This window comes from Cnephaeus nilssonii (genome assembly GCF_951640355.1).
Source record: "Cnephaeus nilssonii genome assembly, chromosome: 6".
Classification (NCBI taxonomy): Eukaryota; Metazoa; Chordata; class Mammalia; order Chiroptera; family Vespertilionidae; genus Cnephaeus; species Cnephaeus nilssonii.
Genome location: NC_137077.1, coordinates 39,414,857 through 39,703,214, shown reverse-complemented (window position 1 = coordinate 39,703,214; position 288,358 = coordinate 39,414,857). Strand labels below are relative to the sequence as shown.

At 39.0% G+C, this 288,358-nt stretch overlaps 1 protein-coding gene across 8 annotated transcripts; it reads left to right on the top strand.

The window, feature by feature from the left end:
* Positions 1 to 45,970: 45,970 nt before the first annotated feature.
* On the top strand, positions 45,971 to 186,831 carry KIF21A (kinesin family member 21A). 8 transcript variants are annotated; one of them, XM_079774805.1, is made up of 37 exons: positions 45,971 to 46,303; positions 117,722 to 117,944; positions 118,075 to 118,257; positions 120,214 to 120,363; positions 121,063 to 121,197; positions 121,718 to 121,885; positions 123,126 to 123,241; positions 126,560 to 126,755; positions 127,361 to 127,550; positions 127,926 to 127,989; positions 132,815 to 133,018; positions 143,830 to 143,920; positions 144,327 to 144,444; positions 144,832 to 145,020; positions 145,442 to 145,641; positions 146,729 to 146,836; positions 150,431 to 150,499; positions 150,595 to 150,809; positions 150,960 to 151,113; positions 151,613 to 151,807; positions 152,190 to 152,291; positions 153,301 to 153,466; positions 153,959 to 153,979; positions 160,212 to 160,272; positions 160,654 to 160,708; positions 163,230 to 163,444; positions 166,143 to 166,250; positions 167,972 to 168,100; positions 170,202 to 170,240; positions 170,919 to 170,933; positions 174,653 to 174,789; positions 177,048 to 177,228; positions 179,101 to 179,265; positions 181,236 to 181,353; positions 182,936 to 183,106; positions 184,770 to 184,969; positions 185,553 to 186,831. In XM_079774805.1, exons 1-37 carry the CDS (start codon positions 46,260 to 46,262, stop codon positions 185,644 to 185,646), a joined length of 4,989 nt encoding a protein of 1,662 aa, XP_079630931.1. In that variant the 5' UTR covers positions 45,971 to 46,259; the 3' UTR covers positions 185,647 to 186,831. The 8 variants fall into 8 exon arrangements, with proteins under 8 accessions (XP_079630931.1, XP_079630930.1, XP_079630932.1 ...); XM_079774804.1 differs by having other exon boundaries at positions 170,916 to 170,933; XM_079774806.1 differs by lacking the exon at positions 170,919 to 170,933.
* Positions 186,832 to 288,358: the final 101,527 nt, after the last annotated feature.

Here is a 288,358-nt window from a genome sequence, read left to right as displayed (position 1 = left end):
GTTGTTTTTAAATCCTCACCAGAGGATATGTTTTTATTGATTTTAGAGAGAGCGGAAAGGAGAGAGAGAGAAACATCGATCAGTTGCCTCCTGTATGAACCCACAGCCTGGCCCACAGCCTGGGTAAGTTCACTGACCGGTGATTGAACCTGTGACCTTTCAGTGTATGGAACGATGCTCCAACCAACTGAGCCACACCGGCCAGGGAGAGAATAAAGGTCTTAATTAACACCGAGAGCAAATGGTGGAGCTAGGATTCCAACCTGATCTGTCCAACCACAGAGCTCTTGATCTTTGATGTTGCTTCATACTTGACTGTGCAGAAGTCTTTTATTTCAGCAGCATTGCTACCACCCGTCTCTCCCTTCCAGCTCCTTGCTTAGGAAACACTAGCGTAGCTTTTGCAAGCAGTTTTGCAAACACTTCAAAGACATTTTGTTAAAAGCAATTTTTTAAATGCCCTCTACCTCAGAACACTGGTCAGTTTTTTGAATTGACAAGATGCATTTTAACTTATTTTCTTATTTTCACTGCCAGCCTACTCCAAAGCTCAGAGTTTTCTATGGGTACTCTCTCCCTCCCCCGCGCCCCCTCTCCCCAATTTCCACATGGAATTGGACATGTATCTTAAAAGTGTGGTGATGCATATAATACTGTCATTCTGTGTGTTGCAATGTTAAGGCCAAAAGTTTTTGTTCATAAGTGGCACCAAAACTCATTCTTTGCTGGTAAAAGTTATTGTAGAAGTTGTTAATGAAAACTTACTTAAAACGGTCCTAATCATGATGATTAAAGTCCAAACTTTAGTTACTGGTATTTCCTAATCTGCTCTCTTGGGCCTTGGAAGGCTTAAGCTGGGTTTCAAACACTCCCCCATTTAGCAAATTATATTATAAGCAAAAGGTAATATGACTCCTCCTAAACTTTTGCTTCATTTTTCAAAATTAAGAACAAAAATACTGGTTCCAGCTTTTTCAAAAAGGAAACATACACGTATACACGTATTCACATAGAATAAGAAATTTAAAATTACCTTTACGGTGTACATATTAATGATCGGAATGTTTGTTTCTCATTGCAATCCTTCCAATATGTGAGTTCAACAGAATTCTGGAAGCAGTGACGACATAGCAAACAGCTGCTGTGATAGAAAGGCCCACTGATTCAACGAAAACTTCTTTTAGACGGGAAGACATCTTTCCCATTCTGGCTTACATGATCCTGTGACAATTTTTAATCTGAAATGGAACCAGAGCCCGGCCAGTGTGACTCACTGGTTGAGCACCGACACATGACCCAGGAGATCACCGTTTGATTCCCGTCAGGGCACATACCCGGGTTGCAGGCTCGATCCCCAGTCGGGGGTGTGCCGAGGCAGCTGATCAATGATTCTCACTCATCATTGATGTTTCTATCCCTCTCTCCCTCTCCCTTGGTCTCTCTGAAATCAATTTAAAAAATATTGAAATGGAATCATAGGATATGAAATGGAGAATCTCACATTGTGCCTTCAGAAGAACAGAATTTAAGAACTCAGAGTCTGAAAATGCGTGGTTTACAGAAGACCGAGACTAACTAACCTCCTTACCACTGAACATCCACGAAGAATCCTCCCCCATCCCCAAGCCAATGAACCTACTTCTTGGACTCTGGCTGGACTTTCCCCTCTTTGCACTCAGTGCCCATAAATAAATACAGTCTGCCCTGAACCCTTGATAGTCTGACTTGCCTGTAGCTTGCTACAGCATGAGTTTCCCTAATTACATTTCCTCTGGTATTCCTGAATAAAATCAATTTCTGGTCATTTAAGCCTGCCTCAGTTTACCTCTTTATTTAGAGACAACCCTGAGCTTTCCTTACTAAGTCATTTATTCTTTAGTAAAAAGTGTTTTTTGATCTCTATATGCAAACCATTATATTAAATTTTACTTTTGTATTAGTTTCATTTTAGCTAAATATAGAAAGCAAGGAAAATAAATGAATCTCTAAATGTAAAATCTTAGACCTCAATAAGCTTATTGCAAAGGTATTTCTGAGGGCAGGAGAGAAATTTCACTGCTCCTGAATTCCCAGCAAATAGTCAATCTCCTCCTTTGCCTGTTCTATTTTTTAATGCATATTTTTAGTTAAAAAGTAATATATTTTCAAATCATAAATAATTTTTTAAAATAATATATTTTCAAATCATACATTTTCTTAAGAAAATACCAAAAACATAAAAAATTATACAAGAAAGCTCATCAGAATCTTGCCACCCCAAATAATCACTGTTAATGTTTTACTTTTATCCTGGTTTTTTCTTATGCACATATTTACATACATAATAGAAAAGCCAAATGGCATTCACTGTAAAAGAATATATTTTCATTGTCATCGTAATGATGCTAATAATATCTCATTAAAGTTTGAGTTTTAGTTGAAGATTGTATGGATGTGCCATCATTTACTAAAGCAATCTTTAGTGTGTAACTTTAGGTTATTTTGTATTATTATTATAAATAATGAAGCCCAGCCAGCTTGGCTCAGTGGTTGAGCATCAACCTGTGAACCAGGAGGTCACAGTTCGATTTCTGGTCAGGGCACAAGCCTGAGTTGCCGGCTTGATCCCCAGTGTGGGGCATGCGGAGGCAACTGATCAATGATTCTCTCACATCACTGATGTTTCTATCTCTCTCTCCCTCTCCCTTCCTCTCTGAAATCAATAAAAATATATTTTAAAAATAAATAAATAATGAGGAATCAATGTGACTACATTTCTGAATATTTCCTGAGGTTAAACTCCTAGAAGCAGAACTTAGCCTTGAAAGATTTGTACATTTAAAATACTCTGTCTTCATTTTAAGCTAGTTTGCTATCCACTCATATACTCTAAGAATTAATCTTCATTGGTATTCATCCTGTTTAGTTATATCAATAACTGATACCTTTGAAGGAATAAAGAAGACCCATTATTTGCAATTTAAAAACTATAAGTCTGTTTTAGCTATTTACTTTAGTCTTTGTAGTCAGTGACAAAGAACTCTCTATAGTATACAGCAGTGGTCGGCAAACCGCGGCTCCCGAGCCACATGCGGCTCTTTGGCCCCTTGAGTGTGGCTCTTCCACAAAATACCGTGTGCGGGCGCGCATGTACAGTGCGATTGAAACTTCCTGGCCCGTGCGCAGAAGTTTGTTTTTGGCTCTCAAAAGAAATTTCAATCGTTGTACTGTTGATATTTGGCTCTGTTGACTAATGAGTTTGCCGACCACAAACCTCTTGAGTAGGGTTCAGATTTCAGAACAAATAGTATATTTGCTGACATTTGAAATGTGATTAATAACCAAATATCAAAGGCAGTCCTAAAGAGTAAAGGAAAAAAACACACACAAATCCTCTACAATCAACTAAGATGGTTGTATGAAAAGGAGTGTGGTTGCTAAGCAACTATCAACATCCCCAGAGCTCTTTGCAGGGGATGGGGTGTGATGGTATGAAATGCCTCTGTGGTTGTATTTAGAAGCTCTTATCTATTTTAGTGCCAGTTGGTATTACACCTCCTTCCTACTCTTTCTCCGATTTCTTTCCTCACTGAGTTCCAGGCTAGCCTCCCCAACTTTGAAATGAGGTGCCTCTTTCAAGTACAGGCCTCAGATAATCTTTGGGCAGTGTCAGTTTTGCTTGCAAACTGGAATTCTGATCATTGTTCCCAAAAAATATTCAATAATTTATTGGAGCCTATTTTGATATATGAGACCAGTGTCTTCTATAGGCCTTACAATTCCCTATAATCTTGGACCATAACAGAAAAGGGATGGTTTCTTTTGAGGCATAGAGGAAGAAAAGTAGCTGCCATTAGGGAAAGAGCAAGAAAACAATTATCACAGAAGAGAAATGTATAGTATCAGTAGCATTTTCTCTATATGGGAGGGAATTGAAACACCTTCATTTATTTATTACATATTTATTTATTCATTGATTGATTCAGCATTTATTAAATAGCCTTAAAGCATCAGTCACTGGGAGGTCAAAGTCAAATATTTCATAGTCATTGCCCTTTAAGAGCTCACAGTCTGAAAGTCTGTAATATTTTTAGTTATTTCTAAATTTAGAAGTGGGGAGAAATGGTATCATTTCCAACATAAAGCTCAGGTGAGGTTGAACAAGTAGCATGATTGGCCAGAGTTGAGGCTAATTAACATGTTACGGTGCCTGTTGGGTGCCCAGGATATTAGAGAACCTGGAATTGCATCCTGGAATTGCATTTGGATGCACTCATCACATGTGCTTACAGGGTCAGCATTTAATGGCACATCATGGATAAGTCCTTGAACTAAATGCTGCCAAGTAAGAACAATCATGCCTTGATTTCATGAAGTTCACATCTAAATCAGTTTGTCTTTAGAGACACAAAGGGATTTATTTGACCTTTAGCAAATGAGTGAGAAGTTAAGCTGATACAAGAACTTGTCTCTGTGTAGAAATTTTATTTTTTGAAAATGATCTTGTCTCCTTTCTTTCCTTTTGATTCAACCTGGCCTCATCTAGCACCCTGACTTACCTGCTTCCTTCTTCCTTGAATGACCCCTCCCTTAATCTCTTAGCCCTTAGGACAATGAGGTTCTGATCAGCATTGAATAATCTTAGGGAACAAAGCCTCGGGTCTGTTGACCACAGAGACCTGTCAAACTAGAGATAACTTCTAGGCCTCAGTTGTGTTTCAGCTCCAGGCCCAGAAAAGCATTGAATCCAGAAGCCGCAATTCCATGACTGACATCAGGATCAGATGGGTGATCAACTATCCCCAACCCTAAAGTTGACCAATCAGCAGGGACCATGACCCTGACCCTGACCCTGACCCTGACCCCTACTCCCTTGGAAACCATGGGTACCAGGTGTTTGAGCATTAGCTCACTTGTCTCCAGGCATGGCCACTTCCTAAAAATAAATGCTTACTTTCTTTGCTGCAAGCTCCTGTTTGTGTCTTATTGGGCTCTGATATGTGCAGGCAAATGGACCTGAAGGAGAGCTACAGCCCTAACCGGTTTGGCTCAGTGGATAGAGCGTCGGCCTGTGGACTCAAGGGTCCCAGGTTCGATTCCGATCAAGGGCATGTACCTTGGTTGTGGGCACATCCCCAGTTGGGGGTGTGTAGGAGGCAGCTGATTGATGTTTCCAACTCTATCCCTCACCCTTCCTCTCTGTAAAAAAAATAATAAAATATATATATTTTTTTTTTAAAAAAAGGAGAGCTGCATAAAACACAGAGTTAAGAAGCAACTAACTTAGATAAGTAGATAATCTTCCTCAAGTTTCTCAGTAGTTCCTCCAGATGAGCTGTACCGACTAGTTTGAATACACAGTATGTAATGGTTATAGTATGTAATGGTTAGTCAATTCTGGAAAGAATGATGGTGACAAATCAAAGGAAAATGCAACATGGAAATTGCATTACAAAATCATGATAAGAAACAGATTACCCAGAGAAGATTGTGCCACCAAAAACCAGATACAAAAAAAAAAAAAAAAACAAAGAAAAGAAAATCTGGTATTGAGGCAGGATAGTGAGAAACTAGGAAAATTCCTTGGTAAGTGGAAACTGAGACAGATAGTTAAACAGCAGTTTGCAGCCACCTAGAAAAATCCTATCTTCCCTAAATCAAGAACATTATGCAGAGTAAAATAAGACAGTCAGAGAAAGACACGTACCATATAACTTCACTCATATGTGGAATTTAATGAACAAGCTGAACTACCAAGCAAAATAGAGACAGACTCATATAGATAGAGAGCAAGCAGACAGCTCTGATGAGGGGCGTGGAGGGATTGAGCAGAAAAGAAAAAGAGAGAGAAACTCATGGACACAGCCAACAGTGTGGTGATTTCAATTGGGGGAAGGGAGGAGGCAGAGGAGGTGGAAGAGGGCATAGAGAGAATAAATGGTGATGAAAAAAATAAGAGTAAATGGTTTATAGTACTTCTCCTTCTCCTCCCCTACCTGAGGGTAAATAGCTTAATTCACCCAGCTCAGGGAGACAGATAGCAGAAATCCAAATTAGTGCCATTTGCCAGCCACACCCAAGGACAGATGAAGTTAAGGGAATCTCATTTGGCACATCAGCATAAAACTGATGAATATTCTGTTGAGATCCTCCCCTAAACTCTCAGCCTTTAATACCCTCAAAAAACAATGGCCCCAGCGCAAGCTCTCCCTCCCAGGAGCACACCTGTGCCTTTTCTCTCCTCCTACCCCATTTCAGCTCCCGTGGGCACACATCTCCTAAACTCTAAGGGACCCCATGAGGCTTGCAACCAGGTTAACAACGGGCAATGGCAGTTTGTCCAGGCAAACTCCTTGAACCTGTCCCCAAGGCACTCTTTTCTCTGACTTCTTAGTGAGCCAAAGCAGCCCAGCCTGGGCTCATTTCCCCACCTAGTCCCTCTCCTGTTACCCTAGGCCCGTGGTGGGCAAACTGTGGCTCGCGAGCCACATGCGGCTCTTTGGCCCCTTGAGTGTGGCTCTTCCACAAAATACCACGGCCTGGACGAGTCTATTTTGAAGAAGTGGCAGTAGAAGAAGTTTAAGTTTTAAAAATTTGGCTCTCAAAAGAAATTTCAATCGTTGTACTGTTGATATTTGGCTCTGTTGACTAATGAGTTTACCGACCACTGCCCTAGGCCCTTCCTTGTTTCATTGACCCCAGCTTTAATAAATGTCCTCTAAAATTCACCTGGACTCATGCTGTGAAATCTTTCCTGCGAGAAATCAAGAACCCACACACTACCAGCCACCCTAGGCAGACCCACTCAGGGCCAGGTCTCCTTTCTAGTAACGGTATCAGCAAAGCACAGTACGAAATGAAATCTTTAAAATTTGAATTAAATCTGATGCTTCTCTTTGGCCACGATCCCACCCCTTATTTGGGGATAATCCACACGTCTCCAGCAATCTCAAAAGATATTATGAAACTTTATAAATAAAATTAATTTCACGAAGATAATTAGGTGTATGAAAATATACTTGACTGGAACTCATGAGATTTGAAGCCTATTCTAGCTTCCAGTGACAGGTGTGAGTTTGAACAAATAAATTCTCTTTCTGACCAACAATTTCTTCATTTTAAGTTAGAGGGTCTGACAGATTTATACAGTTTCATCTAATGGCAAAATTTTGTCTTCTTACACCCCTCTGGTCCCATATATACTAGTAAATGGGGTGGAGGTGGGGTGGTATTAATGATTTGGAAATCAGAGTTTTGCAACTCTCAAAAATGGAGGACTCATTACATGTTAAAGAAATTCACACTTTCTTTGGGAAGAATAGGGATAAAAAATTGACTTGCAGCTGAGAAGACACACAGAGTACTCAACAGAGCACAAGGAGAGGGGAGAATGATACTTAAAGGCTTGAATCTGTCTGTGCAGACAGGATGGGCCAAAGAAACCCGTAATGGGAAGTTGTGTTATTTATTAATTTATTTTCCTTTTACACTATTATCTGGCTCAAGAAAGTACCAGAATGTTCCTTTCCTGGGATCTTGTAATCCCTGAAGTCATGTTGCTGATTGCTCTACTTTAGTCTTGGCAGAAGGTACCATACCCCTGCTTCTACATGGTTTACAGCCAAACAAAGCCTTTTGTTTCCCCTGCTCAGTTCTGAATAGGGAAGAACAATTGTTTTTTTGTGTTTTGTTTTTAAATTGAAGGAATCATTCTGAGCGGCAGTCAACACCCATCCCAGGCATGTAGAGTCAAGTGTTTTGGCCAGTCAACACATCAATGGACAGGGGAAGGTAACTTTGGGGTCAGGTATTAGCCATGGAGAGGCATTCAGATATTTGACCAATTGGATCTGAAAAGACTTAACTGTTGTGAAATACTTAAATGTGGGGCCTTGTGGAAAGAAGTGTGTAAATGTTTAGGTTGCCACCACTTCAAGTGGTTGCTCACAACACAACCGAGGTGTGGCCTTTGTACCACACAGGTCCTATCTTGCTGATTATTTATGGTAATTACACAGGCGGTGAACACACAGTGCAAGCTGGAAAAATAAAGAGAGATTGTCAGAGTGGAGGGGAGGGGAGGGAAGGGGTGGAAAGAGAAAGGAGTCATGAATAAAAAGGGTGTGGTGGATCTTCTGGTTCTGAAGGTCTGTCAACCATGCAGAAGATATACAACCTTTAAAGCATTAAAATTGGTAGAAATCCCATTTAAGCTATTGTTCCTAATTATTGCTTTTGAAATGCAGTCCCCTTAAGTATACATTAGAATTGTAAAGAAACTAATTTTTCAAGTTAAAGCAAAATAAATGAATTTGCCATTTCTCTTATCTGAATCTTTATGTGCTTATCAGAATGTCAAAAAATCATTATAGTAGCTGGTATTTCTGACATGGTTATTTATTACTCTGCTATGCTGCTGAGTATTTTTTTCCATAAGCATCTGACATTTTAAAAACATACATTTCAAAAAAAGTGTTTTGTTTAAAGGATTTCAAAAAACATTTCATTTACAATATCATGATTTTTTTAAATGAACCTTGGTATGTTTTATATTCTGGTGTGTGTGTGTGTGTGTGTGTGTGTGTGTGTGTGTGTGTGTGTTTTATGATTCGTACTGGAATCTATACTTTAGCATTAGTATGTATTTGGGAAATTTGTTAAGCTGTCTGACCCTCAGTTTTCTCAGCAGTAAAATGAGATTTGAATACTTTCTGAAGATTGTTGAAAAGACTAAGTGAGATAATGTAGATAAATCATCTAGCACAAACTCTGACAGTGGTAGTTTATTTAATTAGTAAATGTATATTATTATGCTGACAAACCCAGTTGAGACTTCAAAATGTTTATTACGTGGATAACAAATGGTCCAAAGGATAATTTATAGATATAAATTTAGAGCTCTTGAGAGTTTCATTATTCAAAACTCTGCATCTATTCACATAGCTCCCTGTGGTTAAGAAAGGCTTCCCAGTATATGTGGGTTATAGGATGAGTAGGATGAATTAGAGAAGCTAAAGCTTAACTAAGGGGGACAAGAATAAACAAAGTGGAGAAAGGGATTGGGTCCAGGAGAGAAAGTGAATACACAAAGATTTTCAGAGGCTCCCAAACGTGGCTACATCTTGGAATACCTAGGGAGCTTAAAAACACTGATCCCAGGCCCCACCCCAGAGGTTCCGACTTAATTGGCCTTGGTGACAAGGGTGGTAGGAGTTTTTAAAGCTCTCCAGGTGATTGTAAAGTGCAGGAAAGTTTCAGAACTATTTCTCTGGAGGCAAGAAATTAGAGAGCTACAAGGAAATAGAGAGAAAGGGTAATAAGGAAGAAGGATAGAGAAGCTAAGATGGAAGAAGCAGGCAGTTTATAAAATGCTCTGCAGGTTGTGCAATGCTATTCTATGCTGAGCTATGCTAAGAACTTTAGGCTTTTCTCTGAAAAGAGAATAGCTGCAAGAAAAGTTTGTGCTCTCACAGGCTGCAGGGTTGTGAACTGATTGTAGGGAGCAAGACCAGAGTTAGATGAGTGAGTTAGAGATGGCAGTTGTCCAGGCTAGAGAAGATGGTAGCCTAAACTAGGGCAGTGGCAATGGACTGGAGAAAAGTGGAGTGATTTGAGAAACCTTAAAGGAAGACCTGACAGGAATTGGTCACTGATTAGAAAGCAGGTTGAGGAAGGAGTTGGCTGCAGGTGCTATTGAGTTAACCCAGAACAAGTGGAGCCTGTGAGAAGAGGATACATTTAGTGTTGGAAATTCTGATTTGAAGCGCCCATTGGATATTTAGATGGAGGTGTTGATGAGCAGTCAAACATGTAGCTGGAGGGGTCAGTGTACTGAATACAAAAAGCAGGACTCTGTGACTTGGGTCTGATACAAACTTCCTCACCCTCCCTCATTGCAGCTCCACAGGGTTGGCCCACTCTGGACCTGAACTTCAGGGCCTGTCACACAAATAATCTTTAAATTTAGCCTGTAGTATTAATAAAACACTGAAGTAAAGGGGGGAAAACAAGAGGAGAAATTATTACAGAGAGCTACTTTGTCACAACTCTTTCAATGGAGATGGTAAGACATTGCTCAGACTAGAAAGGCAAAATCAAATAAGAAATGGGCTCTGCATCCTACCTCAGGTGTTGGTTCTTAACAGCCATATTTTTATCTATGTGACCCTGTCCCTTGGTCAAACCTAATTGGACCAAGTGTAGCAACTGCCTCCAAAAGGAACCATCTGATACGCTCTGGGAATCTGAACTGAGAGACGCACTCATCACACAGCTCTGGAAGGAAAGCCAAAGGATTTCTGCTTCAGAGTTTGCCTTGGTTCCTTCATTCCTGCTGATAGTTAGACTTTTCTTGGATTCTGCATGATAGACTACACTGGTATTCCCAGTATAATGTCCATAAATTCACATTTAAAATTGGAAACATCCTAAATGTCCATCCATCAATATAATGCAGCCAATAGAAGGTGAGGAAGCTCTTTACTCTTGAATACTGCCATGGAAAGTTTTCCATTAATAGGAAAGAAACATTGAAAGAGCCAATATGGATAGTATTTGTCTATGTGAAGAAAAATTGTCCATGTAGACATGTATAAAATCTGCAATGATACCCCGTCAAATTTTAATAGTAGTTACTTCTTCTGGATTTGGAATATCTTTTTAGTTTTTTCTTAAATTCCTTTTCTCTTAACCTTAGTTTGAATCGATTTTTCTATCTTGTAACCAAAAGAGTCTTCACACAACAGTTGAAGGCATGGAGATACAAAATGTCCTGCAGCTCAATATCTAACACCTCTACAGTGGGAGAAAGAGAAGAGCAGGGCATTAAGTTGGAAGGGCATATTAGGAAGGGTAGTTGGGCTCCAGGTCATGGTGGGTCCGATACATGTATTCAGGCTCATCTCCTTATGAAAAACAACCTCAGGTTCTAGAAATAATTAAGCAAGACTCATTCTTCTTGCTGTACAGGTATCTGGTGATAAAACCTCTAAAGCATTCCAATTTATAATAGCAAAAGAGACTGGTTTGAATATTGAAGCATTTTCAACTGAAACACTTGAACCTAGTCTGGATTTAGTGGTAGTAGATTTAGTAGAAGAATGTTTGTGCTAACTTGTCCTTAGTAAATGCTTCCAACTGATCAGTATCAACTTCTAAGTCTACAAACGCCTCCATCAATCTTTTCTTTAACATGACATCCAGAAGAAAATGATAGCGACTCAGCAAAGATATTTAAAACATCTAGCCACTTACAGAATAAAAATATGCCATTTAGTTTATATAAACCCCCAGGGAATTAGAAAGAGATCTTATTTTTGTTTAAGTATGTCTACCATAATCTACTGCCAACATTTTTTTCAAACTGTCAACATTTTTAAATTAAGGATTTCCTCTCATCACTAAAAGGTAACACTCCAACTTGCATACTCAAAATCTGTACACTCATATCTAGATTCATGCAGTTATGAGTAATCCCTCAGTTGTATCCGTTTTAAAATGATTTCATATTTTCAAAGCAGGCAATTTTAATTAACTGTCATAGTGATTTTTAGCCTGTTTTTATTGCAAACTATAGCATATTCAGTAGTTTATAAAAACATGCAGATGTTGTCCAGTTGGTGTGGCTCAGTGATTGAGCGTTGACCCAGGAACAAGAGATCATGATTCAATTCCCGATCACAGCACATGCCTGGGTTGCAGGCTTGATCCCCAGAAGGGGGCGTGCAGGAGGCAGCTGATTGGTGTTTCTCTCTCATTGATGTTTCTATCTCTGTATCTGTCTCTCTCTCAAAATCAATAAAAATGTATTTTTCAAAATGCAGATGTTACCACTACACAGGTTAGGGAATAGAACATCACTGGCAACTGAGTAGCCTGCTTATGTATGCCTTCTCGTGTGTATCTTCCTCCCACCCCTCTAGACAAAAATAATTATTATGATACTTCCTTGATTTTTGTTATAGTTTCTTTTACCAACCTATGTATGTATCCCTTTTCCTGAATTTTATGTAAGTGTATACTAATATATTTCTTTTTAAGTAGATTTTTTTAAAAGCTTTATTTATTTTATATTTTTATTGATTGATTTCAGAGAGGAAGAGAGAAAGAGAGAGCAACATTAATGATGAGAGAGAATCATTGATTGGCTGCCTCCTGCACAGCCCCCACTGAGATAGAGCCCAAAACCCAGGCATATGCCCTGACTGGGAATCCAACAATGACCTCCTGGTTCATAGGTCAACATTCAAACACTGAGACTAACAGTTTTCTTTTGTATCTTAAATATTTTGCTCAAAATTATGATTATGAGGTCTATCCATGTTTGTGTGTATCTGTAATTTGTTCATTTTCATTGCTGAGTAATATTCCAGAATAAGAACATACTCTTTTTTGTTTGTTGTTGTTGTTCTACTTTTGATACACAAAAAAAGTATAAAGACTCTTTAAGGCTTAAGGTAAAATATTTATAACTTGGTATGAACTTAATAATTGTATCAAAAACTTTATTTAAAACAACAACAAAAGAGTATGATACACTTACCAACGAAAGAGAGGTTAAAATGTTAAGTATACATTTTATGTGGTGAAATTAATTAATATGGTGAAAGTTGTGAGTAATATCAAGTTTAGATCAATGGGTTTGCAAGTTATACAGAAAATGTGATTGGGAAACGGAGTTACTGGCTGAAATTTGATTTCTAAAACTCGGTACCTCTACTGATGTGAGTAGCCAAGAATTCCCTGTACCTGTAACGTTACATCTCATCTTACTAGAGGGATTTCATAAGATTGATAGCATAAATGGAAATTTAAATTCAAAGTCCAAGTTCTGTTGGTATAAAGATACAAAGTACGAAAAAGGTAAAATAATAATCACAGCATATAGACAGACATAAACACTTTTAATTTATAGGGAAAGCGACCAACAGCTGTATATTTAGGTATCTGGTGACTCTTACAGCCTGGGCCTTAATTCCACTGAAACATTTGAAAATGGTTCCCACTGAGCTGGCCAACTCCCCTTGCAGAGGATGAATAGAACCATCGCAGCTCTAACTGAGCACAAAGATTTCCAAAACAGGAAACAATCTGCCTGGCACATATCAACACCTGACACAGCAATTTCCTTTCTGAATGCATGTATTTGTATGAAACTGGGAGCCATTTCTGAACCCGGTGTACTAGCTAGAAAATCATGCTCTTGAATAACATTTTCACAGTTTGCTAGCATTGAATGAGAGCAAATATAAGTAGTGAAGAACTCAGTTTCAACTGGATCCATTTTTTCACCCTCAACGTTTATGACTAATTAAGAAAAATGTTTATGGTACAGTCTATCTTGAATTTCATCGCAAAGGATAAACAGCCACAGGATTTCTGCAGGTTTTTTTTTTTTAAATTGAATATAAGCCAATATTATGAATTGAACTTGATTGTATATTAGGATAGATAATTCAGAACCTCCAAATGGCTAAGCATGAACTATTCTTTTTAGATTAAATTCTTTTTTATTCCAACACTGCAGATAAACACACTAGAGTGAAGGATTTTGTAAAGCTAAGTTGCTCCCCAAGGTGAAGAGTTGAGGTAATAATCAATGATGGTTAACCAGTACAATCTGTGGTTTATTTTTTATTTTTTTGTTTATCTCCTCCATTTTTAAGATACATACTTAACAACAACTGAGCTTATATTGGGAGGGAAAATATGTTAAATTACTGAAGAGCCTAAATTCAAAATGCCAAGAAAATGGTATGTAAACCCACATAGATATGTTAGCTTCATAAGCAGTCTAAATCATAGGATTAAATTTTGCTTTAATTCAAAATTTACCTCAAGGTATTTTATACACACACACACACACACACACACACACACACTCTAACTAATAGTCATATATATATTTGTAATACTTGCTAGTTTTGAGAATTTTTCTTTAATTTTTTCTCATCCTGATTAATCACATGGAATTCATAATTTCAGAGCTTGATTTATAAGGGGTAATTCATTCTGGGCTTTGGCACAAAACTGTATTATTAAAGTACAAAAACATTCATCAGCAGAAGGATATATTTTCTCTTCCCTTCAGCCTCCATAAGAAAAAAGAAATCACTGTGTACTGAAGAATATGGAGACATTTTCATTTATGTGCCAAAGAGCAATACATTGACATTTGAGCCTGATTATGCATTACACTAATGACCAGGAAAAATAGACAAAATTCAGTTATCTGATAAAACGAAATTAATTTGGATAAAAGTTAGCTAGTAGTTATTTCAAATAGGAAAACCACACCATAAATATTCAATGATTCAGCAATAAAGACAAAGAGCTATTCCTGTAGAAAAGCTAGGAGGAGTAAGTGCAATTGTTGGTTAGGTTGACTTGCCCTTCTTAAGCAGTGGGCCCGCCTTCCCTTGTCTAGAGTTACAGTCAATGGGGAATTGTCTGTGGGTGTGGGGATGCATTGTATCGGGGACAGGAAGGTGCTCCTGTCTCCAGGCAGATGCTCACTAAGGTACTGTTGAAATCCACAGCAGAGGAAATCAGTCAATGGAAGGGTTCTTTCAGTGCCACAAAGAGCCGGTAATCTAGCTTGTTGGCTTCCACATCCAGATCCTCCACGGATTTGTCCTGTGATAAAACGCTCAGCCCTCAGTTCAGTAGTCTAAAATAAAGGCAGCTTTGCAGCAGGAATGGCACCGGTTTAATTAATCTTCCTGAGGATCTCTGAAATCCCTGGCCGTGTGGCTAAGGGAAAAGTACATAATGAATGGTCTGGTATTCCAGAGGGAAGCACTAGGCTGGAAAGGCTTGCTGTAATGGAGAGCACATGCCAGAACCGTGATAACGACGGGTTGCAAACCTCAATAATAAAGGAAGTTGAAAAGGAAGATAAATTAGCCTGGAAAGTAATACTGAGAAAATATGACCACCTAATGATCGGCATTAGTTTTGGTCAGTGGAAATGTGAGGATCTGTAAGTACCCGACTAATTGGAAAGCAGGAGTGACTTTTTGTTTGAAGGGCAATACTGTGATCCCTGCCATTTACTCAGAACTGGAGGAGTTTATAAATATAACTTGATTTAATCCTTACAACACACTTGACAGGTAGGAATTACTTTCTTAACATATGAGCAAACGGGGGCCCTGTGAGATTCTGTAATTTGCCCAAGGTGACATAGCATTTAAACCCAGGTGTATTCTGACTCCAAGCCATATTTAGTGGCCACTCAGCGTTACTGAGGGATGAGGTAGTCTGGGTCTTAATACTATTCCAAGAAGAGGACTTGCTTGATAGGCGCTGTACCAAGAGAACAACTCCCTGGAAGCTTTATTCAATGAGATTTTGTCTCGTGGGTTAAGGAGTCAGATGCTGTTCATAAGTGAAGAGCTCCAGGGAATTCTAAGAGAAACAGAGCCATTGCAGGGGCTGTGCTCCCTAAAGCAGTTAAGGTCACATGACCTTCACAAATTCTACGCCATGACAAAATATTGGACTCCATATGAACATTCTTAAAGGAGAATATAGTAACTCATTTAGTGGCTAAGGCTGCACAGACTGCTTAAGAAGAATTAAATTATAAATTCAAATTATATTTGCATTATTGGTATAGTTACTGGAAAAAGATAGGGTTGCTAGTTTGCTGCACAATGAAATAGTTTCCCGTAATGTTATTTTTTAAAATTGTTGACAGTATTACAGATGTCCTCCATCTCCCCTCCCCCTCTGCTCACCTCCACACATTTTATGCCTAAATGTTACTTTTAACATATGGGTTTTAAGCTATACTCCCAAATGAGTAACCGACATTTCACGAGTGGCACTAATTTCACTTAGTTTCGGTATTTTTAAAAACTTAAATGTAATAAATTTTACCAAATGACCATTTCTTTGGAAGAGAGAAATTCTAAATGTTTTATTTATATATGTTTAAAAAACTAGATAGATACTGTATCGCCAAAAACATAGATGTAAAATTGAAGAACTTTCTGGCATGAGAAAAATTGCTTGTAAAATATATTTTTAATTATATTACAGAAGGAACAGATGAGTGCTCTTAAAATAAAATCACTTATTTTTACCTTAAATAATTAAGAATCAGTGTCAGGCAGTGAAAAGAACAGGAGACCTGGGTTTTAGTTCCAACTCTTCCACCTACTAGAAGTTGGATAAGTCTCAAAAGCAAGAAGGATGGTCTTCATGAGCTCAAATGTTTTGTGTGGCTCAAAGATTCAATATGTCTAAATTTCCTAAGAGCAAGTTGAGTAGCTTACAAAAGATTTTCTCAAGCAAGGGTAGAATCCTTACCATTTAAGTCATTGAAATGTTCACGGGACAAGCTACTCATGGAGTAACTATATGAGATCCTTCAGTGGTTCGGTTGGTACAGAATGATGTAATGTTTTAATAGGCCCCACCTTAGTCCGGTGAAATTACTTTATCAGTTGAGCTCTGTGCTGACAGCTCTGAGAGGAGTACTAAAGTGGACTGTGGATGAAATTCAAAGTCTTTTTATTATGCTTCATGAGGAATTTGGAAAAACCAACATTCCCATGTATTCAGAACAATAACTATCATTATCTATCCCCATCTGTGGCACTAACTATGGCAGGGTCTGGGCTGTGTAAAACATGCTGTTGGGCAGATAAAGGTTACTTAGCAATGATTTCACAATTAGTGAGGGGGGAAGCCCCAGGGATCTTACAGTTGTTATCATCATGCATTTACACAGTGAGTTTCTTAAAGGAAACCTTCTTAAAGCTTTTTCCAAATAATGTGGAAAGACTGGCATTTAGCCATGGTTGAAGAATTACCAAAGTTGTCTATGCGGGTGGAGCAAATTGCTTTGCTACCAGGTCAACTGGAACATTCCCTCAATATAATAATAGGGTGAAATAAAGTAAATAAACTTCTCATTTCTCTGGCATTACCCCCTCTTCCTCCCTAGTCATATATTTCTTAACCTGTATTGCTTTTCAAACCAAGAAGCTTATGCAAGGAAAAACAGATCATAGACATGCATTTATGCTTGCTTAGCTTTTGCTCATTTCAATGTTCTCTTTTAAATTATAAGACAATTTCTCCCGCCTTTGAAGAGTTGGGCAGTTAATTTTTGGAAATATGGTTTAGAAATATAGATCAGGCAATCAGTCTTTATGATTCATAGGGCAAGTATACTGTTTCTTTCCTACCCACCTCTAAGAAATCAGGAAAAATGAAGAACAATTATCCTTTACATTTCTCTCTGTAGATCATAAACATAGTTCAGTTCAACAAACATTTTCCAAAAATTATGCTAGGTACTAGAGGTACAAAGCTTAAAAAATAATGATTACTGCTCTCAAGGAGCTTATAGTAAAACTAGAGGCCCAACGGGCAGTTGGACATCCCTCTCACAATCCAGGATGGCTGGCTCCCAACTGCTCACCTGCCTGCCTTCCTGATTGCTTTTAACTGCTTCTGCCTGCCAGCCTGATCACCCCCTAACCACTCCCCTGCCAGCCTGATTGATGTCTAACTGCTCCCCTGCCAGCCTGATTGCCCCTAACAGCCCTCCCCTGCCAGCCTGGTCACCACTAACTGCCCTCCCCTGAAGGCCTGGTCACCCTTAACTGCCCTCCCATGCAGGCCTGGTCCACCCAACTGCTCTCCCCTGCAGGCCTGGGTCCCCCCCCCCAACTGCCCTTCCCTGCAGGCCTGGTCATCCCCAACTTCCCACATCTCCAAGCAATTCTTAGAAACAGGCTGGGTGTCTTAGAATTCAATGTAATTTTGACACTATCTACCCAGAGATAGCATTAGATTCCACAGGTTAAGTCCTGAGTTTCATCCCTCACTCCCACCTTTCAGATGCCAGTTGCAAGTCCAGATTGTCACCTGTGCTTCTGACCAATCAGCTATAAGATCTGAGGTTCCAATGACCCCCATCGTGGGTTCTATTAATTTGACAGAGCAGCTCACAGAACTCAGAGAAATAAATTACTTACTAGATTACTTTCTTATATAAAAAGATATAATTCAGGAGCAGCCAGATGGAAGAGATGCACAGGGCAAGGTATGTGGGAAGAGGTGCAGAGCTTCCATGTTTGCACCACTCTCCCCAAATCTCCATATGTTCACCAACCTGAAGCTCTCCAAACATCATCCTTTCGAATTTTTATAGAGGCTTCATTAGATAGGCACAATTAATTAAATCATTGACCATCAATTATCAATTCAACTTCCAGTCCCTCTCCTCACTCTGGAGGTCAATGGGTCAGACTGAAAGTTCCAATCCTCAAATCTCATGGTTTGTTCTCCTGGCAACCTTAGGTGGGTTCACCTCCTTATGGTGGGTTCACCTCATAACAAAAACACCTTTATGCTCTCCTTTCTTAGGAAATATAAGGGATTTTAGAAGCTCTGTGCCAAAAAAACAAGTAAGAAGACCAAATATATATTTTGCATTATAATTCCCAACATTGTAACACCTTAAAACCGGAAAAAAGAATAAATTATAAATTACAATTCCATTATGGAATTTTGCCTATAACATCACATTAAATTAGCTTGTTATAACAAGGAGGGCTTGTACCATTATATTGGCAGAAGACAGCAGTTTCTGCCTTTGATGCTTACCACTAGAGAATTTGAATTATTATGGATTAATCCAATATTATCCTATATAATAAAGAGCTAATATGCAAATAGTCATCACGCCCTCACGCCATCATGCGATAACGGCTCAGACACTCAACACTGGGGAGAGAGGAATGGGGACCAGCCAGGCTGCGGCCCAGGAGAGGGACAAGCCAGCTGGCTAGAGGGAGGGAAACTCAGGTCCCGGGTGCCTATGACCAGCCAGAGGAGGGAATCCTGAGTCCCAGGTGTGGGACAAGGCAGATATGGTTAGGGGCAATTAGGCCGGTAGGGGACCAGTTAGGGGCAATCAGGCAGGCAGGTAGGCAGGCAGGCAGGCGGTTAAAAGCCAGCAGTCCTGGATTGTGAGAGGCAGTTGGATAGTCCCTGAGGGGTCCCGGATTGGAGAAGGTGCAGGCTGGGCTGAGGGACACCCCCCCCCCCACCATGCACGAATTTTGTGCACTGGGCCTCTAGTATCCTATCTAATAAAGAAGGAATATGTTAATTGACCCTCATGCTGTCGCAAAGATGGCAGTGCCCACAGCCAATAAGGAGGGAATATACTAATTGACTGCCACACCCTCAAAGATGGTAGTGCCCACAGCCACTAAGATAGCAGCGCCCATACCCCTCAGCCCTGCCAGGGCAGCAGGCGTGCGGCACTGGGCCCGGCCACTCTGTACTCCTGCCTTTGGAGTCCTCCAGTCTCCTCAGCCCCCAGCTGCCCAGGGCTGGCCTGAGGTGCAGGCAAGTCTTGGAGGGCAGCTGCCCAGCCACCCAGGGCCGCTCAGGTAACCAGGGCCGGCCGAGGCTAGCACTGCCAACAGTGGCAGCAGCAGAGGTGTGATGGGGCGTCGCCTTCCCCTGATCACCGATCGCCTCCTGCCCCTGAGGGCTCCCAGACTGTGAGAGAGGGCAGGCCAGGCTGAGGGACCCCCCCATCCAGTGCATGAATTTTCATGCACCGGGCCTCTAGTATATATAAAACCCTAATATGCAAATAAACTGAACAGAGGACCAACTGAACAACCAAACAACCGGTTGTTATGATGTGTGCTGACCACCAGGGGGCACACATGGAACATGGCGGGTGTTGGCCATGGCAGGATGGTGGAGCAGGTGAGAGGGGGTGCCAGACCAAGGTGGGGTGCCGGTCACTATCATCGGAACAAGCATTGGTGGTTACTGGAAATTCTTTGCTCCCACATGCCATGGTCCCGCCTGGCACTTACACCTGCTGCTGGCGCTGGCCCCACTCGCACCTGCTGCTGGAGCCTCCTCTCACACTGCTGCTGGTACCCGGAGCTGGCCCCAGTCGCTCAGCACCATCAGAGGTGCAAGCAGCAGCTACTGTCCACAATCGCCCCTCAGGGCTTCTCAACCTCCCCCTGCTCCTGAGGGGCGATTGGGGCAGCAGCTGCTGCTCACACCTGCCGAAGGTGCCAGCCCCACTCACACCCACTGATGGTGCTGAGCGATTTGGGCCAGCACCCTCAGCACATGGGAGCAGGGACCGGGGTGGGGGGGGGGCATGGTGGGAGGGGCTGGGTGGGGGTGTGGAGGATGTGCTAAGACCTGCCCCTGTGCCCACCGCAGCTTCACAGCCCACAGTTCTTTTCAATGTGCACGAATTCATGCACTGGGCCCCTAGTATATATATATATATAATTCGAATTCTCATGAATTAATGGTAATTCAAATTCTCATGGATTAATGAGAATTTGAATTCATATATATATATATATATATATATATATATATATATATATATATATATAAATATATATATCATATATTTTTATTGATCTCAGAGAGAGAGGGAGAGGAAGGGAGAGATAGAAACATCAATGATAAGAGAGAATTATTGATTGTCTGCCTCCTGCACACCCACCCACTAAGGATCAAGCCCACAATCTGGGTATGTGCCCAAACTGGGAATCAAACTGTGACCTCCTGGTTCATAGGTTGATGCTCAATCACTGAGCCACACCAGCCAGGCTCAGATATAATATATATATTTTTTAAAGTGTAGCATTATGACTATTAATACAGAGCTCTTTCTATCATATGACTTGGGTTCAAAACCAATGCAAATATAAACACAAATATGATGTGGTCTCTGAGTTTGAGTAGTTCTAAGTAGAGGAGAAGAAAGAGTAATTATTAGCAGAATAAAAATGTCACAAAAATAATGGAAGAGAGAATGCTATCTCTAATAGAATAGCAAAAACCTTCTAACTGGAGCCAAAAAGGTTGGATTTGTTGAATACAAGTTTGCAAGATGGTTAGTTGAGAAGAAAACAGACAAACAAACCATGCAGAAAAGATAGGGAGACATAAAAGAGCATAGCACAGGACAATTTGGAATGGCTGGAGTATAGACTTTCTTAGGGTTGTATTATGAATAGAACAGTAAGATAACTTGTGTCCACAATATAAAAGGCCTCATAGGAACTTTGTTAGGAGATTTGGACTTTATTTTTAGACAGTGAGTAATTATAAAAGACGTTTAAACATGGGTGTGACATAATCAGATCTGTCTTGACAGCCATCGTCCAGTTTGGGTCAGACAGCTCAGATTCAGATCTTGGTTTCAACCTTGAGGAACCATTGTTTCCTGACAGCCTCTAGTGCTCTGTCCAACAAGCACCCTTGACGTACCAACATCTTTTTATAATCCCCAGTCAATCTCCTCTCCTCCAAACACACACAGAGAAGCACACTTTGTCTTTGTTGATTATACTGTGGGCTGACGTTTCTCTTGTATTTTTCTATATGTGCAAACCTCAAGAATCCCTTTACATAGCTGGAGTCCTTTTCTTTCTATAAGGTCCTCTCGAATTAAACAATAAATAAATTGTAAAGCATTGGCTTAGAAGTCATCCAGTTCTACTTCTTCATTCCATTCTATGCTGATTTCCTATAAGAATCTTGAAAATGTTTCATATTATTTAGTTCTTAGTTGTATATCCTTATGCACAGTCCCCTTGTAGTTTCATTTGTAAGTCTTATTGCCATAAAGATTTTTTTATAATATATGCCTTTAGTATATTTATTTACTTTTAAAAGCAAAACTCTGAGTAATAATATCACTAACTTCTTAGGCAGCTCAAAATATCACGATTAATCATCAAAATTCAAAGTATGTACATTTGTAAGAGTGATTCCAGGAGTTTAGATATTTGATCAGGAATACAGAACAATGGCTGTCTTCAATTATTCTTGTCACAATTGTTGAAGATATGGCTTGGAACACAGAACAAGAAAGAGTGTTATAGAGTCCTGGTAACAAGTGAAATTAATTGTACTCCAAATAGAAGGTACTTCTGTTCATTTCTGAAAGGGCTCTCTATTTAATCTCCAGCCTGAACACATTGAAAGTCTCCTTTTGTTGTGAATGACATGTATTCAGGTGTCACTCAGAATTGGGAACCACCCCTTTTGACTGGTGCCTGGGAACCTTTAGGGCTTCTGGACTGAACAAAAGGGTTCTCTCCAAATACAAAGGCTCAAATGTCTGTTGTTACCTTTGGGCCCCTCAGGAAGCAACTACTGTTCTACCAATGATTAAACAACAAAAACAAAAACATAAAGCAAAACAAAAGCCTTTGAACTTTGTTAGTAAAATGGCAAGGGTTAGTAAAACGGCAAGAGAATTTGTTGTGCTTAAAATTTTATTTTACATTTGATTTTTTCACTAGTAGAATGTGCCAAATCAATTTTGATTTTAAACTTTGAATTAAAAAAAGGAATTATTTAGACAACCTCAAATGGAAAAGTGTAAAATTTGAACATAAATTTGAAAGTGTTATTCAATATTTACTCAATGGGCTTAAGGACATGGCACTATTGTAGGCAATCTATATAGCTGTTTTCAAAGAATTGTGTGCAGTAGTTTTTATAATTAAATCAAGAAAAGGAACAGCCAGAACTGTGAAACTTCAAAATATGAATTATAGGAAAAAATGCTTAGAGAAAAATGAAGAAAAAGAATTTTCCAAGTGTCATAAGAAAAAAGATTGATAAATTCAACTACAAAATCATCTTAAACTGTACAACAAAAAGTCTATAGGGAAATTAAAAAGTATTTACAATATAACTGAGAAAAAGCAAATTTTGTTAACATACAATGGGCTCTTAAAATTTAATAAAAGGACAAAGACTCCATGGAAAAATGAACAAAGGTTATGAAGAAATACTATCCAAATGGAAATCCAAATGTTCAGTAATCATATAAAAGATAGTCAACCTCAAGCACAATTAAAGAAAGGCAAAACAAAATGAGATATTTTTTTTATTTATCAATTGGTAAGGATAAAAAGTTTGATCACAGCCAGTGTTTGCAAGACATTCTCAAACACTATTAGAGGATAACATATATAACATCACTAGAGATAATTTGGCAGATACTCTTTAACCCAACACTCCCACAATTAGAAATGTATAAGTATATTCACATGTGCATATAAAAATGTATTCTCAAGAATGTTTGCTGTGGCTCTATAAGAGCACTAAGTTGTAAAAACCTAAATATCTATTAATGGAGAACTTGTAATTTACCTCTATAAAAGAATATACTATGCAACCATAAAAGGATATATAAGTATAGATACATAGATGATAGATAGATAGATAGATAGATAGATAGATAGATAGATAGATAGATAGATAGATACATAGATAGATACATAGATAGATAGATAGATAGATAGGCAGATAAATAAAAACATAGAAATGTGGAAAGAGGCCCAAGAATTATTAAGAAAAAGCGTGTTGAAGAACCATGGATATAGCATGACTGCATTTGCGTTAAAAAGAAAAAGAGATGGAGACAAAAGTTCAAGCAACAAGAGAAAAACTAGAGACTGAACTTCATCAAAATTAAGAAATTTTGTGTTACAAAGGACATCATAATGAAAGTGAAAATACAGTCTACAGAATGGGCAAATAAATGTGTAAGTCATATATGTAATAAGAGATTTATATTCAGAATATATAAAAACTCTTTCAATTCAACAACAAAAGGACAAATAACCCAATTTAAAATGGGCAAAGGATCTAAATAGACATGTTCCCAAAGAAGATATACAAATGGCTAATGAATACATGAGAACATGTTCAACATGGTTAGTCTTTAGGGAAATGCAAATCAAAACCACGATGAGATACCATTTTACTTCTACTATAAAATAAAAGACAGGCAGCAAGTGTTAGGAGATGTGGAATTGGAACTCTCATACATTGCAGCTGAGGTTGTAAAATCATGCACTCATGTGGAAAATGGTTTGTTCCTCAAATGTTAAATACAGCCCTAGCTGGTTTGGCTCAGTAGTTGGGAGTGTTGGCCCATGGACTGAAGGGTCATGGGTTTGACTCTGGTCTAGGGCATGTAACTCAGTTGCAGGCCCGATCCCTGACCCAGTTGGTGTGTATCACATTGATGTTTCTCTCTCTCTCAGTCTCTCCCCCTCCCTTCCACTTTCTCTAAAAATCAATGGGAAAATATCCTCAGGTGAGGATTAACAACAACAACAAAATGTTAAACACAGTTTACCATATCTCCTGCAATTCCACTCTGACATTTATACCCAAGAGAATTGAGAGCAGATGTTTACACAAAACCTTGTACATGAATGTTTGCAGCAACATCATTCACAATAGCCAAAGAGTGGAAACTGAAATGTCTATCTACTGATGAATGAATAAACAGAATATGGAGTAGCCACACAATGGAATACTATACCAGGTATAGTCATAGAAAAAATGGAACATGATGTATATTCTACAACATGGATGAACCTTTAAGACACTGTGCTAAGTAAAAGAAGCCAGACACAAAAGACCATATATTACATGATTCCATTTATGTAAAATGTCCAGAATAGAAAAATCCATAGAGACAGAAACTAAATTAGGGGTTGCCAGGGGCAGGGGGGAAAGGGGTGATATGTATAGGATCTCTTTTTGAGTGATCAGATGTTCTGGAATTAGGTAATGATGATGGATTTACAATCTTGTGAATATACTAAATATCCCTGAATTGTAAAGTTTGCAAGGTTTAATATTAAAGCATTTGAATCACATCTCAGTGCAGCTGTTCTTTGTAAAAGGTAAGGAGCTAGAGATTTATGTATAATCTGAATTTGTTAGTTTATTGAACTTGGTGAAGTGCAAGCAGGAAACCACTCCTTCTCCTCACAGGGCTTCAGACAAGCTCTGTAAAATCTTCCATTTTGGACAAAATCTCAGGCAGATCCTTTTAACCTTTCCCCATCGCTCTCATGAATGAACAAAAAGCCCCATTTACAGGCATCAAAAAGTCCAATCCAGTCTAATATCAAGAATTTAATCTTATCTAGTTCAAAGCTTCTCTCCTCCTCCTTCATTCTTCACTGTTCATCTACCTTCCTCTACCCATTCGACTCCTCTGCCTCTAACTCTACCTCCTGTTTTCGTGGTGTCCTCGCCCTTGGTAGATGTTCAGATGCTGGCTCTTCTCTCTCAGGCTGCCTTTGGGAGCTCTCTGGACACCTCTTCCCATTCTCACCCTCAATGATGCTGCTTTCTCAGGCAGGCCCGGTTTTCTCAGACCCAACCCACACAGCCTCTTCTGTTTGGGTCCACTCACCCTGGGTGGCTGTCATCTTAGGTAGGATCCTTACAAGGCGATTTAGCCCACTTCCCTTCTCTGGTACATGCCTGGCTCACAGAAAACTTCTGGAGGTGCAGGGACTCTGTTCAGGGTTCAGAGGCCAGCCTTTCTCTTTTAACCTTCTTATACCTTGAGAAATAGCATACCAAGAAAGACTATATACTAGTATAATGGATATGTGCACTACATATCCAATAGCATACCAAGAAAGACATTATACTAGTATAATGGATATGTGCACTACAAAGAACAACAATATTAATAATAAAATTAACATCCATAACCCTGGCCGGTGTGGCCCAGTTGGTTGGGCATTGTCCCGGGCACCAAAAGATTGCCGATTCGATCCCTGGCCCAGGGCCCATGTCCCACTTATGGGCTTTATCCCCTGTGGCTCACTGATGTTTCTCTCTCGCTCTAAAAATCAATAAAAATATACTTTAAAAAATTAACATCCATATACATACTTCCCAGATGCTCTCTTAAGGAGAACATTGCTAAAAGATCCCATCACAAGGAAAAAAACCAATTTTTTTTCTTTCCTTTTTTTGGTATCTCTATGCGATGACAGATGTTTAAACTTATTGTGGTAATCATTTCACAACATATGTGAGAAGTCCTTATGCTGTATACCTTAAGCTGTGTGTCCATTACATCTGGATAAAACGGTGAGGGGAAGAGGAAAGGACATGGCCAATTTCTTTGAATTCTCTGTCTTTCCCTCCCAGGTTGCATTTCTTTCCCTCCCCTACCAGGGATAATGGTGAATTTTGTGTTAATTTTTTAATTTTATTTTTTAACATTCTTAAAATAGATTTTGCTATATATATTTCTAAGCAATACATTGTTTACCTGTGCCTGCTTTTGAATTTTATATAAATGGCATCATACTCTGGACCCTGGAGCCAGACTACCTGGATTCAAATCCGTCCCCTCCCCGTTGTTAGACATGTAACCTGGGCAGTTATGTAACCTTTCTGTGCCTCAGTGTCTGCCATCTGTAGGCCAAATGCAATAATAGTAGTTGTGTCATTGAGTTGTTTAGAATACTGAGAGTGTTAATAATTGTAAAATACCTGATCCAACCCTAGCAATTGTATGCTAAATGTTTGTTCAATAAAATACATTCTGTGTATATTATTCTATAACATTTATTTTTTTATTTAACAATATTTTTAAAAACTTTTACATGTTATATTCAAGGCTGTGTGTGTGTGTTTTAATCCTCACTGAGGATATTTTTTCCATTAATTTTTTAAGGGATAGTGGAAGGGAGGGGGAGAGACACAGAGAGAGAATTATCAACATGAGAGAGATATTGATTGGTTGCCTCCTATATGCACCCCAGAAGGCAGAGATCAAGCCTGCAGCCTAGGTACTTACTTGCCTTTGACCGGAATCGAACCTGGGACCTTTCAGTCCGAGGGTCGGAGCTCTATCCACTGAGTCAAACCAGCTAGGGCAAGGCTGTGCTTTTTAATTGTCTCTAAAACATTCTAGTGTACCATACTTTTTTTGTCTATTCTACTTTCCATTGATACTTGAGATATTTTCAGATTGAGGCTATTTAAGTTGTTCATATCTTTTGATCATTTTTTCTATTTATTATATTCTGGCCTTTTCAAAGTAAATTGTAGCTATACCTTATATGCTCTGCATTTTAATCCATTGTCAGTTTTATGTAAGGAAATACATTTTCATAGATTTGTACCTTCACTCTTTTGATAGTATTTATTTAATTCAGCAAAATTTTTAACATTTTATTTTAAGGTAAATACACTGATGGTGTATTTTGACAGAGAAGTCCTTAATTTGAATATAATCAAATTTATCTCTTTGTTTTATGATTAGTGCTTTTTGAGTCTTAAGAAATTCTTCTGTATCTGAGGTCATGAATACAATCTCCTTCCTACATTATCTAATGAAATGTTTACAATTTTGCATTTTATATTAAGGCCTTTAAAGCACCTGGATTCTCCTACATTATCTAATGAAATGTTTACAATTTTGCATTTTATATTAAGGCCTTTAAAGCACCTGGATTAATTTTTATTATTTTTAGTATGACATGGGATAGTGGTCCATTTTCATATTTTTTCTTACTCATAATTTCCTGGTGTCATTCATGGGAAAGTTCCTCCTTCCTCCACTCATCTCCAGTGTCATCTCTGCCACAGATCAAATGTCTACAATTGTGGGGGCTTTCTCTGAGCTTTGAAATCATATCTTCCTCTTTAATAAAATATTGTATCTATTTGTTGCTGGGATATAGGGGTACTGTTGACTTTTTAATAATGATTTCTAGCTGGCAACCTTGTAAATATTAATAATTTGCCCATGGGTTATTTTGTGTTTTCAAAGCCAACAATCAGCTACAAATAATTAGTTTTATTTCTTTCTTTCCAATCTTGGTACATTCTTTCTGATCTGGCCTGATCGCAGAGAGCGCCCAGATCAATGTCCAAAAGAAGAGCCAAAATGGACAGACATCCTTTCTTGTTTCTGATTTTAAAGGGAATGCTTCTAATGTATCACCATTAAGTACAATACTTGCTATATTTTGTGTTTGTGTGTATATATTTAGATATCTTTTATAAAACAAAATTCCTTTCTATTCCTATTTTACTAAGACCTTTTATCAAGAATAGTTGTTAAATGTTATACAATGATTTTTCTGCACCTATTGCAATAATAGTGTTTCTGCATTAAAATTTTAATAAAGATGATATTCTAATATTGAACAAACCTATTCCTATAACAAAACCAACTTGAACTTGATATATCACCTTAATAATACATTGTAAGGCTTAATTTGCTAATATCTCATTTTAGGGCTATAATTTCCTTTTTTTAAAAATATATTTTTATTGATTTCAGAGAGGAAGGGAGAGGAAGAGAGAGAAAGAAACACCAATGATGAGAGAGAATCATTGATCGGCTGCCTTCTGCAAGCCCCACACTGGGGATCGAGCCAGAAACCCAGGCATATGTCCTGATAGGGAATCAAACTGTGACTTCCTGTTTCATAGGTTGATGCTCAACCACTGAACCACGCCAGCCGGGCTATAATTTCCTTTTTTTGATGTTGTTTTTCTTTGTATTCTTGTCTGAATTTGGCATCAAGCTCATATCATTTTACCTCTTGTTCCTGTCCAAGGAGCTATCTGATGGACAGACAGACGTAAGGCAAATGCCATCCACAGTTCTCTTACTCCCATAGATTCACACTTCTTTGTTGTTCTGGCCTCAGCTCATTCATGTATTTAAATGTTTTATTTTATATACATTTTGTTTTAAAAACTTTTTTCGCCTAGGGAAATTTTTGGTTTATGGCAAAATTGAGCAGAAGGTACAGAGATTTCCCATGTATCCCCTGCCTCCATACATGTATAGCCTCTTCCATTATTAATATTACTCACCTGAATGGTACATTTGTTACAGTTGATTACCCTACAGTGACATATCATAATCACCCAAAGTCCACAGTTTTTATTAGGGTTCACTCTTTGTGTTGTACATTCTATGGCTTTGGACACATGTATAATGACATATATCCATCATTATAGTATCATAAGAGATTTTCACTGCCATAAAAATCCTCTGTGCTCGGCCTGTTCATCCTTTTTTCTCTCCCCCTGCCTCCCAACCCCTGGAAACCACTGAACTTTTAACTCTCTCCATAGTATTGCCTTTTCCAGAATGTCATATAATTGGAATCATATAGTATGTCAGCGATTTTCGACTGGTGTACCATAAGGATTTTTTTAAAATTGATTTCAGAGGGGAAGGGAGAAGGAGTGAGAGGTAGAAACATCAATGATGAGAGAGAATCATTGATTGGCTGCCTCCTGCACGCTCCACACTGGGGATAGAGCCCGAAACCTAGGCATGTGCCATGACTGGGAATCAAACCATGAACTTTCTGGTTCCAAGGTGGATGCTCAACCACTGAACCACGCTGGCTGGGCCCGTAAAGATTTTTAAAGAGTGCAACACCAGACTATTTGGTTAAGGGCATTAATCGCTTTTCCCTTAGATTCAAAAAAGACAAAAAGACAACAGCCAACACAATAGCTGTCTGGTGTAAATGAATTAAAATTATACTTTTGTCAGATCAGCAAAAAACATAAAACATTTTTTGGTGTGCTGCAAAATTTTAGTAATTACTTTATATGTGCCATGAGATGAAAAGGTTGAAAATCGCTGCAATGTGTAGCCATTTCAGATTGGCTTCTTTTACTTAGTAACATGCATTTAAGTTTCTTTTATGTCTTTTCATGACCTGATAGCTCATTTCCTTTTAACACTGGATGTACCACAATTATGATTATTCATTCACCTACTGAAAGACATCTTGGTTGCATCCAAGTTTTGGCTATCCTACATAATAAAAAGGCAATATGCAAATTGCATCACTCCACTACGCCCACGATTGGGCCGGCTGGAGGCACGGGGGGCGGGACTCAGGGTGGCCGATTGGCTGGCGGTAGGAGCGGGGGGGGGGGGGGGGGGGCTCCTCCCACCGGCCCTTAGGCCAATGCTGCGGAAGGACCCATGGGGCCGGCGGAAGACGCTGGTGGTGGCCGATTGCGTGGCTGCTGGCAGCAGTTTTCCGCCAGCAGCAGTTTTCCTCTGGCCACCCGCCGATCGGAGCGCCTCCCGGATTGGAGTTCCTCTCCGGGTAGCCGATCGCACTGGCGGGAGGCGCTCTGGTCGGCGGGTGGCCAGAGGAAAACTGGTGCTGGCGGAAAACTGCTGCCGGCAGCCAGGTGAAAGTCTATTGCACGAAACTTCGTGCAACGGGTTTCTAGTTATGAATAAAGCTGCTGCAAACACCCAGACACAGATTTTTGTGTGCACATGAAAGTTTTCAACTCCTTTAGGTATATACCAAGCAGCACAGTTGCTGGATCATATGTATGGTAACAGTATGTTTAGTTTTGTAAAAAAGCACCAAGCTGTTTTCCTTACCATTTTGCATTCTGAGTAGCAATGAGCAAGAGTTCCTGTTGCCCCACATTCTTGCCATCATTTGGTGTTATCAGTGTTCTAGATTTGGGCCATTCTAATAGGAGTGTAGAAATATCGCATTGTTGTTTTAATTTGGATTTTCCTGTTGACATAGTATGTGGAACATCTTTTCATATGCTTATTTGCCAACAGCATATCATCTTTGGTGAAGTGTCCTTTAAGGTGTTTGGCCCATTTTTTAATTGGGTTGTTTGTTTTCTTATTATAGAGTTTAAAGTGTTCTTTGTATATTTTGAATAACAGTCCTTTATTAGATGTGTGTTTTGCAAATATTTTTTCTTGGTTTGTGACTTGTCTTCTCATTCTCTTTGTCTTTTGCAGAGCAGCAGATTTTTTTTTTTTTAATCTTAATGAAGCCCCGCTTATCAAAAGAATTTCTTTCATGGATTACGCCTTTGGCTGAAAAGTTCTTATCCAAAATGTGTGATGATTTGTACCAGGAGGGTGTTCACTGAACCTCAGGCACACCATACAGCTGGAAGCAGAAACTCCCATCGGCTTTTTCTCGGTAAGAATTAAGAACTTACCTCTGTCTTCATTATTCCCAGTGGACATTAGGTAACTTCTTCCATGTTCTGTCGCCAGCTCCACTCCTGTCCTGCGACACTCAATCAGCAAGTTGTGCAGCCCATGTAGGTAAGCAGGGTGGGGAGAAAAGGAAAACAAAACAAAACTCTAGGACATAGGTCTCCCTCCTGGCAGACCACCCCTCTTTTCAATAAGCACATTTCTTGGTGCTCTTCTCATTTAGATTGTTATAAGAGAGAAGTATACACAGTAATACTGCTCTTATAAGGTAGTTTTACTTTCCAATGTCTCTGGTCTTCTCATATAGAGACGGGCGATGGGAGATGGCTACAGAACTAAGCAGAGACTCCATAAGACATCTCGTTAGATCAAAGGAGTACTAATACGTTTCATCTATGGTTTTCAACTTTGGGGCCATAGCAGAAGCATCTAAGTTCTATTTAACTTCCTGTTAAATATAGATGCGTTAACACACGAGTAGGAATATATATGCCTAGCAAGTTTCGGAAAGGTGAAACATAAAACAGATCATTGCGGCCATCACTGGGAAATGGGGATCATAGTGGGGAAGGGTCGTTGTTTTCCTTATTATTATTTTATATATTGTTTACTTTTTTTAAACCATAAGCATATTTCAAATTTATTGTTTAAAATGTCTTGAAAAAAAACCACACACCCTGATTTTTTTTAAAAAATATATTTCTTTATTGATTTCAGAGAGGAAGGAAGAGGGAGAGAGAGATAGAAACATCAATGATGAGAGAGAATCATTGATTGGCTGCCTCCTGCACGCCCCTACTGGGGATCGAGCCTGCAACCTGGTCATGTGCCCTTGGCCAGAATCGAACCGGGAACCTTTCAGTCCGCAGGCCGATGCTCTATCCACTGAGCCAAATCGGCTAGGGCCCACGCACCCTGATTTTTAAAATTTAGTAATCACAAAGAAGTGAGTAAGTTTGAGAATGACTGAGAGGTAACGGAGCAAAAGGAAACTTTTTTACATGTTTTGTTTATAAATGTTCATTTAGCAGACATCTATTGTCCATTCATTTGCGTGGTAAGCACTGGGAAATGTAGAGGTAACCTTTAGTCTAGTGAACACTAACATAAGTAATTCCAGGGAGTACACGAAGGTGTCGAAAATGGGAACAATTGAGAGTGTGTCTGAGATTTCAAATTGGGAAATATGCCTGTTCTGCACCAAATATTCTGTTCCACCAGTACACCTTCTATACCATAAAGATGTTGAAAGTCTTTCCAAAACAAAAGAAAATCTTCCCACCGATGGCCTAGATTTTCTGTAACTATTTGCCAAGCCCTTCTCTCTTATATATGTGCCACACTGATGTGAATACTTGCTTTGTATTCTGCACATGAGTAATTTTGCTCAGTGCTATTCACATCGATGATTTCATTCAACCATGTGATGATATTGATATTAACTGACATCTACCTTTGTTATTTATAAAATACTTTTCCGGTAGCTCAGTACTTCCCATAAGTGATTTTGTAAGTTTCTCAGCCAAGGTGTGATTTATAAATATTTTGCTTTAAAAAAGGCAACTTTATGGAAAAGGCAAAACTTTAGAGACAGTCTTTTTTTTTAATTTTAATTTTTGTTTAAATTTCTTTATTGATTAAGGTATCACATATTTGTCCTCATCCCTCCATTCCCATCCCACCCCCCTCCCCACGCATGCCCACACCCCCCTGTTGTCCTTGACCACTGGATACTAGAGACAGTCTTAAAAGATAAGTGGTTGCCAGGAGTTCATGGGGAAGAAGGAAAGGATAAACAGGTGAAGCATGATATTTTTAGGGCAGTTAAACTACACTGTATGATACTGTAATGTGGACATGTCCTTATACATTTATCAAAATCCATAGAACGTATAATACAAAGAGTATACCCTAATGTAAACTCGGGCTTTGGTTAATAATGATGTATTGATATTGGCTCATCAATTGTAACAAATGAACTACACTGATGCAAGATGTTAGTGTAGTACATTTATTACAAAATAAGAAACTTAGGTGGGTTGGAGGAGTATACAGAACTCTCTTTACACTCAATATTTTCTGCATAGCTAAGACTGCTCAAAAAGTAATTAATTTAAAAAATAAAAGGCAACTTGGAATTTTAGTTGCCTCTAAAGTTTTGCTTACTGCTGCACCTTTAATACAAATACTTGCATTTAATAGTGAAAAGCATCATTGTTGCTTTTTTTTCCTAGGCAAACCTTTTTTCTTTTTTTTAATCAAAGGGGGTGCTATTCTTTTGTGAAAGTGTGACAAAGTTTTTAGCAGCTTATGCTCTAGTATCTAATGCAAATAAATAGCTAGAGCAGTACAATTTACTTTTCACATATTTATTATCAAAGTGCCTATTATCATATTTAAATTTTGGCTGCTGGCGTGGTCACTACATTCCCCGATTCATTTATATTCCCATTCTAAAAGAAAGTATTTCTAGTCTTTCTCTCTTAAAATCTGTTTAAAACACATTTCTTCTTAAACACACACACACACACACACACCTTCTGACACTACACTTTAGTACACTACAAAAACTTGTGAATCACTCAGATTTTCTGAAGAGTGCTCACTCTTCAAGTTTTATTTCTGACTTCTGTTTGCATCTAGCAATAATTACATAAACACTTTATGCCAGATGGTGTGTGTGCTAAGCACTTACATCTATTTAATCTTCAAGATAACCCTTCCTAGGAGGTGGTGTGATTTCTATTTTAATAAAACTGAAGAGAGTTGGCTTCAGTTTTATTTTATTATACATTAGGAATGTCAGACACCAAATAGCCTTCTGGTTTCAAGGACTTCACTAAGATTTTGTGTTTGGTTTGCACTATTTCAATGTGAACCTCTTACACATTGCTGCACGATTTTGTGACTAAGTTCTTGTCTGTGTGCATGCTGTGTAACCACAAGGAAAGGGTAAACTCTGGAGGGAAAGCACTGAGTCCTTTTTCTCTGTTTCAATGAATTCTTAGTCTAGGATTTAGTCCTGAAAAAATATTGATGACTAACTCCAAAATTAATTTTTTTTGAAGGGCTTGTCAATTTCAAAGACTACTAGCTTCCCACAGAATATTTTTCTTCAGTGAATGGAAAAGTCAAGCACCAGGAAGAAGTGGTCCCTTAAAGTACAAAATGTCAGCAAAAAGATGAGACTATCACATAGTGTTTTCAGTTTGCAAAGTGTTTTTAATATACATTATCTATGGTAATTCTCACAACATGCCTACATAGGAAAATTACATAACCATTTTGAAGATGAAAATTATGAGACTCAGATGGTAGTAATTAGTAGGTTTCACATTCCAACCTAAGTCTTCTGATTCCAGATTTCTGACTACCCAAGACTCGACAATTTGTGTATCTGTATGTGTGCTCATTTAAAAATGTTCATTACAGCCACATTACCATTAGGAGCTGTTGCTACCAATTTACAGACCATATTGTATAATGGTTAAAAGTGTTGACTTGGGAGCCACTAACTGTGGGACCTTGGTCTAAGTCACTAAACCAGGACCTTCAGTTCAACTGTAAAATTCAACTGACAATGTAGTACGTACCCATTGGGCTATTGTGAGGATTAAATGAGTTAATATATATAAGGCACTGAGAAGAGTTCTTGGCACATTGCAAGAAGTATAAAGGGGCCCTAACTGCTTTGGCTCAGTAGATAGAGCATCGGCCTGCAGACTGAAGGGTGGTCCCAGGTTCGATTCCGGTCAAGGGCTTGTACCTTGGTTGCGGGCACATCCCCAGTAGGGGGTGTGCAGGAGGCAGCTGATCGATGTTTCTAACTCTCTATCCCTCTCCCTTCCTCTCTGTAAAAAATCAATAAAATATATTAAAAATAGAAAGAAGTATAAAGGGGCACCAAGCCTTTGCTGGCACTGAGATTCTATCGAAATATGGTTCCTGCTATTAACAAACTGAAGGGTAAAAAATGCTATTGATTTGTTTTAATTTGCATTTTCCCAATTATCAGTAAAATTGAGCATTTTTCTATGTTTGTTTTCTTCTTTTTTTGTTTTACTTTATTTATTTTGTATTATCTCTTCTGAATGGTCAGTTTATATCCTTTGCTTATTTTGTAAAATTTGTTTTGTTTTCATATTATATTGTAGGAGCTTTATATATATTCTAAATAATAATCCTTTGTAGTAAATATATAAGTATTTTCTTTAGTTGTTACATATCTTTTTTACATCCAATTTTTCTTTTTTGTTGCAGTTTTAATTTTTATGTACGCAAGTCTATCAAGCTTTTCCTTCATGTTTTTTTATTTATGTCTTATATTTTACATTTTATTCTAATATTTATATAGTTTTTGTTTTTATATGTGGGTATTTAATACCCAAGAAATTTATTTTTGTGTATGAAGTGAGGCGAGGTTTTCCTGCCCCTCCCCCCAAATGAGTAGGCCTCACCGCACGAATAATTTAGAATTTAATTATTATCCCATCTTGAGCACTTGTACTCCCATCCCCCCAAATCTACTTTCTTGCTGCGATAATGACTTTTAATTTTTTTAATGAAAAGAAAAAGAAAAAGGGGTATGAATAGTCTGATCAACTCTTTCTGGGCCAACTCTTAGTTTTCCGCCCTGCATACGGAAGTTGACCATGGGGAAAAATAAGGGCTGAGTACCACTGAGAAGCGGCTTGAGTGGGAGGGTGGCAATTCAGCCTATAAGTCTTAAAGGTCGCTCTTTTAGCGTGGCTGCCAAAACAAACCAAAATGCCATAAACTAGGAAGCTTAAACAACAGAAATTTATTTCTCATAGTCCCGGTAGCTCGTAAGACCAAGATCAAGGTGCCAGCCAACTCAGGTGCTTGGTGAGAACTCTCTTCCCGGCTTGCAGATGGCTCCCTGGTTGCTGTGTGCTCACCTGACGCTTCTTTGTGCACACTGGGAGAAAGAGAAGTTCTCTGGTGCCTCTTCTTTTTTAAAAATCTATTTTATTGATTTTTTACAGAGAGGAAGGGAGAGAGATAGAGAGTTAGAAACATCGATCAGCTGCCTCCTGCACACACTGGGCATGTGCCTGCAACCAAGGTACATGCCCCTGACTGGAATCGAACCTGGGACCCTTCAGTCCATAGGCCGATGCCCTATCCACTGAGCCAAACCAGCCAGGGCTCTGTGGTGCCTCTTCTTATAAGGGCACTAATCACATCTTGTGGGGCCCACCCCCATGACCTCATCTAAACCTTACTATCTTCCAGGGCCCCATCTCTGTACACTGTCACATTGGTTGCTAGGATTTGAACATAGAATTTTGAGGAGACACAAACATGTGGTCCATAGTAGTCACAATCGGGCAGTAGGTCACCTGTTGGTCATGCTTTCCATCCCAGACAGCCTTCAGAACTGAGATTCAAAAGAGGGAATAAAAATCTTCCTGACACTTCCCAGCAACCTCACGCAGACTGCCATCATCATCTGCCACTCTGAGATTAGCCCATAAGGAAGCAGAATCTGTGCCACTTCAGTGCGCCCACCGCTGCTGGTCCAGTTTAGGCAGTAGCACCCCCGTGGGTCTAAGCATACCACTTTGGTCCACTTTCCAGCAGAAATGGCATGTAGTACCCATTATGGCTGGGACAGAAAGGAGCGTTATAACCATTGTCATTCAAGGTCACCAGCTGGATTCCCCTCTCCAGGTCCATCTCCTCCAGCATCTGATGCATGCTGTATGTACCACACTCTGGCAACAGCGATAGGGGCCTCATGCATATGGCCTGGGCACTGCCTTGGCCTCCACATCAGGATTGGAGTCCCACATGGGAGGTGATGGTGGGGGGGCAGCGGGTAAAGACATGGCGTTTTTAAAGCACTCCACCCACCAGTACAAACAAAACAAAACAATTTGGTACTTAGATTAATTAAGAAATTAAAATAATTAGAAAATACTATTATCAATGTATGATTTTGCCAAATAAAAGCATCAGATATGAATTAATGAGGGGTATGCGAAGGTGTGGGAAGCAACAAAAAATAATAACACATTATAGTTCACAGGTCAGTACTTTTTTTCCTGGGCAAATGCATAAAATCTTATTTATATTTAGCATTTGCTTCTCAGTCTAAACTCTTAGTCCAGAATATGATAGATAGTTGGTGTGATGAAAATTTCCATCTCTTCTTTGCATGTTATCCTGAGCTGTTTCCCTACTATTTTTCTCCCAGATTTAAAAACAGCAGTATCAGAAGAAAACCCCTGGGCCCATCCATATACCCTGTACGTGCAGTAAAAGGTGGTGCAGTTTTATTGGTGAAGCTGTACCCATAAGGAGTAGCTAGTGTTTCTGTAACTAAAGTTCACCTTAGTTAACATTTGGACTTGCAGAAAGTCCTGTTCATTCATCCTTTTGTTCAGTAAATATGCCTTGAGCATCTACTTGTGTCATTGTATCATAGCAGACATTGGGCACAAAGTAGTGAACAAGACATTTGATCCATGCCTTATTGGAGGTTACAGTCAGGTGAGTGAAGTTTTCAGCCAAATAGGAAAGAAAAAACAGCCTATATTAAGATATGGATTTGATAAAGAACAAGGATTATGAATGTGATGCAATTGAGGCACGTTTGAGCAGGAGGCTTAAACCGTTAGAGAAATTCTGAAAAGGACATGGAAATCTTTAGGTATGGAGATGGCAAATACAGTGTCTCAGAACACAGACATCAAACTGTTCTTTGATTTCAACTTGGAAACCAAACTATTCTGTGGAATCCTTATCTGGTTAAAATAAATATTTTAAAAAAACGATTGTTTGTGGAAGTTGTAGCAAAACACACCTTCTTCGTTGTGGTGCATGCATAAGAAAGTGTGTTTAGGTGTTGCTATTATTGTCTTGTTGGTCATTTACTGCACATGGACATCTTACTGTGTCCATATCTCTGTTTTTACCTTTGCTGTCAAAATCAGAAGTGGAAAGAAGTCCTTTAAGTAGTCATTTTGATAGATAATTTGACTAAAAAGGGAATTTAAGAATTTTTCTATCAGAAATGGTTTTTCCCTTTGCACTTCTGCAAAAATTGGAGGAGTGACTTGGGATCATAAAATAAATACAAATGTCACCCGTTTCTCCTGTTTGGGAAGCCTTTTTTGGTAGTCTACTGCGAAATAACTGTTCTCAGGTCAGAGCAAGTGAATGAGAGATGGTAAGTTGTATACTGATATAGGCGAAGCATCTTACAAACGAGCTATGTGTTTTCTTGTCCAAAAAGCACTGATTCCACCTCATGGGTATCTCTGTAAGGAAAATTAGGGATCTAGATGTTAGGGCTTTCTATTCTGTTTTTTACTGTAGCTTTGGGGAGGGGGGGGGGTAAATCTAAGCACATGTACATTGTGGAAGCTGGTGAAATAGTTATCATATTGCAAGGAATTTTAGAGACAGGACAGGCAGTTAGAGAAAAGGCGGGGGGGGGGGGGGGAGGGGGAGGGAGTCCATGGGAGAGGAAGGCATATGTGATGGGCAGACAGCTCCAAGCCATAATGCTTATTTCACAGAGGATAGAGAAATGTTACAAAATAAGGGGAAGAGGAAGGCATATATTCACAGAGGATAGAGGAATGTTACAAGATAAGGGGAAGAGGAGGAGGGGGCACCAGGTGGGCTTTGAACTTTGAAACTGATACCAATTAGGAGAGTGACCAATTAGGAAAGTACCGGCTGGGGCCATACATTAAGGAAGGGTCCAATTAGAAAGGCTCATGTTCAGACAAAAAGCTGCCAGTCTTTATAAACCCATAGAAAAAAGAAACTCAGAAACTGAACTAGATTTTTCCCATTAGAGAGAGAGAGAGAGAGAGAGAGAGAGAGAGAGAGAGAGCAGGTTTTTCCCATTTAGGGACCCCTCCAGGGGACCCCTCCTCAGGGGGAGTTTGTATATGCCTGCAATAAACTTCCACATTTTTATTTAAAGTCTTTTAGTCAGCAAATTTTAGTCTTCAAACTTCGTAGGACAAGAACCTACAGGGAAAGCCCGAACCGCCCCGCCCCCAAACTCCACGTATCAATATTATTATAAATTATAATTAACTTCATATTATTAATTGCTACAAGTTTTCTGAAATTAAGAATGAAAAAAGTCCTTACAGAGCTTCACTAATTTTTTGGTTCCAGGGTATCATGAGCCAACAGAATTTAAAAAATATTCTTTGGAGGAACAAGAAAAGAAAAAGGTTCGAAAAGTGAAAATGAAGGCAAGAACTTCAATCAACATATGGAAAAAGAATGGTGGTATTGATGAATAAATAAAAGAGGAGGGATAGTAAATGGTGAAATGTTCTCAATTAAAATAACTAATAAAATTATTTTTCGGTGATTCAGTTCTATAACATTCCACACACACACACACACACACACACACACACACACACACTAAAGTTCTAATGAATGAGTGTTCCAACTGGTTATCAAGTTCAGTCCTGCACTGTTAGAAAAAAAAACAACCACACTCCTCTTACAAACTTGGCTCAAGCCTTTGGCGCAATACCAGCGTGACTTAATAGCTGTAATTTGCATTTGAATGCAATTAACTGGGCCAGTACTTTGGGGTAATCAAGCTGTGAGCCATACCCATATGCTACAAACTGGACTGGAGAGAAGGTCTTTATTCTTTGAATTTCCCATAGATTTGTAACTCGGGTCCAAGACTCTATATGTAATTTTTTATTTCAAACTCTGATTTTAATGATGAAGCATGAAATGTAACTTTTATCTAATTGTTTATTCTTAATATAGAAAAGTAGAACTACTTTGCCATTTTTTCCTGAGAGGAAAATTTTTCTTGTTTTTGTAAAAGTGGTTTATATTATTTAAAAAATTTTCAAGCAACATAAAAACATGCAAAGAACAAAAAAAGAAAATTCCTCAAACCTAAAAGTTCCACCCAGAAATAACTCCCACCTATATTCAAAATAAACATAAATGAGCAAACATGCATATCATTAAAAGTTTGGTTTTCTAATAATGTTCTCAGTCATTAAAAAATCTACATGATGTTAACAAACTGCTTTTACTATAAGGTAAACTGCTATGATAAGTATCTAAGCTTGCCTTCTGTTCCTTTTCAGTATATACTAGAGGCCCAGTACGCAAATTCGTGCACAGGTGGGGTCCAGCCGGCCTGGCCCCAATTGGGGAGGATCAGGTCTAGGCCTATCATGAGATGGCAGGAGGTTGGCGGCCATGGGAGGTTGGCTGTGCAGCCCCACCCCTGATTGGTGTGTGTATGGGGCGATTGGGGGTGGAGCTGGCTGGGGGAGGGGCTGAGGGCCAATCAGGGTGGTGGGGGCCAATTGGGGACGGGACGGGTGGGGGGATTGGCTGCAGATTAGCCTGCTGGCCCCGCCCCCTATTGGGGTGGAGGGGGCAATCAGGGGCGTAGCTGACTAGGGGGAAGGGCTGCGGGTGGGGCCGCCCAGGAGGTGGGGTTGCAGGAGGTTGACCAGCCGGCCCTGCCCCCAAATCAGGCTGGTTAGCTGATCAGTGTTATAGTGACAGGTCTCCAACATTTTGGTGGCTGGATTTTTACATATATAGGTTCTTCATATGCAAAATCTTGCAGTGTAGGCTGACATTTTCTAAAGCCCAAAGAATAAAACATTTTGTAAAGTTAACAGTGAAGAACAAAGAGCCTTGAACACAGAGTCAAGATACTTAGATTTTAATTTAGCTGTGCCACTAATTGACTGTGCATGTAAATATGTGTGTGCATGTATGTGCTGGGCGAATACCTGGTGCTGGTGGTCAGTTCCCCTCTTAGAAACTCTATTCTTACGTGTCAAATGAAAAGGATGGACTACAATTGTAGTATGTCTGCCATCTCCAGAATTTTTGGAGACTTGCTTACATTTTCTGTTTTACAGAATCTCAGGTGCTTTGGTTTTCCTTCCTGACAGTTTGAACACCACCTTTCATACACACGATGGTATAGAAACAGTCTCTCTGAGCGCTATAACCCGGGGAAACAGATTACCTACAATGAAAATTTGTTTTGTGTTGAAATCTAAGCATAGCATGGCCTTCTTCTGGGAAATCGCTGATTTATTCAGTAAACAAATATTGACGGCACTCCTTCATTTCCCACCAATTCTGCTTCTTAGGAATTTATAATTGACTCAAGTTAAAAAGTGATCATTGCAACAATAACAAAGACATAAATGAAATGTAACAGAGATTTGTCAGAAGAAAAAATTACGCATTTGAAATCAGGAAAAGGTTGAAGAAAGAGGTGATTTTTGAGTTGGGCCTGAAATATAGAAATGATTTTAACAGATAGAGGTTGTTGGGAAGGCTTCTGTTTCCTCAGATATAAAACAAATAATAGTAATTGTACCCACCTTCTAGAGTCATTGAGAGAAAGAATGAAGTGAAATAATGCATGTTAGCATACTGCACTGGTGTCATAGAAGAGCCCTAAAAATGCCTTTCATTGCTATTAATGAGGGAAATGTATAAAACAAAAAGAATCACTGAAGGAAAATTGATATTTCTGATTGAGGTATGAAGGGTTAGTTTCCTAATGATTTTTTTTTTCAAAAAGATTTCTGAGGAGATGTTTGTCTAGGCATGCTCTTCCAAAGCCAGTTGTTTGCTCATGGAGTTGTAATCAGAACTTTTTCTTTTAATCTTTCTGCTGGCAGCAAAAAGGAAGAGGCAAATAAGTTTTAATGACTGATTAGAATGTGGAGAGCAGAAAGCACAGGGTAGATTGCCTAGAGGGAAAAACTGCTGAGATAGTTGCCCTAATGCATGCTGTAGCTTCTTTTTGGCTGCCTGTTTAGGGTGTGCTAGAATGTACCTTTCTTCCAAATGTACCCAGACAGGTGCAGCTATGGCATGAGTAACTGTTTTCTAAAACACTTTGTACTTACAGAGATATTGATAATAAAATTAGCTAATTTTACTGTGTACTTATTGCGAGTTAGTGCTGTGATTAGCATTTGATAAGCAAAGCTCTTTCAAGCTCCAAAACAATTCTATAAGGTAGAAGATACATTACTTACATATAAGATTTAGGTCTCAGATCTTGCCCAAAGTCACATAGTCATTTAGGTAATATTTAATGATCCATACTATGTGTCTGATAGTGTTGTGGGACCTACAGATTTCCATTAGTGAATGAAACGAAAAAGATCCATACTATCTTGGAATTCACATTCAAATGAAAGGAGGCAAAGAATAACAACAACAAAAAACAACAACAAAAAACAAACAAAACAAACAAAAAAAAAAACAACCAACAAAAAACCAAGAGAATATCAGCTAGGAACAGGACTGTGATGAAATAAAACAGTGCTCTGGCCGGTGTGGCTCACTTGGTTGGATGTCCTCCAGTGCACCAAAAGGTTGCTGATTCAATTCCTAGTCAGGGCATATGCCTGGGTTGCAGGCTTGATCCCCATTAGGTTCTGCTCTCACATCAGTGTTTCTCTTTCTCTCTCTCTAAAAGTCAATGAAAATATTAAAAATAAAATAGTGATGGGATAGTGAGTAACTGGGGATATAGTGGGTGAGTTGTCAGTACAGTCACAGCCCTCTGTGCTTAGAGGGCCTTCCTCTTGGTTTAATACTCTGTTATCACTGTCTTGAAATTCTCAGTACATTTATCTTTAGATTTGTGTTTTGTAAGCAGGTCTGATAGAACACTGGAGCCTGTGGGTAAGCAGAGGACATACATCCTCCATTCTTTGTCACACCATTCTCATATGGCTTTCTTGATGTCCTATGAGCATAGCATTCTGGTTGACTCATGATGTGCGGGAGTTAAGTGAGATTCAAAGCCAGTACAAGAACTGGGTAAATGTGTTATGTCTACAGCTAACTAAACAGGGGATGCCGACAACTCGAGAGGCTATGTTTCCCTCAAACCAGAACTTAATTTCAAATGCAAAGAGAAGGCAACAACATTTTAAGAAACACAATGACCAAAGAACCTTATCTTATACTTTCCTACTCATGACTGCCCTGTAGCTGCCAACTACTTACTCTGAGAATGATGATGCAAAAAGAAGGCAAAGACAGGAAACGGTGGTTCCTCTTCCTTTCATTTCTTCCTGATTCATCTGAAAGCCAAAGGTAGAAAGTGTTAGTAGAATGTAAGTGTATCAAGAAGTGAATAAAAACAATTCAGTTAGTTTTGTGCAGTGTTTTTACTGTTAAGAATGAAATTCACATGTGTGTATGAAGTACACAATAGAAATTGTATAATTATGATAATTCCACATATGAATCAAAGGCTCTTCTATACATGCTTAAAACTGGCATTGCACAATATAAAGATGAATGGTAAAATCATGCTAATAATTAACATTTTTAATTTTCTTTATGGAAAATGACACTAAATAGCAAATAAGTAAACACCGTGACAAGCTGAACAAGAGAGCTCAGAAGAAAGAAAAAAGCTTTATAGATCAGCATCTTTAACAGCATTTTTAATATTACTTTTCTAACAAGACACTGCATTTTCATTTTGCACTGGGCCACGCAAATCATGTGGGGGTGCTATGTTAGATTGATTAGGAGAGGTCTCTCTAAGGAGATAGCACTTACGCTGACACCTAACAGACCAAGAGGAGCTAACCCTGGGAAAATCTGGGGAAAGAACATTCCAGGTAGAAGGAATAGCTGGGTCAAAGGTCCTAAGGCAGAGAAGAACTTTATGTGTTCAAGGAATAGAAAGAAGGGCAGTGCCACCAAAAAATAGTGGCTAAGACTTGGAGTGGCAAAAGATAAGATTAGAGTTTGGAGAGGCCAGAGTGCGTAGGGCCTACGAGTCTAGAAGAATGTATTCTATTTCTGTTAGCTGGCCCTGGGAAGGTTTCAGGCAGGAGAATGACATAAATGATGTTTTCAAAGGTCACCCTTACTGCAGTGTAGAGGCAAGAGTGATTTCAGGGAGATCATCCTGAGTGGTCTATACCTGAAGAATTCCGCACCTTTCCCGATGGAATTCATCATACTCTTGTCACAAATTCTATTGCTGCAACTACAGATTTTCAAACATTTCTCCCTGAACTAGACTGAAATCACCTTGTAGACACTGACAGTCTTTTTTTTTTTCTTTAAATATATTTTTATTGATTTCAGAGAGAAAGGGAGAGGGGGAGAGAGAGAGAGGACATCAATGATGAGAGAGAATCAATAATCAGCTGCCTCCTACATGCGCCCCACTGGGGGTTGAACCTGCAACCAGGCATGTGCCCCGACTTGGAATCTACCTGTATAGGTCGATGCTCAACCACTGAGCAACCCTGGCCGAGCTGACACTGACAGTCCTAATCCTCTTCATATCACCAGTGTGCAGCACTGTCTGCATATAGCAGTTGCTTATGAAATATTAACTGAGTGACTAATTGCAATCGGATTTAAAAACCTCAGATACTTACTAGATGAGCCATTAAGGAAAAGGATTACAGCAGCTATAAAGGAATCTGAAGTAAATACACAAATAGATAATTAATTTACAAATTTGGAAGAAAATTACTGACTCGGTCATCAATGGGAATTTGAATTTTTACACTTCCTCTTTCCTGAACCCATGTGTAATGTACTCAAAGACACAGCTGTATTGGTGCCAATGTTTTGGTCAGAAGTTCCAGCCTGATGGCTTGGGACTGAAGTGGGCCCAATACATATTTTGATTGGTTTACATGGTATATTAATAAGGTGCTGAATTGGTTATTGATGTTTATTAAAAACATCTAAGGAGTTTTCACATACAGGTCTGGTTTTTCTCTATCTCTTGAGAAGTAACAAACATGCAAGCAAAGGCAAAGCTCGGCAGCATTGGGCCTGCATCCCAGCAGTCGGAGCTGGGGGTGGCCACCTGAGGAGGGGGCCTGTGTTTTACGTTCTACTTTGGTCCTCACCCTCCTGCTCCACTCACTGAAGGTACCAGTCAGGCTCCTGGTGGCATTGGTGCAATTTGTTCTACAGAAGGATACTCCCCATCACTGCTCTCTCTACTTCCCAGCTGTGTTATACGTTAAGACTCCGGGGTATCAAGGTGGAGGGACAGAGTAAGTTTAGACCTGTGATTATACATCACGTGGGCATTCACTTAAGAAAACACTTCTCCTTTGTCCCCGAGGATGCTGCCGTATCTCTGCCGGGTAGGATTATTAGGTGTGCGGTGTTCGATTGTAGGTACTCGGCGTCGTGCTTTTATTTGGATGGTGACATTTAATTTGTCCTGCTGTTTTGTGTGTCCCCCACCTGTTTATTTAGAGAACTGTATGGGCAGTCCACAAAAGATACTAATAAAGGCCGTTTCCCCAGAGCTATCTCAAGGCATGTGGGAGCACAACAGTCAAAAGCAGAAACCACAGTGGGCCAATGTGGATAGAACCCTGGGTTTAAGAGGAGCTTTTTGAAGGGCAGAGGGAAAGAAAGTCAGTTTGGAAGGATTTGCTGCTACACAGCAGGTCTTGGTGGCTGTTCAGATCTGGGAACACTTGGCAGTACCAGGGTGCCGTTCCTTTACCAGGCTACAAGTGATTGAACAGAAACGCGTTCAGAGTCTCAAGAGTCAATCATTTCCACATCCCACCACGGCTGGCACAGGGGCGATGCGCTGCCGAACAGGCCAGCTGCCCAGAGACAGTGAGTGGCCCAAGCGAGAGCTGGTTTAGCACGAGTGACCGATTCCCGGGAGGGAGGGCATTCAGCGGGGGGCTGGGGAAGGGGGTCAAAGTCCAGGCCGGAGAGAGGACAATAAGGCTGAGGGTGGCAACGAAGCCGAATAGCAGCGCAGAAGGCTGATTCCCAGCGTCACATCGGTGAACAAGCTTTGGTTTTAGAAAAGACTCAGGCCGCAGGGCGAGCGCCGCTGCTGCGTCCTCGCTGCAGAGCCTGGAAGGGCGCGCAGGCTGGTGGCCCTGGGGCGTGGGCAGCGGCGGCCGGGCCCCCTCCCCCGCGCCGCCCGGCCGGCAGCGCCAGGCAGTGCCAGCCGAGGGGCCGGCCGCCGCGGACGCCGTGCGGGCCACCGGCCCCGACCGCCCGGGCGGCAGGAGTGAGCCCGGCCCCCGCAGGCCGCGTCCCCGCGCGGGGGGGCAGGGCGCGCGCGCACCGCCGTCTGGAGGCCGCGGGCGGCCCGCTGGCTCCGCCGCCGCCGCGCTCGCCATTCAAGCGCGCCGAGTCCCCGCCCCAGATCCTGGGGGGTGAGCGGGGGAGGGGGCGGGCGCCCGGCCGCTGAATCACCTCCCCTCTGCGCCCGCCTCGGCGCCGCCGCCACCTTTCCATTCAGTCGCCCAACATGGCTGGAGCGCGGCGGAGGTGAGCCGGCCGCCCTGCCGCTCCAGCCCCCGCGCCCCCGCGCCCCAGCGCCGCGCCTCGGGCAGCGCCTCCGCTCTGCGGTGCCGAGGCCCAGGGGCCCGGCTGTCCCCCCGCCGCCAGCATGTGGGGCGCCCCGGACGAGAGCTCGGTGCGGGTGGCTGTCAGGTGAGGACGGACGCGGCGGCGGCGGCGGCGGGCGGGCTGCGGGCTGAGGGCGCGGCTGGGACCTGCTCGGGTCCGGGGCACCGGCAGCCGCGTTGCGGGGACCTGAGGGGCGGCCCGGCGCGGGGAACGCAGGCAGCGGGTCACCGCCGGCTTGGCACGAACGGCCGGACGCCAGCGGGGAGACCCCAGCGGTCCCCACGCCGCCGGCGTTTGCAGGTGGCCGGCGGCTGCGCGGCGCCAGGTCCCCGGGGGCTCTGACTCCTCCGGGTCCCGCGCCCGCCCGGAGCGATCGATCGCCCGCTGGGCTTTGCCTGCAGGAGCACCCTCTCTGCTGGGCTGGGTGCTTTTATTATTATTATTATTATTTATTTCGAGAGCGTCTGTCATACGTGTCCGTGCAACCCTGGCCTCCTGAGGCCGGAGACAAAGCGTCGGACTGACAGCGTTCCCACCAGCAGGTTGGGGATGTGTGTGCAATGGAAGCCTCCTTAAGCATCACTGCGAAGTGGAGAATGGCACACGCGTGTGCGTGTCGGAGACGCCTCTGGCCTCGTAGGCGTTGGAATGGGAATTGTTTTTAAGATAAAAACCACCGGGGATAGGTCCGTAGAAGAAAGGAAAGCCTTCAGCCAGGGGAAGGGTTTAACAGGCGAGACTGAGGGAAACATCCCGCGGTTAAGCCGGGCGGATACAGGATGAAATTAGACATGCCCGGGTGTGAATTTGGAAACACTGGATCCCTCAAAACGGCATTTTGGTCCATGACAGACACACGAGTATTGAGTGTAATTTAGACCGTTTTGAGACGTGTCAAGAAGCAGAGCCCTGACAGTTGCTCATGGAAAATTGCAACATCATCCCTGAAATATTAATGAAGCATTCATGGTGGAATAAGTGCGCTGCTTACACAGCTCGGACAGGCTGCTACTGTGAATTCGCTTCTCTCTATGGGTACTTTCAGGATTATAAAAATAATCTTTTTTTTTTTTTTTTCTGGGAAGCTATGCTCTAAAATCCTCCACTCTTGTGGTCTTTCTGGAAAGTCATTTTGCAAACCCTATCATGTCCGCATTTCTAAGTTATTTTAGTGACAAATCTTGATTAGGCGTAGAAATGGTAGTTTTATATATACTTTGTATCTTTAAGCGACTTTAAAGAATACAATGAATTTTAAAGATCTTTTTACATGCCCTTTACAAGACCAGGAAATGACCACCCATGGAAGTGACAGTTTTATGAGTTAGAATCACCTGTTATAAAGCTTTTGAAGTTTGAATTTGGCCTTCTTGGTTATTCTACACCTACTTATCCAGTTGTTGGATTAGTTTGTTTCTCCTATTTACTGCTAGTATGTCTCTTTTGGTCTTTTCATACTTATTGGCGATGGTGCCCTGGCAGAGGAAGGGAAAGGAAAAAGACAGGAAACCCAGTAAGATAATTTTGTTAGTTAGCTGATCTGGTCAAGCAACATGACCAAGGAGCACACAGTAGTAATGGAAACATAAAATTTGGCTGCGAGAGAAGCCATTTTTACAGATTTAAGGTTTTTATCTGTGAATTCTCTAGAACCATCATAGGGCCATGTGTTGGCCATCCTATTAAATCTGATGCTGCTTTGCAGTGGAGGGGAGCAGAGCCACGGGTCACCCTAAAGGGGTTTTGACATGCATAATAGCATTTTGCAAGTGAATAAATGTGGTTCTGATTGTCGGTAAAGGCTTTATAAAACATTAGCAGTTTAGTAAGCCACATTGTGAAGATTTGTTGTTGTTTTATTTTTCTTCATTAAATACATTGAATAGATCCGCTCTCTAAACGTATTTTGCATAGGATAGAAATAGCTTATATAGCACTTTGGTATTAAGAAAGCGCTTGGCCATGTATTTTTATTTACAACAAATATTTATTCAGCATTATATTCCCATCTCTATTATCCAGACTTCTGAGCTAAACATAGCAATAATGGTTGGACACCTACTATGTTCTAGGATCAGTGCTGTGTGTTCAGATGTTTTATATCCCGTGAAATCTCATTTGTTCCTCATAACAATCTTTGGCTTAGGTCCAGTCCTGTTATGATTATAGCCATTTTACAGATGAGACACAGAAAGATGAACCTGAGATCAAGTGGCAGAACAAGAGTTCCAACCCAGACAGCTTGACTCTACCTCGCCCAAATGGTTAACCATTAAGCCTACAGAGGTGAGAGGCAAAGACATGCTTTGCAAAGCTTTCCTTAGCATAAGGTCGGTTGCCTCTTCCTGGTTCTGTACTAGTTCAACTACAAATGAATGGCTCTGGCAGGTTATGCATACCTAGATGTTGCTAGAAAAAATAGAGGTCAGAGAGGACCTGAACTTAAGGCTAAAATATTTCCTCAGAGTCTTTAATCTTTCCAGTGTCCTCCTAGCCTACCTCCGGTTTGTGATAAGCTTCATCAGCAGGGTAAATAAAATCAACAAATAGATGCACATCAGCAGGGCATTGAACCTGCTTCCCCCCTTCCATGTATAATATAATAACAGGTAATAAATAGGGTTGACTCTACCTGTGTAAGTAAACAAAAATGTCATAGCGATTCTTGTGTTTTATTCGCTATAGAGAGTTACCAGTATGCCAAATCTAATGACTCTATTTTAGGTTTCTCAAAATAAGCGCATGGGTCATGTAAAGCTTTGGGGAACGAAAGTTGGACAGAAAGTTTCTCATTTAGGGAGAACATTTTAAATTCAATTTCTGAAAATGCCTTTTGACAGAGTATATCCGAGGTGTTCTGCAAGGTATCTTTAATTGTGGTAGATGTGGATTCAGGTGACAGCCGCATCCCATGTTGCTGATGAGCCCTTGAAGTATGATTAATGCTACCGAGGAACTAAATTCTAAAGGATTCTAAACATTGGTCCTTGATTTAGTTTTTGGAAAAATTTTATGTGTGCTTGGAACAACTTGGTATGTGGATCTACTTTTTGACTGTCAAGTTGATGAAATCTAAAAACCAATGTAGTATTTCTGATGAAGAGTTAGTGTCCTAATTGACATGTGTATAAGTGTAATGTATGCATTGGATTTCAAAGACATATGAAAAAGTATGAAAAGAAAGAATGTAAATATATCAATAATCTTTGTATTGAATATTTTAATATGTGGAGTTAAATAAAATATTGTTAAGGCCGGCTGGTGTTGCTCAGTGTTTGAGCGTCAGCCCATGAACCAGGAGGTCATGGTTAGGGCACATGCCTGGATTTTGGGCTTGATCCCCAGTAGGGGTATGCAGGAGGCAGCTGATTGATGTTGCTCTCTCATAGATGTTTCCATCTTTCTATCCCTCTCCCTTCCTCTCTCTAAACTCAATAAAAATATATTTTGAAAAATATTATTAAAATTAATTTCATCTTTTTAATTTTCCTTTTTAAAAATGTGGCTACCAGAAATTTTAAAATCAAATATAGTGTTGTTCACATTATATTTCTATTGGATAGTGCTGCTCTATAATTTAAACAAGGTGAATAAATATAGAATAAAACTGTTCAAGCCATCCTATCATAGACTAAGATCAAGAAAATACCAAAATATTAGGTGCCTGTTTTTAGAGTGGTTACACGCACGCGCGCGCGTGCGCGCGCGCGCACACACACACACACACACACACACACAGAGGATTTGATTTATTAGCAACATTTTTTTCCTCCCAGTGCATAGGTGTAGAAAGTTACTAATTATGTAGAAAGTTACTAATTAAAGATACTAATTACTCCATATGGTAGCTGATTCTAAATCTAAGACATCATGAGATGGTGTGTCCTTTTCCTTTCCCTGTTGTAACACTAACATAACATTCGAAACTTTTTTCCTTTACAAGAACTTCAGCTTGCAAAAGGTATCAAGAGCTGAATGAAAATGGATACACAGAACCATCGTGTTTTCACATCATTGTTAATAGACAATATGTCAGTGATTTTTCAACTGGTGTGCCGCAAGAATTGTTAAAACATGCAATTCCTGACTATTTATTCAGGGGCACTGACCTCGTTTCTCTTAGATTGTCAAATTAAAAAATGACAACAGCCAACACAAGCCCTCCAATGTGAATGAATCAAAATTATACCTGTTTTTTTTGTTGTCAGATTGGCAAAAAGTATATTTTCTGTTGTGCTGCAGAATTGTAGTAATTACTCCATATGCCATGAGATGAAAAAGGTTGAAAATCGTTGGCCTGTGTGGTTGTGAGCTAAAATTTCTTTGCTTGGCTTTGGCAGAGAACAGTATAGGTCCTTGACAGTGAGCTTGGATGTTGTCTGATTTACTGTGTTTCACCTCACTGAAGCACTTGTAACAAGTAGCATTGCTCAAAGGCTCATTGGACAAGTCAAAACCTCTGTTACGAGGTCTGTCACTGGCACTGATTTGCAAAGTGAACTCCCTGAACTCTTCTCTTTCCTCATGCTGAGGTGGCCATGCAATGGCATTAAGGGTTGTGCAAACTTTCCATATTCAGTCTATTAAATATGTGATTTTTGTTGTTCTGTGCCTGTTGACAGGAAGGCGCTATTTTACCATTTCAATCTTGACTTTTCCAACAATATGTTTGCTCTGGTTACTGAAGAGGAAACATTTGCTAGTAGGCTTTTGTGGTCTCTTTGTTTCATTCTGGTTATAATATAAATGTATGGTATTTTATTTCATCTACATAGAGACCCTATGAGGTAGGCTGGACAGATGAATAAAATATTATATAGATGGATAAAATGAGACTCAGGCACACTGGCGACCTCTTCAAGATTTCTCAGCCACTGTGTAGGAGAACTGGAACTCAAACTCAGGTTTCTGATCTCTATTTCTGTGTTCTTAAACATATTTCCAAATGTTTTCAAGACATTTCACATACTAATTTCAATGTAATAAAGATCTTTCAAGCTAACACATAAATATACATATGGGGAAAATTATCTGAAACAATTTAACGTTTAGAAAATGTGGAGGTAGATAAGCAAGGCTCTCAGAAATATTTACTTGATTGAAATAGATGGTTATCTAGTGTTTGGTCATTTGTTTATTCCTTCCTTAATGCAACAAATATTTATAAAGTGCCTACTATGTGTTGGATGTTGGATGCTTTCCTACCACTGAGGATACACACATATTACAGCATGATGCCTGCCTGATGGAGCTTAGACCTAGCAATATGAAGCGTTTCAAATGCACAAGCTGTGTTGGAACTAACAAAATATAGTCAGCAGCACAAACTAGACATGAACAACAATTGTTGCAGTTTAGTTTTTATTTCTCCCTTATTTTTTTCAATAGCATATATTAGTTCATACATTTCTCAAGAACAGTGGTTAAAAATGAAAGGGTGTACCGCTTCCAAACATATTTCATATAAAAATTGAACTCCAAAGCCTATGCATTAGAAGGATTTTACTTATATCATGTCCCACTTGATATAGCATACATGCCCTACTTGTATTTATTTATTTTTGGATCAGGAAGTAAGGAAAGAGAGGAGTAAAAACTAGCGGATGATGTGAGCTGAAAAACAATGAAATTATTTTATTTACCAAATGAGTTGATACCTTTTCTTCAGGTTTATTAAATTTATGAAGTAAGGTAGACCTGTTTGTTTCGAACTCTGTAGAAGTTCAGATTTCATGTCTAATTATCACTACCCCTTGAGCTCTTATATCTTTCCTGCTAATTGGTTAATATTTTGATGCATAATTATGGGGTAGTGAATGATGCACTAGAAATTCCAGTTTAGTGAAGCCATGAAAGCAGAAATTATCTTGCAGTTAATTCCATAATCTACCCAATCTTCCATTTCACGTCAATTTCTCCTCAAAGAAGGGAACTTGGAATTTTCATTATTATGGATGTTTTCCCCCAAGACAAGTTACAACTCACCTGAGAGACTCTGGCTTATAAATGGTTGTTTTCTGTCAACATTAGACATGACCTTTATCTGAGTTTGAGATCAGGAAGAAAAAAACACAACAATGAAAATGCATGCCAAATAATAGAAAGTATTTGTATACAGTATATCATTAGAATAACTTTATGCAAAATAAAACAAATGTTTGCTATTTTCAATGCATGTCTCTGGGAAGCGGATTTGTGAATTCTGTGTTTCAACCTGGTTTCCCAGTGGATTAACTATTTAATCTTCTCAGAGTGTTAAAATAGTTTTCCCGTGGCTCAGGCTTTATTTGAAGCAAAGGACAGCCAAGCCAAAGGGGCAATTTTCACGACATCTCACAATTATTATGAAGTCTTTCTGAATGTTTAAGAATTATATTTGAGGTTCCTTTGTCCTTTGTTTTTTGAAATTATTCGGCATTTTATATATAGAACATAATTTTTAGTACTTCTATAATTATTGACAAAATTGATTTAAAACTTGAAGGGGACCTTGACGGGGCCAGTTGGTTGAAACTTTTTTTTTTCTTTTTTTAAGACAGTTGAGGCAATATCGGCCCAGACAAGTTGAGAGAATTGCTTGAGGACCCACAACTAGCAGCTCAAGTCTTCTTTGTGCTGTGGATTTTGCTGGCAGACATCCCAGAAGTAGAATAAACTTAAAAAACTGCAGTTTTAATCCCTTAAGCACTCCCTATAAAAGTTCAATTTGACATTTAGGTGAGTTCTCCCATCTCAATGCCCATTATTTTGGCTTCTAGAAACTAGACCAGTGATTCTAGCAAGCGGAGGAACCCTGGAGTAGATATCCCAACTTTATATTCCTGGGATATTCAAATGTGAAGAAATTGCCAAAACTGAGTAATAACAATAATATAGACAGTTTCCAACCCTGGCATGTAACACATGGATGCTTTAACAGCAGCTACGAAAGGACACTGTGGGAGTAGTCTAATTTTGAAATAATGATAAACATGGACTGGTAAAAAGCAAGATTTTGTAAATGCTCGGCCTGGAATGTGTGGCCTCTCCTCCTCCCCTCACCTTGATTCTTACAACTTCCCCCCCTACTCCTGTAGACTTGAGGATTATACCACATTGCAGCAAAAATGGCAGCCTCACTACAAAGGAGGTGGCTGGAGGGTGGGTTGAGGTAGAGGTCAAATGGGGTGAGGTGAGTTGTATTTATTGGGATCTGGAATTGGAGATGGAGGTAGAAATCTGAGTGGTTTCAAAAGACCCCTTTTGAGTATTACTTTACTAGATAGGTGGTTCTAAACTTCTAAATAATGTATCAGCCCTTCCCATCCTTATTTTAAAAGGAAATAAAGAATACAACACAATTTGGCCATAATGGAGACCCATCATCCAAAAAATATCCTAAATCTCACCTCTTCACAAAGCCTGTCTAGACTGCTCCCATGCAGGGACATTTCTGCCTTTTGAAGCGATTGATCTTCTTTGTATGATTCTTCTTCCACTCTCTCTAAAATCCCAATGGGAGGAATACACACAATGTAGTGATTTTCACTGTTTGGCTTAAAATGTTCCCCAAACTCAGAGAACATTTAATGCTTTTTTTGTTGTTGTTCATTTTTTGTAGAAGATGCTAATAATATTGACAGCATTATTACAATAGAATATTTGAAGGGCATTGGGGTTATTGAATCGAAACAAGCTGATATCTACAAATCTAGTTTGGAATGGAGGTCATTCAGGATTTAATGCCAGGATCGTTTAATTTGTGTAACTGTCCTCCATCTGCTTCTTCAGTAAAAGCAAGCAAGAAAAAAAAAAAAAATCACACTTGGTTGTGGAGAGGTGGGCAGCATGCGCCCAGGGACTGAAACAAGGTCAGCTCAAGGTTTATTCCCTACTCTTTGGATCTCTTAGTGTATAGTAACATTTTAGTTTTTGAAATTATTCTCAACTTTGGGAAGCTGTGTCTGTCCCTTAGGCACGACAATATCAGTTCTCTAAATATGATAAATTATATATTTTTTTCAGAGTAGATATTCTTATTCATTGACACAGCTGCACAGTCAGTTTGGAGTTCTAAATAAGCGACTTTTTCTTTCAGCAAGCAGGAACCAGAAACATTGGAGAGGGTCAAGCTGTAGTTATTCATTACGATGCGGTATGTTGATCACATGGTGTACTAACGAGGCACAGGGCATTTCTACCTCAATTGTATTCTTCTAATTTTATTTACTTTTTAAAGATTTTTTTGTTGTTTATTACATAATTGTTGAATGTCCACTGTGCACTGGAATCACAGAAGTTGGAGGCATTAAAGCAATAGGAGGTGAATGATAGAATGAACATTGGATGGTTAAGAACCTTTTTTGGTCTGGACTCTCACCAATAATAAACTTGTCGTTGAGTAGGCTTTATCCACTTAACCTCAGTGGACTTTGGAAAGGATTAAAATAAATAACCACGTGAAAGCATTTGGAAAACAGTTTTTACACAAACATAGGCAGTAATATTATTAGAGATGAGTTTGAGATAACCAGCAATGGGTGTGTTGGTTATATTCCAAACTCTAGCAATTGGATTAGTCATTCTCTAATATGTAACCCATAACTTGAATTTGCAAAGTGCTTGTAGCTGTTCGCATTTTTTTTTATTTTTGAGTGTCTATTACTTGCATCACTATGAATGAAACAAAAATGTGTTTAAATACTTAAAAAAAATCTTACCTTATCTAGTCTCCTCTGCTTTTTTGTTTTCAATATGTAAATCACATGCCTTGTTGCTCTACCTTACCAAATTCCTTCTTTTATAATTTAGTAAAATCCACTAATTTTATTCCTACCTTTCTCTTTCCATAAAGACTTTCAGTTGTTATGGTTTTTAGTGTTTAGTAAAGTTGCTACCTTATACTTTGTGAGATTAACAATAGGATGGAGTTATATTTCCCACTAGTTGCTTATCCTGTTGTAAGAGGAACATGATTAAATTGGTTAATAAAAATGTGAATTTTCCTTCTGAATTGTCTTGCACCAGATTTTTGAAAATGTTGCTAATGCTTTCCTTGCTTCCTCTCAAGTGTGGCAATAATACACTAAACCGGGCTATAGATTAAAGAGAGCTGCAAGGAGTAAACTGAGTAAAAATACTAGAAATAATAGTAACACTGGATTGAAAAATAAATTTACATTTTTTATAAAAACTGCTTTCTAGCACCTGGAGCTGATGGGGCCATATTCCTATAGTATTCATTGGTGGAGCTAAGGGAAGACTTATCGGAAAGCATTTTAAAAGAAGATTGATACTTAGAAGCAGGAAATAGATCTTTCAAGCCTAGTCTAGTGATCACAAAATCAGCTTTTAACTTAATTGTATTTGATTTTTTTCTAGTATTGAAATAATGTAAACAGATTAGTAAAAGTACCTGGGAAAAGATGAGACAAATATCATAGTTCATCACCTTCATATAATTACTATATATCTGTTTTCATATGTCTATCTACATTTTTAAAATTGTTATAATCTGGATCACTTTTATAGCCTGACTAGAGGCCCGGTGCACACAAATTCATGCACTTTGGGGGGGGTCCCTCAACCCGGCCTGCATCCTCTCCCAGTCCGGGAACCCTCGGGGGATGTCTGACGGATGGGTTAGGCCCGTTCCCCTTAGTGCTCCTGCGGAGGCGGGAGAGGTTCCCGTCACCACTGCTGCACTCACCAGCCGTGAGCCCGGCTTCTGGGCTTCTGGCTGAGCAGCACTCCCCCTGTGGGAGCGCACTGACCACCAGGGGGCAGCTCCTGCATTGAGCGTCTGCCGCCAGTGGTCAGTGCGTGTTATAGCAACCGGTAGTTCCGCCGTTCATTCAATTTGCATATTAGCTTTTTATTATATAGGATATTTACACTTTAGAGCAAGCATGTCAAACTCGTAGCCAGCGGGCCTCATGCCGCATGCAGCCCACTGGAAGCGAGTTTGACATGCTTGCTTTAGAGTATAGTGTATGAACTTTTCTACGTCTTTATATTAAAGAAGGGGCATTTTTGAATAACATGTTAAATATACATTATCTGCTTTACTTCAATAATTCCATTCAATATATAGTATATTAAATTCCATATATCAAATGAATTTAATTGACAAGCCTTTATTTTCTAATAAGGACATTAATTTCATTTTTCTAAGTTTTGCTGTGTCGTATGATTCTTGGTAATGTTTTCATTTCTACTGATAAGCGCACACTCTGTAAATGACTTTTTCCTGGAATTGAAGTCTCTAAATAAGAGCTTTTTTTCTTTCAGCAAGATGGAACAAGAAACCTTGAGAAAGGGTCAAGCTCTCGTTACTCATTAGGATGTGGTATGTTGATCAGAAGTGGGAGGAGAGTGCCATTCACCAGAATATACGATTTAATAGTTCAGCATCTTCAGTACCCTAACATTAAGCTACATATATAGGAAGATATAATGTGTTAAGAGAATACACACATTTGCTCTGCACATTAGTCTAAGCTACTGATGGTAAACCAAACACAGGTTCATAACCATGCCACGTTCCTTGAAAATCAGTTCATTTCTAAGGCATTTATTTGACTTATGTTCACCTCAGTTCAACACAAAATATTTTTGTTTGAGCGGCCTATTGATCACCCAGTCTGCATCTGTTCTGTCCTAAAATGGAAGTTGTCAACTGCTGATTGATTAAACGTGAGAGTACAGATTTCATTCCTCATTATTTGACCTCCCAGTTAAGGTTCCTTAATCCAAATGTGACATCTGTGACATTTTCAAGTCTCCATTTAGGCAATACAATATGATGCTTTTGAATTTTAGTTGGCCAACTTGGCCTTAAATTGACAACACGTTCTCTCTATCCTTGATTATGTTCTTATCTATTTTGTTTCATAAGTGTAACTGGACCTTGCATTACCCTTGTAGCAGATTTGGTTCTTGTCTTTTGAGTATAGGGTTTCTTTAGTTATCTTTGATTCTGAATTTTGTATTAACTTGGTATCACTCGACATAATTTTTTACTTCTCTTGTTCAAGTGTTCTATGACTGCAGTTCTCAACATGGAGTAACCCAGACTTGATGATTTCACAAATTTAAATTTGAGCATATTTTGATATCGATTTTGTGGTCTCATTTTATATATTTCAATGTTAGGATTCTACCTCACTCTATTTAAAAATAGGCCTAAAGAGATTATGTGGTATTGAGAGCTGTGGGTATTGGTGATTTTTAAGTCCAGTGATTTCAGTGTGATGTTTAATAATAAAGCCAAGATTATGAGTTTGATCCCTGGATGGCCTTGGTAGCTTTGCTGCTTTTTAATGTGACCTTTGCAATCACAACACATACTGTTGCTTGAAGCAGTGACTGGATAATAGTAAGGATGAATCAGTACAAATCAGTCAACACTGGAGAAAATATCTCCAACCATGTTCTAGAATTCTCATTCCCTTTACTAGATCATTATGCATGAAAATATTTTTATACTCAAAGTTTACAGGGGGCTCAATTAGAGAAAAAGATACCTACCTTAGATGTTTGTTGTGAAATTAAGTAAGATAATGTACATAAACCCTTATCATAGTACTAGCATTAGTAAATGTTTTATAAAGCATAGTTGCACCCAGCCAGTGTGGTTCAGTGGATTGAGCATCGTCCCATGCACCAAGAGGTTGCTGGTTTGATTCCTGGTCAGGGCATATGCCCGGGTTGTGGGCTCTATCCCCAGTAGGGGGCGTGCAGGGGGCAGCCAATCTATGTTTCTCTATCATTGATGTTTATCATTGATGTTTCTATATTCTCTCCCTTTCCCTTCCTCTCTCTCTAAAAAATCAATAAAAGCACACACAAAAAAAGAATAGTTGCTACTGAAGGGTAGGAGGAGGTAAAGAGGTCATAGGGAGGACAGATGGTGATGGAAGGAGACTTGACTTGGGGTGCTAAACACAAAATACAATATATAGATGATGTATTATAGAATTGTATACCTGAAACCTATATAATTTCACTAACCAGTGTCACCCCAATCGATTCAATTAAAAATTAAGAAAAAAAGAATAGTTGCTGCTATCATTTTATTATCATTACTAGACGCCCAGTGCATGAATTCGTGCATGGGTGGGGTCTGGCCAGCCTGACCCCAATCAACAGATCAGGGCCAGGCCTGTTGGGAGGAGGAGTTGGCTGGAGGTTGACTGGTGGGCCTGCCCCAATCAGGGCACGATCAGGGCCAGGCCAGCTGGGGGGAGGGGCCATGGGTGATTGGCCGGCAGGCCCTGCCCCCCGATTGGGGTGGGTGGGGCTGATTTGAGGTGGGGCCAGCCGTGGGGAGGGGCTGTGGGCAGTGGGCCGGCCAGCCCCACCTCCAAATGGGGTGGGGGGGCCAATTGGGAGCCAGTGGCCTGGGGGAGGGACCATGGGTGGTTGGCCAGCTGGCCCTGCCCCTGATCAGAGTAGGGGGGCTGATTGGGGGTGGGGCTGGCTGGGGGGAGGGGCTGGCTGGGGGGAGGGGCTGCAGGCCGATCGGGGTGGTGGAGGCCCATTGGGGGCGGGGCCGGCTGGGGGGAGGGGCCGCAGGAGGTTGGCCGCGGGCCATACCCACGATCAGGCTGGTTTGCTGACGCAGTGGGCGTCATAGCAACCTGTCGATCTGGTCATTATGGCGTTCTGGTTTTGCTGCTTCAAACTTATGTGCATATGCTTTTAGGATCATAGCTTTTCCTGTCCCCTCCAATTTTATTTGTCCAGACGTGGCTTCTGTCTTAGTTTCATGATATATATCCTCCCCATCTTGAATACAAATCCACTTGCTTAAGTGAAATTATTGAAAGTCCCTTTTCTGTGGAGGAGGAAACTTATCCCCTTATTTTTCCAACTGGGATCTCCTTAAACTCATGTGGGCCACTCAGAACTGGAAGCTGCCCGGCTGGTGTGGTTCAGTGGTTGAGCATTGACCTGTGAACCAGGAGGTCATGGTGCAATTCTTGCTCAGGGCACATGCCTGGATTGTGGGCTCCATCCCCAGTGCAGGGTGTGTAGGAGGCAGCTGATCAATGATTCTCCCTTATCATTGATGTTTCTATTTCTCTCTCCCTTCCTCTATGAAATCAATAAAAAAATGAAAAGAACTGGAAGCTGCCATCAGATTGAATCCACTTGTACACCTATGTTAGCACTGACCAAATCTGGGTCACTCTGGACCTCCCTTCACTTCCACATCATCCAGGCCTCTGGCCAGACTAGTTGTCCAGCTTTCTCCCTTAACCCATGCCAGCTTGGAGACCCCACTATGTTTTGAGAAAGATTTTACCTGAGATCAAGACACTGTGATTTTCGTATGGGATTAACATGAAATACGTGTGCGTACGGGTGCACACACACACAAAAGGGAGTAGATGAATCTGGACAGTATGGTATAAAATAAATTAATGTAAATAGCCCAGTCAATGTGGCTCATTGGTTGAGCGTTGACCTATGAACCAGGAGGTCATGATTCAATTTCCAGTCAGAGCACATGCCTGGGTTGTGGGCTTGATCCCCAGTAGGAGGCAGCCCATCAATGACTCTCTCATCATTGATGTTCCTATCTCTCCCTCTCCCTTTCTCTCTGAAATCAATTAAAAATTATATATATATATATATATATATATATATATATATATATATATATACACACATATTAAAAGCATGGACTTTAGAGTCACATAGATTTGAGTTCAAAATTTTAGGACAGTCCCTTAAACTTTATGGACCTTAGTTTTCTTATCTGTAAATGGAGTTAATACCTATCTTGTAGGATTGTTAAGATTATGTGAATGTTGTAAATGCCTTGCATTTAGAAGTGTTTGAGAAATGTTAGATTCTTTTTCCTTTTTTAGTTTCCCCTCTTTCTTCCTCCCCTTCTTCCTATTACCTCTTTTTCCCATCTCCATTTATCTCTATCTTTTTAAAATTTGTATTTTCCCTCTTCTAGGTAAGACTTGCAGTGACTAACCATACTTTTTTCCCTAATCACCTGAAGGTAGGGATCATTTCTTTGGTGAGTTTTTTTTTAAAATAAAATTTCTCCTTCATCTTGGCTTTGTCTATCTATGAGGTGAAGATTAAGAGTACTAATCTCATAGGATTGTCATGAGAGTTAATTGGTATATTTATAAAGCACTCAGCATAATGCTTGACGTATAGCAGTCCTCAATGAACGTTAGTTGTAGTCATTAACTTGCAAACGTTTATTCATTTTTAAACAAGGATTCTCTCAAGTCCTCACTTGAGGCCCCTTTTTACAATTTATTATGTATGTCTCTAATGATGAAGAAGAGGGAAGATGGGGCATGGGAGAAGTAGGAAGAGATTGATAAAAGGGTATAAACTTTAAGGTATAAGAGGAACATAGTTTGAGGATCTAATGACTAATATAGTGACTATAGTTGATAACACAGTATTGTGTAATTGAAATTTGCTGAGAGTAGGAATTAAATGTTCTCATTAAAGAAAAAAAGAAAAAAATGTGATGGGAAGGATGTGTTAATTAACTTGGAGTGGGGAATCCTTTCACAATGTATATTATATGAAATCATCACAATGTACACTTTAAATATCATATAATTTTATTTGCCAATTATATCTCAATAAAGTTGAAAAGAAGAATGATAATAGTGTGTTTTATATTAGATAATATATGACCATGGTATTACCAAAGTTATCAGTATTGTATTTATATGATAAAATGGATGTCTTGGTTTGTCCATATAAATACAAGTTGTGAAAGTCAAGATTGAGAAAATTATACTTTCTTGACCACGTTGAATAACATTTTTTAAATCTTTGTCCTCTGTTGGTGTGTATACTAATGGTATTACATTCCTTTCTGTGTATCTTTAAGGGCATGGGAAAACTTATTGATTTGCAACTGCTTACCTAGCAGGGTGAGCTGACTGACATGTTAATCCTTAAACCTCTTAAATATATTGCTTGATGTATCATTAACCTGAGCACACTTCTACTTATACCAACGGAGTTTTCAACCAAGACTCCAGAAATAATCTGAAACACACACTCACACTCCCACTCTCACACAATTTTCATGATTAACATGAAAAAATTATAAGATTTGATAGAGTTGAGTTTTTTGCTAACTTAGAATAGTCATCTGATTAATTTTGTCCTTCCTTTTGTAGTTCATATGTCATTTTGCATATTTTTAAAATTAATTACCATTTTGTGACTTTTTTTTTTCATAAGACCTTACTCAATAATTAGGTCTTCCTTGTTTATACAATAGTAGCTGCTGAAATCTTTGACTAGTTGACTTGTTTTACTTGCATTGAAAAACAAGTTTCTGAGTGATATGACATCAATAAAGTCTAAAACTGAAATTATTCTGAAAACAATTACTTTTTAAAACCTGTTTAGAAAACAAACTTGACTGAACTGGTAAAATAAATACTTTTTGTGTCCTTCACAAATTGGTTTACTGTGAGATGAAACACCGTGAAGACAGATGAACTTAGAAAATATGTGGTAGAAAATTAAGTGGACTGTTGAAGATGCCTAACACAGTACTACTTGCTGTCTATTACAAGCAGAAGAACACTCCCAATATTAGCTATTAAACTAATAAACACAGTGGCAGAAATAAAGTAATGTAACAGTATGAATATCCTTCAAAATTAATCATCAGTTTCCCTCTCCTCATATCTAAAAAACAGATGCTTATATATCTGAGTTGTTTTCTGTATATTTTGATGAGAACCAGATACTTTTTTCAAGTATTGTTTACTCGAAAAACGAATACAATAACAGGAACACGTGTTTCAAAACCAGTCATCTTTGTGCCTTTTTTGACTATCATATATGTTTATTTGCACATTATATACTTTTTCTTTTATGATTGAATATTTAGAAAATGAACTTTGGTGGTGAAAGTAGTGCTTTTGGACTCTGAGTGCAGCTCTCTTCTGTTTCACTGACTCACTTTGGGGTGGCTGTGGTATAAAAGTAAGCCTGTGGAAAATAACGTGACACCTCTATGACTCAAGTCCTTCTACATGGAAAGTGGATTACACTTCTGCTGAGTACTTTATAGACTCTTTGTAAAGGGTTATAAAAGTGTAAAAAGAAAGCAAAAGTTACTTAGATAGGTAACTTTTAGATATTTTGGTCTCTTAAATGGAGTTAAAATAAAAATAAATTTGTGAGGATAATAAGTAGCTCTTATCCCTGACCATTGCAATTCATCTTGGCTCAGATCAATTTAATATATTTCAATTTAATTCCATTCCATTTATTAGTTATTAAGACCCACTAAAATCAAGTGCACTCCAAACACTTTGTTCGGCACTGGGAAATGCAGGATGAATAGATATGGCTCTTGCCCTTGAGGAACTCAGTCCATTTGGGAGAGTCGTTCAGTGTCCTTGCAGGACCTGATAGCTATCCCATGAAATATGCCATAAATGTAATATGAACACATATGTACATATTATTGGAATAGTCTACCTCTATAGCCATTGTAATCATATTAGCCCACTTTTAAAGACAGAATAATGACTCCTTATTTTCCAAAATAGTAATGTAAACTATTAGTAATAATTTGTCTCATGACACCTAATCTTTCCAATCTCCTCATCTATAACAGCTCTATTGGTTTATTTGCTTTTATTCTTTTCCTCTGTACTCATCCTTTCCTGATTTTCATACTCATCCATGAAAAAACAATCCCTGTCCATAAATTTCATTCTATTTTCATCAAATGTTATTTGCAAAGATTTATTGACAGTTGCTCATCCACTCATATAAGGACATGAGTATACACACATACATACATATGTGAGCACAATTAAAGACATATCCTTTTCCCACATCATTAATAACTAATTCCTTCAGAATGGCCAGCTTGGATCTGAGTGAGTCAGGAAGCTTCCATGGAAAGTTCTCTAAAGTATTCCATTTCTAAGAATAGTTTGAATAAAATTTAAAATCCTTTAGTTAACTGCATATCTATTTCTTATATCTACTTTATCAATCCCAAGGTCTTGTGGGTAATAACGCTGTGTTTTTTCTCAGGAGACTAATGATCTGTTTTATCTTTCAATCCCCAGAGACCCTAGGCACTTTGAACATGTGATATTGGTAGAGTTATGAGCTTCCAGATGCCCTTGACAGCTTCGTTTGTGATTATCCAAACTTTTGATAGATGTTCCTTTCAAAGTAACCAGCTTTGGTTATAAGGAAATGGAGGAAATGATTTCCTAAGAGGAAAATGGGCTTTGACATCAAGAGAGTTGTTTGAACCTGACTTCTAGTTTTTAACCTTGGGTGAATTGTTTAAGCTGGCTAAGCCTCAATTTACTCATCTCTAAAAAGTATTGTAATATGTACTTCATAGATTATTCTCTCCTAACAGCGCCTTTCCTGATTAATTCTATCATGTTCACATGTGTAAGTATAATTTATAGTATGTGGCAATGCTTTGTAAATAGTTGTCTTAGTGTCTTGGGTTTATGTTGTTGTTTTTTTCTTCCTCCTCAATTAATTTTTAATTATTTAAGAGCACAGGTAGACTTTTATTTCTTCTTTGTCCTTCTCTGTGAAGTGATCAATACATCAGTAAGCATGTCAGATCTGGTTCTCCACACCAGAGGGGAAAATATAGTATACTCCTGATTATTCTTATGGAGACTTTAGTCAACCTGTCAAAATAATTTGATTACTGTTGATGTTGCAGGAAGGGTGTTCTGGGTCTGGAGGATATAGATGTGAGCAAGTTAAGAGTTTTCACTTTCAAAGAGCTAACATTGGGTAAGGATAGAGAGCATAAACATAAAAAAATAATTTCAGGTGTTGATAAGTACTATGGAGAAGATTTAACAATATGCTTGAGAGTAATTGGTTTTGGCTGGGAGGAGCCATTTCAGTTGAGACCTAGATATTGAGAAGTGAACCATGAGAAGATCTCAGAGGAGGGCATTCTAAGCAAAAACAAGTCCAAAAGCCATGAAAATAAGCTAGCCTGTTAGTGGAATGGTATGAAGAGCAGTACAGCCAAATATAGCAAATAAAAAGGAGGATGGAGGTAAAAACAAAGATAGGCAGGAGCCAGATCATTTAGGGCCTTTTAGTCTAGAATGGAAATTTTGGAGTTGCATTTCAGTAGGAAGGCTTTTAGGGAGCTTTAAGTGGGGATATGACATGATCTGATTTACATCTTAGAATGATAACTGATTGCTTGCTATATAGAAGATGGACTGTGTTATAAGAGTTCAAAACGGAGGTGGGAGGCCAGTGAGAATTCTATTATTGTGTTCCAGAAAAGAGATGGAGGAGGCTTGGACTGAACAATAGCAGTACAGATGGTGAACAGAAGGTTTTGGAGATAGAGCTGTTAGGACTTGCTGATAAAGCATGTGATGACAAGAGAAGAATCAAGTAGATACTCAGTTCTGAGCATTGAGAAGAACTTGATTTTTTTGGGAAAGGGGATCTATAGTTCTATTTTGTGTTGTGATTGCTAGGCTTTTTGGGCATCCTGCTATAGATGTCAAGTTGGCTATTGTATATATGAGTTTGGATCACAGGGAATATATCTGGGCTGAAGATAAACTTTTGAGAGTCAATAACATTTATGCGGTTGAAGAATGGGACTGTATGAGGTCACACATAAAGGGAAAACATTTAAAGAAGACCTGTGGGGAGAAAGCCCTGGGACACTAAAATTTAGAAGCCAAAAAAAAAAAAAAAATTCACCAAATGAGACTGGACAAGAGTATCCAGTGAAGTTAGAAAAAAATCAGGGGGATTATGTTGTCTTCGAAGCTGGTCAACTGTTATAAATGTTGCTGGGAAGTCAAGTGAGATGTGAACAAAAATTGACCATTTGCTTTGGTGAGAGTGTATTGGTGACTCAGATTTGAGCTGTTTCATGGAGTGGCCATTTGGCGTGAATTAAGGAAAGACTGCGGCGAGATGAGAAAGCAGAGACAGTGAAATCAATAATGCTTTTAGAAGATTTTGCTGTGAAGAGGAGCAGATAAATGAGATGAAGAAGAACAAGGTTAGGGGAGATTTGTTAATGGATGATAATGAGCAATACTTATGCCTGACTGGAATGATCCAGGACAGGGAGAAATTGATGGTGGTAAAGAGGAGATAGTTGTAGGACTGAACCTTGAGAAGGAGACTAGAGTTAAGTGAAGAGAGAAAGTAGAGAGAAGTGGCCTTTGGTATAAGCAAGGAGACTTCTGTTTTAACAAGATACAGAGAATTTTTGGGTGTAGATGCATGTGGTTTGGAACTGGGAGTATGAAAAATGAAGTAGTCCTCATCTGACTACATTTAAAAAACACACACCAAAAATAAGAATGTTTCTTGAGGTCAAACTGTGAGATAATGGTGTTGGGTGTATCACCAAAGGGATTTGAAGTTGCCAAAAACGATCATAGAAGTTGTGGTGAAATGGATACTGTAAGTGAGATCAATGTATGAGGCAGTGTGAGAAGGACAGCAATAAAGGACATTGAAGGTGGTGACGTATGATGACATATGCTTCAAATAAGATGGAATCTTTGGAAGAAGAATGAGGAGAGACAAGTTGGAAACTGTACTAAGGAGCAAGAAGGAAACTTACCTCCAGGCAATGACTTATATGTGATGTGAAAGAAAAAAAATAAAAAGCCTTACTCAAGACTATTTCAGTAAAAGCCATGTCCTCAGGGGATGGGCTGGTCACATTTAGGTTGAAGGAATAGGTGAATTTCTAATCAGAATAAATGAACTACCAACACTCATTCTATAGCGGAAGCAAAAGTTCTAAACTCTAAACCATATAGTAACTCACTCGATCCTCACAATAATCCTATAATATAGAAACAGTCATGTGCTGCATAATGACATTTCAGTCAACGACGGACCACATATATGACCATGGTCCCATATATTATGATGGAGCTGAAGAATTCCCGTTGCCTAGTGACATCGTCAGGTTGTAGCACAGTGCATTTACTCACATATTTTTGGTGATGCTAGTGATGCTGATGTAGGTTATAAACAAACCTGCTCTGCTGCCAGTAATATAAAAGTATTGCACATACAACTATGTCCAGCATATGATACTTGATAACGACAATAAATGACTGTGTACTGGGTGATGTATTTACTATATTATACTTTGAATCGTTACTTTACATTGCATTCTTTCTACTTACTAAAAAAAAAGTTTGCTGTAAAACAGTATGCCGTGTCATGCTGGTAGCAGCCTCATACATCTCATGTTTACTGCATCTCTTCATTGCATACTTTTCTCTTGTGCTTGATTTAATCTAATCTTGTTTGGTACAGTAACATGCTGTACAGGCTTGTGACCTAGGAGCAATAGGTTCTGCCATATAGCCTATGTGTGTAGTAGCTTAGACCATTGAGATTTGTGACAGTCCCCCTAATGACGCATTCCTAGAATGTATCTCTGTTGTTAAGCAGCATGACTGTACTATTATTAGTCCCACTTTATGAATGAGGAAATTGAGAAGTTAAGCAATTTTCTTGGGCTCACACCTACATCTATAAGTGAAAGGGCCGGATTTGAATTCTGGCAAATTTGGTTCCAGCCACTGTTCCAGGTTGAACCACTTGTCTATCCTGCTGCTTTTGGACCACAATTTCTAACTGACAGCAGAGAGTGTTTAGGAAGGAAGTGAGAAATAGATGATGGGGCCAAATGTGAGGCTATCTAGAGAGTAGTATTGAATGAATATTTTTTTTTGAGTGAATATTTTTATTTTAAAGGATGATCTGGGAAGTTTGGACTTCTGATGGTGACTTTGGTGAACAGGAGTTTGATGAGCTTTTTCTATGTTTTAGACCAAAGAGCAACTTGAAGACCTTGGATGGCTGGTTTTGCTGGGGGCTGGAGATGTCCTGCTAACTGGGAGAAAGTGGGGAATGAAACTTTTGAGGTGGCTGGTGGGTGACATTACTGAGAGGGGATAGAAGGGTGATTGATCTAAATTCAGGTAGCAGTGCTCTGCCATGTTATCATCTGTATAGAGAAGTCATTTGACAGTTCTGAGTGAACATTCTATTGACCAGTTTATCTTTCTGGCCCTGAAACTCAAGCATGTTGTAGTTCTCATCATCTGATACTATTAAGGAAATTGCATTCAGTTGCAAGATTTGGAACAATATTAATGACACTAAAAAGAAGGTAGAAGTTGACTTGATGTAAGAGTCAAATTTTTCATATTTTTGTCACAACTTGTGACAGCCCAGTTGCCAATGCAAAGAAAAAAATTTTAATAGTATATTTTTTCTGATTATAAAAGTGATATCTGTTCATTTTAAAAATTTATAAGAATTTCACACCAGATAAGTAGAAACATTGTATTTCTGCCTAATATATAAACATAATCTCATTTATGTAATATAATAAAAAATTGAATCCTATTGCATATACAGATTTCCGTTATGTTTTTTTTCCACTTTACATTTTTTATTTCATAAGTATTTCCCTAGGTCATTAAGGTGTCCTCTCAGATATGATTCCTAAAGATTGTATAACTGGTTGAGTGGACTGAATTTGGTAGCCTATATCTAGCTAAGCTTTATCAAAATTTGTCTAGTTTTTCTTTCCAAACTCTTGGGTAGGTCTCATTACTTACAGGTTATTTTCAGCTGTAAGAATGACTTCATTTTTAGGAATTAAAGTACTGCCCAGTTTAAATCTAAAACATTCAATTCATCGTTCTTCTCTTTCCATCCAGCTCAGTCCTGACCTCTTTTTATTTCTCGTTCTAGGCTCTCTCTACCTCTTCTGGGTCCTCCAGAGGGAGTGGGGAGACATTTAAGAAGCAGAGCAGAATTTCTTTTTACTTCATGTTCTTTGTTTACTTGGTGCTCTTTTGCAGTTCTCGCCTGGCTTTTACTCGCTGGCTGTTGGATTCTTCGAAGAGCCTCCTGAGGCTTGCTACATCTGTAAGAGTGGCACTCTCTGCTGACCTCTTGGGAATGTTCTAGCTCCTTACTCTCCTCACAAGTTCTATAGCTTCTTACAATGAATGTCCATTTACCCCGATGGTAGTTAACTTTCCTTGCCCAAATTCCTATGAAATGGCTCATTGTCTGGCCACTCTTATCTTTGTCCGCTTGGACAAGGAGAAACATCACCTATATGTGACTTGTGAAACATCAAAAGTGCAGCTTGCTTGCTTAGTTAATTGCCCTCTAACTTTTTATTTTTTTTACTTCCTATCTTCAGACTTTTCCAAAGGTATATATATACTGGACTCCAGAAAGCACATAATATTTCCCCAGGGAGTCTCACCCCTCCTGTGTGGACACTCTGAGCTGGGCCTGTCCTCTGTGAAATGGTCATTTAGAGGTGGGACACTGTGTTCTGTGGAAGTGAAATGCCACAATCCCCTTCTTAAAGCTCTTCAGTATTTAAAGTAAATAGCCCTAGCCAGTTTGGCTCAGTGAATAGTGTTGGCCTGCATTTCGGACTGAAGGTCCCTGGGTTGCAGGCTCCTCCCTGGCCCAGGCCCTGGTCCGGGCGTGTGCAGGAGGCAACCAATTGATGTGTTTCTCTCACATTGATATTTCTCTCTGTCCTTCCCGCTCTCTTCACTGCTTTAAAAATCAATGGAAAAATATCCTTGGGTGGGGATTTAAAAAGAAGAAAAAAGAAAACAGACCACACCCTCACTTGGCTTGATAGAGGAGAGACATTTTACTTCCCTATACTTTGTAGAGAATAAGATAAAGAGAAAAAAGGTATGCTTTATACCTATGAATTATCTTCAAAGTATCCCCAACGTGAATTTTTAGCCTTATCTGTTATAGCCTGAAGATGAGAGATAAGGATTGATAGTTGAAGAGCCAGTTTGGCCAATTCTTGGTAAATGTGGGGATGTGTCTAGAAACTTCTCTTGAGGCTTGTAGTTAAATTAAAAGGCAACAAGAGAAGTCCCATTCCTTAATCTTGCTATAACTGCTAGTGTTTTATTATATGAATTGTTACTTCAAATGATTTCATAGCAAGCATTGCTGGTCAGTATGGCCCCTTCACAGAGGTGCTCCCATCAATCCCCAAAGGAGTGACAAAAAAGAGGAACTCTCAGAATAGAGCCAGTGCCGTATCCTACTAGGCCATTTCATTCTTTTCCACGTCACGCCATTCATTTCCTTTATTTTTTTCATCAGTTGATTTATTTAACAATTGCTACTCTATTTACTCTCATGGATCTAGTCCATGCACCAATTTCACATACAAGGTAAGTAATGTACTCTTTTCTCTAAATAGAGGAGAAATAATCACAGTTTGAGAAAATAGTAAATAAAATAATAGATGTAGCTTCTAAGCATAGTTTCTGGTACACAGTAGTTGCTTAATAAGTACAATGGGCAATTAAGCCAGTTGAACATATCCTGGGGGATCCACTAATTGTGCCATGTTATTGCTAAATTCTTGGTGATTTGTGGGTACCCTAAGTACTTTATTAATAAACATAATTATGTTACATCATCATCATGACAGGCATTTAGCAACTTGCTCTTGTTGCAATACCAAATTGTCCTTTTACAGGCATACCTCGTTTATTGAGCTCTGCTTTATTGTGCTCTGGAGATACTGTGTTTTTTTTTACCAATTGTGGCAACCCTGCGTGGAGCAAATCGATTGAAATTGCTCACTTCATGTTTCTATGTCTTATTTTAGTAATTCTTGCAATATTTAAGACTTTTTTAAAAATTATACTTGTTATGATAATCTGTTATCAGTCTTTGTTGATATTACTATTTTAATTGTGTTTTTTTTTTGGGGGGTGGGGTGGGGGTGCCATGTACCATGTAAGATGCCCGTATACGATGGTGATAATTAATTATTAAATAAATGTTGAATGCGATTGCTCCACTGACCAGCTGTTTCTATCTCTCTCTCTCTCCTTGGATCTCCCTAATTCCCGAGACACAAGAATATAGGCCAATTAATAACCCTCCAATGGTCTCTAAGTGCTCAGGTAAAAGGAAGAGTCACATTTACATCAAAAGCTAGAAATGGTTAAGCTTAGTGTGGAAGGCATGTCAAAAGCTGAAAGAGGCTGAAAAATAGCCTATTTGTTGACAGCCAAGTTGCTGATGCAAAGGGCAAGTTCTTGAAAGCCATCAAAAGTGCTACTCTACTGAACATTTTATACAAATGATAAGAAAGTGAAACAGCCTTCTTGCTGACATGGAGAAAGTTTTAGTGGTCTGAATAGATCAAAGCAGACAAAACATTCCCATAAGCCAAAGCCTAACCCAGAGCAAGACCCTAACCCTTTTCAATTTTATGAAGACTGAGAGAGATGAGAAAGCTATAGAAGAAAAGTTTGAAGCTATAGAAGAAAAGTTTGAAGCTAGCAGAGGTTGTTGGTTCATGACGTTTAGGGAAAGAAGTAATTTCCATAACATAAAAATGTGAGATGGAGCAGCAAGTGCTAATGTAGAAGCTATCCAGAAGATCTAGCTAATATAATTAATGAAGGTGGCTGCTCTAAACAACAGACTTTTAATTGTAGATGAAACAGCCTTCTATTGGAATAAGATGCCATCTCGGACTTTTATAGCTAGAAGAGAGAAATCAATTCCTGATGCAAAGCTTCGGATGGCAGGCTTATTCTCTTGTTAGGAGCTAATGTGGCTGGTGATTTTTAAGTTGAAGTCAATGCTCATTTACTCTGCCCAAAATCCAAGGGCCCTTAAAAAGTATGCTAAGTCTACCCTGCCTGTGCTTTATAACTGGAAGAACAAAGCCTAAATGACAGTACCCCTGTTATACTGAATATTTTAAGCCCATCATTGATACCTACTGCTCAGAAAAGAAGATTCCTTTCAAAATATTTGTGGTAATTGACAATGCACCTGGTCATCCAAGGGCTTTGATAAAGATGTACACTTAATAGACTATAGTGGAAACATACTTTTTATATGCATTGGGAAATAAAAAAGATGTGGAACTTGCTGTATTGTGATATTTGCTTTATTGGGGTGATCTGGAACTGAACCTGCAATGTCCTTGAGGTATTCCTGTATGTTATGGGTAATTCTTACTGATGCTACTATAGATGCTTGAGTATTCATCGCTCATTGAAGAACATTCTGGATTAAATGGCTTAGGTTCATCAATTCTGTTGCCTCTGTAGATTTACAGTATTTTTCCAAGCACTGATATTATGTGTTCAGGTGAGGTATCATAATAAGGTTTTAGGATCAACAGGTAATGAACTCTTAGAGGACTCCAGGAAACCCTATATTGTTTTCATGTATCAGATGTCCACGTGAAGAAGCATTTGGATTGTTGGAGGAGACTGATCAATAAGATGTGCTATGTTTTTTATCAATATGTTACTTTATGTGTGGATCATTCCTACTGAATTACTAAAGAGGCAGGCCTCAAAACGTACTAATCATCTTTGTCCAGATATAGACTAGACTAGACTAAACCAATGTTTTCTGGATACTATTTCATCTACAGCTTATCCTTTGATCATTTCAATGACAGAATTAGAAGTTGCTCAGAAAAGGAGCCAATTGAATTCCCACCAGTATAATTGAGGTGGTAGAACCCTTGTTGTTTCATATTCATGTAGAGATGTATTTTTGTTACTGTCTTTTGGTTCTACACCATTTTTCCCCATTTCTTTTGCCACCTCCCGAGTTCAGGTTTTAAATTATTCAATGCCTGAACAATTACAATAGTGTTTTAATTAATGATGTGGACCAGTGTGATATGACATTTGCAAAACCTTCCTCCAGGATGAGCAAATCTAGAGTCACTAAGGATGGGTTTTGTTCACTGTAGCCTTTACAGAACTCTAGGTGACACGGTGAAGGAAGCAATACCTTTTCCTTGTCTACTACATTTGCAGACTAATACAAAGAAGCCTCACAGCACTTTTCCCTTTACAAGTTAAAAGTAACCAGCTGATCCTTTAAAAAAATTACTTGTTTCATAATATAAACAGAGAAAATTTATTAAAAACTGAAAAACTGCAATTGCCAGTGTTATTGGTATTTGAAAGTATAATAATGACTGAACAAAGTTGTACCCACTTGGGCATTTTATACCATCTTTACATGGTCTTAGTACTATTAGATGTCATGCTTAATTTCTTTTTTTCACAACTCAATACTCTAATTTTTTTTTTATCACTCTCTCCCATAACACTTATTCCTGGTACTTATATTTTAAAAATTTTTTTTTTCTCTCTCTTAAAAAACTTACCCCTAGTTTTTGCCAAATCCAGTTGCTTCTTTCTTCTAAATGTCTCATATTGTATTTTTCTCCTGGCCTCGACCCTATAATTTCACACCGCCTTCACTCTAGTTCTGTTGTTTACTATTTAATGACTGACCTTTTGCTGTAGTCTCTTTACTAATAATAGTAATAACTCACATTTGTATGGCTCCTGGCAGATCAGAGAGTGAATCCTCATGTTTTCTTACTTGAGCCTCCTAATCAAATTGTTGTTATTCCAATTTTAAAGGTGACAAATTTAGACTCTGAAAGTATCAGAAAATGTTAAGAGCAGGGACTGGAACGAAATTTGCTGACTTCAGATCTCATGCTCTTTCTGTTAAGCTCTCTGCCTCATTTTATGTCTCTCTCCAATCTCTCTGTTTCTTTGCCATCAGATGATTTTCCCCTAAAGCATGGCTCTGAACTCATCTGTACTGATCTCTTTGTCTTCTTGCCGCTGCATATCTCTACCCTTGGAAGTGGGTCTACTTAACACTTGCAAATTTGTCTTGATCTCAGACTCTCAGACAGATCCTGGTCTTAAATACTAGGCTACTCTGAGCTCCAGTGGCTCAGAGGTCAGTATTGTCTTGTTTTTTATTTTTTAATTTTTATTTTTTTTCATTTATAATTCTCAGTAGAGACACAACATTTTTAAAATTTATTTATTTTTGCTAAATGAATTAAACCTCCATTACTGGGCTTTTAATAGCTTAATTCTAGGAATTGAACTTTTGGCCCTGCCTTGTATTACTGTTCCAATAATTTGTTCTCTGTCTTGTTGCTCCATGTGCCTTAGTTACTGCCTTTGTTTACTGCTTAGTTCATCATTAAACTTTCCCGTGAACTAACATCCACAACAAAAACAACACTTGTATTCACAGACTGTTTAGCACAGACCCTTGTAAATAGTAAATAACCTTCTTTGTTTTATTCATAGTTGGATTGCTGGAATCTAGAACAGTGATTAATTCAGAAGAGACTTTCAATAAATATTTGTTGATTGACTATACATTTCTATTATCAAGTAAATCATTGTTATTAAGTTTCTCATACCTGCCAACATACTCTCCCTGATACCAGTTATATCTGCTTAGACATCTGCCTCCTGCTTAAGCATTCCTGATGTTGTTTTCTGCCTGCTGGTAGGCCTACCTATTGTCACCTGCCCACATGCATGGGTTTCTTCCTATTGCATAATAGCCCCTGATTGTCAAGACCCTATGAGTCTATTTTGGCTTTAGATCTTACATTTAGCCTGAGTAGAATTCTTTAAGAGCTGTTTAAAGCCTTTTAATTAGTTTTAAAAAAGGATTTTCTGACTATATTTGCAGTACATAGTTGTCAACCAGGTATCAGCTAGATCTTTTGACAGTAAAGTACCAGAGACAGTGATGTAACAGCAGTTACTGGCCTCAGAGTGATCATGTTTGGTCTGCTTTGTGTACAGCTGCACTTCTGTTATTGAATAAATTGCGGGGTGATGATCTCTAAATTTTTGAGTGAAACATATTAAGTATATACAATGATTTAAAGAAAAAGGAAATATCAAGTCAATTTGTTATATATATCATGTTAGTGTTCTTTAAAGTTTCTTGTATGGTAGAGGTTTATTTATTTTAGAGTACATCTGAATCTTTGTGAAATCAAAGCATATACTACATTTATGCCCATTTTGGTGTTGGTGCAGTACTTTTATTAGCTCCAACAAAATAGGTTTAGTAATTAAATTCAACAAATAGGTTTATTTTTGTTGTATGGCATTTTGTTGATTATATGTGCCAGACTGTCAAATACTACATTTGCCCTATGGGAAAATAATTTTGCTAAATATATTTATATATTCTTTTATTCTATGTTACATATATATGGTATTTTTAGTTTCTATTTCACAACCAGTTTTTTAAAAAAATATATTTTTATTGATTCAGACGAGATCGGGCGCGTTCAGGGTGGTATGGCCGTAGACTATTTTTATTGATTCAGAGAGAAAGGGAGAGGGGGAGAGAGATAGAAACAACAATGATGAGAGAGAATCATTGATTGGCTGCCTCCTGCACGCCCCCTACTGGGGATCGAGCCCGCAACCAGGCACAGGCCCTTGATCGGAATCGAACCCGGACCCTTCAGTCCACAGGCTGACGCTTTATCCACTGAGCCAAACCAGCTAGGGCCACAACCAGTTTTGAAGTAATTCAAATTAGTGATTTCTTGTAGGACTTCAAAATTATTATTCATCAGAACTGCTTTTGTTCTCTTAGAACAAAGAAGTGAGGTGTGACAATGGGCATCTGTCTGTACACACTTTCTTATTCTCCCTGAGGAACCTCGTTTAAGTGTTCTGCCTGGTTAGAGGGACTCAAGGTTTAGATGTTGATGTTTTGCTTAATTGAAATAGCATTAAATAGGTAGGATCAGGAAGGAAGAATCAACCAGTTGTTTCCAGATGGGGGTAAGAAACTGAACATGCAATGTAAGCTACTAATTTATTTGTTTATACTAGAAACTGATTTTTAGATACCACAGTGTCAATGAAATTTTACTTTATGGTATCTTTTCAGGTGCCTTATTAATTTTTTCAAGAAATTCAGATAGGTCAAGAAAGGACTACAATATATGAATGCTTTCAAATTTAAATTTCAAAACCATTATGTAGGTTCTCCAAAATGACAGAAAGATAAATTCTTATTTGTTTGTTGTACATGAGATATTAATTTTTCTCATTTTGTAAATATATTAGAGTTTTCAGCACCCTGGTAGAGAGATTCAGAATTGATTTATATTTTTTGTTTTATTGATCCTTGTATTAGTGTTCTACTGCTGCTATGACAAGTTGCCACAATTTAAAACAACACAAATTTATTATCCCCCTGTTGTGTATGTCAGAAGTCCAAAATGGGTTTCATGGAACTGCAGAGGTTCCAGGGGGAAAATCTCTTTTTTTGCCTTTTCTAGCTTCCACTACTATAGTCCTTTTTTCCTTAGCTTTTGGTCCTTCCTCCATCTTCAAAGCCACCAGAGTGGCATCTTTAATCTCTCAGTTTTCATCTTCACAATGCCTTTCTCTTATACAGACCTTTGTGATTAAATCATATATTTAATGTAGATACCTGATATCTGATAATGCAGGATGATCCTCCAACACAAGATTCTTAATTAATTCACACTTGCAAATTATCTTTTGCCATATCAGGTAACATTTTCACAAGTTTTAGGAATTAGGACATGGACATCTTGGGATAGGAATAATTCTGTCTCTCATTATTCTGTTATCATTATGAAATATTCCTCTGTATCTTTAGTAATATTTCTTGCCATAAACTCAATTTTATTTGCTTATCAGGTTCATTGAGTTTATGTCTTTCAGCAGGTTTGGAAGTTTCTTGCTCATTATTTTTTCAAAGTGCTTCTACCTACCTCATTTTCTGCTCTTCTCTTGAGACTCCAATTACACATATGTTGTTTGATGAGAGTGTCTCAGCTCCCTTATGCTCTTTCTCTTCTCATTATTTTTCCTTCTTGTACTTCAATTTGGATAGTTTCCATTGATCTTTTTGAGACAAACATGTCTTCCTTGTCTAAACTATTGTTAAACCCATTCAACTAGCTCTTAATTCAGATATTGTATTTTTCAGTTCTAGAATATCCATCTATTTTTCTAGATTCAAATTAAAATTCTCGTTTTATCCATTTGTTCATCTTTTATTTAATATGTTATAATAGTTACTTTATAACTTTGCTAACTCCAATATCTTGATCATCTGTGGATTTGTTTCCATTATCTGCTGCTGTTTTTTTTTTTTTCTTTCTTAATGACAGATTGCATTTTTCTTCTTCTATTACATATGTCTTCACTTTACTGATTTTATGCCAGATATAATGTGTAAATGATCAATAGAGGGAGATTTTTTTTTTTGGGGGGGAGGGTAGGGATGAAGCATGGGTAAAAGTGATTGGAATCATTCTGAATAGTATAATAGGGACATAAGGACACACCTCTTGTTGCTTGTGAAGGAACTGGGAAACAGATTTGATACAATGATTGGTAGAGTATAGTCAAATTACAGGGTTTTTTTCTAGAACTTGCTGAGAGATCAAGCTGTGTGATTTAAAAAAAAACATTTATACTTAGAAAATTTATTGAGATCATTTTCTCTCCTATTTCCTTATTTATTTTTTATTTAAAATATTTATTTTTAATGTCAATTTTTTATTTATAGCCCAAACAGAATTTATCTTCTTTTTTAAAAAAAATTATTTTTTAATTACAGTTGACATTCAGTATTATTTTATACTAGAAGCCCATTGCAGGAAGATTCCTGCAATAGGGCTTCCTGCAGCGGTCTCTGCCACCCCACCTGCTTCCCTCCCTTCTCCGCCGCCCCGCCTGCTTCTCTCCCTTCTCCGCAGCCCTGCCTGCTTCCCTCCAGTCTCTGCTGCCCCACTTGCTTCTCTGCAGCTTCACTCCCTTTTGTAGCGCTTGGCTTCCTTCTACGCTGTCTTCAGTCTTCGCTCTGTGCCTGGATATGCAAATTAACCGCCATCTTGGTTGGATTAATGTGCATATTCGCTCCTGATTGGCTGGTGGGTGTGGCTTGTGGGCCGTAGCGGAGGTACGGTCAATTTGCATGTTTCTCTTTTATTAGATAAGATTGGTGTCAGGCATATAGCATTGTGGTTCGACAATAATTAAGTTGTGTGATCTTGAGCAAGTTATTTAACCTCTTCTTATCTAAGTTTCTTCTTTAAAATGAGATAATTATAGTATCTATTCCATGGAGTTACCATGAGGATTAAGAGAGTATGTTGGGCCCTAACCGGTTTGGCTCAGTGGATAGAGCATCAGCCTGCGGACTGAAGGGTCCCAGGTTCGATTCCGGTCAAGGGCATGTACCTTGGTTGTGGGCACATCCCCAGTGGGGAGTGTGCAGCTGATCGATGTTTCTAATTCTCTATCCCACTTCCTTCCTCTCTGTAAAAAATTAACCTTTTGCACTCAGATGTCGAGTATGACTTGACACGGTTAGCATCGGTAGCAGCTCATATGTCGAATTGTATTGAATGTATCAATAATTTGAAATATAAAAAAATCCAAATAAATAAGTTTGTATGAAAAGAAACTCCAGTTTTTTATTCTACTGCCACACTTGGTAAAATCTGGGTTATTTAAAAAATTAAATCCCGAGTAGAATAGGGGAATCGAGAAAAAAGCAAGCGAGTGCAAAGGGTTAATAAAATATATTTTAAAAAAGAGATTATGTTGGGCAATATAAGGAGTGTTCAATATGTATTATCTATTTGAGGACTGAGGATAGTCCATTAGTGGTCTTTGTCAGGTGGGTATTTAGAGTTTGGTGATGACAAACCTGAGTGGAGGAGGTTCAGGAGAGAATAAGGAATTAGATATAGGAAGAATAAGCCACTATTTTGACATAGCTATAACAGGTATTAAAATGTGTAGCCAGAGGGGGTCATGAGGTTAAGTGATGGATTTAAAACACGATAATAATTATAATTATAGTAATCTTCACAGCAACTCTATAAAGTAGGTACTACAGTATTTTCACCCCACTGTAAAAATGAGGAATCTGAGGCATAAAGAGAGGAATGCAATTATAAAATGTTTGTACACTGAGAATGGTCTAGCAGGGAGGGAAGAATGCAGGAGCTGAGGGATAATGCCGGGAGTAAAGTTTCAAGTGGGTGAGAAATGATGGAATGCAGCCACAAGTGGAGGATCACGGAATGTGTATTCATTTTAACAGTATTGAAAACAAAGTATATGAGTAGAATTAAAATGGGGGAGAAAGTTTTATTCTGATAGTTTGTCCTTTCTCATTGAGGTAAGAAGCAAGGGGGTCAGCTGGGAGTGGGGTTGGAGATGTTAGAAAAGAAGCCATGAAGTCATCATTTTGGAGAGTAAAACAACTTGGGAGATGGATGAGCTTTTTGGTACTGCTAAGGGCTCATTTGAAGATTGTGATCATCAGTTTAAAATGGGGGTTACTGAGGCTCAATGTCTTTGAGAAGGAATAAAAGATTAATTAATATGGAAAAGGTAAGAAAGGAATAAAAACAGTCTTTGCCCTGGAATATCTTAAAGTCTACCTGCTGTGTAAAGTGGTGCTCACCTGAAAAGGTACATTAGTAAGCAAATGATAGGTGCCAATTGGATAACCTAACCACAGGCTTTGTCCCTTCAAAGGAGAGAGTGAACACTTGGGGCAACATGGGTGGCTTACGTAAAACATGAGCATTCATTGGGCAATAAAGTGTTTGAAGATGCCAAAAGGATAATCATTTAGCATCTCTTTGGTGATATACACTGAGTGGCCAGATTATTATGATCTCTGAACGCATAATAATCTGGCCACTCAGTGTATATATATTAGAGGCCCGGTGCATGAATTCGTGCATCGGTGGGGTCCGGCCAGCCTGGCCAGGGGGAGGGGACATGGGTGGTTGGCCGGCCTGCCTGCTGGTCAAACTCCTGGTCGGGGGGACAATTTGCATATTAGCCTTTTATTATATAGGATATACACTGAGTGGCCAGATTATTATGCATTCAGAGATCATAATAATCTGGCCACTCAGTGTATATGTTTATTACACATGTCATTTGTGTAATTATTTTTTTACACATTATGTTCTATAACTTAAAATTTCTGTTAGAATTTACAGAAGTTTTTTTTTTTTTTTTTTTTTTTTTTTTAAGTATTCTGAGTTTTCTTGACTTGAACATGAAAAGTGGCCAGGAAAGAAATATATAAAAACATGCTTTGCATATGAGCTAAAGGGGAGATACTTTGTGTACAATATAAAATGCTAATTTGTCACAAAATTGACATAATGATGTGTTTGTAACTGTTCTGTTACTATTTTGTTCATTATTGAGTGAATTTATTATTTTTTCTTATTGCATTTTTTTTTTTCTTATGGCCTAGTTAAGTGTGACCAACTCCGTGTTTTCAGTCATTTCAGTGAACAGGCGGCCTTCTGTTTCAAACAGAGAAACGTCTGTTAGTAAGAAACATGCAACAATAATGTGGGGCTTCTCTTAGTAGTTTGTTTTGGAACTTTATATACACTTTTATAAAGCAGCTGCAAGGAAAAGTGTGTGTAGGTTTTTGTTTCTTAAATGTTAATGTAAGGAATATTTACAGAACTATATGAAGCTTTTCAACAGTCCTTTATTTGACTGTTACTCTTTAATTTTTTTATTTTTTTTTGCATTTCAGTTTTATTAGATGGCTGTAATTTTATGTAAGACCTTAGATATTTTTATTACTTAAGCAAATATATTTTTACATAAATATTCTCTAAAATGCTGCAGTTATTTTGTAAAGATACATTTTGGGCAATGAATTGTGTATATTTTTAAATTAATTTGTTACTTTTTAAAATAGCATTTAATACTAAAGACAATTTAAAAAGTAAATTCTCAACTATAATTTTATCACATAAATAGCTTTACATTTTCCATTAAATATTTTAATAGCATTCATTATATATTTTTTAACTCAAGAAAAAAAGCCTTATGAAAATTTAATTTACATAGGCGTAATTTGTTTAATAGTGTGCATTTGAAATTGTCGCAGAACTATTGACTATATTTTTATATTATCTATATTATGAAACATGATGGTAGTATCACATTGTAAGGAATAGGAGACATTTATGCCAAGTTGTGTTATCCAAGAGAAAAGAGAATTTTTGGATTAATGGCTCAAAATGCTTATTGCATATTTCCCAACTGCTTTTGGGTGTGTTTGTTAGTTATGACAAAGAATAACAACATAGATTATTTTTAGCACTACATAGGGTAGGGAAACTAATATCTAGAACATTTTATCCTTTCTTAATTTAAAAATATTTTTAAAGGAGCTATAAAATGCAAAAAATATTCTATGAGATCTTTTATTTTTTAATCAAGACATTTTTTCTTGATCTTATTTGCTAGTAAGGTCAGAAGAATGAGGTGGTCATTTGCCATAGGTTAGTGGCTTTTAGATTTATTATGTGTAAAAGTCTCCTGGGTGTTTGATAAATTGGTAGATATCCAAACGCAGCCCTCTAGAAATTCAAATTTACAAGTCAGCATGTTTAACAGGCTCCTAGGTGATTAGGCTAGAGCTGGTCTACTGAGAAACTGGCCAGGTGACTATTCTTCAACATTAACTTAATTCTCACTAATATTAATTCAATGTTAATTTCAAAATTATGTCAATTTTTATTAAATTATCAATGCTAGTCTTAAAAGGAGTAAGCCTTTGCAGTTGAGCTGAACTTGTTTCAAAAACATGAAAGTATTTTAGCTACTTTAATAGCTTTATAAGTTAAAATAAATTCTCATGTTTTGGATTGTAATAACATTGTACATTTGTAGACATCTACAATTTAATAGACACTATTACGTCTTTTTGCCACTTTATCTCCATAATAAGCCTGTGAAGTAAGTAAAACAGGTATTATTATCTTCATTTTATGCCTTGGGAAATAGGCTAATGAAAGTTAAGTGACCTGCCCTATGTCACGTAGCTAATAAGTAGCAGAACCTGACTAGAATGTAAGTCTTCACTCCTAGACCAGTCCTTTTCCTATGGTATCACATCATATAAGCTATCTAAAAATTAAGTTAAAAAAGTATGTGTGTGTATATATATATATTCACATACATCTACACCATCAGACACGAGTCAAATTTTCCAATGAGAAAAGTTAGCATGCTTGATTGGATTTTAGTAGATTTTTATTTTTTTAAAACTTTATTGTTTAAAGTATTACAAATAGTAGTACATATGTCTCTTTTAGATTTTAGTCTATTTTTTAGATAGTAAATATGTTTTATCTTACAAACTCTAGACTGTGAGTTATGCAAGGGCATGGATTATGTGTTATAAATCTGTGCTCTAATTGCCTAGCCTAATCTTTTTCACAGTATTCCCAGGTATTCCACAACTGTTTGATGCATGAACAAATGGATAAATGAACGACCTTTAGGCTTTTGTGTCAACGGCGAGTGTTTGCAGTTTTTTGATGTATATTCTTGTCTTAAAATGGAAAAGGCTCACTATTGGGCTGTTGATATTTAAATGGGGATGACACATTCCTGGATCCTGAATACACATGTAGTGCCAGTTCTCACAAGCAGATGCCAGATAGTGCTTTGCACAACATTGATAAGAAGGGTGTTGTTGCTTTTTGTAATGCATTGTAGAATATTTTATAGGTCTAGATCCTATACACACTCCCTCCCCCCAGTAATAAAATGTATGTTACCATGGTAGAACTAAATTCTCAGGAGAGATGAAAGGGGTTCCATTTGTTTTAGAAATATATCAGAACCCCTTAGAGAACATCTAAAGAAAGTATTTCTAAACCTAACAAACTTTTACACTGCCATTATAACTTCTTCCTTGCCTTTCCAGAAAGACATTGACCCACCTTCTGCTCTACTCAGATGGTTTTGGTAGTTCAGGAAGATTTCTCATATTGAGGTATATGTCTAGTAGAGCTCTTCTTGTGTTGTACAAAATAAAACGTCTTTAGTGTCTCTTCCTAAGTGTGTATAATCTCCTAAAAGGCACAGTCACCTTTCTTTTTCTTGGACCAGATTGTTTCTTATGCCAATTATTCAGAATGTCGAAATAGGCAGTTTGTGTGGGCCGCTAGTTTTGATTTTGTTTTATTAATATATATGCTTTTCTGTTTATAGGAGTAGTAGGAAGGAGGAAAGAATCGAATATACTCAGTGTATTTCTCTGCATAGTTGCATAGTTGCGATTCATAACTAGCTTGGCAAGGAAGTATACTGAATCAGTGGTTCTAAAAGACACTTTGGATAAACTGTGGTTTTCATGTATTTCTACAGTTCCTATTTTAAAATATTACATATAATTAATAAGTGCATTCATTTGTTACTAATCTTGAAATCCCATTCCTAAAAGGTGTCTACCAAAATATCTTTCTTGGAAAAAAAAAAGTGTTGAGAATGAAGAAGAGGAAACACTTTAAACATGCCGCATGAAGACATGCTTTTGATTGATATTCTGGGCACTGGTTTTGATTCAGTGTTTGGCGCCACGCCAGGTGTTCCTCCCATGCACTCTCAAGTTCTTTGAGTTGCCTCAGTAAGTATCTGTAGAATCATGGGAACTTGGCCTTTATTGTTGTTGATAACATTTTACAGTGAACACCCTTTAATCCTTGGTATACTGAACTTTTATCTAAAGCATTTTTTTTTTCAGTATAAGAAATGCTTTTCAAAATTGGTCTTTACAAATAAGGCAATTGGGCAAAGGATTTACTTTAAAAAATTTGCTTTTTAAGCACTCTACTTTCCCATCTATTATTGTTTTTTTTCTACCTAGAAAGAAGTTTATTTTCCAATATAATTCTTTCATCCTTTAGCTCTTCTGAAAACCACAGCTTCCTATTATAGCAACTATTCCTTACAAATGTTCTGTTTCTCCTTCCATGCTATACTTTCTGATGTTTTCCTAATTTCCTTTTGACAGTGGTTCCCTTTGGGTTCCCAGAGCATTTTTTTGGTATTCCTTTTTGCAGTACTTATTTTATCCTGTTTCTTTTTCTTTTTTTTTTAAGGACCATGTCTGAATTCTCCGAAATGCAAGCTTTGTGAGGGTAAACTATTATCTTAATCACCTGTGCCAAACATAGAGATTTTCAAGAAGTGCATGCTCAATAAATATTTATTCTTATAAATTAAATTAATCTTTTAGTCCTGTTTCCATGAATGTAATTCTGTAAAAACCACATGTCTCCAGGAGCCTCTGACAACCTAGGCAGAAGATCATTTTCTCCTTTGGCGTAATTCGCCATTTTCTTCTAGATTTGTTGGTTCTGACGTCAGAGACACCATCAGAACCACATATCTTTGGTGGTACCTTGTTTTCCTTAGGGATAGGGTAGGCTTCAGAGCTTCATTCGGAACCGCCCTTTCTCTATTTGTGTACCTAGTCAATACTGCATGATGCTATTAGCAAACCGCAGTGGTTAGCAAGAAAGTAGCAGCAGTTGGAGACCCTCCCCTTGTAGCATTAAAAAGATGCTGCACTCTCCTCTCCTTCTACATCACTGAAAGTAGGGCTGAGCATTCATGGGTAAGGAAAGTGGGGAACAGTGGGAAATACTTTTAAAGCCTTGAGTTGGGGCTTTTCACTACAATCAAGCCATCAGGAAAAGCACTTTGTTGTATCACGTTAACTCTGCTTTGTTTCTCTACTGCTGTTTTCACTTATTAGCCAAAGAGCTTTAAGCCAGTACTGTAGACAGGAAGCACAAATAGTAAATGCAGTATATACAGAAGTGATAAATGATGCTATTCATTCCTGTTCTTTGCCTTTGATGCCAGTAAGATTTGGAATAAGTTAATTGGGGTGGAGTCACATAAGAGCATATCTAAAAATCCTTTAACTTCCATTAAATCAAAGCTTTTTACTTTTGGTTGTCAGATATGAAATCCATCGTTCAGAAGAGCCAATTAGTGGCTTATAGATAATTGTTAAGAACAAGTGTGCTTCCTCTTCCTTCTACACATCCATCGTCTCAACCTAATTCTGTCCTAAAGGAAAATTTGATTTTTATTGCTGAAGTTACCACAATTTTCAAGAAGCAGATTTCTGCATTGCAGACAATATAGTTGCTGACCATATGACCCGGGATAAATGACCTCAGAGCTTCTGTTTTCTCATTAGTAAGTTGGGGCACCCAGCTCAGGGTCCTCATAGGACCTGCCTTCTTTTCCTAGCCTAGGTTAATTTCCCTCTTGCTTGGCTCCAGCGATGCCTCCAAGGTTTCTGTTTATCCTGTCCCATTCCCCTCCTGTCCAGAGCAGGTTGGGATTAAAGCATCCTGTGATTGCTAAGCTCCCCTGGAACCCTCCTGTGGAGCCTTTGCTCTTTATTAGACCCAGAATTAGGACTGAGCCTGGCTGCCTTTGCCGTCGAGGGTCTCAACATTCCTTATTTTCCTCCCCTGCTTTATACATTGCCTCACGATGCTCCTGATCCAGGGCCCTGAATCTAAGCCTTCTTCATAGTGAATATGCACATGTAACTAATCCTCTTGTCAACCACTGAAGGTAGGTACCTTTATCCTTATTTTTGGAACAAGGAAACGGAGGCATAGGGAGAGTCTATTACTTGCCCAAGTGCACTCAACTATGGAGTGGCAGAGCCACATTTCAAATTCTGATTATTTAATCTGATACCAGGGCCCATGTTCTTTACCACTTCCCTATACCAACATTTTCTATACACAGAGCTCGTGTCTTCTTTCTACATTGCAGACAATATACTTGCTGACCATATGACCCGGGATAAATGACCTCAGAGCTTCTGTTTTCTCAGGCAAGTCTGTATATGGGTTTCCAGTGGTTTTTCCTCACCTCCTGATTACATAACCTAATGCATAGCAATACTTTAATTTTGATTGAGTCTCTAGTATTTCTTGAGGAACTGCTAAAGGACCTAATTACCTTTGTAGAGAGCAACCTCGTAATTATAGGGTTTTCTCCTGTCCTGATTTTAAGTCATTATTTTTGCTGTGGTTATTGAGGCACATCACCTGGAGTTTGAGGCCAAGATACCCATCAATTTTTGTTTTAAGGAATATAGAATACATACAAAACTGTATAATTCTATTCTCTCCTTAAAACTTGTTATTATATGTATTTAGAATCTTAAGAAAAATATATGAAATTTAAAAAGAAGATAAAAAGTGTATATATTACAGCCCAGAGAATACTACTTGTTAATATGTACCTTCTTTAGACTTTAGACAAATACACACACACATATATATGCCATGTACATAATTTCTAGTCCACATTTTTAATTCAATGAGGGTAATTAAGTAGTTGTACTATTTTATACTGTTCTTTTATTTTTTAAAATATATTTTTATTGATTTCAGAGAGGAAGGGAGAGAGAGAGATAGAAACATTAATGATGAGAGAGAATCATTGATTGGCTGTCTCTTGCACACCCCCAATGGGAATTGAACCCGCAACCTGAACATGTGCCTTACCAAGGAATTGAACTGTGACCTCATGGTTCATAGGTAAACACTCAACCACTGAGCCACGCTGGTCAGGCTATGCTGTTCTTTTAAAAAGAAGGTTATTTCCATATACATGGACAATATCGTAAATAGATTTGATAGCTTATTATTGGTGGTGTCATGACTCAGACCAAATTTCCCTGTTTAGTCTTGATGACGTGTGTCTTTCCATTCCTTCTATTCACTAGTTGCTCAGGCCAATCATCCCGGGTTTTCTGAACTTTACAAGTCTGCTATTTATACAGTGATAGTTTTAAAATAGAAGTTAGAGCATCTGACTCTTTTGCTCAAAACACTACCATAGCTGCCCATCTTACTGAGGATGAAAAGTCAGTGTTCACAATAGCTTACAAGGCATTACCCGATGCAGTCTCTAAAGATTTGAATTCCTACTCTCTCCTTTTCTCTCTCTTTCTCTGTCCATGCCCCACTGACACCCAGATTGTTCTTTTAACCTGCCACGCGTGCTCTGCCTGAGGGCCTGTTGTGTGGGAAATGGTAGTCTCCAAGTGTAATACCAGGCAGTCTATCACAGAGGTCATGGGAGAGAAGGACTCCCAGGGCGAATTAAGATGCTCGAACGCATGCTTTATTAAATATATAGGGTGAGGCAAAAGTAGGTGTACAGTTGTTTGTATGGAAAATAATGCAATAAATAATAATACAAGAGTAGACTGTGTTTTGCTACTCACAACTGTAAACCGACTTTCGCTCTACCCTGTATTTAAAACACACTATGAGAAGGGAGGGGGAAGAAATGAGGTAAAGTTAACACACTTAAGGAAGGGCGTAAGAGAGTGAAGGACCATGATCCAGGAATCTTGGGTTACACAGTTTTCATGTTTTTTCTCTCTTCTTTGGCAGAGAGGACCAGAATTGCAGTGAGAGGCCCTGATAGAAGGTGCCTGGTAATACCAGCCACACAGAGTTGCTCTGTCAGAGAAACACAGGGGCAAGTACTGGTAAGCCTGGCCTTACCTGTAGCTTGTCAATTAGCTTGCTGAGCAGCTATGGGTTTTGTTTGTGTTTCTTGAGCAGAGAACATGTGGGGTAACTAACTTAAGATCTCATACATAGAGAGTGCCTCATATATCTCATGTTTATTTAGTGTTCATGAATATTTAATGTATCAGGTGTCTTATGTTTACAGCTTGTTGAATATTAGGTGCGTATTGAATTTAGGTTTCTCTCAGTCCTCCCATTTCTATATGCTTAGTGACACATGCTTTACTTACTAACTTCTTCCATTTATATGTTTAATATGTCTTATGAATTCTGCATATGTCTGACAAACTACCCACTTGCTACTTTTCCATGTTTAACGCATCTTAAAAGTTTCACATGTGTCTTATTAGCTACACACATGTCCATCTTCTATTGCAGAATTAAATATTCTGAAAAGCAAATGCACATTATTGGAGCTTTACATTTGCTGTGGCCACTTTTGTCTGTAACAATCCTCCACATATCTGCATGACTTCTCTTTCTTCAAACCTGTTGCTCAAATGTTAATGCAGAGACCATACCATTGATACTGAGACCTTCTCTGACCACTCCATATAAAATAGCAACCTGCTTGTTCCCTCAGCCCTGACACTCTACTTCCCTTTCTGCTTGCTTTTCTCCGTTGCACTTATCACCATTGAACATACTATACACTGACTTCTTCCTCAGGGCAATAATAACTTTCTTAATGTTTATCTGAGAGCAGAAGGATGGCTAACTTTGATTACCATTTTTTAACCTGTGGTTCCATGATAAATTAACTAAAAATAAATTTTTACAATAATTGGCATGCATTTTAGCAAATATTTATGGAATATATGCTCTTTCCAAACAAGTACAAAGAATGGATTTAGGGATTAAAGATTCTACCTTCTATATGGGGAAAAAGATACATTCAAGAAACAGGAAAGGGTAATGTATGGCAAGGTAAGATTTAGCATAAAATGAGTCAGAGCCAATTAAAGATGCAGGAGTTCAGACAAGGAAAAGGCCAATCAGTGTTGGTTAGAATGCTAGGGAGGTCACCATCTGGGCCTTGGAAGATGGACTGGATTTGTAGATAGGGGAAGTCTATACCTGATGGCAGTAAGGAAAATAATATGCTGAGGCCTTATATAACATGATCACATGATCCCAAGAATTTGAATTGAAAGTTTTAAAATTAGGGGGTAACGTGGTCAGATGACTATTTTAGAAATACAGTACTTGGTATTGCATAGAGCATGCATAGGGGGAGAGATGGTGAAATGAATGCAATGAAGGAAAATAGAGAAGGCTGTTATATTTAAACATTAGAGAAAAAAAACTTTTTAGTGTACTGTATATATTATTTTGGCTCTTTAATTACCTTTTAGTGATTTTTTTCCCCCTAGCCTCATTACAACCTGAGCAGATAAGCAGATTAGATACCGTTTATTTCAGTTTGGCAGATGAGAAAATGTGGTGTTATCTCCCATCAGCAACCTGTTTTTCCTTATTTCCTTATGTCTCTGTGCATGCTCTCTTGTAAAAGAACCTCTTCATGAACTACCATTTGATATCAAACATGGCTACTTTAAACCAAAATTCACGACCTCTCCTTAGGATGGTTTTTTAAATGTAGAGTGTAAGTTTCCCAAAACGGTCTAAAGTGCATATTTTGAATAGGGTGTATAGCATTGTTGGCACCAGAGATAAGAATATGCCAGTTATTTTGAGTTTGCAGTGAACATTTCAGTTAGAAGAATCCTTTTTGGTTGTTAATTTGAACCCGTGGTTACATAAAAGCCTCTGGGGATTCAATTTAAAAGTCTGGCTAAGAGTATTGTGTTAGATTTGTGTGGGTGGCTGTGGTTGAGGCAAAACTTTGTTATGTCATACTCAAAATCGGAGGAATTTGATCCTCACTTCATCTAACATTGTGCTAAGTCTGTAAGCTCAGCATACAGCTATTTATATCTTTGTGGACAGTGCTTGCCATTAGACTGTTTTTGCCACCACTCAGGTTGCTATGGACATGTGTGAAGGGCTGTGGGCCAGTGGATCCTACGTGTTAACGTGCCGTTATGAGGAGAACTGGTGAATATGTAGCTTCCAGGACCCCACTCCAAGGGTCTATTTGGTAGATCTGCAGTGAGGCCCAGGAACCTAAATTTCACTCATTCAGTAAGTAGTTGAGTATCAGGAACTGTTCTAGGTTATGGGGATATGTCAGTATGTTCTCCCTTGAAGCCTTCTTGCTACTGTATGTGTATGTGTGTGGGAGTGCGGGGATTACTGCTGGAAAAATGCGATAACATAATAAATAAGTCAATTATATGGTGTGTTAGAGGGTGATAAAACACTGTGGAAAAAATGGAGTTGGTAGAGGTGGATTAGCAGTGTAGGGAGTGGTGTGTGTGGGGGTTAGGGTTTGGAGATGGAGGTAGGAGTGCAGTTTTAGCAGCTCTCAATATTATTTTGATTATGTGGTTTGAACACACTTCGAGAAACACTGCTGTCAACATTATAATTTAAAATGGTAATTTAATATGATTTCTCATCAATGTGGTACTTAAAATAAAAAAAAAAATCTTAATATTGCCTTACCTGGTTTGGCTCAGTGGATAGAGCATCAGCCTGCGAACTGCAGGGTCTCAGTTGCAGGCTCGAACCCCGCCCTGGTCCAAATAGGCAACCAACCCATGTGTCTCTCTCACATTGATGTGTTGTTTTTTTTTTTCTCTCTCTCATGTTGATGTTTCTCTCTCTCTTTCTCTCTCTCTCTCTCTCTCTCTCTCTCATATATCCCCCTTCCATTTCACTCTCTGTAAACAAACAAACAAAAAATCAATGGAAAAATATTCTTGGGTGAGGATTAACAAAACACACACACACACACACACACACACACACACACAAAACACAAACAAACAAACAAACCATCTTAATATTAAGCCCAAACATTATGTAGTGAATTATAAAGAACTGAAGGAAACATCATTTACAGTTTTATTGTGTTTAGTTCAGTAAATTTTAGTGTATTTATGCAGTTATGTAACTATCACCACAGTACAGTTTTAAAAGACTTCTATTACTCCAAGTCTTTCTGTGTTTTGTTTTTTGTTTTTGTTTTTGCTTCACTTCCTCTTCCCATTCCCAGTCCCAGGCAGTCACTATTCTGCTTTCTGCCTCTATAGTTTTGCCTTTTCTAGAGAATTTTTTAAATAAATGGAATCATATAATATATAATCATATAATCATATAATATATAATTCATATAATATATAATCATATAATTATATAATCATATAATTCTGTTATTGTCTTTTGAGTCTGATGTCTTTCACTTAGTATTCTGTTTTTGATATTCATTCAAGTGGTTGTATGTATTAGTAGTTTATTTCTCCTTATTGCAGAGTAGTATTGCATTGTCTGGGTATACTGCACTTTATCTTTTCACCAGTTGGTGAATGTTTGGATTGTTCTTAGGTTTTGGCTATTTGAAGTAATGCTGCTCTGAATTTTTGCACACATTTCTTTGTGTGCACATTGCTTTTATTTCTGTTGGGTAGGTATGTAGGAGTGGATTTATTAGGTCTATGGTAAGTGATGTTTAACTCTTTAAAGACAGTGTCAGTTTCCCAGAGTATTTGTACCATTTAATCTTCTCACCTGTGAGGTTCCAGTTACTCAACATCCTTGCCAACAGTTGGTAATATTAGTCTTTTTTATTATAGCCCATGCTTTTCAATGTGTAATGGTACCTTTTGTGGTCTTAATTTGGGTTTCCCCAATGACCAAGAATGTCGAGCACACTTTCATATGCTATTGACCATTTGTATTTCTTCTTTGGAAAATACCTATTCAGATTCTTTGCTTATTTTTAAATTGATTTATTTGTTTGTTTATTATTGAGTGGTAAGTGTCTTTACTGTATTCTGGATATGAGACCTTTTTCTGATATATGGTTTACAAATATTTTATCACATTCTGTAGGCTTTCTTCTTACCTTCTTTATAATGTCCTTTGATGCGCAAAAGTTTTCAATTTTGATCAAGTCCATTTTATCTATATATATTTTTGTTGCTTGTGCTTTTTGGTATCATATCTAAGAATCCATTGCCAAGTCTGAAGTTATAAAGATTTATCCCTATGTGCTTATTATCAGGACCGACCTCCTAAAGGAAATGGCGCTGGTCAAGAAGGGAGTGGGTAGGATGGGTGGGCTGAAGGTGGACATTTCAGGCAGAGGACAGAACATCCCTAAAGCAACAGAGAAGAGAGCTGGAGTGTTTGAGGGTAGAAACTAGGCAGCCTAGCTTTGAAGGTGATGGGGGCTATTAAGAGGTTTTAAATAAAAAAATAGCATTTTTACACTGATGTTTTTACAAGACATGTGTGTAGAAAGAGTTTAAAGTGGTAAAAGGTAGAGGCCAGGGAGATAGGCAGACTGGAGGTAATGAGAACAGTGAAAAGACTGTTGCTTTTGATCAGGTGAGAAATGACATGGACTTGAACTGTGGCAGGAACAGTTAGAATGGAGAAGATGGTTTTGCTGCTAGTGGATTGGTGGGTGGAATTCCTCCGTCACTAGTGGGAGTGGGGTTCTTGCGATATCTTCAGGAAAGGAATTTTCTAAGACTCACACAGGAGCATGAATAGTTTTTATTTGCCTGGAATTATATTTTTATCAGTTTGCAAAGTCTCATGTCCTTAAACCAGTCCTGGAAAATATGCAGTTGGGGGTTCAGTAGAGCTAAAAGCAAGGCCAGTGTCCAGAATTTCCGTTCCATGGTGTAGTTGAGTCTGATATAGCGTCAGGCTAGATTCAGTCCATTAGTTCATTGTGTGGGTCATCCCATGGCTTTGGGCCACGTTGGCAAGTACAGAGCATGCGAGGTCTGCAAGCCTGACTTGCAAACCAGGAGTCAAGCGTGAGTAGAGAGAGAGCTAGAAATAGAGAGAGGCAGAGGCAGACAGAGATGCTTTGTTCAGGAGTTAAGTATTTCAGATGTCACACCCTTGCAGTAGCCGTGCCTATTCTGGCCACTGAATTGCTCCCAGCTGTGACTGACAAGTAAGCATCTTCCCACATCACCCAAACCTTACTGGGCATGCATCTAAACTGCCTTTCTCCAGTCCATTTCCCCATTGATCTGCAGGGATTAGACTTGGAGAGTATTAAACTGTAGTATAAATGGCCTGCCTATATTATCTAGTCTTCTCTTTACTCTTTTCCTATTAATAATAATCAGGTTATTAATGGTATCAGTTTAAGAGGTCTTACCCAGACAAAATGAACAGATCTTGATAATGGATTAGATGTGAGATGAGTGAGAGAGAAGGAGTCTAGGAGGACTGGAGTTTTCATTAATAGAACTAGGGATTGGTGTGAGAAAAGCAAAGGTATGATAAAAAGACAGTATGATCAGAATTGGGCATGTTGAGTTTGAGATGACTGTAGGACTAGGAAAGAGATTAAGATAGAGATGAAGGCTTGGGAGCTGCAACTATGTATAAGGTCATTGTAAGTATCAAAGGAAATGACATCTGAACGTGCCATACAAATATTACCTAATTAATTACCTGATGAATATACGGTAGACCAAGCTCTCCTGAATTTCAGCATGTAAGTTCTTCCTCTCAATGAAGTATATTCTCATGACAATATAATGGAGGATGTTTAAGTAATAGTTGGGGGTTGAATTTACATGAAATATCTATATCCGTCTATCTATCTATCTATCTATCTATCTATCTATCTATCTATCTATCATCTATCTATCTATCTATCTATCTATCATCTATTTTTTCAAAACTAATTTATTTATTGATGTGAGAGAGAGAGAAAGGAAGGGAGAGGGAGAGAGAGAAACATCAATTTCTTGCTCCACTCACCCATGCATTTACTGGTGGACTCCTATATGTGTCCTGGCTGGGGGTTGAACCCACAATTTTGGTGTATGGGGACACTGCTGAGCTACCCAGACAGGACAAACTTACAAGATCTTTAAGTTTTTGAGTTTTCTAATTTCTAGGGTTGAATGAGTTAACAATGCAGAGGCAATAAAACAGTGTCTGGCACATAATATGTGTTGTATAAGTGTTTGTGGTTATTCTGTAAATCTGTAGAATCTTTGTGGTTTCTGTTCATTTGGATACCAGTACTATTTAGGTACTAGAGGCCCGATGCTTGAAATTGTGCAAGAGTAGGCCTTCCTTCCCCCAGCTGCAGGCACCAGCTTCCTTCTGGTGCCCGGGACCCAGGCTTCCCTCTGGCCATTGGCAGGCACCCGGGACCTGGGCTTCCCTTGTAGTCCTGGCTTCATCCGGAAGGTCATCCGGAAGGATGTCTGGTCTAATTAGCATATTATGCTTTTATTATTATAGACTAGAGGCCCAGTGCACGAATTCATGCACGGGTGGGGTCCAGCTGGCCTGGCCCTAATTGGGGTGGATCATGGCTGGGCCTGTCAGGAGGAAGAGATGGTGGGAGGTTGGCCGGCTGGCCTGCCCCGATCAGGGCTGGGCCGGCTGGGGGAAGGGGCTGCGGGCGATTGGCTGGTGAGCCCTGCCCCTGATTGGGATTGGGGGGATGATTGGGGGTGGGGCCGGCCATGGGGAGGGGCTGTGGGCAGTGGGCCAGCTGGCCCCACCCCCGAATGGGGTGGGGGTGCCGATCCAGGGCCAGTGGCCTGGGGGAGGGGCCATAGGTAGTTGGCTGGCCAGCCCTGCCCCTGATGGGGTGGGGGGCCAATCTGGGGTGGGACTGGGTGGAGGGAGGGGCTGCAGGAGGTTGGTGGGCCAGCCCCACCCTTTTTTTGGGTGGGGGGGCGGTAAGGGTGGGGCCAGCAGGGGGGAGGGTCCGTGGGCCTATAGTGGTGGGGTGGACTGATGGGTGCAGGGCTGGCCGGGTGGGAGGGAGGGGGCGTTTTGCTGGCAGCCAGCTCTTGATTGGGGTGGGAAAGTCTGATCAGGGGCAGGCTGGCAGGGGAGAGGAGCTGTCCCACCCCCTGATAGGCCAGATCCCTGGCCAGTGGGTGTCATAGCAACCAGTCATTATGGTCGTTATGGCTGTTACGGTCTCTGGCTTTTTATATATATAGATATCAATACTGTTTGATTGTAAAATGTCTACAGAAGTAGCAAAATTAACTAAAATGCAATTCAGTGTTTTATTTATGTCTAGTCATTTGTAAATAGATTTGCTAAAAGCAATAAGGGTGATTGCTTGTCTAGAACCACATGCAGTTTCTGTAATGACCTGGAAAATGAAAGAAAATTAAGTTTGCATTAGCTGAAATTCAATAGGTTTTCTGTTTTCAAAAAGGCAAACAGACAAAGACTGTGACAGTTGACTGGAAGATGGCATCCGTATTGAATACTCTGCCCAATTTACAGAAGCATCAGCTTAGGAAAAAGTGTTTTCCGGCTGCCCTGGGGCTTTGATTAGCATCTGAATGGAGCAATGAAAAAGATGAAATCAAGCATTCAGAAATAGGAGGAAAGGACTAAAGGATTTCCTGCAGATTGGTTCATTATTGTAGGTACTCAAGTTCTGGAATATGCCTGCCCTGATCTGGCTGACTGCTACACTGAATCCCAGCTGTTATGCTTGTATTACAGTGCTGAGCTCAGTATTATACATGTTAAAAGCTTAACCCCTTTTCCTATATTTCCTTGTTTTTCCTTGATAAATTAGGATGGTTTATTGTGAGGATTAAGTGAGATTAAATGAAATAACAACAACAAAAACCCCGGTACAGTGCCAGGCATACTATGAATGCTAACCCCGTGTTAGTCCTTGTTCTCCTCGCTCCACTGCCAGCACAGTGATGCTTAAAAACTATCCTTTCTCTCTGATTCCTGTGGGGAATGTGTTACTGGTGAGAAGAGGTCCTCATGCCCACCTGTTGCTTGTGGGAGTGGAATTCTTGTGATACCCCAAGAAAAAGAATTTTCCGAAACTCACATGGGAGAATGACATATTGTAGAGAGCTTTATTTTTGTGTAGAATCAAATCCCTGAGCTGCCAAGATCCCATTTCCTTTGCCCCTCCTCCCCACAAGGAAGAAGTTCCATTTTGCCTTTAACAGGGCTAACATCAGAGCTAGTGTCCAGAGCTTCCACTCCATGTTGGAGCAGTCCAGTACAGCATCAGGCTAGCTTAGTTTTTGTTTCCAGCTGCAGTCCATCAGTCCATTTCAGGTGGGGTTCGCAGGGCCACATGGCTATGGTGGGAACATGGGCAAATGCAAGGAAGCAGAACAAGAGAGCCAACTCCTTTGTTTGGGGGATTATGTATTCCCCTGCTGTGGCCCTGCCTCCTTTAGCCAATCCTTGGTTCCCCAGGCTTACCGACTGGCACTTTCCCTAGTCATTCTGACTCACTGTGCATTGCGTTCATCTCCCCTTTGTTGGACCCTTCCCGCAGGGATCTGCAGGGAGTGGGCCGGTGGTTCCCTGGGGAGTGTGATATTGCAGCTTCCTGTTGAAGCTGCCCAAGTGATATGCCTATAATGTCTGGCCTCCCCTTTGCTCCTTTTCCATTATTAATAACTAGCTAATTACAATGGCATTCCTTCAGGGAAAGTATCAAAAAGTTGCCTCAGTTCGTTTAATACTGACTATTTCAGCCTGGGCAGAGCCTGAGGCAAAGCCCAGGAGCCAATGCTCTACCAGGAGTACAATCCTAGAGCAGCAGAGAGAGGGGGGAAGTGAAGCCAGGCAGAGCAGATGGGATAGCACACACAAAGTGCACATCACTGAGCTGTAAACACAGCAGTGTCGCTAGGATGTCTCTGGATAAGCCATATGGAAACACCCATTTCAGAACAGTCTGTTGGAGGGAGGAAAGGGGAATAATTTGGTGGGTTTTTTTCTTCCTATTTCTTATCTTTCAGTGGTCAGTGTGTACCCCTGGCCTACTGTGTTCTGCTGCTCAGCCTTCTGGGTGGCTGTGGGGAAGCCAGATTTTGCCCCCTATGGAGCAGCCCTTCGTTTGAGCCTGGAAGCAGTGGCAGGTGCCAGGGCCTCTGTGAGTCTAGTCAGACCAGGTCTGGTGCCAAGTTGCTGCAGGCAGTCCCCGTGCCGCACCGGGAGCCCAGCCCTCTCGGCAAGGAAGCCTGAGACAGCTGACAGTGCTAGGAGGTGATACAGGTGGGGCTGAGGTGTCTGCAGACCATCAAAAACTGGCTTCAGTACACAGCAGGTTCTTCATAATGCTACTGCTCTGGAAACATCTCCCTTTAAAATGTTAATTCTTTTGTATGTAACACTTAGTACAGTTTCTGATGATCTGAATTTTATTTTACATTATTACCAGCAAGGGCCAGCTCTGCAGGTGGTGTTGAATTTTGACAGTGCACAATACTACTAACGCTCTCAGCTGAGGTGAGCTCCGATTGCCTCCTCAAGCTGAGGGAGTTCTGCCAAATGCAACGCACTGCACTTTGTCCTTTCCACTGACATGGCCAACTGATTGCCCAAAGGTGTGAAAGTGCTGGGTTTTCCACAAGGAAACAAAGGACTAACCTTTGTTTCCGTGATCCGTGAGAGACACTTCTAGGAAATGCTAAGCAAGTGGAGGGTGACCTCCTTTCTGCACAACAAAAAGCATCATACACACCTGCCACCGGAGGACTGGCCAGCAGCTGGGTGCACAGGAGCTGGGAGAGTGGTGATAGAGGCAGCATGAAAAGCCAGACCTATGTATGTCAGACTGTTCTCTTCACTCTTCTGTGAATACACTCTATTAAGTCCCATCTCCTAATTCATGACTCTTCCCTTTGGCTGGAAATATCCTTTTTTTTTTTTTTTTAATGCCCAGATCCTGCCAATTCTTCCTTTCCTCCCACAATAAGAGCCATTGTATCTTAGCCCCTGACTTGTGCTTTTGTGATTACTATCTTTATCAATCTTTGCTTTTAAAATTATTGCTCTTCTACCATTTGATTTAGATTTTACTTTGTACATTATTATACTAGAGGCCCAGTGCACGAAATTCATACATGGGGCAGGGGGTGGGGTCAGCCTGCACCTTCTCCAATCTGGGACCCCTTGGGGGATATCCAACTGCCGGGGATCGGGCCTAAACCGGCAGTCAGACACCCCTCTCACAATCCTGGATTGCTGGCTCCTAACCACTCACCTGCTGCCTGCTTGATAGCCCCTCACTACCCGCCCCCCCCCCCCGTCACCCCTAACTGCCCCCCTGCCGGTGTGATCACCCCTAACTGCCTCTGCCTGCCGGCCTGATCTCCCCCAACTGCCCCCCCCCCCCAGCCTGGTTGCCCCCAACTGTTCCCTCTGCTGGCCTGGTCGCCCCATGCAACCTGCTGTTCAGTTGTTTGATTGCCCCTCACTAACCCCCCTGCCAGCCTGGTCGCCCCATGCAGCCTGCTGCTTGGTTGTTTGGTCATCCCTCATTAACCCCCCTGCCGGCCTGGTTGCCCCATGCAGCCTGTTCGGTTGTCCGTTTGGTTGTGACAGTCGCTTAGGCTTTTATATAGATAGACTAGAAGACTTGACATTTACTTATACACAGGTGTGACAGACTTATTTCTCCAAGTAGATTATAATGCCTTGTGCATCAGAGTTCATGTTTAAGCTGCCTGTTTGCCCCACTGCGTTTAGTGCAGGACCCATAGTAAGCAGACCAGAAACCTATTCAAAAGGCTTCTCCTGTCAACTGACCTCTAGCTACCTGAACTCAGGAACTGAAATAATTCTGAAAATTTTTGAATGAATCCTTTATTATTCACACTGTTGCTATTTGACGTCCCAAACTTAAGAACCACATAGATATGTAATTTCTTGCTATCAGTGTTTGCAATCAGAACTCTTTCTACCCAAGCTCAGGAACCAAATGGATTTAGATAACAGGATACCTGTCCTTCCGGATTCATGTTGTGTTTCAGTGATGGGATCAGCAGTTATACTGAGATTTTAGCTACCGCTCCTTCTACCCTGACTATAGTACACAAATATAATAATCATATAGTTATTGTTATGGAGGCTCAACCAGGCAGGAATACGCATAGCTTTTGACCTGAATTTTGGTTTTGGCACTTAATTCTCTATGCATTGCTCTCCTCACCTATAACATGGTAAAAATTATATGTATCTTTTAGGATTCTTATACAGAATAAAAATTATGTCTGTAAAATGATTGGTATTTATAGTAGGCTGTTGCTGAATCACAGATATCATTGCTATGTCCATATTATTAATCATCTCATTCAATCTTCACAAATTGCTTTTATTCTCTTCTTTAAATCAACCAGTCAGCTAATATGTATTGAATAACTTCTGTGTTAGACACTAAAATGTTTTGACTTTACAAATGATCTTATTGTTTTGGTACTCTTTTTATGTAGGTTGGTGTAAGATAAATGAAATTATACCAACACTTTGTGGTTGAACAAAATGTACAAGGTGTACATCTTGGGTCTTCTTTGTCTTTAATTTTTTAAAATTTGAATAAACTAGTCTTTTAAGTAAAGGGTACCTTTAAGAAAAGTAAACCTAGTGTTTAATAAACCTGCCTATCTCCAGTTTTTCTCAGAAACTTGAGTTTTTACCTTCTTTCTTGTTAGCATATGTTGTCTGATTTTGTCTTATTAAACTGGAATTTTCTTGGCTATTACAAATTCTTATTTAAATCATTCACTCATAGGAAAATGAAGTAGGAATGACCTGAATGCCCATAATGTGTAAAAGTTGTACAGTGAGTGGACTGCACTGCTGGGAGAGACCTCTGGTGATTTTTTTGTTTTGCTATCATTTTGAATTGTTTCCTAAGTCTCTCTCCCACTATCCTAAGAACCTGCCAGATGGAAAGCATAGTGTTAAATGGGAGAAGAGATACAAAGAGATGAATCAGAGAAATTTTTACAGCCTCCTAAAACAATGTGAGTGGAAGTGTGTGTGGGAGAAAGACAGATGTCCCATGTAAAGGTAAGGTGTGTAGTGGGAGTGGGCATGGCAGAGAAGAGAAAGGTGTTGTTAAGCCTTCACATCCTAGCATGACATTCCAGCAAAACTAGGGACAGAGAGATAGGCTGTGTGCTGGAAACTACTCACAAATCTCTACAACATGTAGTGAGTAATGGAAATTGAAATAATTTATTTAAACAGATGTGAATTAAAAATTTAAAGGATTTTCATCTTTCTAACAATAAATACCTGAGGAAAAAAGTGCCTTGCACTCCAAGAGAGTAATAATAGGTAGGGGTGTACTGGGAACGATCTGCTCCTAGCAGAGGGTGGTCATTCTCCCAGTTGCCCCAGAACCTGGGCATGGCCTGAAGACTAACATAAGACACCTGATTATGGTAAACGTGTCTTCCCTAAAGCTCTTTCAAGGTTTAAATCCTTACATTTAAGGATGTTATTTAGCTTGTGAGGATTCTCACTGTGGCAATGTGGAGCAGACCCCATAGAAAAGAAATCCGTGGGGAGCTAATATTTTAGTTGCCAATTAGGGCATCCAGGTAGTGTGCCATGGAAGTCATTCTTTATCAAGGTATGTCCCAATTTCTCTTTTGAAGGCTGTGTTATGGATGATACAATACTATGTCTTTTTATTTATATCTAACTTTTGAATATATTTTATTGATTTTTTACAGAGAGGAAGAGAGAGGGATAGAGAGTTAGAAACATCGATGATAGAGAAACATCGATCAGCTGCCTCTTGCACAACCCCTACTGGGGATGTGCCCGCAACCAAGGTACATGCCCTTGACCGGAATCGAACCTGGGACCTTTCAGTCCGCAGGCCGACGCTCTATCCACTGAGCCAAACCGGTTTTAGCTATATCTAACTTTTGAATGAAAACATTTATATATATGTGAAGATACATGAAAAGAATTATCTGAACAACATTAAGCACAGGTTATTACCTATTTTGTTCTCGGACTTTCAGGAAACATTAATATATATGTTTTTATTGACTAAATATTTAGTAACTAAATGTTGAGTTAATATTAACCTGTATGATAGATTTTTTATTTGAAAATACATTTTTTAAAAATTGGAGAAAATGAATTGATGAACTTTAATTCTAAACAACTTTATAACACATATGTGCTAATATAAAGTTTACATTTTAAGAAATGCCACCTTTACAAATGAGTTTAAACCCAACTTTTGTAATTCAAGGCATTCTTACTGTGTTTACACATTTCTTTTACAAGAATGCCTTTCATTTCAGTATGTTTAGCGGTTTCCTAAATTTTTTTTAATAAGTGGTAATTTAGCACTGTGTTTTAACTACTATTATTATCTTGTAGCAAATGGTTTTATAAAACACAGAATTATCATAGTGAGTCACAGTCCAAATGAGCAGTTTAGTTGGAATAGGGGTTTTAAGCCATTTACTGTGTCTCTACATATATCTCTTCATTAGATTGAAAAGTTCCCTGACATATTTTTGTAAGCATGTATAAGTTATGTTGTAGGCTTGGCTGCTACATTCCTTAGCCACCAATGATGGAATATCAAGCCCTGATATTACTTCTTGGCTCTAACAGAGACCTAAAACATCAGTTACTTAAACAAGATAGGAATTATTATGCTAATCCAGGGTTAATAAGGACTCTGACAGTGTTGGGGACCGAGGCTCCTTTAACCTTTTGGCTTAGCTGTCGGGACATTGATCTCATATATGAATGGAGACAACCATGTTTATTATATCCCAGCAAAAAGCTCCCCCTTTCTTTTAAGAGACTGACCTAAAAGTAGCACACATCACTTTTCTTGAATATTTTTATTCAGAACCCAATCATGTCACTATATGTAGTAACAAAGGAGGCTAAGAAATGTAGGACGCCATTTACCTAGCTAAAATTCCTATTACTGTAAAAGAAGGAGAACACGGAGTTGGGAAGACATTTGGCAGTTTCTGCCACGTGCAATCTGTCTCCCAACCATGAAACATACCCATTCCCTCTCCAAGGTTTTATTCATCTCGTAGTTTATTGTACCTGGGTGCTGCGAAGTCAGTTCTTTCTCTCAAGCCCTGGTATTACTTCTCACGTCTGACACTTTCAATCTGAAAGCCAGTTGATCTGCCATCTGCTTGCTCCCCAAGGCCCCTAAATGCACATCCAATGCACAGTGGTAAGGTTGAGGCAGGTAACACATCCAAAAGGCAGTGGCAGAGGAGAAGCTGGACAAGACACTCGCATTTGGAAAAGGGGACGATAGGAAACCCAATCGTCACTCAGCAACGGCCAAATCCTGTGTGTAGGAATCATGAAGATTTTTATCCTGGAAGTAGAAAAAGTTCTTTGTTATCCCTCCTGGCAAGTGTGCCCCCTTGCCCTCAGGGAGGAAATCACCTGTGCTCCTCGCTTCCTGGCTGTGTCCTTTGGGAGGTTCTTTATTGTCTATTATTTTCTGTGGCCAGATCTGAAGTGGATGTGGGAAATATACTCCTTTCTTGTGGAGAGAGAGCCTTCACAGCTGGCCTCCCGCTGGAGCAGGTAAAGGAGCCAGAGGGGGTTGTCTTCGTTGAGCATTTATAGGCTTTCACAGTCCCCACGCGTGTAATACAAGAATTTAGTGGATTTCCTGAGTATTTTCACTGATTAGTTCCACGTGCAAGGAAACATAGCCAAACATTAATCGAGACATAGTTTTGTGGGGTTTATGGTTGGCCTCTGTGCTCTGTAAATCCTTCAGTTTCTAAATCAAGGATAGTTACCTTGATGGGTACGTGAATTTACATTTGTATAAACCACTTATGTTCAGAGTTGCTGTCTAAATTTCATAAGAATTCTGAGTATTCAAATATTTTGAGAAGGATTATTAAGAATATCTTTGTCCTGCACTGTGGGGGAAAGTCAATGGGTATTGTTTTAGGCTCCTGAGTTTATAATAAATTGTTACCCAGCAACAGAAAATGAATATAAATGCTGAGAGTCCTGTGTTGCTTGAGGAAAAAAGAAAATCTACATTCTACATCCTTCCACATGGGTGTGGCTGTCAACATTTGGGGCAGCCCTGTCCAAGGGTGTTGGGGTCAGACATACAATCCAGGGTCAGCGCTATGGGCTGTTGAGCTTTCTTGTTGAGCTCATCCTGTGAACTATCACTTACAATCCCATAGTGCTAAGCTGCTGGACTTTGCGATGTCTACAGCCCTTAGCTGTTAGGAATGGCTCTGTAACAGAATTCTGTCCATTATGTTTCTACAGGTAATAGAAGATAGCTCTTTTAAAATAATAGAACTAATAGTGATTATCAGAATTTATCTTAAGTGAAAACATACTATCAGTAAAAAAGCACATTTTTTTGTTTGTTTTACATTTTATTTCTTTTCCCACAAAATCCTACTTCAGAGGCCTCTGAAACATCAACTTCCCTTCCTGTTGTGACTATACTTTCTTCCCTTTTCTAATGTAGCATGATGTCTCCCATCTCAGCATCACCTGTAGGCTCCTAGAAATGCAGCTCCTCAGCTCTTACTCAGACCCCCAGTATCAGATTCTGCAGATTCTGCATCATTATAAGATCCCCATGTAGTCCATATGGACGTTGAAGTTTGAGAAGTCCTGTTCTAAACCTCTTTTATGCTGTTTACTAATATATCTTGTTGAATTACAGTTATTTTTGTGTTTGCCGTATTTCCTGCATTGGATGATAAATTCCCAGGAATCAGAAAGTTAAATTTTATTCATCTTTATTTCTCCAGCTGTGTCTAGCATTGTATCTTACATATAGGGGTATAAAAATAATTCACACAATAAATGGTTTATTAAATTAAATTGAATTGACTGTAGGAAGATCCCTGTTTTCTTTCATTCTTATAATTAAGCTAAAATGTCTGTTACTTAGGACTTCATTTTGTTGTTGGTAATGCAGGAACCTTCATTATCTACTTCTGGATATTAGGCATTTGCCAGACAGGGAAAGCTAATGGCCTGGAGAGCTCATTGAGGCTCAGAAATCTCGAATGACATTTTTATTCAATTCCTGACACTCAGCTTGTTTTCTCAGAATGTACAAATGTGGTTTCTAACTCTTTTAGTATCCACACTAATGGATGAGATTTATCTATTTCCTCTGACCTTCAATTCAAGAAGAGGATTAAAGTGCATTCTGTGCATGTATCAATGATACTTTGTTCTCTGATGTTTCTTTATTACATTGATGGCCTAAAACGTCTGAGCCACAGCCAGCTTTTTGTGATATCTGCCCATGCCCATTTGTCAGGGATCTTTTCACTTCCTTCTGATCTTGTCCTTTTTCAATCACTTGTTCTTTTTCTTCTCATTTTTTTTTTTATATAAAAAACCCCACACACCTTAAGGTAACAGGGTAAATACAACTGATGAGAATTTTATGGGGAATGCTAACTTTTATGTGCCATTCCTGATTCTTCCGGAACTACTATAAAGCTGCCTGGATGATATCTGGGTGACCTTCTAAAATATAAACAAACTGTAAAAAATGAAGGAAGGGTGGAAGTTTAACTATTAGAAAGACAACTTCATTGATGGTTAATTTCACTCCACATGCTGTACAGTGTGTGTGTGTGTGTGTGTGTGTGTGTGTGTGTGTGTATGTTTAGAAAAATATGGTTTGTTAATTGTTTATTTGGAGAGGCTGCCAAGATTGTTTTTTTGTTTTGTTTGTTTTTTAATGTATCTGTACCCCAAGTCCCACTGAGGCATGATTGTGTAAGATAGCAGAGTTGTCTCAGAGAGTAAACCCCAAAACAGTGTTTTAGTCAGCTCAGGCTGCTATAACAAAATACCATAGATGGGTGGTTTAAACAGCAGACATTTATACCTCACAATTCTGGAGGCTGGAAAGTCAAAGATCCAGGTGCTGGCAGATCCAGTTTGTGGTGAGGGCCCACGCCCTGGCTTGCAGATGGCAGCCTTCTCTCTGTGTTGTCACAGGATTGGGAGAGAGAAAGAGAGTGAGCTCTGGTCTCTCTTCCTTTCATGAGGACACTAATCTCATCAGGGGAGGCCCACGCTCAGGAGCCCATCTAATCCCAATCACCTCTCAGAGGCCCCACATCAAAACACCATCACATTGAGAGGCGGGGCTTCAACGTTTGGAAGAATTCATTCAGTCCATAGATATGAAAGTAATTTTTAAAAATCTAGGTCTGCTGAATCTGTTACATACCCCCTTGGAGTGAGATCTTTTTTATTACATAAAGCTGACCTGGGAAGTTAAGAAACATGGGCAGCTCTGCCCTCTGAAACATGATCCATGTTTTTATTTTATGGGCAATCATATTACCTGTAGTTGTTCTTAGAATCGTCACAATATGAAGTTTTCAGAATTTTACAGCTGATTGTGTAAGGGAATTTTAGGGTCATTTAGTTCATCTCTTACCATATGTAGGAATTTACTTGATAATAATGGTTTTCAAACTTTTATGAACTCCAAATTGTCTCCTTTTAAAAATAAAATTCTACAAGTAAATAAGGGGCTGACTCTGCCATGCTTTAAAGGGAATGATGAAAAACGAATAGATTCTTCACCATTCACCTGCACCTTCACCTGAAGTATCCTCAGGCAGAAGAACTGAACACCGAAGAAAGGTAATGTATTGCAAAGGTGGATGACAAGGCCCAACTTATTATATTAATTGAGACAAACTCCAAATACACAAATTTTAAAGACAGTAGCTTCTCTGAGTAGTTACAGTAAACTGTGGCCTGAATATGCCTACTTGCAATGATGGAGGCGTAGTTTTCATAGGCCTGTTCTCTGCGGGGCCCTGGGTTTCACAGGGGAGCCCAATGGGCTGCTGGGGGCAGAGAGTCCAGTGGTGAGGGATTCCTGGGGTTCCTCCAGTAGGAGTGACTTCAGTTTTATATTTTTTGCAGGTTGTGTTTGGGAGAGAAGCAGGTTGTGGAAGTAGTGGCATTATTATATGTAATGTGTGTATGAGGACCCTAAGGTGGTTGGGGTCCATTACCAAAATAAAGTGCAAATATCACTGCTCATCACTGAGCTGGGACTGTGTTAGAATCACTGGGAGAACTAATTAAACATAAATATTCTACATCCCTTCTTCCCCACCCCCTAGAAATTCTGATTCAGTATGTCTGCAGTAGGCTCTGGGAATATGAATTAAAAACAACAAAACAAAATCAATACACTGAAACATATGAGGGGATTCTCCATGCGGCCTGGTTTGAGATTTTGTACCATGTTATCTGTTGTCAGTAGCCAGCCATTGTAGGTACCTGTCTACCTCCTACAGCAATCCATCTTTTCTTTTTTTTTTTTTTTAATGGATTAATTGTTTAAAAGCTTTTTCCTCATTTTGAGCTGAAATACACATCTTTATAATTTGGTGAAATTCTCTCTATGTGTGCACCGTGAGTAAGCTGATTCCAGTTTTCCTGGGACAGTCCTAACTCTGACTATTGTCCTGAGATGGTTATTAAGTGTACCCCTTTCACTTTCAAAAGTATCCTGGTTTGTAGAGTAAGTTTTTTGGTCATGAATTCTCTGCTCAGCTCCCACAAGGCTGTAACCGAAGTGTCAGTTGGGACTGCAGTTCTCATCTGGGCCTCAATACCTATTTTCTAAGCCCATTCAGTTTGGTGGCAGAATTCAGTTCCTTGGGGTTGTATGACTGAGGCCCCGTTTTCATACTAACGGTTGTCTGGAGACATCTCTGGTCTCCTGAAGGCATCCCTCTCCACATGAAGCTCATTACATGGTTGTTTTCTTCCTGAAGTCCAGCAGGAGCAAGTCTCTTGATACTTGACCTTCCTTTAAAAGCTCAGCTGCCTGGTTAGGTCAGGCCGACCCAGGTTGACTTCCTTTTTTTTAAAACATCAAACCAACTGGTCAGTAATTGAATTGGAAGTGATATTCCGTCATATTCACAGGTTTCATCACACTGAAAGGGGCAAGAATGATGTATCGGTGTGGGTAATTGGGGATCATCTTAAAATTTGACCTACTACCCTTTCCTTAAAAAATGTGTTCCCTGCCTTTGCTTTGACCTGTCACTTTGGGTTTATTGGGAGATGACAGAATTATGGCTTATTTTAGTGTTTGTGATAGAAATGATATTTTCTTGATGGTAAAGTTTTGTATCAACAACTTGTGTTCATTATTTTAGAACCAGAATCTTAATCTGCACAATATCATGCATACTTATAAATATTACTTTCATTTCTAAGAAATAGCTGAAATGGTAGGTCTTTCTCCTTCTATGGAATGATTATAAACATAGATAATGTACACCTGCGATTAAGGATGTGGAACTGTTATTATATATAGTCATAATGTCAGTTTTTCTCATGATAAAATAATTTAATAAATATACAGTATTATTTAGTACAGAAAGAGATCCCTTTCTTTCCCCCAGGAAGACAAGTGGTTGCATTTATAAGGGGCTTTATATAAATATTTTTGAAACATTTGTATATAAATGGGATGGAGTATAATAAAAAAAGGAGGTATTAGGAACTTAATTGATTTCAGAATGAGAGCCGAAATATCATCTAGTTATAATTCTCATTCTGAGATTACTTTTTTCTCTTTACTCTGTCTCTCTTAAATCTTCTTTCACCTTTTCTTTAAGTTTGGAAAGCAAAACTGAAGTGTTAATTTTTTTATTGAAAGAACTTAAAAAACTAATTCTCTTGACAAAGAGAATGCTTTTTAACCTTTGTGTTATTACATATTTAACAATAAAATCCAGTACATGTATCTCAAACTCCAGCTCTTCCCAGGAAACAGAATGGCTCAACAGAATGGCTTGTGAAGGGCTAGAGAATTGGAGGGACCTTGGTGGCTAGGTCAATATTGATATCAGAAATGGGGTGATGACAGTGGTAGAGCTATAAAAAGGGTTGTAATTTTCTGAGACTAACCCTGATTCAGTCAGGATCGTGAACAGGTAGCAGATGGTATATTCAGACAGGATGATTGGGGAGAGTGTGGTAGAGGATGGGCAGCATTAAGGGAAACTCGAAGGGATGAGGCTGTACTGTGGTCTTAGTATTCTACTGTTGTAAATGTCCTGACACAGCTGTGGCCTCTGGTAGAGGGACACAGCCCACAAAAGGACCTGGTGGGGAAGGAACCAGGAAAATCATTCCACTTCTAGCTTACAATGTTCTACTGAAAGTGGAGGGCAGAGAGCCCCCACTGGAAGCTGTCGGAGCTCATTGTAGCCAATGAAGGTCAGTCTCCTAGGGCACAGGGTAAGGTGAAGATGGTGAAGAATTAATCTAGAGAGGAAAACAAAAGATATCTGGCAGAGATCTCTAGTATGGCTCTTGTATGCCTTTTGGTTGCATCTTTCATTTTGTAGAGACCAGGATGCTTATTTTATTTTTATTAATTTATTTTTTTATTGATTTAGAGAGAAGAAGGGAGAGGGAGAGAGAGAGAAACATCAGTGTGAGATAGAAATATTGATCAGTTGCCTCCCAACACACCCCGACCTACCACCCTTAGGTGTGTGGGATGATGCTCCAACCAACTGAGCCGCATTGGCCAGGGCACCAGGGTGTATATTTTAGAGAAAAATGTCTTAGTTAGGATGCCTACTTAGGTGATAGCACGTCCCTAAAATGCTCCTAAATTTTAACAACTCTTGCTATCCTGGTGCTTCTGCCCCAAAGGACTATGTTGCAATCAGGAACAAATACACTTCAGGCATCTTTGCCTGTTTTGCCTGAACTGACCTTTTCTCCCTGCCCGGCCTGGAGAATTCTAATCACCGTTCCACATCTAGATTAAATTTCCCATTTAAGGTTTTTCTGTACCAATGCCATTTCCTTCTGACTAATCATTATTCCATTTCTCCTTTGTATATAATATTCATTTGAGCACATGTTTAATTTTCTTCTAGTCTCCACCCCCTCCCCACCCCCCTACCCCTCACCCTGCCTCCCATGGCTACCCTACTCTAGTTTTTGGTTTTGGCTTTTTAGGTACCACATTGTTTGACATTTAGTAGGTGTGCCATAGGAATTTGTTGACTCAAGTTTTCTGATGGCCACCGCATACAGCCACCAGCAACAAAAGACATTTTCTGAGCACTTTGGACAATAGGCGAATAGGTCGTGTTGTCAATTAAAGTTCCCTGTTTCCTAATCCCTTTTTTGTTTGTTTGTTTGTTTCTTTCTTTTTTTTTTTGAGTGGAAGTTCTTGTATTTCTGGGAGAGAGGCTAAAGAAGAAAGCCTCAGTTTCCAAAAGGATTAATTAGTGACGCAGAGAATTGCACTTTTCTCTAAATCCAGAATTCAGCTACTTTTAAAAATTTATTTTTGGCTACTTTCTTCTTTATTTTGTCAGTTTATGTGTACTATTTCATTGTAGTTTTCTGAACTTCCGGTATTCAACAGAGAGAGTGGCACGATGCTACCCTCAATGAAAGATACTAGTTTCCTTGCCTAAGAGAGAGCTTCTCTCACTGTGCTGCACCTCAGGTGGAATGTAGGCATCAAAAGGTATGAGACATGAGCGTGGATGTCAGAGGAAGGTGGCACAGTGGCCTTCATCTTCTTAACCCCACTTCCTTTCCGTAGTTAGCCCGCGTAGAACTGCACTTGAGGAAAATAGATCTTTTTGCAAGTGGAGTTGCAAACCAGAGACTGAGTAGCTTAGTATAGAATCACAGCCCCAAATATTAACAGTGCACACTGTAAATTAAATATTTTAATTGAAAACAGGTACGACTATGAATATCTTTTGGTGTTATTGGGTTAGAATAAGCTTGAATCAGGTGGACCATACAGAGATGAGGCAGAATATAGTTGGTTTTACAGATTAGGATAAGATTTTGGGGTAATTTTAAAAAAGTGATTCATTATTAATGGATTAAGAAGTGAAGTTCTCCTCTCCATCTCTGTTATTCATAGACGTGTATACTTCCTGATCCCTAGTATACACTGCTGTGCTTTACTTATTTATTTTTTAAATATTTTTATTGGTTTCAGAGAGGAAGGGAGAGGGGGAGAGAGATAGAAACACCAATGATGAGAGAGGATCCTTGATTGGCTGCCTCCTGCACGCCCCACACTGGGGATCAAGCCTGCAACCTGGGCGTGCCCTGACTGGGAACCAAACCGTGACCTCCTGATTCATAGGTCAACACTCAACCACTGAGCCAAGCCGGCCAGGCTGCTGTGCTTTATTGTTCTCAGGCTTTTTACAGACTGAATGGAATTACCGAGATTTTCCTTTTCCCCTTGAATGTCTTGAAGAAATACCTTTCTGTCCATCAGTCATCCTTGTAATTAAAGATCCATTTCTGGGAGGGGATTTTTTCTTTGTGGACGGACCTGTATTACTTACTTATGCAGTGCCTGGTCTCTTAGGAAAACAATTCAGTAAGTTCACACATGCTCTAGCCAGTTCCTGTGGTGCGTCAGAAACGTTTTTCTAGAGCAGCAGGTGGAGAGGGTTAAAGTGGGGCAGATCCTTACCTAATGTGTGTCTACTAACTGGAGTGAACTGGGGAGGATCAAAATAGGGACCTGATGAAACTCCAGTGGCTCAGTGATAGTGACAAAATGATAGCTGTCCTATTTTGTAAGAAATGGAAGGGAGGAAATTAGGAAGCTATAATTAACATGAAGATATCAAATTGGACACCAGTAAGTAGCATCCAATATAATGACCATCCAAAAACGGTGACTAATGAGAAAGGCAAAGAACCTTTACAGGGGATGGATTTATTGGTGTCTGTGTAGGAAGAACAAAGGTGTTAGCAGGGTGCCAAGTGGGCTAGTTACAGATAGCTGTAAGTAAGAGCCACACAAAGTGGGAATCAGGTCAGATTATCGAGTGAACTGGAGAACTACAACAATCGCGTGGGGATGAAGTCAGAATAACTCAAGCAAAAGAAAGAAGAGACAGTTTACAAAGTCATTGAGGTAATGGAAAAATTTGTCACATTTATGAACCATAGATTAAGGACAACAGTGTTTTCTAACAGGACAAGTAGTTAGCAATGACCAGCAAAAAGGAAGATATTTTGTATGTTATTCCTCTTCTATTTGTGGGGAAAAATAAAAATAACGTGTCCAACCTCTTAGCAAAAAAGGCTTTATCCCTTGTGAAGCTTTTAATCAAATGGGGAACAGGAATAGGGGAGGTGAGGGTGTGTGAGAAAGTCTGGGAGGTACTACAAAACTACGTATTTAAAAATATGTTTGACTACCAGCATCCTTGGATTTAGGTTAATGAGTGATGTTAGTGCTACTCTTCTAATTTAAGGGGTGGGGGGGGGGGGAGGCGTACAAGTCCAGAGAGGTTATAAATTATAATGCATGCAATTATGTATGTTTCTGAAGTATCTCTTCAATAACTACAAATCATTGACTAGTCATTTGTCAACGTTCTAGTCACTAGCATTTAATCAAATTTAATTCAGTATAAGGAAAAATTGTACTATTAACAATTTAATTCCCTTTTAAAAGAATCTGTTACTCAGGAACTTGGGCTTCCATTCTGAAAAAAAATTTCTTTACTGGCTATATGGAGATAGTGAACATAATAATATTGAAAGAATTCCCATTTTGGCTTTTATAATATTCTCTTGTGATATGAATAGCAGGATGAATGGGGGTTTGTTACTTATTACTATGAAAAGGTTAGCTTTAGGATTATGATTTTTCATTGAAAATGGAGGTATAATATTATTCAGTTTGATTATCTTTGCACAGCAACATATGTGTGCATATTTATAAGTATATGTATGTACACATATATCCAAGTTACAATGTTCACGATTGTGCTATCCTTCTATTCCTGAGATAATAGTTTTACCTTTAATTGCTTTGAAGATTCAGGGCATCCAAAGGCATTTTGAAAAACATGGCTATAGTGTGGGGAAGGCAAAGAGTAAATTATGCATTCCTTAACGTGGTGGAAGGCCCAAATGGATTGAAGGTGTTAAGGTGCCTCCTGAAGGAATTGACTTGGAGAATCTTCAAGTGGTGCTGAAACAACAACACTTTATACCTACATATTTTATTGCCACACACTTTCTCATTTGTCCAAGATGCTGTGATGTGGATGTGGCAGAAATCACATTACCGTTGTATATATGGGAAACAGGTGAAGAGTGACTTGCTGAAGGACAGTTAGTACATGTTAGGTAAGACTGTGAAGAACCTGAGATTTTACACAAGCGAGCTTGTTACTGTTTCATGTATAGTGGCAGAAGACACAGACTCCTGAGTAACAGGCGGAGGACTTTTATTACTCACAGTACAGTAAGCATTGTGGACTTCATGTTGATTTGAGTGGCTTTCCCCCCTCTCCCTTGCCCCCAGTCCAATAGAGGCAGTGCAGGTAGACCAATTCTTGTATGGATGCTGTGCAGGCAGTGGGATGTGAAGAAACACTGAGCTTGGGAATTCACTGTTTTCATAGAAAGCAGAGGCATGCCAACTCTTGGTCAAGTGGAAGGCATTATCTCTGAAGGTGGCTGGCTGCAAATGTAACCTTGAGAAAGGATCCATGAAGAGAGCAGTCAGGGGCTTGCATTCTTTTTTAAAAAAATATATATTCTTTTATTGATTTCGGAGAGGAAGGGAGAGGAAGAGAGAGATAGAAACATCAATAATGAGAAAGAATCATTGACTGGCCCCCTGCTGTATACCCTACTCTGGGGATCGAACTGGGACCACCTTGTTCATAGGTCAATGCTTAACCATTGAGCAACAGCAGCTGGGTTGGGTCCTGCATTCTTGGGATGCACAGCAGGAATGTGCAGGAATGCTCAGGTCTCTTCCAACAATTAAAGGTTAAAATCAGTTTTGCTGACTTTTGTGACTAAAACTCTACCTGCAAGGGTAGCAACTATAAGCCATTCCCCCCACAAAAAAATGTTTAGCTTCATATTTCTCTGTCCTATCCAAGACATCTTGAAAGTAGTCCTTTGGCTTATTTGATATTCTTGATCACTAAAACCAGTTAGGGTTATGATGAAGGCGGAGAACAGAAAAGAGGGCCCAATTTAAGAACTGGTCTCAGTCCCACAATCTCCTCTAACCTTTACAGCTACTGCCACTGCAAGGAGCCCAGATAATGTTTTCACCAATGAAGTTCCTTGTGCCTCTGGCCATAGGAACATTTGCTATAAAAATTGGAGGGCATAATAAGAACCACGGAGAAATAAAGAACAAGTGATGTTACTAATAGTAGAAATACGGTATGAAGGAAAAAAAGGTCAATTATTGATGCTTCTTTTAAGTCAGAATTTAGCTGTTCTTAAAAGAATAATTATAATAGAATTTGAAGTTAGAAAGAACTTTAGGAACCTTAGGAATGTTAAATCCAGGCTGCTTATCTTATAGATTAGAAAATTGAGACATAGAACGGTTAAATGATTGCTCAAGATCAAGTTTCTAGTAAAAGAATAAAGTGATGGAGCCCAAGTTACTAGTACATTATTGTGATGACTGCATACTTGGTATTGGAATGTCCCCCCTCGGTGCTCCCCCCTCACCCCGCTTAACTAGAGCAGGTTATAAGATTCAGTCAATAAAAATTTGTTGAATTACTTTGTCTTATGAATGAATAAATATATTATCTGTCTTCAAAGAATTTATTTACTAGTGTAACAGCAAGAATTCAAATTGATATATACTACTCTAAAATCATGTGCAAATTGCATAGATTAATTCAAGCTTAGGGGAAGGAGACAACACTTTAGAAAAGTATGTAGAGATGTGTGAGCTAAGTCTTAAAGAATTACAAAGAGGTTTCTAGAAAGAGAAATGGAGGGAGAGCATTCCAAGCAGAGAGAAAACCATGGCAATGATGAATGATATGTACAAGTTGACCAAGACATGGCCAGTGGTTTGGTGTAGCTGGGTGTGCTAGACTTGAGAATGGACAAGCAGGTAGAATCCTGATTAGGAAAATCTTAGAGACCATGCTAAACAATAAGAGCATTTTTTTTTTGGGAAAAGATGGGCTCATAAATCAGAATCAGTTAAAAAAAAGGGATGTCACAAAAACAAACTGGTTATAAAGAATTGAGAAATATGATGTTTGAAGGGCAGCAGTACTATTATATGCCATCCCCAAGTATGCCACTGTGACATATTTTGAGTGAAAGGCAATTAAAAAGCAGCAACAAGAAAATATCTGTCCTCACCCTATTTGCCTAAAAGCAGGACATGTATTTGTAAAGGTGTTAGCCCTCCCGCCTCTCTCTGGAACACAGAAGTTAATCACTGGTTATGGCATAGAGGAACCTGCCTAACAAACTCTACTAACTAGCTCTGATCTTCCATTAGTTTCTCTCGATATTTATGTATTTTCCCACAATTTGCTGTCCTAGAAACTCAGTTCTTTCCCCTTTTGTTAAGATGTTATAAAAATCCAAGTTCTAACCACCGTCTGAGTTGCTCATCATAAACTTCATGTTAACAAACCTCAATTTGTTTTCTGTTTGTTAATCTTTTGTCAGTCTAATTTACAGGAGAACCTAGGAGGGTAGAGGGAAAAGTATTTTTCTCCTTTACAAGTTGTAGATAGGATCAAATGCTTAGGAGAGATCAGGTAGGACAAATTCTAAAAAGGGTCTACTCTATTTGGAGATAGAAAGGTCATTGGTGCCTTCTGCCTGAGCAGTTTCGCTGGACAATGAGAGCAGGTGGAATGGGTGCTATAGACGGAGGGAACGATTCAGATGTGAGAAAACGGACACAGCCTTTGTTCATCTCCTCTCATCATAAAAAACTGAATAATTAACAGCTCATGTCATGCTCTGTTTCAAACTTTCAACCCTCACAAACTGTTTGAACAGATTTTTTTTTCCTGTATGGCTCTCCATGGGCTTTCCCTTTCAGATCCCACCCCCTCGGTCAATGGGCCACAAAGGATAAAAGGTTCCATACTTCATGCTAATAAAAAAAAGCACATTCTCTAGCAAAACTGTCACTATTTTCCATAATAGCCTCACCCTGCCTACATTCATTTCCAATGTGGCATTTTTCAAAAATCCATCTCCATTAGCAAGTTCATATTATAGATAGAACCCCCATTGTTGTTGTCCTTTATAATATAATATAATTTTTTAAAATGTATTTTTATTGATTCTTAAAGAGAAAGAAAGGGAGAGGAGTGAGAGATACAGAAACATCGATGAGAGAGAAACATCAACATTGATCGGCTGCCTCCGGTACACTCCCTGTTGGGAATTGAGCCCACAACCCAGGCATGTACTCTGACTGAGAATTGAACCAGTGACCTAGTGGTGCATGGGTCGATGCTCAACCACTGAACAACACTGGCCAGGTAATAATATAATTTTTCTATGTGATATTAGAATGTCATCCTAAATATTTATGACATAAGTTTTATACATAATTGTTTTTTTAAAGAAACAGTCAAATATATCTAGGTGTATTATTACACATTTAAAAAGCCTGCAAGGATTTTTCTTTATTTCTTGGTGTTGATGCTAACCAAAATGTTAACACTGATTATTTCTTAGTGTTGCGATTAGGTGAATCTGTTTAATGTTCTTATTTTTATGTAAAAATATTAAGAAAGAGTGTATCTCAAAGTATTTAGAGGAATAGATGTCTGATTCTATTTTTAGTCTTCTCTTTCCGAGAAGGGTTGGTGTATTTTGTCTACATATAAGCTCAAATTATAGTTTTGAAATTGAGGTTTGTAGCTATACAAACTCTTTACATTATTAAAACAGGTGATTTGGGTTGGGTTAGAATTTCATCAGAGAATTCTTGACTGGAGTATAAATTTAGGTATTTGGAGAGTTTAACAAGCTAATTTTTGAAGGGGAATTGAAAAGGTGACTATATTCCTAAACTTTGAAGTAGAGTCAGCTTCCAATTGTATGCACGTAGGGGAGACCACCCTTCTTAGGTGGGAGTGTCTCAGACCTGCTGGGGAACTGCCATTGCCTGGTTGTGGTAGAAAAGGATCCTGCCCATCTTGTTGGTTTTTAAAGCCATTCTCTCTCTCTGCCCGTGCAGATGGATGGAATTGTGCATCATTGCTTCAGACACAAACTCCTCCCCATTAGCAAGGACTATAAGTCAGATGAATGGAGGTTAGGAGATTAAGTTCTGAGTGACACTGGAACTCTAAAATTGGCTGTTATATCTGCAGTACAAGTGGCAACTATTCTTTGTTCTGTTGAAATGAAATTGAAAGTATATCAGCCAAACCCTGGCCGGTGTTGCTCAATGGTTAGAGTGGTGGCCTGCACACCAAAGGGTCTCAGGTTTGATTCCTGGTCAAGGGGGCACGTACCTGGGTTGCAGGTTCCATCCTGGCCCCGGTTGAGTGGGGGAGGCAACCAATCGATGTATCTCTCTCTCATCGATGTTTCCCTCTTTCTCTCCTTTCTTTTCCTATCCCTCTTTCCCTCTCTTCCTTCCATGCTCTCTAAAATTCAATGGAGAAAATATCCTCAGGTGATAATTTAGCAACAACAAAAAAGACAGTATCTTAGCCAAATAAGTTAGCCTGTGGTTATAACTACTTAAAATTAATACGGAATTGATTTCAAACATTTCATTTAGATAGTGTATTTATTTTTATCTGTCTTATTACATGGGGTTTATTAAGGCTTCGTAGTAAAGCTATCTGTCAAGCAGGGAGAAAGCAGAATCCTGGGGTAAATATGGTAGCTTTCAGGAAAGAGAACAGCCGAGAACAGCCTGGGCTCAGATATGACTTTATGTTGGAATGCAAACTATTCATGTTATCTTCTCAAAGAAGTGAAATCTAAACAGAAATTGAAAACATGAGATGTTCAGGGTGGAGAAGAGTAAGCCAGGAAAAGAGAACAGCTTATTTTAAGACATAGAGGCCAAAGAGGGCATACCTTGTTAGTGAAACTGGTTTAAAAGAAATCATCACCACCAAAAATCCTGTCATGCAAGCATGGAGCATGGCAAGAGGAGACGCTGCAGAGAGATTTAGGGACTTACTGAAGGGTTTTTAAGTCAGGTAGCTACCTGATCAACTTCATATTTTATAAATATCACTAATATCACAGGGTGTGGAACAGTTCAGGGGGCCAAGACTAGATGGCTATTGAGGAGACTTTTGCAATAATCTAAGTACTAGTAAGAGATAATGGTAGCTTTGATAAGGGTGGTGTTGGTGGGGAAGGAGAGAAATGTGTGGGCTCGAGAACTATCCCAGAGATAATTAATAGCTCTTGCAGACAGATTAGATAGATGGAGCAGGGAAGAGGGAGTCATTGAGGTTGACTCTCCTGTTTCTGACTTGGCAACAGTCAGAACAGTGATTCCCCCGAGGAGATGGGGTTTGTTTGGGTTTCCTCCCCTTGGCTGGATGAAGTGAGATAGGAGAAGAGGAGTTTGGAAAGAAGAGAATATTAATTTTGAGAAAGACAGGAAATGTGGAACCAGAAAGCTAAAGTTGCTACTACCATGGGCTGTTTTTATAGTTCACAACCTAGGTCCTTATAAGAATCCCTTTGTTTTAACACACACACACACACACACACACACACACACACACACACACACACACACTGTCTATATGTGTGTGTATTTAAATATTTAATCTGGATAACAGTACATAAATATTATTTCTCTCTCTCTCCTTTTTATAATAAACTATCCTGCAGTCAAATAGTGTTAGATCTAAAAGGAACCTTGGAAATGACCCTTTCTCTCCACAAGTGAGGAGACTGGAACTCTGAGAGAAGACCATTTGTTATCTTTAGAGGAAAAGAAGTAACAGAACCCAGGTCTCCTAGCGGCCACTCCATTGCTCTTTTCATTGTACCTAGCTAGCTTCACAATGAGCATTGCATCCCATTACAACAAATACACGAAGTTAAAGACTTTATAAAAGAAAACACCATTATCATAGAGGAAAGAAAAAATTGCATTAACAAATATATTCATTAACACATTTTTTGGCAGTATAGAATACTATTTTAGATAACCAGGGTCGCAGATGTCTAGTCTCTTCTCAGTATTGTCTTTCCTATCCTTCCATTGACCATTCATTCTGATGAAGCGGAAGGGGCTGGAACTCAGGAAATCTGGGCGTAGGCTTGACTTTAATTCTGAAAAATAGGTGAACTGGTTCTACTTCCATAGGCCTGTTTCCGTATCTGAAGAAATTAAAATGTGGGACCAGAGTCCTTTAAAATACTTTCTTTACTCTGTCTTTATCACTTCATATTTTCCATCATTGGTTGTCTTTCCTTTCGTCCTTAAACGGCTTCTCCTCCGTGGCAAAGAGAAACTTCTTAAAATCCCCAGGTACAGGAAGTCAGTGATGGGTGTGTTCAGGATGGTCCTGTTTACAGCAAGAATAGAATAGGGCCAGATTTTGGGTTATTCTGTTCACATATCATTGTATTTACTGTTCTTCTTTGAAAATAAAAATAGGCCTTGGCATTAGGAAGAGAGGCAGGAGAGGAAGACTCTGGAGTAGATCGGGGTGGGGGTTGGGTGCTAAGGTCTTCCCAGCACAGACAGGAAACCTGAGGAGCTGTACCTGGTGATTCATGGGTTTCGGAGAGAAAATACTGTATTTCTTTTGTAATAAATTTGTATTTATTTTTTTAAGTAAAATCTGCTTTTGTGTTTGCCATAATATATGGCAAATCAATATCGTACATGCATATCATTTACAAATGAATACACATACACATATGTTGTGGGAATACGTGTAAACACTTTAAGCTGACAGGAGGATGTGTTCAAACAAGTTTGGAAACCACTGGTGAAGAGACCTTGCTTGGGGCGATGGGTGCACGGAACAGTGCGCAGATGATGTGTTGTTGAGTTGTACACTGGGAACCTGTATGGTTTTGTGAACCAATGTCATGAATTCAGTTAAAAAACAACAACAACAAGCGAGTAAAGGGCATCAAGATATCATCCTTCCTGGAAATAAGAAAAATAACTCTAAAACAAAAATAGCAACAAAGAGCATTTTGGTGGCAGAATTATTTAACTGAGTCTTTTACCTCTTACAGAGTTGAGGAAACATATTCACCCATAAAAAATATTTATTTAATTTACTCTTGTTCATGATTTTTTGGTATTGCTAAGTAACTGACACTGAAATGGACTCGGTATAATTTATTTAAACTTTTCAACAGAAGGAGCAGGCATTAGTGCTTTTAAAAAAATTGGCCAGGAATTTTTGTCCTATTTATTAGTTTTTTTTTTCAATTTATTATATCTTCTTTTATTTTTTCTTGGCTATTTCTCACAGAATAAGACCACAACTTGCCAAAGAAAAGATTGAAGGATGCCATATTTGTACGTCGGTCACACCGGGAGAACCTCAGGTCTTCCTAGGGAAAGACAAAGCCTTTACTTTCGATTATGTGTTTGACATTGACTCCCAACAAGAACAGATCTACACTCATTGCATAGAGAAACTAATTGAAGGCTGTTTTGAAGGATACAATGCTACAGTTTTTGCTTATGGACAAGTAAGTATCAGATTATTTTCATAGAGTTGTAACTGTTCAGAAGTGTCAATTCAGTTGCACTTTCATTTTTGTTCTTTGAGGTGATGTTATTGCGAGCAAGCACGTTATTTTTCTCTGTTGCTTTATTCAGACTGGAGCTGGTAAAACATACACCATGGGAACAGGATTTGATGTTAACATCATCGAGGAGGAGCAGGGTATTATTTCTCGTGCTGTTAAACACCTTTTCAAGAGCATTGAAGAAAAAAAACACACCGCAATGAAAAATGGGCTTCCTCCTCCAGATTTTAAAGTGAATGCACAATTCTTAGAGGTAAAAGACTAATTGTGTCATTATTTTATTTTAAATTTTGTCCTTGAGACCGTAGACTTTGTGATTTTATGCTTCTGGCTTCTAGTACAGTGTTTTGCACAGAGTGCTCAGTAAATGTTTGAGTAAATGAACATTAGGTCATAGGTAGCAGGAAGATTAGACAATAGATAATAAGTATTCCTTACTTGTTGGCTTTTAAGATTATAAACACTTGGCCAGTGTCCATAGAGTAAAAGAATGAATATTGTTTATTTCTGAATCTCTCTGGACCCTATCTATAATTTCTGTTATAATGTAGGCAGGCTCACAAAGTGCTGGAAACTCAGTGATTAAGACCAAAAGGGAGGGAGAGAACATGAGGAATAATAGGACGAAGGCTGCAGCACTAATCTGGCTGCAGAAGCTGGTATTCCTGCAAGGATAGGCAGATGTTTGGATGCAAAGTCCAAAGGTTGGGGCAGGTTTGGATTAATTTAGGTCACTGTAGTCTGGTGGGAGGGACATAAGAGTCAGAGGACATGTCGGATATGAGCAATATTGCAGTTAGGTGAATGGTGGGTGACATTATAGTTCTGGGTGCTTTGTTCAAAGAATGTTCTAGTTTAATTCTAGTCTGGATAACCCGAACTAATATTTGGTCATTGATGAAACATTTTATTTGACATTATACAGCACAAAATAGAAAACAATTCAAGTTAACATACGTTATCTTACTGCTGGTTTTAATAGCTATCCCAGTTTAGTAAAAACCAAAAGCAAGATAAGTAACTGATGGAAAAAGAAAAAAAAAAGTGTTTTCCATCTTCCCTTTTACTCTCCAAAATGCTGTTGGGCATTGAGACTTTGAAGCATACTGATAGAAAAATGGTGTGTGCATCCTCTTCCAAGGAGTAGCTCAAGTTTGTCAGCCTCTATTGACACAGAAACACTAACATCATTGCCCATCTTACAGAATATTAAGTATTAATTTTTAGATACATTAAGAAAGGCTGTTGGGCAATAGGAAATAATTTTTAGCTTAAGTAAAACCTCTTAAAATCTTAATTAGGATTTGTCTACATTTGGTACATATTTCTTAGAGTTTTCTTGTATTTATAAACTAGAGGCCCAGTGCATGAATTCGTGCACAGGTGGGGGGTCCAGACGGCCCAGCCCCAATCTGGGCAGATCGAGGCAGGGCCTGTCAGGAGGAGGAAATGGCAGGAGGTTGGCCAGCCAGCCCGCCCTGATGGGGGCCTATCAGGGCCGGGCCAGCTGGGGGGAGGGGCCACAGGTGATTGGCCGACGGGCCTCACACCTGAATGGGGTTGGGGGGGTGATCAGGGGTCAGCAGCTGAGGGAGGGGTTGTGGGAGGGGCTGTGGGAGGTTGGCCGGCCAGCCCCACTTCCGATTGGTGTGTGTGGGGGCGATTGGGGTGGAGCTGGCTGGGGGGAGGGGTGGCGGATCTGGGGTGGGCTGGGTGGGAGGAGGGGCTGCAGGAGGTTGGCTGGCTCCACCCCCTATTGGGGTAGAGGGGGATCAGGGGCGGGGCCGGCCGGGGGGAGGGGCTGCAGGAGGTTGGTCAGCTGGCCCCACTTCCCTCCCCTGATCAGGCTGGTTCGCTGGCTGCAGTGGGTGTCATAATGGTTGTTAGGGTCATTACGGCGTTTCGGTCACTGGCTTTTTATATATATAGATATTTATCACTTGCAAAGGATTAATAGATCATTTTAGCTAGCTCTCAACTTATCAGTCATGATTACATCCTTTACTGTTCTTATTCTTATAAAGAAACCTGACATTCATTTGAATTTGTAATAATAATTGCCTCATTCATTTTTTATCTATTTTGAAGAAATATATGTCATTTTGAAGAACTTTAAGATATATTTGAAAGATAACATTATGCACTACATGTTGTTAAGCCATGAGGCAATTTCTTCTAAATTTAAACTTGCAATATTTCTTTTTGATAGCTGTACAATGAAGAGGTCCTTGACTTATTTGATACCACACGTGATATTGATGCAAAAAATAAAAAATCAAATATAAGAATTCATGAAGATTCAACTGGAGGAATTTATACTGTGGGAGTTACAACACGTACTGTGAATACAGAATCAGAGGTGACGTTCATATTATAGTTAAAATAAGGCATATTTGGCTTTATTTAATATTCAGCTTTGCTTATGGTTTGCTTAAGATCAAATTCTGAAATTTGTACTTTTCAGTGTAACATCTTGTAAAAATCTTGCCTTTTTTCCTCATATATTTTATATCAGGATTTTATTCTTAAAAATGTCACAGCTATGATAAAGGCAGTTCATTTATTGTAGCATCAAAAGAGTCCAAGGCAATGTATGTATAGTTATCTTTCACAGCTAGAAAAAGAGTTAGGTCATTAAAGGAGAAGGCTGGGACCACAATCCTTTTGCACCTTTTGCCGTCACATATATACGATTGTACCATGGCTCCTAAAGGGAGACTGTTAAGAAAAGTCACAAAAATATTTTGACAGACGATACAGAGTAGCCTGAGTAATACAAGATTTTGCTCAGTTTGTTCCCAAGTGTTCCACTGTAACAGTTTGGAATAAAAGCTGCAAATGTCAGCAAAAGGCAAACAATGGAATCTCAGTGTTTTCTCCTATTTAAAAGATAATACACTATTATACTGAGAAGTTCAGCTCAAAAAGTGCATGTAGCTAAAATAATATGAACTTCCACATCCTTTACATCCCTCAACATGGTGGGTTTTAGCATTAGCTCAGACTTCCGATTGTATGGTATCTTGCTTAAACATTGTTCTTTCTTCCCCTTTTCCAGATGATGCAATGTTTGAAGCTGGGTGCTTTATCGCGGACCACAGCTAGCACGCAGATGAATGTTCAGAGCTCTCGCTCACATGCCATTTTTACCATCCACTTGTGTCAAACCAGAATGTGTCCCCAAATAGATGCTGTGAGTTACTAGCTCTGATTTCTTAAACTTTCAGTCATCGTTTCCCTAAAGTCACATAAATCCCAGGAGAAGAGTACATATGAACCACATTTAGTTTGTTTAATTATTTCCTTTCCCAATGAGATGTCTCTGATCCTGTTTAAGCTGAAGCTGGCTAAGTGTAAGGTTTTGAAATAAACGTTTGAATATGCGTCTACGGCAACTGGAAAGTAAGCTGTGGCCATGTGGTGATGGAGGTAGTCACCCGAGATGCTTTGCTTTTGAGGACTGTGTGCTATAGGTGTTCTTTTATTAATACAAGCAAAGTCTTAGTTCATAACAGCCCGGTTCTGACAGTCAAGTTTCTTTCTGACTTTGTTGTAAGCTTCTAATTGCCAGCAGACATTTTTGCATTTATAATTATTTGGCTATATGCCGCTGTGTATGTGCGCGCGTGCACAAACACACCAGGGGAAAAGGGTTAGAAGATATGTAGTGTCACATTAATAAAAATATTTTCAATTATTGTCCTCAATTGCAGGAAAATGCTACTGATAACAAGGTGATTTCTGAATCATCACAGATGAATGAATTTGAAACCCTGACTGCAAAGTTCCATTTCGTTGATCTGGCAGGATCAGAAAGACTGAAGCGAACTGGAGCCACAGGCGAGAGGGCAAAAGAAGGCATTTCCATCAACTGTGGACTTGTAAGGCTAAGACTAAGACTGAGATGTTCCCTTGTTCTTTCCTCCTTTTGTAATACTTAATACCCAAGTGGAAAGCCTCCTTGCACTAAGCTGAGAAATGAGAGTTACAATAAACGCGTAAGCTTAGGCATAATGCCCTGAATTTTGATCTCCTCACGATTTTTCAGTCTTTCACATTTCAGATTTTCTTCATGTATGTAAATGTAGTTGGATTAAATTTTATGATATGTTCAGAAAATAGTATATATTGTGGAAGGGAGTTACAAAATTCCACATTTAAAAACATTTTGTCAGTATCAACGTTTAATTCTTATTATGGCACAGGGTGACTTTCAAAGTAGCATTTTTCCCCCTTCACATTTTGTGACAGTCACTTTATTTTAGGAATTATAATCAATGTTTTTTAGTGGATTTTTTCAAAATGAGAACTTTTTAGATTGTAATAGGAATTAACTTTAATACCCTGCCACCTAGTGGTGCTTTTCATTGGAAAACACCTTGTGTTTATTAGCACAAAGTTTCTGTTTTATGGAAGGATAGGAGAGGAGGAGAGGAAAGGGGGCCTTCCTGCACGCCCCCTACTGGGGATCCAGCCTGCAACCCGGGCATGTGCCCTGACTGGGAATCAACCGGCAATCTTCTGATGCCTGGGATGACGCTCAACCACTGAGCCACACTGGCCAGGGTTGGAAGAAAACATTTTTAGAGTAACTTTTTGTGTAATAAATCTTTTTATGTTGGTTAAAGGAGAGTTTGTTTTCCCATAAGGTAGCTATATTTCAATAAGATAGTGTCATGAAATTATTGAACTACTTAAACATTTAATTTCTTCACTGAGTTGAGGAGAAGAATTTGCAACCTGAATTGACAGTTTTCTGGGGACACAACCTGGTAGTCTGATAATTCTAGGGATGGTTAAAAGTCACTAATCTTTTATTTATCTCTAAAGAATATTTCTGAATAGAAGTTCAAGTATTTGTGAGTTATGAATATATATATATAAGTACTAAATTTTGAGTCAGTTTTAGTCAAATTTCATGTCAGTTTTTCATAGTTAATAGAGAAAACTTGGTTAATAGGTCATACTTCAAAATATAAATGTAAAAAAACCACAAAAACAAAAAAGCCCAGACCTGAATGTTTTCAATTCTGTCATGTCTCCATAATATTCTCTATAAGCCTTTATTTAAAAGTGTCATAATTAGTGCATTTTTATCATTTTTCTTTCTCTCTCTTTTAGTTGGCACTTGGCAATGTAATCAGTGCATTGGGAGACAAGAGCAAGAGGGCCACCCATGTCCCCTACCGAGATTCTAAGCTGACAAGACTGCTCCAGGATTCCCTCGGGGGTAACAGGTATGCATACGTGATTATCCATATTTGTGAATTTCACTTATCCATTATTATTAATGTAAGTTTGTAAAGCGACTTTTAAAAACTGGTTTTATTATAAAGCAAATTGACAGGATGAGGAACTAATAATTATCAATGACCGGAAATGTGTGCGGCTTTCTGTATGTTGTTACTTCACATAGTCCTTACACCCTCCCTTGAAGTAGGTATTATTATTCCTATTTTGTAGATAAGGACATTGAAATCCAGAGAGCCATTGATTCAGTCACTTAGCTTGTAAATGAAGTCCATTGCACGTTCTCTTTATACTTTATTGTTGTTCTGCTTAAGTGCTTGTCACCTAGCATATGCCTAATACAATTTTGTTAAAAAATACTAGTAAATGCTGTCTAAGTAAACACAAAGTAATTTAAATATGCTTTATACTATTTTACAAAGTCTCCTAAAAATTAAACTTTTTTTTTTTTTTTGCATGTGGGAAAAATTCTAAAAATGTCAGTTGAATGAAATACAGGGTATTTGCTGTTTATGAACTTTGTCAGCATCACTGATATTCCTTCTTTTCATATTTTGAATTATTCTGATGTTTCATCAGCTAAACACATTATTTTGTAATGCATTCCTTTTTATAAACATCAACATGTTGGCTTTATGAGTAGAAACATTTTTGTCATTTAAATTCAAACAGTACAATTCAGCAAGTTCAGATAGCCGTTACATTTTTATTTCTTCTTTTACAGTTAACAGAGTCTATTTTAGTGTTTTCAAGCTAAAGAATCTCAGGTACTTCTCATCCATTTCCTTACTAGGTGGTAACTCTTCAAACAAGAAGACCTCTTTAGTGAGCAACAATTCCTGCTTAGAATTTTAAGACTGAACTCAATTTAAAAGCATTGCACTTTGTATAAGCTTTGGGGAATAGAAGACCTTCATTTTGTGATGTTTGTATAAATTATTCTTAAAAGAAAAATTAGATCAAAGGTATTTTTGGACAAAAGTTGCATATATTTTTATGCATAATCTAGTGACTTTTATTTTTAAAAGTGAAGCTGGATTTTATACATTTATAAAGTTATAACAAGATTATAGCAAAAATTCTGAAAAGTGCAGAAAAATATAAAGCATGAGAAAAATCAATTATATTTCTATTACTTACAAGTAACTACTGTTAACATTGCAATGCATTTCCTCCCTAATGCATAATATAATATGATATATGATATAATAATATATGATATGTAACATATTAATATAAATGGTATGGTTTCATTTAAGACAGATATGTGGTTTTATATATATTGAGCAACTTTAAAAGTAAACAACTTCAATGTTTTCTTTTGAGCTTTTCATAAACACAATCATTTTTGAATATATATCTTTTGGATTTTATTTAATGACCATTTCCCTGTATAATAGATCTTAGCACTTCTCATTCTTGACTTTCCCATTCTCCTTAAGCACTTGATCCCAATGCTTTTCAAGGACAAGTTCTTTTCCTCCTTCACCCCAAATTTGTGATTTGTGGTGGGTTAATAATGTGCATGACTGTACTCAACTTGCCCCGTTTGTGACTTACCATGTGAATTCAAAAACACTGGAACTGATCTATACTCTATTCAGTGAGTGCATTGATTATAGCAATCTCAAATGTTGCAAAATTTTAAGATGCTTATTTTTCATTTCTATACTTATTATGAACTGTTTACAAATAGTTTGCAGACTGGCATTGGACTGGGGTCTATACTTTGAGTAGTCCTGTTCTCTAATCAGTGTTTATAACCATTACTCTTACTTGATTACCTTATCTTCTTCATCAAAAAAGAGCTAGAGGTGCATGAATTATCTTAACTTTCAGATGTCCAATATATAAGTACTAGAAGCCCAATGCACGAAGATCCGTGCTAGAATGGGCTTTCCTTTCCCTGGCTGCCGGCACCGCCTTTCCACTCTGGCCCAGCCCCTTTCCCCTCAGGCCCTGGAGCCGCTTCTTTCCACTCCGGCCCCTCCTTCCCATGCTGCCAGAGGCCCTGAGAGACCGGGGGTGGGGCAGAACACACCATCTCTCAGTGGCTGAGTATGCAAATCAACCTCCATCTTTGTTGGGTTAATTTGCATATCACTCCTGATTGGCTGGTGGCATAGTGGAGGTACGGTCAATTTACATGTTTGTCTATTATCAGGTAAGATTATGTACACATGACATACTCCACAAACAATTATTAATGGCCTAGTATGTTTTAAATATTGTGTTATCCAAAATAAAAGTTGATGGTCCTTGGCCCCTAGAGTTTAGGGTGTAAGAGCTGGCATCTATAAAATTTCAAAATAATAATAATAATATAACCAATAAAAAAGAGATATGCAGGGGGTATGGAGAAGCAGAGAGAATAAGTACAGTCAGATGAGGGTTGGATTCTTGGATGAGATGATATCTGAGTTGAGCCTTGAATAATAATAAGAGTGAGGATAAATAAGAATGAGCAATGGTCAATAAAGGCAAAAAGATGGATGGAATGGGATGTCTTTTAAAAGGATTACTAGGAGTGCTGTGTTGAAATTATTGGGGGAAGGCAGAAGGCAGGAGTGGAAGCAGGAGACTAGGAGGTGATTAATTAGAATTGATGGGCATGAATTCCCTACTGGGGTGGGTTAATTCGCTCTTTCAGTGTCAGTGCCGATTAGAATGTCCTTGTCTGTTTCATTGACAGACATAATAGCTGGGGCATACTAAGCATTTTACTATTCTATTCTTTGGTTGGTAAAGCAATTCATCATTACTGTAAAGTAATGTTTCCCTTCTCTCCTGTGTAATCTGGCCTGAACTTTGACCAATCAATCACAAATGATGTTTTTTATAACATATGGATATACTATACACTTGTTCAGGTGGTAGGCTTTTAGTACAAAATTTTTTGCTAACAACAAAAATCAGGTTACAAGTGATTAAATAAAAAGAAAAAAAGTTTAAATCCTCAAATATTAAGTAGATAATGATTTTTGAATTTCAGTTTGGAACATAGGTAGATTAAATTTTAGAATTATTCTGTGTGCATTGCCTCAACTCTTTTTTGTAAAGAGGTGAGAAATAAATATATGTACTTATACTTTCTCAAAACATTATGGATTCAAAGAAGGATAATATAAATTCATTTTCTTTAAGACAGTCGTAAAGCATAGGGGCTTTTACATTTGCTTTTATTTTTAAGTTATCAGTGTCAATCTTTTGGTATCTCAAAGAGAAGATATTATTCAAAAGGCAGGGATTTAAAAAGTGATTATTGCAGTGCTTTATTTGCCTTTATTCTTCTTTGTCACTTTCAGCCAAACAATCATGATAGCATGTGTCAGCCCTTCAGACAGGGATTTTATGGAAAGTTTAAATACCCTCAAATACGCCAATCGAGCTAGAAATATCAAGAACAAGGTGATGGTCAATCAGGACAGAGCTAGTCAGCAGATCAATGCACTCCGCAGTGAGATCACACGACTTCAGATGGAGCTCATGGAGTACAAAACAGTAAGCTACTGGGTTTGACTTTGCATTCTGTGATACATTTTGTGAACACAATGATGCCTTTTGTGATGGCTTGCACACGTGTTTCTCTGGAGCCTCCGGTCTGTCATGATAGTGGTCTTCTTCCTTTTGAAGGTAGAATTCTCTGGTTTTCCTTGTGGGTAGCCTTTAATAATGTTTAATCTATCTATCAACCTGATTCAAAAGGCTTCCTATTTAATCAATCAATTTATTTATTATTTTAAAATTGATTTTAGAGAGGTAAGAAGCGGGGAGAGAAAGAGAAGAGAAACATCCATTGGCTGCCTCCTGTACAGGCCTGATCGCAACCGAGGTATGTGCCCTGACTGGGAATGGAGCCCATAACCTTCCAGTGCCTCAGACAACACTCCATCTAACTGAGACACACCAGCCAGTGCTCAATCAATTCCTTTAGTGACAGAACTGCCATGGAGAGATGCTGTAGAGTAAGAGGATCACTTTTGCCTTGAGGCTGTTAAGACAACGGGCTCTTGGTTGTAGAACTGCATAGTCCTGTAATATCCTTAAACAAATCTCTTGTGTATTTAAGGCTCCTCAACCAACAGGGAAATCTTTTTCTTCCCTAGGGTAAAAGAATAATTGATGAGGAGGGAGTGGAAAGCATCAATGACATGTTTCATGAGAATGCTATGCTACAGACTGAGAATAACAACCTGCGTGTAAGAATTAAAGCCATGCAGGAGACGGTTGATGCACTGAGGACCAGAATCACCCAGCTTGTTAGTGATCAGGCCAACCAGGTTCTTGCCAGAGCAGGTAAGCGTGTAGGGTGGGACGAGTAAGGGATTCACCTCGGGAGAGCAGGGCACATTCTTTGTGTTCATTAATTATCTCGAACATTTGAAGTAGAAATGTCAATCTGTGTACAATGAAGTAGAAATGTACAATCCATGATTTTCAGTTAAATGCTTAATTTGTAAATAATACATTCTTACAGGAACAAAATGTGCCCTTTACTTTGCTATTTTATCTTGCTATCTGCTTGTGTAGTTTAGGGTGGAAAATTTGCTGTAGGACTTGTGTTTTAGAGCATTATTATTTTGTTTCTGTAACTTAGTGTTTTTTCTCCCATTCTGTTTTGTTGAAGTTTTAATTTGAAGGAAATCCTTAACTTCGTTTTTTATCTTGCAGGGGAAGGGAATGAGGAGATCAGTAATATGATTCACAGTTATATCAAAGAAATTGAAGATCTCAGGTACAGTTCATGGTCTGTAAGATATAATGCACATTTTGGGCTTTTCAGTGCAGTAATATTGCTAGCTGTTGGGTTTATTGTTTAGTCATTGTTCACGGTGATATTTCTGCCCTTTGGTCAGGTTACCTGTAGGGGAATAGGTACTTGCCTTTCCATAATGTCACGTCCCAAACAACTTTCCTTCCGTCTCTTCCCATATTATGTCCCCATGTTATCTTCCTACTCTGGTTGTCATACCCCTCATGGGAACTTACCCAACCTGACACACAGGACAGGCATGTGGATTGACCTTTAGTGCCTTCCCTCACCATTTGGGAATGGTCAACATCAATGACTCATCTCTGATTTTTTATTGTTATTGTTAATCCTCACCCAAGGATATTTTTTCATTGAGTTTTTTTTTTTTTTTTGAGAAGGTGAAAAGGAGGGAGAGAGGTACATGCTCTTGACCAGAATTGAACCCGGGACCCGTTAGTCCGCGGGCTGACCTCTAGCCACTGAACCAAATTGGCTAGGGCTCATCTCTAATTTTAAAAATCTCTGATCACTCCGGTTCCCTTCTGCTTTTTCAGCTACACCTTTTGTGTGAATCATTGCACCCCTACCACTTTGCCTGCCTCTGTGGTACAGAGGCTCATTCATCACTCACATTTCACACACATACTGCAAATGCTCACTATGTGCCAGCCACCATGCCATGACTGAGCAAGTGTGACATAAACAAGGAGTTCACAGTCTAGGTGGAGAACTTACAAATAGTAAATGGAATGATAGAAAACAGTGAAAGGAATGTCATCGCCTGAGCCCAGACTGTGGGAATAGGGATCGAAAAGAAGGTCAGGGACACTAATCGTTTCTATAGTATGTTCAGATTTCATGGTTTGTCCTGATGGCTCAGCTACTTTCTCTTGCAGTAAAACCACAGTCAGCTCCATGGGGAGCATCTAAGTAGCTCAGATCTCATTTCTGTACACATTTGCCGAAAATAGCCAAGCGGGAAATGTTTCACAGCTACCCTAACTCTAACACATCTCCATCTTGTATCTGTGTTCTCTTTCCCTTTCTCTTCCTTTCTCTTCCTCTGACTATTCTAGAGATTCTTTTTTTTTAACTTTAAAATATATTTTTTAATTGATTTCACAGAGGCAGGGAGAGAGAAAGATAGAAACATTAATGATGAGAGAGAATCACCAATTGGCTGCCTCCTGCACGCCCCCTCCTGGGATGGAGCCCACAACCTGGGCATGTGCCCTAACTGGGAATCGAGATGTGACCCCCCCTCGTTCATAGGTCAACGTTCAACCACTGAGCCATACTGGCTGGGCTAGTCTAACAATTCTTAAACAGAGATGAGTAATGTTTCCATTGTTCTTGCCTCTGCTAGGCATATTGGATCCCTTAAGTGTTTCAAAAGCAAAAAACAAATGAGCAGACATCTGATGTGGCAATAGATAGAGTGACTCTATTAACTGTTACTTTTTTTCTTATACATGTCTCCAAGCTTTACCTTTTTGGCAGAGACTGTTGGGCCACTGGGTACTGGTCCTGGTCAGCAGCCAAGTTGGGCTTGCATTTCCATCCTGTGTGGGCAGTGCTCATTCCTGCCTACTGCCCAAAACGTCTTTCTTCATTCTGTAGCACCCATCTTTACCTTCCCTGACACACACCTGACATCCGTCTTTCAGTTCCTGAAGATTCTCCTCCTGCTCCTAGCCTGCTTTTCTTTTATTTCCTCGGCACTGGCCAACCATGAAGGCTGATCCCCTGCTCTGGTTATTGTGCCCTGTTCCCTGTCTTCCACCCTGTTATTCTAAGGCCTTACCTAAGCTTGCTCTCTCCTTTGGACAAATGGCTTCAGTGGTACTCTTTCCTAGAAGACTGATGTGGTCATTTCCACTCCTCCTAGTGACTGAAGCAGCATTAAATAGCTTCCTTCCAGTTCTCAACTTAGGACCATTCTTTGTTTTTTGTTAATCCTCACCTGAGGAAGTTTTTTCCATTGATTTTTAGAGAGAGTGGAAGGGAGGGGGAGAGACAGAGAGAGAGAAACATTGATGTGAGAGGGACACATGGATTGGCTCCCAGACCAGGTACCTGCCCTCGACCAAAATCAAACCGAAACTTTTTGATAAAATAGTTATTATTTGTTAAATACATTATCAGTCAGGTGAGTTTTAAATTCATTGTATCATTGATCCTCACAATAATTCTAGGAAAGTATATATTTTTCATCTTCATTTTACAGAGGAAATAGTGGAGGCTTTTAGAGATGAATGGTCCAAGATTTAGTGAATAACAGAGTTGAGAGGCAAGCCCTCAGTCAGTTCCTTCCCAGGGAAGTCTGGGTACTTCCTTTCATGCCTCACTGCTTAGCCTCCTGTTAAATGAAATGCAGGCAGCAATTAGTGGATGGGTGGATGAGTGTGAAGGGAAAGAGAGACTCTCTCTCTACAGCCCATAAAAAAAAAAAAAAGCAGCAGGTTCTGCTAATGTAGCATGGGATTTGTGGAGATGAGCCCTAAAGGTTTTAGCCTTAATCAGCACCAAGATTGAAGAAACATTGACTATGCCCCTACCAAATGCAAAATTCCTATATAATAAAAGCCTAATATGCTAAGTGTCCGGTTGTCCAGACCTTTGTTCAACCAATCAAAGTGTAATATGCTAATGATATGCTAAGTCCACTCAACCACTTGCTATGATGTGCACTGACCACCAGGGACCAGACACTCCAACTGGTAGGTTAGCGTACTGTTGGGGTCCGGCCCATCAGAACTGAGCGAGACAGGCCGGGCACTCCCTGGAGCCCTCCTGCAGTCCCTCCCAGGCTGGCCAACCTACCGCGTCCCTCCCCTGCCCTGATCATGCACCAGAGGGGTCCCTTGGCCTGGCCTGCGTCCTCTCACAATCCAGGCTGAGGGACCCCCCCGAATGCATGAATTTCATGCACTGAGCCTCTAGTTTAAAATAAAAACACAAGTTGTCTATTATATAAATCAGCCAATTAAAATACAGGTCATTATGGACAGTTCATTTATTATATTTTCATTTGTTATTAATATTCATCATTATGCACCCAAGCTTTGTGATAGATATTGAAAATACAGAAAAGTACAAATTTTGACTTTGAGTTTTGACTTTTTATAGTTAAGCTGAGTTTTTATACTTTGGTTGCCTTCTTTTTTTTTATTTTCTTGTCAATCCTCACCCGAGGATATTCTTTTCATTGATTTTGAGAAAGATTATTTAGAGAGAGTGGAAAGTGAGGGAGAGAGAAGGAGAGAGAGAAACATCAATGTGAGAAAGACACATCGATTGGTTGACTCCCACACATGCCCCGACTGAGGCTGGGGGATCGAACCTGCAACCCGGGTATGTGCCATTGACTGGAAATCAAACCCACAACCTTTTGATGTGCAGGTCGATGCTCTACCCACTTAGCAGTACCAGTCAGGGCTTCGGTTGTCTTCTTGTTTTAAAACTGACATTATATTTCTGATTTCTTTAAAATAATTTTGAAGTCACTTAACCTAGAAGTTTGTACACAGCTATTTAACCAGTTAAAAATATTATAATTATTGTTCTGCTCACATATGACACCAGATATATAATCAAACAATTTCATTAAAAATTAGTAGGACACTAACTGGAAACATATATTCATTGATTTCTATACACTCCATCTCTAGCCAGTTTCAACAGTGTCATGAATAATTTTGGTAGATAATGAAAAAACACAGAACTGACTATGCCTTTGAGAGCTTAATAGTTGCAAATAATCTAACATTTTTCTCTGAAATATTTATACATATGGCAAAAGTGCTTAGTATTACAGTTTTGAGGTAGAGTGTAGTAAGTTTTCTTTTTACAGCCCTGTCTCAGTCACCTTTGCCAATTGTCCTTGGAAATCTATTATATTGAAGTAGAGAACTGTGTTCTTGATGGTTTCAATCAAATCAAAATAAAGAGACTGGCCTGGAGGACTCTCTGAATCTCTTTTAGTCTCAAATCCAGGGTCATTCTGTAGTTTTGCATATTACTGACAGGACATTCATTATTCCCCTCTCATTAGTAGAATGACTTGAGCAAACAAAAGAATTCTTTCAATTATCAGACTCAGGTTTCCTTGGAGATATCATCTTTTCCCATGACATATTCAGGAGCCAGATGTCTCTCAGACAGTTAGGGGCAACTTTGACTAACTTGTTCTTTGCAAAGATTTGGGAATGCTATTATAGCTTGATGAATGAGGAACTGAAAGGTTGGGAACCATGCTGCTTGCATAGGTTAAGTTTAAATGATGGCTTTGCAAAGCAAGGATAACTAATGCCTAGTGGCCAGAATGCAAGCAATCTAATTGCTCTTGGCACTTTTGAGCATGAAGAGTGTGATTTCAAATTTGTAATTATATAACCAGGGAATTAAAAAATACCCTCCCTACACATTAATGTTTGTGAACAAATTTATTTAAAAACAAAACCTACCTTGTAGCAATGTTGAAAGACATTCTGGAAATCTTTTTTAGCATGCAAAACAACTCATTTAAAATGCCTATGTATTCCTGCTGTAGTCAACTTCGTAGAGGCAGAAAGTAGAATGGTGGCTGCCAGGGACTGGGAGGAGAGGGGAGTGAAGGGTTCGTGCTTCATGGGTACAGAGTTTCAGTTGGAGAAGATGAAGTTCTGGAGATAGATGATGACAGTGGTTGCAACAACAGGGTTAATATACTTGGTGGTGCAGAACTGGTTAGGGTGGAGCATTTTATGTTACGTATTTTTGCCACAATAAAAAATGTTTCCTATTTAAATATGTTTTTATTTACTAGGGCAAAATTATTAGAAAGTGAAGCAGTAAATGAGAACCTTCGGAAGAACTTGACAAGAGCCACAGCAAGATCACCGTATTTCAGTGGACCATCAGCTTTCTCTCCCGCTATACTATCCTCAGACAAGGAAACCATTGAAATTATAGACCTAGCTAAGAAAGATTTAGAGAAGCTGAAAAGGAAAGAAAAGAAGAAGAAAAAAAGGTAGTGTTTTAAAATCACTGGTCTATGAATCCCTATTTTTTTTTCTTTACTTTTCAGGATATTTTAATTTGTGATTACAGTGAGTATACATAGTCTCATAAATATATTAGTAAATAAAATGCCATTTAAATTAGCTGACAATTATAATTATGCTTCTAATAGTTTATCTCTACTTATATGTAAAAAAGTTAAATTATGATATTATGGTAATGAATTTTATTTAGACTATGACAAGGTAAAATTACTATTAGAGACCTTCGTTCAACCTATTTTATTATTTCTTCAGATAGCTGCTTTTGCATTCCATTCATCTTTCTTTTCTGCAAAGCTTGCTGTACCATTATGACTCAATGTTTTCATCCCCCCCTCCCCCCATTTTCTAATGCGATTAAATAGTCTCTTGGATACATTCTAGTTCCTGTCTAGATTAGTTTAACTAAAGGCTAAACCTATCCATCAGGCTGTCACTTAATATTATTTGGTTTCTTAAATATTTTCTGCCGGGCTCCAATTTGATTATATGACAGTTATTTATTACCTAAATCTTCCCACAAGGAATTATTCACCTTTCACCACTGTTCTAGGTTTTCTTTTCCTTGCATCCTGATAATATTCCCTCCTGAAATCAACTGGGTGCAAAGAAGAGAAGAAAAATAAAAATTTGACTGTTGATAGTGTGTGAGTGGTTAAATACTCATAAATTCTTGACATGTTTACATATGGATTCTATGGTGCAGTCAGATATATTTTGAACTTGCCAGTCAAAATAATTTTAAGCATTTTTGGCTAGATATTCAAAAGGAAGCACAGCTATCTTATTTACCAAATGTTTGTTACAGGGGATGCACTTTGTAGAATTATTATTGACATGTAGTCTACCTACTGCTTTGCTCAGTTTATTTAGAAATTTATTTAGGCAACCAGCATTTCTTCCATGAAAAAAAAGTTGGTCAAAGTTATTGGAGGTAAAATTCTTCATATTAATTCTGCTTGTGTCCTTGAGTTAAAAAGGAATGATTAAAATAATTAAAATAAGGAGTTACACATCTGTAGTTAGAAGGCATTGCAATTGAAGTTGCATACTTAAGATATTGATGTCTTAGCAGGTGTTTTTCATGGAGGCTGATTATGGCAGCATTAAGAAATATATAATAATGCCCTAGCAGGCCTAGCTGGTTTGACTCAGTGGATAGATCGTCAGCCTGCGGATTGAAAGGTCCGGTTTCGATTCCAGTCAAGGGCACACGCCCTGATTGTGGCTTGATCCCCAGTAGGGGCTGTTCAGGAGGCAGCCAATCAATGATCTCTCTCATCATTAATGTTTCTATCGCTCTCTCCCTCTCCCTTCCTCTCTGAAATCAATTAAAAAAAATATAATGATTCCCTCTTATGCAGAGCAATTAAGAATGATCATAGAATTATCAAAACCACTGTGACCCAACAAAATGAGACTTATGATTTAGTTATAAAATCTAATTCTGTAGTTGGTCACAATGTCAAAGGTTATGACTTATTTTTAAAGGATTAGGTGGTTTGTGTTCATGAATAATAAATACAACCAAGGGTACATTTCCCAAGGTTCTCCTCTGTTCTTTTGTGTTAAATTTAGAAATGTTACAGTATCACCTGTTGGATATAAATAAATGAAAATAGACAGGGATCCCAATAGAAACATAGGCTTTTTTGACATTCTTGCAGTGATCATAGATAATCTCAAATCAGTACCTCTGATGCAGGTTATTTTTGTGACAATGCAGAGTTGTAAGCATTTTGACTGGTAAATAGCATTAAAGGAAAAAACATCTTATTATTAAGATTTGTCTCTGTTGCTTTACTCTGGAACTCATAACCACTTCAAGATAAAAAATATTTAATAATTTCAGTGATTCTTTTAGATGTAATAATTATTAAGGTAAAAATAATAGCAGATTTAATACTAGGAAGAAATCACCAAACAACTGGTTTTAAACATGAAAATACAAGTGGGGGGGAAAAGTTATTTCCTAATAAAAAGTGATATGATATTTAAAAAAAATTTGAGGAGAAAAATAAGCCAGATAAATTGAGAGATATTATTTTAATGTGTGAAAAAGTGGAAGATAGCTTAGAATTAGAAAAACGAATATTTACTAAAGATTAATAACTCTTATAAGTGTTTTTAAAAATGCTTTATAAATCATTTTCACACACATGTTAGTGTGTCTTTGTAAAACAGAAACTATATAATGTAGTGTGAACCCATAAAAATTTTGGGTACCATAGACTGTATAACTGTAAAAGCCTTTAGAACCAGTTTATGAATTTACTTAACCACAAATATAAATTTAAGTTTAATAGAATTTTTCTTACCACACTATTCAAACGTTGTTGTGGATTAAAAAATGAAAACCAATACTATTTTACTAGGTTGGATAAAGATTTTGTTCACCATTAGTAACTTTTAGCTATAGATCCAAATAACTGTTAGCTGCATGTAATGTTCCTATTTTTAAAATGCAGGTAAGCTCTCATTTTAGCCAAAGGGTTTGCTGCAGGTTAAAACAAGTAAAGATTTCCAGAAATGTTGAGAAGGACATCAGGTTTACTGAACTGAGTGATAGTCTTCCATAGGAACTTGATGGAGGCGATAGCTGATTGGATATGTTGATTTTGGTTGAGTTGTGTTACATGCCTCAGATTTATTTATTTTATTTATCAGAGAGACATTACAAAATCTGGGTTCTGCCTCAGTCTTACAGATACAGTAAGTTCAATTAAAAATTGTTTGGAACTGGACTAATTTTTCTCTAGAAAGTGTTATCAATACCTAGTGTCCAGGTTTCCCAACTCACACAAAATGAGTTTTACCCATTTTATAGTGTGGTAAAAGCAAGTCAGAAGGGAATAGGAAAAGACAAAAGAGGGGAAAGAGACTTTCACTTTCATGGGTGTAGCCAACCTTTGGCCCCGGGGGGGGGGGGGGGATGTGAATTTCTGCCTTCGTTGTTTTTTCTTATTCCCATCTACTGACTTTCTGTGTCCTCCTGCTGCCTCAGCCCCTGCGTCCATTACACAGTCAGTTCTCATGCAAGTCTCCAAACGACTCCCAGTTTAAAAACCATCTGCTTTCTTCTGATTTCTTTAAATTCATACTTGGGAGCGAAGCCATCTGACAAAAGGAATTCATGCCAGTGGCAATGACTTATAACCAGTAAGTTTCTTTTCTAGGGATGTCTGTAATTTTGCAAGAGGAAACATTAATCCAAACACTAGAATTTGGGGCAGCAACCCCATCAAGGAAAAAATAAAAAATCCAGTCATGCAGGAAAGAATTGTTTTATTACCACCTTTTAGCTGAGAGTTCCCAAACCTGTCCGGGGCCCCACCTTTGGGTTCTCATAGCTGCTTTCTTCCCTCCCCACTGAATCCACAGGTTCTTTAGAAGCTCCGTGTCTTTTAATTTACTTTGTTTTGTGCTGTTACTTTTTGGTTTCAGTGGCTACAGGGCCTCTGACATTGTAAGTGTTGGTAGGAAGAGCCGCAACTGGGTCATTTTTAGCTGAGTGGCATTTGTGTTCAAGGTAGACACCCTACGTCCCGTTTTACATGCAAGTTTCACCCTCTTCGGCATCAGCGTCTTTGTCAAAGCTACAACCCATAGTTGATATGTGGCGTTTTAAGGATTGCTCTTCTACCTTTGTGTTGATCTGTAACATAAGTGAAGATAGTAAGAAAATAAGGGCATATGAGAAAATAAGGGAGCCCTAGCCGGTTTGGCTCAGTGGATAGAGTGTTGGCCTGTGGACTCAAGGGTCCTAGGTTCGAGTCCAGTCAAGGGCACATGCCCGGGTTGCGGGCTCGATCCCCAGTAGGGGTTGTACAGGAGGCAGCCGATCAATGATTCTCTCTCATCATTGATGTTTCTATCTCTCTCCCTCTCCCTTCCTCTCTGAAATCAATAAAAACATACGCTAAAAAAGAAAAAAAAAAGGGAGAATAATTGAATAGACTATATTGCCTGCCTTTCAGTTACATAAACATTTTAGAACGGTTAACAAGATTTGCACCTGCCTCTCTGCCTGCCCCACCACCCCCTCATATAGAAATACAGTATTGTAATGGGACTAAATAAAAAAACTGAAATTCCTTTAAGTTATGGAGAAGTACCAGATTATTAGCTTATTCTCTGACCCTCCATTGTCTTTTTTTAAAATTAAATATATTTTATTAATTTTTTTACAGAGAGGAAGGGAGAGGGATAGAGAGTTAGAAACATTGATGAGAGAGAAACATCAATCAGCTGCCTCCTGCACACTCCCCACCGGGGATGTGCCCGCAACCAAGGTACATGCCCTTGACCGGAATCGAACCTGGGACCCTTGAATCCGCAGGCCGACGCTCTATCCACTGAGCCAAACCGGTCAGGGCTCCATTGTCTTTTTGAACTGTTGATTGCAAAGCTTTTCTAAAACGGCAATTGGGGAAGCATCTAAAGTTTAACTACTTCTTAGCTCATTTCATCCGTAGATTTTAAATATAACTCTCTTGTCTAAGGCAAACAAAAATTCTTCATATTGAAAATAGAAAATTTGGTCTGTTTGCCAATGAACCATATCTTTTGAGCCATTATAGCTCATTATCATCAGTATAAACCTAGATTAGAAATAAAGTATTTTTGCATTTTTTATGTATAAAGAAAGTCTATGATTCACACATTTATCCCCATGTTTTTGGATATCTAGCTTTAAATGACTTGCACTGTAAAAAAAAAAACAAAAACCCTAAAACTTCAATTTACTCATCAGACTGTATTATATTTGTATTTCGTGGTGTCAGGTTGAAATTCTAGAAACAGATTTCTTAGGCAATGGCTTTCCTTTTCTATTTTAGCCATTATACTGGACCTTTGAACCCTGGTGACTGTCACTCTGTTGTTTTTTTCTCAGAAAGATTGCTAGTCTCTTTTTGTAATAGCAGTAATATAAGTATATGAGAGAAACAATCACAGGCCAAAAAGCAAAATTCACATGTGGGCACATATGTTACAAAATTAAAAGGAGAACTGGCTTGATAATTCATATCTAAGACTCAGTCTCCTTATTGTAAAATATTGATGACTCTGGAAGATGCTTTTGGAATTCTGGGCAGAAGGGGGATGTATCAAGGTTGCTATATGCTTCTGCAGAGCCTCGTACATCTATCCTTTTGTCTACATGACAAATATTGGTATTCAGTACATTCCATTGAGTAAAGAAGCCCAATTCTGCATATTCAATATTCTTTACATTTATTTCAAAGCCTTTAAGTACATACTTACAGTTTTTTTTATAGTTTTGTGATTGAAATATAATCTTACTAATGGAAGGTACTACATTTCCCATTTTATTGCCACCTTTGCGTTAGATGTCCTTTTGTAGTTAGTTTTTAATAATTAGTACAGTGAGATTATGAGATTTTAATTTTAATTAATAAAATTAAAAAATTTCACTAATATCATAACAATCATATTCATTTGACCATAATACCATTTCATGTATAATTTTAAAATAGAATTTTTTTGGATGTAGTGATGTTCACATGTATATTAAAGTAGAAATCAAGTTTTAAAAGTAGTATTCTAGTATGTAGTATTAATGGTAATTTCATAGTATGGTATAAAGGCATTACTTTTTGAAGTTTTTTTAATGAAAAGTGCTTCTGTAAAGATTTAAAAGGCAGAGGATATCATTGAAAGTAGGCCTTTGTGGGAAACTGAGAAAATTGATCCATTTCAGATTTAAAAGAACAATGGCATCCAAACAATCCTACTATTTATATAAATTGAGACTTTATATTTTATTGCTAAATAATTTCAACTGATAGTCTATTTATTCTTCTTAGATATAATGCTGCTTGTTTTTCTACTTACTTTTTATTCTTACAAAATGTATTGCCTTTTTACTGTGTATTGTCCTTTGATGATATCTTTAAAATTTATTTTAAAGTCTTCAAGCTCATGTTTCATTTTTACCTCCTTATCACTCTCGCTTTTTACTGTCTGGTTTGTCCTTCATTGGCTTGGCCTTCCAATACTGTGCCTCGTGATTTTGAAGGCTACAGAAACTTGAGGAAAGCAATCGAGAAGAAAGAAGGTTGGAATATTTCCCAGGTTTTTTGTTGTTTTTTTTTTTAAATTAAAATGTCATTTAAATTCTTAGTTGCCATTCAAAAGGAAATGTGTTATAGAATTATAAATTGTTTCAGACCAGATTAGCTTGGTGCTTCTAAAAGTGATGTTGATTTTGTAAAATTAAAAATACCAAATATATTTTTGAAAAAACTTTTTAAGTATTTACATTAATTAAAATTCTGTCAATTTCATGTGATTTCAGAATAAAATATCATACTTACGAAGGAGACTTTTTTAGGTTAAGAAATGACCCTCAAACCTCATTTGGCTTTCAGAATGTATCTTTTCAGAAACTTGTGAGCAAACTGGGAATTATTATTTGGGTGGGAATTGTCATTTTGTTGCAGCCCATGCTAAGTCATGGGTGGGATCTCTTCCTCATTTGGTCTAATCTTTGTTGAAAAAAATATTAAAATGTCAACAAAGCAAAAGGAAACTGTGGCCTCACGACAGATACGATTTATAAAACATTTTTAAGGTTCAATTAATAAAACATGTTTTAAAATGTATTTGAAGTGAGTATCAAAGACAAGAAACCTCTGTTTTTTCCACTTGGAATATGAGCAACATTTAGAAGTGCATTTCTCTATATTATAAACACTTGCATTTTAACTCATTCAGAATTATGGTTATTTAAACCAAGTCAAGTAGTTTTTTTTACTTAGAAGAATTTCTCTTCATAGATTTTTCTAAATAAATTCCCAGACTATATAATCAAAATGATTAAGAAAATAAACTGGTTTTAATAATATTTATGTATTTTAGAAGCACCATTCTAGAAATGTCATCTCTTAAAATAAGCCTTTTGAGAACATTTGCTATGCAACAATGAAGTAAACGAATATCTTACTTTAAAAATGAGAGCTTAAAAATTATAATTCCTTGAAATTATTTGACAATTTACATTTCACCATTATATCCTACACATTATATATTATTCTAACGTTTCTGTAATTCTATTCTATACTTCTATAACTTATTTAAAGTATTCTAAAATGAGTCACACTAGAACTCACCTGATTAGTACATATCTAGGACATTATGTTTATCATTGGAATTAAACTAAGGGCTTAAAAATGTCAAATTTCTTCTGTTTTTGAAAATAAGATGCATAGTTCAAGTAGTGTGTGGAAGCATTTTCCCACCTGAAAATATTTAAGCCCTTTAAATGTACTTAGTGGAGTGTTTGCTTCCAACTTTTATATCATCCATAAAGGAGAGCAAAAGCAGAGCAGTTTGATGTTCTAGGACAGAGCTTCTCGAACATGCACAAGCATCCTGATCACCTGGGGAGGGTGATGAAATGTAGGTTCTGGTTCTGTAGGACTGAGGTGGAGCTGAGATTCTGCATTTCTAAAGGCTCCTAGATGATGCTAATGCTTTCCTGACTGTGGACCAAACCTTGAGTGCAGGATCTAGAATACTGGCCTGGGAGACTCAACACCTGGTTTGGGTCCCCTTGAGTGGATTAGTTTACCCAGGCCACAATTTCTTCTTTGGTTGTCAATAAAAATGTTGACACTGGTTGTCAAATGTTAAAGGGGTTCAACCACATGAGCACTTGTGTTCCTTCTAGCTCCAATATTCTTATTCTATGTCAAGTGCAGACTTAAAGATCTTTCATTGCTGTTGAGATAGTTATTTTACATATAATTTGCCCAGTTTATTGAGGAAAACTGGAATATTTGAAGTGCAATAATTATAAAGCATCAACTTGTATTTTAAAAGTTTAAACCTTAAGTGATTTATAAGGGTAAATTAATGTTAAGTTACAATGGATTTTTCTGCATCAGAATTGGCACAAATAGTGAATAATATGAGTTAACTTTATTTTAAGTAAAAAGTAACATTTGTTAAACTGGATACTGGAAGAAGGGAGAGGGTGTGTTGGGTCAAGAGTTTGGAATAAAGTGGTTTTATGGCTATACCTGAGGAAAAGAGAATTTGGGTTAGAATTTGAAGTAATAACAATCCTATCTAATAAAAGAGTAATATGCAGATTGACCATCACTCCAATACACAATATGGCTGCACCCATGTGGTCAAAGATCCTGCCCCCATGTGGACACAAGATGGCCACCACAAGATGGCCAGCAGGGGAGGGCAGTTGGGAGGCACCAGGCCTGCAAGGGAGGGCAGTTGAGAGGGACCAGGCCTGCAAGGGAGGGCAGTTGGAGGCGATCAACCCTGCAGGGGAGGGCAGTTAGGGGTGACCAGGTCGGCAGAGGAGGGAAGTTGGGGGCAAACAGGCTGGCAGGGGAGCAGTTAGGCATCAATCAGGCTGGCAGCGGAGTGATCAGGCTGGCAGGCAGAAGTGGTTAGGGGCAATCAGGAAGGCAGGCAGGCGAGCAGTTGGGAGCCAGCAGTTAAGTGACTATTAGGACCAAACAACTGAAACAACTAGAACGACTGGTCAACTGGTCACTATGACATGCACTGACCACCAGGGGAGCAGACGCTCAATGCAGGAGCTGCCCCTGGTGGTCTGTGCACTCCCACATGAGAGGGATTGTGAGAGGGATGTCCGACTGCCTCTCCGGTGGGATTGGGCCTAAACGGGCAGTCGGACATCCCTCAAGGGGTCCCAGATTGGAGAGGGTGCAGGCTGGGCTGAGGGACATCCCCCCCTCCATGCACGAATTTCGTGCACCGGGCCTCTAGTAATAACATATGCTGCAACAGTTGTAGGTGAGGAAAGGAGACTGCATAGGTGAGGGAAAGGGGAGTGCTGATGGGAAATATCTTTCCTAACACATTCTCCTTTTCTAGCCCTTAACATTAGTCCTATTCTCGACTATAACACAACAGTGTTATGGTACTGACCTTTGAATGGAATGACTGGATGAGTATTTTTTCCAGATTTTCAGCTTGAACTGCACGGTGGTGGAAAATCAGCAGTCCTACTATACATAGTAGAAGTGATGCAAGACAGGCATTCAGTATATTTACCTTTCCCTCTCACAGAATGATTTAACAACATTGATGGAACCCTGTTATAATTTACTTGGTTCCTTCCCAGTTAAGATTGTTTTATTGGTATTGCTACTGCTAGTTTCTTCTCATTCTAGACATCTGTCTTCCATGCGTCTCTATGCATCTTTCAGTTGAACTCCAACATAATTGGTGTGTGTGACCCTTAGGCAGAGGTGCAAAATGGAGGTGTTCATGCACAGTCATAGGGTTAATGTATTTAACACTTGCCGCACATTTATTATGTACATCCTCTGGGTACTGGGAATATAATACTGAACCAAACGACATGATCCCTGCCCTCATGAGGCTTATAGACTAGTGAAGAAGAAAGAAATTAAAGAGATAATCCATAAATATACATTAATTAAGAACTCTGAAAAATGCATACAAAGGAAAAGTATTTATAATTTCTGTTGTCTGAGTACAAAAATATTGTGGAGCACTGGGACTTAGAGTTAAAAATTAAAGTTTAATTATAATAACAAAACCTAAAAAGTTTAAATTTTTAGTCTAGACTCTGAAAATAAATCCATGTATTAGGGCAACTATTTACTATAGCAGAATATCTGAAAGAAATGCTAGCTGTTGTAAAGTTATTGTGATAGAGTTTTTAAGCTCGTGCTAGGGGGTATTTTATTTGGAGAATATTGCCTTATTCGAGTATTCTTTTCATTCTTAATATCTTGAAAATGTTACTGTAGCACAAGAGGAAATTTTTCACATGTAGATTCACGTAAAGTTCACTTTCTTAATATTACTTGGCTTGATTAAATGTACAAGTCTAGTGTGCAGAAGTGTAACATCTGTGCATAATTGATTATGATTGCTAAACCCCTAAAAGGGTGAAGTGATTTAAGTGTGCAAAAACTTTGCTCACTGTAGAGTCTGTCTTTTTCTCAGGGCTACCAGGGCTGACCTAGTTTAGTTATAACCATTAGCTGGCAGGAGTGTGTAGTTAAGTGTGTAGTTAGTACTCGATGACTGAAGAGAAGGCTTCTATATTTATGGCGCATCTTGTGGCAGACCCTGAAACTTTCTGTTCACTCAGAGGTCAGCCTGGCCTTCAGACAGTTTTGATGTGCAAAGACCCATTTCTGGGAGATTATCAGAAACAGACCTGCGCTGTAGGTATGGCCTTGGGAAAAAGCATCACGTGCTATGTTATGGGAGGAGATCTGAACGCGGATGGGTACAGCCAGTATAGACAAATTTACTGTGGGCAGATTTATTCTGGATCTTCAAATTTATTCTTAAATGTATTAGATAAAAATGCAGTTTTTGTATCTTTGTATTTAGATGAGAAAAGTTGTACATGTTAAGGTGAGAGAACAAAAATATTTATTTTTATTTCTTTTTCATTTAAATTGCCTGCCTTCTAGTTAAGTGGCTGTTCCTGTGACTAGTTCTTAGCTGTTTCATCAGTTCTCGTGCTCCCAGGGCATGATCTGTTCCTCAGAGTTTCTGGAAAATAAGTTTCTCCTTCATTAATATTAATCACTGTACTATGGGTTGAATGGCAATTTCTATTTTCCTCTGAAGCATCAGACACGATAACTTTGGTCAGTAAAATGATCAATTCTTCCAGTATGTTTTCCCAAATAATTGATGATTTTTAAGAATCAGAAAGAAAAAAGTGAACCATTTTTCTCTCTACTTTAATACCATATCCTTTTGTTCCTTTTTTCAAAAGTGTGGCTGGTAAAGAGGATAATGCAGACACTGACCAAGAGAAAAAAGAAGAAAAGGGTATTTCAGAAAGAGAAAACAATGAGTTAGACATGGTAAGTATGGAAAAATGAACTTGTAAATTTTAGAACCTGAATTAGGTTGTCCTTGGCTATACTAACTTATGTGTGGAAAAGAGAGGTGGCTATCATGCATCCATTTTAGACTGTGTTTTTTTTTTTTAGAACCTCCTTTCTTTAGATACATGAACTATAAATATTGGCAACTCTCATTTTTGTGCCTTGTGAAAACATTGTGTGTGGGGAGATAGAATACCACGAGAGATGAAGTACTCTTTGATTTAGCACAAAGTTGTTATGTAAATAACCTTAAAATCATGGAATGATTTTTGAACTAATGAAAAGTGAAATTTTTGTACTTTTGCACTTTGTACTCCCTTAGTTTCTCTTAATGAGGTAATCAGTTTGCTTTGCCATATTGTGGTCACAAACCACATTTTAGGAAGAAAATCAAGAAGTGAGTGACCATGAGGATGAGGAAGAGGAGGAGGAGGAGGAAGATGACGATATCGAAGGGGGTGAAAGCTCAGATGAATCAGATTCTGAGTCAGATGAAAAAGGTACTTGCCTTTTGGTACAAGAACAAAAATTCATTTGGGAATTTGATTAAACATGACAAAAAAGTCTTAATTTTCTCAACTTCATTCTTGATGAAACAGCTTTTATGACTGTTGACCTATGTATGCCCTTTAAGGCTCATGCTTCTTCCCTTATTGGGTTTAGTCATTGTGTGATTTCCATTCTTATTTAGTACAAATATATCTGTTGTCCCTGATCAATGTGAACACTTTTTATCTTGTTCACCTGTTTTAGTTTTATCTAGAATATGTTTTTTATAACTGCTAAGTGGATACCTGGATATCATGGTTTTCACACTCTTGCTTGAAAGATAGAATTATGATACATTGGTTTATCCCAGCATTTTTATTTTCTTCTTCTATAAATAGCCAATTATCAAGCAGACTTAGCAAACATTACTTGTGAAATTGCAATCAAGCAAAAGCTAATTGATGAACTAGAAAATAGCCAGAAAAGACTGCAGACACTGAAAAAGCAATATGAAGAGAAGCTAATGATGTTACAACATAAAATTCGGGACACTCAGCTTGAAAGAGACCAGGTGCTTCAAAACTTAGGTAAGAATTATCTCTAATTCAAATTAAAGTTCAAACTAAGTCATCAAAATGGATTTTTATCATCTCTTCCTTTAGAAAAGAAAATTATATTAGAAGCCACATTAAATATCAATGTTTCTCATAAGTTAAATATTTTTTTATTTTGTTTATTTCCCTTTGGTACCTGTCTAGGCTACTTAATTATTTTGTGTGATGTCGTGGTTAATTGTTTTAATGTCTTTGATTTATGCTGGAAACATTTTCTAAATTAAATAGACTTCAATAATTGTTAAACAAGCGAAGAGTAGATAATAAAAGAGAAAATGATTCAGAGACACCCTGGTTTGAGTTTGGGAGGATGTTCTGCTCTAAGGTCATGAGTTGTAAATCTGTGAAATAAAAATCTGCGACTCACAGATTCAGATATCCTTTGATCATTTAGGCTCAGTGGAATCTTACTCAGAAGAAAAGGCCAAAAAAGTTAGATCTGAATATGAAAAGAAACTCCAAGCCATGAATAAAGAATTGCAGAGACTTCAGACCGCCCAGAAAGAGCATGCAAGGTTGCTTAAAAACCAGTCTCAATATGAAAAGCAATTGAAGAAATTGCAGCAGGATGTGATGGAAATGAAAAAAACAAAGGTATTGATTCTATTTTCCATTAAAGTCTGATGTTGAAGATGCTTGTGTCATTTGGGACAAAAATATGATTGTGGTTCTTTCCATATTCAATAAAAGTTAACTATGTCTTCCAAATGATGCACTTCTTTGGGCAATTAGAAGTTGTTTCCTGTTGTCATCCATTATCAAAGCCTTTCTTCAGAGTAGCTGAAAAGCATGTGGTCAACATGGCTTCTGAGACCTTGATGGTATTTCTCTTCTTAAAACCCTTACACAAGGTTAACAAGAATATAAAATATTTCAAACATTCAAAAAAACATAGATAATAATACAATGAACACTATATCTTAATATCCTAGTTTAAGATATTAATTATTAAAGATTTACACAAAGCTTTCTTTATATTAAGTTCCTGATCATATTCTTCTTTCCCTGAGAGGTAACAACTATCTTGAATTTGATGTTTATCACTCCCATGCATAGAAAAGTACAAATTGTCTTCTCTGACTGAAGAGAGTATTTGAATCCTGATCTGTTACCTGCTTTAGTTGTAGGATCAGTTATTAACATTTGGCATACCAATTAATATTGTTTCCTTAAAATAGCAAATGTGGAAATGATTTAGGAAGTAGGTTATTATGTTGTGTATTTGCTGATGACAACAACAGTAGCTAAAAGTATTGGGTGCTTGCTATATGCCAGACACTGTTATAAACACTGCACAGATATTAACTCACTGAATTGTCTTAACAGTTCAGTGCCATAGAACTATTATCTCCATTTTATATGAGAGAAAGCCAAAACCTAAAGAGGTTAAGTAACTCACTCAAGGTGACACAGCGCCTGGTAATAAGTACCAAAAATTTATTCACATAGCAACTGAACCCTGAATACTAGTATAAAAAGCATAAGCAATTGGATAGAAACATATTAGAAATAGAAATGTATTTCACTAAAGTAAGAATTGACCATTTGAAATGCAGCAAAACTCCACATTTCCATGTTGAATTTCTGAATTCTCAGTAATTCATTCCACATGTGTGGTTTACTTAGTGAATGTTGTGATAGAGTAATTCCAATAGATATATTTACCTATTTTTTTTTTTAGGTTCGCCTAATGAAACAAATGAAAGAGGAACAAGAAAAAGCCAGATTGACAGAGTCTAGAAGAAACAGAGAGATTGCTCAATTGAAAAAAGACCAACGTAAAAGAGATGTGAGTGGCCTTCCTTCTGTACGAATGAATGTTGTGAACGGGACAAAATTGTTTAATAAATGAAGAAAAGTTTCTGGTAACTGTAACTATTAAAGACAGGCTAAGGACAATAAACACTAGTTTTATGTGATGTTTATTATATAGTATGTGGATTATAGTTTAATATAAAAGTTTATGAAAAATACTATAATATTATTATAAATTTTATTGAAGGCTTATTTCCTACATGATGAGATGGAAGAAAATGTCAAAGAACAACTGGTTATCTCTAGGGAGATCAGGGAACTATTATATAAGAGAGCAATTTTAGGATGGTTCTAAAGATAGTTTCATCAGTACAGATTCTTAGAAAAGTTCTTGGAATGACAACCAGGTTTTACCGGAAGAGGCCTTTAAAATATACAAAAATGTTCATATTCTTCGACTCAAGAATTCTACTTCCATGAACTAAGACTAAGAAAATATTCTAAAATAAGAAAAATTGCTGTACGTTAACATCTTCACTTTAAGGATATTTATAATAGCGAAAAAGGTAAAAACAAGCAAGATGCTGACAGTAGGAGGAATATATAAATAAATTATAGCTCATCTAATTTAATAGGTTATTATTCATCCATTAATAATTAGGGTTTGGAAACCACATAGTGAAATGAAAAATGACTATGATTTAACATTAAGTGTAAAATAACATTTCATATAGGCATGCCTGATTCAAATCAGGGAAAATTTTGAAGTATATATCCCAACATGCTAACTGGAGTTGTATTAGGGTTATAGGTTATATTTGATTGGGTTTTTCTTCTTTCCAAATTTTTTGGCAATATAGTTATTTCATTTATGAAATTTTTCCTTAAAAGAAGAGGTTATCACCTTCTTTCCCCTATTGTTGGTTAGTTTCAGCCTTTGGTCCTTTTTCTCTCTCTCAACACTTTCTAAGTCTTCCCTGGAGAAAACTGAGCATACAGCATATTTCAGAAAATAGAAATCTACTTTGGGAGGTAAAAGGGAATTTAAGGAGGTAGAGAAGACAGAGTAATGAGGTTGAAAAGTAGATATTTTAGCCAGATGATTCCCATAATTATATCTTTATTTATTTCATTTATTTCTTTTTTTCTAACATATCAATGGATTTTAATAATCAGTATACTTTGTCACTTTCAATTCCTGGGCATTTTAGAACTTGTTTATACTATTATTTTATTACTAAAATCAAGTAGAAGGTCATGCTTATATTTTGCCTATTCTTTGTTTCCCTATCTGATACTTTTTTTAAAAAAAAGATTGAGTTAAATTCACTCTTTTAAACTGTACAATTCAAGTTCTAAATATATTCACAAAATTGTGCAACAATCACTACCATCTAATTCCAGAACATTTTGTCACTTCAAAAAGAAACTTATACCCGATAGCAGTCACTTTCCATTCTACCCTCTCCCTGGCCCCTGATAACCACTGACCCACTTTATTATCCTGATGGCTTGTCTGCTTAGGACATTTCATCTAAATGGAATAATGCAATATGTAGCCTTTTATTTCTGGCTTTCATTTAGCATGATGTTTTCAAGGTTCATTCCTGGTGAGCATGTATTAGTAGTTCATTTCTTTTCATGGCTGTATGGATAGAGCACATTTTGTTTACCTATTCCTCAACTGACAGACCTTTGTGTTATTTACACTTTTTGGCTAGTTATTTTGTTTTTCATGAAAACTTTTGGATGACAGGAACAGTTGCCTTCCAATATATGCTATTTCTTTATTACCAATTCATATTAGATATAGAGTGATCAGTATTGAACAATTAACTCTTGGGAATAATTTCTGCCACATATGATCATAAATGATATACTATCCTACATAATAAAATGGTAATATGTAAATTACCATCACTCCGCTACGCCCACGATTGGGCCAGCGGGAGGCGCAGGGGGCGGGACTCAGGGTGGCCGGGGTAGCTGATTGGGCCAGCAGTACGCTGAGCTCGCGGTACCAGTGGCGCTGCGAGCTCAGCGTCTGCTCAGCGTCTACGCCATGGCTGTGCTGGAGGCTTTCTAAAGGCCTGGTGCACCAGCGGACAGACAGCCAGCTGGTGCACCAGGTGCATGATTAAATCATGCACTGGGCCTCTAGTTCTATTATAAAGATGTGAGGCTGGCTAATCACATACAAAACTAACATTCAGACTCCTTCTCCATTTTTTATTTGTTGCTTTGTGTATATATTGACCCCCTTTCTAAATTCTTTCTTGTCATATTGATCTCTGAACCTTTAGAGAATCAAGTACATTTGTACACCACGCAAAAAAATGTGAATGAGCTTGAAATTTGACTTTTAATAGGAAGAATTGCAATGTAGTAACAAGTTTCAAACTATATGTAAATTTTAATTTTTGGTAATTTATTCATTTAAAAAAGATTTATTAACTTTGCTTCTATGCCAATCATTATTATAGTCAATAAAATATTCCTAGGGTAAGATAGAATCCTTTTCTCTAAAAATTCTCATCTGATGGCATAAGAATATGCCTAAGCATGAGATGAATGACCTGTTTAAATTTGGGATCCAATACATGAAGAGTTATTTTTCATATCACAAAGTTTAAGTCCTAGAAGGAATGTTTTGATCAAGTTTAATTCCTAAGCTTTGCCCAAAATCATAGAGTTGAATAAATGACAGAACCAGAATTAGGATCTATGTTTTTTAAAATATATATTTTATTGATTTTTTACAGAGAGGAAGGGAGAGGGATAGAGAGTTAGAAACATCGATGAGAGAGAAACATCGATCAGCTGCCCCCTGCACACCCCCTACTGGGTATTTGCCCGCAACCAAGGTATATGCCCTTGACCAGAATCAAACCTGGGACCCTTGAGTCCGTGGGCCGATGCTCTATCCACTGAGCCAAACGGGTTAGGGCAGGATCTATGTTTTTTTAATCCAACATTCTTCCCTAAATTATAGTCCTGTGCAATGGCTTAAAGTAATCCATAATTAATTGTCTTTATCGTATGAAGTATCTTTAAACAAATTGATAGGCAATACTAACATGTTTCAGAGTCCAGAGTGCTAACCATTACACAATACTAACATGTTTCATTGTCCATTTACTTTACCCAACATTTTAAAAAGTTATTATACAGTGCTAATCCAATTAATTTATATTCTTCCCATATTTAAAATAGAGTTTGGAATTACTGTATATATTGTAAGGTACATCTATTGAAACTGGCCTAAACTGTGTTTCTTCTTGTGTGTGCCTCAGCCAGCAAAACAAAATGTCTAAAAAAAGGAAATGGGATTATTTGTGAAGCATTTAGAAAAGTACTTGTATATAGTAAGCACTATTTGAGTGTTTGTTAACTAAAAGTATGTATCACAGAGATAGCCTTTCAGAGAGAGATGGCTATATCAATATACATTTGTGTTTATTGGAATAAAATACCTGTATCTGCAATAATGGATGCAAGGTTGTTGTTAGCTCAGATTTTGCTAAGAACTCTTATAGTTCCCAGCAGGATGGGGAATATATTATTGTAAGAGGAGGAAGTATTGTATTTTCCAGTTTACTATTTTAACTTACTCAATATTCTTTTATAGCATCAACTTAGACTTCTGGAAGCCCAAAAAAGAAACCAAGAAGTGGTTCTTCGTCGCAAAACTGAAGAGGCAAGTTGGCCATTTAGAGGAAACATTCTGGCTTTGAGATAAATGATGTATTTCTATCGATGAAGGGAATGAGTCAGTCTCTGTCGCTATTTCAGGTTACAGCTCTCCGTCGGCAAGTAAGACCCATGTCAGATAAAGTGGCTGGGAAAGTCACGCGGAAGCTGAGCTCCTCTGACACCCCCGTTCAGGACACAGGTTCCAGTGTGGCTGCAGTAGAAACAGATGCGTCAAGGGCAGGAGCTCAGCAGAAAATGAGAATTCCCGTGGCAAGAGTCCAGGCCTTACCCACGCCCGCAACCAACGGAACAAGGTCAACACGATTCTTCTGTTCCTCCTAACAGAATCTGTGTGGCATTATTACTGAATGTTGGACTTAAATGAAAAACAGCATATTGTGTGCTAGTGTACAATCCAATAAGCACATAAGTAATTATGTTTGTCTGTTTATATATGATTATAGAAAAATATATCAGAGAAAAGGGTTGACTGGCCGGGTGTTTACTTCCAAGACGGCACGCATGAAGTGGCAGCTTCTTGAACGTAGGGTCACGGACATCATCATGCAAAAGATGACGATTTCCAATATGGAGGCTGACATGAATAGACTCCTCAAGGTGTGGAAAATAGAAAGCAGATATGCTCTCCCTTAGCTGGCTGTGAATTTTCAGTTTTTCAAGTTTGTTCCCTGGGTAAATGTAATACTTACTAAGGATTTTCCCCCTAGTGAGTTTTGATTGCATTGTGTATGAATAAATGAACATCCTCTATTAAAAATTGTGGTAAGAACAGGTAACATGAGATCTGTACTCAAAACTTTAAATGTATAGCATAGTATTGTTAACTATAAGCACAGTGTTGTACAGCAGATCTCTAGAATTTACTCATTTTGTATAACTGAAACTTCATACCCATTGAATAGCAACTCCCCATTTCCCTCTTCCCCCAGCCCCTGACAACCACCATTCTACTTACTGCTTCTATGAGTTTGACTCTTTTACATACATCACATAAGTGGAACCCTTCAGTACTTGTCCTCCTGTGACTCACTTATTTCACTCAGCACCATGTCCTAGATGAGCATAATGTCTTAAAATCCAACTGTTTCCTCAATAGCAACGGGAAGAACTCACAAAAAGAAGAGAAAAACTTTCCAGAAGAAGGGAAAAGATAGTCAAGGAGAGTGGAGAGGGAGATAAAAATGTGGTCAACATCAATGAGGAGATGGAGTCATTAACTGCGAATATAGATTACATCAATGACAGCATTTCTGATTGTCAAGCCAACATCATGCAGATGGAAGAAGCAAAGGTTTGTAATTTAAAAAAATGTGTAATGCCTTACTAAAAAGTATTTTTTTTATTATTAAAAGCAGTTTCAATTTTTATGTGAAGGAATTTTTTTATTTATTTAATATGTTTTTTAGGTTTTGTATGTATACCACTCCCTGCCTGCTCTTTAGCTATCTCTGCTCATTTTGTATTATTTATTACTTGTAAAAGACATATATCATTTATTAATCTACCTTGTGCCTCATCTTTTCAACTAGACTATATATTTTTGGTGTGGGGATTATAGTTTACACTATTCTGAGGAGTCCAGTTCGTTAACCTAATGAAGCAATAGACTTTTGCCTTCTGTTTAAATACAATTAGCTCAAAGTAATGTTACATCATCTGCTGGTTTGATGTAGGAAGAAGGAGAAACCCTGGATGTCACCGCAGTCATTAATGCTTGCACGCTTACAGAAGCCCGGTACCTGCTAGGTCACTTCTTGTCAATGGGCATCAATAAGGTAAGAACAACACTGTTATTGAAAACCCAAGTTTTGATTAATTTCATTGTAGTTTTTATATCTTTCCCCAGTGACCCCTTCCTTTGTGATAAGGAAGAAGATTCTTTTTAATTAGAAAATATTCCTTTTACCTTTTATTTATTTATTTTTAAAATATATTTTTATTGATTTCAGAGAGGAAGGGAGAAGGAGATAGACAGAAACATCAATGAGAGAGACACATTGATTGGCTGCCTCCTGCATGTCACCTTCTGGGGATCAAGCCCGAAACCTGGGCATGTGCCCTGACTGGGAATTGAACCCATTTAACCCGAGACCTCTTGGTCCATGGGACGACACTCAATTCACGGAGCTATATCAGCAGGGCCCTTTTCCCTGTTTTTTAGAGTTAAGAAGCATCAGCAATATTTAGATCAAATCCACCTATTCCGTTTGTATATTAGAACAGATAAACAACTTAGGGAATAATTAATTCCTCTTTCGCTTTAACAAAGGAAGAATGAAAAGAAAATCTCTTGGGTTGCATACAAATTTGGTATCATAGGTTGAATACTGATTCTTTACAGCTCAAAAACATAAAATTAGAAAGGAAAAAATATAGTTTCATTCTCATCCTCTTTGAATAGGAATGCATTCATGTCACCTGTAAGAAACTTCTGCCTAAATGTTGAAGGTGATAGTGATTTCTGACTCATTTTTCCCCCCTCATGTTGCGGTTGTGCCTAGAACTAGGCCATTTATGCTATGTTTTCTTAATTAATTTTCACTAGTGCTAGGAAGTAGGTATTATTCATATAACTTTGCATATGAGAAACCTGAGAATCAGGAAGATAAGGTAGCCTGTTCAAGGGCGCGAAGCTAGTAAGTGGAGGCACAGAGATGAATCAAGGTAAGGTCTATTTGATGTCAAAATCCATATGCACTTGCTATTTGATTCAGATCTTGGTTTGGTAGATTCTGTTTTGTATGACCTAACATAATTTTATTTATATTTTTGGTGGTGTTACAGGGTCTTCAGGCCGCCCAGAAAGAGGCTCAAATTAAAGTACTTGAAGGTCGGCTTAAGCAAACAGAAATAACCAGTGCGACACAAAACCAGCTCTTATTCCACATGTTGAAAGAGAAAGCAGAGTTAAATCCTGAGCTGGATGCTTTACTGGGCCATGCTTTACAAGGTAATCTAACTAAATTTTAGTTAAATAATTGCATGGGAGCATTGCTCTTTCGAGTATGCTATACTATACTTTTCCCCCTAGAGCTTGACTGAATAGATGCTATATTTACTTACATTTTTATTAGTTATTCCTTCTTTAATTTGCATGTATAAATTTGGGGGGATGTAATTTACTATTGTCATCCCAAGAAATGATTACCAACTTACTGGTAAAAAGGCTTACTTAACCTTACTAAGGAGTTAGTTTTCATGGATAAAGAAGAACAATCAAGTTTCTGAATTGGTTATTTAAATTATTTATAATATTAGCCAACTGTCATTACTTGACTCTGCATATCTAACTGCCTTAAAAAATGAATGTTTTTGTTATGGCATCTATTCTACATATCTTACAAATGGTACCATAATCTTGTTTTATGTGGGAGTTTTTAACATTGGATCCGTTTTGATTGGAGTATTGCTTTTTGTTTCCTTTTTGCTATTATTTACACAGATCTAGATAGCGTACCTTTAGGTAAGTATGTTTAGCTTTCTGTGTACCCTACAAGCTGCATGAATTACTAATTGTTCATGTGCACTAATTGTGGTACATCTTATTTTTAAAATGTTTATTGGCAACCACTGTTTTGCATGATCCTTTTTGAAATGTATCCACAACCACAAACATACTAAGTCTTTTGTCTTTCTCATACATGCTTGATTTTAAAATTCTTAAAATGTTTAAAGAAGTATGCTTTAGTGAACTTTTTTCTTTTATTACTTGAACTGCAATTGTGGCTCCTGTTTTGTAAGCCCTTTTTTCTCATTCTTGTAAAAGGCAAAAAAAAAAAAAAAGAGTACATATTTCTTTTTAATTTTTAAATATATCTATTAACTTACATCTGTTGTTTTAACATCATAAATAACTTTCTTTGGCATATATCTTTGGTGTATATTTATCTTTAGTATATGTTTGCTAGATTCTCAGCTATGTTTTGTAAAATTAAGCACATTAAGCACATATATTTCAATATTGTAAATTAAATAAAACTATCCAAGGATCTTATATGAACAAATTGAAACAATATTTAAGATCATAACATTTTTAAGTTAGAAGAGGCTTTAGTGATTTTTGCATATAGAGATTTTCAACCTTTTTCTGTTGCCACTACAGCATTCACATGAACTACCCCCACCCGTCAGTATTATTTCTACTCCTCTTGGTGATCATACACACGAAGAACCAAGAGTATCAGGGCAATTTTATTACTTGCAATTTTTCTGAATCCTTATCTTGGAGCAGTTTTTATTTAATCAAAATTATTTCACAACCTGGTCTGAACTTTCTTTTTTCTAATCATACAGTTGTCCAAGTTTTTTAAATGCTTTTTACTTTAAGGAGAGGAATAACCAAAATATTAAATGTAATTACCTATCTGTGTCACTAGAATAAACATACTCTATGAATCTGAATTTATCTCATTTTATTTATTTATTTATTTAAAATATATATTTTATTTATTTCAGAGAGGAAGGGAGAGGGAGAGAGAGATAGAAACATCAATGATGAGAGAGAATTATTGAGCAGCTGCCTCGAGCCCGAAACCCCAGCATGTGCCCTGACTAGGAATCGAACTGTGACCTCCTGGTTCATAGGTGGATGCTCAACTATTGAGCCATGCCGGCCGGGCCTGAATTTATTTAAAATAATGTCACACAAATAAAATACATGAGCTATATGATTTTTATAATGTTTATACTTCATGTTAATCTCAAAGTAGTATTTCTTTGATATCAGCTGCATAATATAGGGATGGAAAGGCTAATTCTTTTACACTGCTCATGCTATAACAAATAAAGGTAAAAAAAAAAAAAAAAAAGGAGGATTGGTTATATCCTAACCAAGTTTCTGGATTATAACCAGAAAATTTGCAATTCCATGTGTTATCAGCGCATTTCTTTTCCTCCTTCTATTCTTCTTTCTCTTCCTTCTTCGTTTACTTAGTGGCTCAACTTATAGCAATAAGTAAGTTCTCATGATCTCTTTTACTTTGGAAGAAAAGTGCAATGCCCTCTTTGATATTCTTTTGTGCAGAAAATGTTAAGCTGCTGATTTCATGAGCAGTGTTACTTTTTCACAACTTTCAATTATGTGTAGCTTGAAGAAGGGTCAGAAGCAGAGAGTTGGAACCCATTTGACTGATGTAACTTATGTCTTAATTGCAGAAATTTGCCCCAGGTATTGGGGCCATAAATGTAGCCCAGAGGTGCTTGGAGGAAAAGTATGGAAGAAGAAAAGAATGGAAGTGAAATCCACATAAGCTGGGCAGCCATATATACATTGCTAAAAACAAAACCACATTAGCACCAATGTTATTTCAAGCATTGGGCGTAGTGCTGGGATTCAAAGATATATAAGACACAAAATTTTGCCCTTGTGGTCTTGATGCTGAGGTTGACAGACCGTGAACAGATTGTGATACATTATAGTGAGTGCAGTGATTGAAGTATATTCAGTATGGGGGTTGTGAGAGCACAGAATGGGACCACCCAACAGGAATGGAGGAGTCCAGAGGAGGTGACATTTGAGCTGAAACATAAAAAAGAAAAGGAAAAAGAGTTATCCAGGTGGAAGAAAAAGAATTAGCCAGGCCAAAGATAAGGTGGAAGGGGGGCCTGAACAGAGTGAATCTAGGCAATGACTAAGTGAAAGCATAAGTTAGCCCCAGTATTGTGTGCACAAGGTGTTCAAGCTGATTGGTACCCTAGAGCAACACGTACATGGCACAGAATGAGGGAACAAGGCTAGAGGGTGAGCCAGGACCAGCACTTCATGCTAACAGGCTTGTAGTTTTTGAAGAACACCTTTATTTTCCCTTCTCTTTTCCCTACCTACGTTAGCATCCTGACTTTGTATATTTGCTGGAAGACTCATGGGGCTCACAGTATTGTATCTACAGCAAAGATTCATGAGAATAGAAAGGATACACAAAGGAGTCCATGTCCAGGCTTCCTTATGTTTCACCCTCCCACAAGAGATTGCACAGAATGTCCTTTCTTCCTGGAATGAAAGTGCAGCAACATTTTGTGATGTTTATACTCAGGGAAATCCGTTATAGAGTCAGCACCCGAGGTTTTTACTGGGGACTCTCACACAGATACCCTCCGCCCAGTATATACCTGGATCCCAGACTCTCAGAGGAAAGCAGGAGTTTGGCAGAAGCCAGATTGTTTGTACAAATTCTAGGTACAATGAGCCACTCTCGTGAGTTCACTGGTGACTGGGGCCCCTAGCCAGGGTTCTTTTCCCAGCCTTACAAAGCGTTCAGCATTCTGGAGAAAGGGGCTGCACATTGATGATTAAAGAGTCCAGAGACGAAAGAGAATTTTGAAAGGCATTTGGGGTCAGAGGAGCTTCAGATGAAGGAGCTAGAAGACTTCTCCTTCACTCAGGACCCTGCTTTTATTCACACGATTTATCCTAAGACAAGGTGGAGACATACACTTCAAAGGGTAAGGTATCAAAGGGTATTGTCAGTTTAGGGAATAGCCTACAGCTGTTCAGGTATTTGGCCAACAGGAGGCAATAAAATGCCCTGAGCTGTCTGGCAGCAAACGATTATCCTGTTCAGGTTTGGGGGAAGTGCTGTTTAGCCATTTCCAACATTTAAACTACATATGTGGCTCACCCTTGTTGAGCCCACCAAGTCCCATCAACATTTTGACGGAACTCTTGTAATTATTACATGCTGGAATTGGTTCCTGGCAGCCCCTCTGCCAGCCAAGGTTGCAGATGCCAGACAAAGTTCGACTTTGCAAGCAGGCCTGTCTAAGGATAGCAGTCTCTGGGCTGCCAGTCTAATTCTTTTCTGTACACTACTTTGAAAAAAAAGTTTTTATTAATTTTAGAGAGAGGAAGGGAGAGGGAGAGAGAGATTGAACATTGATTAGAGAGAAACATTGATTGGCTTCCTCCTGAATGTCCCCCAGTGGGGATCAAGCCCGCAACCCAGGCATGTTCCCTGGCCAGAAATTGAACCAGCGACCTCCTGGTGCATGGGACAGTGCTCAACCACTAAGCAACACCAACTGGCTGTTTTATTATTTTATTACTAGAGGCCAGGTGTGTAAAATTCGTGCATGTGGGTTGGGGGTCCCTCAGCCTGGCCTGCACCCTCTCCAATCTGGGATCTCTTGGGAGATGTCCGACTGCCGGACCTCTAAACCGGCAGTCGGACATCCCTCTCGCAATCCGGGACCGCTGGCTCCTAACCGCTCGCCTGCCTGCCTGCCTGATTGCCCCTAACCGCCTCTGCCTGCTGGCCTTATGCCCCAAACTGCTCCCCTGCCGGCCTGATTGCCCCTAACTGACCCCCCCACTAGCTTGATCTCCCCTAACTGCCCTCCCCTGCCAGCCTGATCGCCCCTAACCACCTCTGCCTCAGCCCCCGCCATTGTAGCTTTGTGTGGAAAGACATCCGGAAGATGTCTAGTCTAATTAGCATATTACCCTTTCATTAATATAGATTTTAAAAAATGTATTTTTATTGATTTCATAGAGGAAGGGAGATGGAGATATAGAAACATCAATGATGAGAGAGAATCATCTATTGGCTGCCTCCTGCACACCCCACACTGGGGATGGAGCCTGCAACCCGGACATGTGCCCTGACCTGGAATTGAACTATGACCTCCTGGTTGAGGTCAATGCTCAACCACTGAGCCATGTTGGCTGGGCTGGGGCTGTTTTATATAACTTAAAAAAAATAGCTTAAAAAATAACTTCACTAGTTAACTTCCAGTGAAGTGAGATTGTGCAACTTTGCACTTACATGAATGAACTTTAAGGCATTCGGGCGTTATAAATCTCTGCCCTTAGCTTCAATTCCATGGTGATGGGAAAAGAAGCTGGCATTGGGCTGGATTTATGTTCTGGGAGTTGAGAGTGTGACAGTGAGGTGATGGTGTGTCCTGCAGCTCAGATGACTGTAGTGTTCATACCAAGCTCAGTCCAGAAGAGGGGTCTGATTTGGTGACTGAATGGGTGGCACCTCTAACCTCTGGCTAGGTATCTCTAGATTAGGCATACGTGCATAGGCAGGAACTAAGTAGTTTTTACCAAACACTCATATGATATTTACCATACTAACTGATTTCTCCCCACAAGAATACTAGCCAATCTTAGTCCGCTTTTATACATGGGGAAATAAAGGCTAGTTTGTCATTTCTTTTAACCCCATTTTCTATGTTGTCAATTAATTCAGTCAGCTTAGTACTCAAGAATCCTGGTGTGAAGCAGGTCCTTGAGCCTTCCTCTAATGGTGAGCTTTGAGATACACATTGCCTTCAAGACTACCATTTTCTCCACTTAAGAAAGTAAACTCCCTTGTATGGGTCCCAGATGGGCTCCTTTTTATTTTTTAATATTTTTATTGGTTTCAGAGAAGAAGGGAGAGGGAGAGAGAGATAGAAACATCAATGATGAGAAGCATTGATTGGCTGCCTCCTGCACACCCACACTGGGGATCGAGCTGGGCATGTGCCCTGACTGGGAATGGAACAGTGACCTCCTGGTTCATAGATCAACACTCTACCACTGAGCCACACTGGCCAGGTGATGGGCTTCTTTTTAGATAATACTATCAAGTATCAAGTATTACTGAATATTCTATTCTACCTGCTAAACAGTGAAGAAAGAAAGGGAACATCAGAGAAAGAGATTAGTTGACTTACGTACTTGTATGATATAAAATTAAAAGCTAAAAGGGGATGACTCATATATTTTATTAATATATGTTATTTATAATTCTGTCTTTAGTTTTGTGGAATGATTTTATAGTACAATGTGTATGTTTTTAAAACCTGAACCCATGTTACGGGCTCACTGACATTTTAAATAGTTCACTTTCACTGGCTGTTTTATTTACTGACTTCCTGATAGTTTTGTTTGCTTTTTCTTCTTTTTTTAATAGCCTGCTAGAGTTGTTCTGAAATAGCAGTGGTTTATTTGTGTTCATTTATGAAACCATTGCATGCAAACCTATTGTTTTTGTCTTTCATGTACACATGAATGAGCTGCATGCTGATGTATAATCTATAGGTACCTAAACACACACATACTCTCTCTGCTTGAAAACAAAAATAAAGGGAACTCATAAGCATTTTCTTTACTCTTATATTTTATTCAGTGGGTTTTCAAAAATTTGGATGGCTTGGGACAAATGCATACTATGAAAAAATATATAATATAATTACACATGCTCTTATAAGTACATGATTTCAATTCTATCCTATGAATGTTGTTCTATGGTTTATCAAACTCTGACAGGAGGAAGATTTTCATATAAATTTTACTAATTTTCTTTCATCTCTGACACTTCTATTATAGAGAAAGGGCAAATAACAACATTAAAATATTTTCTCTAATTAATTCCCATTTAATGTGCATGAATTTCATGCACCGGGCCACTAGTATAATTACACATGCTCTGATAAGTACATGATTTTAATTCTATCCTATGAATATTGTTCTATGGTTTATCAAACCTGTGGTTTTTCTATTTTGAACATGTTTTTCCTCATCCTAGGACATGTAGTCAAAGGATTTTCTTAGAAATGTTTTTCTACATTTCTATTTTGATTCAGTTACTAAAACCAAAGTGCCCATATTGAACCCTTGGGCTGATAGTTATGGTAGTATAGGGATTACAGTCATCATTCAAATTGCAACATGGATAATACATTTTGGACATGTTTTTATTTTATAGAAAATGTAGAGGATAGTACTGATGAGGATGCACCTTTAAACAGCCCAGGATCAGAAGGAAGGTAAGAGAATCTTTGGGAACTTAATAGATTTTACTTGTTTCTATAATATTTTTAATACTTTATCTTGATGCTTCAAACAATTATCCTTATAAAACAAATAATTTTGAATTTTATGGCTGAGTGAATAGCACTGAAAACAGTAATATGGAAACCGAACTCAGTTAAGCTTAACTACCACACATTTTAAAATAAAAATACTGGAATATTTAAGTAAAGAAAATGAAAAACATTTATATTAGTTTATTTTGATTTTAAATATTGTCTTTCTTTGTTTTCCATAGCTAGGCATATACAATTCTTCCCATAGTTGTAAACATAGAGGACATGCAGTTTTGTATAGTAAGTTCCCTTTTAATCTTGTGGTTATATATTTGCATATAGCACACTGTCTTCAGACCTGATGAAGCTTTGTGGTGATGTGAAACCTAAAAACAAGGTATGGGTGATTGAAAATGCTGGGTGAATATTCTTTTTCCCTCTGTTCTTTGTTAAAACTATTAAACACATCGGAGGCTTCAGGCTTGACCCTGGGTAGGTTATCAAGTAGGCATTCTTCTACCAAAGCTTCCATGTATCAGAAAATTAGTCTTTTATCATATTCCCCTTTGACCTTATCCCCCCATATTTCTCCTAAAGGTTTATTACCCATTAAGGAAGTTGTGTGTTAATCTATTAAAGTTGCCTAAATTTCCTAATAATATAGGAGATAGTCACAAATTACTAGACAATAGTAATTTAAAGCAGTTGGCTAAAGAAGTTGTAGACCTGTAGTTGGCATATAAAATAAATCATTTTGATTGGTGAGAGATTTTTGAAATTTTAACATTCTGGTATGTTTTTAAGTATTTCTTTCTTACTTTGTTTAACTATATCCTGAAGTGGTTTGAATAATAAGCCAACTCCTAATCATTATCTTGTATTAAAAGCAAATAGGCTACAATATATATTTGTAACGCTTTTCAAAAAATATAAATAATACATGCTGTTAAATGTGTAAGAAACACGTGGAACTTTTCAGATTGAGAGTTGGTAATATTTGATACTAGATGAATTAACTAACCCATCTTAAGATGTTTGAAAACAAAGAATTCTTAGTAAATATTTGTTGAATGAATGGATAGAATCAGAACCAGAAAGAATAATGCAAATGGACAGCACAGATATAAGGCCCCAGTGGTTAGTCAGGTAAGGTCAATGAGTAATTTGGCTGGATGTAAAATCATGGGTCGGAGCCATTATGATTACCTAGAGAGGACGTGCCCAATGAAAGCAAATAGCCAGCACTCAACTCTTGCTCATTTTTGCCATGATGGAATATGGGCCTAAGGCTACCAGATCCTTCGGCTTTTTAAGAAAAGCCTTGAATATGGACTTTTTAGGTAGAATTTCCTTATCTTAAAAACATTGGGCAAACCGATCAAAAAACAACTTTAGGCTCTAGGTGTGGTCCTTGCGCCGCATGTAGTTTGTGTCTTATTATTCTAAGTGACTAAGCAGAAGTTACCAACACTCAAAACATTCTAGTGTAGTTTGGATCCAGCCTTAACCCTTTGCACTCGCTTGCTTTTTTCTCGATTCCTTTATTCTACTCGGGATTTAATTTTTTAAATACCCCAGATTTTACAAAGCGCGGCAGTAGAATAAAAAACTGGGGTTTCTTTTCATACAAACTTATTTATTTGGATTTTTTTATATTTCAAATTATTGATACATTCAAAGAGTAATTTTAATCTCGACATCCGAGTGCAAAAGGTTAAGCAGAGGAGAGAATCTCTTAAGGTAACTTTCATCTTTCAGGCCCTGTGACAGCCTAGTTATTCCTGCTCTTAGGATACCAGAAAAGAGCTGTAAAGTGGTGGTCTAAAAGTCCTCTCCTAGAAGATCCACTTTTGTTAGGAATCCCCAGCAAAGTGATTTCCCTCTGCCCTGGTCCCTCGGCTGTGCGGAGAATTGACAGTGTATAAAACTGACTGCAGGACTTTCTCTTCCTAAATTCTCTGAAGTGCTATCTGCTTTTCCCTTTGAACTGCAAAAATACCTGGAGAAATCTCAAATCATTTATTTTTCCTCACTGAAAAAGTGAAGTTGACCTTATATTTTAAATCGGTATGTACCAGCACTCTGTGAAGTTGGGGATATAAAGTTGACGAAAACAGGGTGCCTGCCCTTTAGAGTCTTACAGTCTGGTAGACACAATGATTATTTGTTAATTCCTTAGTGATAACAGCGACTCTGAGCAACAACAGGGTAGTCATTTGGTTTTCAAGAGTAAAGAAGGAAATGCTTATGGTGAGTTTAGGCTCTAGGGAAATAATCTTTGCCTGCCTCACCAGGCTGCCAAAAACTGGTGCAAGCTGACGCTGAATTATCCAGCAGGTAGATTAAAAGCGTCAAGGGAGCAGGTTAATACAAGTTGAGAAACATATGTAAAAACGGATATTAAATAAAGCATCTCAGCAAGGGGAATTATATTTTGGTTTAATTTCTTTATTTTTCTTCTTCTTTTTAAATTATATGCTGAGGGAGCTGGCCATGAGTGTCAGGATAGCACAGTAATATTGGAGGCAGATTGCTTCGTGTTGAACCTTGGCTTTGCCACTTCCTAGCTGTGCGACTTTGGGCAAATTGCTTAGCTTCTCTGTGCTTCATGTATGAATTAGGACAATAATAGCACATGCTAAGATAGTAGAGTGTTTAGAACAATGCCTTGTCATACAATGCGTACAATACAAATGTTGGTTACTACTATGACTTGTAAAGATCTTATCTGGCTATAGCTCTGGCTTGTCACTCTCTTACTGCTGCATTTGACACACTTGCTAGGAAAAGACACACTGAATGTTTTTGTTTGTTTGTTTTGTTTTACCTATTTCAAACTAATATTAAATCTCTACTCTCTAGTCATCTTCTGTACAAAAGTTTGCTCCTGATTGCTTTTCCTCCCATTTTCTGACTAGGCCCGAAGGAGGACCACCACTCAGATGGAATTGCTGTATGCAGATAGCAGTGAACTAGCTTCAGACACTAGTACAGGAGATGCTTCCTTGCCTGGCCCTCTTACAGCTGTTGCAGAAGGGCAAGAGAGTGGAATGAATACAGAGACAAGTGCTACTTCTGCTAGGGAAAAAGAACTCCCTCCCCCATCTGGCTTCCCTTCTAAGATAGGCAGCATGTAAGTCTGGCCCAGCTACACTAACTTCCTTTCTTTTGGCTTTTCTTTTTTAATATGCATGTTGCTAATTTCTTATTTCTATTTTTTAAAATTTATATGAATAAGATCTTTGGTTTTCAATGTAATTTCTGTTAGGTATTATCTCACCTAATTTTTGGGGCATTCAAAATGACTTGAGATGGAAAATGTTCTTTGTTGAATTGCATTATCTTGTTTCTCAGTCTTAGGGTCCTTCTTAGAGGATTATAATTTTTATAAAGACTGAGTTGTGAACTGCAGATAAAATTGATTTAGCAACTGCTAAATTAGGTTAATGCTATACCTATAAAGCCATTATATAAAACAACAACCTGAAAGTCTCTTAAATTAGCTCTAAATTATGTGTGTCCTAGTTCTAAGAGCCTGGTCAGATACTAAACCTTGCTGACCTTTCTAAAGAAAAGTGAAATATGACATACAAACATAAAACACTTGGGGCTTTCCTAACTTTTTGCCTTAAAGCACATTACATGTCCGGCATGAGTTTGCACAAAATATTTGCATTGATATTATTACAGATTTGAAGGAAGACATATTCTCTCTCCCATCTATGTTGATCTGAACAAAAAAACATTCTACTCAAAACAAATCTTATTTAGAGATTTAAAAAATTATTTTCTGGATGAAAAAGAAAGATTTCCCTATACAGGCCCATGTGTGTGTGTGGGGGGGGGAGGGGTGTACTTTGTGTGTGTTTTGGAAGTTATATTAAAATTAGATCAATCATTCACTGGTAAAGATTTAAATGATATTTTTCAAACGAACCCTCACATATACTCTGGCAAATGATTTATGGGATGAATACATGCCGGCATTGAGATATACTGCCCAAAAAGCAGCACGCTCCATATAACTGCAAATAATAAAAAATAACAAACTTCCCCCCCTTGAATATCTCTGTTTCCCATAACTTTATGCATTGTATGAAGATATTTTTGTTGTCTTACATTCAGTAAGCCCATCTTCAACCTTTAGTTCCAAAATTAATTTTAATGATGACAGAACTTCCTTGCATGTGCTTGAGGCCTATGTAATTAACTATCGGATTTGCTACTACAGATTGCTAACCAGTAGATAGCTTATGGCTTCAGTGCTTTTTAATAAGATGATAGTAGCAGAAATGCTTTGGGTGAAGGTAGTGAGATAGAAATGATAACAGATTTTAGGAACCCACATGTGTTCAGCATAGTCTGTCAGATGAGTAGAGACTTTTGGAACTTCAAGACTAAATCTATGACCTGGAATCCAGATTCAGGTAATACCTTCTTTTTGCCTTTCTTTTTAAAATTTTAAAAATGTATCCTTTGTGACAGGTGGTAGACAATACCTTTTGGAATCTCCCTTTTTGCATGATTTATTTTCACGTTTTCATGAATGCGGATGATTGTGTAATCCTGCACAAATTTAAGAGCTGGTCTTGTGCTTGGTGCAGTAACTTTTATAAACTATTACTGCATGACTTTTATTACATAAACTAGAGGCCCGGTGCATGAAATTTGTACACGGGTGGGGTCCCTAGGCCTGGCCAGAGATCAGAGCCTATTGGGGCTGTCTTGCCCAGTCCCAATAGGAGCTGGGCCGGCCGGGGCCTGCCAGCTGCTGGCCAGGGCCTGCCAGCTGGGGGGACGGACAAGGAGAAGAGCCATGGGAGGTTTGCGGCCGGGAGGGAGGTACCGGGGATAGTTGGTTGGCCATGGGAGGTTAGCTATGGGAGCACACTGAACACCAGAGGGCAGCTCCTGCATTGAGTGTCTGCCCCTTGATGGTCAGTGTGCGCCATAGTGACTGGTTGACCGGTTGTTCCGGTCATTTGGTTGTAATGGTCGCTTAGGCTTTTATATATATAGATGAAATAATTTACTCAAGTGGCCCTTATGATTTAAAGAATGCAGAAGTTCTAAAAATTGATTTACTCCAATTAGAAAAATGTTTGATTATACTTAATTTTTGCTTTCAAATAGGAATCATGTAATCCTTTCTGGGGATATTGCTTTCTAATTCTTTAGTGAATTTGTATTTTTTTATTAATGTAACTAGCAAAGAATAGCAGAAATTCCTTTTTTCAATTAAAATGTATTACACCATATAAAAAAAATAGTCTTACATAACTACTATTCAACATTTAAAATTTATAAGGCAAGAATATGTTAATTACAAACATTTCTGAGTTACAAATTAAGCACTATAGTTAATTTAAATAGTTATGCATTTTTTGTGTGACTATGTCTAAATGTAATTCACTAAATCTCATTGTTTCTCATATTCTGATAGTCTAATATTTTTGTTCTTACAAAACTGTAATGACAATTTTTCTTCAACTGAAGCAATTCTGATCAAACTTAAACACTTATGTTTAAAATAAAATATTTTATTTGGCAATATAATATTGATTTTTTATATTAAAAGATAATGGGTTTGCACATATTTGAAATGGTTGCTAATTTAAAAATTAAATATATGCTTGTTAAGCTTCCATTAACTAAAAATAACTCATAATATTTTCCTATCCTAGTTTTAGTTTTTATCTTTTGTTTCCAAGTAATCTTTCTCGAGTTCTAGTTATTAATGTATTTTAAAAATTTAGGTTAAATGTCTACCAAATAAAGTTATATGTACATACTTAAAATTAGATGACTACGGAATCTTTTTCTATTTTTAGTACCAGATCGTCATCTCTATCAGAGAAAAAACTACCAGAGCCTTCTCCTGTAACCAGGAGAAAGGCATATGAGAAAGCAGAAAAATCAAAGGCCAAGGAGCAAAAACAGTAAGTTACTCATGCTTTGTATCTATTAGATTGTATAAAATGTCTGCGACACTTAGATGCTAAAGGACAATAGTGAAATTATTTTCCAGATTTTAGGCTGGTCCTGTGCTTATGACAGATCTGACTAATCATGACAATCAAGTCAGCTATTGGCTTGGCTAAATGGTCTTTAAATTCCTTGTTCACACACACCTGTAAAAATATTGAGCACTTGTACCTGATCATGTGTATGCATATATTTTCCAATTATTCACTCATATTATTGTAAGAGTTAATATACACTTGAGGTGAGACTTATTAAATATGAGTCCTCTAGAAAAATTTGAAATTAATCTTGGTTGTCATCTGACAAAACTACATCGACTTCACCTCTTTAACAGGGTTGACAAAAAACTAGTGTTGGAGGGTGTGTGAGTTGTGCCATTTTCTTGCTGTTCTTTTATGTTTAAATCGGTATTATCCCCATTTTTTTTCGTGTTTTTTTTTTCTAAAATCATTTTGTTTGTTTGTTTGTGGAAAAGCAAGCAAGAATTTATTGACCACAGCCAAAATATACACAGGAGAGTGAGACAAGGAAGGGCATATTTGAAGAAGCAATAGGAGAGCCTAGACTGGGCTGCTTGGCTCACTGGCAAGTCAGAGAAAAGAGGGCCTTGGAGACAGGTCCTGGGTTAGCCCAGGATGAGCTGCCACTGCCCATTGCTCCTCTGGTTGCAAGTCTCATGGGGTCCCTTAGAGGTGAGGGGATAAGAGGTGGGGGAAGGAGGAGGGGAAGGGAACAGCAGGCATGTGCTCCCTGGAGAGAGAGTGCCTGCTAACGTCTTTTAAAAGCTGTTTGTGTGTTTTGTGAAGTTTAATTTACTGAATAATACATAATATAATCTGATGACCCACTGGGTAATTGCAATACCTCAACATGCAGAAAGGTGAATGAATGGGTGAGGGCCACTGTCACCCTTCTACCTTGTGTGTGGCCTAATGCGCTGCATGTGGCAGGTGGATCTTTGACTCAGCCTTGAGTGAGAATATCAATGCCAATCTACATTTAAATATTTATTGGTAAAGCTAATTTCTTTACCATAAAAATAAATATTAAAATAAGTTTTTATACATTTTCTGTACCTGAGTGGACAGTGTTGTACCACCCCCTTCCCTGTGCCAGCATGCACACACTCTGCCTTGACCACTGGCTTAGCTGACGTGAACGTCATGGAAATTATCCTTCTAATCACCCTTGCTTCCTGTGTTTAAAGATGTAATTTGTTGCTACTGAATCAGACCTCTCAAGAATGATTGGGAGATGGGGGAATGGAGCAAATAAGTAATTTAAATCTAAATGAATGAATCAATTGAGTAGGCAAATCACTCTTAAACTTTCTGGGTCTGTTTCCTTGTCTGTAAAATGAACATCTTGGTCTCAGTTATAAAACTGTATAGTTTTAAATTTGGCTTGCTTTATTTGTACGGACTTTAGAGTTCAGCAGCAGATAGAACTCCTTCTTTAGTGCCATCTTGTGGCCAATGTAACAAAATTCAATGGGAAAAAATTAAATTGTTCGGAGTGCATTTTATCTTACAATAAAGGAAAAGAGGAAGGAAGGGAGGGAAGAAGGAAGGATTTCCCTAATGAAAAGCTTTTTTAGAAAAGCATGTTTCATATAACATTCCTAACAAAGCATAACCAATTAAAGCCACCTATTTAATGTTCTTTTTTCTTGTAGCTCAGATTCTGGAACCTCAGAGGCTAGTCTTTCACCTCCTTCTTCCCCACCAAGCCGGCCCCGTAATGAACTGAATGTGTTTAATCGTCTTACTGTTTCTCAGGGAAACACATCAGTTCAGCAGGATAAGTAAGTCATTATGGAAAAGAGCCCCAACGATTTATTACAACATTCTGAACCTGTCAATACAGTCTGTAGAAAACACGTAGCCATCTCTTCGTGTGGGAGATGGAGTCTGACTTGTGAACTCTTGCCATATTTTGTGTGTTGTTCCAACAGGAAATGAACCATAGAGACAATATTACAGAAAATTATTTTCCTGCTGAACATTATTCCCTGCTGTAGATTTGCATCGCTATACTTTCAGCACTTGCCTTGCTCTTTCTTTTACAAGTACATTAGCTTTGAAATATCTTTGAGACCACCTGAAGTTTAAATTTCGTGGGATTCTTCAGCTTCTGTGAGCATACAAAAGTCTCTAATCCAGACTGCCTGGGTTGAAAAGATGCAAATTATTTTACCTTTGGTGGATAGAACAGATTACAAAGATCACTGTTATATGTGGAATATGTTATTATTACTTGGCTGTTCTATACAAATCCACTAGTAAACTTGAATAATAGTTTTTGGAATAAAAAAGTACCCTTACGGATGAAGGGTGTAGGTTTGAGGGTGTGTTCTGGGGAAAGGGTAGTTGGAGAAATGTGGAAAATATTATTTTCATTAAATATTCATTGAAAAAGTATTCTCACATTGAGCCAGAATCTCTCTTGCAAGAATTCAATACTAACAATGCTGCCATAAAGTGTTTGTTAACTCTGACTTATCTGCTTTGATTTTGAATGATAGCATTGTATGTGGTGTACTTGATATCCAGTCTCCCAGCCCAATTGTTTTTTATGCTATAATTTCTCTGTATAATTCAATAATTTCTGAAATTTATAGGATTTTGTTTAAAATGTCTGGCATGTTTAGATGATGCTGAATGGCTCTGTAGACATAGAGAAACACAATAACATGTTGAAAAAACTTTACCTAATTTATGGATACAATTCTTGATCACATTTTAATATGGTTTAATCAGCTGATGACATGTCTTTTAAATTGATCTAGATAGGCAACTGTTATCTGTTACTGAAAAAGTCTCTAATATTGTTATATCATATCTTATTTAACTGAGAAAAGAGTAGAAGAACATTAGAAATGCTTTTGGGAAGTTCATTTTCACTAGTGATATGAAAAATTACTAAATTTTCTTTATCATGCATTCACAGTCATAAACTTTTCTGCCAGTCTTTTGATGATCTTGACAATCTCATCATAGTTACACATTTTGTACTGAAATGTTTTATCAGCTACCAACAATTGGACTGTGTTGTCATCTCTGAAAGTTGTCACTTAGAATAATTGAACTCTACACTTTCAAAAGCTCAGCCACCTTCTGGATCACTTTTTTGGGGGGCTCCTTTTTGAGACTAGCGTGTTTCACCAGCTACACATTGTTTCTGGTTACATTCCTTGCCAGCAGCACTCACCCTCCCCTCATTCTCCACAAACTTATTTACAGGTAAATAGATTTTCATAATAGCCAGACTCACTGCCAGACTTGGAGGTTTTGGGATAGGACCCACTGCTGACAGGAGTGGGTCATCTATTATAAAAATCCTACTGAAGTTCCCCAGTTATTAGGGAGGGACTCCCTGGTCAGAATTCCATATTGTTAAGATAAGTTAAAACAAAAAATTATTAAATTGAGTGATTTTCTTTCCTTTCAAACATGTAATGTATTTGTGCAACAGCCATAGTAAAGAGTTCAAATCTAAAGTAATTTTCAAGATGAATAAAATTCATGAATAGTTATTAAAATGGAAAACATTTTCTGGTACTAGTCTATTAAATAGAAAGAATCTTGAAGTGATGTATTTTACTTACTTGATACTGTCCCTCTTCAGGACCTAAATTTTAGAAATAAGGATAGATAGGCTCTGTGGACCAGTAATAGAAATATTTCCCCCCAAAGTCTTGGTAGAAAACATAAGAATCGAATAGCTTGTCTCACTTAGCTAGACATTGAATTTGCTGTTATTCAGTACAAATAGAGAAGCCGGGCATGATAAAGGAAGTGTTTACCATATTTCAATAATACTGTTGATTTTCATTTCAACCTCAGTGTCTTTATCTATTGACATCTGTATTCTTTCTCCTCGTAATTCTAACTCTTTCGCTGTAGGTCTGATGAAAGTGATTCCTCTCTGTCGGAGGTACACAGGTACTTTCTTTCTATCTTTTCTATATTCTGGCATTTCATGGTGTTCTAAAATGCCTTCCTAGTAACTAAGCAAATCTCATTTTTGTTGCATGCATAACTTGTTGTAAACCAGCTAGATGCACTAACATTTTTTAACATATTCATTTTAATGATGCACCTTTTAGACAAAAGTAGTGGCAAAGTTTTTTGTATAATAACATAAAAACTTGTGATATTTGTTTTCTATTTCTAACCTAGATTTTTTTAAAGTAATTAAGTTCTATAAATACTGATTTCAAGAAATTTTGCTCCTCAGTGATTTTTTTTATTTCCAATAAAAAAATGTGATAGGTCAGTACGGTTATCTTTTCTTGTTTGTTTAGCATTTTAAATAAAGAGTTTATGGGAGGTTTTGTGATTTAAAAAAAAAAAAAAAGCATGTTAGAAAAAGAAGGATAAGTGGTACCAAAAAAGAGAGGAAGAAATAGAATGTAGAAGAGCTTTTTAAAAAATTTTTTCTATTGATTGATGGTATTTAAAAAATAACAATGTTACATTTTTTCATGTTAAGGATTTCTCTTTTTTTGGACCCTTAACTTCTCTTTCATCTTTGCTATCATTTCTTCTTCCCACTTATCATTTGTCTTCTCTCTTTTTGCACTCGTTTCCCCTGTTTATGGCCATTTTGCTGATCAGCAGTAGATCCTCCAAAAGGTAGGCAGGGGGAGGGAGATGAAATTAATCTCATTCACGGTATTACAAACTTTACTGGTTTGCATGGAACAACAATAAGCTTTTTTTCTCTCCTTCAAATCAGGTTTGTTTTACAAGTTTGCAATATCTAACCTTAACTTAAAGAATTATTTTAAAGTTGATTTCTATATTTCAGAATGTGAATGGATTAATTCTAATAGAAAAAAAATACCATGATTGTATGTTTCCAATTTCTATATTTTTTTCTATTATCTTTGGTGTTAAGGTAATATATATAAAGGTATATATGTATGTTATATATAATATATTAACCCTAATACTATGAATATCTGAGAGCATTTTTCAGTGTCTAATTAATAAAATGCTATATTTAACATTGAGATTATTTTTCTTCAGAAGTGTGACTAATCAATGATATGAACACACATAACAATGAAAGAGGCTCGAGGAACTGTGCCACACAGAATTCACTGTATATTTGGTGGCAAATATTTACTACAACCTTTGACATGACAGAGTTGTGTTGTGTGTCAGATCATTGGGGAAGCTTTAGTAGATTCTTAGGATAAAGCTGATAATTTGAAGGAAGGAAATCTTTTGGAGACATCGTGTCACATAATTGAGGTTACTGATTTTTTTCCTTAGGATGGTTTGTGTCATTAGATGCAAATCAGAAACAGCTCTTAGACTGTTCCCATGATTTTTTTTTTCTCTTTATAGTCAGCTTGTTGTAATATGTACACATATATTTTCTATTTAAGATGGAACAGTAGCCGTTGACTGTGCATTAGATCACATTTGTGAACTTGGGAAGCAATACTTTGATGGCTTCAGTTCATAGCTAACAACCTAACAGCAACAGGAAGATTCAAATGCCAGAGTCAGACCTTTGGGGAGGTTTTGCTCCCATTTCAGTTTTAATCTGCATAAATTCTTACGTTACAAACAAGTTACTGAGCATTAATTTAAAGAATCTCAGATTGACACATGTGTGCAATTAATAGCATTAGACCGTGTACTTATATATCTAGCAATAGCAATTCCTGGTATCATTCCAGTGATGAGGTGCTTCTTTTATTTTTTGAAATCATTTTAACTAGATCCTAAAAATAAAGTTTTTAAAAAATTCTGAGCCTAAATTTACCTCCTTTAAATTTCTATTCATTGGTTTTTCATCAGCCCGCCTGAGTTATACCAGAATTAGCCCAATAGCTCTTCTTCTGTGTACGTGACAGTTCTTTAAATATCCAGCCCTTTCACTGTGCTACTGTGTCCTCTCCAGTGAATGTTCTTTTATCATCTGAATAGGCCTAGTTTCATCATCTGTTCCTTATGTGATAGAGTCTATAGACCCTTCATTCTGCTTCCACTGTTTTGGAAAGTGCCCAGTTTTTCACTGTGCTGAAAATGTGGCAACTAGAACTCAACTCCATTCCAGATGTGGCCTTGGTAGACTATAGCAGTTATATTACTTTCTCCTGAAAATGTTGGGAGAGGAACCATTAATTGTCAACCCGTTAATCATGTATTCAATAACTAAATCACTTACACCACTTTCCTACTTTGAACATTCTATTATATACCGTATTTTCCAGCGTATAAGACAACTGGGCGTATAGAAGATTTTCCTGGGTTAAAAAGTCGTCTTATACACCGGAAAATACGGTATTTGAGTTAAGTTTTATGTTTAAACTAGAGGCCTGGTGCATGAAATTTGTGCACTCACGGGGGGGGGGGGGCGGGCGTCCCTTAGCCTGGCCTGAGCCCTCTTGTAGTCTGGGAGCCCTCAGGGGATGTTAGACTAAGGGCTTAGGCTTGTTCCCCATGGGGAGAGGGCCTAAGCCTGCAGTAGGACATCCTTAGCACTGCCACGGAGGTGAGAGAGGCTCCCACCACTGCCTCTGCACTCCCCAGCCGTGAGCCCGACTTCTGGCTGAGCTGCACTCCCCCAGTGGGATGGCACTGACCACCAGGAGGCAGCTCCTGGGTTGAGCATCTGCCCCCTGGTGGTCAGTGCGTGTCATAGCAACCGATCATTTCGCAGTTTGGTCGATTTGCATATTAGCCTTTTATTATAGAGGATATCATTCAGTGATTATTTTCATGCTAAATACATACTTAACAATAAGTGAATTTTGTTTCAGTCATTTTTTTCTAGGCAATACAACACAGTAGCCAACTTCTTAATATTTCAGTGCAGTAAACATACCATTTCTGTCTTTAGGGCTAGAGAAAACATGACTAGATTTTGAAGACCTCCATTTAGACGGACAGGATCATTGACTCATTCGGTGTGACTCCAAGCACCGCTGAAACTACCTTACTATAACAGTTTTGTTCTAACCCATTTCCACAAGGATTTCCTTTTAAAGGCTTATTGTACGAGCCTTATTGGAGTCAACATATCTTGTGAATATGACTTTCCCCTATGTTGCTGCCTAGTAACCCTATAAATAATTTCCTTCATGAGATCAATGAGCTTGTTTATCTATTATTGATGAGCCTTTATTTTTAAGTGTTTATAATAATTTTATTCATCTCTAATTTCTGAAATCCACCTTTCCCCTCCTTTCTGGAATTGGGTCTGCATGATTTCCCCTTTATTGATCTTCTTAGAGTACCAATGGAGGTACTCCATTGATTTTTGTCCCCACAGGCGTATACATTGAAAAACCTATGATATAGTGATTTACAAACCGAATTCATCAGATGTCTCCATTTGTTAGTTCTACTTAGTCTGGGCTTGTATTTCTTCTTGGGCATTTCTGCTGCTTGCATCTCTTGAAGATTGTTGTTTTTTCTTCATCAAGAAGTAGAAACAGTATTGTTTTACCCCTGTATTTGTCCTAATATTATGCCATCTGTCTTATGTAATGGACATACTTCAATATAATTTTTCTTCCTGCTCTAAACAAAGAAACTTCTGACTGATATATTTATCATGTCTTAATTCATTCTCTCTTTAGTCTTCCTGACACGATTATTTCAATTCAGATCCTACATTAAACTCCTTTAAGATAGGAATGATGTTTTGATAATCTGTGCATTTCCATAGTGCATAGACTAGTAGCATAAAGCAGAATTTCCAGAAACATTAAAACTCATGGGATAGCTCCCTAAAGAATTTCACTGTTTGTTTTAATTCTCAGTCTTTTTATCTTGTTTCATATTGTTAGTGTTTTAAGTTTTGGGTATTTTTAAACCATTCACCCTTTAGAATTTCTGTCCATGCAATCTTGTCTTTTTTCAAATTTGTTTGAAATTTGCTTTCTCAGTATTTTAGGTGGTATGTGTTATACTTTCTCAAGAATGTCCTTTTTGATACAGAGTCACATCTTCCAAGTGCTACCCTATATACTTTCTTATTTGTCAGAACTCACAACACTCAAACAGCTCCCAATATTGCTTCATTAATTTCTGAAGAGATGAAATTGTTAATAAGAAAATCCAAATGTGTCATAGGCTTTGCTCTTTATAGAGCGCGGCTGTTAGCTGGTGCCTAATGAGTTGATGTAGTCCATTGCTACTATTGCTACTTCACACGTTGTCTCTGTCCTTTGGCTTAAAAAAGAGATGAGGGAGCAGCCTGAATTTTGTTACTAATTATTTAGAAAGACTTCTTAAAGTCAGGGAAAAACTAAAATTAGTCTCATGGTATAGCTACTGAAGTCAGTTTTATTTCTTTGTTTTTGTCCCTCCCCCCCCACCCCCCAACTCAGAGGCATAATCAACCCATTTCCTGCTGCAAAAGGAATCAGAGCGTCTGCCCTTCAGTGCGTTCACATAGCTGAGGGGCACACGAAAGCCGTGCTCTGTGTGGATTCCACCGATGACCTCCTCTTCACCGGATCAAAAGGTGCTAGGAGTGGTTTCATGGGGGTATTTACGATTTTTTGAAATGACTGCATTTTTAACAAGCTTTGACCAAAAATAAGTGAAACTGCTTAAGAACCCTAAGGATATGAAAGATCATCTAATTTAGCCACTGAATTGTATAAACTATAAAATCACCTCATTTTGGGAAAGAAAGTAAAATCTCTGTTGATGTTATGTAAATAGAATATTGAGAGACTACATCTCTGTTTGGTAATTGAGTACCTAATGCATGCAGGGCCCCGAGCTTAGTAGTGCAGTTTATATAACGATGTACCAGAGGCCATTACAGTGCAAAGTGTGGTAAAGAAAATAAGATGGGGGGCAACCACCATTTCTTGAACACTTACTATATTTCAGAGACTATGCTAGACACTACAAAATTTTTATCTCATTTAATTCTCACTACAATCCCAGTGAGATACATGTTACATCCCAATTTTACAAATGAAGAAACTGAGGATTCAAGATATTAAATAATTTTCCCAGAAAAACTTAGCTAGGAAGTGGAAGAGCCAGGATTGGAAATCTAGGTCTACTCGTCTCCAGACCTGCAATCTTAACCCCTTTGGTACAATTGCAGGTAGCTAGAACTCAACTGTATACACTTTAAAGAGTTATACACCAAGAGTTTTGGGGTTTCAGAAAAGAGAGAGATTTGGCAATCTGTGAGAAGCAGGAAGGCTTTGACAAGGGGGCATTTAAAATGAACTTTATAGGATGGTTTGCATATTGACAGATGAGGATTGGCAACCAAGATTAGAGAACAACATGAGCAGAGACATGGAGGTAAAAGTGGGGTATGTTTGGAAATGAAATAGTAGAATATACGTAGGAGAAGTAGTAGGCAATGAGGCTAGGAAGGTAAGAAGGAAGCCTGTTCAGGAATTTGGGGATCTAGTAAAAGTTATTTAGTACTTAGGGATATTATAAGATTCAGTTTAATCAGCAAACATTTATTGCTCATTATCTATGACTGACATATAAGAATCTTGCTAGAACTTATGAACTGTAAATAATGGCAAACAGTTCCCATTTTAGAAATAATCTGCTCTGTGAAAATATACTTTCCTAATGATTCCAATTAAATTGATCTCTCCAGGATAATTAGATTGTTGTCATACCAAAAAAATACAAAAACAACATAGAATAGTTTTAGGCTTATGTTTGTGCGTCAGAAATAAAATTCACCACACAGTGACCCCTGGAAAAGAAAGGTGCCTGTGCTTATGCATGTAGTGTGTTGTGAGGAGGTAGGGACGTGATCAAAGCAGAATGTTTTGAAGAGGCTGATTTATTTGACATGACTTTCAAAATTTTATGTAATTACTAGAGGCCCGGTGCACGAAATTCGTGCATGGGGGTGTGTGTCCCTCAGCCCAGCCTGCACCCTCTCCAATCTGGGACCTCTCGAGGGATGTCCGACTGCCTGTTTAGACCCGATCCTGGTAGGCAGTCGAACATCCCTCTCACAATCCAGGACTGCTGGCTCCCAACTGCTCTCCTGCCTGCCTGCCTGATTGCCCCTAACCGCTTCTGCCTACCAGCCTGATCACCCCCTAACCACTCCCCTGCCAGCCTGATTGATGCCTAACTGCTCCCCTGCCAGCCTGATTGCCCCTAACTGCCCTCCCCTGCAGGCCTGGTCCTCCTCAACTGCTATCCTGGGTCCCCCCCAACTGCCCTTCCCTGCAGGCCCGGTCACCCCCAACTTCCCTCTTCTGCTGGCCTGGTCACCCCTAACTGCCCTCCCCTGCAGGCTTGATCGCCCCCAACTGCCCTCCCTTGCAGGTCTGGTCCCTTCCAAGTGCCCTCCCCTGCTGGCCTGATCGCTCACAACTGCCCTCCCCTGCAGGCCCGATCCCTCCCAACTGTCCTTCCCTGCTGGCCATCTTGTGGAGGCCATCTTGTATCCACATGGGGGCAGCCATCTTATGTGTTGGAGTGACAGTCAATTTGCATATTACTCTTTTATTAGATAGGATTTTTTTAATACCCACATAATGCACGCACCAGACATCCCTGGCTCTCATCTAATTCTTTACTCCTACTTTGTCCTTGAACCTGCTGCAGAGGGTCAGGGATGGAGTCAGGATGCCTGTGGCAGATTAATGGGATAATTACTGTTTTCTTATCCCATTTCTTTCTCATAGGAGAGAAATTGTTTAAGTAATTTTTGTTAAGAGAACCTAACTTAGTTCATATTGACAGTATTTCCCCTTGTTTATTTATTTGTTTTAGATCGTACTTGTAAAGTATGGAATCTGGTGACCGGGCAGGAGATAATGTCACTGGGAGGTCATCCCAACAATGTCGTATCTGTAAAATACTGTAATTATACAAGCCTGGTCTTCACTGTGTCAACATCTTATATTAAGGTGTGGGATATCAGAGATTCAGCAAAATGTGTTCGAACACTGACGTAAGTAACTTAAAGATAAGTAGCATAAAGGGTGAACAGTTCTTGTTTACAAATTATGAGAAAAGATAACACTATAAATGCATTTTTATTTACTTACTAGAGACCCGGTGCACAAAATTTGTGCACTGGGGGGGAGGGATCCCTTGGCCCAGCCTGTGCCCTCTCGCAGTCCAGGAGCACTCGGGGGATGTCCAACTGACAGCTTAGGCCAAGCGGGCCTAAGCCATCAGTCGGACATCCTTAGTGCTGCTGTGGAGGCAGGAGAGGCTCCAGCCACTGCCGCTGTGCTCGCCAGCCGAGAGCCTGGCTTCTGGCTGAGTGGCGCTCCCCCTGTGGGAGTGCACTGACCACTGGGGGCAGCTCCTGCGTTGAGCGTCTGCCCCCTGGTGGTCTGTGCGATGACTGGTCGTTCTGTCATTTGGTTGATTTGCATATTAGCCTTTTATTATAGAGGATATCTGCCTACTTCCAAAGGATGGTAAAATGTTTATAATAAGAACACAGATAAAGTAAAGAGAAAAATACTATTGAGAAAATAAAATATGATACTTAGTATTAAACAGGAAGGGGTAAATAATTTGATCTGTGACTAAGTATACATTTTCTATTTCCATGTTCCCAAATACCAAGGTATCACATTTCATAGTATTTACTGTGTGTTGTAGTTAAATGGCTTACAGTGCTTGCTTCAACAGAATAACACTCCTTGGAAAATGGCATAAATCACCATTGTAGATAGTTAAGAAGTGTTTGTAATCTTTAATTGGCAAGTATTGATTAATTGATAGTTTTTTTGGGTTGGGGAGGGATTTACAGTATTAGCTTTGGTATTAGCACACATTTCATAACTGCATGTTATAGTGGACAATTGGAGGATGTGTTTGTTTTCTTTGTCTATCATATATGTCTATAAAATATGGAGCAAATAATGATTCTTTTTGCCATAAGATTGATGAACTGTTTTATAATTGAAATTGAGGGTGAACTTTGATGGCTTAAATAAGAGAAGAGAGCATAGGAAAGATTAATTTTTACTAAAATTAGGGATTTAGAGTAGGGGTTAATAATTTGTAGGGTAGGGATTATTAACCTTTACTTGCTAATTTGTATTTGGAGAACTACTAATTTTTGTACTGAATACAAGTCTCTTGAGGAAATTTTATTTAAAAAGATGTTAGAAATTTACCAATCCAATTGATTCCCTAAAGTCAAATTTGAAAAGATTAATTATAACTTGATTTTTAGAAGTTAGCTAAGAGAGTGTTTCAAAATTTAAAAATATGCTTACCCTTTAGAATTTACCAGAGGAAATAGAAATAAGTTATGTTTGAGTTTTTAGCACATAGTAAATACTTCATGTATGAATGGGCTAAAGTAAACAAAAATGGAAAATAATTTAAAAAGTCCTCAGAGGCTTTAATTCAAAAGGGCAAATCTTATAGACAAAAGCAATATTGGTTGGTCTGGCCCTCAGGGGACTTCTGGAAGCTGCAGAAAAAATGAATCACCTTTTTGACACTCTCATTTGCTGAGGGATTTTTGTTGTTTGTTTGTTTGATTTTTAATTTTTATCACCTAATCTTTTTTGAATGATATTTTAATCATTCTTGATTCAGGGCTTGTAATTCTTAACTTAATAATAGAATTGCAACTTAAGAGTCTTAAGCATGTCATCTTGTTTTATTCATTCAAAACATTTAAGGTGCCAACTATGTGTGTGTGCCGTGCTAGATTCTGTGCATACAGTGACCAAAAAGGGCATTGATGCTGTTGTTGCTTATAGCAGGTTTCTAAGAATTCATGGAACTTTAAGATGAACTCATGAGCAGAAACGGTGACTTTTATTTTTTGTTTTGTTCTGTCTCTGTTAAGATCTTCAGGTCAAGTTACTCTTGGAGATGTTTGTTCTGCCAGTACCAGCCGGACGGTAGCTATTCCTTCCGGAGAGAACCAGATCAATCAAATTGCACTGAACCCAACTGGCACTTTCCTTTATGCGGCTTCTGGAAATACTGTCAGAATGTGGGATCTTAAAAGGTAGAATGTAGAAGAAAATGTACTTCTTACACATGGAAAATACAGCATTCAGACATTACTAGTGCATCTGAAATCTAAATTTTATAACCCCAGAAGTTAATAGGAAAATCATAGGATTTTTTCTATTCAGCCCAACACCTCCAAAGGTCTCTTCTGTTCTCTTTAGCAAACTCACAAATTTTTCTTTCTTTTAAGTAGCATTGATGGGGAAAAAAACTATATAAAGAAAAATAGGATTAAAACCTTAGCTTTCCTTAATATTTGTCTACAAATTGTGTTGTTTTCTAGGAAGAGGCCAGCATTCTCATCCTAGTTTTACCAGTACCTTTGAAAGGATTATGTTTTGCAATATTATTTAAACATCTTATATCTCGAATTTTTCAGTTTATAGATGTAAATGAACATATGTGGGCATAAAACCTTAAAGGGTTTCTGTGAATATCAAGAAGATAAAGTGGTTAAAAAGTAACGAGATTGATACATTGAAATGTAAGGCATTATATCTTTGATTTGATTTTCATTTGCCATGAAATATGAGCTTTTATCCTTTAGTTGAGTACTTATTTTAGTTTCTTTTCTAGTTCTTAAAATGTTGGCAGCAAGAGAACATTCACTTGTTAGTTGAATACTTACTCAACATCAGCTAAAGCAAGCACTGCCCAGCACTATGTTGGGTCCTGGGAATATAGATGACACCGACAAATGTGGCATCTGCCTTTGGAGACCTTATGTTATAATGGAGGATAAAGGCCATTAAACAGGCTGTTCCAGGGCACTGAGTAAAGTTAGCAATTTGGGTACCTCCCCTCAGTAGGGCTTTGCCACTGGTAAATCAAAGGGATAGTTATTTGAGAAACTTTCAGAATAACTAGTTATAACATTTAAACAGATGGCTGAGAAAGTCTAACAAGCATAATTTATAGATAGATGATCGAGAAAGAAAGAGGGGCACCACCATCCTCAGTGCTGTTTTAGAAATAAAATGTTTAAGAAACTTAGAAAAGTAAGGAGTTAGTTTATTCTTGAAGAGAGTACATTTGACTCATATTAGGAACACCAGAGAGGAGGATACACAAATCATGACAAAAGGCAAAAAAGACATCGGGTTTTAAAAATCTTCATACATTTTATTTTGCGGAAGAGTTAGATCCTGTGAGACCTGGTTGATTTCAGCAACATGATTAGATATTGATTCATATTAATAAAGTAACTAACAGAATAGTTTTCAAGAAACTGATATTTGAAAGCCAAATTCATGCCTGCATTCCGGCAGTGGGATTTAAGATAGGACTATGAAATAAAGGTTTACAGTTACTCCTATTGATTGACATCATACATTTTCCTACCAACCAGATATATGTTCTGGTCGTTTTCATATCTTTATAATAACTGACAAAATGTACCAGCTATTTTCTGATGTACATATATACACAAATATATGTGCGTAGATGTATGCATGTAGATATGTGTATATGTGAGTGCCTATCTGTGTTTTTGTATATGTGAGAGTATTTGTGTGTGTGTTTAATAAAATAATCTTATTTTCTCTATATTGTTATTTATTAGACAAGTTATTTTAGTGATATAGTTGTTTTAATCAAATTTCAAGTTGGATCTAATAACATCAGTAATATGTCTATCACATGTTTAGATATTTAACAGATTATTGTTTTTCTGGACTTGGGTTGGGAGTTAAAATTAGTCATAAGCAATTTTTTGGACTTTTGCTTCCTCTTTGTTTACTACCTAAATGACATTCGTCAGCTTTGGAATACCATCATTAGGATTCTTCCCACTTCTTTTGGCTATTTTAAAAAAACTAATTTTGAACAGAGTTGAATAGAGGTGGAGCTAAAATAAAAATATTAGTGAACTATTTTATCAAACAATATAGATTATTTATATTGAAGCTTGGCATCAGCATGCTAAGGAATATTTTCGAAGAAAATTATTTTTCTTTCTTTTTAAAGGTTCCAATCTACAGGAAAGTTAACGGGACACCTAGGCCCTGTGATGTGCCTTACTGTAGATCAGATTTCCAATGGACAAGATCTAATCATCACTGGCTCCAAGGATCATTACATCAAAGTGTGTATAATAGAATTGTTGAATTGTAGTTTGAAGTATTCAAACTCATTCACCCTTTCTCTTAATCAATTTTCGTTTTTCCTGTTTCTAGCCTTTGCTTTTTCTTCCTGATCTTTTCCTCACTCAGGGTTCCTGATTTTATCATCTTATTTAATCATATCTTCCCATTTTTGACAGAAGATAGGTTGAGAGGGATTTTAAAGATTTTAATTCAGTCATCCAACTAATACTTGAGTCTCATTGTCACCATCTTTTTTTTAAAAAAAAAAAAAAATATTTTATTGATTTTTTACAGAGAGGAAGGGAGAGGGATAGAGAGCCAGAAACATTGATGAGAGAGAAACATTGATTAGCTGCCTCCTGCACATCCCCCACTGGGGATGTGCCCACAACCAAGGCACATGCCCTTGACCGGAATCGAACCCGGGACCCCCCAGTCCACAGGCTGACGCTCTATCCACTGAGCCAAACCAGTCAGGCATGTCACCATCTTTTATACTGAGCATATTATGGTCTTCGGATTTTATAAAATTAGCAGATAAGCTAAGGAAAGATGTATAGTTTGATTCTGGAAATGTTAAATTTGAGGTAATAACAGAGGACATCCTTACGTAGGCCAGCAGACTATTAGAAAGGCAAGCCCAGAGTTCATGATGAGTTATAGCTGGAGATGTAGGTTTGGAAGCCATTCAAATAGAAGCAGATGTTCAAGGAGTTCAAGTAGATGACATGGCCGAAGGAGAGGAGTTGGCAGGACAGCCTTGGGAAATCTCTGTCAGAGCCAATAGGAATAAAAAGAGGTATGGTAAGAGAGAGTGTAGCTCTGAGTAAGACACAAAAAATGGGTTAGTGACTTGAAAACCGAATGAATAAGGGGAGAGGATTTTGTATTCAGTAAACTTGAGCACGTCTATATGCTTAGGAAATGGGCTTAGTGGAGAAGAAAAGTGTAAGGAGAAGAGTGAAGTGGCAATTGATGGAGGTGGTAGGAGGAGTTAGAACCAGATCACAGATGTGAACCTTGGGAAGAAGTAAGTACACTCTAGCATCTGAAAAGAAAGGAAGGGTAAGAGAATGTTTGAAGATAAAAGGAAACTTTGGGATGGAGGAAAGGGTCCAAAAATATATTTTTGATCATGCTGGCCTTTTCAGGAAATCACAAGGTCAACAGTTATAGAGGTGAGGGCAACTGAGGGGAATGAAAGGTTTTGAAATAAAGGTAAGGTTTTAAAATAAATGGTTAAGGGAATTTGAAATGGCCACCAGGACTCCAGAGCTTTCTAATAGTGTTTAAATAACAATTATGTTATTTATTTGACTTTCAACTGGATTATACATGAAAAAATTGATTGTCTTTCTTAAAAGGCATGTAAGCATGAGACACATAAGCAAAATAGTGTGAAAGTGGGACTCAGGTTCATCCGGAGTGGAACAGACCAGGCAATTTAGTTAACTTAGCAAGATATTCTAACGAAACAAATGTCTGATGAATATACATGTGTATGCATTTCTGTGAATGAACACTTATAGCTGCTTATTTTAAGTTAAATATGATGACTGCTTTCTTTTTGCTATTTTTTAGATGTTTGATGTAACTGAAGGGGCTCTTGGAACTGTGAGTCCCACCCACAATTTTGAGCCCCCTCATTATGATGGCATTGAGGCGCTAACCATACAAGGGGATAACCTATTTAGTGGGTCCAGAGATAATGGAATCAAGAAATGGGACTTAGCACAGAAAGACCTTCTGCAGGTAATGTAAAACCTTTTCACAGAATGGAGTGGGTATTTCAGAGCCACTCAGCAGTCTACATAAGAATTTGAAGAGCCTCTATGTAGATCTTCATTGTTTAGGAATAATATTAATAAGGGCTTCCTCTTAAGGAGTATTTCTTTTCACCCACCTGAATTACTAATTATGAGAAGGGCAACATTCAACATTTATTAAATACCTCATCAACAAGAGGAGACTAGACACTAAAAGATCGGGGATTATCTCATGTATGTGCTCATTGAATAAAATCAGCCTTGGTGTAGAGCTGTTATAGTTTCTCATTTTGTTTTGTTTTGTTTTGTGTACACATATTCCACAGAGTAACGAGTTTAGCTAAAGTCAAAGTAGTGTAAATGATTCCTCAACTTACAGGAACATCTTCATGCATCTAAAAATGTTGGTTCTCTCATTTCCTATAGAACACTAGTTGGATTGAAATGTTGTGTCATTACAATCAAATATTGTTCTATTTCCCTAATTCCCAAGGGAAGAAATTAGCTAACAGATAAAATTGTTCTCAGTTTCAAGCTTTCTCCTGTACATGTACAGATGTGTATGTATTGCAGTTGCTACTACTTTCCTGCCTGCGACTAGACAAAACAAAATAAATAAGTAGCATGGAATATTAATAGAAAAAACAGTAACAGATGCATATATTGCATTCGAAAGCTCTTATAGACACATATTCATGGTGTGACATTTATATTGTGTATATAAAAATATTTATGCATAAAATATAGTCGTACAGTCTGATCTTGTAATTATTATTTGCTTATTATAATATACTAGAGGCTTGGTGCATGAAATTTGTGCACTTGTGGGGGGGGTCCCTTAGCCCAGATTGCGAGAGGGTGCAGGCCAGGCCAAGACACCCCACCAGTGCACGATTGGGGCCGAGGAGGGATGTGGGAGGTTGGCCAGCCAGGAGGGACCATGGGAGGGCTCCAGGATGTGTCCGGCCCATCTTGCTCAGTCCCAATCAGCTGGACCCCAGCAGCAAGCTAACTTATTGGTCAGAGTGTCTACCCTCTGTTGATCAGTACACATCATAGCGACTGGTCGACCGGTTGACTGTCTGCCCCCTGGTGGTCTGTGCACATCATAGCGAGCAATTGAGCAGCCTTAGCACATCATTAGTATATTATGCTTTGATTGGTTGAATGGACAACCGGACAATGGGACACATAGCATATTAGGCTTTTATTATATAGGAAAGATAGGTTAGCTCCGGTCTTCTACAAAAATTTAAGTCAGTGATTTTATGAGGCAATCCTTAGAGTCTACGTGCCAGGTTGTAGTTTTTAAATTTGTTTTATTAAATACATTTTGGGAAAGGTGAGATATTTACTGCCTATGAAGAGGATGTAATGTTTGACAAATTTTGTATACTTTCTAAGTCCTTTAGATTCTATAGATTTTTAACATTATAAGCCTTTAATATTGATATTACTGATGGTAATTAGTGAGGCAAATTATAGATTTCTTTAAGTCCCTAAGAATGATTGCATAGAAAATGATTTTTACAGTTTTCAGGCCATTCAGCATTCCAAAAATTGAGTTTTATCAATAAAAATGTTTGTAACTTTTTTGGGTGTGAAAATGTATGTCTCCTTAAGCTTCTGATTTCTCTTATTTCTCTCAGCAAGTTCCAAACGCACACAAGGATTGGATCTGTGCCCTGGGAGTGGTGCCAGGCCATCCGGTTTTGCTCAGTGGCTGCAGAGGGGGCATTCTGAAACTCTGGAATGTGGATACTTTTGTGCCAGTTGGAGAGATGAAGGGTCATGATAGTCCTATCAATGCCATATGTGTTAATTCCACCCACATTTTTACTGCAGCTGAGTAAGTTTTTCCTATGTGATTTTTTTTCTATGTTAGCTACTTGTGTTCAGATTTAATAAATATTGTAGGTTGTAAATATCTGGAAATGTAGAACATGAAAACCTTGGACCTCAATTTGCTCGTCGATAAAAAGGGAATAATAGCATTATCTATTTCTTATGTTAGTTAAAGAGAATTAAGTGCATTAATGTATTTAAAGGGCACATGTAACAATGCCTGGCACATACTCTTGATAATATGAGCTATTTTTTTTCCGTTTTCTACTCACTTTTTTGTTTTATTTAAATTCTTTATTGTTTAAAGTACTATATAAGTCTTCTTTTTTCCCCCATTGACCTCTCCCTGGCTACTTTCACCTCCCAGCATGTGCCCTCACCCCCCTACTGTCTGTGTCCATTGAATATGAACTATTTTTAATATCATTATTATGATGCCCTGTTAGATATACTTATGGCACAAGCTATATTTTTACTTACATCTATTAAAGACCTATTTAGAAAATGTTTCCATGATAAGTAATTGTAAGAGCTATTTATCTTTCTGCCTTTTTTCTCATGTTCATTTTTAATTTATTATTTTGTAGTGATCGAACTGTGAGAATTTGGAAGGCTCGCAATTTGCAAGACGGTCAGATCTCCGACACAGGAGATCTGGGGGAAGATATTGCCAGTAATTAAACATGAATGAAGATAGTCATAAACTGAATACTGTGATAATACTCTGTATATTCTTCATGGAAAATATTATACTACATTTATTAGGCAAAAACTTATGAATGGGATTAACAGGAAACTATATATCTGAATACAACTTCTGAATATAAATGTATTCTAGTAAAATTGTGTACAATCCTGTGTGCTTAATAGTAACATCTCTGAATACATGTATGTCCTAATAATTGATAATACTGCTTGATTCGCACTTTTATTGTGGCTGGATTTTTGTGACTAGCTATTAAAAAAACCCACGCTTTCAAATTATTTGAATTACAAAATGTCTGCTTTTGTGACAGTCAGAAAATACACTTGGAATATTATGCAACCCACTGATGGTTTACTCATTTATAGTCTGTTCAGATGACTTACGTATTTAAATATATTGGAAATGTTGTCAAATTGTGGTCTGTTTGTCTGGTATTTATATCAGGCTATGGAGCGTTCCCAAATTTCAAAGTTCCCAAAAAATAACATGAATAGTGTTGATGATTTTTCATAAGGTGGAATTGACATTAATCTACTAACAAAGAATGTTAAACAGTTTGTGTTAAATGTTGATGTTTACTTGTATTGACCAAAGTTTTGCAGCTGTGCTATATATATCCTGTGCTCAGGACTAAAATGCCGTTAATTGTTGTATTAGTGCTGTGCATATATTCTGTGATGGGAAACATTTTTGATGTCCTAACAGAAATATATTTTGATCTATTTTCCTATGGAGTTGTTTCTATGATTACCTTTTAATTTCATTTTTATTTAATAGTAGTATTTCCTCCCCTTTTATCTAATTTTTTTATATGCTGCTAAATATATTTTAAATACACTATGTTTGCAAACTTGGTAGCTATGATGAAAACTGTATCATCTGTGGTGGGAAAAGCTATGTAAATAGGTAGAATGTAAAGAGAGAATGTCTTACATTGTAACTGTATGAATTTTTAAATGCTGTAGATTGGATTTTGCAAGAGGATGTCTAATTTATGTCTGTTCAGAATAATAATTTGTAAATTCTGCAAGTTTAATTTTTATGTAGATGGTATAACATTTGAAAATATTGTCTTGTGAATCCTGCGCACCCCCCACCCCGAAAATATTTGCTTGTAAATGAAAGCTTAGCTAGGGCTTAAATAAACACATTGCTAGGAATTATTTTTATTCTATTGTTTTTTTCTAATTATACTAGAGGCCTGGTGCATGAAATTTGTGCACTTGGGGGGGGGGAGGGGAAGTCCCTCAGCCCAGCCTGTACCCTCTCACAGTCCAGGAACCTAAGCTGGCAGTCGGACATCCTTAGCGCTGCCGCGGAGGTGGGAGAGGCTCCCACCACTGCCGCTGTGCTCGCTAGCGGTGAGCTCGGCTTCTGGGTAAGCAGCGCTCCCACTGTGAGAGTGCACTGATCACCAGGGAGCAGCTCCTGCATTGAGAATCTGCCCCCTGGTGGTCAGTGCATGTCATAGCAACCAGTTGTTCCACTGTTCAGTTGATTTGCATATTAGCCTTTTATTATATAGGATGAAAATGGCCAATATTTGTATAGGTTATTTTACTTCTGTGTGATATAAGGATAGGCTTTTTTGTTGTTGTTGTTGTTGTTGTCTAGCACTTCATATGCATTCCTTTCTTTGCTCACTAGACATGAAATATTCTTGAAAATTTAAACCATAAATGAATCTTGATGAACCAAGGAAGCTCACTACTTGAGGGAATTAAATCAAGCTATAGAATTTAGGCATTTGAACATAGATGGTAAAACAAATAAAAATTATTCCCATAAATTTAGGACAATAGTGACTTTGGTTCCTTGAAGAAGTGGAGGGAATGGTAACTAGAGGTGCTGCAGGAGGTGAGTTGGGGTGTTGAGGGGTGTGGAGGTTCTCCTGGAGTACCAGCAAGGTTTAATGCTTGACCTGGGTCCATGTGACATATTAAACTGCACGTATATTTCTTTCTTCTTTTATGTACTGTGTTACATTTTAGAGCAAAATATTTTTTTAAAAATGTTTTAAAGAAAAGATTTTCCTATAAAGAGAAACTCAGCTACTTTGTAATTTTGCCTCCTCCCCTGAAGGGAGATACTATGCCTACACCTGAGAGCAATTGTCAGGACTATTTTGAAATTCAATACTCTCAGAATGTTTCTTTTCACTGGACTACTGCTCAACAAGTCACTCATTTGACGATTACTTTATTAAATGAACATCTATTGATCATACACTGAGCCAGGTAATGGGGATGAAAAAATTACAAGACTGAATGAGGCTTGACCTCTTGAGTGGAAAGAGAATAAATCCAGCACTTAAAGAACAGCTAGGTAAGTTCTCAGATGGGGAAAATCTTAGAACCTGTGAGAGGCATCTGAGCCTGCCTTTGAGTCCAATTAGAGGTCTTTTAGGGGATCCTGAGCACTGTGTTTGCTGGTGCAGAACACAAAGCCTGCATCTATTTTACCTTTTAACATGCTGGAGGTTCAGTTAGAGTTGATCTGATTCATGTAATTAAAAAGAATACATAGCCGGACCGGTGGCTCAGTGGTTGAGTGTCAACCTATGAAACAGGAGGTCATGGTTCAATTCCCATCAGAGCACATGCTGGGGTTGTGGGCTCAATCCCCAGTAGGGGGCATGCAGGAGGCAGCCAATCAATGATTCTCTCTCATCATTGATGTTTCTCTCTCTCCCTTCCTCTCTGAAATCAATAAAAATATTTTAAAAATAAATAAGTAAAATGAATATGTAAAAGAGTCCTCTTAAGACTTAAATTTTGAAAGATACTGGGAGAAGTCACAGAGAGGACATATCAGTGGTTGACCTGCCAGCTGGACCTGGGCAATCAGTGTGGCTCTCCCCGCTCCCCCCAAACCCCCCCCCCCCATCCTTGCAATGTAAGTCCACCCATCCCAACGGTCTGCCCACTGTTCACTTAGCAGAGCTGTTAAAGGAGGTGGCCTGGAGAGAGTAAGGTGCTGAGAGCATGGAGACTGGGTAGGTGACTGAACCCAGTTAAGGCTTCAATATAAATTGTTAAGATTATGGCTGGCAGAGGCAGAGATCTGCTCGTCTTTTGATCACCTGAGACAAGACTCATGTAAGTTCCTTTGCTTATTAAGCTTGCCACCCACCTTTCTTTAGTCATTCCTTGCCCTAGATGTGGGCGAAGGGACTAATTTACGAACCAACAAAATGTAGCCTTAACCCCTAAAGATCCCACTCAGGATGGTTAACAATAACTCAAAATAGTTAAAATAGTGCCTCTAAAACTTAAAAATGGGTTATTCCACACTGTATTAAACATACAGTATACCTTATCTTTCCAGGATAGAATCTTTTTTTTTGAAGATACATTTTTTCTTACAAATTCAAATCTCTGCATTTTATCTAAAGAGTAATGACAAAGTTTTGTCTATTATGTCCATATTTATTTAATTCTCAGCTGATGTGGACGCTTATAAAAATTTAAATGAACGTAAACATGTAACGAAGATGTTTCATGCTGCTGTTAGTAATTTTCATTAAGCATTGCCTATACCTTACCTCAAAATCATTTTAAATTCTGTTTTTAACCTCAGAAAAAATAGGTTGCATTCCTGCTATGTTGCTGAGGATTTCATTTGCCAACTACTGTGCAGATGCTGGTAGCTGGAATTTTGTATTTGCAAATTACAGGCATAACGAAATGTACAGATTTCTAAATTTGAGCATTATGGTACAAAAGTAAGAGTTATCTTTCCGGTTTCTAACCATAATGAGATGCTCAACCAATTTTAAAAATGTAACAGCTGCCATTAAGCTCCCTCTTTTTTGATGAGGTTCATAATTGTAATAGCTAACATTTGCTGAACATTTACTCTCCCCTTTGTTTTTGACCCCACGTCCCCTGAAATAGGGGGAATCTAAGGTGTCATTAATGGTCAGAAACACCCCATTTCAGTGATGGTTAAGTGTAAAAAAGAAATGGCATCCTAGAACGGGTGAAATAGATTCTAGAACTGGAAAAGTACAGTATTATGGGGGATTCTGTCAGACAGACAGTGACAAATGTCCACTACATCATATGTGACAGATGGTATTACTACAAGCCCTTGTACTGTGTCTTTGTGTGTGTTAGATTTAAGGAAAGTATGGTCCACCTTTCTCAGACTTGCTTTCAGCTTGGGTTCCACATTTAACCTGGTTTCCACCAAGCCTACGATCCCACAGGCTATCATTTGCCAACCCTTGTTCAAGATGGTTACATAGAAGAGAAAACTTCTTTTTTTTTAGCTGGCTGCCTCTTACACGCCCCCTACTGGGGATTGAGCTCACAACCCAGGCATATGCCCTGGCGAGGAACGGAACCAGAGACCTCTTGGTGCATGGGATGATGCTCAACCAATTGAGCCACACTGGGCAGGGCGGCATGTTTTCTAATTTGAACAAGGATGCCTATGGGGGAGTAAAAGCCAGCCCTGCTGGTTGACTCTTTGATCTCCACTGCCCAAGATGAACACATTCTTCATTAAGTAAGGTCAATTCAAAACCAATACATTTCTTTCCTTAAAAATGTTAGCTGTTCAGGAAATTCTGGCTGCACGTAATTTTCATTACAAATTCCAAATTTGAAGCACCACGATGTTTTCTGTCACATATGCCTCTTAAATAAAAATGACAAAAAGTCAGCTATTTAAATGGAAGGATTTGGACAAGATGGCATATTAACCATTTCTCTCAGACTAGTAACTCATTATTCTATGAATAACTGAACTTTCTGTAAAGAATGTTGCTTCCTAGAGGTTTTCTTATGTCATCTCTGGGATTCAAGCGGGTAGCATGCAGCCATTGGGCAGGGCACTGAGGGTACTGCCTCCTATGATTTCCACTAAGACGGTGAGCAGTCCCTAAGTGAGCATTTGGGCCGTGTGTAACTGCTGTGTCTGCCTCCTCCACCTGCACCTGATGGTGAGAAAATAGAATGAAAGATGAGTGTAAACTTTTAGAGGATCCTAAGTCTGGATCTAGTAGGTATTTACCACTCTTGGATTTCTTAGCACCTTTGAACAATCTTCTATGTTAGGAGTAGTCCCATCTTTTGAATTACACCTCTCACTGTAGATGCCAGTTTCTCATTTCGGCACCTGTCAGGGGACTTAGATTTGGTCCATTAGAACCACTGGCAACAGACTTTGAATTGGAAGCTAGGGACACAGAAATGTTGGCACTTCATTGAATCCCTGTGATGGGGGCGGGAGCTAATGCCGTTTTGCATGGACACAGTGGAAGAAGTTTGAGTGTCAGTATAGGAGGCTGTGCCTAGTGCAGGAAGAAGCAATCAGTTGTGAAATACGATTCTGGACATTGTTCCTGGTTGCAGAGCCGCCAAATCTCATTTTCTGGCCACTCCAGAAACTGTACGCATTACCTGATAACCCCCAGTAAATTTTTTTTCTGTTTGACCTGGCAGAGTGTTATTTGTAGCTAAGAAGTGCCGCTTATAAACTGGATCAAAGCTCAAGACCAATGGAAATTGAGTTTCAGCAACAAATAACAATGACTGGAGACCATTTTCTTTTTCTGACGTGTTCAGTTTAAACATCTCCTTGGATGAACGTAGCTTTATCTGTTTTACATTCCTGTGAGAGACTCAGAAAAATCTCCAGAAGTGTCTGAAATTTCAGGTCCTTCCAAAGCATGTCAAGATCACTGTGTCCTTATCGGGTGACTACCTGCTTGGATTGAGTATAAATGCACCTGCAATACTGTGCTTAAAGCGCCTTTATTTGATATTATTATTATTTCCTTGCTATATTTGATGTGCCGTTTTCCAGAAATGGGTCAGAAAAAATCTTGGATGTTTTTGTATCCTAAGTAAGCCAAAGGCTGTAATTGCATTTCTCCTTGAGCCCATCATTTCTGCCTCAGGGAGAGTATTCCATAGGCCAGGATCACTGCCTTTGTTTATTGCAACAAGCCTGGTAGTTCCTTGCAGGGGCTAGCTGGAGGGTGGGGGTGAGGAGTGGTCAAGCGACCCCGCATTGTGTGAGCAATAACTTCTTGGCAGGTCATTTGAATAATTAGATTCCCACCTTCAGGTAGGAAAAAACTAATAGCTAGGAAGTTGTTGTTTTTTTTTTTACATTGCATTTGATAAGGAATAACCAGTACATGAAAACTATTTGACTGGTCTCTCTTAGTGTTCTGAAAAGTTCATCTTATTACATATAATAAAAATGTGTTAAAGTACAACCTAACTTAGAAAGGAGAGGCAGTCTCAAGTTGGGTAGACTCTAAGACACAGTATATTTTTCTCAGACTTTATAATTCAGGAGTTCATTCTACCCTTGCGTAGTCCATGTGATTCGGGGAAACCCCACGAATTGTTCCAATTCGTCTAAGCCAGTGGTCGGCAAACTCATTAGTCAACAGAGCCAAATATCAACAGTACAAAGATTGAAATTTCTTTTGAGAGCCAAATTTTTAAAACTTAAACTTCTTCTAATGCCACTTCTTCAAAATAGACTCGCCCAGGCTGTGGTATTTTGTGGAAGAGCCACACTCAAGGGGCCAAAGAGCTGCATGTGGCTCGTGAGCAGCAGTTTGCTGACCACTGGTCTAAGCCAGTGCTTCTCCATCAGAATGCAATCTGGGCAAGGCACAGATTGCCTGGCCACACCCCTAGGCTTTCTGATTTGAGATAATTTGCATTTCTAACAAGTTCCCAGGTGATGCTGTTGCCGAAAGTGAAGGGCTTTGAGAAACACAGGTCTAAGCCGATCTATTCCCCTTTGTAGTGTGGGTCAGGAATCTGGTTTAAACTAAATCAAAACCAGGTGTTCTCCTGGCAGTGATTATTGGTCTAAATAAGGGCTGGGACTTAATTTCTGGGTCTGTTGAGGGAAGGATCACCATTGCACCTAGACTGGAGGAGCTCCTTGCACACCCCTTCACTCCCCACCCCCTAAATTAATAAGCAAGCAATTTAGCAAGCAATGTAGCTGCAGGTGCTGCTGGAAGCCACCTATGCCCACAAAGGGATGACCACAGCAAGCACGTCAAACTCTAGGCCCATAGGCCGCATGCGGCCCACAACAAATATTTTTGTGGCCCAGCCAATATAACGGTATGTAACGTTTTAATAAAAATTTTGTAACTTAATTTTTACAATATCCTGTTATATATAATTATTAATAATAAACTACAACGTTTGCTAATGACTGATTACTATAATCGTGTTGCATTCATTTCCCTTACACGCCTCACTCGCAGGCGCACCATTTCTCTCCACTAATACTAGCAGTGAATGTTTTAGCAGCCGATTGCCTTGTCACTAGTCTTGTGCTGACCTGTTTGGTGTGTGCAACAGGAAATATTTCGCTTTTGGAGAACAAGAAAAATAGGTTTATTTGAATTACGTTTATTAATTTGTGCAGCTATTCAGTATCTGGTAAATTAATGTTCAAGAAAAAATATTAATTTTAATTAAAATGTTCTATTATTTTATTTTAACTATTAACTCATTTATTTCAGCCCTTTGTATTCAGGATGTCTCTATCGAAATAAACCTACATTTCTATGAAAATTGAAGCTTTTGGTTTTTTGTGGCCCACAAAACTTAAACCTTGTTTATTTGGTCTGTGGTAGCCTTTGAGTTTGACATGCTTGGACTACAGTGACATGAACGTTGGAGCAGGCTGACCTGAGGTCTGCCGATTTCGGGGATACCCGCTCCCCATTCTGTGAGATGCTACTCTTATTGATAAGCATGCCTGAGCTGGGGTTTCTTTTCCAGCCCTTGAAAATACCCTAATTGAAACAGTGTTAACCAGGAAAGAGGCGCCTCTGTACGCATTAAGTGAGAGTCAGTTGGAAGGAGTTTGAGGCGTGGTCTAGCTAAAAACTGTCTTGAAAGCACAGTTGACCCTTGAACAACGCGGTTTTGAAATGTGCGGGTCCATGTATAAGGGATTTCCCCCGGAAAAAATACGTGGCTTCATATGTACGGCTTTTCGCATCCCAGGATTCAACTAACCACAGAGTGAAAACTGCTTTTGCATTGCCAACGTCAGATTCCCCGCCGCTCATCCAAAGTGCTGTTTTCAGCCTGAGTTGAATCTGCAGATGCGAAGGGCTCACTGCAAAGTCAAGGCGCGCGAGCAGGTGTCCCCGGGGAGGCAGTGGCGCCCGAGCTCCGCGGTGAGCATCAGCCCCTGGCTTTGTTCTCCCTTTATCTCAGGTAAACACAAAACTGGAGGTTGCTCTCTCTCTTTCTCGGGGAGATGATGCTTGAGTTTCAGTTGAGAGAGGCAGCACTTAGGAATAAAAATAGGAAGAAATGGGGAGAAAGAGAATTCTGGAGAGCACTGAGTGACAAAGCAGGGGGCCAGGTCATAATAACCTCCAGGGCTGAGTTAAGGAGCTTGAACTTTGGCCCCCACAGCGAGGCCAACCAAGGCTTCTAAATATGGTAATGACAAGTTACTCTTGATTACTTTTTTTTTTCAATAAAACCTCTATTTATTAAGTCCTGATATGTGCCAGGCAGTGGAGCACCAGTAAGACTTGATTCCCCGAGAGCCCTCTCTTGTGAAGATCTACATTGAAAAATGAAGGCTGTAAGTGATAAGTGCTCAAATAGATGGGCCAGGGCATCGAGAGAACCAAAAGAGAGCACAGTTGTGTCTATTGGCCATGAGGTGACGGTAGAGGTAGGTCAGGGTTTAAGGGGACAGGTGGTGTACACAGGAAAACTGGGAGAGTGTGGGAGGAGCCCAGGTGAGAGGTTCCAAGGCCATGAAGTGAGGCAGCAGCCTTAAAAATAAAGAAGCTCGTGGACGAGAAAGATCAAGACCTCGATAAAGGACCATTGGGATGCTGGGTAAGAGAGAGGAAGGCTCCCATGGGCTCCTGTGGGTTGGTTGGATGGATGTGGTGCCAGGATGGAAGGAGGTCGAAGTCAAAGCACAGAAGTCATCCTTGACCCCTCTTTCCTCCTCACCCGCCACTCAGCTCTTGCACCAAATCCCTCCCATCTCTTAACCCTCCTCCAACTCTACAGTGGCCACCTGCTGTCATTTCTCTGATCAGGGCCTCTGCCATATAGTGTACTTATTTTAGTTTATGAATACAAACTTTTGCCTTGTTTGAAAGTGATCTTTAGGTGTTGAGTTGGGACCATCCTTGAAACAATCTGGTGATGAATTGTAGGTGCCTGAGGCTCTTTGAGTGAGGGGTTGATAGATTAGGGAGGGGGAAGAGGAAGTGGGATAACACAGTCACTGGGACCCCAGATGGTTTTTTATTTATTATTATCCTCACTGAGAAGTGAGGATATTTTTTCATTGGTTTTTAGAGTGGAAGGGGGGAGGGTGAAAAAGAGAGAGAGAGAGAGAGAGAGAGAGAGAGAGAGAGAGAGCAAGAAACATTGATGGGAGAGACACATTGATTGGTCGCCTCCTACACTGGATCGAACCTGCAACTCAGGTACCTGCCCTTGACTGGAAATCGAACCCAGACCCTCTGGTGTGCAGGCTGAGGCTCTGATGACTGGGCCAGGCCAACCAGGACCCCGGATCTTTGAACTTGCAGGTTTTTCAAGTTAGTCTTTTCTTGATAATCTTGAAGAGTGTTCTTGTCCTGCAAATATTTTAATCTTTATGCGAACATTTTCAGGAGCATTTTTTAGTGTTTCCACCAGGGGAGAGTAATGTCCTTTACAACGCTGGTACTGTGAATAGGAGAATTTATCATTCTTTTTTTTGGACTTGAAGTGGGTGTGAGTGGGTAGAACTGATTAATTTTGACTGCCAGTGGACATTAGGGTGGATTTGGAGCCAAATTCTAGCAGATGACAGAGCAGGGGAAGTGAAATAGCCTCTACAGAGCTAGAGTCTTTTAAACCAGAGCAACCACTTGATTAAATCAGCTGCTGCAGTTGGTTAAATTGAGTAGCTATCTTAAGCCTGAAAATTCATAATTCTTCAGTCTCCGGTCTGGCAGCCTTAGGAAGTTTGAGGACTTTGATTTGGCAAGAATTATACGTCCCATGAAACCATAAGGAACAAATATTGCCGAACAGAGAACAAGGGAGAATTGCTTCTGAAGAACTCAGACTCCTAATGAATTCTGGCTGTTTGGTCACTAATTCCACTTTAGCTTGTCAGGAGAGATTTGGCTGCTGGAAGAATAAAACTGTTTCCACTGGGTAAGTTTAATGGGCTTGGCCTTTAGCTAGATGGACGAGCCATCACGGTGTTATGGTAGAAGGACTCAGAATCAGGGGAAGACATTTGAATTCTGGCGCTGTGCTTTCAATGAATGTGACCAGTGTGGATTAGGATCCTGTTATCTGGGCTTTTTTCCCCGCCTCTGGCTCCATCACTAACTCTGTGTCATCTTAGCTAAGTCACTTGGCACCTTTGGTCTTCACAGTCCATATCTGTAAGATGACTCAGTTGGTCCAGGTGAACTTTACAACATTCTTTATTCTATGAAAACACAAATCCACTCCCACTGTAGGATTTAGCCACCACCTGGACAGTCCAGGGTAGTTCTATGGAAGAGGTTTTCAGCATGACATGGAGGGGGCACCTTTAACCAACTTTATCCAGCAGCACAGAATTTGGACTTAGTTATATAAAACAAGGAGGCTCATGATTGTATTCAATGGGCAGCGAGCTGGGAGAAATGGATCCTATAAAGTTTCATCTAAAAGGCATTAGTACTTTTCTTTCCTCCCCATTACTTTACAAATGAGCAAGAGGAAATGTGGCAAGATCCTTCAAGAATCATTTATGCAGATACTGTTCTGGGTGGAGCTACAGAAGCAAATGAAGCAAAGTCCCTGTTCTCTTGAGCTTAAGTTTCAGCTAGAGGAGAACCAGCGGTGTAGTGTGGTAGATGGTGATAAATGGGAGGACGGAAGTATAGTAAGAGGGAAAGGGCATGCCAGGATTCCATTTCATTTAGGTTCTCTGGGAAGGCTTCTCACTGACAAGACATTTGAGCAGAGCCCTAGGGAAGATTTCTGGGGAAAGCTTGTTTCAGATAAAACAGTGAATGCAAAGGCTTAGAGGCAACCCAGAAATAATAGGCAGAACCAGAATTCACCTATTCACTGGTTCATTCATTCATTCATTCAATTAATACTCAGTGCTACTCTGTACTATGCACTGTTTCAGCTCTAGGATTGGAATCTTGTTTAAATTCAAAGCATTTGTTTTCCAGCACTTTAAATGATGCCTCCTTGGTATAGTGTCCTGTTGCTGAGCACTGTATAGGCATCTCATTGAAGTTCGTCTTCAAAAACAATTCAGTGAAGTTGTTTCATGAAAAATAAAGATACGTGGTACTAAAAGATGAAGAAAAGTGAAACAATATTATTTATTGCAGATCTTATTAAATTAGATGGAAAGACTCACTTCTTTGTCTTGTGAATAATTCTTTGTCTTGTAAGTTATCAGAGTGACTTCGTTGATATTATTCATTTAATTTATGTGAACATTTATTGAGCTTCTATTTTGTGCCTGGTGTGGTGTTAGAAAGATGAATAAAGTACGAACTCACACAAAGAATTACAATAGTGGTGAAAAATCTTCTAAGTGTTAGGGTGAAGTCAGAATGAGCAAAGTGCCATTCTAGCTGGGGAAGTCATGAAAAGTTTTATAAATCAAGAAAGGCTGGGCAGGAAATTCAAGGTATTATGTCAAGAATTATGGATATACACCATTAGCACTGCATGGAGCAGATATTTTAAAGGGTGTATTGGTGGTGGTGGTGGGGACTTACAAGCAGAATTAATAGAGCACATGCAATAGGCTATTCTTTTATTGACCCACTAGAGGCCCAGTGCATGGATTCGTGCACTGGTGGGGGCCCTCAGCCTGTGCACCCTCTTGCAATCCAGGACCCCTTGGGGGATGTCGGATTGCTGGTTTTGGCCCTGCGGGGATTGGGCCAAAACCGGCAGTCCAACATCCCCAAAGGGATGTAGCAGTGTGCGAAGCACCAGGGTAAGCCCAGCTTCTGGCTGAGCAGCGCTCCTGCTGTGGGAGTGCACTGATCACCAGGGGGCAGATCCTGCATTGAGTGTCTGCCCCCTGGTGGTCAGTGCACATCATAGCAACCGGTCAACCGGTCATTTGGTTGACCGGTCACTTAGGCTTTTATATATATAGATGTTTCGGTCAATGCTAGGCTACACATATGAAAGCCAACATTCCACTTGAAAGGGTTCCAATCCCATAACTCTACATATTTATAGGGTCAAAGGAACAGGGGGCGTGCCTGTGACTATGGAACAATAGTAAGAAAATAACGTTGTTGGTAAAGGGCAGTTTCCAAAGCCTAGCAGCTGGTAGTTTTTTGTGCTAGCTCAGACCTGTTGAGCCAGCTTCCTGATAATATACCCAGATTTGGAGGAAATGAACCTACAGGCCCATCAAGATTTGTCTCTTCTTGCCTGGATGGTGTGGCTCAGTGGTTGAGCATTGACCTATGAACCAGGAGGTCATGGTTTGATTCCTGATCAGGTCACATGCCCACGTTATGGGCTCGATCCTCAGTGTGGGGTGTGCAGGAGGCAGCCAGTTGGTGATTCTCTCTCATCATTGGTGTTTCTATCTTTCTCTCCCTCTCCCTTACTCTCTGAAATCAATACAAATATATACATAAAGATTTGTCCAGATGAGTAGGAGTTTAAAGGGCAGTCCTTTATGGAAGGAACAGTGTGTGGAATTGGAGGGAAACTAGAGATCATGGTGTGTTTGGAGAACTGCAGCTATTTTGTCATGATTAAAATATATATTGTGAGGCCAGTAGGAGATAGGCATTAGAAATTGAGGGGCCATTAGGAAGGAAAGATTCCAGAAAGTTCTCCCCATGGAAGCATATCCAGACAGCTTTATTTGCCGTGTTAAGGTATTTTAAGTTACCTTTTTGCCCAGTGGATCCAATCCTATAGTCGATGAGAACCATGTGAGCTGGGCAGACTGTGGTAAAGTGGAGCTCAGGACATTCCCAGTTCACAGGAAATAGGTGGTATTCAACTCTACATTGCTACTATGTGGACATTTGTGCCTAGTGTTACCAGAGCTTTGGATTTTTTCAAGCAGATTTATACACAAAATATTGTAATTTTAAATATTGGAAACAAATTCAAATGTATGTAACACATGTATAGGCCAAACTAAACAGACTGGACTGGTCTTTGGTTTCTGATCCTTGTGGAAGTTGAAAGGGGCCATGTGAAATCTTAAAAGGATGGCCGATGGGGTCAGTTTTGCTTTTTAGGAGGATTATTCTGGAAGCAATGAACAGAATAAATTGAAGGAAGCCAGGATAGACTCAAGAAGAGTAATTATGAGGCTCTTGAAATAAAAATTGAGGTGCTGAATTTAATACAAAGGTAGCAGGAATAAAGCTGAGGGGCATGTAGGAGAATGGCAAGACTTGGCAACCAATGAGATATACATACTGTGGAAAAAGGAGTGTAGGGTGACTTACAGTTTTCTAACGTGGATGCCTAGGTAAATGATCTTTCCAGTCACTGAAATAGGAAATACGGGGCCGACACTGGTTTATAAAGCAATATCAAGAGTTGTTTTTGCATAGATTTAGTTTTAAGGTATCTGTGGGACATCTAAACGAAAACATAGTCAGTTCGATTAATTCTGAAGCTTAGGGAAGAAATCAGATTGACATTACACACCGGGGAGTCATCAATGAGCGGCTCATATGCATTCTTTCAACAAATGTAAATACTTTCCTTTGAGGGGAAGCAGATTTGCCACGACAAAATATGCCTTTTGGGGGGGGTATTGATTATTTTAAGCTGGTTATTTTTTAAGAAATAAAAGACTCAAGCTGAAACCGGTTTGGCTCAGTGGATAGAGCGTCGGTCTGCGGACTGGAAGGTCCCAGGTTCGATTCCGGTCAAGGGCATGTACAGTGGTTGCGGGCACATCCCCTGGTGGGGGTGTGCAGGAGGCAGCTGGTCGATGTCTCTCTCTCATCGATGTTTCTAGCTCTCTATCCCTCTCCCTTCCTCTCTGTGAAAAATCAATAAAATATATTTAAAAAAAATAAAAAAAAGAAATAAAAGACTCAAGAGGAGCCTTTTATCTCCTTCTTACCTGCCTAGAAGAATTCAGATAGAAAAACTGGCTCCAGAAAGGAAAATCAGCTTAGTGTAATATGAACTAAGTATGGCAGACAGGGAGTAATTTAGCAAAGTCTGTTGTTAGACCTCCCTCTGTGCTCCATTGTTTCTGTGTGGCCAGGCAAAAATTTGTTTACAAAATGTTTGCTTTTTCTCATCATCTGTGAATTGTCTACTTTCACCTTGAAATACCAGACCACTGCCTCCCTCTTCTAGTCCAGAATGGCATTTAAACCTCAACTGCCCCGTTTGTCCTTGGGCCCCATATTCTTATGGAACCCCTAGATGTACGTATGAAATAAATTAGTTTTTTCTTCTTCTGTTAATCTGGCTCATGTCAATTTGATTATTAGACCAACCAGAAGTTCTTCTGACTACTTTCTCTAAAATTACAACCCCAAATGCTTAAACTCTTTATTTCACCTTCCCTGCTTTATTTTTCTTCATCTAGGTATCATTTTCTAGTCTACTAAATATTTTACTTATTTTTCTATGTCCTCTTTATAATGTAAATTCCCTGAGATATAGTATTGACTGTTTCATTTACTGTTGTGTCCACAGAGCCTCTAAGAGTGCCTGGTACACCATAGGATCCTAATAATTATTCTTCAAATGAGTGACTATAGGGTTAGGGGACCAGCTAAAGAGAAACCAGGTCAAGGGAAATTTAATTTCAAGGAAGGAGTGGATAATAATCCCAAATGAACAGAAATATCAAGTAAGATAAGGGCAAATAAGGATTTTGTATTTGGCCAGCAAGATGCTACTAGTAACCTTGGCGAGAGCAGAAAGGGTGGAGGTTGTTGCACTACAATAACAGGATCAGGAAGAGAGGTAAGGAAATAGAAATATGGCTTGCAGACCTTGCCTGTGAATCAAGCTGATACATTAGGGCAGTGATGGGCAACCTTTTGAGCTTGGTGTGTCAAACTTCGCCAAAAAACTGAGTATAACTCGGGTAGTGTGTCACTTTGAGGAAAAAACATTATTTCACAAATGTTTCATCCTCAGGAGCAGGAAATGTTTCATCCTCGGCATGCGGCTGCCTCAGCGGCCGCGTGTCATCAGAAATGGCTATGCGTGTCATAGGTTCGCCATCACTGCATTAAGGCAATAGCTGGAGAGTTCGATTGCTCGCTATGACGTGCGCTGACCACCAGGGAGTGGCGTGGAACATGGCAGGCGACCAGCAGTGGTGGCGAGGCACTGAGGGAGTGAGGGAAGGAAGTGGGGAGGCAGGGAGGCGAGGAACCTGATAGGCCCTGATCGCTGGCCAGGCCTAGGAACCCTACCCATGCATGAATTTCATGCACTGGGCCTCTAGTCTTCTCAATAACATTGTTAGCCTCTTAAACTCATTCTTATGCTCCTTCAGGATTTTCCTTGGTCAGGACTTAGTGAATTGCCTCTAGAGCTCTTCCTTGAACTGAAGAACTTAAGTTGGGTTGGTTAAGAACCTAAATTAAAAATAAAATAAAATCCATTACTTACTGACAATTGCTTTTCAATTTCTTATGTCAGAGTACTTTTCCCCTCCCAGATTGGTCATTAAACGTCATTTTCTGACCTTGACAAACCAAGAGGCATCCTACTTAATAAAATAGTAATATGCAAATTGACCATCACTCCAACACACAAGATGGCTGCCCCCATGTGGTCAAAGATGGCCACCCCCATGTGGACACAAGATGGCTACCACAAGATGGCCGGCAGGAGAGGGCAGTTTGGGGGAACCAGGCCAGCAAGGAAGAGCAGTTAGCTGCAACCAGGCCTGCAGGGGAGAGCAGTTAGCGGTGACCATGCCTGCAGGGGAGTGCAGTTGGGGCTGACCAGGCTGTCAGGGGAGGGTGGTTAGGGATCACCAGGCTGGCAGGGGAGGGCAGTTAGCAGCAATCAGGCTGGCAGGGGAGGGCAGTTAGGGGTCAATCAGGCTGGCAGGGGAGTGGTTAGGGAGTGATCAGGCTGGCAGGCAGAAGCAGTTAGGGGCAATCAGGCAGGCAGGCCTGCAGTTGGGAGCCAGCAGTCCTGGATTCCGGTGGGATCGGGCCTAAACGGGCAGTTGGACATCCCTTGAGGGGTCCCAGATTGGAGAGGGTGCAGTCTGGACTGAGGGACACACACCCCCGTGCACGAATTTCGTGCACTGTGTCTCTAGTATTAAAATAAGATCAGGCTGCTTTTGTGGCCTATAATATTTTCATTGCAGAGTTTAACTGACATATATTTTTTTGCTTATTCTTTTTATTTTTATGTCTAATACCCCATTTGTATGTGTTATGCTGTACTTCTTGATAGTATGATTCTAGATAATAGAAAATTTTAAAATCACTAACATATCCTCAAAGGAAATTTTTAAAAAATTGCCCTCCAAGGAATAGAGGGGAACCCAAGGAGGAATTCAATCTTTGTTAAGAATCAGCATGTATTTTTCTCCAAAGAAAGAAAGAAGAAAATAAATAAAAGGTAGAAAACTAGATAGACCTCAGAATTTTAGTTTCATGCTGCTGTGTAAAATGAACCCCATATGGTAGAAGAAAGCCTGTCAGTAATCCTATGGAGCAGATGGATTTTGTTCTTTCAAGTGGAAAAGGAACCTGCATCTTTATTCCTAAAATATCTTGAAGTGGAAGTAAGCAAAGTTTATTTCCACCCTTACCATTTTCTATTTCAGACTGATATTTCTAACAATCACTAAAAATCAGCAGGAAACTCTTAAATAAATTAGCATTAAAAGGCAAAACTCTATCATCCACTTCATAGAAAACACTTAGTTGTTTGTTTTTTTAACTCTTCATTTTCTCTTATTAATTTTCATTTTGTTTTTTCCTTTTGACTAATTTAATTTTTTAAAATTGATTTTTAGAGAAAGAGAGGAAGGGAAAGAAGGAGGTAGGAGGGAGGGAGGAAGGAAGAGAATAGGGGAGGGGAGAGAGAGAGAGAGAGAGAGAGAGAGAGAGAGAGTTAGTTGTTGTTCTACTCATTGATTCTTGTAAATGCCCTGATCGGGGATTGAACCCACAACCTTGGTGTATGGGGATGATGCTCTAATCAACTGAGCTACCCAGCCAAAGCTAAATTTTTTTTTTTAAATTTAATTTCTTATCGTATAATGAAAAGCAATAAACTCTTATTTGAGAATATAACCTATTCTCCAAACATACACCAGAGGTAAACCCTTTAGATAATTTCTTTTTATCTTTTGGTGATTACTTCAGTAAACCAAAAAGATGTGATTATATCTTTGTTTTTACTTTATCAATAGATGGTTATCAATTTAGATAAAAATATAAAATCAATAATGTTGAGGAGTCTCCACTGTGAACGATGGAGCTTTGATGTCACTGGCCTTCTGGTCCTGCCTCCCTTCCTCCTGCCTGTGTCCAATGGTTATATTTCTCGCAGTTCCTCTCTTTAACTTTGTAACTTTAAATAGCAACTTCAATACCCTGTTTCTTGTTCTATTACCTTCCATAGTGTGTCCTGGAGCCCCAATTATATAAGATGAAAACATCAGCATCCTCCTTTTGTCTGTTTTTCTTCTCTCCTCTTTGATCTACTTGATATGAACTAGGGTTCTGCTTTTATGTTATCAAGGTTACTAAAATTTACTTTCTGTTTAGAAACTACACCCAAGTCTTTTGTGTTTTGTCTCCATGTTAAATCTAATGCTGGACAATGATACAGAAAATAATATTATTATAACAATATAAGTAAAATTCAGTTTATGTCTAGAGGATGTGAAGATTACATTTCTTCTCTTCTTGCAAAGATGTGGTTCCAATTGTTTAAAATAATACTGAATTTTAATTTCATTTTTAATCTGGACGTTGATATTCTTGTAGTACCTCCCCCCACCCCCACCCCTCGTTTTTCCTGGTGTTTCTAAATATTCTTTCCCCCTTACTTTTGCCTTTGTCATATGCTTAATTTTTTTCTAGCTGCCCTCTTTTCCCCTAGAATCCTTCCTCTTGGAGGCCTATTTCCTCTCCAAAATAGATGGGTGGCTCTCTAGGCCTCGTCATCTTGCAACTTTCCTTCCCTAGTTTTATCATCTAGTATTCTCTATATTTTCATTTTCTGCTTTACTCTCTTCTTTGGCTAGAGTTAATCCTCAAGAAAATCTTTAAAGAAAAGATGGATTGAAGGAAAACTTCTGAGTCTATTCTAACTATGGCTATCAAATATCACGACACTTAATTATTGAATTGTCTTGGTATAGAATTTTTAGTTGAAAATACTTTTTTTTCCTCAAAAGTTTGAAAGTATTATCATAACTTTTCTCTATCATATTTTATTGGTGACAAGAAATATTAATGCCTCTCTATTTCTTGTTACTGGAGATAACTTATATTTTCTTTAAAATGTTCACTTCATTATTGATAGTTTGAAATTTCTTTTATATATATATAAAATCTAAGCGACCCTTTGACCATTTGACTGGTAGCTATGTCGTGCACTGACCACCAGGGGCAGATGCTCAATGCACAGGCATAGAAACATGGAACAGACTGATGAATCTCAGAGGGAAGAGGGGAGGAGGGAGGGCGGGAAGAAATTAACCAAAGATCTTATATGCATACTAGAGGCCCAGTGCACGGATTCGTGTACCAGTCGAGTCCCTCGGCCTGGCCTGCAGGGATTGGGCCAAAACCAACAGTCCAACATCACCCAAGGGGTCTTGGATTGCGAGAGGGCACATGTCAGGCCTAGGGACCCCACCGGTGCACGAATCCGTTCACTGGGCCTCTAGTACACATACGTATATTCTTCCATTTCTTTTCAGAGGCTATTTTAATGTGAATATGCTTACCTTCATTGCTGCTGGAATATCCCTTTTCTGTTATTCTTTGGAAAATATCTTCCCTTCATTTTGCGCGTTCTCTCTGGGACTTCCCTTAGTTTTGGGAACTTCTTACCAAATTCTGTACTTGTTTTTTTCATGTTACTAGTCATTGTCTTTTTGCTATGTGTCTTGGAAAAATTTCTTGGATTCTATTTTATAGTCTTTGTTTTCAATTGTTTTTGTAACTTAATGGTATCCAGGAATCATAATCAGGTGGGTGTTAAAGAGGATAATAGCACTAGTGGCCACCTTCTCGTTGCTCTCCCTTCCCAAACTGGGCTAACTCTCTCTCAAAACTCAATGCCATTTGCAGAAACAGAGGTAAGATGGATCTACTTTGGGAGAAAAGAAAAACGTCTTTGAAGAAATTTGAACTTTGATACTTTAAGAATTTTTCTCAGAAGAGAGAGCATCCCCAACCAAGTGGTTATTTAAAACCAGAAGAAACAGAAATAACTTTGTCAATTTTTTAGTGAAAATGAGGCTTGAGAACAAAGTGAACTCAGGTTTAGTAATAAACATAACTACAGTGCTTCTTTGGCACATCTGAGACACAGTGAATACATTTTGGACCCCATTATAATGACTTTGAGTATTTGAATATTTTTTAAAATTTACATACTTTCAAGGTGAGAGTAAATTAGAATCTTTGGGGATGAGCCCCAGACAGCAGTCAGTAACTTTTAAGGCTCCCTGATGAGTCCAACATGCAGCCAGGTTTGTTCTATTGCTATATCTGGAGGGGAGAGGAAACCCAGAACTTTATTCCCCTTTGGCTTTAACAGAAGGGGAGGAACTAATGCAGGGAGGACTGGGGAGAAGACCTGGGTTGCACGGCACCTGGAACATGGGGAACTTTGTTTTCTGAAATGAATGTCCTCCCCCTTCATTCTTTTAAATTCCAAGGACCAATTATTTCTGTAATGAGGTCAGTGCAGTATCAAAGGGCGCCTACCTGCTTTCCCCCGTGATGCAGCTTCCTTCTGTAATGGTCAACTTTTATTTTGCTTGGCGATTGCAAATAACTGGAAAGACAGACACCACACTCCATACTCATACTCCGGGACTCCCACAGGGACCTGTTTGCAGCACCTCCATGAACCATGCCTCCCTTTCCCCACTGCTGCATCACTGCTTATAGAGAAAAGAAAAACATTCCTCCCAACAGGGATCACCAGTTGTTGCTTTAGATTGTATGTGATATTTTTGTCCTTCGGTCTCCATGGCAGCCAGCACTGACGCAGAGCCTACCCTCACCAAAAAAATCCTTTCTTTATAGCAGAAACTTTTTTATTGAAAAACTAAAATCTTTTCCAGGACAATTCAATATTTCAGTAGAATCATGGGTTTAAAATAGAGCTATAAAACGACTCTACCACAATGCCGCTATAAATTACAAGTAATATATTACTATTGATTAGTTGTTTTCTCTACCTAGCTTTAAAGTTCAGGTTGATTCCCTTTACAGAACAATATTGAACTGGAGAAGGAGAAAAAAGCACTCTTGCCTGCCATTTGATAACAGCATCGGAATTGGGTTTCGTGCACTGGAGGTAGAAGCCTCTGTTGCTCGACTGCACACGTTGGCGTCGGAGAATCACAGAGAATTGGGGTCAGAGAGTTTCTTTAGAGACCATCTCTTCAACCATGTAGGTTCACAGAGAGAAACACCAAGCCCAGAAACACCAAGACACCTTGTCCAGGGAACGGTTGAAACAAGTTTAGGATTCCAGCCTCCTAACTTTCAGTATTCAAACAGCTTCCACTACGGCCTCAGCTGCTGCTGAGGAGAACGTCCTAGGAGCACACTGTGCTATTGTAGTCACCAGCGACTTCCCAGCTTCTTTGAGCTAAACGGAGCTTGCGTCATGTTTGTGTTGGTGTTCGGTGTTCATGTGCTGTCATGTTCAGGAGCAAATGACAGTGACGTTTTATTTGATGCAGTTCCCTTCTGAATTATAACACGTTGGAGGCTTTCTCCCGTGTGTTTGATTGCTTGCTGGGTAGGTTAACAGACTCAGCTTTGGCCTTATTTAAGCCAGTGAGTTCATTTCTTCATTTAAAGGTCTGGTGAAATTAGTTTTATTCTTTGATGGGACAATCATATAATTTTGGATTTGTTAGCAACTCAAATACAAAGACCTTTGCCATTCTGTCTAGACATATGCAAGAAACACTGGTCTACCTATAACATCCTTTGTGTATGTGATCAGGGTAGGGCATTAGGCAGAAACCTAGGTTTGAATCCTTGCTTCATTGTTACTTTGAGTAAGTTACTTCAAGGTTCTGAGCCTTAGGTTTCTCCTCTATATAAGAGATAATCCTATTTCAGTGGTCTATGGTGAGGATTAAAAGAGCACCACTTGCTAAGAGCCAATCACAGTTACTGGTGTTAGTAGGTACTGAAAATACTAGTTTTATACTCATCTCTGATTATCCTGTTCAAAAAATTGCTTGAACCAAGGCTTGTCTTCTCAATGGTAAAACTTGACTATGTAAGTATTTACTTGTTTGTGTAACAAGACTCATTATTGAGATTCACACAATCAATTTCTTATTATTTTAGTGCTTGATATATTTATTGGATGATTGGCTTTTTTTTCTAGGCATCTTGTAGAAATGATGAATCCTGTACCATTTATTATTTTTATAAAAAAATATGTTATTGATTTTAGACAGAGAGGAAGGTAGAGGGAGGGGGGAGAGTGAGAGAGAGAGAAACATCAATGTGAGAGAAACATCGATTGGCTGCCTCCCTTATGCACCCTGACTGGGGAGCAAACCCATAATCAGGGTATGTGCCCTGACTAGAAATCCAACTGGTGACCTGGGATCAAACTTATGACCTTTTGGTGCACAGGACGACACTCAACCAGCTGAGATGCACCGGCCCAAGCTGTACCATTTACCCTTATACTTGGATTCCATTAACATGAATGTTCATCATTTAAGCAACCTATGGATTTTATTAGATGTAGAATTTTTCAGAGATTAATCACTAATGGTTATGTACTTAGTGGAGAGCTTTATGGTGGAACTCTACTTTTTAAATCATAGTTTTAACAAGAGCAAATATGGTACCCACTGTTGGTTACTCACCCAACAGCATTAAGAGTTGAATCTTGTTTGAGTGGTAACATGGCAATCCCATTCCTCTTTGCCAGTGACTATTTGAAGGGAGGGCCTGTGATCCTGTTTTGGACAGTACTCAGTCAGAAGAAGCCTACTAAGTACTTCTGAGAATGATTTCCCTCCTCTCGTCCCCATAAAGGCATAAGCTGTACAAGGAAAGGCCCTCTCGCCCTTGCCTTGTCCCCGCTGCCTGGGCTGCTTTCATTTGAGGACACTTTCTTGCTATTTCTTACAAATGAAAGAGCCCGTGTTCCCTTAAGCCCTGGAATTGCCTCCAGAACCAACAACCTCCAGATTTCTCATAAACAATAAAGGTACTTATAATTCCAGCCATCTTTGCTCAGTTTGCTCTCTCTTGATGGCAAAAGCCATACAAACTGCATCCAGCGTGAGTGATAGAAATGTGTTTATAAAAGGTGCCAGGAATTCAATGCCAGAAGGCATTTGTTAAGCTTTCATCAGCCTTGGTAAGCATTTTGGAAAGTTCACTAATGTTTTCCACTGGTCTGTCCTTGACTCCGGCCACACAATTATGCTCTTTATGTCTGACTAAAAGCTGGTATTCAAATAGATACTTTCTATTTTTGGAATTGCTGCTAGATCTCATTTGTAAGCATGTTTAAATGATAATAAATCCTCAAGTAATACAGTTGTTGCAGACATTTGATAACTCTCCTATTATATGTACATGAGAGAGATTTTAATATATATGTGTTCTCTTCAACAGCAATGCTGAGAGATATAATTATCTTGTAAAAATGAAAAAAGCAAATTTCTCTTAATTTTACCTTTCAACCACCTATAATTTTTATTAATTATTAACATAGAAACTCAAAATTACTTAAAAGTTCATATTTCATCTTGAAAGGGAGAGTGTTTTTAGTAAAATAGCTAAATGAAAGTAGCAACATATTACAAATGTTATGATTTTTTCCCTTTAAAAATAACCTGTAAACCTCTAGCCAGGCCAACCAAGGAAAAAAGAAAGAAAACACATATCAGAAATGAAAGAAGCCCATTATTTCTGGTCCCATTGACATTAAGAGGATTTTATGAACAACTCTAGGCCCACAGGACTGATGATTTAGATTAAATAAACCAGTTCCTTAAAAATAACAAAAATTAGTACAAATAAAAGTGTCTTGAATATCTATATCTCTCCAGAATGCAATAGTTTGTCCCTATTTCGTGCCTAACCAGAAAGGGTTGTCATGGCACCCATTTGTGTTAATATAACATTTCAATTTGTAAAGTGAACAGAGCAGGCCTCATATAATTTATTTCCTTTGTAGCTTTTCTTACTTGTGCTAGACAGAGTGTTGCATATTTTGAAGCGATTAAAAAGATGAGGTTACAAATGGAGAAATCTGCAAGATGTACTGTTTAAATGAAAAAAGCAAAATGAAGAACTGTATATATTTATTATTTCATTTGCATGTTTTCAAGGGAATTTACATATGTAAAGAAAACGTCTGAAAGAATATACGACAAACTTAATTCAAGATTACATTTGAGGGGCGGTGAGGTTGGAGTAGGAGGGACACGTTCTTTTATGGTATATAACTTAACATTTGTTTTGTTATAGTCAAGGAATATTTAAAATATATGGAGATGCATAGAGAACCTTATAAAGAAAGTGAACTCCCCAAAGATAGAAAGAATTTCGGGGGCCATGTTATCTGCAAATCTTTTCTTTCCCTTAACATATATTATGTTGATGAAGCAATTGAAGCTTTTGTTTAACCCCTTTTGATCCCAGTTTCCAAAACTACCAGCATCCTGAGGTTATTATGAATTTTTCCCATCCATACTTTTATAGGTTCATTGCTCGGGAAACCTTAACATATATATGTTTGATTTGTTTCAAAAATTTTATATTAATGGGATCATATATTTATTTTTAAAATTGTTTTCCACATGAGCCTATTGTGTTTTTTTTATTTCTTTATTGTCTAAAGTTTTACACATGTCTCCTTTTTCTAGGGCAATGGAGACTAAGGAGAAAATAAACAAATGGGACTACATCAAAATAAAAAGCTTCTGCACAGCAAAAGAAACCATCAACAAAACAACAAGAAAGCCCACTGCATGGGAGAACATATTTGCCAACAATATTTCAGATAATGTTTAATCTCCAACATTTACAGAGAACTCATACAACTTAACAAAAGGAAGATCAACGCCCCAATCAAAAGATGGGCAAAGGACCTAAATAAACACTTTTCGAAAGAGGACATACAGAAGGCCGAGAGTCATAGGAAAACATGCTCAAAGTCTATCGTTCTTTTAATAAAAAAAAAGAAGCATACCAAAAATCAATAAAATAGGTCTATCAAAACTGTGTGATGCAGCTGTGCTGTAGGAAGTGCACTGGGTCAGAAAGTTATGTCCTTAAGGTCGGTCTCCACTAAGCAGCTTGCGGCATTGGGTGAGTCATTAGACCTCTCTGGGCGACAGTTTTCTAATATGCAATCTAGATGCTCCTAGGTCCCTGTGACACCTAACAGCCCAAGTTATGAAATATATTAATACAATTTTTCCTGTTCTCACTTTGTAATTGACTAAGGCTTCAATCTCTCATTCAGATTCCAGGAAGCCAGCCAGCACTGGGCATTGGCAGTTTTTGCCACTTGGGTGCTGATTTGACTTCAAGATTTTGCCTGAAGATCTGACCTCTAAGTTGATCCCTGTCAGGTGATAGACAGCGAAGAGGAGGAGCGACAAATGTGAGTGACAAATCCACCTGACAAAGGTGCAGGAGACATTGTCTCCCTCTCTACCCTCTGTGTTCAATACTCACGGATGGAGTGTTGTTTTTCAGAAGTAGAGTCAGTGCGTGCTCTGGTTACCACCGTTTTATTGTTGCTGTCACTGTCACTGTCATGCTTTCTTAGCTTAAATGTGTTGAGGGTGTGAGTCGTAGGGATGCAATCACATACTCAGGGGAGCCTAATGCTGGCCTTGGCTGGAGAGGGGAGAAGAGAGATGAGAGGGTCAGCAGTGGCTCCCTCCGCCACCGTGGAAGAATTTGTTGCAAAGGTGGAAAACTGAGAAATGTTCAAAGCCAAGATTACAAAATTAATAAAGGAGCTGAGTGAATGTTCTGAAGGGCAGTTTGAGATTTTGAAAAGGATTGATGGCCTTTATTACTTTATGAAATGCAGATCTTATATAAATGTTGTCTGAAATATCAGCAATGGAAGAGAGATTATTTTATAATGAAAGAAGAGGAAGATTTAGGCTCCTATTTAAAAGGGAAAAGTGAGACTCACAAGATATATAGGTAGTATATTTTCTTGAGTAAAAGATTTAGCAGTAACACTCATTTTCATGAATACAATATGTCTAGAAAATGTAGTCAACTTCTTTGCACAGAAATGTCAATTTAAGGATGCCAGAAACTTTTCCTCCTCCAGTTTTAATATAAAGGGAATAAAATAATTGCATTTGCTATTTATTGCTGTAAAACACATTATCTCCAAACCTAGCTGCTTTAAAAAGCCAAACATTTATTACAGCACTAGTGGCCCTGCGCATGAATCTGTGTGCGAGTAGCTCGTTGCCGCTTGCCTCAGCTGGTGGCCCCGCCTACTGCCGCTCGTAGCTCTCTGCTGCATGTAGCTCACTGCCCCACCCTCCTGTAGCTCTCTGCCAGCTGCCCCGCCCTCCTGTAGTTCTCTGCCAGCTGCCCCGCCCTCCTGTAGCTCTCCACCAGCTGCCCCGCCCTCCTGTAGCTCTCTGTGCTTGTAGCTCACTGCCCCACCCTCCTGCTGTTCGGTTGTTACGTGACTGTGTCCTGGACCAATTTGCATAATGCCCTATTATAAGTATAGATGCAGTTTCTAAGAATTACTAGTCTGGGAGAGGCATCTCTGGTGGTCTGACTCGGCAGTTCTCACGAGGTTACAGTGAAGGCAATGGTCAGCACTACAGTCATCTGAGGTTTGGCTGAGCTTGGTGGACTTACTTCCAAAATGGCTCGATCACATGACTATTGGCAGGAAGCCCCAGTTCCTCACACCTGGACCTCTCTATAGGATTGCTATCATGTTCCCAAGACATGGTAGCAGGCTTCCAGGAGCAAGTGATCCAAAAGAGAGAGAGCAAGAGGGTACCACCATGGCTTTTGCTATTTAGCTTGCAAATCACAGACAGTCACTTCTGCCACATTTCATTCAAAGAAGCCAGTCACTAAGTAAGCCAACATTTGAAGGTAGAAGTTCCAAAGAATTAAGGACAGATTTTTACCACAATAGTCAAATTAATTAAAGAACCACAATAGTCAAATTAATTAAAGAGGTCTCAGTATTTAACATGAATTATAAGACTGCAAGGGAGCACACATTGGTTAAGCAGTCCTTCAATTTATATACTTTTTATAAAAAAATCACTAATAACTAATATTTGTTTAACACTCCACATACCACATACTGTGCTTGGCCTTTCATATCATCTGTTTTATCCTCAGCACAATTCTTTGAGATACATCCTCCTTTTACCACGTTCCATCAAAATTAAGATGCCATGAATTGTAACATGCACCATTAAGAAACAACAATGCCCATTAAACCATAGCACACCTTATTTATAGAGTGTGTACTTTGTACTAATTAAAAGTAAATATTCTAGGCTTATTTAGACCTTTTGGGGGGTGTCATATATCACTCTGTGTATACATAAAAAGGAACACATAGTGAAATAAATTGGGTTGCCAAAACATTTTTACATTCAGAGTCCAATTCTTCTGAATCATTGACCAGCCTTGCATTCCAGGTCCTATGCAGGCAGCTGACTGGTATAATTTAGGAGAAGTGGTCCTAACTCCAGCCTTGAAGTTTTAGCCATCATCTGGCAGTGGGATTTGGGGAATCATAGTGGAAAAGAAAATATCATCAGAAGATCACTGTATTTCAGATAAGTGTAGGACCTTGCATTATATTTCCCATATCCCTTTCAGTATTCCCAGGTTCTCAACCACACCTTCTTCTATCCTTTGAGTCATAGATCTTATGTAATTAGACCATACCTGTTCCATATTGGATACCCCCACCCCCCACATTTTTATTTAATCCTATTAAATGGGTTTTATTAAATGGGTTTTCATCAGATGGCTCCCTAAAATTGTAACTGGATAGGGAAGTTTTATTTTCCCAGTATATGCTTATTTTTTGAATCCCTGACTTTTTTCTCCTAATCGACTACATTTTCTTTGCTCTAAATACCCAGACAAGGTAGCTTTACTTTCATTTTTGCTAAGATTGCTTTCAGAAAGAAAAGTCCCTTATTTGTATTCAATTTGGTTTCTTCATGGTGGGCATGCTTCACTACATCCCTCTTGGATAAGGAATTGTTCTGTTTTGAGAGGAGAGGATAGAGCAGCGAGTGAACACATCTCATTGTTACATTATTGATGACTCTCAGATGTTTAAACCTGTGTGATCGGCAATTACGCCAGTTCAGCTTCTTTATTTCTCCAGATTTTGCTATTTTCACAACTAATCAAATTTAGTGACAGTTACTGTAAGGTTTAAAAAGTTATGGTCATAGAATAAAGAAATGAAAATTTTTATGCAAATAAAAGGTTTCGCCTTGTGAAACTTCCCACCACTTGGTTTGAGTGATGATAGCTCTTTATTTGCATTTCCTAAGGCAGTCACAGCCATTTGCACGGACAGTGATTCAGTTCCCACTGAGCCACGCTGACAAGGAAAACAAAACTGAAAGAGAGCAAAACTAAAAATCTAAAAGTGGCGAGCCACCCTGTTTCTCTCAGGCTTTCGGAGGTGCTGGAAGGATGCCCATCTGTCCTCATCAGATGATTCTGGGCAACAGGAAATGGGATATGAAAGCTCCTCTGTACTTTCCCAGGGGAAATCACGAGTCTGAGCACCGGAAGTGAGGGCGCGCAGAGATGGAAAGTCCACTTAACTGGGGGCCACGTGCTTAAAGCCCCGGGGAGCTGATGGAAACCTACCAGCTGCCTTCAGCTCTCTCCCAAGAAGCAGCTTCTAGTCGGAGGGCGGAGAGCAGGGATGCGGGCACCATGAAGATGACACTTAGAGGGGCACTGTGGCATGACAGGCAAAGCACAGGCTTTGGAGACACACATACCTGGGTCAGGTTTTTGTCTCAGTCACTCCCCAGGTGTTTGAGGTAGAACAGGCCTTAAAATTTAAGGCATACCCGGGGCCCTTGTAAAAATGCAGATTCTGACTCAGTGGTTCTGTGGTGCGGCTCAAAATCTCACATTTCTAATAAGCTCCTAAAAATGCCAATGCTGCTGACCCATGGCCCACCCCCTTGAGAAACAAGGGACTAGAGGGATCGACTTTCTTTCCAAGTTTCCATTACTTCGTCTGAAATTTAGAAAAACAGTATCTAATTCTGTGATTGTGGCCTTGATAATAAATAAAATATGTAAATGATCTAGCACAGTGCTTGGTACATCACAGGTATTCAATAAGTGGCATTATTGTTGAACAAAGTTTTCTTCCTTTAATTAGCTTCAAATGTTTTGCCAACGTAAGCAATGGCACCAGGGACATTTCTATCCAGTGGGACATTGTTGGGCTCAGGAAGCTTGAATTTTCATTTACATTGTGGGGTTCATTTTTTAATGAGCGACTGCTTTAGCTACCTAAAGATTTCTGTATTTTTTTTGTGTGTGTTTTTTTCTCTCCTGGACTAATAGAGCATAACATAGAGTCAGAGAGAGAAAAAAAAAAGAAACAAACAAAAGATAGGATTTTACGATTAATATCACCGTGGTCATTTTTTTAAAACAAAGAAATGAAACCAGCGAGGATTTCAGATGTGTTCTTCAACAAGTTGGTGTGCAATGCAGGAGGAAATTGGCTTGCCGGCGGGCTGAGTGGTGCTGACATGCTAAGAGTACCCAACGAAGCCAAAGAGTACCGGCGTCTCAAGGCTATTTTTCCGTTGCACAAGTTCTTTGTAGCTCTTTTACATTTCAACAGCCTAAGGTTTTACCCACTTGGTGTAATTTCTTTGGTAACCATTTCTGATTTTATAAAGTTAGGCTTTTGACAAAATTAGAAGTTCTATTCTGGTGAAAGTACAGGAGTCCTGTAATTACCCAGCGCACTCCACAGTAATTACTGCTGCTGGGCCTTTTTCCCTGTGGCCAAGTAGGCCTGCCTTATTATGATATGGTAAGTGCTTAAAATGTTTTCTCAGGAGGAAGTGGCTATGAAGGGGCCTGCTCCCTTTCTCTGAGGAGGTAGGAGATTAATACAAAATGTCCAGATCACTCTGTCATTGTTTTGCATTTCTGTGCACATCCTGCAAGTGGCTTTAACTTGAAGATTTTGTGAACAGATGAAAATTTTAGTTCAAAAAGAGGCACACGCCCTGGCCAGTGTTGCTAAGTGGTTAGAGCATTGGCCTGCACACTGAAGGGTTATGGTTCTATCCTCAACCCCCGTTTGGGACCAGTTCGGGAGGGAACCAGTCTAGGGGTCTCTCTCACATCGATGTTTCTCTCTCTCTTTCTCCCACCGCTCCCCTCTCCCCCAGTCTTTCTCTTTCCCTCTCCCTCCCCACCTTCTGAAAAGCAATGGAAAAAATATCCTCAGGTAAGGATTAATAGCAACAACTACAACAACAAAAAAAAGATGCATGTGGTAAAGTGATAAGGAGATGTTGCATGCATAAAAAATGTTCAGTTGTATTTCTTTCCTTGACTGGGTAGTTTTGAAAACCAAATGATAATGGGTTGAACTTTAACTTTTTAGACATAGCTCATCTTAAAAATGTAACTAGGTTGAGCAACTCATTTTCTTCACAAATAATCTTGTAGTAGAATTGAAGTTTTTAATGAATATGACACGGTACTGCTTTCCTAAATAGTTCAAAGCAATTTTGTATAATTGTGATGATTTGCCTTTAAAACATATTTGGCCCTAGCTGGTTTGGCTTTGTGTTAGAGCATGGGCCTGCGGACTGAAGGGTCCCAGGTTCGATTCTGGTCAAGGGCACATGCCCGGGTTGTGTGCTTGATCCCCAGTGGGGGATGTGCAGGAGGCAGCCAAGCAGTGATTCTCTCTCATTGTTGATATTTCTTATCTCTCTCTCTCCCTCTCCCTTCCTCTCTGAAACCAATAAAAATATTTTTAAAAATATGTATATATTTAAAGAAACATATTTGGAATACAACTAGAGAAATGCCATTATTATCTTGGTTTTGAGTATGTAGAAGAGAGAGAAAAGCTTTACCCTGGCCGCAGATTCTGGATTAGATTTAGATACATTTGTGTCCTGGATCCTTTGGGTTGTCTCACCCTCTTGTCAATGAAGGATGTTGTTCTCACTTAAAGTGAGTTTTGTTTTTCCCCCAGAAGACATTAACTTCCTTGATCCTACAAGATGGTCAACAAGTTAAACTAATTAACCAGAACATATTAAATAAGCATCTGCCATGTGCCAGGCATTGGGATAAAACAGGCAAGCAGGAAACCAACATGATTCTTATCCTCATGGACCTTGTGGTCCAGCAGGGCAAGAGATGCCAACTATAGATTGGGGCTTAGAGGCAAGGTGGGGCTGAGGACCTCAGTTTTGGGGGTTAATACAAATAGTAAATGAAGCTCTAAGGTACCAATGAGGTTGGCTGGAGCTGTATTCCTTAATCCTTAGTTACATATAAGAATAATGTAGGAAGCTTTAAAAAATTCTGAAGCTTAGGCCCTACCTTAGACCAATAACTAACTCAGACCATCTCCAGGGGTGGGCCCTGATGTTGGTATTTCTTAAAAGCCGCCCAGGTGATGTGAATATGCAGCCAGAGTTGAGAACCACTGTCTAGAAAGGTGAGAAAAAGGCAGATAAAAAAAAGAAGTTATGGGAAAGCCTAAATCACCATTATTAATGAGATTTTCAAAAAGCTAAAGAGGAGTCGGTATATCACGGTCTTGGGGAAAATGATCTGGTCTGTGGGATAGAGGAAGGGTTCTACTCTGCTTGTCTTCCACTTTGCGTTAAGGGTGTGATTTAGAATTTTGACACTCTTCCTCAAGTATCAGAATAGCAAACTAGAACCACATGCTCCCAGAATCAGCATTGCTGAGATGGCCGTGGAGCTGGCACTGGGTATTGTTGAACTTGGATCTGTGTGAGGGTCAAAATGGCATTGGAAACATCACAAGGGGGGTGGGAGTGGGGAAAGCATGTGTGGTGGCGAATGCTAACTAAACTTACTATGGTGGTCATTTCACAGTATACACAAATATCAAATCCTTGTGTTGTGCGCTTGAAGTTAATATATGTTGATTATCCCTCAATTAAAAAACAGTAGCCCTGGAAAGACATTTCTGTGCTTGACTTCTGCTCTTCTACTGCAAGAAGACTTGGACCTGTCTGATTAAAACACATCCTCTTCCCTGGTGTATTCCCTCCACTTCACATTTCAGACTTTATACCCATCCCGACTTTGCTAGTTTTTTTTTAAATCTCAGGATGAATAGGCATTATGACCTGTGTACAAAATCCACAGCGGGACATAATTCATGTCTGAATTTAAAGAACTTCGTGTTCAACTGGATAAGTATCTTTTATTCTGAGTGTTGAGCACTGTAACAAGTTCAGGAAGTGGAGGGGGAAGGAGGAGGGAGGGAACATGTGACTCCCACTCTCAAGGAGCTTACAGTACTTACTGCTTAAATTGGAATAAGTGCTGCCTGTGAGAGCGCCTAGTGCCAGGAGAGTTACAATGCATGTGAAGGGGCGTTTCCCCTGTGCCGTGGAAGCAACCCAGTTCAGAAGGCAAGACGACATGTCCACCTTTTACTCCGGGCATAGAGGAGTTCCTAAAGCTTCCTTTCATCCCCTAAAACAATCCGCCGTTTCTCCTCCTCTGTGGCCCGTGTTGCTTTATCCGATGAAGAAGGGCTCTCTGACTTTTGCCCTCTAGGATCTCATCATTTTTATAGTGTCTCAATGATTCTTTTACTTGGGATGCGACCTCACAGAAGTCCTAGAACGTCGAGTAAACCCATTCTGGTGTTTATGTGTTCCTCTAAATCGCTTTTCTCCACAGCAGGTCTTGACTTTTTTTCTGACTCAGTGTGATCAGCAGCTTTGCTTTGAGATGTGAATGGTCAGGCTCCAGACTGGACTGGAGGACAGAGCCAGAGCCCTAACAGGCCGCCAGGTGTGGCACTCAGAGGGCAAATGGGGCAGGAGAGTCCAGGAGAAGATACTTACCTCCTTCTCCTTGTCTGCCTTTTCTGGGTCATGCAAAGTGCTTACACACACTGCTTCATCACATCCTCTTATCACCCCTATGAAAAAAGTTCTCCCATAAACTCCCCCTTCCACATGAGCAAGATAAAGGTCATGAAGCATGAGGTCCCTTCACTTCTTCATGGCAGAGCCTAGATTCAGAGCCACATCTGACTTGAGAGTATGTCATGCAGCCTACAACCAAAATATATGTCACGCCAATACCCAGAGACCTAGACTGGGTATAGGAAACAGGCTCTGTGGCTGGGATTTGTCTTGCAAAATCCAGCACACATGGGCAGACAACTCTGTCTAATTAAGAGCATATCTATTTTCTAGGTTAGACAAAACTTTCTTTTCCCCTTAGACATTGGATACTTCTTTTGAATAGTATCCTTTCACTCAAACATTGCAGGAAAAAGCAAGACAGATATAAGACTCCTGCTTAAGAAGTTAAGAAATTTCCTTGGCAAGTGGAATGGGGAAACTGAGACAGACAGCTGAACAAACTGGCCGAGCAATTTACAGCAGAGACAGAAGGTCAGCTCCCTGGAGATAATATCTAGGCCTCAGTTGTATTTCAGCTCCAGGTCCAGAAAAGCAGCAAAACCAGGTGGGCGACACCAGGACCACTGGCAATGACTAATGACCCCTGCCCTGGAGCTGACCAATCAGTGGAGAGTATGACCTTAAAAGAGCACAACTGGAAAACTAATGAATGTTTTGCTGAAACCCTCCCCTGAGACCATCCCTGAGATTCTTTCCTATGAGAGAGAGAGAAAAAACCTTAAAACCTTCAAGACAAAGAACCCAGTGTTCTCTCTCTCTCTCTCTCTCTCTCTCTCTCTCTCTCTCTCTCTCTCTCTCAAGCCCATGCCTTTCCCTTCCTCTTCTTCCCCACAGACATGCATCTCCTAAATCCACAGGACCCCATGAGACTTGCAACCAGGGGAGCAATGGGCAATGGAAGCTCGTTCCGGGCTAATCCCCTGACCTTGTCTCCAAGGCCCCCTTTTCTCTGACTTCCCACTGAGCTAGAGCCGTCAGGCCTCATCTCATTTCTTTCCTATAAGATTTCTATAGAGAACCAAAGCAGCCCAGCCTGGGCTCTCCTGTTGCTGCTGCTTTGCTAAGCCCTTCCTTTGCTCACTGTCCCCAGCTTTAATAAACGTACCCTCGTAGTCAGCCAGACTAGTGTTGTGAATTCTTTTCTGCACGAAGTCAGGAACCCACACATTACTGGCTGGCCCTAGGCAGACCTGCTCAGGGCCAGGTCCCCTTTCCGGTAACAGACACATACATCCTGATTACATAGCACTTGATGAAACAAGGTGTATTGGGGTAGGACTATGTATGGCTTGATGCATAGAAAGAAAACAGTTTTCAAAATGCAATGACTCCCATCTCTAAATTTAAATAAAGAATGATAAAAAGAGGTTTCCTAAATAATTACTTTTGTGATTGCTTCAAGGAGCTCACTTATAGTAAGATTGCCTTTGCAATAATCAGTCAGTGTTTTACTTCTCCTCAAATCTTGAGAATTTCTGTGACTATTTTAGCTTATTAAGTTTGCTTTAAACAATAAACCAAATATGGCTATCTTCTTTGGTGGTGACTAGAGTATACTTATAATCAATAAACACTGCCTAGTTGAGTTGCAAAATGCTGGGATCTGTTAGGTATTAGGGTTAATGAGGCAGAATGATTTGGGTTATTTTGGCCCTCATGGTCATGTCCTAGTTAGTGGGAAATATATTGAGTTCCATGAGAATATCCTTTAGAATATACTGCCTCCTTATGTGACAATATCTGTTGTAAAGGTTTATTAGAAGACAATGAGTTAAAAGAAAGTAATTGATTATTTTTCTCTGTTTATGATCTAGTTCTGTTACCCATAATAACTTTGCAATTTTCTAGACCATTGCAAGCAATGCTTTCTAATATTCAAAACTTTCTGGAGTTTTATTTTTTTTTTTCCTTTCTTTCTGCCAAACCATGGAGGTGTGGGGGCTAAAATCCTATCTAATAAAAGAGCAATATGCAAATTTACTGTACCTCTGCTACACTCACAAGCCACGCCCACCAGCCAATCAGGAGCGAGTATGCAAATTAACCCAACCAAGATGGCTGCGGCCACGGAGTGACCAGGAGGCTTGGGTTTCCCTGTCAATGGAGGAAGCCAAGCTTCCTGCACACCCTGGCTGGCCCAGGCCTCCGCTCAAGGCTACAAAGTTTCATTTATAGAAGATAAATAAATCCCAGATACCAGGGCCTCCGCTTGGGTCGCCAGGGGTCGTGGCCAGCCTGAAAACCACCACAGGCTCCTTGCCCAGGCCACCCCATGCCCCAAGGGAACCTCCACCCTGATCCAGGACACCCTTCAGGGCAAACCAGCTGGCCCCCACCCATGCACCAGGCCTCTATCCTATCTAATAAAAGAGTAATATACAAATTGACTGTCACTCCAACACACAAGATGGCTGCCCCATGTGGACACAAGATGGTCGCCACAAGATGGACAGCTGGGGAGGGCAGATGGGAGGGATCAGGCCAGCAAGGGAGGGCAGTTGTGGACAATCAGGCCAGCAGGGGAGGGTAGTTGGGAGGGATCAGGCCTCCAAAGGAGGGCAATTGGGGGCGATCAAGCCTGCAGGGGAGGGCAGTTAGGGGTGACCAGGCCGACAGAGGAGGGAAGTTGGGGGTGACTGGGCCTTCAGGGAAGGGCAGTTGGGGGGGACCCAGGCCTGCAGGGGAGAGCAGTTGGGGAAGACCAGGCCTGCAGGGAGGGCAGTTAGGGGTGACCAGGCCTTCAGGGGAGGGCAGTTAGGGGTGACCAGGCCTGCAGGGGAGGGCAGTTGGGGGTGATCAAGTCTGCAGGGCAGGGAAGTTAGGGGTGACCAGGTTGGCAGAGGAGGGAAGTTGGGGGTGACTGGGCCTGCAGGGAAGGGCAGTTGGGGGGACCCAGGCCTGCAGGGAAGGGCAGTTAGGGGTGACCTGGCCTGCAGGGGAGGGCAGTTAGGGGCAATCAGTCTGGCAGGGGAGCAGTTAGTCATCAATCAGGCTGGCAGGGGAGTGGTTAGAGGTGATCAGGCTAGCAGGCAGAAGCAGTTAGGGGCAATCAGGAAGGCAGACAGGCGAGCAGTTGGGAGCCAGCAGTCCTGGATTGTGAGAGGGACATCCCTCAAGGGGTCCCAGATTGGAGAGGGTGCAGGCTGGGCTTCAGGACACCCCCCTGCCCCATGCACGAATTTCGTGCACTGGGCCTCTAGTATATATATAACTTTCTTCCTTCCACCTTTGCAGTTCTTCTAGCTTGGCTAATAATTAGATTCAACAGAAGCAGATTAACAGGAGAAAATGTCTAAAGTTTGTTTTATGAATGTACATTTTAGGGTGCTATACTAAGGCCCAAAGAGGCATTGGACAGTTGAGGTTCTGGACAGAGGAGAAGGAGGGCAGGAGTCCAGAATTTTGAAGGAGAAATAGGCAATTCAAACAGATTCCTGCTAAGCAACCCAGAAACAATAGGGAATGGAGGGGGTCGAGGGATCCAGAACGGGCTTCAGCACGGATCCTTTTTGTCTACTATGCGTCATTCAAAATGCTCAGGCGAATATGCTAAGATTCCCTCTCTTTCTACCTGAATTCGTTTAGGCAGGAAAGAGGAGGGTCAAAGGTTCTTTCTTAGTCTTTTTGTTTCTTAAAAACCAGCTTAAAATCAGTATCTCGAAAAGTATATTTTAGGGTGGCAGAGCTTTGGGTCCCTTCAGAGGAACTGCAGACAGTATTGCTCTTGTCTATTCTGTACGTTGGCATTCCAGAGTGAGATTTTATTTGAGAAAAAAAGAAATCCACAGTAAGAAAACTCTGAAATCCACTGATATAGATCATTATGGTATTTCATAGGGAACCCATTGAAAAATATATTGGCCACAGACAGATGACAGTAGTCATTTCCCATGTACCTAGAAGTTTCATCATTTGTCCTAAAAAAAGAGGCTATTGGCCCAATAATTAAATACCATGGATTATATGAAAGAAGTAAAAGTAGTGTTCCTGTTTTTTAGGATTCTATGTACCAAAAGGGACAAATAATAAATTTTGCCCTAATATATGCTCCTAGTGTAAGGATCAGCATTTTTTCCTATAAAGAACCACATCGTAAATATTTTGGGCTTTGTAGGCCATATGGCTTCCATCACAGCAACTCAACTCTACCATAGTAGGAGGAAGAGTAAGCGGTTATTAGACTACAGCAAGCAAATGGGCAATCTCTGTTCTAAAAAGTCTGAATGGAGACAAGTGGCCATATTGAGTGATGATACTTTTTAAAGAATGCTAGAAGACAGATTTTAATGAATGCACTTAGGATTTTAGAGAGTAGCTTACTGCTAATGTTTGGTTATCTTGTGATTTTAGTTTATATGTTTTTAAGTGTTCAAAGATATTTTTTCATGTCTGCATAATACTTTGCATGATAATTATCCATTTGAGGATTCTAAAATTATTTTTAGAATGGGTATTCACTTTCATTTCATCCTTAGCTATGCCCTGGCTGGTGTGGCTCAGTGGTAGAGCATATGCCCACGCACCAAAGAGTTGCAGGTTTGATTCCTGGTCAAGGGCACATACCTGGGTTGCAGGTTTGATTCCCGACCCTGGTTGGGGCACATGCAGGAGACAACCAATTGATGTGTCTCTCTCACATCGTTCTCTCTCCCTCTCTCTCTCTCTCTCCCTCTCTCTCTCCTTCTCTCTCTCTCTCTCTCTCTCTCTCTCTCTCTCTCTCTCTCTCTCTCCTTCTCTCTCTCTCTCTCTGCTTCTTTCTTTCTGTCTTTCTCCCCCACCTCCCCCTCTCCCTTCCATTTTCTCTAAAAATCAATGGAAGAAATATCCTCAGGTGAGGATTAACAAAAGAAAAAAGAAAGTTTTTATGTTTCATAAACAGAACTATTTTCTAGAGAGTGGTCCTTATAATTCAGCTCAAATACATTTTGACTATATTTGTTTCATTTATTTATTTTAAAGTTATAGTTGACATACAGTATTAACCATTTTAATATTTTTATTTAATGGTGGACAGAGTAGTGGTCATTTATTGTTTTTAATTAGATATTCAATTTTTCTCAGTTTTCACAAGTTAAATTTACAAGGTCAAAGGAAAATTATTTCTTATTCAGTGTTTTACTTTATTTACCATCTGTTGTACATATTGCCTGTGACTTTAAGTATTTTCAACAACTAGCTGCAACATCTCAAAAACATATTAAAGTGACCTTAGAAGAGGACTTAAAAGATTATCTATGATTATAGAAGCTTAAATCTTGCTTTTCAGTAAATGTCAGAATTATAGGGGAAAATTATACCAAGAAGTAAGATTATCAATGAACTCTTCAGTTATTAAAAAGCATTAAGCAGTGCTTGGCATATTAAAGAATCCTGGTACTTACAAATCCTGAAAATTATTCTGTGTCCCTTTCTGTAATACCATCAACTTCAAATAGAGCTACTTTCATGTACCAATAAATAAACAGCTCATGCGATAGTTCTTCTTATGGACAGTAATAAGGATGTTTTTACTGGACGTGATACTTTTATTAAGTGCCACACAGAGCAAGATTGAGGGATAATGGCTGTTCAAGGTTGTACATCCTCAGAGACTGCTAAATCGGAAGTGGTGGGCTGCACACAGCTGAAGATGGGTCTTGTTTTGCTTACATAATGGTTTGTAAATTTGTTATGACTTAAATTAGATGATTAGAAAATCAGGTGATCTAAAAAAAAAGTGAATCTGATCTAAAGGCTTATATTTCTGCATGGCCCAATTTTTGCTGAAAAGTTTTTGCTCCTTTTAGGTGTCACGTTTTCATAGTCCTGGTCATTCCATCAGGGCATACCTTCATTCCAACATCCATCCCTCCTAACTCATTAAGTCTTCCAGCTGACCTGTAGGCATATACTTTTGAGCCTCTCAACTAGATCCAAAGCAGAAATGACCTGGTTAGCTCATTATCAGCCTCTTAATTACCCAACCCCGAAAGTCCTCAGGGATCTATGTGTTGTGCTGCTTTCATTGAATGCTTACTGGGTGTCAGACTGTGTAAGAATCCTCATCCCAGTTCAAACAAGTGTTGTCATTGCCCTCCTTTTACAGGAGCAAACTGAGGGACACAGTGGTAAAGCCCCTGCCCTAATAGGCTCACAGGAGAGGGCGTGGGGTTGCCAGCCCAGGCCTGAGCCCTGGAAAGTATTTCTTGTCTTTTGTTTTTGATAATTTTCTTCTCTTTTGTTTTCCTGTTCTGGAAGTCATATTGAGACATTGCCTCTCATTGCCTAATTTCTCTTACTTTTCTATTTATTGATGATTTTCTTTGTTAATCTTCACATGAGGATATTTTCCCCCCATTTCTTTTCTGAGAGAGTGGGAGGGGGGAAGGGAGGAGAGAAAGAAAGAGAGAGGAACATTGATGTGAGAGAGATGCATGACTGGTTGCAGGGGCGGGAGTGGGTTTTGGGAGCAACCCAAGTATGTGCCCTTGACCGGGAATGGAACCTGTGGCCCTTCTGTGCAAGGGCTGATGCTCTAACCATCGAGGAACTGCAGTCAGGGTGTTTTTCCTGATCTTATATATCAATCTTTCTCTTGTCATATTTTAAAACCAGGGCTCTTTCTTGCCCAGTGCTGGTTTCTTTCTTACTCACCCCTGTTTTGGTTTTATGGGCATGGTCTCTTCTCTACTCCAAGGATATGATTATAGGTTTTTCCTCTTTTTGAAATTTTCTTCTCCTTCATTTATTGTCATCATTTTCTTCAGGTCCTTTCTTCCCCCTCATCGTTTTGGCCTTTCTCCTTCAACTGGAAGCACCTCCTCAAATGTCTGTCTGGTGGCTCCGTAGCTCACCATTCATATTTAAGCGTGAACGACTAAGATGCGCCTTGGAAGACCTGTGAGTGGAGATGGGGCTTGTTAACTGGTGCACTTCACTCCAGGGTGATCAGGCAGCTTGCCCACCATGGGGACTAGCACCCATCTGAGATAGTTCAGTTTCTCCAAAAAAGAACTCTACGGTCTCCTGCACGAAGTTACAGTTGTTGTGGGAGCAGGTCTGGGGAAGAGGGCTGAGATACTCACTGTTTGTTATGAAAATACTAGAGGCCCGATGCACGGAATTTGTGCAAGGGGCTCGGCCCGTGCAGCCCCGGCTGCCTCAGCCAGCCCTCGCAGCCTCTCACAGCCCCGGCTTTGTCCGGAAGGTTATCCGGATGGTCGTCCAGAATGTTGTCTGGACGGTCGTTCTGCTGTTCGGTCTAATTAGCATATTAGCTCTTTATTATATAGGATTCTCTCCATTCCTTTGTTTTCAGTTTGCTACCTCAGTCCAGTCCTAAATGTTCCCTGGAGCCTGTGGGCAAAGAGATAAACTCCTGGTCTCCCAGGAGGGCTGTGGGGATCAGATGGGGAAGGAGGAAGCTTGCTCTAGCCTGGTGCACTAGCAGGGCTGACTCTGTGATTGGTAGATTCAGACAGTTTCATCTTCGTAGCAAGGAACTACCATTACATTTTAAAATAGTTTTACATTTTACTTTGTTTCATCTATTTGGCTTTGATATACCTTGAGACGGAATGATTGTAAACTTTGACTAAACCATATTCTGACTAGTGAAAACAAAAAATGCTGCACATAGAGATAGACCTGTTGACTGTCCTTTTTCGGGATGAAAATGATTTTATGTATTTGAAAGATTCACCACATGGAAATAAATGAATACTTTAAGCTACTCACATAAGACATGAAAAAACCACGTCTCCCACAATTATTTCAAGAATTTGCCATTAATATTGCTGTCTCCGGTTTCACAATGAGATGCAAGAATTCTATTCCTGGTTCCAGCTCAGCATCGGAAAGCCTCCCTTTAGACACCACCACCCACATCTATGCTCTCCAAGAACTTGTTAATTGCATCTGAATTATGTTGCCAGTTGGAGTCCTTAAATAAGAATACAACGCTTTTTTAGATATGTGTGTTTTTCCAATACGCAGAGATATAATTCTAAATCTTTTCCTAACTTAAGAGTAAGAATAATATTACTTTCGCAATCTGACTTAATGAATTAAAACCATGAAAATTGTTTACTGGAACACATAAAAACTGGATCCACCTTTACAAGGCAACAATGCATTTACCAAGTGTATTCATTTGCTAGGGCTGCCAAAGCACCACAGATGGGGTGGCTTAAGCAACAAAAATGTATTTTCTTGCTCTTATGAGATCAAGAGGTCTGCTGAGTTGTGTTTTTTTTTTAGGTCTCTCTTCTTGGCTCACAGATGGCCGGCCACCTTCTCGCTGGGTCTTCATGCTGTCTTCCCTGTGTCTGAGTTTTGTTTCTGTGTCCAAATTTCCTCTTCTCAGGATGCCAGTTGTATTGAATTAGGACTCACCCTAAGACTTCACTGTAACTTAATTACCTTTCCCACTACCTCCAAATAAGGTTACATTCTGAGGTAGTGGGGGTTAGGACTTCAAAATATGAATTTTGTTTATTTCACTTAATTCAAAAGGGACATACAACTTCTTTTAAGGGACTCTTCTAGTTGAGAAAAGTGGGCTATGTTATGTTATATTCTACTAGAGGCCCAGTGCATGATTGAATCATGCACGTGTAGGGTCCCCTACACGCTTTCGCTTTCGATCGCGGGGGAGCTGGGTGCCTGTCCGCTGGTGCAACAGGCCTTTCTGAAGCCTCCGGTGCAGCAAAGGCTTCTGAAAGGCTTGGTGCCGGAGCAGACAGGCACCCAGCTCCCCCGCTTTTGATGGTCCACGGCAGGACGTGAGCTCGCTGCCCCAGAGGCCCCTTCTGTGCCGCAGCACAGCCATGGCGCAGACGCTGAGCTCGCTGAGCTCGCGCCGCCACTGGCGATGTGAGCTCAGTGTCCCACCGGCCCAATCGGCTACCCTGGCCACTCTGAGTCCCGCCCCCTGCGCCTCCCACTGGCCCAATCGTGGGCGTAGCGGAGTGATGGTAATTTACATATTACCCTTTTATTAGGTATGATATTGTTTTCCATTATTCTGTAGGTGACCCCAGTAAATGTCAGTAGCTATAACTTCCAGGATAAAAGCAAGGCCTATGGAATAATGAGATCTCATTTTTAATGCCAATTTATTATTGATTTGATCATCATTACCAAAACATTTATTGCACCTAATATAATTCTACCACTTGCCCTGAATTCTTGCTGAGCAGCATGAATAGTCTGCTTAAGAGGAACTGGTTAAGATTATGTCTACAAATATTTTATCCATTCTAATGATTTCTCACACTTAAAACTAGATTTATTTCAGATCCCCAGAGTTATGAAATAGATAAACATTCCTTTGGGGAAGAGAATATGCATTAATTTAAGAAGAGGCAAATTCTGTACTTTTATGCTGCTATTGTTACAGAAGACTGGAAAAAAAAACCAAGCCATGCTTAGAGAAAGGGAGTTACATTTTATTAAGCACAGGACCAGAGAAAAATGTGTCTTTTAAATTCTGGGCCCCCTCACATGGAGGAAACCTTTTCTATTTATACTTTTCCTAACTCTTTTGTCTCCCAAATTTGGAATGAGACTTCCAGGCCTTCTGGGAAAGAAGGCCTAATTGCTGGGAAGGGGCCATGAGACCGTATCTCAAGGCCTGGCCTGGTGTCAGCACTGACAACTCTGTCTGGGGCATAATCCACGGCCTCTCTGGAATGGGAGTAGTCTTATTTTCCTTATTATTTAAGTAAGCAAGCGATTACAGAAGCCAAAATAGCAGGGTTAAAATTTCAAACAGCAGTTTTTATATAAGATGGATGCTTCACTATAATATGGCTTTATTATTTCTAGAACTATTTAAACTCATTTTTACAATGTACTTAAAACTAATCCAGATATACCACAGATGAGTTTTAAAAATATTCTTGATACTAACTTTTGAAGGGATCATATTTCTATAATTATAACAACACGATTCTTCTCTTGTTGACATATCTGAACAGACCTTAAAGAAGAACAGACCTACTGGTAAACATTATTTAGGTTCTAAAAAATGCACAAAAAATAAAAAAAAAATAATATTAAGGAATAAATATCTCAAGAGTATTTGGATTATTTTATGTATTAAAGCAATAAGAAAGCAACTCTGCAAATATTTCCACTGCTGTCTTTATCTGGCCTTTTTGAACAGAACCCCAATTCATGGCTCAAATCCATTTGGTTCTCCACTGCTCAACTCCACACAACCATCTTACATTCCTCTTAAAAGAATTCTGGAATAGGGTGTAAATGCAGTTGGAGGGAATTAATGACACAAAGGGTGTGTACAAATGAATACATACTCTTTGTCTCATTAATTACTCTGCCAAAGTATAGAGAAAAGAAAGTGTTACAAATCTGAACTGCTGATCCATCTGTAAAGATTTTAAGTGTTAGGATTTCAGAAGCTCTGAAAAGTATTCTCATGGGTGAACTGCTACAGAATCCTTTTTCAGTTCATTTGGTTTTGAAAATGCTTAGCACTACCAATGTCCTGGAACCAAGGTCAGGCCTTTGGGGAATTTCCAATCTATTTCCCATATTTGAGGTGAATGCCAACTCTTGTCCTCATGGGCTAAGGAGATTTGAATGGTTGTTGTTTACATAAGTCATTCTATGAAACACAGGACCTAGGCCCAAAGTCTCAACTGTTTCTAAAGAAACTGATCGGCAAATGCTTAACTGTAAGCATTCTGACTTGATATTCTCATCAAAACTTTCAGTAAAATTAATCAAACCTATTTCCATGGTACTTTTGCACTTATAAAGCTCTTATGACATACATTAGGCTGTCAAATCTCTATTTTCCCTGAATAAAGGATTGCTACTGTCAAGGATCATCTACACTAATAAAGGAGAAAGATGAAAATTGACCATACCTCTGCAACGCCCACCAGCCAATCAGGAGTGAGTATGCAAATCAACCCAACAAAGATGGCAGGTTAATTTGCATATGCAGGCACGGAGCAAAGACTGAAGGCTCTGGCCTGAGTGAAGACTGAAGACTGAAGACGACTGAAGACTGAAGACTGAAGAGGCTTGGCTTCTCCGCTGTGGCCTGAGCGAAGGCCTGGGTCCCTGGTGCCGAAGGAAAACTGGTGCCGGCAGCCAGGGGAAGGAAGGCCTATTGCACGAATCTTTGTGCAATAGGCCTCTAGTATTTAAAATATTTAATCATCAGTGCATCAAGATAGTTAGGTTAGGCAGCTGAAAAAATGCTGGGCATGTGTCCACATGTGCAGGCGATGGGAGATAAAGGGCCAGATGGTGGAAGGGCTCTCCTGTCATGCCAAGGGGTCTGAAGCTTAACCTGGCAGCAATGAAATCTTTTGAGAAGACAAGTACAGTATAGGATTAGGCTTAAGCCATAGAAAGACCATCTAGGCAACCTATTGAAAATATTTTTAAAAGTCAAATAATGGAAGTGACTGCTATTATCCTGGTCTGAAATGAAGAAGGCCTTTGTCCAGACAATGAAGATGGAGTCCCATAGAATTATACAAGACTTATTTGAGAGGTATTAAGGAGGTAGAGTTAATAGCTATAATAATAAAAGCTTAATATGCTAATTAGACCAGACAGCCGAATGACCTTCCGGACGTCATTCTGGACATCCTTCCGGATGAAGCCGCGGCGGCAGAGACCGAGGCAGAGGAAGTTAGGGGCGATTGGGCAGGGAGGCAAGCAGTTAGAGGCGATCAGGCAGGCATAGGGGGCAGGGGTGATGAGGCAGGCAGGCGAATGATTAGGGATGATGAGGCAGGCAGGAGAATGGTTAGGGGTTATCAGGCAGGCAGGCGAGTGGTTAGGGGCAATCAGGCAGGCAGGCAGAGGGGTTAGGGACGATCAGGTAAGCAGGTAGGCGAGTGGTTAGGAGCCAGCGGTCCTGGATTGCAAGAGGGATGTCCGGCTGCCACTTTAGGCTCTATCCTGCGTGATTGAGCCTAAACCGTCAGTTGGACATCCCTCAAGGGGTCCTGGATTGTGAGAGAGTGCAGGCCGGGCTGAGGGACCTTCCCCCCCCCTCCCGTGCAAGACTTTTGTGCACCGGGTCTCTAGTGTTTTGATATTGCTATTGGCTAAGTGGGGTAAGAGTAAAGGAAGGGCCACAGTTAGCTCCCAGGTTTCTGTTTTGGAAACAGGATGGATAATAGTGTAATTCACGAGGCTATAGAATGGGGATGAGACACCAGATTTGATAGGGAATAGGAGTTCAATTGTAATACTAAATATAAAGGTGTATGAATATAGAACCACATAGTATTGTCTACCCAGAGAATTCTTAATGCAGATCTGTTCATAGGAGGGAGACAGATTGGAGATTTAGATTCTATGGTTTCAGAAGAAAGTAAGTGGTTGAAACTGTGGGAATAATTTGGATAATAAAAGAACAGTAAAGAAGGCCAGGTAAAGTTCCTCTTTTTAAGTAAATGTTACTTAAAAAGAAATATTTCATAAATTTTGTTTTAATTTTTTAATCTCTTGAATGTTAGTTATTTTTCTCAAAAGCCCATTGACATTCTAAGAGTATATTCTTGATTTGCCCTTTGTGGAAAAGCTTGATGAACTTTCTTGGAATGATTTACTAGTTATTTAACTCTATAATGATGTGTTGCTATTAAAAGTATAATTGAAATATATTTGGTAAATGTAAGCTTTCAATTAATTATTCAATCCAAGCAGTTTAGAAATCCTGCTCTGTGCTTTATTTTATTTTATTTATTTATTAAAAATACTAGAGGGCTGGTGCATGAAATTCATGCACGGCGGGGGAGGGGGGAGGGTGCTCAGCCCAGCCTGCACCATCTCCAATCCGGGACCCCTCGGAGGATGTCTGACTGATGGCAGTCGGACATCCCTCTCACAGTCCTGGACTGCTGGCTCCTAATTGCTCACCTGCTTGCCTGCCTGGTCGCCCTTAACTGCCCCCACTGCTGTCCTGATCACCCCTCACTGCCTCTGCATGCCGGCCTGATCACCCCTAACTTCAGTCTCTCAGCAGGACTGCCACTTTTCAACATTCCCTTCTTGTAACCCTTTCATATACATGTTTGCAAATTCAAAGTTTAGCTTTGGAGAAGGTTGCTTAAGAACCTGGTAATGGGTGTTCACGCTCTTGTTTGAGTTGTGCCTCCATCATACCTTGTTACAACATTGACACATTACTCATCTGATGTGGAAAAAATAGAGGAAGGAGGAGGAGAAGGAGAATGAGGAGAAGGAGGAGGAGAAGAAAGAAGAAAGAATAAGAAGAGGAAATGATAACAATGGGTGACTTTGGATAGAGAGGCAGGAGGCAGTGGGAGTTAATTTTCACTGTAAAGTCTCTTACATCTTTTGCATTTTGACCATCTATATTTTTCACTTATCAAGAAAGTAATGCAGTTTTATAAAAAGAGCAAAGGCCATGGAGATGTAGTTTTCTGAAACAGCATAGTTTAATTTCTATACAACATGTACTTTAGTGATTACATAGTAGAAATGGGATATAATACAATTTGAAGATTCATTTGATGTTGTTCTTACTATGTTTTAAATGATTTTGCAGTTGTAATGGGTATAATGATTTAGGTCTTCTCATTATAAGTGAAATTTTTTGTTTAGAAGGCCTTATTCTTCTCTCAGTATTAGACCTTGTCTCACAAAACAAGAAGTCCTAAGACAGCTAGTCCAAGATTGATTTGGTGGCTCGACAATGGTATCATTGAGACACCCAAGCGCTTTCTATGTTTCTGTTAATGTGTTTGTTGCCTCACAGACATAGCGGGCTGCTCCATCTCTAGGCCTTGTCTGCAGGAAGAGAGAACAAATGGAGGCACCGCTGACAGTTTAGAATGCTCCTGATGGAGACATTTCTAATTGCCTACTTTCTAACTGAAAAGTGCTTCCATGTCCTCAGTTATTTCTATGCTGTGAATTGTATGATCTGTTGCACTTAATTTTTTCCTAGAAGCACCCTTCTTGAGTAATTTATTGTCCTAAACCAATCTGAATCAGTGGCCCAGCTATGCCTGCCCAGTTATCTTCTTAGGATTTAGGATTATGTTTCTGAATTGGATCCCAGCTTCCTTTAAAAAGATCTCTGTTGAAGACACTTTTTTTTCTTTTGTAAGAATTTAATTTTGTCTTTTAAAAAATTATCAATTTATCTTGATTCAAAATTAGGATAAGATACTTTAGAGAAAGGAAACATAGTACTAAACATTAGCTGAAGTCTGATTCCCTCCCTCCCTGTAGATTTTGAAGATACGTCTATGGAAGCCTTTGCTGGTTCGTGTTACCTGGGAGTGAGGCATGTCCACTGACTTTTTCTTCATTAGAAAATGTGTTACTTATTTTACTTAATTAGCTAATTGCAAAATGGAACATCAATAAATAATTCATGACTTTGCAATAACGATTCACAACAGTATCTTTAGATGCAATTTCCATATGAAAATCGTGTCTTAATTTTCCAGCTTATGATGGTCACATTCGGATTTCCACATTAAAAGTCAGAAAAAAAAAGCTAAAGGATATTCATTTTCTAAAGTAATAAGGAGACACATTTGAAGAAAAGCTATTCTGTGCTCAGTTCCCATATGCCACATGTAAGGTAATTGTTTCAGTGGAGACTTTTGTTATAAATGAAAGATATGGGCTTTCTCTAGACCAGTGACTATAAATACGAAAAATAAAGATATGTATTGGCCCACATTTGGAAGAAAATGAAAAAAAAAATTGAAAGTGTAGAAATGTAGTTTATATTATTCATATACTACCAGCTTCCACTCTTTAAAACAAAGCTGTAGGTAATAATGGAGTGAATGAAAGGAATGTATGTCCAGATATATTCTGTTTTAGCTTGATTAGATTAAGCTTACCACCTGGGAAATTAGCACAGTCCCCTAAGTTTTGACATTGTCCTCCCAGCAGGCATCACTGCAGTCACTATTAAATTATCTCTTTAGCTTACCACAAACTCAGTTTGCCATTCATCATGACCTTCTCCAAAGTTGCTATGACAACAGCAAGGTCCTTGTAACAATTGGCTAGTTAAGGCTAAGCCTATTTATAGTATAAAGCACTTGTAGAAATATCATTATTTATTGGATTGGGAGAGCTTCTAGCTGTTTACATAATTTTACTGAAAGTTATTGAAATGTAGATTGCTTACAGGGTTGAATTATTTGAACCAAGAATATATATACCCTATAAATATAGCATAGAGAAACATTAGTATTCAAATTACTGATTATTACTCAGAATCCTGTACTTTTATGGCACAGGTTATGGTATATTTTCACTGTGGTGAAGAAAGGAGAAAAGGGGAAAAAAAAACTAATGCTAATACTTTAAACTTCTCAAAGAAGATAATCAGGTTTTCCATAGAGATAGCAATGCTATCTAAAGCTTCCTGTCACAACTCATTCTATAATATAAATTATGAGCCTCTCTCTTTCCATATCTATGTGTCCATCTCTTAGTTTGAGTTGAATGTAGGGTAATTCCTGGAACCACTATTACTGAATCACCAACACATTTACTCAGGTAACATTTGAAAAGTATTCCTGAAAAAGAAGATACAATGGTAATTGAGTTGTCATTCTATCCTCTGGGAGCTCCTGGTTTGGTTCTTTATTTTCCCCAGTTTGTAAAAGAAACCAGAGAAAAATAGGGTAGAGATAGAAAGATTTGTGGCAAAGACCAAGACTCTTATTGTAACTTCTCTGTTCAAGATTCTGATTCTAAGTGAAAATTTTCCAGTTTCTGAATGTTTAAACCATTCATCTCTAGGATATGGCCCTACAATTGTTCCTTGTAATGTTAAAAACCACTTGGTATATAGAATTGATGCTAAGTATACTTGTGTGAATGTGTGATGAGTTCCATGGGAAAGAGAAGGGGGAAAAAAGACACCTTCATAATGGTGTTCTTGTTTACAAATAAATGACACAAGCTACTTCTACCATATGTAATTAAGTGCATTTTACTGTAATGATCATTTAAATTGGTGTCTTCAAGAAGTGCAGCCTTTGACAAAGTCTCCAGGGTAAAATCCTTTATAGATTAGTTCTCACTTAAGGATTGTAGATGGTGCCTTTAGCATGTTGTTTTTTTCCCCCTTTCAAAGAACCTAAGAACAGTCACTTAATTTTCCTCCCTTCAAAAATTGACAATACTTAATATAAACAGTTCAAAATTGTGGAGCTTAAGTTGGAAGTGTCATAAGTGTCTTATGATCAGACCTATGCAGTGATTATTATATTATTAAGAACTAGTGACCCGGTGCATGAAATTCGTGCACATTAAAAGGGAATTAATTAGATGAAATAATTTAATATTGCTATTTGCCCTTACTCTATAATAGAAGTGTCAGAGATGAAAGAAAATTAGTAAAATGTATATGAAAATCTTCCTCCTGTCAGAGTCTGGGGCGCGCCATGGGAACCAGAGTCAAGTCCCCCCCCCACCCACATGTACCTCAAAATTGTGTAAAACCCAGACCTGGTCGGCCCCACCTCATTGGGCTACATCCAGACCTGGCCAGCCCCAACCCTGTCAAGCCCCGCCAGATGAGGGGGCTCGGCCTCAAGTCACCTGGCCTAGCGCTGGGGCGGGGGGCATGTCTTTAGGTCCCTGTCAAGCCCTGCTAGGTGGGGGCTGTGGCCTCAGGTCCCTTGTCAAGCCCCATTGGTGAGGGAAACGGCCTGAGGTCCCCCGTCAACCACCACCAGGCGGGGGGTGTGGCCTCAGGTCCCACGGCCCAGCGCAGGGGCGGGGGACACAGCCTGAGGTCCTCCAGCCAGGCGCTGGGGAGGGGGGTACAGCCTGAGGTCCCCTGTCAAGCCCTGCTGGGTGGGGGGTGCAGCCTGAGGTCCCCTGGCCTGGCGCTGGGGTAGGGGGTGCAACCTGAGGTCCCTTGTCAAGCCCAACCAGGCAGGGGGCGCAGCCTCAAGTCCCATGCCCCAGCTCAGCACCACGCAGCCTCAGATCCCTGCTGATTGCTTGTTAAGGCTCGTTATGGGAACTCAACCTCCACTGTGGGTGCAGCCATCTTGTTATGGCGTGATGGTCAATTTGCATATTCCCTCCCTAGACTATCTAATAATAGACAAATATGCAAATTGACCATACCTCCGACACACCCACAAGCCACACCCACCATCCAATCAGAGCGAGTATGCAAATTAATCCAAACCAAGATGGCTACAGCCACAGAGAGCAAGGTTTCCTAGGTAACAGAGGAAGCCAAGCTTTCCGCCTGCGCTTGCCAGGCCTAAGCCTCCACTCAAGCTACAAAGTTTCAATTATAGAAGGTAAACAAATTCAAACAAACGGCGGCAGAATGGAGCTTGAGAGAGTAGGCCAGGGTTGCCGCCGGCAACAGGGGAAGCAAAGCTTTCCACACACCCTGGCCGGACTCACACGCTTAAGGCTACAAAGTTTCAATTATAACCCCAACACAAATGGCTGCCAGCCTCGGAGGGAGCCCCAGGCTTGGCTCTGCTCCAGGCTACAAAGTTTCAATTATAACCCCAACACAAATGGCTGCCGGCCTCAGAGGGAGCCCCAGGCTTGGCTCCGCTCCAGGCTACAAAGTTTCAATTGTAGAAGGAAAATAAATTCCAGATACCAGGGCCTCTGCTTGGGTTGCCAGGGGGCGTGGCCGGCCTGCAAACCACCACAGGCCCCTCGCTCAGGCCGCCCCACACCCCAAGGGAACTCCCACCTGATCCGGGACGCCCTTCAGGGCAAACCAGCTGGCCCCCACCCCTGTACCAGGCCTCTATCCTATCTAATAAAAGAGTAATATGCAGATTGATCATCACTGCAACACACAATATAGCTGCCCCCATGTGGTCAAAGATCCTGCCCCCATGTGGACACAAGATGGCCACCAAAAGATGGCCAGCAGGAGAGGGCAGTTGGGAGGCACCCGGCCTGCAAGGGAGGACAGTTGAGAGGGACCAAGCCTGCAAGGGAGGGCAGTTGGAGGTGATCAACCCTGCAGGAGAGGGCAGTTAGGGGTGACCAGGCCGGCAGAGGAGGGAAGTTGGGGGCAAACAGGCTGGCAGCAGAGTGGTTAGGGGTTGATCAGGCTGGCAGGCAGAAGCGGTTAGGGGCAATCAGGAAGGCAGGCAGGCAAGCAGTTGGGAGCCAGCAGTCCTGGATTGTGAGAGGGATGTCCGACTGCCTGTTTAGGGATCCGACTGCCCACCGTGATCGGGCCTAAACGGGCAGTCGGACATCCCTCGAGGGGTCCCATATTGGAGAGGGTACAGGCTGGGCTGTGGGACAATCCCCCTCCATGCACAAATTTTGTGCACCGGGCCTCTAGTTAGATAGGATAATTACGATTTACAACTGAATAAAGATGTGACCAAGTCTTTATGGGAAACCTTTGGGTCGTCCCCTCACCCCTGTGACCACACTGAATCAGGAAATGGCACTTTGTCACAACCTGCAAAGTAAATCTAACTCCACAAAGCATTAGCAAGGAATGTGGGTTTTATCGAAAATGTTTTGGATAGATGAGAAAGAGGTGCAATATTGTATTATACTTAACAATGCCTGGTCAAAATCCCATCTAACATTTCCAGACTCCTGTAGCAATTCCTCTTTAGCCCAAATCCACCTTAACCACAGGTCTGCCAATGGCCCCCTAGCCTCTCCTTCTTTGTTGCTTACAGCCATTTGTTTATTCCAGATGTGCTCTTGTGCCATCTCTCTTTAGGTTGTCCTCTCCTGCATTTTTCTGTTTATCGCCCAGTTCAGCAAGCAAGGCATTCTATCCAGGGGCAACTCACGTTAGAAGAAAACAGGGGATTGCATATCCAAATAAAAATATACAGGCATTTTGTTGTATTCTGAAAGATTACAACTATTCTCTTTTCTTGACATATTATCTAGAGAAATGTGAGCAGAAATGAAAATTACACAAAGATGACATCAATTGGAGTTATTTCTAGCCCCATTTCCTATAATGCACAATAAATTTCAAATAGTCTCTTCTATGGCAAAAATATTTCAAACCAATTTTCTTCATTTGACTGGCAAGACAGCATGATCTACTTCACTTCTGTGTACTACTAATACAGAAAGCCACCACGCTTTAGTTTTCAAACCAATAAATACAAAATGACCCATTAATTTGAAGGTAACTGGTTCCAAGAGCCAGGGCACAGCTGTGGCAGTCCTGTACGCACTCTTTATTAGTAAGCACTGAAATCCAGCTCAAATGGGTTTTAGCAAAAATGAAAGATTTATTAGAATGATATTGGGATAGCTCAAACTGTTGATGGTGAAGCCCCTGGAACCTGGCAGCACTGGGAAGACTCAGGACTTGAACATTGGAGTTGACCTCCAGAATTCTCATATTTTGTCCTGTATTCATCCCATTTCAAGGATGGGACTATGACACCTGTGTCCCAAGAAGGAGAGGAGGTTCTATTTTGCTAATTCCACTTAAGAAAAAGCCAGAGATGGCTTCTGATTTGTCCACCTTGTTAGCAACCACACCTGAGCCAGCCACTGAAGTAAAAAAATACTTAGCCCAGGCACCTGCTCTCTTATGTAAGGAGAGAAGCAGAGCCCTGTTACAATCTAAGTAGTAGAGGCAAGTGCATTGGCTAGACAAGACCATCATTAGCAGAGCAGTCATTCTTATATTTGGAATAATAATTATTAAGTTTATTAATGCCTTGAATAACATTGTTTAAATTTTAAAATATGATGCAAGTCTAATATTTTTCTGGGAAATGTGGAGTTTAATTTTTCACCACAGTACACATAGTTCTTTTACTTTACAACCCACACTGGGAAAGATTTGTATACATTTATATAATGCATGTTGCAATGATCATTGTCAAATCACACTATTCTTATCTGCCTTCTTGGCTCCATCTGTCTTTTCTTGCAGAGAATCTTGTTCATATGAAAAGGGATCATTTCTCAAGGCTCTAATTATGTACCAAAGGAAATACAGCTGTGAATTCATCATTGTTTTTGAATCCCCCAAGTATTGCTTTGAAAGTGCACACTTACACAGTGTTAGCTGCCACACAGACAAAATAATCGTCAGCAATCCTGAATTCTGTTATGATTGCCACTGGCAAAGATCAGTTTGTAGGTGACTGAGAGATATGCATATGTAGATAAATTTAGATTCATCTGAGAGTGATGATGACAGTTCTGGAATCCTATACTTACACCATTTGCCAGAAGCCAGTGGGTATCTTGGATTTGGCCTCTTTGCTCACAAAGGGAGATTTTACAAGGAATTCAAAAGACAAGAAAAATAATGCTGCCCTCGCTGGTTTGGCTCAGTGGATGAGCGTCGGCCTGCAGACTGAAAGGTCCCAGGTTCAATTCCAGTCAAAGAAACTTGCCCGGGTTGCAGGCTCGATCCCCAGTAAGGGGGTGTGCAGGAGGCAGTCAATCAATGATTCTCATCCTTAATGTTTCTATCCCTCTCCCTCTCCCTTCCTCTCTGAAATCAATAAAAATATATTTTAAAAAATAAAAACAATGCTAAAAAATTAAACAAAGTAAGAAATCTTATCTAGAAATAGTATGTTTTATTTTTCCTTAAAATAAAGTAAATAAATAAATATATTAAAATTTCCCACAACTGAAATTCATTTAAATGGGAAAGAATTGAGAGAATTTTTCACTGCTCTAAGCAAACATCATAAAAAAAATCGTCTTTATGTTTAAAAAAATCACAATGTTGCTTTAAATAATAGTCACAATAATTAGAACAGTGAATTAAAGGCAAAGGGCAGACAGATCAATTTTATTTAACAACTTCTATATGCTATGTAGTCTGCTAGGTACTTATCTCAACCTCATATATATCTGAGAGGTATATTATCATTCCCCTTTCAAGGATATGGGAATGAAGGCTTCAGAAATTAAGTGATTAATCAAAGGAACACACTTATTAAGAGCCAATATTCAAACCTTATTTGCAAGTTAAATATACATTTATTGAACCAATATTTATTGAATATCAATAAGGGACCAGGTAGTAATAGTATAAGAGCTAGAAATACAACAGGAAAAACAACAAAAGACTGGAGCCCCGACCCTTGTAGAGCTTCAATGAGGAAGTCAGTTCTGATGTTTGTACACGTCAACCACTATGCCTGGCCCTCCATCAAATCAGCCCCTGGAATTTCACTGGATCAGTTCCAATCCAGGAAAGCCCAGGCCCACACCTTATCCTGCACCATTGATTACTGGAACCCTTGCATTTTACTTTAGTGTTTGATTTGATCTCTGCCCTGTGCCCCAATAAGAAATGAGAGTGAAAACTGTCGGCCATCTGTTTGGTCAGCCTACATCATGTTCCTGCTTAATGTCTATTTCCTGATTCTGGTCTTCTGTTCGTTTACCATTTCAGTATGGTGAACTCTGAGGTCTAATTTTAGCTGTGCCTTGAGTACATAATTCCTCTTTGGTTTCATGGGCTAAACCTAAGAGACTGACCTTTCCTAAGGCAAACTGTGAGAAGGGGCCCTTTCAGTCCTCGTTTATTTTTTTTTCCTTCTCAAGTTTAATGAAATCATACGGATGTGACCAAAAACTTGGGAAGGAATACAACAGGAAAATGGATGTGGATGAAATCTGAGATTGTTGACATATCCTGCTTTGGGGTGGAGGGAAAGTTCCCCAGACCAGGGAGTGGGTTTAAGGGCATCCCAGGCAGAGGAGCCAAGTGAGCAGAACCAGACTGAACATTGAGGCTGGGGGACAAGGTGAATTTAAGGAACCAGATTTTGAGAGACTAAATTACTTGACAAGTTACTTGCAAAAACCCAGCTTTTGATTTAAAGTTCAGTGTTTTGCCCTAGCCGGTTTGGCTCAGTTGGATAGAATGCTGGCCTGTGGACTGAAGGGTCCTGGGTTTGATTCCTACCAAGGGCACATGCCCGGGTTTCGGGCACAATCCCAGTAGGGGGCATGCAGAAGGCAGCTGGTCAGTGATTCTCTGTCATCATTGATGTTTCCATCTCTCTCTCCCTCTCTCTGAAATCAATAAAAATATATTAAAACAAATAAAGGTTCAGTGTTTTATTTCTGATAAATCATTCCTTTTATTCCTTTTATGTTTTTAATATTTTGATTGTACTTCATTTATTCAAAAGTGTCATACTTTGATGGGTAAATAGTGCTTTTACTTGGCATCAATTATATGTTGCTTTTGAAACAATTCAATATTACACCAGCTTTGATGATAACTAATCTCTCCATTCCTTTGGGTGATTCTGCCAACAGGGGACTCTATACCCACTGAACAGCAACTTCCCATTCCTCCCCTAGCCCTGCAACCATCCTCCTACTTTCTGCTTCTGTAAGTTCTACTATTTTCAATATTTTGTGTAATTTGATTCATGCAGTATTTGTCCTTTGTGACTGGCTTATTACAGTTAGCATAATGTCCTCAAAGTTCACCTGCATGGTAGCTTAGGACACAATTTCTTTCTTTTTTATGGCTGAAAAAAAAATTTCTTTGTATGTATACACCACATTTTGTTTATCTACTTTCTACTGGCAGACATTTAGGTTTCCACCTCTTGGCTATTATAAATAATGCTATAATTAACATGGGGAGGGGCAAATATCTTTTCATGAACCTGATTTCAATTCTTTTGCATAAATACCATGAAATGGAATTGCTGGATCATATGGTGGTTATATTTTTAATTTTTATAAACTTCAATACTGTTTTACATATCAGACCTACCATTTTACATTTCCACCAGCGGTGAACATGGGTTCGTCCCAATTTCTTCACATCCTTGCCAACAATAATTTCCCTCCTTCCTTCCTTCCTTCTTTTTTTCCTCCTTTTCTTTCTTTCCTTTTTTTTTTTATAATGAGTATCTTAACAGGTGTGAGGTGATACCTCATTGTGGTTTTAATTATTTGCATTTCTATAATAATTAGTGATCTTGATCATCTTTTCATATACCTGTTGGCCATTTGTATGTCTTCTTTGGAGAGATGTTATTCAAATCATTTGCCTATTTTTAATTCAGGTTATTATTATTATTGCTGTTGAGTTGTATGGGTTTCTTATATATTTTAAAAATACAATTGTATTGATTTCAGAGAAGAAGGCAGATGGAGAGAAACATCAATGATGAGAGAGAATCATTGATTGGCTGCCTCCTGTACATCCCTCACTGGGGATTGAGTCCACAATTGGGCATGTGCCTTGACCAGAAATCAAACTGTGACTTCCTGGTTCATAGGTCAATGCTCACAACTGAGCTACGCTGGCTGGGAATTTTCTTATATTTTGGATATTAACCCCTTAGATGGATTGCAATAATTTGATCTGTCCTATAGATTGCCTTTTCATTCTGTTGTTTCCTTTGCTGTGAAAAAGCTTTTAGTTAGAAATAGTCCCACTTGTCTCCTTTTGCTTTTGTTACCTGTGCTTTTTGTCAAAACCAAGAAATTATTGCCAAGATCAGTAATATACAGCTGTTCCCCTATGCTTTCTTTTAGGAGTCTAATAGTTTCAGGACTTATGTTTAAGCCTTTGAGTATACTTTTGTGTATAGTGTAAGGTAAGGGTCCAAGTGCATTCTTTTGCCTGTGGATATTTAGTTTTCCCACAGGCAGAATGTTTTGCCTGTGGATATTTAGTTTTCTCTTATTGAAGAGACTATCCTTTCCCCATTGTACGGGTGTACTAGCTGTAGCCAGGTGTTCTCCACTCTTATTTGTTCTCAGTGGCCCCAGGCACCCAAACTATGTTAGTTTCACCAGTGATCTAAATGAGCCAAGTCAGAAATCAGTCTCTTGTGAAGCTCTTTGAGAAGCCAAAATGTTGGATGCAAGCTTCACTCTATATATGTCCCACCCAGAGAAGTTATGAATGGGGGTGTTCTCTCTTCATACTCCCCCCTCCAGAGAAGTTATGAGTAGAGGCATTCTTTCCTGATGCTGAGCTGTGAGCTGTGCTGGCGTGTGAAGGGCCTGAAATTGCTCTTCTTACCCATTTCAATGTGGATATTCTTGGCTCTGTGCTAGTGTGGGGTGCTGCAACTTCTTAAATGAATTCTAGAAACCTCATAAAGATATTTTCGCTGGTATATGTTTGTTAAATAATTGTTTCTATAGGGGAACAAGGGCTGAGACTTCCTATACCACCATCTCACTGATGTGTGTTTTATTTTTTTTCTTGTTACTGCAAATGGGATTAGATTTTTTTTTCATTTTTTTATTTTTTACTGATTAAGGTATTACACGTGTACATATCTTCCCATTGCCCCCCCCTCCACTTCCATACATGCCCTCACCCCCCAGTGTCTTTCGTCCATTGGTTATGCTTATATGCATGCATACAAGTCCTTCGGTTGATCTCTTATCTCCCCCACCCCTCCCCAAACTTCCTGCTGTAATTTGACAGTCTGTTTGATGCTTTACTGCCTCTGTATCTATCTTTTTGTTCATCAGTTTATAATGTTCTTTATTATCCATAAATGAGTGAGATCATGTGGTATTTTTTTTCATTGACTGGCTTATTTCACTTACCATAATGCTCTCCAGTTTTTAATGTTTAAATTACCTGGGAATTTCTATTACAACAAGAGATAAATATAGCCATTTCCTTATGACCAATAGATTTTCTCCACAGAGCCATTCAATGAAGGGATTCTAAAATAATGTGTTAAATGGTCATTAAGTTACTATTAGGTAATGGCAAGTCACTTAAAGATATTTTCTAACAGACTATTTAAAACTTAAATAAATAAAACTTTTCAGGTGGAAGAAACTATTTTATGTTCATAAAAGACCCCACCATATATGTTAAGAAGTATTTCTTACCAATTATGTTAATTAAGTACAGGACTCTGCAAGCAGGCTACCTGAATTTAAATCCTAGCTCTGACCCTTGTTAGCGTTTTGGCATTGGACAAGTAACTTAACCTGTTTCTTAGTTTTTTTCACTTGAAAATGATGATAGTAAAATTACTTATCTTACATGGTTTTGGGGTATATTAAATAAATTGATATGTATAAAAACTTTGAATAATGCATAGCATATAGTAAGTGCTATGAGTGAGTTATAATTATTATCAGAATTTTATTAGATTTTAATTCTTTAAAAATACCTTTAGCTTTTTGTTTTGAGAAAAGTATGTCCAGAGTAACACATGCTTTTGTTATATTAAAACCTTTTTCTAATTTGTGAAAATATTTAAATAAATTTATGTGAATAAGTGAAGCATAATAAATGATACTCAAGATAATGAAGCAATTTAAAAAGATGAAAACCTTAATCATTTGGAGGTAGAAAATAATCATTGACATCTGAAAAAATTTAATGTATTTAATGAACCAGCAATAAAGACCACAGACGGGAAAGCAATCACTGATTTAGAAGTATGGGCAAAGATTGCTAAATTTCTGTACCTGAGTCTGTACCAGCAGAGACTGAAAGAATTCATTTGTCATTAAAATTCCTAAAATGTTTGGTATTAACGTTTCCCCCACTTTGGTCTCTCAAATATTCCTGGTGCTGACTTACATGAGTGCTTCCTTTGGAGTTAAGAAATGTAGCAGACACTCCTGATTTCCTGTGTAGCTATCACCTCTGTACTCAGCCATCTTCCTTCTTAATGGAACTCTGTTGCATTTCAGGCATCAGGCAGCCATGTAAGGAATTGGGCTCCTTTTCACTTGAAGGAGTGAATCTGGATTAATGGAATATTTTTACGGTCAAAACACCATAGTATAATTTTTTTTTATTCATGAGTCTTTTTTTTTGTTCTTTTCAGTACAGAAAGTGAATTTATTCAATAGCAGTGAACTCTATCAAAGATTTTCCACATCTATTGAAATATTCCAATATATAAATTCCAAATCTTCACACTATTCAAGCTATTATTGTGTAATTTGTTTAGTTCTTCTTTGTTTTTAGGAAGACATTTTAAACTCTTATTGCAAGCTTTGGTTCTAAGAACTGAAAATCACTCAAAACTTCAGAAGTTAAGAGATTTTGGTGCTCTCATCAATGAATAATTTCATTAAAGATTTACAACTCATTGGAAATGCAATCAAAATTTAGAGGTTTACCATTATAAGACAGTTATATTGATTTTTTTCAAATGCTTAAAATAGTCTACCTGATTGATGGCAGATAAAGATACAGTGAGCATTGCTATACTGAAGTATGGTTTTCAGTATTAACTTTGTCTAAAATATATTGTAGTTCTGTTACTTTGTTTAAATAAAAATATTTACAAGTTTGACAATTACAGCTTCTACTTCAATTGTTAGAATGTCACAGCCTATTTCCATGATGCATTAATTGTGCACTACAGTAATTACCTTAAGTGTTTGACTGCTGAGCAGGGCTTAAACAGTTTATACTCACACAACACTTTATTAATGGCTAGGGATATAATGCATCAAGGGCAGGACAGAATCTGCCTTGAAAGGTTCTGAAGCAATCTCAAGTTCAGGTTTCTTTGTCCTCACACTCCTGGATCACACAGGATGCTCTTTGTCTCCAGTTCTTGAACGGTCACCAGCATGTTTATGAAATTTTGAAGACCAGGAAGCCTGAAATCTGCTTGTGTTGTGGGTCTTTCATAGTGAGTTGGTTAAGTAGGTACATTTCTATTGTGAAATCATTTGTTCCTGTGAAAACCTCTGGGCCTCCACAAAACCAGAGGCACATCATAATCCAATAAAGTGCTAAATCTGTAACATACAAATGATTCCTTATTTTGGGTACCTATTTAAAAAGACAGCTAAACCATCTTATAATTCCCACAAGTTTCCTCATGTTTTTACATCAGTTAACATTCCTCTTACTACTCTTACCTACTGTAATTTGGACTCTGTAATAAGATTGAACAGATAGATTTAACACCACAATTAACTGATTAATAATTAAAACAAACTCCTCTTCATGGTAATTATCTTCCTAAAGAGGTTTAAACTCAATTTCCAGGTACATTTGACCATTAGTATCTGTATTATTGAAGGTCTTATTGACAACTATGAAATTGACTTCACCAATAATTTACAATATGATTACAGATATAGGAGATATTATAAAATAACTCATAAGTTGAGACTGGAGTATTTATTGCCTCCTCACTGCAGAGATGATCCTTTCCCATACAAAATATGGTTGTGTAGTGAGGTATAAACCAAAGCCATGTCTGGTTGAGTTTGGGATTCTAAGAGTTCCAAACTCATAACCAGATACCTTCCTTCATCTCACAGGACTGACTTGAAATAGGCCTCCAATGGGATGGCCTTTTAAGATGGCCCATCAACTTCCCATTAGGAATGCACGAGTAAAATTTGAATCTATTTCCTATCCCTACAAATTGTACAGTTGAGAATGTCTTATTCTGCTCTGTTCCTGGTAGCAAAGCAATTAATGGGCACCAATATAAATGACATTCTCTACTTAGAAACTCCCATAGATTAAGGGGCCGAAATGTTTTCCAGAAATAGATCCCCTGGGACTTGGCAGTCAGTGTGGGCCTGGGCTACTTCAGCTTCCATTTGAAAAAATACCTCTAAAAGCCCAGCTTGAGTTAGAGCACAAGTTCCTTCCCACCATTGTGTTTCAGCATGTTGTCTTACTGTTCGTTTTAGTTGATAACCCCATTTTCATCCCATGGAGCTCACGACCCTTTGCTGTATTCTTGGACTACTATTCCCTCAAGGCATCCTAATTCTTGCATGAAGGTCTTTTTCCTCTGCATGTCTCTGTTCATTAATGGCAAATTATGTTTGTTCTAATATTCCTGGGCTTAATCGATTTCTTCTAAAACTTTCTTTGATCTGGTAGGCCAATATATATACATTTTTTAACTCACTGTATGTGCTGTTGCCATGCTGCTAATTGCCTTGATGCATAGGAAAATATATTTTGTATCCAAAAATATGTGTTCCTGAAGAAAAAGTCACATAGGCAGTGATTACTCCTAGTGTATCTTTGTTTGTGTGTGTCAGAGGGTCTGCCAGAGGCAACTTCTTTAGATTCCAGAGGTTTTGGAATCCAGTATATGAGCCAGCCCACCAAGTGATTCTCCATGGGTCCATTGATCTAAAAAATCCACATGTTCTTTTTTTCTTTCTTTTTGTTTTTCTTTAGCCTTCCATTCACAAAAACAGGGCAAGAAAGTGTCAATGTGAAATGCTGGGCAGGCATGGATGGCTTTTTACCTTTATACTTTGATATTTTTTAAAAACACCTCAACATCAAATTCATAGTTACACCAGGATTTTTAGCTCCATTGCAGAACAGAATATTTCGGGGTTGAGCCAGAGGAAGAAATTTCTGTGGGTAACTCCCCAATTTAGGTCCCTGATAGCAAATGTAATCCTCAAAATGAGAGCCGACAGAGCCACCTCAGTGCTGTTCTATTTAACCACCATGCGGATGTCCTTTGTTTCATTGAAGCATGTGCCATAAGTCACCCCTATCCCCATGGTTCTCGGGGCTGCTGCCTCCCAGCTCATGGCATTTTGCTTTAGTAATAGCAGAGGCTTTGGCAGACAAAGTGCTTCACATTCATGGGCATCTGAGTGAATGCTAAGAGAGAAAAATTATTCTTTTGCTCTAAACTTCCCCTGAAGCACGAAAGTTATGCTTGATTTTCCATTTCTAAACTACTTAGAAGCGTATTTCACAAACTCCCATCTATTCCCATGGAAACACTTCTTCCTGTTGAGAAAATAAAATATTTTAAAACTTAAACATGATGCTTAGTTCAATAGGCCTGTCTTTCTGAATTCCCATTGAGTCAAGAGCGTGAGGCCCCCAGAAGTTCTGCAGCGTGTCCTGGAATGCAGTTGTAAGATGGCTGTGCTTCCAATTCACATCCTCTGTGACAGTCTCGCCAGGCGCCAAATGTTCATGCTTTTCAAAATAGAAGCACTTTGCTTTATTAGGAAGAATGTTATTAATCATTATTTGACAGCAATTATATAAGGCACAATGAGCAGTGATATCCTCTGTCACCATTTTGTATTAAGGGGAAGTCTTGGAATAATTGAGAATTTTTTTATTTTTGACACAACTAGTAACAGTCTCAGTATAATGTTCCTGCACAGGTCAAGGAAGCTTCAAAGAGATGGGATCTTTTCTTATAAGCCAAAAGATTCATGTGAGTTCTCCTTAAAATCTAAAACTCAGTAAGAAGTTAGTTAGGTATTTAGACTTGAGCTGTATAGAGCACTGTTTCAAGATCCTGCTCCTACCTGCCTTGCTTCCTGTTCTCTAGTTGCCTTTTGGCATTTATTTATCTAATTCTCTAACTTTTGAGAAGAGAGTGACTTGGAAATGGGGAAAGAGTCTATTTAAAATTTAGAATTTTTCCCTGGCCGGCATGACTCAGTTGGTTGGAACATCGTTTCATATACTTGAAAGGTCATGGATTCGATTCCTAGGTTGCCAGTTCAATCCCTGGTAGGGGTGTGTAAAGGAGGCAACCAATCAATGTTTCTCTCTCACAACAATGTTTCTCTCCCTCTCCCTTCTTCTCTCTAAAATCAATATAAAACATCCTCAGGTGAGGATGAAAAAAAAAAAGAGTATAGATTTGCCTAATGCTAATCAACCTTATTTTTTTCTAAGAGGGGAGTTTCTGCTAATATGTTCATTGTCCCATTCATTCATTCATTCATTCATTCAACAAAGAACTAGTGGACATTTTTTCTATGTCAGATATGGTAGTGGATACTAAGGGTGGGAAAGGAACACTCAGATGAACAGAGCAAGGTCTCTGGTCTCTGGAAGCTCACAGTGAAGTGGGAGTTCATGTAGAGCCCCTTGGTGTGTGAAAGGCATTCTCACTCAGAAGAAGCCTTCTGCTCCTTGTTGATTTGTGCTAATCTGGGAAGCAGGATTAAACAAGTCTAGTCTACATTTAATGATTAGGGAAGGAGTTGCAGTGAAAATACGTTTATTGATTTAAGATATTGGAAATTCCAGACCAAGAACGGGCTGCACTTCCCACAGCCACAGCATGATGACAGCAGGATGACGAGTTTGAACTGGTTTTCCTTCTTCATTTGAAAGACTAATCAAGACTAACCCCCTCATGCCTCACCATGGACCTAGCTTGGTCATCTGGAGAAGTCCATGGCTCCTAGACCATCCATTCCTCTCAGAATATAATTTCTGTAAATTTCTGTGTACCCTGTTCATAACTAAATCTCCATATCTCCTCTTCCCTCTAAAATCCTTTCACTATCACCTCTTAAACTGTAGGGTACAGGAACAGTAAAGTCTCCTCTATTTGTCCTTTTCTGAAATCCCTCTTGCCCCTTTCCTTATGAGAGCTTCTGATACTCTTCAAGCGAAGGAAGTTTTCTCTCTGTGAAACCTACGTAACTTAGGGCCAGGAAGCAGGATAAATGTTCTACTTGTTTGCCATTGTCTGTTGAAATTCATATCATGTCATGGGATCAGCTATAAACATTCCTTATTGCTGCCACCCACAAACCACCACATCCCTTACATTCTTATACTGACATTTTTCTTCCCCTTCACCCCACCCCTATCATATTCTGAGTGACTTTATTATCTTGCGAATGACTGATCTTGGATCCTGAATATATTGGCCAGAGAAGAGAATCCCCGCTAGGTCATTTAAGCAGGAGGAATTTATTCTAGGGTAAGAAATAATTTGAAGGATCATTGGGAGATCTGGAAATAAAAACAATTTATTAAACTTTCAACATTGACTACCAACACTGGGCTGGATGCAAAGGATCTGTTGTCCTCTGATTTGGGAAGTACCAGCTCCAGAATCACACCATCACTACCATGATTTAAAAAGCTGCTACTGTAAGAGGATCCCATAATTCAACAGCTGTGATTTACACCAGCAAAATGGGTACCCTGTTCTCTGTCTCTTGACACCACAAAGCTAGTGATTGGACTCCGGGATCTTGGCAAGCACTGCCTCTAAACCCTGCTGGCCAGGGGAGATAGAGGCAGCATCAAAAGCTTGTAATCTGCCTTGGTTTTTGCCTTACAGAGATCTGGACAAACAAGAAGACATCAGAGGGGAGTTCCCTCCTATTTCCAATGCAAAACTCATAAAGTTAAATGCAATTTTACAAACCTTCTGAGCCTTTCTTCTTGTTAGATTGAAATAAGGGCCCTAGATTCTACTAAAATCAAATTTCTCTACTTGTGCTCTGGATCCTATCACAGAGGCTTCTGTTATCTACACTAGTCCCCACATCACCCCTGCAGTGAGTAATTCCCATCAGCACACAAACATCCTACATCATCACTCATCTTAAAAAACAAAAATCCCCCTTGACTCTCACAATGCTGTCTGTTCTGTTCCTCAAAATTGTCAAACTCACTATACCCTCCAAGCATTTTATGTTCATCTATTTTAGCTTGGAATATTTTCCTGAATTCTGTGTATGGTTGGCCTATTCTTGTAGCTAATGTCTCAGTTTAACTTAATCAAAGAGTCTTTCTCTGATCACCCTTTCTCCCGTGTCTACCTCCCTCAATCACACCACCACACCACACTGCTCTCTTTATAATTCTCAGCAAATTCTAAAATTGACTTATTTATGCATTTACTTGCTTTTAGGTTTGTTTACTTCACTGCAGTGGAAGCTTATAGAGCAGGTATATTTTCAGCTTCGTTCACTTCTGTATTCACCGTACATTGCTTGGCACAGAGGAGAGGTTTAATAAATATATGTTCAATAAATGGATGGGTTATGTGCCAGGAGGAAGAAAATGGTGAGGATCATAAAGGGATGGAAAAACAAATTCTCCCACCTCTCCTTCCCTAATCAAGGTTTTGAAACCTTATAAAGATGGGTACCTCTGCTTCCCCTTTCCTGGGCTGGCCTCCCCACAGTGAGTGGAAATGGTTCCATATGGAACAGTGTCCTACATCTACCTTTGAGCCCCTGTCGCATGTCTTTGATTTATCACTTCAGAGAGGCTCTACTTTTTAATAGCTTTGATTTATGGAGAATCATTATTTGTAATGCCACCTGATTTATGAATTTATGAGATTTTTTTTTTTTTTTACTTTTAGCTGCCTATTCTCCCCTTTAAAACTTCAAGCTTGTTTTTTTCCTTCTTTTTTTCATTTGTAAGAGCTTTTGGTACAACCCACATTGTTTCCTTCTGTTCAAATTATTATTACTTATCTTTCATGGAGGTTATTTTTCTCGGACCAATTATTTGCTTACTCCCTATTGCATATTCTTTCTGTCTGAATTGCATATTATTTTCTTAATGGAGAGTAAGAGCTTAATATCCTGTATTGCTTTGTCTCATTAAGTTCTGACTCATTGACTCATTTTCTGGTTCCATTTAAAATAATTAAGTGCTCTGGAAGGAAAGGGAAAAATGTTTTGTTTGTAAGACCATTTTGGTTAATAGAATCTTTCTGATCTCCAAATCATATAATTTCAGAATCAAATAAGGCTTAGATATCTCTTACCACAAAACTTTGCCATTGTATGCATCTCCTCTGGTATCCCACAGTAGCACCCTGAGGACAGAGTCCAGGCCCACTATGTTCAGGGTACTCACTGAACATTTTTTGAATGGATAAATGAAAACTTTCTTTTTGGGCAACATAATTTTCAAGTTCAGAAAATATAAACAGAAATTCTTGGAGGAACTTTTGGCCCAAGAAAACAAGCACAAGATCTTCTCAGCCTTTTTCTTGAAAAGCAAAATACTGTGGAAGCATCTAGTAGGAGAATGGATAAGTGTTAAATATTCATTGGACAGAACCCTATATACAGTGGTCAAAGCAAGTGAACTAGTGATACATTCAACATGAACGAACCTCCAAAATATAATTTTGAGGAAGGAAAACTAAGTCATAGAAGAATAACTAGAAATTATTCTATTACATGAAGTTTAAAAGCTTGCCAAATTTATAAAATATATGCTTTGGGAGACATACATATATGAAAGTATAAACAAATGCTTGATTATGTAAACAAAAAATTCAAGGTAATATTTTCTTGGTGCTGATGGGAGTGAGTAGGAGCCACCCAGGAAGGCTACAAAGGGGCTTCATGGAAGTACTTTATTTCTTTTTTTTAAATATTTTTTTATTGATTTCAGAGAGGAAGGGAGAGGGATAGAGAGATAGAAATATCAATGATGAGAGAGAATCATTGATCGGCTGCCTCCTGCACACCCCCTACTGGGGATCGAGCCCACAACCCAGGCATGTGTCCTTGGATGGAATCGAACCTGGGACCCTTCAGTCCGCAGGCTGACGCTCTATCCACTAAGCCAAACCAGCTAGGGCAGTACTTTATTTCTTATACTGTCTGTTGGGTACACATAGACTTTGTCTTATTTTTCATATTCCTTTATATGCCTGAAGTATTTCATAATAAATATGAAACCCCAATGGACTGTAATAAAATTGAGCAAGGAGAAGATATTCTTTCTTAAAGAAAGTGAATATGAGGCACAGGGAGACATTCATTGCATATTGAATAGATTCCCCAAAGATGTAAAATGTAAATTTTATAGATAAAATGTGAAAAAAATTGACGCTGTCAATTAGTTTTCAACTAGTATAATTTGATATTCAGTATTTCTCCTCAAAATTATTCATTCCAGTTATTGAAAACATCAGTAACCATCATATTTAAATTCTTGAAATTGCATTTTGAAAGGAAATAACACAAAAATTTATACGGCAAAATGTAAATGTAGCTAGAAGTGTTTGTCAGAAGGCTGAGTTTCTGACAAATGTGCATAGAATTTGAGTGACAAAATCTATCTGGTTAAATGGTAAAATTCTACATTTTATACATGTTTATACCTTTGATAGTAAATATTATAAATTAATTGCAAGTGTTAACTCATTTACTAGTAGTCCTCATCAACAACTGTTACTCTCTCAATTTACAGAATAAATAATAGAGAAATAGAAAGTGAAGGGACTTGTCCAAGGTCACATCTCCCCAAAGAGGTGAAGGCATAATTGTAACCCAGATTGCCCAGTGCCAGTGTCTGTCCACTAACATTAGTTTCCACCCACCTCTAATAGACAGTTAGGCAGTATAATAAAAAATAGTATTTTTAAAGCTCATTTCATTGTGGTACATTATAGTTTTGTGAGGAGGTGAGCTCTGAGTGCATGCTATGTGCCAGGCAATTTTAGCTCTAACCAAGCTCTAACTAAATCTTCATGACACCCCTCTGAGTTAAGTACTGTTATTATCCATGTTGCCTAGATAAGAAAAATGAAGCACAGAGACTGGAAATAAATTTCCCAGTTTCTCATGACCAATCTTGAGCCATGTGCATCAGCTCTTTTTGTCACAGAACAAATTTAAATAAGAAGACTAAATTGGGGGAAATGGAGAGAAGTAGAAGAAGGTCTTATAGGTGGAGTAGCAAGTGGGACAGAAGCAAGTGTCTCTGAGTGGATTATAAATACTACTCTAGAGCCGTGGTCGGCAAACTGCGGCTCGCAAGCCACATGCGGTTCTTTGGCCCCTTGAGTGTGGCTCTTCCACAAAATACCACGGCCTGGGCAAATCTATTTTGAAGAAGTGGCATTAGAAGAAGTTTAAGTTTAAAAAATTTGGCTCTCAAAAGAAATTTCAATCATTGTACTGTTGATATTTGGCTCTGTTGACTAATGAGTTTGCCGACCACTGCTCTAGAGCAAACACTTTTATTTTATTTTATTTTATTTTATTTTATTTTATTTTATTTTATTTTATTTTATTTTATTTTATTTTATTTTATTTTATTTTATTTTATTTTATTTTATTTTGTTAATCCTCGCCCGGGGATATTTTTCCATTGGTTTTTAGAGAGAGTGGAAGGGAGGGGGAGAGACACACAGAGAGAAGCCCTCCCCTGCTGGCCTGATCACCCACAACTGCCCTCCCTTGTAGGCCTGGTCCCTCCCAACTGCCCTCTCCTGCTGGCCATCTTGTGGTGGCCATCTTGTGTCCACATGGGGGCAGGATCTTTGACCACATGGGGGTAGACATATTGTGTGTTGGAATGATGGTCAATCTGCATATTACTCTTTTATTAGATAGGATAGAGGCTTGGTGCATGGGTGTGAGAGAGACACAGACACATCCATTGGTTGCCTCCCACTAGGGATCCAGCTGTATGTGCCTTTGACTGGAATCGAACAGGCAACCTTCAGTCCCAGGGCAGAGGCTCTATCCACTGAGCCAAGCTGGCTAGGGCTAGAACATAGACTTTTACAAGTCTGGCCTTCAAATTCTGATAGTGCATTTCAAGCTGTAGTTTGAGAGCATTGGGTCAAGATGGTTGGAATATAACAGATGACCTTAGAGATATCCATTCTTCCCCTGGCATTAAAGCAGACACTGGAGGCAGCTGTAAGAAGGCGACACTCGTGAGCTAGGGACTGTTCTGAATGTGTGTCCTCTGCGGTGGTCCCCAGCGCCCACCTGCAGACCAGGATCCGACCTCCCCTTGTGTTTTGTCTGATCCCCCTGGTGCTGGGCCGTGTTTCCAGCCCTGAGACCAGGAGGTCGCGTGTCTGAGACTTGGATGGGGGTTGGACAGGAGCAAGGCTGCAGGATGAGCTAGAGAAAGCCGTGGCACTCCCTGCATCCAGTCTGGTGGGTCTTCAGAGGCTGTCTGACTCCAGCCCGCTCTGGACTTAGGGCTGGGGATGGAGGTGGGTGGGTACTAGCTCCCTTCACTGAAGTTGGCTGGTGTCTTTCTCTTTCACTCCAGCTTGAACAGAGTCCAGGCCTGGAGGGAAAACAACAAACCAGAAACCCTTCCCCAGGACCTTGGTGGTGGGGGCCTTGGAGTTGGTGGGGAGCAGTCCCCCAGGCTGTTCCCTGGGGTTAGGAAACTGGTTTGGTCACCTAGACCCACTTCTCCCCAAGTCCTGGGAGTCTGGGGCCTCTGGCCGCAGATGTGGTGACACCTGACAGCCAGGGCACGCGGTGAGGTGCAGGGGTCCTGGCTGCCTTCTCCTTACTCCTGTCCTTCTCCCTACTCCTGTGTGCTTCCCGCAGGAAGGGCAGGCAGATAGAGGGCTGCCTGCACCCCAACCCTCACCTCATGTCAGCTCAGGGCCTCCACCCCCCAATAGCACTGCGGTGAGTGGGGACCCCACAGCTGCTGGCCCTCAGTGACTCCGAGACAAAGGCCAGAACGATTTTGAGTGGGTGGTCAGTTTTTGGAACCTGATAAAGTTCCTGAGAGCCTCACACAGTCCCTGGAACCTGCTGCTCAACCACCCTCTCCAGCTCTTCGGATCCTCTTTTAAACTATCCCACATCGGGTGCTTAATGCTGTATTGTACACCTAAACATTTGTTAGGAGGAAAAATCTCATTGTTAAGTATTCTTATCACAATGCAAGGATACATTTTTAATGAGTTACATGACTTTCCCATCTCCAGAATTGTGGGTCTATATACTTCAAATCTTCCAATTAAGACATTATTCCTGGTGCATGTTCAAAGGTGTGTATGGACTCCTGGAGCATTGCAATGACTTTCCTATGTTATAATCCTTGGAAGATGGGGTCAAAATCCCTTTGCACAAAAGCAAATCTGGCTAAGAGGTACCATGGAAACTGATGAACAGTAGATGCTAGTGTGTAATTACAAAGACAAAAGGAATGACATTGGGGAAGGAAGAGATTATGGTGGATGGTGCCTTCTGGGAGTGTGCCGAAGAAGACAGGGGCATGAACCTGGGGAGGACAGGAGGAGGTTGTAGAAACTGACCCCAGCATTGGGGAGCAGGCCCCAGAGGATACGGCCTGTGCAGAAGGGAGGGGTGGCCTAAGCACTATGTATCTGGGTGACTGTGAGGAGCTGGGTCAGAGTGTTTGATAGGAAGTGTAGTGCAGACCCAGGTTCCTACTCATTCTTTCCACTCCTCCCCCCAATTACACTTTACATTCAATATTATGTTGTATTAGTTTGAGGTGTACAGCATAGTGGTTAGACACTAATATACTTTACAAAGTGGTCCTTCCTGATATTACAAGTACCCACCTGGCACCACATAGTCGTTACAATAGTATTGACTGTATTCCCGATGCTGTACTTTACAATCCCATGACTATTTTGTGACGACCAATTTGTACTTCTTAATTCCTTCACCTTTTTTCAGCCAGCCCCCAACCTCCCTCCCCTCTGGCTGTCACCAGTCTGATCTCTGTATCTATGAGTCTGTTTATGTTTTGTTTGTTTATATTGTTCTTTAAATTACACATATAAGTGAAATCATATGGTATTTGTATTTCTCTGACTTATTTCTCTTAGCATAGGTCCATCTATGCTGTTGGAAATGGTAATATTTCATTCTTTTTTATGGTCAAGTAATATTCCATTATCTCTATGTACCACAGTTTTCTTATCCATTAATCTATCAATGGCCACTTGGGTTGCTTCCATATCTTGACAGCCTTTTTGTGTGTGTGTGTGTGTGAACATTTTTGCTCTGTTCATTTCTCTTAATGGCTATAATCTCTGCCCACAATCCATAGCAACTTTACATCAAAGAATAATTACCTGTATCTTTCTAGATTGAAAAAAAGACAAGTGGCTTATCTTTACAATCTGCATTAATTCTTGATAAAGAAAATGAATGTAGCAAGTTGTTCATCCTAAGCAGAAACATTTGTCAGTATTTCACTAGGAAGTTGACTTTGGGTATTTCTTCCTCAATATTTCCCCTCCATATTCCTTACAGTAATGCTATGAGGAGATACAAGATAGATTATTGCTTTGGAATAGCTTTTGATCAATTTGTGGAAACATACACAAATAAGATAAATTGTAAAGCAACTATATATATATATAATTGATTGAAATGTAAGTGGCACAGGAAAGTAAAATAAATGAGTGAACAGAGAGAAATGGATTTCTGAATCCAAACTAAGTTTGATATACTGCTTTATTTTCTATAACATACATATAGGGTTTGACAGTTTGATGAATTAGAGGTATTTTGTATCAACAAAGTTTTGGGAATGGAGTTCCCTCCCTGCATCAGATCAGTAAAATCAATAACCTGACTTAGAGCTCAGCTGTTTTGTTTCATAGCTCTTGAGGCAGAAAACAGAGCAGTCGAAGCAGGGTTTTAAGGATACCAATCCATAATGTGGTTAACAAAGATTTTCTCTTTGTGTTGGGTGCTCATCATTTTTGTTATAATATGCCTAGGCATGGATCTCTTTGAATTCATCCCATTTAATTTAATTTATTCATTGAACTTCATGGATATATGAATTAAGGTTTCAATGTCTTTTGGGGGAATATTTTAGATATTATGCCTTCAGATATTTTTTCTGCACTGTTCTTATATTTTTATCCTACTAACTATTCACTGACAAGTCACATATAAAGCTATGAAAATCTGTACATCAACTAATAAAAAGTACTGTGGAATACTATGACACACTGGTATTCTTATTGAAGGGATTAGGGTGTTCTGTCCTTAGATGAGATAACTCTAGACAGTTTGGTACTTTGTGGGCCTACAGCCCTCAAATATATCACAGAGATATTCTGTTTGGCTTACTCAAAACAATTTGAGTATATTGTGTGCATTACAATTAGGGAGATTTCTGTCAAATCTAAATTTCTAACGTCTTTTAAAAAATTAGATCTAGATAGAACTTAGCTTTTACTTCCACTTGACTACAATTAGCTGATGCTGAGCAGTGGCTGTTGCTTTTAGATGGGGCACATGTTCTCTATTTTGTCACAGTCTTCACCTATCCTTACTGACTTATACAGGTTTCCTTCAGTCATTTACCTACATAACCCTAACCCCAATTGTAATCCTACCCTTACCCTTTACTCTAAGTGTTAGTTTTGGGCTTCTGACTTCCTATTTCAATTGGACATGGAATCCAGATAGCTACCGTTCTTTTGAAAAGCTATGAAAAGAGTCAATAGTTTCTAAGTGAGGCCTGAAAACTTTCCCTTTGTGTATATACATTTTACTAAATAGACTTTGTGCCATGTCATTTGGCCACTCAGAGGCCTTCAAAAATTACTTGTAATATTTTCTTACTACAAAGTAGTTTCAGATGAATGAGGTTTCTGGATAGTTGAGTCCTTTGAAAGTGATGTGTCAATAGAGGGATTTGATTGATAACTTTGAAAGTGTTAATGCTATTGAGAAGTTGGATATAGTTTGTTCACTACTTTCTGACATCTTGACATATAAGAGTAATACGTTTATTATAAGATAATTCACAGTAGTTATATCATGTAGCAAAAGTTTGGCCCTTTCTGCATCCCCACTTCTTTCACTATGACGTAGGCCCCCAATCTTCTTGCTAAACTAATTCAGTAGCTTCCTAATTATTCTCCCTGCCTCTAGCTTTCCTTTCTCAAGTTATTTTTAATGCTTTGATAGAGTTATATTTCTAAACCAAAAATCTGATCAAGATAACTCATGCTGTATTCTGCGGCTCCACAGAATACAATTGCAACTCCTTAACATAACCTGTAAGACATGATGGGACACCTGCTCAACCTCATCCGCTAGTGGAAAAAGAGATCTCCAAACAAGTTTTCTACTCTTTTCTTAAGTTGTCTTATTCACAGACTTTCCATTAGTGCTCCAGGAAGGTCAATATAAATATTGAAGGGCAGATGTTTTGAGTCATTTTCATGGCATTATTCCTAACTAAAATTTTATCTGCATTAATCAACAGAAACCTTTCAGACAGAGATATATTTTCAAATGTCTTATCTAAGGATATACTGTTATATTTTAAAATGACCTAATTGTGTGTTACTTGTGAACACTTCATTGCATTCATCATCCATATTTTATGTTTAAGTAAGACAGAATGAAGGTGGTTCTAGATATTTACAAGATCATTTGTCTGGAGACTATTATGGGATTTTACGTACAAGGTTGTCAAATGCCTTGGAGACAAGATTAAAATGCAAATGACTTTTGAAATTGAAGAAGGAAATTTAGAGATATCTGTGAGAAAGGGAGTGTTGTTCAATCAAAATTGGGGTATTAGAAATACCGAGTGATAAAAAACAAACCCACATCATAGTATGTGCTCAGTCTCAGGTAAACAAGGAAGGGGAGCCTACAGATCTTGTTTCTGGAACTGGTTGTGAGGTCCGAGCTGGGATGAATGACTCTGACCTTTATTACTCCTTCTCACATTCCGCTCGACTTTAGCTAGGAGGGCAGTTGAACAGGGTTACTTACTTGCAGTTCTCTTGTAGAGTAGCTATAGACTTCCATTAATCTTTGTCATCAGGCAAAGTTGTATGAGAAGAGTCCTTGGCTTTCACTTACACCATCCCTAGCTCTGACATGTATCTATTAGGGGTCCCAATTGAAATTGGTCCAGAGAGCAAATAACATAACCAAAAGACATTTCATAGGGAATATTAACTTGGAAAAATATGCTATGAAGCCCTGTAAGACCTTGTCCCACATTGGCTATGAGGATCAGGTAGTGCCTAGTTATGAAAAGATTATATACTGAGATACAATATGTATGTGTGTGTGTGTATATATATATAAGAATTTTATTCTGTCACAAAAAAGAAGAAAACCCAGCCCTTTGTGACAACATGAATGGAACTTGAGGGCATTATGCCAAGTGAAATAAGTCAGCCAGGAAAAGACATAAACTGTATGATATCATTTATATTATAGTCTAAAAAAATGCAAAACTCATGGTGGTTGCCAGAGGCTAGGGAGTGGGAAAAATGGGGACATATCAGTCAAAGGGTATAATCTTTGTTATAAGATGATTAAGTTCTAGAGAGCTAATGTACAGCATGATGACTATTATTAACAATGCTGTATTTTATATTTGAAAGTGCCTAATAGAGTAAATCTTAAATGTCCTCACCATAAAAAATAATAATAATTATATGAAGTGATGTATGTGTTGACTAATCCTACTGTGGTATTCTCAATATATAAGTGTATCAAATCACCATGTTGTACACCTTAAACGTACATAAAGTTATATGTCAATTATATCTCAATAAAACTGAAAACAAACAAACAAAAACAACAGAAATTTATTCCCCAGAGTTCCAGAGGTTGGGAAGTCCAAGATTAAGTTGCTGCCAGATTTGGTGTTCTGGTTCCTAGATGGCTGTCTTCTCACTGTAACCTCACATAGGGGAAGAGGTAAGGTGCTCTCTGGAGTTTTTTTTTTTTTTAATATGTTTTTATTGATTTTAGAGAGAGGAAGGGAGAGGTAGAGAGAGATAGAAACATCAACGATGACCCTGCAACCTGGAACTGTGACCTCCTGGTTCATGGGTAGAAACTCAACCATTGAGCCACACCAGCCAGGCTGGAGTTTCTTTTATAAGGAAATTAATTCAATTCATGAGTGCTTCATCATCTCCCAAAGGCTCTACCTCCTAATACCATCATATGGGAGGTTAGGTACCACATCTGAATTTTGGGGAGACACATTCAGTCTGTTGCTGGCAGTAAAAAGACTTAATTGGCAATTGGTGTCACAGCCTAATTTCACTTATGATAAGTTGCTGCTGTTTTTCCACGCCCATACATGTTCTGCACATGCTAAAATGGATAATTAATGGAGCATATGATATAACTTACAACCCTGGGCATCTTTTAAGTTTTTATGATTGCATTAATCCTTTATAGTTCTCTAATTAATGTGGTTGTGTGGGCTTTTGTTCACTCTTGTGATAGGAAAAAGAATCGACAGTGGCTTTCACATAGCTTTTTCTTTTATAATAGGTCTTATTACAGGTCAGGGAGCCAATGTTGAAGTAGCATTAACTGTTGAAGATACCATTCAAACTTTACAATTAGTGAAGGTGTTAGGGTATCCTTGGGTCCACTGTGAGGCAAAAATCAGTTTGGAATACTACTTGTCCTCTATTCTGATGTGTGGCATACAGTGACACTACAGATCCCCAAATATTAGTGTTATTTTAGAGTCTATATTCAATAACCCTTAAAAGAGTTTGGAATGGTTCCCTTTTTCTAAAACACACTTACGCAGATAAAATGGCCACACATTCCTGTGGAGAAGGTTAGGAGGAAGATTCAAGCGTACACAATGGTGCTAACTTGTAGTCTTCTCTCAGTGTACCCAGGTCCCCTTTACTGAAAGGCCTCTGTGCCTGTGAATTGACTCAGGGCTTAGACTTGTTTGAGAGGCAATGACATAAGCAGGGTAATTTTATCCTGCTGCTGTTCAGTAGGTTCTTTCTTTTTTAAAATATTGTTATTGATATTTAGAGAGAGAGGAAAAGAGGGAGAGAGAGAGTCAGAAACGTTGATATGAGAGCAAAATATCAATTGGCTGCCTCCTACCAGGGATCAAGCCTGCAACCCAGGCATGTGCCCTGACCTAGAATCGAACTGGCAACATTTCGGTGCATGGGATGATGCCCAACCAACTGAGCCACACCATCCAGGGCTGTTTTGTTTGTTTGTTTGTTTGTTTGTTTTTTAACAAATTAAATATGACCTTGGTAATTGCTTATTGATTTCATTCCTAGTGCTTCCCACTTTAGCCAAAGTCAGAGATCTCGTCTTAATGTTTGCTGTCATCTGATTACTGTACCTGTCCCACTGCCCATTATGTTGATGATGCCACCTGGTTTTAGTCATTTTGGCTCCTGTGCAACTTGATGATATTAGAAAATCCTTTTCATTTGCTGCACTTCTTGAATAGATTACTGGTCTAAATATCACAGCTAGTAATTAACATTTAAAAGACTGGTGTTTTCTCCCCAATGTCTTTCTACAGCAAGAATGAATGGAGATTGATTTGGGTTCTAATGGACAAGGATTAAAGGGCAAATGGGTGAACTGCTCAATAAATCTAGCATTCCAGTCTTTGATATAATTGAATTGCTTTTTCATTGCAACAAAATAAAAATTCTGGTCTCTCTGTCACTTGGCATGAACCAGTATTAGGCAAGTTGATAACACCAGACTCAATGCATTAGCTGGCACATTGAGTGTAGCCGTGGGTACTTACATCAATATTAATGAATTCAGCTCTACCAACTCAAAATTATACTTGGATTAAGATCAATCCAAAATAGTCAAGATCATTTAAAAACCATTATCACAAATATTCTCTAGATTAAAAATAAAGACAAAGTCAAAACCATATCAGTTAGTATAGTCCTTCAGCTCCTTCTAGGCATGAGGTTTCTCTTCCTTTCTCTGTCTTTGTGAGTTTGTTGCCTCATGTTGAGGGACTGTGCTGTGTGCTGGAGCAGTAGTGAAAGGAGGGACACATTGGAATTTATAAATGCATGTCCTCTGAAAGAGTGCCAAGGTAACTTTAGGCAAAGAAAGCCCTGTGGTGTTTCTGAGGGATTTGTGATTTTGAAGTTCTCCATTTCTTCTAACTCTCTTTAGATGTGGTGTAAAAATCATTAGTATCTCCCTTCTCCTGATTAGTGCTCAAATGTTTACGTAAGTGATCTGTTGAGATTGTGTTCGTTTACCTGAGGGCAATTTGAAAACCTACAGCATTATTTTTGTATGTGTGTGTTTGGTTTTCTTTCACCTCATATTTAGCAGCAGTTGGTAAGAGACTTGCAGATTATGATAAGGCCCTGAATTCTATTCTGTGCCTCAAGGGGAGGGTCTTAAGATCAGAACTTTTCATTTTCTTTTCTTTAAGTTGTTCAGTCCACCATTTTCCCCAGCAGTCTAAAATCTCCTTATGCCCTTTATTTTGGTTAATGGTAGAACTATTTGTTCTGATACAGCTTCATACTCACTGAGTCATTGTCTGAGATGAGTGCAGTTGATACCTCCGTTAGTTGTTTTGCTACTTTGAAACAATGGCTACTATTTCCCCTTCATGGAATGCAAAGTGGATTTTTACTTACTTCTGGCCCACCTCAGCCCAATAAGTAAATTCAATTACTACATACACCCCTCAGGTTCTTTTGCCTGAATTCTACACTGGTACCGATTTCTCTAACTTTGGATCCTTTAGTTGTAAAGAACAGAAATCAATTTTAGCTAACTTAGGCAAAAAGTAATTTGTTCAAATCATACTTGTTTCCTCATAGAATAAGAAGGAACTCTGAGCTGCCAGGGCAGTTTAAGGGATCAAATGGCAGAGATTTTTAAACTATGTCTAGGGCCGTGGTCGGCAAACCGCGGCTCGCGAGCCACATGCGGCTCTTTGGCCCCTTGAGTGTGGCTCTTCCACAAAATACCACGGCCTGGGTGAGTCTATTTTGAAGAAGTGGCATTAGAAGAAGTTTAAGTTTAAAAAATTTGGCTCTCAAAAGAAATTTCAGTCGTTGTACTGTTGATATTTGGCTCTGTTGACTAATGAGTTTGCCGACCACTGGTCTAGGGCATTTCCTTCAGTTGACTCAGCTGCCTTTTGTCCTAATGAATCTTTGCTCAAGGTTAAATTCTGCCTTGATTGAGTCACATCCTCACCTCGTGATGGTGGGGGAGGAGAGGGAGGAGAATGGTCCTGGGATGACCAGTCCCTGCAGCCACACATGGTATGGGGACAGGTCATGTCTCCAAAGACGGGTTTTGAGGCAGATCGAACAGTGAGACAAACACCCAGACTACCCATCTATACTGATAAAAGAATAATATGCTAATTAAACTGGGAGACCTTCCAGAGACCTTCTGGACGTCCTTCAGGACAAAGCCGGGGACTTGGCTGGCCTGCAGACCGCCCCCAAATATCCCTCAGCCCCTCACCCAGGCTGGCCACGCCCCCCAGCAGAGGCCCCCACCCTGAAGGGGGTGTGGCCAGCCTAAAAACGGCCCTCAGCCCCTCACCCAGGCTGGCCATGGCCCCCAGCGAGGACCCCCACCCCGATGGGGGTGTGGCTGGCCTGCAAACCGCCCCAGGCCCCTCGCCCAGGCCGGCCCCACCCCCCAAGGGGACCCCCACCCTGATCCGGGACCCCCTTCAGGGCAGACCAGTCGGCCCCCACCCATGCACCAGGCCTCTATCTATACTACTAAAAGGGTAATATGCTAATTAGATCAGGAGACCTTCCGGGAGACCTTCCAGACATCCTTCTAGACAAAGCCATGGTGGTGGGGCTGAGGCAGAGGTGGTTAGGGGCAATCAGGCCAGGAGGAGGGGGCAGTTGGGGGTGAGCAGGCCAGCAGAGGGGGGGAGTTGGGAGCAAGCAGGCTGGCAGTGGGGGGTAGTTGGGCACGATCAGGCTGATATGAGGGGAAAGTTGGGGGCAAGCAGGCCAGCAGTGGGGGGCAGTTGGGGGCAATCAGGCTGGCGGGGGGCATATGGGGGTGATCAGGCCAGCAGGGGTCATTTGGGGGTGAGCAGGCCAGCGGGGGGGTGGCAGTTGGGGATGAGCAGGCTGGAATACAGAGTGGTTAGGGGCGATCAGGCAGGCAGGCAGGTGAGTGGTTAGGAGACAGCGGTCCCAGATTGTGAAAGGGATGTCTGACTGTGGAATCAGACCTAAACCAGCAATCGGACATCCCCTGAGGGGTCCAAGATTGGAGAGGGTGCAGGCTGGGTAGAGGGATACCCCTTCCCTCATGCATGAATTTCGTGCACCGGGCCACTAGTTAACAAATAAGAGATTTGGTCAGTCCTATAGCTCTTCTTTTCTTATTTTTAAGCAGGCTACAATGGTTTTAGAATATGTATTTGTTACCAGCTGTGCTTATTTCCTAAGTAGAATTGTTGGGATGTGCAGAGTATCTGGAAAAATAGCATCCATGTCTATGTAAAAGTCACATAGTAATTATGACTAATATTGTTATGAATTAAAATTATATAATTACATAAAGGAATGTGTGGTTCAACTAGCTTCTTTAATCTTTGGGGATGATAGAATAAGGTAAGTGAAAGTAGGAATGAAAGCAAATGTTCTTGCATTGCAGGGGAAAGATGATTGTTAGACATATTTAAAAAAAATTACCCAGGTTATTAATGGAGAAGAAAGAAGCTGCTCAGCACGCAAATATTGAAAGTAATAATGATCTCAACATGAGTCTCAAAGGCATATAATTAGCTTATGGGGAAAAATGGTTTTGAACGGTAGCTTTCAACTCTGGCTGTGTATTGGAATCATCTTTTAAAAAGCACTAAAGCTCCATCGCCATCCTCAGAAATGTTCTTGTGGGGCTCAGTAGGGATGCACAACCTCATGGCACTCTATTCACATCAAAATTATACGCATGTGCCCCTTGGAGTTGTTCGGTGCAACTAGAAGCAGTGGCCTGATCATCAGCATTTTAAAAAAGCTCTCCGTGTGTGTGTGTGTGTGTGTGTGTGTGTGTTTTAAATGCTCAGCCAGACTTGTAACCATTGAGTTGGATAGTCCCTTGTCTCCTATTTATACACCCAGCTTTATAGTGCCTTTTTGTGATTCCTCATGTCGGTTCTCTTTGTGTTAAATGTGATCTCACCTGTCTGCAATTTGATGGCTGGAATTTGGAGTACTGAGCACACAGAATTATTTGCTTCAGTCTGAACCTCACATAGATGGCTTTGACCACTGTATCTGATTCCAGGGCAAGTGTAGGAAGATCTATATTTAGGGCATGTCTGGTAACACTGAAATACTCAAATCTATGAATGGTAAATGACTAACTTTGACTTATCTGCAGAAATACTATATAGTAGAAGAAGTTATCAGTCCGTAGTTCATCTCTATGTGTCTAGAACAGCGATTTTTCAACAGGTGTGCCATGGTACACTGGTGTTGCCACAAGAATTTTTAAAACATGCAATAGATGACTATTTAGTCAGGGACACTGACTTCTTTTCCCTTAGATTGTCAAATAAAAAAATGACAACCGTCAACACAACAATAGTTGTCTGGTGTGAATGAATCAAAATTATATCTATTTTTTTTTTGTCAGGTTGGCAAAAATTACAAAATATTTTTTTTTGGTGTGCTGCAGAATTTTAGTAATTAGTATATGTGTGTCATGAGATGAAAAAGGTTGAAAATCACTGGTCTATAATTATTACCCAATCAATGCTTATTACCTAATCATCTTCTTATTTGCTTTTCTTTTTTGGGTGGTGGTGGTAAGAATAGAATATATACATTAATTTAGAAAAGCAATAAAGTATGAGAAAAGTCAGGTTTTACATAACCAGAAATTTAAAATAGAGATGATGGGGTTATTTTTCAATTATCTTTTGAAATGTTTCTTTGTATATTATGTACTAGAAATAAATGATTATAAAATATTGGGGGGATGATTCTGAGTCTAGAAATAAATTGTGTAAGTCATGACTTTGTTGTGTTGATTTATTCCAAAAGTTACACTTTTATTTAATGTATAAAGCTTTCTTTTTGTGGATTGGGATGTTTATGTAACTCTTGAGCTTTCTTTAAAATGTTCCAGTTACTGAGACTTGAATTTTTCTCAAATAGGATTTGCTTGTTTATCATATACTTATATGCTTATATTGAATCCCTTTTATAAAAACATGTATGGAAACTTTATTTAAAATGGTCAGAAAGCTAGCGGATACAATAACTATTTTCAAATATTGAATCCTTAATATCTTGTTTTATAAAGGACCAATTGTAAAAATTTGGAAAACTCACCATTTGTGAGAAGTTCAAACCTCTGTCAAAGGAGGCACAAATAAAGATATTAATTAAACTCTAAAGGAAGTAGTCCTGACTGCTGTGATAATAGTCTATGTGTGTTGAGTAGGATTGGCTGAGTTTATAGCAGGACTGAGACAGCTCTCTGCTTATCTCTCTGAATGTGTGGAAGTCTGGTACTGATAAGGCAAGATAAGAATGATATAGACTAGTTAGTGATTTATAATGTGCTGTTTAATGTTGAAAACAACCCTGGAAGCATCTGGGTTGGCTTATCTTCTCTGTTGAGGGATGTATGAATTGATTTTACCTAGAGTAAACATTGCACAGCCTGGCTTAGCTATGTGACCAGCAGGGTATAAAAGATCCCATTGCAAACTTGGACCTAAGTTCCCCTGAAATCAAGTTATGTCCTGTGCTAATGAGAAAAGGCCCCTAGAGGGCTGTGCCTGCAGGTCTCTGAACCCTTGATGATGGCTTGGGCACTGTGTCCCTTGCTGTACCATATTCTTTACCTTTACTGAAGTCTTACATGAATACACTCTGTGGAGTGTGGAGGAGGAAGAAATTTTCCTTTTCTCTTCCTGGTTCTTTTATCTGGTCTCAAAATCAAATAGACCTGAGACAGATTAACAAGAGATAATAACCACATTTAATTGCATAGAGATGTATGGGAATCCCATTTACAGGAGAGAGTTGGAGATCTGAGATTAGAGACTTGGAGACAGAAAGGGAAATTTAAGTATATATGACATTCAGAGCTAAGGATGAAGTAAGATGCCATGGGCTTCAGAAGATGGGAGGAAGATCATTGGCAAGACAATAAGAAGAGTAGATGCTTAGTGATTAGAACTATGCCCTGCACTATAGATAGGTCATACGTTATTTCTAGTGATAACTCTTATTCAGGGCAAGGGCCTATAATTTAAATTCTTTAAGGGAGGAGGGAAATGTTTCTTATGAGATTGCAGGGTCTCAATTGACTTCAGCTCAAAATAACTCACATGCCTAAGTGGCTATGTTGGGAGACCTGTTCTGAAACCTTCAGGAGTCTACTGAATCCTTTCAGTGTTTGACCCTATGTACTTGATGCAAAGACATTTAGCAGTTTGCTCTACTTATGAGGCTGTCATGAATGAATAAATGAAAGTGTACCTAACTATAAATTATAATCTAGTATACTTGTATACAATGCTAATCTTAATATGAATGTCTGGTTTTACATCTACATTTAACTCTTGGTATACTACTCACTTTTTCTTTCATTTTTTAGACTATGTCTCAGTCTATCAAAAGCATCTTAAAATTTTTGAACTATAAGATGTCTGCTTTTTGTGAAAAAAGACAAATGAGTTCAATGAAAAGCACTGGAAACTTTAAAAAAGCTTGTTCAGATGATTTGCATATTATAATAGTTTGAGACTAGCATTTAAATCAACCTTAAATAGGTTTCTGATTCTGCAAGTTCCTTTTCATGTTATAATGACAAAATTGAGATAAGAAAGTATTTGGGGTTCAACATTCTTAAAATGAAATATTGGCTTTAATCTTCTAGCAAAGACAACGATTTGTGATAATGTTACTTCTTGTATTTTAAAATTGTGCAGCTGCCTATATTCTGTGCTAAAATGTTAGTAATTAATTATGTAATTAATTTTTAACTCTATGCGTGCCTTTCATGCTAAGAAAAATTTTAATGCCCTCATAGAAATATAGTTTAATCTTTCTTTCCAATGGAGTTATTTCTGTTTTATCTTTAACTTTCATTTTCATTTAATGGAAGGATGTACTTGCCTTTCTATTTAACTTATTCATATGCTGTTGGACATATTTTAACAGGATTATATGTGTGAATCTTGGTAGAATTTGTCACTAATAATGGAAAAAACTATATGATATGTAGATTATAAATAAGAGTATATTTTAAAATAGGATATTAAAATTTTCCACCTATTTTAGAATTTAAAAAAATAAATTCTTGAATATTAAATTTTATTAAACATTTGGAAATATTGCAATATTTTTGTCTGAAATATTTTTTTCTCCATGAAATTGTATTATGGCTTAAAAACTATGTCAATATCTCTGATTTTACTTTGCTCCTGGTTATATGATCATGGTGAGAGCTTAGTCTGTAAAACATTGCTTTATCTGTAAATGATATAAGGAAAGACTAAGGTTCTTGTTCTTATCTAGCAATTCATAGGTGTTCTTCATGCTTATTTAAAATATTCAAGTATTTCTGAAAAGTTTGAGTTAGCCAAATATGTTAAATATCTGAGCAGAAACTACTATTCAAAGGAATTAATAGTAATTAACTACAATATTAGTCTCTTGTAAGATTAAAATATCATTTGTGATGTAAATCTTCATTCCCAACTTTCCCTGCTTATATATGAAGAATGTTAATGGGAGTATATCTAGTTACTTTTGAAGTCACTGTACATATTTTGATTTTTGTCTATATTTCTTAAACTATAAAATGTGAATCAAAGGAGAAGTTATGTATGTTAGGGACTATATCCATAGAGTCAAAATGGAGAGGAGCAAGTTCGTTGGCAGGCTGAAAAAGATAAATCTGAGAAAATAATTCCACTGCTGTCCTTCAGGGAAATATTTAATTGCTAGTGACAGAAATCCAATATGTACCAGTCTAAGGAAAACAGCTTTTTTTTTTTTTTTTTTTTTTTTTTTTTTTTTTTTAAAGAAGCACAGAGGCTGGCTCATAGAAAGGAAGGAAATCTTGCAGGAACCTGGATCTCAGCAATGTGAAGTGAGAACTGAAATATTACCTTTGTTACTGCTTTGATTTTCTTTCCGTTTGTGGGCTTTTCCACAGTGCAGGATCATGATCCAGCAACTGCCTCATCCCAGCCAGTTCCTACGAGGGCTGGTGACTGATCCACCCGAGCCATGTGATTGGGCCTTAGGACTGCGCTGTGAGGTGACGTGGAGTAATCATATGACAAGGAGACGAAGGGCCAGGCTGGCTGCCTCCACAAGAGCAGTATGCTTGGGGCAGGGAAGAGAAGTTATTACCAAATGAACAAGTCAGTAGGAAGTGATTCTAGACAGAGAAACCCATCACATGCAATTTTTACGTGGACTCTACATGGGTGCGATGTGGAAAATACTTCCAAATTAAGTTCATTTCCTTACTGTTAGGGTTAACCAGGTAACAAAGTAGGGAGTGACTCAGATAAATGTTTATTTCAACTTATTTGGCCAAGTCCACAATATCCTTGGGAATAAATTATGTATTACAGACTGAATGACAACACTTTTTGATGAATTATTAATTTGAATAATCTGATGTCAGTCCGGCATGGGTCTCTAGTACTGTTTTCTAAAAATGAGTCTTTGCACTGTGAAACATGGCTTTTGTAAGTGCTTTTAATGAATATGATAAACATACTTCTACTAAGAGCATCTTATGGCCAGGCCCTATGCTAGGCTCTGCTGATATAAAACCAATTCCCTAGACCAATTCCCTCCCTCAAGAAGCTCACTGTCTATTAGGGAAGGCATATACATAAACTGATGATTGACTTAGGAGGATATTGTTTTTAAGACATGCTAGCCTGAGTGGAGGGGATGCAACAAAGGAATTTTCAGAGATGGTGACGCTTGAGCTGGGTGTTGAAGTGGCCATTTGGAAGGACAGGAGAAAGACATTCTATGCACAAGCATGATATAGGCGGTGAAGTTGGAAGAGCATCACACAGTCAGGCATCAGCAAGTAGTTCTGTACAGTCAAATGTCTATTAAAATGAAAGTGGAATAGGACTTAAAATAAATTCTGTATGTTTGGAGGAGTAAAGGGAGATATGGCCAAAGGGTATTGATCAGATTTCGAAAAGGCTGTGTAAGACTGAGAGGAGGTCCATTGGGTGTCCATCAGGGTAGTAACGTGTCAAAAAACCCTCGGGGATGACTTTCAGTTCAAAGTGACAGAGTAAAGGCATCTTTGTGCTGCTGTAATAATTGAACTCAATTATAGTCTATAAAGAAGGGCTTCTAACACAGCTATACCCAGGCAGGTAGAGAGAGGGGAAGTTGCACCTTGGGAGATGTCCAAAAGTGGTTTGCATAACCTCAGGGGATATAGCAACAAGACTTCCTTGGAAACAGCCAGGTCCTGGAATGTGGGAGGGCCATGAAACTATCTTTGAACTCTACTTGGCACTCCCACAGACTAGCTGGCAAGGTAGATGCACGAGGAAGTGTGTAGCTAGATCCTTTTTATCGTCCCAACCCAATTAAGCTACTTGTATGACAGGGTGGAACAAAAAATGTGGGTGGTGCATCTAGGGAGGCTGGCCTGTTGCTAAATAATAACACATGCACACATGCACGCACACACACAAAAATGCACACACACGTGTGCACCTCCTATAAAAGCACTTCACTTAGTCAGGGAGACTTTCCGTTACGTGCTAAGGTGACAGTGTTAAAGGAAATGTCTGGAACCAAACAAAAACCCAAGTCATCTCCGACCCATCTCCTCTCATCACCCTTCCCTTAAATAGTTTTCAAACAAAAGCTAACCTAGGAAAAAATCAGTCCCCATTCCTAGACTTGCTTCAAACCAATATAATCTAGTGATTATGTTAGTTACATGATGCTCCGTCTTGCTAGCAGATTCCATCTGGAGACTTTCTCCTGGGAGCAGTCCCTTCCCAGTCAAGCCATCTCATACCTTGATCGCCGCCTTGTGAGGATCTAGTTAAGTCAAGCTTGGATTCCTGACCCACAGAAACTGCTAGATTAAAAACTGTGTGTTGTTTTAAGCATCTAAATGTATTACCCTTTGTTACACAGCAATAGAAAACAAATACAAATTTATGTCCAATTACTGATTTCTGAAGTGTACCGTCTTTTGTGTGACCTAGACCAGTGGTCGGCAAACTCATTAGTCAACAGAGTAGGAAACTGCGGCTCACGAGCGGCATGTGGATCGCGAGCCGCAGTTTGCCGACCACTGACCTAGACAAAGAATATAGTTGCTTGAAACAGAGTGTGGTAAAAGTCAGACTGGTGAGCATGTAGAAGTGTGTTCCCAGAGAAATGAACATAATTCAGTGTTGTTGATATCAGGAGAGAGAAAGCTTTCTGGCGGGGGGTGTGTGGGGGTAACAGAGCAGATCAGGGAAACTTATTTATGTTGGAGCAAAGAAGAAACAAAGACGTGTTTAATGCGTCAGAGTAGTAGAATCTAATTTGCATATTAAACTGATCACTTCGGTAGTGAGAAATTTAGATTTTCAACAGAAAGATTGGAGTTGAGTAAGCATAATTAAAGAGAAGATGAGGGCTAGAATGAACAATATGGCAGTGAAAATAAATAATGGAGAGGCCACAAGCATATCTGAAAATATTACACATGGAGGTGTGTTTGGCCTTGGTGACTCACTGAATTTGGGGGATTGAAGAAAAGAGAAACTGACACTGAGGATGCTGACTTATGTGGCAAAAGGTAAGAGATAATGCAAAAATATAACTTTCAATAGGTAAAATAATTCCCATACAAATATGAAATACACACATGTCAAATACTTTATCAATTTCTTAGCTTATTTAACTTACTAACTTTTTAGATAAACAGGAAGATGCTATTGACTCAAATGATAAACTGGAGACATAGATAATCGAAATGCTGAAATGATTTTGCTAAGAAATGCAGGATTTATAATAACCTCCAGGACAATAATATACGCTGTTTGGAATAATTGTGTCTACAGGATGGAAATCAAACTGGTAAAAATTAATTTGTAATTCTAGGGACAAGAATAACTAATCTCAGTTTTCTCCCATTGACAAAGTTGCAGAGTAGCCAAGGACAAGGGTTCAAGCCAATGTCAAGCTCAACCTTCCACTGGAAAGACATCCAGTAATCTTTTGTCCACTTCGGTTTTTCAAAATGTTCCCAGGTGATGACGCCAAAAATGAATCCAGGCAAAAAGTGAGCTCAGAAAGGAAACAGGAAAGAAAAACTCAGCGTGCCATTGTGAGAGAGAACAGCTTCCCTTTGCCAGCGGTGGACTGTGAGGGCGAGAGGGCAGGCCCCCTGTGGGCACTGTTCCCTCTGACAGGTCCAACCTGGAATGAGTCTGACAGGTCCAACCTTGAATGAGTCTGATGAGGTAGAATTGCCAGAAAGGCCCTGGGAAGTCGGGAACACTAGGAATGAGGGCAGATTTTCCCAGGAGTAGCCTGAGGGAGGAGGCAGGCCTGAGGGAGAGTTTGTGCATTTGGCTCAGTACTATATCCACCATCGATGGAGTGCGAGTGCAGATGTGAGGAGCAGAGAGACGAAGGCTGTCTTCCCTGAGGCTATACCTGCTCCCCATGGCCTGCAAGAGACTGAGAAGTGCCTTTTACTCTAGTGCAGCCATTTTCGTCCTTGTTCATCTCATTGCACACAAAAACTGATTACTAAAATCCTGCGGCACACCGAAAAATAGAAATAATTTTGATTCATTCACACCAGATGGCTGTTGTTACCTTTTTTATTTGGCAATCTAAGAAGGAAAAGAGGCCAGAGCCCCTGCCTAAATAGTCAGGCATTGCATGTTATAGTTAGGTATTACAAATTCTTGCAGCACACTGTTGACAATCGCTTCTCTAGTGGGAAGCATGGAGAAGTGCTGAGAGCATGAGGAGAGCCATGGAGACTCCGGACCACAGGAAGTGAGAACTTCAAGGCCACAGGCCATGGCCGCACCACCTCACCATGTTTTTTGCATGCTTCAGTATGCTGTGAGTAAAATTTGCAGCTTTATTTCTTTTTTTAAAAATATATTTTATTGATTTTTTTACAGAGAGGAAGGGAGAGGGATAGAGAGTCAGAAACATCGATGAGAGAGAAACATCGATCAGCTGCCTCCTGCACACCTCCCACCAGGGATGTGCCCGCAACCAAGGCACATGCCCTTGGACCAAAATCGAACCCGGAACCCCTCAGTCCACAGGCTGACACTCTATCCACTGAGCCAAACCGGTTAGGGCTGCAGCTTTATTTCAATGAAGGTGAAAGGAGAGAAAAATAGAGGCAAAAAATAGAGGCAGAATGCATTCTATTCTTCCATTAAATATTTAGGGAACACTTAACCATGGTTAGACCACGGACTGGTATCCTTTGTACTGTATCCCCATTTAAGAAGAAAAAGTACAGGAAAGGCACATTTTAGGGAAAGATATGTGTATACTTCCCTAATTTCTCCCTTACTCGGGAGGACGTTCCTGTATTATTTCAGTTCACAGAAATTTCATTAAAAAATGTGCCAGGTGTAGGTGCCGGGGAAGAGCAATCTTAACAGCATAGACACGGTGTTTGCTTTCCTTCCAGTCTAGTTAGAAAGTAGCAATTACACAATTGTGGTATAGCCTTGTAAGCAGTATGCTAAGCCAAGTGCAGTGTGCTAGAGAAGGATCTATGGCAGAGGCTGAATTCAGACTTACATTCCATCTTCAGGCTTGGTTACATCACTGTCAGGGTATCGGCAGTTTACTTAGGAATACTTAGGCTAAGCTACAACTCATTCAAAATGTGAGGGCTCAGTCCAAGATTCATCAGCTAAAATAATATTAGAAAAGGCCACACTTTAGAGGTGCTGATCAAGCAAGTTGATTGACACTTGAAACTCTGCTCATTTGCATACTAATGTCAGAAATGAGTTTTTAATTGGTAAAATTGATGGCTTGGTTATTAGAAAGGTAAATGTTGCAAATGAGCTCTAATTGGTGAAGTTAAGTGCATATGAGGATTGGCTGAACTGTTTTAGATATACTCATGCATAAACAGAGAGCAGTAATCCAGCAAATCTGATAACCCAGACCTGTAGGAGGTTTGAGCTCTGAGTCGTCCTGTGTCCAGCCACTGATGGGGAGGATTTCTGGGTACCTGATGCTGCCCCTAAGGGAAAAAGAATTCTGCTCTGGAATGTTGTTGTGGCTGCCTTGAATAAAATTCTCATGAAAAGTGGGACTTGGAGAGCATTGTGCTAAGTGAAATAAATCAGTCAGAGAAAGACAAGTACCTTATGATTTCACTTCTATGTGGAATCTAATGAGCAAAATAACTAACAAATTAGAAACAGACTCACAGATAGAGAACAGACTGACAACTGTCAGAGGGGAGTTGGGCTTGGGGACTAGGTAGAAAAGGTAAAGGGATTAAGCAAAAACAACAACAACAACAACAACAAAAAACACACCAAAAAACAACACAAAAGAACCACACCAAAACCCAAAATTCATAGATATAGACAACAGCATGGTGATTACCAGAGGGAAAGGGGAATGGGGGAGGTAGAGGAGGCAAAGGGGTATAAATGGTGATGGAAGGAGACTTGATTTGGGATGGTGAACACACAATACAATATACAGATAATGTGTTATAGAATTGTACCCTTGAAAAAAAAGAAACCAACAAGAGCGACATACCTATTATATACTGTCAAAGGAGATAAAAATAAATTGGAATAGAAAAAAAATCAATGATGTGGGGGTTGGAATATGTGGAATATGAAAAGGGACAAAGATCTGGGACTTTCTTGAGCTTACAAAACAAGTTATGTGAATTGTTTGTGTTCCTGCTTGCAAGGACTGTTGGCTTAATAAATGTAGCAGGATCTGGTCTAAGACTTGTTTTTCTTATATCCTGGTAACAAGGTTGAGAGCACCTAGATTTCAAGTTGCCCTGATGTCAACATTCAGTGAGCAGAAAGAGGAATCGCGTGGGAGGTATTTAATGGCAAATGTTTCCTCTGTTTGCATTTCATTGGTCAAAAATAAGCTGTGACCCACCCACATATAAAAGGGCTAAAAGAAGGTAGTCTCCAGCCAGAATAATGCCTTCAATAACCTCCTTCAATAACCAATAACCCAGTAGAAGGGGAACATGTATCTTTGGTGGCTAGCTCTCTCTGACACAAAAGCTGAGAATTGTGCATGACCAGCTGCTTTAAGTCCATTCTCAATATTGCTCTTAGAACTGTCCATCCTGTGGTTTACCAAAACACAAAATTTAGAAGCAAGAGTCCATTTCATTCTTCTGTTTGACCATAAAGTATTAGTGTCAGAGGTTATGGTATAATACGATTAATATGATTTAAATTAATTTGTGCATGTAGCAACCCCACCAAAAGGAAGGCTGTGTTTTGAAAAAAGATGTCTATTAATCCCAAGAAGCCCATCACAAAATAGTAAAATAATTCTTGTAACAAATGTGTGTTTTGGATACTTAAATTTAGGTTCCTCCCATTTTATATAAAAATGGTTTCTCTTTTCATTAGAAAAGTTAGGTTTGAGCTCTGTAATGTATCCTCTTTCAAATTCAAGTAATTAAACTTGCCCTGACCAGTTTGGCTCAGTGGATAGAACGTCGGCCTGTGGACTGAAGGGTCCCAGGTTCGATTCCGGTCAAGGGCATGTACCTTGGTTGTAGGCACATCCCCAGAGGGGGGTGTATAGGAGGCAGCTGATCAATGTTTCTCTCTCATCAATGTTTCTAACTCTCTATCCCTCTCCCTTCCTCTCTGTAAAAAGCCAATAAAATATATATATTTTAAAGTAATTAAAAATTTATTGAATAATTAGTATTATTATTATTAGAATTTTGTCTATTGTATCAGCCAGGAACTAGAAAGAAAAAGATGGCACCATCAAGCTCAGTGTTGAGAGGTTTAATAAAGGGACTCTACAAAGCTGTGAGGCAGAGTTAAGGACAGCAACTGGGATAGTGAAATACCTTGAGGCTAGTGCCAGCAAGAAGTTGTTACTTCTAGACCTGAAAGGTTAAAGGGAGGGGTCATTGGGAAGAACCCAGAGAAAGCTAGTAGATGGAGACCTTTACCTTGAGTGGCAAATGGAAGATAACCAGCACAGCTATTAATGCAGATATAGCTAAATTTCACCTAAGAATTTCCTATCAACCTCAGAAAAGGAGTAATATGTAGCACTCTGGTTAAGGGCATGCATCCGGAGCCAGACTTCTTAGATTCACATCCCTGCTTTACCACTTTACTTAATCCCTTTGTGCCTCTATTTCCCCATCTAAAACATGGAAATTTACCTGTTGTTGTTGAAAAGCTTAAATGGGTTATGATAAGCAAACCCTTAGAGCAGTGTCAGACACATGATAAGTGCCATAAAACTTTTACCTATTTTATTGGGTCTCTTGCATTTTTATTAAAAATAACACACACATACATCATGTTACCTCATAATGTCTCAGTGATTTTTCTGTGTTTGAAAGTATATTACCTTTGGGTGGATCCTATGAGGTGGGTAAGTTTTTGTCTGCCCCATGTGTCTTTGAGAAACCACCTCTCTCCAATTCTTAGGCCATTCACATGGTTTAGGTTAGGCTGACTTTTGTCCAACAAACACTCATACACTCCCTTTCAGGAAATTGACACATGAATTACATTAAGCTTACCAGACACCTCCTTTTGAGTAGTCCTGGAACCATCATTACATTGAATCCTATTTCTACTCTAGTGGTTAGCTGTAAGGATAACCTAAACCTAGAAATGTTAGTAGCCATCTTCCATTTTTTGGGGGATGAAGACAACACAGAGGTAAGCAAGACAGAAAATGGAGACCTTACCAGTCACACAAACCATAATTCTCTCATCTTCTACTTCAAATTGGATATCTCTCATTTTCAACCAAAAAAAAAATCTTTAATTTCAAAATCCTATCATATTTCACACTTAATACCATTGTCAGCGCTTTCTCTTTTGTAGCTATAGTATTAGACATAAGATTTGAAGCTCTTTGTGCTGATAGCTGGGAGTTCAAATCTATAAAAATTAAAATTGTAAAATGAGAACTAATCTAAAAGTTATTATGATACCATTAATTCCTTTAAAAAAATGCAGGCTGCCCGGCCAGTGTGGCTCAGTGGTTGAGCATCAACCCATGAACCAAGAGGTCACCAGTTTTATTCCTTGTCAGGGCACATGCCAGAGTTGCTGGCCCAATCCTCAGTAGGGGGCACATTTCTTTCCCATTGACATTTCTATCTCTCTATCCCTCTCCCTTTCTCTCTAAAAATCAATAAAAATTTATTTTTAAAAATGCAGGCTAACAATTTATTTTGGTGAAAACTGTGTATCTTTGTGTTAAAAACTTTTTAGGAATTAGCTCATTGGATTTTCACAAAAATCCTGAGGTAGATGCAAGGACTGCTTTGTTTCATAGTGAAGACAGTCTCAGAGAGATTAAAACCAACCCCAGGCTCTTCCATTGTTTTGCAAGTAAGCCTGTTAGGGCAGTTCTATGGACTGAATGTGTGTGCCTCCCAAATTCATATGTCGAAACCTGGACCCACAATGTGACTGTATTAGGCGGTTAGCCTTGGGAGATTATAAACTCATGAGGGTGGAGTCCTTATAAATGGGATTAATGTCTTTATAAAAGACACATCAGAGAGCTCACTTGCTTCTGCCATGTGAGGACACACTGAGAAGTTGGTACCACAAAAAGGGCTTCACCAGAACTGGACCATGCTGGAACTCTGATTCAGCTTTCTAGCCTCTAGAACTGTGAGAAATACATTTATGTGGTTTCTAAGCCACCATAGAAGACTTTGTCATAGCAGCCTGAACTGACTAAGACAGACAGAGAAGTGTCCTAAAATATTATGCTGCACAAGTCCTGCTTATTGACATGGAAATATGCTCAGTCATGGTGTTGAGAAAAAAATATACAACAAATATATAAAGTAGAAGAATCCCATTGATTCTTAGAAAAATAGTATTTTTATAATTATACTAGAGGCCTGGTGCACAAAATTCATGCACGGGAGAAGGGGTCCCCTCAGCCCAGCCTGCACCCTCTCTAATCCAGGACCCCTTGGGGGATGTCCGACTGCCTAAACCGGCAGTCGGACATCTCTTTCACAATCCTGGACCACTGGCTCCTAATCGCTCACCTGCCTACCTGCCCGGTCGCCCCTAACTGCCCCCCTGCTGGCCTGATCACCCCTCACTGCCCCTCCTGCTGACCTGGTTGCCCCTAACTGCCCCCCACTGCCGGCCAGGTCGCCCCCAACTGCCCCCTCCCTGCCAGCCTGATCACTCCTAACTGCCCCCCCCCCCACTGCCATGGTCACCTCTTACTGCCCCCCTGCCATCTGGTTGCCCCCAACTATCCCCCCTGCAGGCCTGGTCGCCCCCAACCCCCTCTCCGCTGGCCTGGTCACCCCACGCAGCATGCTTGTTCAGTCATTTGGTCGTCCGTCATTAACCCCCCTGCCGGCCTAGTTGTAGGCAGCCATCTTGTGTGGGCGTGAGGGTCAATTTGCATATTACCTCTTTATTATATAGAATATTTATGTATTTCCATAGATATTGAGACAAAATTATGTATGTTTATACATTCATATTTTATATAATCATATATTTTCTATGAAGAGGTATCTAGGTAAGTGCTCTCTAATACATTGTATTTTATTTTTTTCTTATTTTTTCTAATCCTATGTAGTAAAAGTATAATATGCAAATAGACCGAATGGCCGAACAACCGAACAACCAATCAAAGCGTAATATGCTAATGATATGCTAAGGCTGCTCAACCCCTCTCTATGATGTGCACTGACCACCAGGGGACAGACAGTCAACTGGTCGACCAGTTGCTATGACGTGCACTGACCACCAGGAGGCAGATGCTCTGACTGGTAGGTTAGCTTGCTGCTGGGGTCTGGCTGATCAGGACTGAGCAAGATGGGCCAGACATGCCCTGGAGCCCTCCCACGGACCCTCCCCAGCCTTATTGTGCACCAGTGGGGTCCCTCAGCCTGGACTGTGCCCTCTTGCAATCCAGGACCCCTCAGGAGATGTCGCAGAGCTGGTTTCAGCCTGATCCCACAGGCCACTCCTTTTGGGAGGGCACCAGACTCAGGGCTCATGGCTGGCAAGCGCTGCTGCAGCAGCGCGAGCCTCTCCCAATTGGGACTGATTGGGCGCAAGCCTGCAGCAGGCACAGTGGGGCCGGGATGAGTGGGGGCGGCAGGTAGGAGCTGCAGGTGGCGTTTGACTGTGGGTTTCACCTGATCCCTGCAGGCAACCCAGAGGGACCCCACCTGTGCACAAATTCATGCACTGGGAATCTAGTATATTTTATAAGTACAGATATAACTATAACATGTATATAAGATATATTACATATTTATGTATTTCTATAAGGAGATGTCTGGAAAAATGTTCACCAATAGACCTGGTTTGATAGATTTCAAGTTATTTTAAATTTTCTTATCTGTGTTTTTTGTTTTGTTTGAATTTTTTAAATGAGTTTGTGTTGCTTTTATAAAAACAATGCAGCTTAAAAATACCAACTGACTAGTGATCAATAAATCCTTCATGGATATCACAGCATAAAAAAGGACAAATAAAATACAAGGGATTAGAATTCTGATGTAGTAATCAATGTGCTCCCCATTTCATTCATTTATTCAATAAATCCTCATCAGCCAGGGGGCATTGTGGGAGGTCCCTGGGGATAAAATGGTGAACAAAGTAGACACGATCTCTAATATTAAAGTGTAAGATCCTTTGAGAGCAAATTTTAGAGTCCCGATGGAATCTAATACATCCAAACATGCATTTGTATGTTGTGGATGTGACTGTGTACCTCTGAGTGTTGGGGGGAGGTAGAGAGGTGAAGCAAGCAGAGCCCTAGGGAAGCTCATCCTTCAAAGCATTCACTGTTCTGTGCTGACATCCCCGAGCCGGCTGCATCTGTAATACTTTTACAGATAAGGCTCAGTAAGGTCAGCCACTGGTAAGGGTTTTATATAGGTCACCATCTTCCAGTTCTGGAAATCTCTGACTATGCAATAGTGCATAGCTTGCACTCAGAAGTAGTGATGTGTGTGTGTGTGTGTACATGCACACACACACACACACACACACACTCACTCACTCACTACTATTTCTTTACACCTTCCATGAAAAGTATTTCCAAATACATTGCATAATTCAAAGTAAAAAATGGGGAAACTTTATTTCAAAAGGGAGAACTAAAACGTGGTTAAGAAAGTTTGAGGTAATTTTCAGCTACTTTGACCATAACCTGAAAAGCCTCCAGGTAAATTTGTTCCCTGAGTACTTAGTCTGATTACTTTTCTTTATCTCCTTTTCTCCTCCATCACCCTGTCCTCACACAACAATCTGAAAATAAACTGCTGCTTGGATCTGACAGGTAGACCCGTCAGAGCAATACATGGCCTGGAAGCGTGTTCCTGATGCTGAAATAGAAAGGCTATCTGAGAACTTGGAATATTGGGAAGAGCTCAGCAACACTCTAGGAATTGTAAGGCCCTCTGTAGTGATTACATATTAACCATAAATATGGATTCATAGGTAGTTCAAATGTCCAAGACCCAAGAATCAAAATTCCGTTACTTAAGAGTCACTTAGATATTATAAATATGAACGGAGGCTCTCATAAAAAGAAGGCATTCCAAGCAGAGCAGACAAACCCATGTGTGAAGACAGAGAAGTATGCATCAATGTGATTTTTAGGTGTCTATGGTGGTTCTGCGGAACCAAAGGCTAATATGTTCCGATGGGGGAGGAGGCTAGATGGAGTAGAGGCCAGGATTAGCGTGGTAGTTAGGGCCCAGATTGTGAGAGGCCTGGAGTGCTGAATGAAGGAATCACATTTTTATTCTTAAGACTATGCAGATTCTTGAGAAGTTATTGAAAGACTCTAAATTAGGAATGACATACCAAGGGGTTAATTGGGTGTGGAGCAGAATAATTCAATGTAGCATTTTTCAGTAGATAATGGATCGTCTCTGGGTTGGGAGAAGACTGTGACAGGGATCCATAAAATGGTGATGCTATGATACACTCCTCTTCAGCTCCCACTGAGAAAAACAGAAAGAAGACGGAACTAGAGGAGTTCAGCACAGCTTTCTGTCCTTGGTTAGGAAGACAAAGGGCACTCCTTCCTTCCTTTCTCCCTGGCTGGAACTACAGTGTGGCTGGGGAAGCCTCCATTCCTTTCCGAAGCTGCTGTGATTTTTTTTGGCTTTACCCAATTTTATCCTTTTAAGAATAGAGTTGAAGGGAACAGACAGCCCGATAAGTCGTCTCTTTCTCTGCACCCTCTCCAGGGGACCTGCAGGAAGGGGGAGTACTCCAAAGGGTGAAATGATGTTTTGGGGATGAATACCGGAAAATGCAAGATTTTTCTCATAATCACCTTGCTTTTTTACATCTAAGTATGGCTTTATTGCTCATGTTGGATAACCGAGAGCTTTAAGTTTTTCTCCCATTCTCTTTTCTTCTTCTTCTTCTTTAAATAAAGAAATGTAAAATTACCAGAGGAATGTCACCAGAAAGAGTTTATAAACTCTTAGTAAACAAGAAAAAAGACAAAACCTGATAGAACAGTGAACAAAGATTATAGAAGGGGCGAGTGATGATTCTTTTCACGCAAACCTTTTGCCTACCCTCACTATGTTGTCTCACTATGTATTGACTTAAGGCAAATTGAATCCACACTGACTTTAAGTCTTCATGGGGTTTTCCCTCCCTGTTTTTAAGCTATTGGGGAAGTCTAGCAGAGGCTAGGGGATATTTTGGTTACAGTCCAAGGACAGATAATCAGGCCTTCTGATAAAAGAAGGAAACTGATAGTTTGAGTTAGGATCTCCTTATATCCCAGAAATTCTAGTCCACATGTTCTATCCATATACATGTCTGTTGCTATGACTTGAACTAAGCGATTTGGTCAAATGCAACTATGGGATCTTTGGTATACAATGGTACCGAACAATATTTAGAGGTTGCCAGGGTTAACTAAACCCTTCACCTCTCCACCTCCCTATCAAGTTATAAAGGAAGCAAACAGACCAAATGCTGTCATGCTTACAGCCACCCACTACACAAACATTTAATAATAAGCAGACATAAAACAATTCAGACAATTCATTTCATAGGCTTAACGAATTTCCATCTCTCTGTTCTTTTGTGTATTCTGACAAAACCTAGCATGAAATATTTACTCAAGGCGAATGTGACGGTATTTTAAAGGCAGAAGTTAGATTTATAATCAACATCAAGCAATATGACTCTCTTAACAAAGTGGTTGGACCCAGTTCTGTTACAGAATCAATCTTTGGAAGCCTTTCTAGAAAGTGAAAGGCTCACTAGATTTTCATATTTATTTGAGAGTTCAAATAGATATAAAGGGTTTTAGCCAATTTATGTATTTTGATTTCATTACTGAGAACTCTATTTTGAATATCTGTTATCTGATTAAAAGGCCACAAATCTTCACCAGCCTTTTTTTCTAGCATTCATCATGTTAATTTACCAGGCCTTTGGTATTGATTGGAGATAATAATATCAGAAAGGCTTGGAGTAGCAACTTCCAAAGCACAGATATTTCTCATTAAATGCTAGTTGGTCAGGCCTGGAGTGTACCTTTCTCATTAGGACAATAAACTACTCCCACAGTGTCACTTAAACTAATACATGAAGAATATCACATTGTCTGTGCTGAAGTATTTTAAGTTATCACACTTATAACACCTGCTGCTATGGACTTCATGTTTGTGTGCTTTCCTTCTCCCCTACTCACCCCCCACCACCCGAAATTCATATACTGAAACCATAGTCCTCAATTTGGAGGTGGGGCCTTTGGGATGTAATTAAATCATGAGGGTAAGGACCCCATGAAGGGATTAGAGTTCTTATAAGAAGAGGCCAGAGCACTAGCTAGCTGTCTCAGCTACATGAGAACACAGCGAGAAGATGACAATATGTAAACCAGGAAGAGGAACTTTGCCAAGAATTTGACCATTCTGGAACCCTGATTACAGACCCCAGCCTCCAGAACTGTGAGAAATGAATGTTTGTTGTTTAAGTCACCGAACCTATGGTATTTTGTTGTAGCAGCTCAACCTCACTAGGACACCTGCTGTAGTTAATTTAACATCCTAGCCTACTAGCTGATGGAGGTCTCACTGAGGTCCTCCCTATTCCTGTTCAACTGAGCAGCACAGACCTATATACTAGTACAAGCATTAAAAATGATGTGCTACTGGTGCCCCTTTAAAACATTGAGGATATTTACATTAAGCCACATCAAAATGGTCTTGCTACTTTGCATTTACTCATTCATATTCTTCAGGAGGAGAGCTTCAGTTTGTAAAATGGTCCCACATTGAATATGTCAAAGTGCAGCATATATTTAATTACATAATTTGATGAATAGTGCTTTAGAGAACACACTTGACATTTACTTAGGAAATTTGATTCCTTTGAGAATTGTTTATCACTAAAAGAGTAATCTAAATTTATATTGATGTTATCTTCTGAAACCAAAATTACCTTTTCTTCAATAAACAAATCATGTCAATTTTAGTCATTTTTTAAAAATCTGGATTTGATGAGTTTTTGTGCATTGTTATTCAACAAAGCCAGATGAAAGACAGGATGACCATTTAATTACTGCAAGATAAAAGCGCATCTTTCAGTGTTGGACAACATTGCAATTAAATTTTTTTTTTAAATCCTCACCCAAGGATATTTTTCTCATTGATTTTTATACAGAGTGGAAGGGAGGGAGGAGGCAGAGAGAGAGAGAGAGAGAGAGAGAGAGAGAGAGAGAGAGAGAGAGAGATATCAATTGGTTGCCTCCCGCTGGAACCCTGATCAGGGCCCAAGATCGAACCTGCAACCAAGGTATGTGCCCTTGTGCCCTTGACAGGGAATTGAACTCAATACTCTTTGGTTTGCAGGCTGACACTCTAACCACTGAGCAAAACCAGTAGGGCACAGCTAAATTTTTTAGAAACTTGTATTGAGATCTATGTTTAAAAGACTGTTTTTAAAAATATGAGTAGCTTAGTGAACTTACCAAACCTTTATTTCTTTATTTTCTGATTAGACTAACATTGGCTTTATTTTATTATATTTGTGGTGATGTGATAGTAGAACACATAAATAAATTCAACTTGAATATTATAAAAAACTAGAGGCCCGGTGCATGAAAATTCATGCACTGAAGGGGGGGGGTCCCTCAGTCTGGCCTGCCCCCTCTCACAGTCCAGGAGCCCTCAGGGACGGGAGGTGACCTGATGATCAGGGCAAGGTGACGTCCCCATCACACCTCTGCTTCTGCCACTGCTGGCAGCACAAGCCTTGGCCGGCCCTGGTTACCTGAGCCTCGGGCGGCCTTGGGTGGCTGGGCAGCTGCCATCCGAGGCTTGTCTGCACCTTGGGCCTGCCCTAGGCGGCTGGGCAGCTACCATCCAAGGCTTGCTTGCACCTCGGGCGTTGGCTGGGTAGCCGCCATCCGAGGCTTCCCTGCGCCTCAGGCTGGCCCTGGGTGGCTGGGGGGCTGAGGGGACTGGGGGACTCCAAAGGCAGGCATGCGGAGCAGCCAGACCTGCCTGGGGGCGGGCCTGGCCGTACCGTGTGCTTGCCGCCCCAGCGAGGCTGAGGGGAATGGGTGCTGCCATCTTGAGACTGTGGGCGCCGCCATCTTTGAGGGCATGGCAGTCAATTAGCATATTCCCTCCTTATTGGCTGTGAGTGCCACCATCTTTGTGAGGGTGTGATGGTCAATTAGCATATTTCCTCTTTATTAGATAGGATAGTTTTTCTCCTTACCAGAGTTTACCAATGAAATATAGGGATTCCCAACCCTGTCCGTATGTTAGTTCTGCTGTCTAAGTCAACTAATAGACCATGATTGATTTGTAAATATTCCTCAGAATGTCCCCTTTATCACTGATGTATAGAGGGCCCCCTGGGAAGACACATGGACATTCTTTAGATTGCTGTTGACTAAGCCCAAGATATTTGACAGAGTCATGTCAGGAGTGCGGAGATGTTGTCAGTTCCTGGCTTACCTTTGTCTAGGTTCCGGAAGAGGGCTTTGAGATGTGGAACCAGTCTAGCACCGGAAAAGAGGAAATGAAATAGACCTGGGCCCTCCCAAGCTCCTTTAATCTTAAGTTTTCCGGTGAACCCCCCTTGTATATGGGAGTATAAATAAATGTGCTGTGTGGCTCAGGGAGTCGTCTGTCTCTCCAGCAGAGGAGGTCAGCGACCCACCCGGGACCCAGCTTGCATCTACTTCTGTGTCTCTTTATTTCATTATTTCTCAATCCTTGGACGCCTCTATCAAGAACCAGTTTCATCTCTCTCCGTGCTGGCCACGGAAAAGGGAGATCCCCGCCACATCAGGCCCCGCACTGATGGGAAAAGGAAAAAGAGTCATTAGGTGAGACTCATTATTGAATGAAACCCGAATGACAGACAGATAGAGAGCTCTGCTGAGTAAGTTGATGTGAGGCTGGGGGTAGAGTAGAAATAGGTAACCCAATAAAATACAGAATTCCCAGTTAAATTTAAGTTTCATACAAATGAATAATTATTTTAGTATTAAATAAAATATTATTTCTTATTTACCTAAAATTTAAGGTCTTCTGTATCTAGCTATATGTCACTCTGAAAAAAGGAAAAACTATGGAGACATGGCTGCTGATGGAGGATTCTGAAGTCTAGAAACTCTAGGTAGGAGATGGAAGAGATGGGAAATCTGTATTTCAATTTTTGTCTTTGCCTGTATATTGTAAAATGTTTTTGTTTTTTTTTAAATGGTGATCTTAAATGAAAGCTCCTCCAGAAAATCATTTTGAACTGAGATTTAGAGGGTTGCTTTCATTTCTACCTAAAACTTTATGAATCTTTCTTTCTGAAACCTGTAAATCAGACTAATGTGAAATACAGTCTATGTTGTTTGGAAATAACTCAGGGCCATTAAAAGGGGGGAATGGGATGGACATTACTGCTGGATCATTGGGTATTGGTAGAATTTGTGGGTTGTTTGGCATACAGCTTGACTCTGGGAAGCTCTCCGTTAGTGTTTAAAATCATATACACTTGAGTTTAGCTACAACTTTTTATGTCTTTCAGTGTTTTCTTCCTTAAGATAGTGAAATAAATATAGCAAAGGAATAGCAATATTATTTGATTGAATCCTGTTCTGGGGATTAAAGCAAATAATACTTGTAAAATTCTTAGCCTGCTTGACTTATACAAAATACTCAAAAAATGGTAACTTTGTTCTCTTAAGGCTTTTCAAAATCAAGTGTATTTTGCCCAAAGTTGGCTAATATTTTTCTTTAAAGACAAGTAAACAAGGAAAATCTTTAAGTTTACTAAGGACATTTCAGGAAAAAAATACATTTTATTTGCTGTGTAAATTGAACTAAGGAATGGGCTTGAAGAAAAGTATTTGTCTAAGAGAAGGAAGATCATGAACAATTTGGCTTATATTTTTTCTTTTCTTTTAAAATTTTCTCCCTTCTTTTATTGCTAGATCTCTAGGAATTATCACCTAAACCCCCATTTAATATTTCAGTATCTGTCATGTACAAATATTCATTGTTTGAGTAAAAAGCTGAATTTATATAATCAGATATAATGATAGTCTAAAGGCCTATGGTGTTTTAATGCAGAAAAATTACATTCATAAGTATTTGGGAGCCTGTGAGGATTTTATTTTTACTATTATTGTAATAGGCTACTTCAAATATTTAGTTATTTTTAAACTTGATTTCTAATAATTCAAACTGATAGAGTGTAGAAATATGATATGTTGATTGTAGTTAGGCATGAGATAGGTAAACTTGTAATAAAATTGGTATGCTATGACTCTGTTTTCTTCTTTGAGTGAAGAAAATCATAATAACCTGGTGAGACAAAGTCTCAGAATCTCCAAGGATGGGATTGCTTTCCTCAGGAGCTTAAGCAAAGAGGTTCTGATTGGATTACACCTGGTCAAGTTGATTAACTAATTATTTTGATTATTTTAGATAAAATTATTCCATTCATCTTTGTGGGTTGAGGAGGTTCAGTGACTCAGAAGTCAAGTTCTCTTTAGTTCCATATTTGAATCCTTTGGAAATTTTTTTTCCACCTAATTGACATGGGAGAGGTTTAGGCAAACGTTTTCATTTCATAGGAAACTACATTCATTCATTCATGACTGGACGGACACAATATTCACTCTAAACAATTTACTAGTACAGTTAAAGGGAGATGGACTACTATTGTGTATGGGTAGTTGGAAGAGGAGGGGAGATCAAGGAAATGCCCCGGGAAATCTTCTGAGAGGTCAAGCTTGAGGTGGGGCTTGGAAGTGAGAATAGGCATGTACCCCAAGGACTTGACAACAACAACTGGTTTCAAAAGGAAAAGAATTGGAGCAGGTGGAGGGATCTCCTTGAAAAGTGACCTATTTAGGAGATCTTAATAGGTAACCAGATAGGGTGAATTTTGCCTAGACCCAACAGAGTAGAACTTTTTGACTTACTTAAAATAAATGCTTTCTTTTTTTTTAGTTGACTAGAATAATAGCAAATGTCTCAGCATTTAATAGGTAGCAGATTTAAGTTCTGCATACATTATCTCATTCAATCCTCATCACAACTCCTTAAAATACAATTGTTCCCACTTTGCAAATGAGGAAATTGAAGCTCAGAGAAGTTAAGAACTAGAGTCAAGTCTGAAACCCAAATTCATCTGCCTCCTTCGTCTATAGTCTGATTTGACCATTTTTGTAAGTTTCTTTTTAATTTAAGGGATGATTGCTTACTGTTCTTCTCTTTACACTAAGAAGACAGAGTAGACAGAAGAAATCAACAGAAATTCTTTAAAATAGAATTATTAGCATGGCTTTTTATGCTGTTTCACCCCCACACAAAGAAAATATATGCACTCAGAATTTACACCAAGTAGTTACATAAGTGATTTATTTTTATTCCCTATTTTAATGGTACTATACAGTAGAGAGGGGGGGAAGCAATAGCAATTCAAATATTTATCTATTGGCATATCCAAGAAAACAATTCATTTGAAGAACTAAAGTTGAAATGGTTGTCTATACAACTTATTTTTAATATTTTGCTATCTCTACGTGTATTTTTTTCTTCTTTTTTAAAAAAAAATTTAAAAAATTTTTGTTAATCCTCACCCAAGGATATTTTTCCATTGATTTTTAGAGATAATGGAAGAGAGAAGGAAAAACAAAGAGAAATATTGATGTGAAAGAAATACATCGATTGGTTGCCTCCCTCACCAGCCGACCATTGCCTGGATGGGGAGGAGCCCGCAACCAAGGTATATGCCCTTGACCAGAATCGAACCTGGGACCCTTTGGTCCACAGGCCCACGCTCTATCCACTGAGCCAAACCGGCCAGGGCATCTTCTTTTCTTATTGGAAAAGGAGATTGGAAGTTTTGTTGTTAAATACATTGGGTGGTGAGGTCCATGTCCTGATGGATCAATGATTTAGAGATTTGAGAATGGCTGAATTTGTGATACAAATAAGAAAGTAGAGGATAAAACAGAAATTAGGCAAATACAGCCAACTTAATGTCAAGACCCAGAAATGAGGATAGTTTTCTGGATTCTTTTTTCCCCCCTCAAGCTGCTTATGAGTCTACCTGTGAAAATTCCATTCTTTGGGAGATAGTCTTAGAATAGTCTCCAGTGTTTCCACTAGAGGGCAGTAATATCCTCTACTATCTTCAGTGATGGTAAATGTTCCTTAGTTTGATAAAGCAGAGAGGGATTAATCCAGCTAAGATTGGATTGCAGGGTGAATTTGGTACCAAAGCCCAATAAAAGACAGAGTAGCAATATTATAGGAACAATTATAGAGCTACAAAGGATTTTT

What these genes read in the sequence shown, in the direction of transcription:
- KIF21A (XM_079774804.1), top strand. Translation starts at nt 46,260, where the DNA reads ATGTGGGGCGCCCCGGACGAGAGCTCGGTGCGGGTGGCTGTCAG. An exon ending in CCAGGTTCTTGCCAGAGCAG is followed by an intron (nt 127,551 to 127,925) that starts GTAAGCGTGTAG and finishes TTTATCTTGCAG; the next exon opens with GGGAAGGGAATGAGGAGATC. An exon ending in TCTAGATAGCGTACCTTTAG is followed by an intron (nt 153,980 to 160,211) that starts GTAAGTATGTTT and finishes TTTATTTTATAG; the next exon opens with AAAATGTAGAGGATAGTACT.